General features: G+C 35.9%; 2 protein-coding genes across 2 annotated transcripts; both read right to left on the reverse strand.

Moving 5' to 3' along the window:
* Positions 1 to 20,575: 20,575 nt before the first annotated feature.
* On the reverse strand, positions 20,576 to 22,798 carry LOC141668653 (pentatricopeptide repeat-containing protein CRR2, chloroplastic). The gene has a single exon (XM_074475624.1). It carries the CDS (start codon positions 22,639 to 22,641, stop codon positions 20,701 to 20,703), a length of 1,941 nt encoding a protein of 646 aa, XP_074331725.1. The 5' UTR covers positions 22,642 to 22,798; the 3' UTR covers positions 20,576 to 20,700.
* Positions 22,799 to 175,252: 152,454 nt separating this feature from the next.
* On the reverse strand, positions 175,253 to 176,575 carry LOC141665685 (uncharacterized). Its single transcript, XM_074471668.1, has 4 exons — positions 176,403 to 176,575; positions 176,171 to 176,318; positions 175,643 to 176,011; positions 175,253 to 175,501 (listed from the first exon to the last, which is right to left on the reverse strand). Exons 1-4 carry the CDS (start codon positions 176,573 to 176,575, stop codon positions 175,253 to 175,255), a joined length of 939 nt encoding a protein of 312 aa, XP_074327769.1.
* Positions 176,576 to 288,358: the final 111,783 nt, after the last annotated feature.

Raw genomic sequence — 288,358 nt, forward strand, 5'->3', positions numbered from 1 at the left:
GTAAGGCACAGTGCGAGGCTCTTTAATCTCACCAACTAACTCTCTAGAGGAAACTATAGCATCCTAGCAACATCCTGAGGTAAACCCAACTGCAAACCTACATCGTGGTCTCCCATACCCTCAACATGAGCCATCTGGAATATCTCTGGGGCTAGAGCATATACATAGAGGGACTGGAGCTGCTATCGGTGGAAACTCTGGCTCAGCCTCTGGCAAAAACTGATACTAAAGGGGTAATGGGGTGGTAGCAGTGGCTCAAAGAACTCCATAGGGTCAAACATCTTTCCGGGATCTGGTAGCTGCTCTGGGGGTGGTAATGGATCAGGGGTTATATATACCGGAGGTATCTGCACTGGGGCCTCAATAGACACTGGTGGAATCACTGGGGCTGTCGGTTCTGTAACTGTCCTCTTAGATGATGACGCCATCTAATAACATAACCAAAATATAAGAAAAGAAAGGGTCAACTTATCATCCATAGAACTTCCAAATTCTTAATCTTAGAAGCTATCTAAACCCTAACAATCTTATTCCTATCTTATATGATCTCCCTATCTTATCTTAGTCGTAATGTTCTTGTTTCAGGGACCAAAACCTACAGCTCTGATGCCAAACTGTAACGCCCTCCAAATCCGGGGTCTAGATCTGGGGGTTACATGCCCACCTCCAACATAATACAAATATGTTTAACAATTATACAAACATATATCTAACCCCTTTACATCTATCCAAGATCTTTAAGGTTGAGGTATGAAGAAAAAAATAACTCACTACATTTATTACAAACCCAAGTTTAATATCTCATACAACTCTCTTTATTACCAGCCAACTATCTACACAAGCTTTTAAACTAAATTCAATTTTATTCAAACACACACCATATATGTCTATACTGCACCTTCTCTGGAAGCTCAAAGCTATCTTCTTTTGTCAGAATTAGAACCCTTAGTGCCAGAGGATCCCGCTACTTGACTCGCTTCTTTACCACTCGGGTCCGGATGGGTTTCATTCTCTATCTTAACTGAAAAACAAAGTGAATAACAATAATAGGGGTGAGCCATAATTGCTCAACAACTCCACAATATATATATACAGTATTATCAAAAAATAAGTGAGCCAGTAATCTGATTGTATCTATAACGATGTATTTCTGCAAGAAATAATGAAGTCCACTATCGGCGGTTATCAATAAATTAGACTGGACACAAAATTAACATTCGCACCTATATATTGCTGATCAGTCAGGATACAATGCAGATCTATACCTACATGTATAGATCCATTTGGGTACCCAGGCTTTACAGCCCAAAACAGGGATCCGGTTAATTCTCGGCCCATAGTATCCAGTTTATACCTGGTTCTTATTGTCACCATCTAGTCCACAGAGGAGCATCCAGAATAATCGTTATGCTTTGATGTATCTCAACATCAAAATATATCAGGATATGTATATATATAATATGTTATCTATTGGAATATGAATAGAGAATTCAACATAAAAAGAGAAATCAGGAATCGAAGTGAAACTATCATCAAAGGAACAGTAATTGTGTATCAGTGTTTGTCAACAGGAATTATCAATGTTTACTTAGTTGAGAATTTGAATAAAAGAAAGCAATTCACTATTCTAGATTTAAAATAGGGGAAAAACTTTCCTGGTGCGCGTTCTACCTCAATTATATCACAATTCCCTACCACTGGCTTGCTTCGCCTTGCTGGACTCGTATCAATCAAAGAAAGATACTCATTTAGTCGACCCGGATCTTAATCACGTCGCGATTCGACTCCACGTAACCCTTATCGTCTACCCGTACAAGTATAACTGACTTGTATAATAATTACTAGAAATTAGGACTCGATTAACCACATAAAATATATAGCACATAAGTCACATAGTCATTCTATGCTTAAAAATATTTTTAGAATCGAAATCGGATCAATATTTGCATTATCAAACAAGATCTGGCTTGTTTCCTAATTTTCAGAATATATTGGACTCGTACTTATAATTAATAGGGTCTATAAGTAGATAATTATCGAAAACCGACTCGGTTCCGAAATAAATTAAGATTTGAAATTGTTTTTATTGAAAACAAATCATTTTTCTGAGTCTAAGGGCTTTTATTTCGTTTAAAACAGATAAACGGTTCAATTGATAATCAATGAATTAGAATACATTAATTTATTATTCAAATAATTAATTATTCAAATTAATTAAACCTCAAATATATTTTTAAATAATTATTTGGGAAAAATCAGAATCAAAAATAATTTTTTCTATAATTTTTGGATTTAATATGAATTATTCAAAACAAACTAATTAATTATCAAAATAATTAATCAATTTAAATAATTAATAAAAAATAAATATATATATATATATATTTGAATTTTAGAAAATATTTCAGATTTATTTATAAAATAAATCAATTAATTAATTAGATTAATTAATCAATTTATTTAAATAAATAAAACTGAATTTTTGAATTTATAAAAATAAAAATAAAAATAAAATTCAATAACAGTTTTCAGAAAATGGAAATTGGGTAAAACGGATCAAACGGGGTTGAGAACCGGGTTCTGAAGAAAATAATCGGGCCGCCAAAAACAGCCCGATCCGCCGGATAATTTCTAGAATCCGGTGGTCGGCAGTAACTCTGGCGATCACGACTTAGGCCAAAATCAGTATCGTTTGTACTGATTTTTGCGGGGTTTCAATCCTAATCAACATCCTACACATATATCAACCGATAATCGATCGTAATAACCCCTATATCTTATTTTCCGATCAAAATCGACTCAACTTCGGCCAAACTTCGATTTGGCTCAACTATACATGAAATCACAAGGTTAATAGCTCAAATCAAAAAAGCTTATTCACTGCATAATCAAATCCATAACACTCTATAAACCTCAGCTTCTTCAAAATCAAGAATATATAATTCAAAAATTGGGTATAAACCCTAATAGTCGAATTCACTCATACAAGAATTGTTTGATGAAATTGATATCTTAAATCGACTTTACACGTCATAGAGAAGCTATATCAATCATCAAAAATATTCAATAACCCGTAGAACTAAAACCCCTAATTTCAGTTATGCACCCTAAAATCGAAATAAAAAATACACTAATCAAAACATGAAATTGATGTTGTAAACTGAAAGAAATATCAAAACCTTCGATTTGAGTACTTACACGACTATGATTGATGCCTGAAATCGATAAAAATCACCGGCTAATTTCTTGACCCGAATCTGAATACCCTCACCCGATTTGTGGAGAAAATTCTGATTTTCTGATTTTTTTCATAATTTAATTATATTTACTTAATAATAATTAGGCTATTTATAGTAGTAAAAATAATACTACTCATTAAAATTAAGGCCCTAATTATACATCTAATAAAATTAATTGGCCCTTAATTAATAATTTTTGAGTAATTATTTTTAAATTTTTAATATTATATACAATATATATGCCAAAATTTCTCAAAAATTGTGAATAATTCAAACATACAAAGAAATGGAATAATTGAAAGTCACATAATTTTATAAAAATATAAATATGATTTTGGTGGGGGCTTTGGCACTCAAAGGGGCCCAGAAAAGTCATTTTTCGCGAAACGAGAAAATTTCGAAAATAGCTGGATGTTCAGAATAACGATATGGTATAAGCCATACTAGGTAAAATAAGACCAAATATTTTATTTGAAATATCAGCTATTAGAACAAAGTTTGGGCCGTATAACTTTTGATACGAAAGCATTAAACACAAAATAAGATACCTGATAATTACCCGAAAATACCCTGACTACACAGAACATATATATAGCACATAACAACTAGGGTTTTATGATTAAACACACTTAATGATATAATAAAACACATAATTCACCTTTATTGTGATATATTATAATCGTAATTTCTCAATCGTTACATCTTTCACTTTTATTGTCTTTATATTACCTGCAAGATTCATATCAACAATTTCTATATCGCCAGAACTAGAATTGATTTTGCACTGAATCTTGTAGAACATTGATCTAGTATACAATCCAGCAGCATCCTTTTCAATTTTTTTAAGATTCAAGTTCCTTGGAAGAATACTATCTTTGAGGTTTAGGAGACCATTTTCATTCCTTTGCTTTTCTATATCACTTTGATAACATAAGTAGAATTCGGATAGAGTATCTTCTTTCTTTACAAAATGATTGAAGTAAAAATTTGAATTCTCCGATCTTGATGTAGTACGTAGTAAGCCCATGATTGGGTTCTCATTGAAAAAAGCAGGGATCCAAGAAAATTTCAATTCATAAATATCTTTAAGCGATTGCCTATCTGTTAGGTTAAACTCAGACAAAACCTTATTCCAACCAGATTCGAACTCCTCAGTAGGTGTGTGTTCACTCCAAATATAATTTTTCAGCATGTCCATAAATTGGGACTCAGCGCAAAATAATGACCCAGTCTTTAGTATTCAAGATATTTAAATTAGTAAATATCCAAATATGAGAAAGATTATGTACAAATATATAAAATATTTTTTTTGGATAGGTTAAACAAGAAACAATTAGTCTAATTACTTGTTTGGTATGAAAACAAGTAACAAGTAATGGTCAAAAGGATATTAAAGATATAAAAATTATAAAAATAATAACGGAAATATTATAGGAAAATGTCAAACCTTGGACGAAAACTTCTTCATTATGTGCCACATACAAAGGCGGTGTTTAACCCTGGGGAAGCACTCACTAATTGCTATTTTCATTATTGAATCTTGATCAGTTATTATGCATTTTAAATATGTTCCAAATATTTTTTTAAACGCCTCACAAAGCCACTTGTAGTTGTCAATATCTTCTTACTCAAGAAGGGTTGCAGCAAAGGTCACACTCTTCCAGTGGTTATCAATACCAATTAAGGGAGAAACATTATTCCATACATGTACCATAGTTTTAAAACAATAAAATTGAATTAATGGTTTACACTAATATTTGTTGACCATTATGAAAAATATTGTCTTACTTGTTTGTGCGATACATTGCATCGAATGAAACAACATCGCCATAAACTTAAAAATTTCTTCTACCAATTTTGTCAGCCCAAAAAAATTGAGTCAGGTGGTTATTTGCATCAGTCCTGTATTCAAATTTAAAAGCACCATTAGAAGATGATTGAATGTCCTTAAATTTCTGAATAACCAAGTATGCATCATGCTTTCTAATATATGCTTTGATATCCCTTGAAAAATTCTTGAAATCCACAATAGTTGCGTCAACATTCTCATAAGCTCCCATCATAGATTTAAAAATGGCATATGCCCTTGTTGGTCCAATATTTAGCTTTGCAGTATCCGTGAGGAATTTTTTGTGGAATTATGTAAGTGATCGACTACACTTCATAAATTACATTGATCCCTTACCAAGAAACGAGTGATTGTGTTTCTCTGTGAAATTTTTTACAATAAACCCTTTTTCTCCACTTGTTCTACCAATAACAAGCTTAGATGGGCAGTCACTTTTTGCTGATACAGTCCTCCTTCTTCTTGTGATGTCCTTTTCTTCCAACTTGTCATAGTAATTTGTACTAGCTCTCGAGCATACAAAATATTTCCTTGTGGTTTTACCAAGTTTTTTTTCTGATGACTTACGTACATAAATGCCACACACTTTGCATAGTCATAGTAGAACTTGAATGTTGTTGCTTTATCAGGGAACTTCTGGTTGATAAATGGTTTCTTTTTAGGAAGACAATCAGGTATCCAATCATCATCCAAATCTGTAAAGTCATGTTCTGCTTCTTCTGAAGGAGGGCATTCTGAAACCTTGTCTGCAATAGAACATTCTAATTATAATAACACGTTACACGTACGTAGCATGAACACTAATATAAATATTCAGATGGGTAAAAATATTACATTGTAGTATTAAAATATAATAAGAAATGTTTCAAAAATTGTACATGACATATGTTTAACATCTAAGAAAAATTAATAGCTATGGGCGGTTACAAATTACTCTGAATCTATAAGATTGACAAACCTGAAGTGACTTCTTCTTCAATAATATGACAAAAAATCCCTTGAAGATGAAGAAACTAATTTGTTAACATAATTCGTATCAGAATGTTTTGAACCTGTAAAAACAATCAAAGAACAGTTATCACAAATATTCACTGCCGACAGTTTATTAGATCAAAGCATACTATGAACTAAAAACATTTTATTTCTTTAACTATTAGAGCTTCCATTACTGTGGTTTATATTGAAGAGGACTTTAAAAGTTAAATAGTAAAACAATTACAGATGATGCGGGTTTAATTGATAATCAGATGTAAGATTCTTATAATTTAAGATACTGATAGGAGACATACTAAATCAGCATAAACTTGATTGATAACAGTAAAAAGGAACCTGTATAGTTAGCTGTATAATTTTAAATCATATATTTGCAAACATGGAAACTAGATTGTACAAAAATGTATTATGTATAAGTTATTTAATTAATTAATATACAACCCTTATACCAAAAATAAATTGTACATTTTGTATTTATACAATCAATCTGAATCATAGAATCTGAATAAAATCAAGGGTTGTAAGCTTGGTTCTCTAGTTCCCTCACTAAGGAGGGGTCTCTTTTGAACCTTCCCATATATATACATACATACATAGATATAATTATTGGATTACTTATAGAGCTCTAGGGAAAACAATTATATGATAAAATATAAATATACAACATATATTATTATTTATCTTTATAGAATAAATAACTATATATAATTGAGTAATATATCCTTAAATCAATTTTTACGAATATACTGATATCATTACCCCAAATGGCACATCTCCGCTATCTTCATCAGTGCCAAACCGCCTAGCGCCTGCCACGCATACTGCTAAAATTGTCAAAGCAGACTAAAATCACCAGAAAACTTTACCAAAATTAAATCAACACCAATAAAAATATGACCAAAATCATTAAAATCTGAACCCAACTAACTAAAACTTGAAACACAAGTTACCACAATTTCGCATATCTACAAATTTGACAGTGTTTGGAGGTGTTGTTTATGGTGTTGCTGATGGTAGAGGAAATGATGATAACAATCACTGGGATTTTATAAACTCATACCTATTGTGGGGGTATGAAAAATGAAATCAATAAGTTTGTGGAGGTGTGGTGGGGAATGAAGCTGAAATTCAGATACAAATTTGTTGATAAGTAGTTGTTGAAATGGTGGATTGGTGGTCGATTCCATGAAGTAAAGGAATAGCCGAGGGAAGTGATAGGGTAGAAGCAATCCGGATAGAGCCCAACCCAGATCTAGGGTAAGATGAGCTCAGTTGGATATCCGAGACCCCCTCACCCCGAACAAGCAAGTGAAGAGATCCAGGCTTAGGTTGATAGCCGGGCCCAGGCCCAACCCAGGAACAGAATCACCTCCCAGCCAGAGTCCAACCCAGCTAGAGCAGGACTGAGGGGGTTCCCCAAATACAAGCATACCCCACATCCCATCAAAGAAGGACACATGAGTATGTGACAATGATAGCTATCAACAACCAACAAATGAGTCAAACATGACACGCTGTTGTGAATATGTTGAGTACTTGATGATTACCTAAACAAAACATCTAAGTAGATTTTACTTAGTGAAATAATGTAGCACTCGACGGATAAGAATTATAGTCCCGACGGATAACTCATTATAGTCCCGACGGATGATTAACTTATTATGCATCGAGTGAGTAGCTTATGTAATAAGTTTGTAGCACAGTGTTGTATGCACCTTTGTATAGAATCTGTAGTGGCATATAAGTCATGTTGACTTTAACTAGATATGCAGAATAGGTTGATTAACTGTACATAAGCAATGTCTTGTAATTCTGTATAAGTGAAATGAAGTCAAGTGCCAAAATAGCTACCAACGGATGATTAACAAAGCTTCGACGGATGACCAAAATAGCTATCAACGGATGTTTAACATAGCAGTCGACGAATGATCAATTAAGTCATCGACGGATGATCTGAAAGTCGACAGATGATCAAGATTCAAACATCAGTTGAACAGTGAAAGCTGACACACAGCCGTTGAGTTGGATACAAGTACACTGTGGAAGCTCATTAACTGGGTAATAGAGGACGAAAAGCAGCAAAGATCAAGACTGTTAGATTTTATATTTGTTCAGTTCTTTTGACTTTGTAATCTTGGTATTATATAAACCAAGAGAGTAGCAAATAAAAAAAACTGAGAGAGCTAAGAAACAACAACAGAGAAATCTTTGTAATCACTATCTTTAGCATTTCCTGTGTTCTTAGCAGTTCTATTTGTGTAAGCAGCTGTGGGCATTTCTGCACACAGAGTCCTCTCGATATATTAAATATATCTCTGGTGGAATTGTTTAAATCCACCAGAAAGTTTTTAAAGACTCTTATTTTTAATTACTTATGTTTTGATTCATTCAAGTTTACATTCCGCAATGTGCTAATCAAAACAAATATATCCATAATCGAGTTGAACATTTTTATTTTAAGAAAAAGGTTCAAGAATTCCATTCAACCCCCCTTCTGTAATTCTTGCTATATTGTTAAGGGACTAACAATTGGTATCAGAGCAGGCTCTTAATCAACAAAGAGTTTAAAGATCAAAACAATTCAGCAAGATGAACAAGAAAGATGTTGGAGTCAAGATTCCTTTTCTTGAGAAAGACAATTACCATCATTGGAAGGTAAAGATGCATCTTCATATGCTTTCTCAAGATGAGGCCTATGTGGACTGCATAGAAAGAGGCCCTCATGTTCCAATGAGAGCTGCAACAGGAAATGAACCATCTGTTCCAAAGCCAAGGCATGAATGGTCTGATCCTGATATTGAACAAGTCAGGAAAGATAAAAAGGCCATGAACATTCTGTTCAATGGTGTTGATGCAGACATGTTTGATAACATTATCAACTGCAAGACTGCCAAGGAAGTTTGGGACACAATACAGATAATTTGTGATGGTACTGAGCAAGTAAGAGAAAATAAAATGCAGCTCCTGATTCAGCAATATGAGCATTTTCACAATGAAGAAAGTGAGTCACTCACTGACATTTTTAGTAGATTCCAAAAGCTACTAAATGCTCTTAAATTGCATGGAAGAGTCTATCAGACTAAAGACTCCAATCTGAAATTTCTCAGATCTCTTCCAAAGGAATGGAAACCAATGACAGTCTCATTGAGAAACTCACAAGATTATAAGGAGTTTACTTTGGAGAGACTGTATGGCATTCTGAAGACCTATGAGCTTGAGATAGAGTAGGATGAAAGAATGGAGAGAGGAAAGAAGAAAGGAGGATCCATTGCACTAGTGGCTGAACTGGAAAAGGAGAAGGAAGTGAAGATGGAAGCTGTGGAATCAACTTCAAAGGCCTGTGAAAGCAAGGGTAAAGGGCTAGCTGCAGAAAGTGAAGATTCATTGAGCCAAGATGACATGGAGGACATTGATGAGCACCTAGCATTCCTTTCAAGAAGATTTGCCAAGCTCAAGTTCAAGAAGAACTTTGGAGCTGCCAAGCCAAATAGAAACATGGTGGATAAATCAAAATTCAAGTGTTTCAAATATGGCTTGGCAGGGCATTTTGCAAATGAGTGTAGAAAGTCAGATTTCAGTAAGAAAAGATTTGAGTCTGTGGATTATAAGCAAAAATACTTTGATCTACTCAAACAGAAGGAAAGGGCTTTTATTACACAAGAGAATGACTGGGCAGCTGATGGTTTGGATGAAGATGAGGATGTCAGCTATGTCAATCTAGCCCTTATGGCCAAGTCTGATGAAATAGAGACAAGTTCCTCAAGTAATCAGGTAATCACTACAAACTTTGCACATTTATCTAAAGCTGAGTGTAATGATGCAATAAATGACATGTCTACAAAATTGTATCATTTGCGTGTTACACTTAAGACCCTCACTAAAGAAAATGCTAAAATCAAAGAAAACAACTTATTTTTGAGTGAGAGGAATAATGTGCTTGAGTCTCAGTTTGTTGAGTTTGAGAAACTAAAAATTGAGTGTAGAATTGCCAAGGAGGAATTAACTGAGTCCTTGAAAAAGGAAGAAATTTTAAAGAAGCAGCTTGATCGTGAACAGGAGGTGATTAAAGCATGGAAAACATCCAGAGATGTTCATGCTCAAATCACCAAGGTTCAAGGAATTGAGTCTTTTTGTGATGAAGCCTGGAAAAAGAATAAGGAGAAACTAGAACCTATTTTGGTAGATGGATTGCTGACAGATGTAGACTCGACGGATGATGAGATCTATCCGTCGGATAACAAAAAGTGTTATCCGTCGAATGATAAAAATCCTCATCTGTCGGCTGTGAGCAAACCCATTAGCAAAGCCAAATTAACCAAGCTAAATGAAAAGTATGGGTCTGTTTCCAAGAACTTTATTTCAGGAGAGTCAAGTCAAGCCAAGAAAAGGAAGAAGGCTAATGTTGGTCACATGACTGTCAAACAGTTAAGTGACAGACTTGAGAAGATAGAGGTAAAAACAGAGACTAAAAGGAAAAATAATAGGAATGGTAAAGTAGGGATTAACAAACATAATAACTACACACCTGACAAATATGCTCCTAGAAAAATCTGTGTCAAGTGGTAGTGTAAATCATTTGTCTGTTAATTGCAAATTTGCCATGCCTACTCCCATGTCTGTTTAGCCTCAATTCTCTAACATGAATGTCATGCCTCCCATGCCTGTTAATGCTATGCCTACACAGAACATGAATGCACAGTTTGCTAATATGCCATTTGCACCTAATCCATATTATGCTGCATACAATATGCCTCAAATGCCATTTAGCATGCCCTACTGGAATAACATGTTTGCACCAAGCATGCCATTTCCTGTTAGCCATAACATGCATGAAAATTTTGTTGCATCTAGTGGTTTCAAAGGCCCAACCCAAATGACTAAGGAAGAATCTGAAATTCCTAAGTCAAATGAGTTAAGACCTAAGAAACAAAAGAAGAAAGCTAACAAGGCAGGACCCAAGGAAACTTGGGTAACAAAATCAACTTGATTTGATTTTGATGTGTGCAGGGAAATAGAAGGAATCTTTGGTACTTGGATAGTGGGTGTTCAAGACACATGACTGGTGATTCTACCCTGCTCACAGAGTTTGAAGAGAGAGCTGGCCCAAGTATCACTTTTGGAGATGACAGCAAAGGTTATACTGTGGGATATGGCTTGATTTCAAAGGACAATGTCATCATTAAAGAGGTTGCCTTAGTGGATGGTCTCAAACACAATCTGTTGAGTATCAGCCAGCTTTGTGATAAAGGCAACTCAGTAACCTTCAACAAAGAAACCTGTGTTGTGATTAATAATCTAAACAACAAAGTGGTTCTCACTGGTGTGAGAAGAGGAAATGTGTATCTTGCTGACTTCAACTCAACTAAAGCAGAATCTGTAACTTGTCTTCTCAGTAAAGCAAGTCAAGATGAAAGTTGGCTATGGCACAAGAAACTATCTCATTTGAACTTTAAGACCATGAATGAGCTGGTAAAGAAAGAGCTAGTTAGAGGCATTCCTATGGTGGAGTTTACAAAGGATGGACTGTGTGATGCCTGCCAAAAAGGGAAGCAGATTAAAGCATCATTCAGGAAGAAACTTGATTCATCAATTGAAGAGCCTCTACAACTGCTTCACATGGATTTGTTTGGACCAGTCAATATATTGTCAATCTCAAAGAAAAGATTTTGCCTAGTAATTGTAGATGATTTCTCAAAGTTCTCTTGGACCTATTTCCTAAAGTCCAAAGATGAGGCTAGTGAAATCATCATCAATCACATAAGGCAAGTTAACAATCATCCTGATTTCAAAGTTAGAAGAATCAGGAGTGATAATGGAACTGACTTCAAGAACTATGTCATGAGAGCATTTTGTGAGGAAAATGGAATCTTGCATGAGTTTTCAACAGCAAGGACTCCACAACAGAATAGAGTAGTGGAAAGAAAGAATAGATCTCTTATTGAAGCTGCAAGGACAATGCTTGAAGAATCAAAACTACCAACATACTTCTGGGCTGAAGCTGTAAACACTGCATGCTACACTCAGAACATCTCTCTGATTAATCAAGCAAGATGCATGACACCTTATCAATTGTTCAAGAACAAGAAGCCAACTCTGAACTTTCTTCATGTCTTTGGCTGTAAATGCTATATTCTGAGAAATCAAACTGATCAAAATGGGAAGTTTGATGCTAAAGCAGATGAAGGAATTTTTGTTGGATATGTTGTTGGTAAAGCATATAGAGTCTACAATCTAAGAACCAACATTGTTGTTGAATCTATACATGTTGTGTTTGATGATAAAAAGATTGAAGGACTAAAAGATGGAGATTACCATGAGAGCCTCAAATTTGACAATGTTGAGATGGTCAGTGATGATGAGAGTGATCAAGAAACAGTGTCTAAGGATAATGCATACAAATCTACCATAAATGAAGCACAAAACTCAACATCCATCGAGTTACATAACGCTTCATCCGTCGGAAGGCAATCTGTATTATCCGTCGGAAGACAACCTGCCTCATCCGTCGGTACTCAAAATTCACCATCCGTCGGGTTATCAAAAGGAGCAGGAAGTCAAGGCAGATCACCCATAGAAAGCACCCCAATCTCAAATCAAAGATCCACAAACTCAGGGGGAGTTTCTAGCAATCAAAACTCAATCACACATCAAGACAACATTGAGGTCTCTTCATCTAGGGCTAATCTACCTCAACCAAGAAAATGGACAAAAGATCACCCCTTTGAACTGATTGTTGGTGATGTTTCTTCCAGAGTTCAAACCAGGAGAGCAACTCAAGAAGAATGTATATACAGCAGCTTCTTGTCTAAGGAAGAACCAAAGAAGGTAGAAGAAGCCTTGTTAGATCCTGATTGGATTGTAGCTATGCAGGAGGAGCTAAACCAATTTGAAAGGAATAAAGTATGGAAGCTGGTACCCAAGCCTACAGGAAAGAATCCAATAGACACCAAATGGGTATTCAGAAACAAGATGGATGAAAATGGCATAGTAGTAAGGAACAAAGCAAGATTGGTTGCTAAAGGCTATTGTCAGCAAGAAGGAATAGATTTTGATGAAACATTTGCTCCTGTTGCAAGACTTGAAGCCATCAGAATCTTCTTAGCCTATGTAGCCCATGCCAATTTCAAGGTCTATCAAATGGATGTCAAAAGTGCCTTTCTGAATGGAGATTTGGAGGAAGAAGTGTATGTAAGTCAACCTCCTGGCTTTGAAGATCCAAATTTCCCAGAGTATGTCTATTATCTACTGAAATCACTTTATGGACTGAAGCAAGCACCTAGAGCCTGGTATGACACTTTATCAAAGTTCCTTTTGGAAAATTACTTCACAAGAGGTACTGTAGATATAACTTTATTTTTTAGAAATGTGAATGGCTCTAGCATACTTGTTCAAATTTATGTAGATGATATTATTTTTGGCTCTACAGATGAGAAACTTTGTAAAAAGTTTGCCAAACTGATGCAAAGCAAGTATGAAATGAGTATGATGGGAGAACTAACTTACTTTCTTGGTTTACAAGTTAAGCAAGTTAGTGATGGAATATTTATTAGTCAAACTAAATATATTTTTGATCTTTTAAAGAAGTTTGATCTAATGCATTGCACATCTGCAAAAACTCTCATGGCCACTGCAACTAAGCTTGAACTAAACACTACTGAAAATTCTGTGGATATTTCAAGTTATAGAGGCATGGTTGTCTCACTTCTGTACTTAACAGCTAGTAGGCCAGATATAATGTTTGCTACATGTTTGTGTGCTAGATTCCAGGCTGATTCTAGAGAGTCTCATTTGATAGCTATTAAGAGAATTTTCAGATATCTCAAAGGAACACCAAACATTGGCATTTGGTATCCTAGAGATTCTGGTTTTGATCTAACTGGTTATTCAGATGCAGATTATGCAGGTTGCAGAATTGATAGAAAAAGCACAACAGGAACCTGTCAATTTTTAGGAGACAAGCTTGTGTCCTGGTTCAGTAAAAAGCAAAATTCAGTTTCTACTTCTACAGCTGAAGCTGAATATATTGCTGCTGGTAGTTGCTGTGCACAGATTTTATGGATGAAAAATCAATTGCTAGACTATGGTTTGCAAGTTGAAAGGATTCCTATTTTCTGTGACAACACAAGTGCAATTGCCATCACTGAAAATCCAGTGCAACATTCAAGGACAAAGCATATAGACATCAAGTACCATTTCATAAGTGAACATGTAATGAATGGTACTGTAGAGTTACATTTTGTTCCAAGTTAGAAGCAACTTGCAGATATTTTTACCAAACCACTGGATGAATCCACCTTTTCTAGGTTGGTAAGTGAGTTAGGTATGCTTAATTACTCTTGAATTTATCTGAATAATTTTGCAAGTTGAAAGGTAGCCAGAAATTTAACTGATTTTTAGTCTTGGATGAAAATTTTGGCTAAGTCAAAATTTGCATCTTGATGGATGACCATTATCCATCGAGTTGAGTCATCCGTCGATATACAAATTGTAAATAAAAATCAATTACTTTTCTGGAGTATTTTAAAGCTCGACGGATATCAACTTATCCTCATCCGTCGAAGTGTCTAAATCTTAACCGTTAATTCCCTGAACATTATCCATCGAGTATACTTACAGTGTAAGCATTACACGACGGATAATGGGTAGAATTTTTACAGTTTATTTTAAAACGGCTATTTTAGACAATTTATACTGGGTAATTTACTTCTCTTTATTATTTTTATCAGTTGATTTTAAGAAAAGTATAAAAGCTTATTTCATTCTAATCATTTTCTTTTATCATTCTCAAATTCAACTGTGTTACTTCATTCTCTCTCAAGCAAAAATCCTCTTTCTCTTCAAGCTTTTCTTCTCTAATAATGGCACCCGTAGTTAAGATCATATCACAGACTGGGTTCATCTATGAGAACAACTTCACTGCCTTGGTCAATAAGGGGATTCATCAATCTGAAGACTATCATAAGATGATGGACTTCGTGCACAACTGCAAGTTAAGTTTTGCCATGCTGGAATCACCCACAATTTATTGTGAAGTTGTTGAGGAGATGTGGACAACAGCAATCTACAACTCTACTGACAAAACCATCACTCTAACCATCAAAGGTAATGATTTCTGTATCAATAGTGATGTAATAAAAGCATGTTTCAAGATTCCTGATGATAATGTAACTGCACCACACACTGGCACTGATATTGTCAATATGCTCAATTCCATTCACTATGCACTTCCTACTGCAAAACTAAGTGAAATTAGAAGACTAGGTCTTAGGAAGGAATGGAGTTACTTGTGTGATGTAGTAACTAAAGTCTTTTCTGGAAAAATCAGTAATTTTGATTCTGTGAACATTTCTATGTTTAACATGCTATACATGCTAGTTACAGAAAAATATTACAATTTCAGTGACCTTGTTGTGTATGAGTTAGGTTTTAAACTAGGTGACTTAGCCAAAAGAGGAAAGAATATTTACTATGCTAGATTTTTTATGCTTTTGGCTAACTGGGTAATAGAGGACGAAAAGCAACAAAGATCAAGACTGTTAGATTTTATATTTGTTCAGTTCTTTTGACTTTGTAATCTTGGTATTATATAAACCAAGAGAGTAGCAAATAAAAAAAAACTGAGAGAGCTAAGAAACAACAACAGAGAAATCTTTGTAATCACTATCTTTAGCATTTCCTGTGTTCTTAGCAGTTCTATTTGTGTAAGCAGCTATGGGCATTTCTGCACACAGAGTCCTCTCGATATATTAAATATATCTTTGGTGGAATTGTTTAAATCCACCAGAAAGTTTTTAAAGACTCTTGTTTTTAATTACTTATGTTTTGATTCATTCAAGTTTACATTCCGTATTGTGCTAATCAAAACAAATATATCCATAATCGAGTTGAACATTTTTATTTTAAGAAAAAGGTTCAAGAATTCCATTCAACCCCCCTTCTGTAATTCTTGCTATATTGTTAAGGGACTAACACACGCGTTAGCACACCTTTGGTGCATCCTAAAGGTGGTCCTTACCTGGACACGTGTATGGAATCCATCCGAGCCAGGCATCATTCACCTCCAACAATGAACAGCTCTGATTTAAAGGTCCCAACCCCTAAACCCTACCTTTGGGTTATAAATACCCCAAGGGTAAGAGTTTAGGGGTTATGTTCTCTTACACACACAACCACCTTACATTCTTATCTAACTTTGTCTTCCCTAAAGCGAGTTCTTACTCTCATACCGTAGGCTCCGCGGGGCTCAAACTCCCTTCCGGTGTTATTTTACAGACACCCCACAGCAGCTACACCACACCACCACAAGAAGGGTCCAGGCGCGGTATCGGAAGGAGCATCCCCGCACGCCGGAGTTATTATTTGGCGCTAGAATGAGGGCTTCATTGTGATTAGGATTAACACCTTTGTAATCCTTGCTGCTGAAAGAGATTATCATATCCGGGAATGATTGAATAAAGAGAACTTCATCCCCCGAATCCAGGTTGCGGGGGGGGGGGGGAGTGTGAACCCCTAAGACTGCACTCACCACATTCTTTCCTTTCCTTGATCCTTCTCCTTTCTGATTGATTTCCCGAGATATATATTGGTTGAGGTTTCCTTTCTTTACTTGCTCCTCTATTTAGTACTTGAGAGATAGACAATTCTCTATTTTTTGGCCATGCGTTTCATGATAATCACACTGTCGATTGTAAGGACGGCTCTCCGAGGGAGTCTGCATTGGCTTTGGTGGGTAGTAGAATGGCTTATCTTTGATTTCTTTTAGAATTTTCTCCATATTCTGGTTCAGGGGGGTCCAATCCGTCTCTTGCTTAGTCTCCCTGGATTTCCTAGCCGGTCCTAGGTCGCTTTTGGATTCCGTCCTAGGGCCAAGCCTCTGAAATATGAGAGTATTCTGCACCATTTAGGTTTGCTGGCTTTGTTGGCTTTGCTTGAACTTTCTGTCCTGATGGTAACCCGAAAGTCGGTCATCATAGTTCTTGCTCCTGGATCCGCCATTCTGGGTCATGCTCATAGCTTGAAGCACGTCTATTTCCATAATGAATCTAGTTGTCATAGAGTAGGCAGCAGCCAGGCTCTGAGGTTCCTTGTTGATCAATTCCATAATATACCTTGAGATCTTGTTAATTGTTTCCTGGAAATGCCTCATATAGGCTGAAAGAGATTCATTGTCATACTGGCGAATAGTTTCGAGATGGCACATATGCAGCTCATATGTCTTGTTTGCTTGGAACCTCCTCAGAAAGGCTCCGCGAAATTCTTTCCAGTTGTGAAATTCATTATAGTAGTATATTTGAGCAATCTGCTCGAAGTAATTCAGATGTTCCTCGGGATCTTCCAAACCATCAAACGAATCAAAGTTATAATGCTTAAGGCCTCTTTGGTGGGGAATGGCCTCTAAGGAATGGCTGAAGGGTGTTAGAATTTTCCCGACCTCCATTCCAGATTCCTTCTCCAGCTTTCTTTGTTGTTCATAAATCATATCTTTGAGGTCCTTCTATACCTCATCATCATCATCAGAAATGACCTCGGGGTATGGTTCCTTCGGGTCATCTTGGTCTTGGACTTGGTTAGTAGCCTATCTTCTTCTAGCTGCATTCTTTTTAGAATCTTTAGCTCAAACTTTGCTTCTTCCTCTCTTTTAATTTGTTCTCTCATCATTTCCAACTTCTTCTTCCTGGTTGCTTCTGTCTCTTTCTTATTATTTTGATCATTTTGATTATTCTTCCCCTTAGCTCCGATTCGGTCAAAAACATGTCTCCTAGATTGCTGAGAGTCCTCGGACTCCTCCTGATCATCTTCTTGTTCAAATTCTAGCTGAGCCTGGGCTTGCTCTTCCCTGTAGAGCCTGATTGCTTCAGCCAATTCATTGCTGGTTAGGTTGGCCATGTGCTCCTCGGCCACTGGAACATTGGTATATTTATATTGGTTCAGCTCAATGAGGTTCCTGGAATCCCGGGACGTTACTAGCCTTTCCAAGACCGGGATATGTGTCAATGGTTGCTCCTGGAGGGTGTCTCGGTCAGCCTCAGATATAGATCTAAGGTTGCTTTTTAAAGATAGCAAAAATTTTCTAGAATAATAGCACACAAACTTTCTGGATTTTTCTAACAATATTGTGGAGTAAGTATAACGGGGTCTAAAACATGAAGACAATACATAAGCTAAAGTAGATCTGGGTTTTAAAACAATCGAAATTATATATAGCACACACAAATGTAGCTTAAAAGCAAACGCAACTAGGCTCACACACACGTGGCCTAAAATGACGAGCACACACAAACGTGACTTAAATAATTAAACAACATTCATAGTTATGAGGGAGCAAGGTTACTTGGTTTCTTGCAGGTTAAAGTAATATAATCTTTAAAGATTTTGCTGATGAAGGTGAATCCAGGGCACCTTGACCCAAGGAAGGAGGTTTGGCCCCTCCTTCTATCGCCAAATGATAACTCCGGTGTGTGGGGCTACTTCTTCCGATGTCGCGCCTGGACCCTTCTTGTGGTGGTGTGGTGTAGCTGTTGTGGGGGTATCTGCAAAACAACACCGGAGCGGGGTTTGAGCCCCACGACGCCTCCGGCGTGAGAGTAAGAATTCGCTTTCAGGAAGACAAAGATAGATAGGAATGCAAGGTGGTTGTGTGTGTATATTTGTGTGTAAGAGAGCGTAACCCCTAAACCCTTACCCCTTGGGGTATTTATAGCCTAGAGGTAGGGTTTAGGGGTTGGTACCTTTAGATCAGGGTCGTTCGTTGTCGGAGGCGGAGGACCCCTGGCTTGGATGGATTCCATACACGTGTCCAGGTAAGGACCACCATTAGGACACACCAAAGGTGTGCTAACGCGTGTCAGGTTTTTCTTAGTTGGTTGTTGATAGTTGTCATTGTCACGTGCTAACGTGCCCTTCCTTGGTGGGTTGTAGGGTATGCTTGTGTTTGGGGGACCCCCATCGGGCCTGCTCTAGCTGGGTTGGACTCTAGATGGGAGTTGATTCTGTTCCTGGGTTGGGCCTGGGCCCGGCTATCAACCTGATCCTGGATCTCTTCACTTGCTTGTTCCGGGTGAGGGGGGTCTTGGTTATCCAACTGAGCTCATCTTACCCTAGATCTGGGTTCTACTCTAGCCGGGTTGTTAATAACCTATCAGGAAGATGGTGTATACATACAATATACATATCAGGAACGGCTCGTAAAGAAACGATGTACAAGTATGTATCAGGAATGATAATGACAATAAAGATGTACAAGTGGATGATGTATAATGATAATGTCCTTGTTGCCGAAAATGTTGTAAAACATGAAGGACACCCGCACATGTCAGTTTACTGAGTCAAGGATATGTGTTTAAAAATATTTATTATTTTCTCTTTCTAGGTCACGCTTTTTTAATTATATATAAAAATGCTTTAGGAATTCGTAAATTAGAGTATTTTGTTATGATTACATATGAAATCCTGATAAGAAGAAGTTAGTATCAATTTTTATGAAAACAATTTCCAAATATATCACACTAATAACGTACAATATTTTAAAAATTACGAGTTATTTTTTTCAGAAATCAAAAATGCACCCGCAAGGGTTGGCTCAGTTGGTTAAAGAGAGGAAAACTATCCTCTTGGTCACAGGTTCGAATCCCACGGGAGTAGAATTTATGATTATGCCTCATGAGCCAGAGCCTGTCGCTTAAATGCAGTTTATCTTGGTTCACGTGGTTTGCAGGCTATTGCGTGAGCCCGTAGGGTTTACCTAGTGCGCACCCGAAGGGTAGCGGCTGCGGGTTTCCTACGATAAAAAAAACCAAAACTGCCAAAATATACGATTTAAATGGAGCCCATACTTTGCACGGGTTATCATGCTAGTTTTATATTAGTATTATAACAGTTTCCCTCACTTAAAACCCTAAAACCCATTTATGAGTCGAATTTTATCCTAACACTCTCCCTTACTTCAAAATTAACTCATTTATGAGTCAAATAGTAAATCATACGCATCCATTTTTTGAGTAATAATTTACCTTTCTTGTCCACGATAAATTGTAAGAATATCGGGGGCGACAATCCTCCCTAGTTTTACAATATTATTTCTAACACTCTCCCTCACTTGGAACCATTTATGAGTGAATTTTATTTTGACACTCTCGCTCACTTGACCATTTATGAGTCGAATAGTAAATAACATGCACCCATTTTTTGGGTAAGAATTTGTCTTTCATGTCCATTATAAATTGTAAGACTATCGGGGACAACATTCCTCCCGTCGACATGAGATCTGTAATACCATGTTCAGAAACCAATTGTCTTTCATAAGGTTCTTACCATAATCTTATATTGATATTATAACATCATTAAAAAAACAAAAACAAAACAAATACAGTGTTTAGTTTTGTTTACAACTCAACAAATTATGCATTTGAATGAAACAACAATAATATGTTAGAAAAACAAAAATGAACGATATTAACAAGGTTCAATTACTTATTGAGGTCAATTTGCTGTACATGTATACATTAAAAATCACGAGTAGTATTATGATGAGCAAAATTTAGGAAGCATGCCATGGGATGACCAATAATCATGACATGAACAAACCCCGTCTCTAAGATGAAATTTAGGAAGCATGCCATGGTATTACCAATAATCATGACATGAACAAACCCCGTCTCTAAAATAATGTATACGGTTCACATCTCGAACCAGAATCTCCCTGCTTACAAATTTGGAAATGAATTTTGTAAAAGAATGACAGTCTTCACATAATCTCAAGTTCTTGGTGATCCTAATGATTTTCCCTCTGCTGTTGTTAATCAGCCCATATGCAAGTGCCAATTTTTCGCTATGACCCAGTACAATTCTTTCTTTTTCCTCGTCCTCAAGATGATAAAGCACTACTTTTGTCTGTGGCACATAGCCCATCTCCTTCATCTCGGCTGACAGTTTCAGTAACAATGCATGGATCTGTTCGTTCTGAGTGTTGAGCTCATCGGCTGACATGAATGAGTAAATTTTCCGTTTCACCTCAATCCAACTACAACCCGAGAGCTTCTGGATTCCTCGAGTCTCTAGAAGAGTTTTGACTCTCTTAACTTGATCCCACATTCCAGCTTCTGCATATATCTCAGCCATCAGTACATAGTTACCAGCATTTTTTGCTTCCAGCTGAGTAAGCCTTTTGAATGCCCTCTCAGCAAACTCAACATTACAATGAATCCTACATGATCCAAGAAGAGAACCCCAAACTTTAGGTCCAGGTTCAATCCGCATATCTGCTATAATCTGAGCTGCTTCGTCCAAGCGATTTGCTCGACCAAGAATGTCAACAAGACAAGCATGGTGCTCAACACTAGGAAACATCCCATGTTCTTTTCTAATTGATTCGAATAAACTCTTGCCCTCTTCAATGAGCCCTTCATGGCTACAAGCTCCTAAAACACTTACAAACGATATAAGACTCGGTTTCGTTCCACTACTTACCATCTCATTAAAAAGATCAATTGCCTTCCTCCCAAAACCATGACTGCCATAACTTGAAATCATGGAATTCCATGACACCACATCTCTCCTAACCATTTGATCAAAAACACGTCGTCCAAGTTCAAGATCACCACATCTTGCATACATGGTCACCAAAGCACTCGTAACAGGTAAAACTGTATCAAGACCTTTCCGAAGCACATAAGCATGTAGTAACTTCCCTTGTTCCAAAGCAGCTAGTGACGTACAAGCTTGAAGAACACTAACCATCGTCACTGAATTCGGTAACACATCATCACTCTCTACCATCATTTCTCGAAAAAGCTCTAACGCTTCAAGCGACATACCATTCTTCACATAACAAGCAATCATTGCACTCCACGAAACAACACTTCTCTCAGTCATCTCATTAAAAACAAAACAAGCATCATCCACACAACCCAACCTGGAATACATATCCACCAAGGTAGTCATAATATGAACATGACTCTCGTACCCATGTCGTAAAATCTGCGCATGAATCTCCCTTCCCTTACCCAAACCCAAACTCAACCCCTCCCCAACAACACAAGCTTTAAGCACATAAGTATAAGTAAACCTATCCGAACGAACCCCAACCGCATTCATCCTCCTATAAAGCTCCAAAACCTCCTCCCCATTACCCTTCAACGATAACGCCCGAAAAAGAGCATTCCAAACAAACACAGTTCTCTTACGAATTCTATCAAACACCAAGCGCGCACGTTCAAGTGAGTCAAGTTGAGAATACATATCAATGAGTTTGGTGGCCAAGAAAGGATCCTGGTCAAATCCATCATGAATAAGCCGGCGGTGAACAATTCCGGCGTCGGAAAGTGAGTTTTGACGGGAACAAGAAAGAATTAAAAGCTCGTAAGTGTGTTGAGTGGGGTTAGGTTCTTTGTAAAGAAGTTGAAGGGCTTGTTTGAGATTGTTTCTGAGACACAAAGATTGAATTGATTGGTTAACTGAAGGCCGGATTGAAAGAGAATTAGAATTAGGGTTTGTAGAAATGGAAGAAACTGGGGATGAATAATGGGGAAGAATTGGATGTTTTTGGGGGCCCTGAAACGCCAACATTACAAGAATGTCTTCACTTCTGTTTCTGCACCGCAAACTACTGTACCTTGTTAACTATACCTTTACTTCCAACTATTTAGAGTTGTTTAGTTCCGTCTCTCAAGTGTCTTGAAGAATGTGTCTCGTTTCACATAGATTAATAAATCCAGAAATTTCATTCTCAGTTTCTCACGGTAACATTTAATTTATTCAACGAAATTAATACTCCACTCTGCACTATACTTTTTAGGGGATTTATTAAAAATATCCATATTTTTAAATTTACTTTCAAAAAATACTGTAAAAATTATAAATGAGATTAGAGAAGAGTTTACTCAAACTTACATATACTATATGCACATATTGCATAGAAGGTCGCAACTTATTTTTAAAAATATTTTTTGAAATTTGGGTATTTTTAAAAATATCCCTACTTTTTATACGTTGTATATTCATTTATTTATCAAGATTTTATTATATATCATGACATTATATAAAAAGATGTTCACGTTATGTTTATAAAATATTATTTTATAAATAACCAAGTGGCGACAAATTTAGACTTTCATATTACACTTAATGTTCTATAAAAAATTGAAAATGAGAACAAGATTAGGCAAATAAGTTATTTTTTTGCCAATTAAGGGATTTTATTAATTAACCAACTTCGAGTGTGCATTATGATCTCACCAACTATTATGAGCCGGAGAGCAAATGTACCTCGCTAAATACTGAGCTAAGTTGTTCCCGGATCGTCTAACAATAGATTCTTGCACTCTGGTATAGCTAGTTTGTCGTGATACGATAGTTGACTTATTGAGCTTCGGATGGCTTGGAATACTAACAGACTATTTGTCTTAGTCTCACAACTGATCTCTAGTTGTTTCTTGATCAAACTGAGTGCTTCTCTTACTCCCATGATCTCTGCCATTTATGGAGATACAGTGCCTTGAAAACTGTTTTTACCAAAATTAGAGGGTTAAGTGCTAAGTTTGGTTGATTTTTCGTATTGTATGATAGTGATAATCTAATAACTATGTAATAAAAATGACACGACGAATTGTTGACGCAGAAAACCCGTAACTGGGAAAAATCGTGGGTGAGATTGATTACCCAACCAAAATGAGTTCTACTAGATATTTGAGGATGATTACAAGATGTTTTACATGGTACATTGCATTGATCACTAACCAAATCTAAATCTATTATTTTGTTTGTAAGTGTTTTTCTTGGTGGTGTGCTTCTGTGTAAAGCAGGCTGTGTTCTTTTGTGTAGAAGACCGGCTCCAGTTGTTTGTTTTTGTCTTTATCCCTCCATATTTTATCCCCTTGTTAGCTCCTTTTTTTCTCCAACTCCCTATTTTTTTCTTCATCTTTCGAATTATGAAAGTAGATAATGTTGAGAAGCTTAACTGATACTCCTACAAATTCGGTCCATAGCTTGACAGAGTCTTCTGGTTTTTCTCGTTGTTGGAAAGTAGTTGATGTCCAGATCGCCTTCTTACTCATACCGTCTGGACTTTATCCTTGCACTCCTTATCGTCCGTCAATTGATCACGTTATGTCATAACAGAAAATCCATATATAACAATAGCCCCAGATTTTATTAATTAAAATAAATTAATTCACAAAATCTATAAACTAATTATTACTTCGTTAGTGTGGATTAGTAGCATGTACATTTGGACTATTGATTTCCTAGATCCGTTTGTATTTGGCTTATCGATATACATGCACTAGATGTCTAACTTTCAAGAAACTCTTCATAGTCTTATCACTTCACCCTTCCCTATATACTTTCACAACTATTCTTCTCCCCCAAATTTTTATCTCTCTTTTGTAACTCAATATTGCCAAACCCTTATCACTGTCAGCCATGGCCAAGAAAAACTCCAAACAGGCTGAAAGCCCTAACACCAAAAGCCCCAGTTCATCTTCTAATACTTCTGGATGGGTCGTTACCAACTTGTTGGATGCTCGTGACAGCCAACTCAGTTCAATAAAATCTGAGAAACTCGACGAGGCCCAATTGCTTTTTCCGTCTGGAGCCCTAACTTTCGTCCCTGATGTAGATGTCCGTGCAAATTTTCACAGGGCTAATTGGGTATGCTTTTACTACTATCCATTTGATATCGGTTTCACCTTTCCCTTCCCTTCCCCAAATTAGTCATTGATGTGTTAAAAACTTTGAATATCTCTCCTGGACAACTTACGTCGTTCGCATGGAGGACCCTTGCCTGTTTGGATGCGATTGAGAACAAGCTCCACTTCCAGATTGACATCGAAGTAATCAAACAAATATACAGTCTAAAGAAGTTCAGCAACTGTCGTTTTGGCTTCTCGAACAGGAACACAGATGACCCCTTGATCTGGAACCACGATACCGTCAATAACAGAAATTGGAAGAAGGGCTACTTCTTTGTAGACAAGAAGTCACTTGGAGAAGGAGGCGCTTATCTGTTAGAGCGTTGGAACAACACCGATATATATCATTCTGACTTCCTTGTTGATTTGCTTTTTTTATTATGGTATGTCGATGTTGTAAGTTTTGCTTTGTTTAAGTCGTTGTCTTTGTTATATTTTATCATTGTATCCTCATATTTATGCCATACCTGTTCATCTCCCCTTACTCATTGAATCCATTATGCCATCCTTCATTCTTGTTGTTTTAGGACTTGTTCTTCTTGTAATTTTTTATTTAAACTTTCCTCAAATAGATTGTGAGTTTGAAGCTGATCAAGAGAATTTTACTGTGAAGGAGACTGTGGCAAAGATTCGTGCTCTTCCTGTCAGTGACAGGTTATGGCCCAATTGCCTTGATCGCCCTATCAGCAATGCTAGTAGGGTGAATGTTGAAGAGTTTACTGCAAGGATGAGGAAAAATTTGGATAAAGCTTAATGGTATACTTCTGAGATTCCTGGAACCAAAGGAGCAGCCGCAAGGACTAGAAGTAAGTTATCTACCCCTATTCCTAAGCCTTCCATGTCCGTTCACAGTATTTCATCAGAATCTATGGAAAGTCCCAAAATCGAAAATAACAATGAGATGAGTTCAGGACTGAAATATGCCAGAGGTATACGTCGAATGTTCTTCTTTTTAACGTGTCTTTTTTTTTCTTGTTGTTCCTTTTTGATTTTGTTAACACACGTTGACCCTTGTTTCCTAATTATAGAATTCAAACCCCCGGTTATCAAGACACTTATGATTTGTAGTAAAGATTTGTTTAAAAGATCTCGTGAGGACAAGCCATCTGAGACTGGATATTCTAAGGCCCCAGCGCTGTCAAGTCCTTTGCTAAGCCCCATTGTGAGCCGGTGGCTAAAAACATTAGAGTGAACCCATCTGTCACCGCCATTACATCTGACATTCCTTCACCACTCTTGATCCAGAATTATGCCACTCATGCTAGCCCCTCTACTTTTGCTCATTTGCTTGACGACATGATCCTCCCACAGTCTATGGAAGACCTATCTGCCAAGGAACTTAAAGATGTTCTTGACAACAGTGTTGGTTACACATTTCATGTAAGTTACTTATATTAAAGCTTCATTTTTACTCGTATTATATTCGCTGCTTGTTACAACTTTTCCTTGACATATTTATTGTCACAATGTAGGCTTCACAAAGTGTTCTGGTGGCCCGTGAGGTTTATTAACATAAAATATAAATGAACAAAGAACTTGAGTCTGAACATAGAAGTTGCACCAATAAGTTGAAGGCTACAGAAACCCTGGCTGAAGAGAGATTAGTTTCCCTGAACAATTCTCAGAAAGGATTTGATGATTTTGCCAACAAGTTGCAATCTATGAAGCAGGATATACATTCTGAGGCTGAGAAGGTTGTTCATCAGCAAATCATGAGGACACGCGTTGATATGATGCTTGAATATCACAGGGGTGAATGGACTTCATATAATGTACTCGAGGCGTGAAGATTTACAATGAAGCTTTCCCAGACGACGCTTTCCCCTAAATGAATTAAACAATTACGGTGATGGTGATACGGAGATGAATTCTCCTAAGGATGATGATCCTGATAATGAATGATTATTTATTTCTGTTTTTAATCACGAACTTGTTTCTTTTTTCTAGCAGTTTGTCATTTTCAGTACTTTGTTAAAGTTTAGTCCCTATTTTGTATTGTTGCGGGGGACCTATGGTTTTATTTGGTTATTTTGCAACCCAAACTCCCGACATAACTTTATGTATGTCGTTTATAAATTGGAATTCCGTCGTTATCTCATTATATGTCTTTCTTTACGTATTTTGAGCATAATTTTGACTTATTGCTCTTTGTCAATTATGATTGTTACTTGCGTATGATGTTGTATACGTAATTGTTTGTTAAAGCGTTGATCGTCGCATTATTGTTTAATTTTGTGAACTGAAAATTTTTCTAGTTAGTTCTCAAAAGGTGAGACCATCGTTATCGTCGTCGTTATGTAATTTTAATGACTTAGTTTGTTGTAATTGTAATCGTTGTTATTCTTTTATTTGATTCATCACGTCAGTACATGCTCTCGTAGAGTGGTTAAGAGGTCTTAATCCCACTTGAAACTCACCATGTTTTTTATATCAATTTGTAGAATTATGTGGATGTGTATAAATGTTGTTGTCATAATTGACGTGATAGTACTTTCATGTCAACTACGTTTGTTAAATGCTTATAACAATTTTGTTTGAAGTATTACAAGTGTAGTCGGGTGATCAACCCTTATGTTTGTAATTTTCATATTTGTTCAACATATATTAGTGTATAATATTACTACTGAAACGATTATTGACAAAGTGGACTTTCGTAAATAAATTTAATAAACAAGCATAATTGATAAAAACTTATTTGTATAGCAATGTAATCCATGATATAAATCACAATGAGTTTGAAACATAAACATGAAATCAAGCTCTCTTAAACAGAATGCCATAAACAAAGCATGATAATAAGCCAACAATGGCATATCAAACGTAATCAAACAACGATAATTAACTACGCCCTAGTGGCTTATTAATCAAGGATTTCTAATAACTGAATTTTAAAAGATGGGAAAGGAAACTTTACACATGATAAAGCTTAAAGTGCAAAGCATTCCAACTTCTTGGTACTTGTGTGCCATCCATGCTCGACAACCGGTAAGCCCCACATCTAACGACAACATTAATGAAGTAAGGACCTTCCCAGGTGTCAGTGAATCTCCCTGCCGTCACGTCCACAGTGTTTTTGAAATTCTTTCTTAATACTAAATCACCAACGCGGAAAGCTCTCACATGAACATGTTCGTTGAACGTCTTAGCCACCCTTTGTTGATAAGAAACCAAATGAATCTTTGCCATATCCCGTAGCTCAACTACGGTATCTTTGTCATGTGCCAATTCTGTGTTATTCTTGTCGGTCATTAAGAGTTCGTACCTGGATATTGGCATCATGACTTCAGTTGGTAAGACAGCTTCAGTGCCATATACTAAGCTGTATGGTGTTTGTCATGTTGGCGTCTTAGGAGTCGTCCTGTCCGACCATAACACCCAAGGAAATTCTTCAGCCCACTTTTCTTTGCATGATGTCAATCTCCTTTTAATATTGTTGATTATGATCTTGTTGCTTGACTCAGCCTGTCCGTTGGCTTGATGATATCTTGGTGTCGACTTAATCAAAGTGATGTTCCAACGCTTGCAAAATGCTTCTATTTTTGTCACTTATAAATTGTGACCCATTGTCACAAATAATTTCAGATGGAACACCAAATTTGCATAGAATGTTTTTCTTAATGAATGATATCACCTCCTTTGATATCACTTGCTTAAATGCCTCCGCTTAAATCCATTTTGAGAAGTAATCTGTCATGGCCAACATGAACACTTTCTGGCCGGGTGCAGGTGGCATTTTCCCAACAATATCCATTCCCCACTTCATGAAAGGCCAAGAAGGAATGGACATGTTAAGATGTTCAGACGGTTTATGTATGATAGGTGCATGTCTTTTTCAAGCGTGACATCTCCTTCTGTAATTTAGGGCATCCTGTCTTAGCATCGACCAATAGTAACCCAAGCATAGAATTTTTAAAGAGATATTTCTCCCATTAGTGTGGTTTCAACACTCTCCTTCGTGTACATCCCTTAATATCGTATCAGCCTCGTACTTTCTCAAGCACCTTTGAAACAACCCAGTAGAAGATTTCTTGAACAGCTCGTTATCTATGACTGTAAAACTTGAAGCTTTCATCTTAAGGGTCCTAGCTTCATTATTGTTGTTTGGTTTTGCACCAAGCTGTAAGTAATCTTTGTATACTATAATCCATCTATCCACGTCTTCACTGATACTATCACAATATCGATCAAGAGCCATTACTTTTATGTCATGAACCAATCTTTCAACAGACGGCTTCATGATATGGACCATTGGGATGTTATTCAAGTCAAGACCTTTAGAAACAACTCCTAAACCGGCCAATGCATCGGCTTGTACATTATTCTCTCTTGGAACTTGCTATATGTTGAAATATGCTAGAGGTTACGTCGAATGTTCTTCTTTTTGACGTGTCTTCTTTTTTTTGTTGTTCTTTTTTGATTTTGTTAACACACCTTGACCTCTGTTTCCTAATTGTAGAATTTAAACCCCCGGTTATCAAGCCACTTATGATTTGTAGTAAAGATTTATTTAAAAGATCCCTTGAGGACAAGCCATCTAAGACCGAATCTTCTAAGGCACAGCGCCGTCATGTCCTTTGCTAAGCCCCATAGTGACCCCATGGCTAAAAAAGTTAGAGTGAACCCCTCTGTCATCACCATTGCATCTGACATTACTTCACCACTCTTGATCCAGAATTATGCCACTCATGATAGCCCCTCTACTTTTGATCATTTTCTAGACGACATGATCCTCCCACAGTCTATGGAAGACCTGTCTGCCAAGGACCTTGAAGATGTTCTTGACAACAGTTCTGCTTACACATTTCATGTAAGTTACTTATATTAAAGCTTCATTTGTACTCGTATTATATTCACTACTTGTTATAACTTTTCCTTGACATATTTATTGTCATAATGTAGGCTATACAAAGTGTTCTGGTGGACCGTGAGGTTTATAACCATAAGATGCAGATGAACAAAGAACTTGAGTCTAAACACAAAAGTTGCACCAAGAAGTTGAAGGCTGCAGAAACCCTGGCTGAAGAGAGATTAGTTGCCCTGAACAATTCTCGGAAAGAATTTGATGATTTTGCCAACAAGGTGCAATCCATGGAGCAGGATATGCGTTCTGAGGCTAAAAAGGTTGTTCATCAGTAAACCATAAGGACACGCGTTGATATGATACTTGAATATCACAGGGGTGAATGGAATTCATGGGATATACTCGAGACAGTGAATATTTACAACGAAGCTATCCTAGACGACGCTTTCCCCTAGATGAATTCAACAATTACGGTGACGGTGATACGGAGATAAAATTTCCTTAGGATGATGATCCTGATAATGAATGATCATTTGTTTCTGTTTTTTTATCATGAACTTGTTTCTTTTTGCTAGCAGTTTGTCATTTTTAGTACTTTGTTGGAATTCAGTCCCTGTTTCGCATTGTTGCGGGGGACTTATGGTTTTATTTGGTTATTTTACAACCCGTACTCCCGATATAACTTTATGTATGTCATTTATAAATTGGAATTCCGTTTTTATCTCATTTTATATCTTTCTTTACGTATTTTGAGCATATTTTTGACTTATTGCTCTTTGTCAATTGTGATTTTTACTTGCGTATGATGTTGTATACGTAATTGTTCGTTAAAGTGTTGATCATCGCATAATTATTTAATTTTGTGAACTGAAATTTTTTCTAGTTAGTTATCAAAAGGTGAGAACGTCGTTATCGTTGTCGTTATGTATTTTTAATGACTTAATTTGTTGTAATTGTAATCGTTGTTATTCTTTTGTTTGATTCGTCAATCATACGTCGGTGCATGCACTCATAGAGTGGTTAAGAGGCCTTAATCCCCTTGAAACCCACCAAGTTTGTTTTTATGTCAATTTGTAGAATTATGTGGATGTGTATAAATGTTGTTGTCCTAAAAGACGTGATATTACTTTCGTGTCAACTACGTTTGTTAAATGCTTATAGTATTTTTGTTTGAAGTATTACAAGTGTAGTCGGGTGATCAACCCTTTTGTTTATAATTTGCATATTTGTTCAACATATATTAGTGTATAATACTTCTACTGAAATGATTGTTGATAAAGTGGACTTTCATAAATAAATTTAATAAACAAGCATAATCGATAAAAACTTATTTGCATAGCAATGTAATCCATGATATAAATCACAATGAGTTGGAAACATAAACATGGAATCAAGCTCTCTTAAACAGAATGCCATAAACAAAGCATGATGATAAGCCAACAATGTCAAATCAAACGTAAGCAAACAACGACAATTAACTACATCCTAGTGACTTATTAATCAAGGATTTCTAAGAACTGAATTTTAAAAGATGGTATAAGAAACTCTACACAGGATAATGCTTCAAGTGCAAAGCATTCCAAATTCTCAGTACTTGTGTGCCATCCATGCTCGACAACTAGTAAGCCCCACGTCCAACGATAACATCAATAAAGTAAGTACCTTCCCAGGTGTCAGCGAATTTCTTTGCCATCATGTCCACGGTATTTTTGAAAGTCTTTCTTAATACTAAGTCACCAACGTTGAAAGCTCTCACATGAACATGTTTGTTGAACGTGTTAACCACCCTTTATTGATAAGAAACCAAATGAATCTTTGCCATGTCCCGTAGTTCATCTATAATATCTTTCTCGTATGCCAATTATGTGTTATTCATGTCGGTTATTAAGAGTCCATACCTGGCTGTTGGCATCATGACTTTAGTTGGTAAGACAGCTTTAGTGCCATAGACTAAGCTGTATGGCGTTTGTCTTGTTGACGTCTTACGAGTCGTCCTGTCCGACCATAACACCCAAGGAAATTCTTCCGCCCACTTTCCTTTGCATGATGTCAATCTCCTTTTAAGATTGTTGATTATGATCTTGTTGCTTGACTTAGCATGTCCATTGGCTTGAGGATATCTTGGTGTTGACTAAATCAAAGTGATGTTCCAACGCTTGCAAAATGCTTCTATTTTTTCACTTATGAATTGTGACCCATTTTCACAAATAATTTCAGATGGAAACCAAATTTGCATAGAATTTTTCTCTTAATGAATGATATCACCTCATTTGATGTCACTTGCTTAAACTGTTGTGTATATGTTGTGAACTTGATGATTTCATTAACAAAACACCTTGGTAGATTTTACTTAGTGAAAAATGTAGCACTCGACAGATAAGGTTTATAGTCCCGACGGATGACTCAATATAGTCCCGACGGATGATGATTTATTATCCATCGAGTGAGTAGCTTATGTAATAATAAGTCTGTAGCACATTTTTGCATACACATTGTTTAGATTCTGTAAGTAGTACTCAAGTCATGATTGACTTTAACTAGATATGCAGAATAGGTTGATTAATTGTACATAGATGATGTCTTGTAATCCTACATAAATGAAATGAAGTCAAATGCCAGATTGCTACCCGACGGATGAACAACAATGTCATTCGATGGATGATCAACTAGACAACCCGACGGATGATCATGAACTCGACGGATGATCATGAACTCGACGGATGATCATGAACCCGACGGATAAATAATTTAAACATCTGTTGACAGTGACAACACAGTCACATACGTCGAGTGTATGTAAATGGAATGTGGAAGCCTATTCAACTGGGTTTTAGAGAACAAAGAAGCATTGCCATTTCCATGCTATTATGAAGATATTCAAAGATGCTGGAATAGAGTAATGAAGTAGCATAGTATTAGACTTGATAGTTTTTATTTTATTATCTTGTCTTATTGCTTTGTAATATTGGTGATATATAAACCAAGAAGCAGAAAATAGAAAAACTAACTGAGATACAAGAAGAGAAACATTTGTAAGCTGTATTCTTAGCATTTCTCTGCATTCTTAGTTGTTCAACATTTGTAAGCAGCTGTGAGCTTTTTGCTACACAGAGTTCTCTCGATATATATTATATATCTCTGGTGGATACATTCAAATCCACCAGAAAGTTTTTAAAGACTTGGGTTTTTAATTACTTGTGTTTTGATTCATTTGAAGTTATTATTCCGCACCCCGCAAATCAATTCACACTGATATATATATATATATATATATATTCAATTTAGAACAATTTTATTTAAGAAAAAGTTTCAAGAATTCCATTCAACCCCCCTTCTGTAATTCTTGTTGAATTGTTAAAGGACTAACAATTGGTATCAGAGCAAGCTCTTGAAGAACAAAGAGTTTAAAGATCACAACAACACAGCAAGATGAACAAGAAGGATGTTGGAGTCAAGATTCCTTTTCTGGATAAAGATAATTAGCATCACTGGAAGGTAAAGATTCATCTTCATTTACTTTCTCAAGATGAGGCCTATGTAGATTGCATAGAAAGAGGTCCTCATGTACCAATGAGAGCTGCAACTGGAAATGAGCCATATGTCCCCAAGCCAAGGCATGAATGGTCTGATCCTGATATTGAACAAGTCAGGAAAGATAAGAAGGCCATGAATATCCTGTTTAATGGAGTTGATGGTGATATGTTTGACAACATCATCAATTGCAAAAATGCCAAGGATGTTTGGGACACTATACAGATTATCTGTGATGGCACTGAGCAAGTTAGAGAAAACAAGATGCAGCTACTGATTCAGCAATATGAGTATTTTCATAGTGAAGAAAGTGAGTCTCTCATTGACATCTTTAGTAGGTTTCAAAAACTACTAAATGCTCTGAAGCTGCATGGAAGGGTCTATCAGACAAAAGACTCCAATCTGAAATTCCTTAGATCTCTTTCAAAGGAATGGAAACCAATGACAGTCTCATTAAGAAACTCTCAAGATTATAAGGAGTTTACTTTGGAGAGACTGTATGGCATCCTGAAGACTTATGAGCTTGAAATAGAGCAAGATGAGAGGATGGAGAGAGGAAAGAAGAAAGGAGGATCCATTGCACTAGTTGCTGAGTTAGAAAAAGAGAAGGAGATGAAGATGGAAGCTGTTGAATCAACTTCAAGGGTCTGTGAAAACAAGGGCAAGGGGCTGGTAGCTGAAAATGAAGATTCTTTGAGCCAAGATGACATGGAGGATATTGATGAACATCTAGCATTTCTTTCCAAAAGATTTTCCAAGCTCAAGTTCAAGAAGAACTTTGGAGCAGCCAAGCCAAATAGAAACATGGTGGATAAATCAAAATTCAAATGTTTCAAATGTGGCTTGGCAGGGCACTTTGCCAGTGAGTGTAGAAAGTCAGATTCCAATAAAAAAAATTTTGAGCCTGTGAATTATAAACAGAAATACTTTGAGTTGCTCAAACAAAAGAAAAGGGCTTTCATTACACAAAAAAATGACTGGGCTGCAGATGGTCTGGATGAAGATGTCAACTATCTCAATCTAGCCCTAATGGCCAAGTCTAATGAAACAGAGACAAGTTCTTCAAGTAATCAAGTAATTACTACAAACCTTGCACATTTATCTAAAGCTGAGTGTAATGATGCTATAAATGATATGTCTACAGAGTTATATCATTTGCGTGTTACACTTAAGTCTCTTACTAAAGAAAATGCTAAAATCAAAGAAAATAATTTATTTTTAAGTGAGAGGAATAATGTGCTAGAGTCTCAGTTCATTGATTTTGAAAAATTAAGAATTGAGTGTAAGATTGCCAAGGAGGAATTAACTGAATCCTTGAAGAAAGAATAAATTTTGAAGAAGCAGCTTGAATGTGAACAGGAGGTGATTAAGGCATGGAAAACATCTAGAGATGTTCATGCTCAAATCACCAAAGTTCAAGGGATCGAGTCCTTTTGTGATGCATCCTGGAAGAAGAACAAGGAGAAGCTAGATCCAAATTTGGTGGAAGGAGTGCTAAGAGATGTAGACTCGACGGATGATGATGATCATCCGTCGGACAACAAAAAGGGTTATCCGTTGAATGATGTAAATCCTCATACATCGACTGTGAGCAAGCCTATCAGTAAAGCCGAACTCGTTAAGTTAAATGAAAAGTATGGATCAGTTTCCAAGAATTTTGTTACAGGAGAATCGAGTCAAGTCAAGAAAGGGAAAAAGGCTAATGTTAGTCATATGAATGTCAAGGAAAAGATTTTTCCTAGTAATTGTAGATGGTTTCTCAAAGTTCTCTTGGACATATTTCCTAAAGTCTAAAGATGAGGCTAGTGAAATCATAATCAATCACATAAGGCAAGTCGAGAATCATCCTGATTTAAAAGTTAGAAGAATCAGGAGTGACAATGAAACTGAGTTCAAGAATTCTGTCATGAGAGCATTTTATGAAGAAAATGGAATTTTGCATGAATTTTCAGCAGCAAAAACTCCACTACAGAATGGAGTAGTGGAAAGGAAGAACAGATCACTTATTGAAGCTGCCAGGACAATGCTTGAAGAATCTAAATTGCAAACATATTTCTGGGCTGAAGCTGTAAATACTGCATGCTACACTCAGAATATTTCTCTGATCAATCAAGCAAAATGCATGACTCCCTATCAGTTGTTCAAGAACAAGAAGCCAACTCTAAATTTTCTTCATGTCTTTGGCTGTAAGTATTATATCTTGAGAAATCAAACTGATCAGAATGGGAAGTTTGATGCTAAAGCAGATGAAGGAATTTTTGTTGGATATGCTGTTGGTAAAGCATATAGAGTCTACAATCTAAGAACCAACATTGTTGTAGAATCAATACATGTTGTGTTTGATGATAAAAAGATTGAAGGACTGCAAGATGGAGATTACCATGAGAGCCTCAAATTTGACAATGTGGAGATGGTTAGTGATGACAGTGATGATGAAAGTGATCAAGAAATAGTATCAAAGGATAATGCAGAAAAATCCACTACAAATGAAGCACAAAATTCAACATCTGTCGAGTTGCATAATGCTTCATCCGTCGGGAGGCAATCTGCGTTATCCGTCGATAGAGAACTAGCTTCATCCGTCGAAACTCAAAATTCACCATCCGTCGGGCTATCAAAAGAAGCTGGAAATCAGAATAGATCACCTATAGAAAGTTCCCCTTTCTCAAATAAAAGATCCACAAACTCAGGGGGATTTTCTAGTAATCAAAACTTAATCACACATTAGAGCTAATCTACCTCAACAAAGGAAATGGACAAAGGATCATCCCTTTGAGCTCATCATTGGTGATGTTTCTTCTAGAGTTCAAACCAGGAGAGCAACTCAAGAAGAATGTCTATACAGCAGCTTTCTTTCCAAGGAAGAACCAAAGAAGGTAGAAAAAGCTTTGTTGGATCCTGATTGGATTTTAGCTATGCAGGAGGAGCTAAACCAATTTGAGAGGAATAATGTATGGAAGCTAGTGCCCAAGCCTAAAGGAAAGAATCCAATAGACACCAAATGGATATTCAGAAATAAGATGGATAAAAAGTGGCATAGTAGTCAGGAACAAAGCTAGATTGGTTGCTAAGGGCTATTGTCAACAAGAAGGGATAGATTTTGATGAAACATTTGCTCCTGTTGCAAGACTTGAAACCATCAGAATCTTCTTAGGTTATGCAACCCATGTCAATTTAAAGGTCTATCAAATGGAAGTCAAAAGTGCCTTTCTGAATGGAGATTTGGAGGAGGAAGTACATGTCAGTCAACCTCCTGGTTTTGAAGATCCAAATTTTCCAGAACATGTCTATTATCTTTTGAAAGCACTTTATGGACTAAAGCAAGCACCTAGAGCCTGGTATGACACTTTATCAAAGTTCCTTTTGGAAAATCACTTCACAAGAGGTACTGTAGATAAAACTTTATTCTTTAGAAATGTTAATGGCTCTAGCATACTTGTTCAAATTTATGTAGATGATATTATTTTTGGCTCTACAGATGAGAAACTTTGTAAAAAGTTTGCCAAATTGATGCAAAGTAAGTATGAAATGAGTACGATGGGAGAACTAACTTACTTTCTTGGTTTGCAAGTTAAGCAAGTTAGTGATGGAATATTCATTAGTCAAACTAAATACATTTTTGATCTTTTAAAGAAGTTTGATCTAATGGATTGCACATCTGCAAAAACTCCCATGGCTACTGCAACTAAGCTTGAATTAAATACTACTGAAAAGTCTGTGGATATTTCAAGTTATAGGGGCATGGTTGGCTCACTTCTGTACTTAACAACTAGTAGACCAGATATAATGTTTGATACATGTTTATGTGCTAGATTTCAGGCTGATCCTAGAGAATCTCACTTAGTAGCTATTAAGAGAATTTTCAGATATCTCAAGGGAACACCAAAACTTGGCATTTGGTACCCTAGAGATTCTGGTTTTGATCTAACTGGTTACTCAAATGCAGACTATGTAGGTTGTAGAATTGATAGAAAAAGTACAACAGGAACCTGTCAATTTCTAGGAAACAAGCTTGTGTCCTGGTTCAGTAAAAAGCGAAATTCAGTTTCTACTTCTATAGCTGAAGCTGAATATATTGCTGCTGGCAGTTGCTGTGCACAGATTTTGTGGATGAAAAATTAATTGCTAGACTATGGTTTGCAAGTTGAAAGGATTCCTATTTTCTATGATAACACAAGTGCAATTGCCATCACTGAAAATCCAGTACAACATTCAAGGACAAAGCACATAGACATCAAGTACCACTTCATAAGGGAACATGTAATGAATGGTACTGTGGAACTACATTTTGTTCCAAGTGAGAAGCAGCTTGCAGATATTTTTACCAAGCCACTGGATGAATCCACCTTTTCAAGGTTGGTAAGTGAGTTAGGTATGCTCAATTATTCTTAAATCTTTATGAGTTAACTTGCAAGTTGTAATGTCGCCATAAATTTAATTAATTTTTCAGTCTTGGATGAAATTTTGGCTAAGTCAAAATTTACATCTCGATGGATGATCGTTATCCATCGAGTTTAATCATCCGTCGGAACACTATTTGCTAATAAAAGTCAATTATTTTTCTGGAATATTTTATAACTTGACGGATAACAGTTTATCTTCATCCGTCAAATTGTCTTAATCTTAGCCGTTAATTTCCTGAACATTATCCAACGAGTATACTTACAGTTTGTAAGCATAACACGACGGATAATTGATGGAATTTTTACAGTTTATTTTTAAACGGCTATTTTAGGCAATTTTAATTGGCTACTTTATTTTACTTTATTATTTTTGGCAGTTATTTTTGAGATAGTATAAAAGCCTATTTCATTTCCATTGCTTTTCTTTTATCATTCTCAAATTATCTTCTCCAATTTCTTTCTCTTTCAAAGCACTTACTCTCTCTCTGCAAGCTCTTATTTTCTAACAATGGCGCCTGTTGTCAAGATTATGTCTCAAACTGGGTTCATTTATGAGAAGAATAACTTCACAGCCTTAGTGAACAGGGGATTCAGCATACTGGTGACTACCACAAAATGATGGATTTTGTGAAAAACTGCAAGCTTAACTATGCCATGCTGGAATCACCCACCATCTTTTGTGAAGTTGTTGAAGAGATGTGGACCACTGCTACATACAACTCAACTGATAAGACCATCATACTCACTATCAAAGGTAATGAATTCTTTATTAATAGTGATGTTATTAAAGCATGTTTCAAGATTCCTGATAATAATGTGACCTCACCACACACAGACACTGATATAGTTAATATGCTTAATTCCATGTACTATATTCTTTCTACTTCTAAGTTGAGTGATATTAGGAGATTGGGCCTTAGGAAGGAATGGAGTTTCATGTGTGATATAGTGACCAAGGTCTTTTCTGGTAAAATCAGTATTTTTGATTCTGTTAATATTTCCATGCTTAACATGCTCTACATGCTAGTTACAGATAAGTACTTTAATTTTAGTGACCTTGTTCTATTTGAGTTGGGTTTTAAATTAGGAGAGTTAAACAAGAGGGGTAAAAGTGTTTATTATGCTAGATTTTTCATGATGTTAGCTAACCACCTCTCTGAGGAAATTGTGCTTGAGAACCCAAACAAAAAATTAGATTGTTGGGTTCAAGAGAGAAGGATTATTGCAGATTTGAACAGGGCAAAACATCACAGAGAAGTGTCACTTTTCTATTTCCCTGTAATGGAAGCACCTCAGGTAAGTGAGGTAAGTTCATCTATCCCTACTACTATTCCAACCTCACTAGTTTCTTTGAGTTCTAGTGTAGCTATGGTAACTGTGTCAATGACCCAACAGTTGCCTACCCTAGCTACCAAACCAACAAAAATTTCAAAATCCAAATCAAAGAAAGCCCCCTCTGGTATCTCTCAAAAGATGCCAGTTACAAAATCCACCAAAACCAAAGAGGGGAGTATGAAGGTGGGCAAGGTAAGTGAGGGAAAGGGTGAACATAAAAGAAACCCTAAGGATAAGGATGGAGAGTTGAGTAGTTCCCATCCCAGCCACACTACAGTTTCCCAACAAACTGTAGTGCTTAAAAAGGATAAAAGCTCATTTCTAGTTGCATCCTCCCAAAAGGATGTAACTATTGAACAAAGCTCTCAACCAAGAGCACAGGCCAAGAGGGTAAGGGACACAAGCTCACCCCAAACTTATGCCAGAAAGAAGAAATCCAAAACCCTTGGGGATGCACAGGGTACACACACTGTGCAAACTGGTGCTAAAGGCACAGTCACTGCACCTTCTCAAATTCAGCTTGATGTGGCTCCAATAAATATGGAGTCACGGCCAAAATCTCTAGTAATAGAAGCACCTCACACACCAAATTCTCCCACAGATTCTCTGGATGTGGATATGATCAACACATAAATTCCTGATTCCCCTTCTTTAACTTTGTTGGGGAAGCCAAAATCTAATGCAAGTGAGCATCATCTTTTAGATGATTTGTTGGCTCACTTGCCAATTCTTTCAAGAACTGTTGAATAATTTGTGCCCAAAATATCATCAATCAGCACAAGGTCCACAATAGTTTCAATTCCAAGTTCATTCATTTCTACTCTCTCGATGGATATTGCTCATCCGTCGAGTAGTGATTGTATCCCGACGGATAAGCTTAACAGCAGTTATCCTTCGGATAGCAAAACCACTAACCCGATGGATATTACTCATCCATCGAGTGTCTCTGCACAGCTTCAAACTTTATTTATTTCTAGTGAAGAAGAATTAGTGGTTGTACAGTCACTCTTAGGATTGAGGGTAGATAGTGCTATGAGTGAGAGTCTGGGTTGCTCCCAGGAAAAAGGAGAGCAAAAGAGTGAAAATATACAATCCATTTTTTCAGGATTGGAAAAAGTAAGTGAGAGGAGTCCCACCTTAGATGGTGAAGGTGAGGGTGTGAGGGTGGGGAGCAAGGGTGAGACCCTGATGCAACAAAAGAGAGAAAATGAGAGAAATGCCGGTACAGGAGCTATAAGGATGGATGTCATTGCTAGTGAGTTAATGAATGTCCAAGATGCAGACAGGGAGGGACTATCTCAGCAACTTCAATTTGTTATAGATTCCACCTCCCTTGATGTTGAGGCATTTACTCACCCTGTTCCAGCTTATCAACTTCTAGCTGAACAGGGCAATGACAATGCAGAAAGGATGCTCAATTTGGTGCATACCACTCAGTCAATGCTAAGAGCTAAGGATGCCATCACAGCTTTGCCTTCTACAGCTGGTTATGTGGATTATGAGACTGGTGGTTCAGCAGATTTCTTTGGTGATGAAGGTGGAGATAGTGAAGAAGAAGCATTGGATATAGAGGGAGAAGTAAGTTCAAGTTCAAGATCAGGAATGCCATCCTGGGCATTTTCAAAGCACTGTGATGAGCACTACTTCAAGACAACCTTGATTTAATTAATCAATCAGACAAATACTGCTCTTCAAACCACTACAAATGCCAATACTAAGAAGCTCCTTCAAGCACATCTTGCTTCTCTACAACTACAACAGATTCAAGGCTTTCAACATGCTAGAGATGTTAACACCATCAAGGGTGATATTGATGAGATAAAGAAGGCCATTTCAGACAAAATGGATTCTAAGCTTCCAGAAGCTACAATGCTTGACATCAAGAGGAAACTAAGGAAAAATTCTAATCTTGCAACAAAGATAGATGCTTTGGATACAAGAATGTCAGCTATGGAAGCATCTCTAACAGCCATTCATCTTCATCAAGTCCAACAGACAGATTTACTTCAGAAACTGATGGCTACTCAAACCTCCTCATCTACTCTACTTGATGATAACAAAAAGGGGGAGAAAGGACCAAGTGAGGGGGAGAAGCTTCAAATTCAAATCAGTAAAGTAATTGTGCCCATAATTACTTTCACCAAGCCACCGGTAACAAATAGTATAGATCTGATCAATGCAGCAGCAACCAATTTAAGAGAAGCTGAAAAGGAGCAGTTGAAGCCAATCAACTGGGAGAAAATTGATGAGGACATACAAAGGAAGTTTGAGCTAGTAAAGGAGCCAGTAAAGTCAGACATTCATCACTCTGAAGTCAAACAGATCTCTGTGAATGAAATGAGCATGAACTATCTGGAAAGAGGACAACCATCCTGCATCAAATCTCCAAAGGCTGAAATTATTCTGAAACCAAGGGTAAACTATCCAAAATCATCATTAAAGAACCCTTTGGATACAGTGTATGAGACACCTAAACCTGATGAGAAGAAGCTTCTGTCAAGGTCAATTGCCTTCTACAAGGATCCAGCTGATACAACTTTAAAGAGAAGAATTGCTAAAGTTTTCAGAAATGGGAAAGAAATTTGTGTGGTAGCTGGACATCCTCAATTTGCTCAAGCAAAGAGAGAAGAAAAGGCAAGATTGAAGCAGGAAAAGAAGCAAGCTATTCTAGATGCCAAAAATGCTAAGCAAAAGAAAGAGCAAGCTGCTATCTTGGCCAAGCTACAAGCTGTGAAACCAACTCAACAGATTCCTTCTCAGCCATCTGGAATCACTGAATCTCAAGATCCAAATAAGCAAGTTGAATCAGAACAGAAGAAATCTCCAAGATACAAGGAATTGGCCAAAAGAACCAAAATGAAACTGGATTTTGTTGATAAGGAATTGGAGGTTCAGTTTTTCAAGGAATCCACTTCAACTACAACTCAAACATCAAAACCCACTGTGGTATTTGAAGACATCAAGGTGGTGGATCCTTACAGGAACATTCATGGAACCTATTGTGCCTAAGGATGAACCAATAGACTCGGAGAGCCTACCAATTCCTGACTTCAATTTGCCAATCCTTAGCAAGCCAAAAAGAACAAAGTCAAGAGCAGTCAAGAAAGTGAAGTTGTCACCTCTCAAATCTAAATCTCTAGTCAAGGCTCAATCAAAAGTTAATAAGGGAGATTACATGTACTTATGTGACATCAAAGAATTCTCTGATCTAAATCTCTATCTAGATGAACTAGAAGAAGTGAGAGGGATTGATGCATACAGAAACCTACCTGAAAGGTTAGTTTTCAAGTACAATGGAGGAAAGGAGATTCAATGGCCACTTCACAGGATCCTTCAAGAAAACCAAGCTGTACTGATTAAGGTTTATTCATCTTTCAAGAAGAACTTTGGGTTCAATGTAACTGCAAGAAGATTGGTTCTAAAGAAGATTGAAGAACTGAGGAGTTTTAGAGCTAAAGATGCACTCCCAAAGACTCTAATTATCCCTTACACAGGGAGAAGAGTGCATCTAAGGCCCTACTGGCTGATGGAGTTCATGGATGACAAAGAAGTGAGAAGATTTTTCAGATTAGAAGACCAATTGAGCATCTTTAGCAATGTGACTCTCTTGGAGATGCAAGAAAAGCTAAATCTCTTAGAATCTGATGAACTGGAATTCCACAGACAGCTCCAAAATCAGATAGAAGAAAATAACAAAAAGCTTGCAAAGAGATCCAGACCTTCAAGGAACTAGATAAATCTGCTCAGGCTAGAGGAGCACCTTGAAAATGACTGTGAGCTAAACTTTGTACATTTTGTTAATTGAAGCACTTTACAGTATTATCTACTTTCTTTCAAAGTTGTATTTTAGGGTGTTTTGTTATCATCAAGTTTCTCTTAATTTTTTGCTACAATTTCAGTAGACATAAATTGGGGGAGATTGTTGTGTATATGTTGTGAACTTGATGATTTCATTAACAAAACACCTTGGTAGATTTTACTTAGTGAAAAATGTAGCACTCGACGGATAAGGATTATAGTCCCGACGAATGACTCAATATAGTCCCGACGGATGATGATTTATTATCCATCGAGTGAGTAGCTTATGTAATAATAAGTCTGTAGCACATTTCTGCATACACATTGTTTAGATTCTGTAAGTAGTACTCAAGTCATGATTAACATTAACTAGATATGCTGAATATGTTGATTAATTGTACATAGATGATGTCTTGTAATCCTGCATAAATGAAATGAAGTCAAATGCCAGATTGCTACCCGACGGATGAAGAACAATGTCATTCGACGGATGATCAACTAGACAACCCGACGGATGATCATGAACTCGACGGATGATCATGAACCCGACGGATAAAGAATTCAAACATCTGTTGACAGTGACAACACAGTCACATGCGTCGAGTGTATGTAAATGGAGTGTGGAAGCCTATTCAACTGGGATTTAGAGAACAAAGAAACATTGCCATTTCCATGCTATTATGAAGATATTCAAAGATGCTGGAATGGAGTAATGAAGTAGCATAGTATTAGACTTGATAGTTTTTGTTTTATTATCTTGTCTCATTGCTTTGTAATCTTGGTGATATATAAACCAAGAAGCAGCAAATAGAACAACTAACTGAGATACAAGAAGAGAAACATTTTTAAGCTGTATTCTTAGCATTTCTCTGCATTCTTAGTTGTTCAACATTTGTAAGCAGCTGTGAGCTTTTTGCTACACAGAGTTATCTCGATATATATTATATATCTCTGGTGGATACATTCAAATCCACCAGAAAGTTTTTAAAGACTTGTGTTTTAATTACGTGTGTTTTGATTCATTTGAAGTTATTATTCCGCACTCTGCAAATCAATTCACACTTATATATATATATATATATATATATATATATATTCAAGTTAGAACAATTTTATTTAAGAAAAAGTTTCAAGAATTCCATTCAACCCTCTTCTGAATTCTTGTTGAATTGTTAATGGACTAACAATTGGTATCATAGTAAGCTCTTGAAGAACAAAGAGTTTAAAGATCACAATAACACAGCAAGATGAACAAGAAGGATGTTGGAGTCAAGATACCTTTTCCGGATAAAGATAATTATCATCACTGGAAGGTAAAGATGCATCTTCATTTACTTTCTCAAGATGAGGCCTATGTAGATTGCATAGAAAGAGGTCCTCATGTACCAATGAGAGCTGCAACTGGAAATGAGCCATCTATCCCCAAGCCAAGTCATGAATGGTCTGATCCTGATATTGAACAAGTCAGGAAAGATAAGAAGGCCATGAATATCCTGTTTAATGGAGTTGATGGTGATATGTTTGACAACATCATCAATTGCAAAACTGCCAAGGATGTTTGAAATACTCTATGTTCCATTAGAATCAGTACAGATTGTTTATTGGGCATATACAGAAAGGTTTTGTTAGCTGCAGTAAAGAAGACGTCAACAGTGATCCGTATGAAGTTCATTAATATGTTCAGGTATCGGAGGAATAAGGTTGGAGTCATTTGAAGCAGTTATCGGGATCAGTGTGAAGACCTTAAGGATTCCTAGTGAAGTTGGTTATATTTGGTAGAAAAATTAACAGTGGTTTGTAACGATTATAATATGAAGGCCTGAGAGCGGAACTAGTCTTCTGTGAAACATACCCTTGCACTAGACGTCGGTGATCCGTGAAAGGAAACAAAGTATTATTTTAAGATGGTTTTTGTACTCGAGAGGATTGAAAAGATTTTAAAGTACGAAAAACCGGAGATTAAAAGATTAGAAGGCTTGGAGATTCAGAGGAGTACAACTCGTGAATTTAGAGGATTTATTTATTCAATAGCTATTTTTTTATTAAATGAATAAATGAAAATTAATTCATTTATTTATTTAATTTCACATCAACAATTAATTTTGAATAAATAAGTAAATGTGATTTTTTTATTTAAATGAATAAATGAAATTAAAATCATTTGTTTATTTAATTTAAAAATCAACACAGTCTGAATTTTGTTTGCAAATAGAAGATCGGGATCTCATTTAGTTAACACAGAAAATGGCAACCACGAGTGTTGTTTATTAAGTGCATGTTAGGGAAGCCATAAATCCGGCTTATATGAGCTAAAAGCTCATCTCAGCACATCCATGTCTCATGTCTGTTTGGCAACACACTGACTTGACCTTCATTTCATCATTTAGTGATCATAATGGGAAAGTGGCGCGGGAGGTACATTCACGTTCAACTTAAAATTAGGTAGATCTTATCTGGTTTTTTGTTTACATGTGAACTCCAATTCATGTTTAGATAAGTAAATTACGTTAATTTAATTTATTTTATTATATTTCTTTCTACTGCATTTGTTTATTAGGGAGGGGGCTACTGTTTTTTTTCTTTTTACTAATTTAGAATGTTCGAGTTTTGTTAAAATGGTAAAATATACTCTCGAGTTATTCATTACTTTGCAGTTTTTTTTTTATATTTTGCACATATTTTAAGGCTACTTTATATTTGACATATATTTTATAACTATTATAAAGTATAGTTTCAGATTTTTTTTTATTTCGAGATCATTATTCTTATTTTTAAATTTTCTCTTTTTTTATATTTATGTATTAAAATTATTAACTTATGTAATTTGTAATTTACATTTTTTTCTTTCAAAAAGATTATGACTTATAAGTTATAATTTATCAAACACATTATGACTTATAATTAATTTATACGTAAAATTATCCAAACACCTAAATAGCTTATAAATTATAATATTTATATCACTTATAAGTCATATTTCAACTTTAAATAATAAGCTACATTTTTTAAGAAATCCCAAAGGAGCTGTAAGTAAATAACATAAATCAAAAGAAATCAGAACTGAGTTTGAAAAGAATAAGGAATTGGCAGGTTCTTTTTTGTAATTCATTTGCTAGATCAAATGTTCAACGAGTGTGGTAGACTAGTAAACATGTTATGTTGGGGCCCGCTTGCATGCATTTGCTTTGTAAATAAAAGAAATCAAATATAGCAAAGAAATGAAATCAAAAGTGGCAGCGTTTACTTCTGTTTAATTCAGCTCGCATGCACTCGCCCGTGACGGCCACCCTCCTACTCCTTTTATTTGCATGTGGCTAGTGGAACACAAACTCCCTTCCTGGCTGCTTATTTGTGTGATACAGAAAAACATTGTATCATGTACAAGCTGGAGTCGCCAGTAAATTAAATCGCCAGCCATTCATAAATCTCTAAGGCAATTGTATGAGGTCACAACTAACTCAATCAGGAGTGTTGCAAGGTCGCAGCTAAGTCTGAACAGAAGAAAGAAACGAAGTGTTGCACAGTATAAGCCATGGTCGCAATTAAGTTGTGACAATCAAATCAAATATTCTTACTCCTTTTTCTTGGCTTGTCGCAAGTAAATAAATGGAACTCAAATTTAAGGCAAAGAGAACCTCCTGTGTGGGGTATACACGGATCGGGTTGGGCGGTTTGAGATAATTTAGCAACCCAACCCAATTAATTCGGGTTTTCAAAATTTCAACCGAACCCAAACCGTTTAAATTTGTAACCCAAACCAATTTGTATACTTCGGTTTGGTTCGGTTTGATCGGTTTATTAAATATACAAAATTAATATAAAAAATTATAATAAAACATAAGGTTTCAAAATTTAAAACACTTGAAAATAGTTCAAAAAAATATTACAATCCTCCATATTAAATAGTCTTAAACATCTAATTTTCGACATCAAAAGTACTAATAATATTGCTTACGCTTTAAATATTGGAATGAATCATAAATGCAAAAAATATAACACTAATCAAACATCTATTGTTGTTATGAAATGAACTATGAACACAGAGGTTATAAGTTACATTTAGAGTTAGAGATATATGGATCTATGTAAATGGCCTAAACATAATTTTGGATTAACTTATTAGCATGTACATATATATGTTAATCGGGTTGGGTTGGATTGGTTTAAAATTATCGAAAACCATATCCAATCCAATTAAATCGGGTTGACATTTTTTTAACCCAACTATATATCGGGTTGAAAAAAATCGGTTTGGTTCGGCCGAAATAGGGTCGGTTCGGTTTGGATTGGTCGGGTTGGCCAAACCGTGTACACTCCTACTCCTGTGTTGTGTGGTCGCAAGAAACAAAAATGATAAGGCAAAGTTTATAGTCGTAAGTAAAGGAATTACAAACATCAGGGACGCAAGTAAATGTTTTTATAGGCTATATCAATTCAAACACTTGGTCCTAATTAAGCCATGTGTACATTTTCTCTCTCCAGCCTATCAATCTCTATAACCAAATAGATGCAGATTGCATTTGAATCTCCTCCATTTTCAACAGTGCGAAGCTCTTGCAAAAGATTTTCAGCATTTTCTTAAAAGCTTGATTTGATAAGGGGAGGTCATGTCCAATTTGTTCCACACTGTAATAACCCCAAATTTTGGAAATTTTTGAAACCCTTATGAATAGTGATTTTGCAGATTATGCTGAATGAGAAAACTTTTCATGCCACTCTATGTAGAGGTTCTTTTATGGATATTCTGAGATTTTATTGGCACTCTATATGACATATAAGTGTACGTAAAGATCGTCAGAATCCAATTCCGAACACTTTGATTTTTCCCAGAAATCCACTAGATACGGAAAGAATTGAGTATAAGGTAACAGGATAAAAAGGATTTAAATAAAAGGATTATAAGAGAGGATCATAAAAGGATTAGAATGTATTGAGAAAGGTTAAGGAAACCCAAGTAATAAGATCCCGGGTATGATCCCTCAAACGAGAAACGAGAACGAAAGTTAAGCGAACCGTATAACAGATCAGCGGTCATTAGGCAAACAATTAGAAGCTAATCAAAGAGATTAGAGGGGATGATGTCATCCAACCAATGAGAAGAGGGCAAGAAAGGGATGATGACATAGCAATGTGATGTAAGCATGACATAGGAGGGAAGGAAGTGTGGTTGAATGATAACCACACAAAGTCAAGGTTAATTAGGTAATTAACCTAAAACAAATCAAAATTCAACCAACCAAGCAAAACATTTCATTTTTTTCATCAAACAAAACACAAAACCCTCCATTTCTTCATGAAGCTCTCGGCTTCTTTCTTAGCAAAATGAAGATCCAAGCTCCACCACTTACTATTTAGCAAGGTATTTATCTAAGCTTCCCCATGGATAGTTACATACTTCCTATAAGTTTAAGCTTCTAATTCCAAGCCAATCTTTTTTTATAAATCAAGGAAGAAGATGGTGAATAGTAACCTTCAAGAAATAACTTTGGTTTTCTTGATTTTTATGAAAGTTCAAGGTAGCTTAAGCATAGATCAAGGCTTCCATGGGCATTCCAAGGATCTTTCATTGATCAAGAAGCTTCAAGGAAGGTATAACATCTCCAAACCCTAGCTTTACTTTGTATATTAGGGTGATTTTGGTTGTTTTGGTATTAGAGTAGCTTAATGATGGATGGTTTAGAGTTGGGTTGAAATGGTGGAGATTGGAATGTTGAAATCTTATGATTTGATTAAAGAATGTAGTATAGTTTAAATTCAAGTTTTAGGATTAAGTAAATTGATTATAATGAGTTGATTTGGGGCTGTTGTAAAGTAATATGGATGGAGTTTTGATTGGGTTGTGAATTGGGGTTGATTGGTGGTTGTTTTGGAATGGTTTAAATTTGGGAAATCGCGTAAACATAGCCGTCGTAATGCCCGATTTACCGTAGACTATTTTTGTTCTTAACATCAGAACCCTTGAACTCACTGCTAGGTTTTGACCATTGCCATGTTTAGATAGTTCATGTTACGAGCTTCGTTTTGATATGTGGTTCGTTGGATTCCGATGAACGGTTTAGGAGAAACGGCCGTTTTAAGTAACGACGTTTCGCGAACGAACCCTTACCCCTCGCCTTACTTTGAAACATAGTTTAAAGACCTTAAAGATTAATTGAAGTATGAAACATTTATGTAAGGTGTAATAGGTAGTTGGTAAGACACTCGCGAATGAATCGCCTTAAAACTCGTAATGGTTAAATTATTAAAAATGGTGGAGCCGAGGGTACTCGAGTGACTTAAGAGAATCAGTAAGCGCAAAGCGAGCGTTAGAGTCTAAGTTGGTTAATGTATAGATTTACAAGTGACTTTGGTTTAATTACAACTTACTTGTTGTTTATAGGTTACCAAACTCGTCCCGAGCCATTGTAACCCCCAGTCGCTCAGGCAAGTTTTCTACCCGTAATACTGTTGTTGTGATGTATATATGTATATGCATTATCTTGTGATAGATGCATGTTGGTTAATTAGCAAATTTTGCGATATATTGAAGCATGCTGATATGGTATATATATGCATGCCTGTTTCGTATTCTTGCCATATATATCTGTTGGTTCAGTTGATAATACCTATGCTAGAGAATAGCGGTAATTTGCATATACCCTTAGTATAGGGACCCAAAGGTGAAAACATTTTCTAAAACCGGGAGTCGAGGATCCCGAGTAGATTTTATATATATATATATATATTTATATATATATATGGTTATAGTTTTCAAAACTATTAATCGAATAAGGTTTATTCGATAACTTTATTTTATTAATGAATATTATCTTGAATATTCATTCGAGGACTTATGACTCCTTTATATTATTTATTGAATATTACTTGGATATTCATTTGAGGATGTATGACTCCTTTATTTTATTTAATGAATATTATTTATAATATTCATTCGAGGTATTATGACTCAGCTTATTATTGAATGAATATTATTTCGAATATTCATTCGAGGGCTTATGACTCAGCTTATTTATTTATTGAATATTATTTCGAATATTCATTCGAGGACTTATGACTCAGCTTATTTTAATTATTGAATATTATTTGAATATTCATTTGAGGATCTATGACTCCGATTATTTGCTGAGATATATTCTTTATTTTATTAAAGAATAAGGTATCGATAATCAAACTCACTTTTGATTATTCAAATAAAGATAGTACTTTCGTATAGGTATATCTTTGGTTATTTAATATTCATTTCAAGTATAAGTTTTAAAACTTCTACTTTAATTATTTTTATAAAGATTATTCTTTATGGAAATATTATTTAAATAATAATATTCAGATATTTTCTAATATATTGGGACTGATTTATTTTGTTAAATCAGCATCACTCCAAACATTCTTAAAAATGTTTTGCGAGTCTTCAAAATGATTTTTAAAAGTTAGAGCGGATCCCAAAACTCATTTTTATATTTAAGATCCTCCTTTCAAAGGGGATTTAAATACTCGCTCAAAACCTGAGGGATCCGGCTCTGTGGTGTGTTTTATATTCGCAACAAGGTTGCTGTTTTGTTAAATGAATTGATTACTTACCCAACACTCGGGAAGTAAAATTCTTGGAACAAGTTAATCCATTAACAGACATCGCCTGGGAAATATCGGTGAGTTCTCCTTTCCAACTAGATACGACTTCTTGGTGGAGCCGTATCAAAAAGTTTCTACTTGGGGAAAGGGGGAACGAGCTTTACTTTTCAGAGTCATGGATTTCATCTGAACTAGGAGTGGCGTAAGTGGTCGAGTGGCGCCGGCCCAGCCTTATTATATTGGCCCAAATGGCCTGGAAGTTCCGCTAAGGCGGTCCATTCCTTAGGAGTTCAGTGTTCGGTTGACAAGTAAATCCGACAGGTTCTCCTCTACATGTAGAAAATGGTGGGGTTGCACTACTACGACTGATCATCGTAAGTGGTCTTCCTGGCGCGGCAAACTCCCGTAATGAGTTCATCATCCAATTGGATATTTCTGCAACACTACCCAGAGCACTTCGATTGAAAGGCTACGGTTGGGCGATTGTTGAGGGTTGGCAGGGTCAAGTTTTCAAAATGATGTTTGCATCAAATGAAGTATCTCATAACTTCATTTTATTTTGATAATATTTTAAAGGTTGAATCTATTCAAGTATTATCTTGTAGTCTCATCTATGTGATGAACTTTTGAACTAATTATAACTTGAACGGTGGTAATTCAAGTAGTATTTGGAAAAGATATAAGTATATTGGAGTATCTTGTAACTTCATCTTTTAAACTTATATCTAGTAAATTGTTGTCTTATGAATGACAGAGACTTTCAGAAAAACGTTGAGACAAGGTTAGATATATGAGATCACCTTGCAACGATATTTTTTTTATATATACAGTTATAAACTGGAACTTTGTGTATATTATGCATGGAAGAGGACTTCCAAGATTTTGAAAAGTATATATGTATATATACTGAATATTTTGCGACTTCATCGCATTAAGATATCAAACTTGGTTCATTTCTTTTGACCAAGACTTTCATGAGTACTATAAGAAGGCTCATATATTGTTAATCATATTATATATTATTTTGGTGGGCTTGTTGCTCACCCTTGCCTTCTTCTCTCATCACACAACATCAGATAGGAAAGATGAACAGGACCAAGCTCCCAATTCGCAAGCGGATAGGAAACGTTCCGCAGTTTCCTATAGGCGTTGATGTCGCTGTAGCTGAGGTAGGAACTACCATTAGGCTAGGCTTTCAACTTTTGATGTATCAGATTATGTATATTTATGAATTGTAATAATGGCAAAGAAATGTAAATTTATTCAGAAAACCTTTTAAGGTGTATTGGCAGATAATTGTGGAATAAAATGACTTGTGATTATTTTTGGATGTTCATCTCTGAGACTATAACGTGTGGTGTGTGTGTTTATTGTGGGGTCACAGTACAGAGTAGTTGATTAATTATTAAGATTGGGTGTTATTAAGGGAAATGGAACTCGTGACAACCCGGATCCCCGACCCCGGATTTGGGGGTGTTACACACACCATTTAAAGCCTTAAAAACTTGTAACACTCATTATTTAAAGCTTCTTTGATTGTATTTAATATCATTTGATAAGAGATTTAAATTATTAGAGTGATAGATATAACCCTAGATTGATAGTTATTGTGTGACAGCCTCAACCCCGGGGTCATGAGTTGACGTCACCAAACGCATTTACCGAAATATAAACAACAAGATTATTATTAAAATACACTAACTTGACCCCAAACCAAGATCCGATCCAGGTTCAAGTATGATTCAGATTTACATTATTACAACTCATTTATTCAACATCTAACACACTCTAACTTTATTCAGCAACTCATCAGACCTCATGCCTTATACAAACTACCTCAGAGGAGCCGGATCCTGAAGGGGCGGGAACACGGGTCTATCTGACTAGTCTTCTAAGCATCTGCGAGATATACATAACACTTTACAAGGGTGAGCATAATCGCTCAGCAGTACCAACATATGAATAACGGAATAAAACAGTAATGTAACAATAATAGGAACAGAGCTGTAATCATGATATCAACGCTATATAATGAAAATCAGAGATAACCGGATATCACTAACTAGCATGCTTTATCAAAACAACATAGTAGTGTGCTGTGTAAATACCATAGTCCAATTTTAGCATGATAATCACTTTTATAAAACCGTTGTATCAACTACTTATACCCTTATAGGAATCACAAATCTAAATCAGATACGTAGCGGATATGTGAAGACAGCTGATCTGGCTATCAACATCAGACGACTCTAACTGCCATCCCATTTACCTGTTCCGGAACTCAGAGACTAGCTAGGTCTCTGACCTGCTGGACTAATCGGTTTTATATTGCGCGCAACCGAATTAGCCTCTTACGCCACCTCAATAGTCCTACTCTGGCCCATTGTATCCCATATCTGACCGTTTTATCCAGTTTTCAAAATAATTGTACCTATCTCATTTTAAAATCATCTATTTAACCAACACACATATAAAATCCAGTTCGCAAATCATTTCCTTCGAGATAGGTACCTTTCGAAGTTACTTTTCCCCAAAACAATTTGAAAACAGTGATTTATAACTATAGGGGATACGTAACTTAAAACGTTTCTGTTCCATTATGAAAGTAAAATATTTAGCTATTCATACGTACTGAACCATAAAAGAATGGTCATGGGTACTTTCCTTGTAACACTTTATAAAACCCTAAGTAGCTTTCACGCTGACTTCGGTCCTGGGGAAACTCGACTGGGATCTACAAATACAGAGTACCCTAATAAGTTATACTGACATGCTTGATATCCTCAAATCCTAATAACCCAATCCGATAACCCGACTCATATAGTTATTATACACATAATCACGTAGTCACGTAGCCCGAACACAATTGGGGGTAACACGTAGAATATAATTACGTACGTTTACCAATATATTTTTAGAAAATTTTGGCAGCAACTTCTTTATTTATAAGACTACACATCGATTATAATCGACGTCAACAATCACAACAATCCGCAATATCACTCCACCATTTTATACAACATACATCACAACACCATTCGAAATTAATTATTTAAGTCCGAAAATATTTTATGTAAATCATTTTATTTATTTATTTTATAAAATTAGGACTCAGAATCAATTCATCACCGTCCACCGCCCGCTCGTAAAAACTCATCATGGACGGCATCAAAATTTATTGGTGCCCGAAAATATTCGGGTATCCGAATAAATTCTACTGATTAACCAAAAAATCTTTCCCACACGAATTAATAATGTCATGAATTTTACTCAATAATTCTTGCATAAAAAGGAAAGAAAATTTTAGGATTATAACAATAAATCCACTGCACAACTCGTCCCAACAAGGCCCAACAGAAAAAAAATCAGCACAAGCCCAACAGCAAAATCAACAGAGAAGAACAGGAACCCAGCCGCACACACGCGCAACGCGTGCAGCGGCACACCAACACAACGCGCCTCAATACCTCTCGCCTGAATCGGAGAAAGGAGGTGGCGACCGAAAAAAAAATAAAACAGCACAGAGACAACAGCCAATTGCACACCCGTATACATACATACATATATGTATAAGCATACAATAACAGAAAAGAACAAAGTAACCGAACCACGACCACTCACCGGAAAACAAACCGGAGATGAACACGGCGACAAAACAGGGAACAGCGAGGAACAGGAGAGAGAGAAAGGAGAGATTAGAGAGAGAGATGTGATCAAGGGAGAACAAAGAGGAAGCCGAGAGATGCACCAAGCCGGAGAAAGAAAAACAGGGGTGGGGGTTAATAAATTTTTTTTTAACAGATGTTGCAACCAAGCACAGGAAACAAACACGTGTCCCTCTTCTTAATAGAAAACTGACACGTAATGTATAAGATAAATGCGAAGGTTTTGTGGCTCGATTTGTCCCGAAATTTAAAGTTAACAGACTGATGTGCACGCAAAACAATTCCAGAAAATTACGAAATTAATATCAAAATATTATAAATATCCCGAAGTTTACAAAGACATAAATTTTGAAATTTTTAAAATAATTTTCAAGGTGCACTTTGTACCCGCTTTTTAACAAATAATGAAACGACGCGCGGGTGAAACTTACTCTGAAAATTCCCAAAATAATTTTAAAATTCTCAGAATAATACGAACTTAGTAAAATATAAATTTCATAATTTTTGAAGATTTCCATAATTAAATATGGATTTTACCATTAAACACACTCAGATAATCATTTAAAAATGAATAATTAATGAAATATTGATTTCCCAATTTTATAAAGTCCTAAAATTAATTATTAAAATTATAAAACCAATTTTAGAGATCATCCAAATATTTATGGAATTAAAAATGCAATAAAATCACTTTTACAAACGAAATAAAATCGTATAACTCACTATAATTCACACAATTCAATCTCACATATCAATAGATCACAAATAATGAAATAACAACCAATAACTGCTGCCAAAACCATTACACACATTTTATTTAATTATTTAACCTTTATTACATAAAAATAAAAGAATATACGCGAGTCGTTATATATTGTTTTTGGTTCTCTCTATATTTGTTGTTTCGAATCATTTATATTCGGAGTTGTAAGCAACCCTTTACGGTTTAATTTCTTAATAACAAGAATTATTCCTTGAATCTCCTTGTGTTTGTTTATTTCATTTTCGAGTTCTATTTTCCGCTGCAATTAATTTTGGAAAACGAAGAACATACATTCACCCCCCTGTATGTATCTTTTGGACCTAACAATTGGTATCAGAGCGTACGGATCGATATACAGATCAAATCCGTAAGATTAGTAAGTTTTGTGTTGGTTTTGGTTATTATGGAGTCTGGGAGTGCTACTGGTGTGTAAATCTGATTTGGATTGATTTGTGGTCGTAGTGTTCTTGATTGTCGTGGATTGGTTGATTGATTAGTATTGGTGGATTTTGACTATTTGGGTTATCTTATTTTGAGACGTTATATTTGTGACGCCCTCCAAACCCGGGTCAGAAGTTTGGGGTCCACAACACAAACACAATGTATCACCCTGTATAAGAAATATTATTTATAATGACCCTGCTTCACAAAACCACGGATCGCAACAGGTTAAAGTGTGAAAACAAGCCACAACCTGAATTATTACATCGTACCAAATCCCAACTAATTTAACTTATAATTGATAATAAAATCATTCTTACGAACTGACTATCTCTTTACCGCCTGAAACTTCTGCTAGCTTGATCCCACTCAACTGGAACCTTAGCCCGCACTTTGGACTGAGGAACTTCACTATCATCCATATTCTTTTCAACTGTAAAATATATAAAAGAATCGCAAGGGTGAGCTATCTAGCTCAGCAAGTCATAATAATGTTAACTGAGGTTAAACAATGATCAAGTGAAATGATTCGGATGAATCAAGTTTTTTTTTTTTTTAACTAATCATTAGAATTGGATATTCATTTTAAGTTATAAAACCAAGGTTAGGCTGCTGATCAGTCACGCACTAACCCCGAGCAAAGCACACAGCACTGCTCTAATTACTGGATCCAAGGCACACATCGGCCTAATTCAACCACGAATCTGGTCTGACCACGAATCTGGTCCACATAAGAAAACTATCCAATTCTAAAACAATTCAGTGTAATAAACGATGTAATTCAATAAGCAAAATCATAATCCACATTGATAAAGCATTTATACAAAAGCGTAACACGTTTCATGAGTGTCATAAGGGTATATCAAGGTATGTACGAGAAACGGTTTTCAACCTGTAAAAGGATCAGGTATTAGACAAATAATGGTTTTTCAAGGTATAGTTCTTTGAGGTTTTAAAGAATGGTTAACGTTTAAAAGTTTCTGTGTTTTCAAACAATTTTGTTTCAGTGTTTGGTGTTTGGTAGTTAGACATTTGGGAAGTAGTATCATATTTGCGTGATTTGGTATCTGAGGATCAACAAAAGGATGGTTTACAAAGAATAAGGCTTATGGCTCAAGATCAAGAGAAATCAGGATTCAAGGTTAGATAGTTTAAAACACTTGCAATACAAAATAGGAGTTATTTTAAATAATAGCAACATGTTATGATACAGTTCGAACTTAATTGCGATATATCTTGAAGAAAGGTTCGGAAGTACTTGCCTTACAGGCTTTACAACTATTACTGATCAATTTTGATCCGACTCTGCCGCTCAGGCTTTAACGTCCAATCACTAGATCCCAATGGATTCAACTTTAACATTCAGATTTTTCTGTTGAACTCTACTGAGCTCGCCGATTGATTGCTAGGTTATCCTTAGTCCATCGTCCACTTTCAGTGTTCCCGACTATAACCTGAAGGAAAACGAAGCAACAGGGGAGGATTGTGGGGGATTACGGGAAGAACAGAAGAAGTGGAATGAGGGAGAGACATGGGTGAATCGAAGGGAGAGGTTAAGGAGAGATCGAGAGATGTGTGTTGTTTTTGTGTTTTTTTTTATAATGTACAATCAATGCAGTACAAGTAATAGTATACTGGTAGTACGACTCCTGTAATGCATATATTGAAAATTCCGAGACCCGGTTAATCCCGAAATTCAAAACTAACAAATAAAGGTGAACGCGAACATATTTTTAAAATGTCTTAAATATCCCAAAGTTTACAAGAACATAAATTTCGTAACTTTAAAATAATTTTTAAAACGCAATTTATACCCGTATTTCTCATTTAACGAACCGGGGTGTACTTAAAACAGATTCAGAAAATCATGAAAATAATCTTAAAATATTACAAATATCCCGAAGTTAATAAAAACATGAATTTTGAAATTTTAAAATGATTTTTAAAATGCACTTTATATCCGCTTTTATCAATGAAGCGAAACAACGAGCGCGTGAAATTATTCCCGAAAATTTCCAAAATAATTTTAAAATTCCTGGAATATTCCAAACTTAAATAAATACGAGTTTCGTAATTTTTGAAGAATTTTAGAATTAAATATGGATTTTACCATTAAACATACTCAGAAAATCATTTAAAGATAAATAATTAATGAAATATTGATTTCTCAATTTTATAAAATCTTAAAAATAATTATTGTAATTATAAAATCATAAATTTTTTTTAGAAATATTCCCAATATTTATGCAAATAAATTTGCACTAAATTCACTTTTTGAAAATGAAAACAATTCAATATGATCCCATAATTAATCGTGCGGACAACCCGGTACACTATAAATCATATATGGATAATAATCAAACAACACATTGCGGTCAAAACCAACACACATATTTTATTTATTTAATAACTTCCATAATTGCATAATTAAATAATTCAAAAAGATTACACGAGTTGTTATATCCTTCCCCCCTTAAAGATTCTGTCATCAGAATCTGGTCTAGTTACACAAGTGAGGATATTTGTCAAGCATATCTGACTCTAATTTCTAAGTAGACCCTTCTACTCGAGGGTTCAAACGTACTCATAATAAGTATGTACTCATTTCCAAGGACTTGCCTTTGACGATCAAGAATTTGGATTGATCACTATATGCAGAACAACTTGGACAAGAGCCCCATTGGCTCCTGATCAATCACTTAATTCAAACCCAATACTTATTACTTTAACATTGACAAGTAAAATACATTAGGTGTACACACGGGTGTGACGGTCATATTATTTATGAACAACTTTATCTATTTTTTATCAATACCTCGAATGGTTCACTAATTTTAGGACTTAGCTTGTCCCTCATACTCAAACTTATCCAATCTCTTTCAAGACGACACTTTTACTAACACTACTGGTCCTATTTCTATATTCATACTTTCTTTCAATACAATTTCGTCTTCTTTCTTTGTCTACTCCGAGCTGCTTCAACTAATAACACTACGCTCTTGATGTGTCGAATTAACTTAGAATTTAACAACTTCTTTTCTCTCACTTTATCTCAAAAAAATGGGGACCTACTCTCGCGTTCACATGAAGCTTGGTAAAGTAGCATTCCACAGCTGATGATAATTAATCATTCCAATGTTTTTTTTAAAAAAAAAAACTTAATCTCTCAATATATCTTACAGTTCCTGAATCACTTTCGTACTTTGACTTTTCGTTTAAGGATGATAGGCGGTGATCATTTTCAACTTGATTCCTAAACATTTAAACATCTCTTACTCTTTTTCATCAGTTAAGGCTGAAAAGTAGTCTCGTATATCCACGTATTATCACCTTTAAGTATTTAAACTTCAGATTCTACTCTTTCCTATTCGTCTATTAACTCCTCGGTGGTCTTAATTACATCCAATCTTCTCTGTCGGCATATGCATATGTTACCCTACAGCTTTGCTTAGGTAGTTGTTCGTGGATCAATTCAGAATCTTTTGTTAATCTTAGTCAAAATTTTATTCTTGAAGACTCAACGTATAGTTGCTTTCCTTCTGTTCTTCGGAGAAAAAAAATATTTGGGCATTCCATGCAGACTTTCTTATTCTTTGAGTAGCTGAGGATGTTATCAATAAATACAGTTTACTTATCCAAGTACTCCTTATACACCACGTTCCTTAATTCCTTATAGCCACCTGATACACTCATCAGTTCAATTAATATCACCAGAATTTGCAATGCTCTTAACTCACTTTAATCGTAATCTCTGATATTTTCTCAGGTTGGATCTTAAGTTAATCCTCGAGATATAATATATTGCTTGAACTAGGTCTCGTAGGAATTTAATTCTTTATAGGGGTCACTTATTCTTATTCGTTGTTTTGCTAAACTCCCACTTCACGATTCACCTCTTGTAAAGTCACTTCCTGGGTCTGCCTTATCCACTAGGCTTTCCAATACCTCGTCTAAAATCTTTGACATGTCCAACACCTCCTGATCTATCTTGAAATTTTCTTCTTATACTTGGTTATCACTATTTTTCTTTAAATTTCCATATATCTTGACATCTCTTCAATAACTTAAATACTTAATATTGTGAATTCCCTGTGGGATCTCATTTCTTAATTCTTCTATTTGTAGCATCCAAGTGCTGGAAGAAAATCTGGAGATATCGTGATCGTTCTTCTGGCGTATAAATTTCCTTTTTTCTAACTACTAACATCGTGATCCATTATCTTCTCTTGACATCTTATCTTTCCCTTCACAACTTCAACCGAAAGGTTACACTATCCATCTTTCTTCCTTTTGGATTATGAACTTTAGCTTCCAATTCCAACTTTCAGAATTCTATAGTTAATTCCTCTGGTATAGTTTCTATGTCCGTTATTACTTTCCTCTATCTTTGCTTTTCCTCGTGAACACATACTTCAACCTCTTATGGCCCGTATAGATCTTACACCTTTCTCCATACATATCATGTCTCCCAAATCTTTCAAAACGAATATTATTACTGTTAATACCAAATTATGGGTAGGATACTTCTGCTCATAAGGTTTCGGTTTTCTGGATGCATATACAATAACTCTATTGTGCTGCATCAACACACATCCTATTTCCTAATGAGGAGCATCACTATACACTACCAAACCTCCTTGATGCTTGTAAGTTGATAAAACAGGTACTGGAATCATTCTTTCATTTGGCTCCACAAAACTTTCCCTTCATCCTTCTCCTTTTCACAAACTTCTTGCTTTTCCTGGTTAGCTTCATCCAAGATATTGCAACTTTCACGAAATCTTGCACAAATTTCCAATAGTAACCGTCCCATGATAAAACTTCTTACTTTTGTTGGTGTTTCTGGTTTCTTTTGATTCATAATAACTTTAATTTCTGTTGAATCTCCTTTGATCTTCTCCACATTGACTATTTATGCTAAAAACTATACTTCATACAACTTCTTTCTTCTCTAACTTTTCATTCATCATTAAATGCTTTGCCTGGTCCTCCGTTGACTTTAAGTATCTTAACTACAGCTCCTCCAGATATTTCTTAAAGATTCTATCCATCAAGTTCAAATATCACTGGTATATGGTTTAATCCGAATGACAACACGAGAACAATACTAGGTTCTGAAAATTATCTTTGATATATCCATAGGTGTAACCTTTAATTGGTGAAATATCAAGTCTTAAATCGGTCTTATAAAAGTACTTTGCTTCTTTCGTTTGATCAAACAAATCATTGGGTCGAGGTAACAGATACTTGCTCTTGTTGAGCTTCCGTTAGTTGACGCATAATCTCCTACTTCCATCTTTCTTATTAACATTTAATACCGGTGCACCTTATGGGGTACCCTAGGTCTAATCGCTTCTTCTTCTAGCATTTCTTGCATTTATTTTGCTAACTCCTTCACTTTAACTGGCACCATTCTATGCGGGGCCTTGGATACTGGCTTCATTTCAGATGCTAAGTCAGTCACGACTCAATTTCTATATCTGAAGGAAATGTTGATAACTCATCCAAAAACATATCTTGAAACTCCTTAATTGCTATAAAATCTTCAAATTTGTTTGCTTCTGAATTTTATTTATCTCATGACTACTATAATGCTCACATCTTGATTACCGTAATCATCGTTAACAAATTCTTTACCTTCCTTCTTCCTTTATATCTCATCATATTCTCACTTAACGTCTTTAGGACTATTTCTTCATCACGACGGTTTGTCCGGGCATCATGCTTCCATAGTTAATCCATTCCTTAGAATAATATCAAAACCTCTTATCTTCCATGATATTAATTCTTCACAACTTATTGCTAGGAATCTCAATTTCACCATTAATACTCCCTTGTTCAACACTTTCACATTCTTAACTTGTCAATTCTTTGATCTAATCTTATCAACAAAACCTTGAGAGATAAACAATTAAGTTTCTCTCACATCTTTTAATATTTTAACGCATAAGGTATTCACCCTAATCATCCATGTCATCACGTACGTAATCTGAATAACATTTTTTTATATAAGAAAATCACAATTTCTCGTTCTCGGAGACATATTCCTCATTGGAGTAGATTTCCTTGATTCTTAGTGGATTCTTTACTAGGGCTAGTGATTTGTAATCCTCGTCATGTGCCCGTGTTTCCTTTCCATTCATAACAGGTAGATGGAACTTCATCCGCTTGATTAAGAATACGTTGATTTCTGCTTGAAAACCTTTTGCAAAGAACGACAGTACAATGAAGCAACTAGAAGGATTCACAATTCAACAAAATTGAAGGTTGAAAAGAAAGAAGAAACAAGGATTTGATATGAATGAAACAACCACATTGGTACTTAAGATGGCCAGTCTTTCATACCATATGGCATACAACACATGATTAGGTGGCGTCCCACCCGACGCTTCGTTATTCTGACAAAATGTCTCACCATAACACTGTTTGTCCCAATCAGAAAGCAAAACTTGAGGGAAGCAAATAAATTTGAAAGGAATGGAATATCCTCCTTTTCGATATCATAGAAAAGAGTTTATTTGAGAAGAGAAGTTCATACATTTTTAAAAATTAAGAAGGAATATACGCTGTAATATTGAAGACAAGAACGATATCGATGGTTACCATCCATATTTTATTTGTATTCACTTTTCGAACTTGTTCGATCATATCCCGATTGCGTCATATAACAACTTTAGAAAGTCCGCTGAAATGTCGTCACAACCAAGCATTATAATGAATTTTTACTTGCTAAGTTTTGCATCTTTAACATCGCGCTTACTCGTATAATATCTTAACCATTCGATCATAATGGTGTTCCCATCAGGTAACTTCGAGATTCCTCTTTTACTTTAGAATAACCACGTACCATTCGATATAACGATCTTTTTGCTAATAATGTTCTACTTTTAGAGAGGTCTGGAAATCTTTTCAATCTTCTTCGATCACGCTCCGACTTCTGTTAAATCAATGAGTTCTTCGAACTCTGATAGTCCTAGTAATTGAATGTATAGTTACTCCGTACGCTGATTCTGTTGTAAATTTTATCGAACAATACTTGTACTTTACTGTTAGGAATAATCAACTTCTTCCTAATCACGGATCAGTTTGTCCTCTGAATTAACAATACTAAGTCTGAAACATCATTTTTTTTCCAAGTAATCCGGGCTTTCTAACAAACAAGAAACTCAAGTAGTAACTTGACAACCAAGGTTTAAAACTTATTTTATTAAAAAAAAACTTTTGGAAATTTTGTAAGGAAAATCTTCTTCGAAAACTTGTTAAAAATTTTGAAAATCACAAATCTGGTTGTCCTTACTATATGAGTTGGTTGTTGTCCTTCCGACCTATAACAAGGTACCAATTTTAAAGAAACAATCACATAAAGGTCCGTTCACTTCGATCTACCTTTCTCCTTTATCGAGTCCACTTACCTTCCTTAATCGACGAAACTTCAATTATTGTCGCACATTATCTTACTCGTAGCTTCACATCAAGGCTCCCATACATTATTGTTACAGTAGTCAAGTAGAATAGGCTATCCAATAGTCAATAAGTCTATTTCATAGAATAAAGTTTACTCGTATCACATCACATTACTACTTTACATATCGCATTTATCATATCATCATCATTTAATTTCACAAAATCCCAGGTTTATACCTTTCTCTCTAACTTTTTCAAAATTCATCTAATTCATTCCATAATTATTCACGGGTGGCTTAGTCACTAATGACTTCTTTTAACCCGATAACAGCTATCCTCTGAAACACTTAAATCTTTTCTCTAAACTTCTTCTCACCTTTATTTATATCTCAAACGCTCACCATGTACTGTAACTCTCGAATCCACCCTCATAAGTATAATCGCTTCATAGGACAAGTTCTAAACTGGGGGTATAGAACAGGATGTAGGGTAAACTAAAGAAATATACTCACACTCGAATGTCCAATAAAATTAAATTAAATAGAGGGAGGTTCTCGAATAGCTTGAAGAGGTGCAACTGTCATAACGGAAGGTAACGCCATTAATACTGATGGAAGAACAAGGTGCAAATCCAATCTGAGAGAAGATGACGATCCTCAAACGGAAAGCTCCAAACAATTAAATGACACCGGAAAATCAGGATCTGCCATTGCCGTTGTCTGGAAATCACGTCGCAAGCTGAGAATCCCGAATCGCAATACGAATTGTGCCGGAGACCTACTATACCATCGCACTCGACCTCACAACGTCTTATTTTTCTATTTCCTATTCCTAATCCTAACCCTCTACCCAATCCCGACAATCTAGGCTTGTTTCAGTGACTTATAACCTGTAGCTCTGATACCAACCTGTGACGCCCTCCAAACCCGGGTCAGAAGTTTGGGGTCCACAACACAAACATAATGTATCACCTTGTATAAGAAATATTATTTATAATGACCCTGCTTCACAAAACCACGGATCGCAACAGGTTAAAGTGTGAAAACAAGCCACAACCTGAATTATTACATCGTACCAAATCCCAACTAATTTAACTTACAATTGATAATAAAATCATTCTTACGATCTGACTATCTCTTTACCGCCTGAAACTTCTGATAGCTTGATCCCACTCAACTGGAACCTTAGCCCGCACTTTGGACTGAGGAACTGCACTATCATCCATATTCTTTTCAACTGTAAAATATATAAAAGAATCGAAAGGGTGAGCTATCTAGCTCAACAAGTCATAATAATGTTAACTGAGGTTAAACAATGATCAAGTGAAATGATTCGGATGAATCAAGTTTCTTTTTTTTATCTAATCATTAGAATTGGATATTCATTTTAAGTTATAAAACCAAGGTTAGGCTGCTGATCAGTCACGCACTAACCCCGAGCAAAGCACACAGCACTGCTCTAATTACTGGATCCAAGGCACACATTGGCTTAATTCGACCACGAATCTGGTCTAACCACGAATCTGGTCCACATAAGAAAACTATCCAATTCTAAAATAATTCAGTGTAATAAACGATGTAATTCAATAAGCAAAATCATAATCCACATTGATAAAGCATTTGTACAAAAGCATAACACGTTTCATGAGTGTCATAAGGGTATATCAAGGTATGTACGAGAAACGGTTTTCAACCTGTAAAAGGATCAGGTATTAGACAAATAATGGTTTTTCAAGGTATAGTTCTTTGAGGTTTTAAAGAATGGTTAACGTTTAAAGGTTTCTGTGTTTTCAAACAATTTTGTTTCAGTGTTTGGTGTTTGGTAGTTATACATTTGGGAAGTAGTATCATATTTGCGTGATTTGGTATCTGAGGATCAACAAAAGGATGGTTTACAAAGAATAAGGCTTATGGCTCAAGATCAAGAGAAATCAGGATTCAAGGTTAGATAGTTTAAAACACTTGCAATACAAAACAGGAGTTATTTTAAATAATAGCAACATGTTATGATACAGTTCGAACTTAATTGTGATATATCTTGAAGAAAGGTTCGGAAGTACTTGCCTTACAGGCTTTACAACTATTACTGATCAATTCTGATCCGACTCTGCCGCTCAGGCTTTAACATCCAATCACTAGATCCCATTGGATTCAACTTTAACATTCAGATTTTTCTGTTGAACTCTACTGAGCTCGCCGACTGATTGCTAGGTTATCCTTAGTCCATCGTCCACTTTCAGTGTTCCCGACTATAACCTGAAGGAAAACGAAGCAACAGGGGAGGATTGTGGGGGATTACGGGAAGAACAGAAGAAGTGGAATGAGGGAGAGACATGGGTGAATCGAAGGGAGAGGTTAAGGAGAGATCGAGAGATGTGTGTTGTTTTTGTGTGTTTTTTTTATAATGTACAATCAATGCAGTACAAGTAATAGTACACTGGTAGTACGACTCCTGTAATGCATATATTGAAAATTCTGAGGCCCGGTTAATCCCGAAATTCAAAACTAACAAACAAAGGTGAACGCGGACATATTTTTAAAAATTATGGAAATAATTTTAAAATGTCGTAAATATCCAAAAGTTTACAAAAACATAAATTTCGTAACTTTAAAATAATTTTTAAAATGCAATTTATACCCGTATTTCTCATTTAACGAACCGGGGTGTACTTAAAACAGATTCAGAAAATCATGAAAATAATCTTAAAATATTACAAATATCCTGAAGTTAATAAAAACATGAATTTTGAAATTTTAAAACGATTTTTAAAATGCACTTTATATCCGCTTTTATCAATGAAGCGAAACAACGAGCGCGTGAAATTATTCCCGAAAATTTCCAAAATAATTTTAAAATTCCTGGAATATTCCAAACTTAAATAAATATGAGTTTCATAATTTTTGAAGAATTTTAGAATTAAATATGGATTTTACCATTAAACATACTCAGAAAATCATTTAAAGATAAATAATTAATGAAATATTGATTTCTCAATTTTATAAAATTCTAAAAATAATTATTGTAATTATAAAATCATAAAAATTTTTTTTAGAGATATTCCCAATATTTATGCAAATAAATTTGCACTAAATTCACTTTTTGAAAGTGAAAACAATTCAATATGATCCCATAATTAATCGCGCGGACAACCCGGTACACTATAAATTATATATGGATAATAATCAAACAACACATAGCGGTCAAAACTAACACACATATTTTATTTATTTAATAACTTCCATAATTGTTTAATTAAATAATTCAAAAAGATTACACGAGTCGTTATAATATTGCAGAATTTTCGTAGATCTGAAAATATGAGTATTCGGACAGTTAATGGCATCAAGGTTCCTTCCTTCAGTAATGTCAGTGAAAACAACTATAAATTATGGAAGAAAAAAATCACTCTTTTTATTTCAATGGTAAACCTTGATTACAAGGAAATTTTAGAGAGTGGTCCGTTTGTACCAAGAAATGACATTTCTACAAATACAGATTCAGACAGTAGAGATCCTTAAGAGTTTATCCCAAAGGATCCGTCTGAATACACTGATAGGGATAAGGAATTAGTTTCTTTGGATGCAAGTCTTCGATCAATTTTAGTTGAGTCAATGGATTCCAACATGCGTCATCGGATTAAGGATTGTGTTAGTGCTAAACACAAGTGAGAAACCATTGGAGCTATAGTGGAGGGAACTGAAGATAAGAACAGACTAAATTTTCTAGTGTCTGAGTACAAGGAGTTTAAATCTCTTTCCGGTGAAAGTATCAAACAATTGCTTGGAAGGTACACCCAACTTCTGGATAAAATGAGTACACTTGGGAAGAAATACTCACAGAAATAGAAAAACAGAAAGTTTATTCTTACCTTACCCAGTCATTTGAAAAATAAAGTGTCATCCAACAGAGAATGACTGGACTTCAACACAATGTCATTGAATGAGCTTTATGACAAGTTGAAGACCTATGTAGCTGAGGAAAAGCAGAGAAATGTCAAACATATGTTACGACCGACATTTTGTGTAATATTATTTGTGGACTTGGTATAATATTAGAGTCGAATGCAAATATACTAAATGATTGTACGTTTGTGTGAATGAAAATTTGTGCATTATAAATTTGCTTTATATAGTATATGATTTTTTAAAGCAAAAGTTTATTTATTTCCCTTATTTTTGATGTATAAGGAATATTCTAAACCTTGGAAAATTTTCTTTTAAAAGTTATTTTGTTCACAAATTTCAAAAGTGATTTTATAAAATTTCTGAAAATCCAAGTTATTTTATGGTAAAAAATTTATAATTTTTGAACTTGTATTTTATTTTATAAAAATAAATCTTTAAAAATTTTATTTGTTATAATTAGCAAATTACATGGAAGCCCTTGCATGCAAACCACTCTTCTATTCTCTTCAAGGACAAAGAAGACATTTCCAAACCCACTGACTCATAATTTATTACCCAAATTACCTCCTTGACCTTGCATGCAAAATGGCCTAACTTTAGCTAGAGGGTTACTCTTGTCATTTCCCAAACCGACTCACATTTTAGTCAAATCAAAGACATAAAAACAAATCAAAGAGTGATCACCACTCCACTTTCACCCCACCACTTCACCCTCCCCTACTCCTCCCTCCCTCTCGGTTTTTTCCCCTCCCTCTTGGCCATTCAAAAACTGAGGCCCCCATTCCCTTCTTTTCTTCATTTCTTCACTCAAACAATCATCCTATAATCAAGTAATCTTACTCCCTACATGTTGTTCTTGTATATATCAAGAGTTTAGAGTAGGAAACTTATGTGTTGACCTTGCATGGTGGTGTTTTTGTTAAACTCAAAGTGAATATCCTTGATTCTTGTGAATTCAAGGCTTTCACCATGAGTTATAGTATCATAGGGTTGAGAATGGCTAGACATGAGTGTGTTAAACTTATGCAAATATTGTTTTCACCCTAATCCATTCGGCCATGACTTGATAGGAGCCGAATGGATGGTGTTTTGGGTTACCTTGTTTCATTTTATGTGTTTTTGTGATGATAACATGAAAATCTTAGTAAAATCTTGGTAAAAACCTTTGACTGCTAGGTGGTCATTTAGATATAATCCATGATAGGCTTGCATGTTGAATTATAATGAAAATTTATTTGGAAATCATGTTGTTTTGGTTTGTAAGACTCGAAGTCATGCATGCATGTAGATCACTCTTGAATTTTTGGATGTTCTTGATCATTCGAATTGATATTTTGTTAGTAAAACTTAATTTTAGTTAAGTTAAGATATTAATTAAGAATTTTGCTCCTTAATATGTGATGTTATCTCGTTTATACTTATCAAGAAGGTTAAAGTTGTTGTCCTTGAAAACTTGATGACTTGTAATTTGTGTAATGTGATTACTTTTGTTTTGCTATGTTGCACCTTAGGTAAGGATGATCTCCACTAAGCCTATTTTGAGTGTAAGAGAGTTAGTTCAGTAGATCACCTTAGTTAAGTTTTGGTTTGGGTACTTTGGTTGTTGTTGGTTGGGTTTGTTAAGTAAGAACCTTGGAGAAAGGAGAGTATTAGTTTCTACAGAAAATCAGTTTGGTACCCTGAGATTTAGAGTGAGTTTTGACCATGTCATTGTTGTGCACTTTGAGGCACAAAACACAAGAAGCTAGAACTAGGAGTATATGATAGGTTTTAGGTGTTTGTTGGAGGTTTATAAGTCGTTTGGTTGGGTGCACGAGTGGAATCACAAAATCTGTCCAGCAGGGGACAATTTTGTTGCAACTTAGAAATAGGAAGTTTTGACCATATCATGGGTAGGCCCTCATTAGGCCCTGTTGGGCCTTAGTTAGAGGGAGTGTCAGAGGAGTTTTTTCAGCCATAATTCACAGGATTTGAGTTAGAACTATGTGTCACTAGTTAGTTCAAGTCAGGGCGTTTTCTGCCCATAAAAACAGGGGAACCATGGACTTTAAGCTTAAGCCCAAGGAGGCCCAAGCTAGGCCCTTAAACCACATCGAGTTTGGGAGATGCCTTATGGTCAGAAGAGTCTAGTGTAGAAGTTTTGGAGGTAAACTTGTAGTTTGAGAGTGTCTAATGCACTCAAGAAACCATAGATGTCATTCTGAAATTTTCCTTAGTGAGCACTTTCACTTATCACATAGTTTTAGAGCACTTATGAGTGATTCCTATGTTGACCACTATGGTTGCAAGATAGTATAAATCTAGTAGAGTGAAATGCCCAAACGAGGGTCAATAGGTTTTGGATAGTTTAGTAAAGGCACATCGAGTTAGGAGGCCAAAATTTGGAGACTTTGTCTAGTTCAACGATCAAGTAACTTAGTTGGGGATCGAGATCATCCAAGCCTAGTGTTGTAATATGGTGTGTGTGATATTATTTGATATTAAAATATGATATGTGAGTATATGTGGCTATGTGTACTATTGTATTTATAAGGTGATTAGAAATTGCGTGCATATAGGCCTAAGCGCCATTTGTGCTTAATTTCGGGTTGTAAATAGGTTGAGTTGGTGAGAATATATTATAATGAGGTTATTATTATTTATGTAGGATCTCGAGACGAGGGTAAACTTGCCATAAAGGTCGAGTAAAGCTTCCAGTTGCTCCTACCTACCAGACCAGTCCAGCCTTTCTCAAGGCAAGTGTCCTTCCCTTGTAAACGTATATTGTGCAAGTGATTCTACCTGTTTTTCGTTTACACTGCAAATGTGTGATAATTAGTTCATATATATTGATGCGAGTATCCTGAGTTATCTTGATATACTTGAACCAAGCGATTCTTAAATCTATCTTCGTATTGCCATGAACCCTCAAGTACATATTGCAAGTAGATCAAAAGTCGTATCACGCTAGTATATCAGAGTAATTGGAATGCCATGATAAAATAAAGATTTGATATAATACTTGATTGATCCTCTTGATTAACATGCTATTGATTCCTAAAATATTGACATCTCACCCTGATGCTTGAACCCCAATAGAAACTTTACCTTGATACCTAAAATCCAGATATTCTTTAAAGTTGTTCTTAATTGATTGATAACCCTTTTTCTTACCCTAAAGTTCGACAATCTTGATATACCTTGAGCTAAAGATCATTTTCTTCATACTTTAACACCCCTAGTATTCATGAAGCTTATCTTCTTGATGTTCTAGTACTTGTACCTTGTCGAAAACCATTGCTTTAAGCCTAGTTTGGCATTACTCTTTCATATTATCCAATAGCCTTGCTAAATCTCCTTGTCAAAGTTCTTGTATATGAAAACCTTTCAATTACCCTAATATAGTAAAGTCTAGTGGATCATGGCCCTGAAATTTGGTGACATATTTCCAGTGTTTCAAAGTTGATCTATAATCCCTTGATAAAATGTTTACTACTTAAGAGATTTTATTATAAATCGGCATCAGTTTTTAAAATAATTAAAATATGGATTTTCAGTCCCAAAGAGGGATAAATGTTTTCTTCGAATAGTGGATCTGGACTGAGATGTGAGTCCTTTCCACACTTATATTGTAGGCTTAAAAGTTGCCTAGGGATCCCATTAATGTTTTGAACCCAGCGAGGTTCGGGATTACTTCGCGGCTGATCACCGGCTGTAATCAGTAGCGTCATAAAATGATTTTAGATTAAGTTATGATTTTGAAATAATTTTGATTCAAGCAAATGATGCCATCACCCAAAATTTCATCTCTTGTTATTATTATTTATATCTTCGCATTGTCATTCTTTAATATATATCTCGATTTATGTTTCGTATCATACTGTTTAGCACTTGTTAAGCATTTGGCTCACTCCTTGCTTTAACCCTGATATTACAGCTAGCAGCTATAGTTAGATTCAAGCAGACAGCACGTAAGACTTGTGACGCCGATGCGTATGTCCGAGCTCAGGTAGAATAAGAGATAGTTTTGTGTGAGGATTCGATATTAAAATCAGTTGTAATAGATGGTAGTGTTGGGCTGTTCCAAACCCTAAAGTGTAAGATCTTGGATTCGGTTATATTTACTTTCTTTTAAATATTATAATAGTTATATATTTTGTTTGTTAAGTTGGGGGTGTGACAGGTTTTGGTATCAGAGCTACGATTTAGAGTCCCTGGACAGCCCAAATAGGTTATAGGATATATGTATAGGTTATAGATAATATGCGAGAGAGTAGGTTAAGTAAATTTATTATTAATACTCCTCTTATTGGTTTGTCAGCAAAGGGCGCATTCCTCGTCATCCTCTGGGTCGGACGACACTATTGCTTTCTCCGTGTATGCTGAGTTGAGGTGCGAGTTTGACATGCTTAAGGGCAAGTACGACCGACTGATAGATCGACTGAAGAACGTGTATCCGGACAGCCGAAACTACGAATGGAAGCCTAAAGAGCAGATGCTTGCGAGACTTGAGACTTTGGTTTAGTACGTCAACACTAAGCTTGAGGAAATGCCATCGCACCGAGACCGCACCAGCCAGTATATCATCCAGATGGTGGCGGATGAGCTCCAGAGCATTGTGAAGATGCTTCGAGAGGAGAAGACTACCAAGCCCCGTTCCGATGGAGTGGAGCCTTAGTTCTTTCCATTATCTACCTTTCATGTTGTTGTATTATCGGACTTCATAGAATTCCCAGTTGTTCCTTTAAATAAGCATGTTATCCCTAGAATCAGACCTTATCCTGAACTTGATGTATTGAGACCTCTAGATTTCAATTATTATGCACTATCGTTCCATTTGCTCTCAACTGTTATTTTACGCCTTTATATGCATCACCATATCTATTTAATTTGAAACTTGACCTCCTATGTAAATAAGAATGCCATGTGATACCCTCGAATTATTTCATCATTCATACCTGTTTTGACATAACTCTTGTTTCAGAATCATGCCACCCAAAAAGAAGAACCCAACAACCACATCTACCACATATCCAAATATTCTTCGATTATTGGAAACCTTACAACAGCAAACCAACGCTATAGCTCAACAATAACTAACTCCTCAACAATAATTTGAAAACCAAGATAACCGTGAACCACACCAACCACCTGATCCACCAGTACCACCTCGACAAGTTGTCACTTTCAAGGCTTTTCAGAATGTGAATCCACCTGCATTTCATGATACCACTGATCCAATAATAGCTAACATATGGATTAAGGAAATGGAAAGGGCTTTTGAGTTGGTATAGTTAGGGAACGATCATAAGACACCATATGCTACTTACTTCTTGAAGAGCGAAGTCATCTATTGGTGGGAATCAGTAAAAGCTATGGAAGCAACTCAGCAAGTTTTTTGGGAAAGATTTAAGAAGTTATTTCTGGAAAAGTATTACCCTAAGTACATGTAGAATCAGATGGAGCTTAAATTTCTTGAATTGAAGCAAGGGAACATGACTGTACTGGAGTATGAGAAGAAATTCACAGAGTTGTCAAGGTTTGTGACAAAGTATACTAGCAGTGAGGAGGAAAAAGCGAAGAGATTTCAACAAGGATTAGAGCCTTGGATCAAAGATAAAGTGGCTATGTTTGAGCTTGATACTTATACGGAAGTAGTACCGAAAGCTGCTCTGATTGAAAATAATGGGATGCAGTCAAGAAAGGAAAGGGATAACAAGAAGATAAAGGTTCCATTTTATGGAGAAAAGTCTGAAGCCGGAAATTCACAAGATCGGAATGTAAAGAGGTTTGGATTCCATAAAGGCGGAAATTTTAAAAAGAAAGGGAATTTGGGCAAAAGACAAGAATCGAAAGGGAACAACCAGACAAGTCAAGGGCAAGTTGGAGAAAACAGATTCCAGAGACCGAAATGCAAGCATTGTGGAAGAAGGCACCCCAGAGTGTGTAATAAGCTGAGCATGACATGCTATAGTTGCAACCAGAAAGGACATTTGGCAAACGAGTGTAAGATGCCGAAACCAGGAGTTATATGTTACAAGTGTGGAAAGACTGAATACATAGCTAGGGAGTGCAAGACAACCGGACCAGTCAAAGCTCTGATGAATGTGGCAAGTACCAGTGCAAACATGCCACCCGAGGTATTGGCATTACCTCCACCACCTACAACAACCCCACAAGCAACATCAAGGACATTCGATTTGAAAATGAAGGATGCTGTTCAGAACTCTGAGGTGATAGCAGGTACACTTTTACTAAATAATGTCAAAGCTAAAGTATTGATTGATTCGGGAGGAACGAGATCTTTTATATCAGAAACTTTTGTTGATAAACTTCAATGTGATAAAATGATTATGAGCGAGATAGTAAATGTGGTAATTGCGAACCAAGAGAAGATTCCCGTGAATCAATTCTGTCCGAAGTGTGAGATTGATATTTCGGGGCATAAGTTTTCAGCCGACTTGATACTCTTCAAGTTGGGAGTGTAACACCCCCAAATCCGGGGTCGGGGATCCGGGTTGTCACGAGTTCCATTTCCCTTAATAACACCCAATCTTAATAACAATCAACTACTCCGTACTGTGACCCCACAATAAACACACACACCACAAGTTATAGTCTCAGAGATGAATATCCAAAAATAACACGAGTCATTTTATTCCAAAATTATATGCCATTACACCTTAAAAGGGTTTCTGAATAAATTTACATTTCTTTGCCATTATTACAATTCATAAAGATACATAAGTCTGGTACATCAAAAGTTAAAAGCCTAGCCTATTGGTAGTTCCTATCTCATCTACAGCGACATCAACGCCTATAGGAAACGGCGAAACGTTTCCTATCCGCTCGCGAATTGGGAGCTTGGTCCTGTTCATCTTGTCTATCTGATGTTGTGTGATGAAAGAAGAAAGCAAGGGTGAGCAACAAACCCACCGAAATAATATGTATAATAATTAACAATATATGAGCATCCTCATAGTACTCATGAAAGTCTTGGTCAAGAAGAAATGAACCAAGTTTGATCTCTTAATGCGACCAAGTCGCAAAATATTTAGTATATATATACTTTTCAGAATTTTTAAATCCTCTTCCATGTATAATATACATAGAGTTCCAGTTTATAAATGTATAAAAATATCGTTGCAAGATGATCTCATATATCTAACCTTGTCTCAACGTTTTTGTGAAAATCTTTGTCATGCATAAGATAATCATTAACTAGATATAAGTTGAAAAGATGAAGTTACAAGATACTCCAATATACTTATATCTTTTCTGAATACTACTTGAACTACCACCATTCAAGTTATAATTAGTTCATCACATAGATGAAGCTACACGACAAAACTTGTATAGAATTAATCTTTGAAATATCATCAAAATGAAATGAAGTTACGAGATACTTCATTTGATGAAAATATCATTTTGAAAACTCGACCTTGCCAACACTTAACAATCGTCCAGCCGTAGCCTTTCTATCGAAGTGCTCTGGGTAGTGTTGCAGAAATATTTAATTGGATGATGAACTCATTACGGGACTTTGCCGCGCCAGGAAGACCACTTACGATGATCAGTCGCAGTAGTGCAACCCCACCATTTTCTACATGTAGAGGAGAACCTGTCGAATATACTTGTCAACCGAACACTGGACTCCAAAGGAATGGACCGTCTTAGCGGAACTTCCAGGCCATTTGGGCCAATATAATAAGGCTGGGTCGGTGCCACTCGACCACTTACGCCACTCCTAGTTTAGATGAAATCCATGACTCTGAAACGTAAAGCTTGTCCCCCTTCCCCAAGTAGAAACTTGTTGATATGGCTCCACCAAGAAGTCGTATCTAGTTGGAAAGGAAAACTCACCGATATTTCCCAGGCGGTGCCTGTTAATGGATTAACTTGTTCTAAGAATTTTACTTCCCGAGTGTTGGGTAAGTAATCAAAAACTCTTTTATCAAAACAGCAACCTTGTTGCGAATATAAAACACACCACAGAGCCGGATCCCTCAGGTTTTGAGCGAGTATTTAAATCCCCTTCGAAAGGAGGATCTTAAATATAAAAATGAGTTTTGGGATCTGCCCTAACCTTTAAAAATCATTTTAAAGACTCGAAATTTTTTTTAAGAATGTTTGGAGGAATGCTGATTTAATAAAATAAATCAGTCCCAATATATTAGAAAATATCTGAATATTATTATTTAAATAATATTCCCATAAAGAATAATCTTTATAAAAATAATTGAAGTAGAAGTTTTAAAACTCATACTTGAAATGAATAATAAATAACAAAAGATATACTTATACGAAAGTACGATCTTTATTTGAATAATCAAAAATAAGTTTGATTATCGAAACATTATTCTTTAATAAAATAAAGAATATTATTTAATAAAATAAGCGGAGTCATAAGTTCTCGAATGAATATTCAAAACAATATTCATTAAATAAAATAAGCGGAGTCATAAGTCCTCGAATGAAGATTCAAAATAATATTCATTAAGTGAAATAAAGTTATCGAATAAACCTTATTCGAATAATAGTTTTGAAAACTATATATATATATATATAATATACTCGGGAACATCGTCTCCCGGTTTAGAAAATATGTTCACCTTTGGGTCCCCTATACTAAGGGTATACGCAACTACTGTTTATCTCTAGCATATATATTATGCAACCTATAAGCAATTGAATCAACAATTAGATATCAAGATTACGAAACAGACATGCATATATACCATATCCGCATGCTCCAATATATCGCAAAATTTGCTAATAACAATCATGCACTTATCACAAGATAATGCATATACATATATTCACATCACAACAACAGTATAACGGGTAGAAAACTTGTCTGAGCTACTGGGGGTGATAAAAGGCTTGGGACGAGTCTGGTAACATATAAATAACATATAAGTTGGAATTAAACCAAAGTCGCTTGTGAATCTATACTTTAACCAATTAGACCTTAACGTTCGCTTTTGCGCTTAATGATTCACTTAAGTCGCTCGAGTACCCTCGGCTCCACCATTTTTAATAAATTAACCATTATGGGTTTTAAGGCGATTCTTTCGCGAGTCCCCTACCAACTGCCTAATCCACTTTACATAATTATATCATACTCCAATTAGTCATATAAGGGCCTTAACCAAGGTTTTAAAGTAAGGCGAGGGGTAATGGTTCGTTCGTGAAACGCCGTTACTTAAAACGGTCGTTTCTCCTAAACCGTACATCGGATTCAAGCGAACCACATATCAAAACGAAGCTCGTAACATGAACTATCTAAAAATGGTAAAGGTTAGAATCTTTCAGTGAGTTCACGGGTCCTAAAGTTAAGAACAGAACAGTTAAGGAAAATCGGGCATTATGACGTTTATGTTTATGCGATTTCCAATTTAATTAACACTCTAAATTATCATCAATTTACTCACAACCACCAATACAACAATATTCAACCATCATACTACAAACTAAGTCCCCAACTCCAAGTTTTACCAATTTATCCAACCAATCAAAGACCCAATATTCAAAACCAATACAAATCCACCAAAACTACTTATAATCAAAGATCAAGCCTTAATACTAACAATGCTTCAATAAAACTTAATGGAATCATAAAATCAAAGCTAGGGTTTGAATTTGATAACTTCCTTGGTAGGTGTTAAGTTGCTAGGAAGCTTTAGGGATCCTTAATCTAACCACCTACAAGCTTGATCTTTCCAAAGAAATTAAGAACACAAAGTTAGGTTTTCAAGTTTCTAAAAGTCAGATTGAAAGAACTGTCAAAACGAGGGTCTTACCTTGCTTATTTGGTTGAGACTTCTGAACAAGAGTTGTAGGCCATCTCAATACCTTTCCAACGAGCTATAGAACATACTATTTGAGTGAGTATTGAAGGAGATATGGTAGTTTGAAGTTGCTGCTCTGGTTTTGGCCGAGAGCTTGCTTCTTTAAAATGAAAAGTCAAGTTTGTGTTATGATTTTTTTGTTTTGTTTCCTTGTTTATGGCTTGGCTAATTTTGAGGATTTACCATGTAAAAAATGAATGGCTCACAATCAACCAACAACATACTTCTTTTTGTCATGCTTAGGTCATCATTCTTATGTCATCCAATTGCCACATGTCTCTTCCTTGTGGTTTGATGATGTCACAATCCTTGGCTTCTTGTACAAGCTTATCTCTTGGTCGCTTATTTATTTTACGGTTCGCTTAACTTTCGTTCTCATTCGTCGTTTGAGGGATCATATCCAGAATCTTATTACTTGGGTTCCCCTAAACCTTTCTCAATATTTTATATTCCTTTTTATGATCCCCTCTTAAAATCCTTGAATTTAAATCATTTTTATCCTGTCACCTTATACTCAATTCTTTCGGTATCTGGTGGATTTTCGGGAAAAAATCAAAGTGTTCGGATTTGGATTCTGACGATCTTTACATACACTTATTTACTTTATGGAGTACTAATACAATCTTAGAATTTCCATAACAGTACTCCTATATAGCGTGGTCTGATAATTTTCCTTAATAATCATCATCAGCAAAAGTTACTATTCATCCGTGCTTCAAAATTTTCCAAAAATTGGGGTTATTACAGTCTCCCCTCCTTAAAAGGATTCCGTCCCGGAATCAGATAGAAAATGAATAGGGATGCTCTCTTAGCATTGCACTTTCTAAGTCTCAAGTAAATTTTCCCACATTGTGGTTCTACCACCAAACTCTGCCTAGTTTGATAACCCTTCTTCTAAGCACTTGTTCCTTTTTGATCTATAACTCCTTCTGGTTGCTCCATATAGGTTACGTCTGGTTGCATGCCTATGCGCTCATGTGCCCCTATTTGTCTGGCATCCAAATTATACTTCCTTAACATTGATACGTGGAACACGTTATGAACTTGCTACAGGTTCGGGGGTAGGTCTAGCTCATATGCTAACTTCCCAATACGTCTTAATATCTCCAAGGGTCCAACACTTCGTGGGCTTAGCTTTCCTTTCTTTCCGAACCACATCCATCTTTTCCAAGGGAATACCTATAACAGCACTAGGTCCCCTACTTCCTATTCCTTGTCCTTTCGTGTCAATTCAACATACTTCTCATGTCCATCTTGGGCTACTAACAACCATCTTCTGATTAGATCTATTATATACCTGGTCCTTTGGACCACTACTGGTCCGAGCATCTTGCGCTCTGCAACTTCATCCTAACACAAGGGAGATCGATATTGTCTTCCCTCAAGGATCTCATAAGGCGACATCTCGATAATGACATATGATCTATTGTCGTAAGAAAACTCAATCCGCGTTAACTGATCATTCCAAATTCTTTCAAGTCTCTTGCACAGACTCTCATCATAGCTTCTAGCATTATAGCTTTTGCTTCTCAATACTCCTTCTTTTTTGGTTCGTAAGCATTACTATCTTCCGTACATAATACTATTCTAGATATACCTTTACTCGCTAGAGTTTTATAACCTTTTAATAACCACGTCAACCTTAGTATCACGAACGTGTTTCCATTCCGAATACCACCATAACTTTACTACTCCTTTTTCAGCTGTTTCTATTTTCCAAAGTTTGATCAATCATATAGAAGTAAAGGAATTTGTTGAGAGATCACTATGATCATGAACACTTGTTCTATTGCATAGTTAGTACAGAAGGTGGCCAACCTTTAGTACTTGACAAGCAATTAAACAATAGATGGTATCCTACTAGGCTTCTATCACACAGATAGATAGTCATTCGGCAATACCTCCCCTTCTGGAAGGGTTATTCTTCTCAGCTTATACAAAATGAAAAGAAAAGAATGAATTGAAGAGAATTATATATATAAAAAAAATACTGCCACAAAAGATCTGGCTTGGAATCTACCTCTGAACTATAGAGGTTTGTCACAAGAGAACAAAACATATATATCTATGTCAATATCCAGTATTATCGCATCGCATTTTACATGCTTAAATATTTTTGCTATTCATTCCATCATTCTATGGACCCATGCTATTCCTCGAGCTTATACTCAATCACCTTTGAAACTCCCTTGACAGCAAAAATCGAATCTCGGATTTCATTCTAGACATCATAGTTACTAGAATCCATTGCTATTCCGTAACCTTCTTCGTATAGTAATACTACTCTTTATCGATAAGAAGGAATAAATATATCATAGATAAATGATCGCCTTAGTTAGTCTACCGATGATTACTTATACATCACCACAACCCAATTAGTGGTACCCAATCTCAACATCCATTACACTACAACTCTCACGGTTGTAATCGGCTCATTATTCAAAGAATCGTTGCTGCATTACTATGGTCCACCACTGACCTACTATCATCATTCGTTTTCCTTGGAATCTTGATAGCTAACCATACAGAGTCCATACCTGTCGTATCGAATTCTTCTAAGGAGGTAACATGATCACCGCTCATGATTCATGAAGAACACTCCTGAACTTGACGCACATATGACATGAAGCAGATAAAATTTCAAAAGAGTTTCAATGAAAGCAACGATAGCAGGTTAATACCATTCTTAATCATATGTCTTTATTAGGAGACATGAATCTTAAAGGTTATCTCAAGATAGTACCTTCTAAGATAGATAGCCCGCTCATGGCGATTACACGAATTAATCCTTTACCAAACTACTATTACAGTTGGGTATTGCACAGTCATCAAAAGGAATGTCAATCTTCCAAACCATAATACAACCTTTACGGCTTCAACTATCATCACTGTATTCCTCTGGCACGAGCGCCGATAATTGTCCTCTTACACTTAAAGTGTTGGCCACCTCTTTGGCCTTTCCTGATAGTAAAATTTCCTAACAATCAATGTCATTTTAACCACCTCCCACTAAATTTTCTACCTCATTTCAATCACTGCTTATGTAAAAATGTTTCTCTTAAGTCCTGGTGAGAGAAAAAAATCACCATTTTTTTCCATAAGTCATTGCCTTAGTCTTTAGATGTGAACATTGTCACGACTAACTCTCGATCATACTTAGGACGTCTCTTATCTTGGGTTCTTCTCGTTTTCACCAATCTCGACATTCATTGGGTCGATCTATACTTTCTTATGGTTCAACACGTGCCCACCTGGCATTATTATAATTATGTCATATTTCCTTATCAAAATTTATATTCTTGAGAACTTTGAATATTACCTTTTTCCTTGTAAAACCTCTAAGGTTATCTTTAAATTCTTCATCCGGTACTCCCTAGGTACAGGGCATATCAAGATACCATTTACTACTACTAGAACCATTATTTAAGTACTTCTGAAAAATTTCTCTACTGATCTTTAAAGGTTGTTGTTACCTTAGTCCTTCGTTCTATACTACCCAACTCATAATGTCCCTATTAAGGGTGAAATGCCAACCTTTATGCATTCCTCTATGGTTCATCTCAAGTTATCGAGGTTCCATCCTTAATTCCACCTTTTTTAAAAAGGTACTTGCATCCTTCCATAGATAAATCAAGTCATGTATCCCTGATAAGGGTGTCTTATTCAATCATTCCCATTTCGATAGTATATGCCTAATTTCACAATAACATCTGTATTCAAAATGAGGTCAATCAATATGGCCTCCAAAAGATAACAACGGCTATCCGCTTTTCTTGCCTGATTTAGTAATGATAACATGGATGTTCTAGAAGATATTGGTCGTGTTCAACGTGAACTTCTTCTTAATAAATCCTTATTTACTTTTGTTGTTTATCTCAACAGTCATCTCAATGTCGGGATATCTTTCATACATGGCGTCTCCCTTTATGGGTATCAACCCACCGGTCTTTCACTTCACATTTTTGAAGGTCACTTCCTTCATCAAATTTTCCTAATTTCTTACTTTCTTGTCTCCTCAGTCTATCCGTGTCTCCTTGTTTATCCTTCGGACTATCTCAAGGTTTCCTCGAATCCTCCCAACTTAAAGGGGATAAAATATATGTATCTTTCATGCCTTCATCCATCAGCTTTAACTCATGGTGAATCACTCTCATCCTGACGATTACATACTTTTCTATTTCTATTGCTACGAGTCTTTAGGGTTTCCTCGTATCTAACTCCCTTATCATTCCTCCAACTCTATTGCCTTTATATTCCTTTCCACTTCAGTTTCTTTTTTTTTATCTACCTCTCTCTTGCAATCATTTCACGGACCCACTAATCATTGACTTCAAACATCACGTCGTTCTGGGATTCTAGTCCTCAGAACAAATCTTGACAACTTTTACAATCTTAGATTTATAATTTATCATACTCGTCCGCCTTTGTTTCGGCTCTAAAGCTTATACACTATTTCCAAACCTTGGGAAGTACTTTCCCGAAACAATTGACTGAACTTTAATCAGTTTATTATAACCTCTGGCTCCGTGCCTTTCTTGGTCTTTCACCAGCGGGTGGCCTCTCTCTTAGGAGGGTAAGTGACAAAAACAGACTTTTGTGATTCGTCCATCATTTAGAATCTCAAATGATTCCTATATTTCCTTTAGCCAGGCTCTCGCCTCTACTGGGTTTGCTTGTTCCTTGGAACTCTGAGAGCTTAGCTACTTAAAGGTCCTGAAAGAATTTCCCACCGCACTGTCTCCTCAGGGTGGTGGTTGGGGATAATAGTCTAAGTTCTTTTTAGACAGGTCCATAAATTGCCGTATATGAGTACCGTATCGGGTCTCCTTTCCTTACTCGACTTTCTGTTTCCTTAATATGAAATGTTTCATCCTTCTCCCATACTTGGGGTTATCTTATACGTTAAAAATCCTTGTTTTCCACTTTATTATGTTATGGGCTCCTTCTTTCTTAATGGCAACCTCCCTGACTATCACATTCGAGGTTTGCCCTAAATCTTATTCCTCGAGCTATGGATTTCATCTAAGATCCAGTCCTTACGCTCTTAAACGTTTGGAACCCAAATTCTGTAGGAATACCTCGTTATTCCCTTATCATCTCTCTTGGTATTAATCTCTTCTCCAGTCATTGACTCCCTGCCTTCATACATCACTTTTTCTTGGAACAATATGATCTTTTTCGATAATTCGGGCTGTATTGCAATCTCAAACAGCGTTTCGGTACCAGCTCCAGTTACCTTCACTTCTATTTCCATTTTCTCAAAATCTCTTATCAACTCTCCCAAAGACATTTTCATCTTGAGTCTCTCCTTTATACTAAGGGCATTAGCCACCATTTTTGGCTTTCCCTGGATGATAAAGAATCTCATAATCGTAATCCTTGATTAGCTCTAACCACCTCCTCTGGCACATCTTGAGCTCTTTCTGCGTGGAAATATACTTGAACTCTTATGGTTTGTGTAAATATCGCACTCCTATCCATACAAGTAGTGCCTTCAATCTTTAGGGCAAAACTATTGCCGTGAGCCCAAGATCATGGGTGGGGATATCGAATTTTATATTCCCTTAGATGTCTTGACGTGTACGCGATTACCTTGCTGTGCTGTATAAGAAGCACCCTAATTCCTTATGCGAAGCGTCACTACAAATCACAAAATCCCCTTTTCCATCCGGCAACGCCAACATAGGAGCCGCACCAACCTTTTCTTCAGTTCTTGAAAGTTGTTCTCACATTTCTCTGTCCATTCAACCTTCTTAGTCTTACGAGTAAGCCGCGTTAAAGGGGCTATTATCTTTACAAACTTGAACGAACCTCCGGTAGTGACCGGCCAATCCTACCTCTGGTAGTCGCCCTAACCATGGTTATCAATTCCTCAGTGGTCCTTTATTCATTCTTTTCAGGATCCCCCACGGGATCCTCCTCAGCAACAATCCCTTCTAAGATAACATCCTCAACCGCTACATCCTCAATATAAATATCATCCGGTCCTGCGTTAGGACGCTCTATCGGATCCACAATCTGATCTCCAATAAGTAATAAAACATCATCGCGTTGTTGCTCCTCAACCTCAAGGTTCGGAGTCCCGCTACCATATACGATAACGAACTACGCTTCTATCACGATATTTATAAGGGTTCCCATAAGGGTTTTAACTGTCAGTACTACGTTAGGTAGTCTGACTATGAACTTGGCAAGAGTTCTTATTATCTTAGTGAACTTATTATTTTAACGTCACATCATCTCTGAGGTTTATAACGCTTAGCTCTGATACCATTTCTGTAACACCCCCAAATCCGGGGTCGGGGATCCGGGTTGTCACGAGTTCCATTTCCCTTAATAACACCCAATCTTAATAAACAATCAACTACTCCGTACTATGACCCCACAATAAACACACATACCACAAGTTATAGTCTCAGAGATGAATATCCAAAAATAACACGAGTCATTTTATTCCACAATTATATGCCATTACACCTTAAAAGGGTTTCTGAATATATTTACATTTCTTTGCCATTATTACAATTCATAAAGATACATAAGTCTGGTACATCAAAAGTTAAAAGCCTAGCCTATTGGTAGTTCCTACCTCAGCTACAGCGACATCAACGCCTATAGGAAACTGCGAAACGTTTCCTATCCGTTCGCAAATTGGGAGCTTGGTCCTGTTCATCTTGTCTATCTGATGTTGTGTGATGAAAGAAGAAAGCAAGGGTGAGCAACAAGCCCACCGAAATACTATGTATAATAATTAACAATATATGAGCATCCTCATAGTACTCATGAAAGTCTTGGTCAAGAAGAAATGAACCAAGTTTGATATCTTAATGCGACCAAGTCGCAAAATATTTAGTATATATATACTTTTCAGAATTTTTAAATCCTCTTCCATGTATAATATACACAGAGTTCCAGTTTATAACTGTATAAAAATATCGTTGCAAGGTGATCTCATATATCTAACCTTGTCTCAACGTTTTTGTGAAAATCTTTGTCATGCATAAGATAATCATTAACCAGATATAAGTTGAAAAGATGAAGTTACAAGATACTCCAATATACTTATATCTTTTCCGAATACTACTTGAACTACCACCATTCAAGTTATAATTAGTTCATCCCATAGATGAAGCTACACGACAAAACTTGTATAGAATTAATCTTTGAAATATCATCAAAATGAAATGAAGTTACGAGATACTTCATTTGATGAAAACATCATTTTGAAAACTCGACCCTGCCAACACTTAACAATCACCCAGCCGTAGCCTTTCTATCGAAGTGCTCTGGGTAGTGTTGCAAAAATATCCAATTGGATGATGAACTCATTACGGGAGTTTGCCGCGCCAGGAAGACCACTTACGATGATCAGTCGCAGTAGTGCAACCCCACCATTTTCTACATGTAGAGGAGAACCTGTCGGATTTACTTGTCAACCGAACACTGGACTCCTAAGGAATGGACCGTCTTAGCGGAACTTCCAGGCCATTTGGGCCAATATAATAAGGCTGGGCCGGCGCCACTCGACCACTTATGCCACTCCTAGTTCAGATGAAATCCATGACTCTGAAACGTAAAGCTTGTCCCCCCTTCCCCAAGTAGAAACTTGTTGATACGGCTCCACCAAGAAGTCGTATCTAGTTGGAAAGGAAAACTCACCGATATTTCCCAGGCGGTGCCTGTTAATGGATTAACTTGTTCTAAGAATTTTACTTCCCGAGTGTTGGGTAAGTAATCAAAAACTCTGTTATCAAAACAGCAACCTTGTTGCGAATATAAAACACACCACAGAGCCGAATCCCTCAGGTTTTGAGCGAGTATTTAAATCCCCTTTGAAAGGAGGATCTTAAATATAAAAATGAGTTTTGGGATCCGCCCTAACCTTTAAAAATAATTTTGAAGACTCAAAAACATTTTTAAGAATGTTTGAAGTAATGCTGATTTAATAAAATAAATCAGTCCCAATATATTAGAAAATATCTGAATATTATTATTTAAATAATATTCCCATAAAGAATAATCTTTATAAAAATAATTGAAGTAGAAGTTTTAAAACTCATACTTGAAATGAATAATAAATAACAAAAGATATACTTATACGAAAGTACGATCTTTATTTGAATAATCAAAAATAAGTTTGATTATTGAAACATTATTCTTTAATAAAATAAAGAATATTATTTAATAAAATAAGCGGAGTCATAAGTCCTCGAATGAATATTCAAAACAGTATTCATTAAATAAAATAAGCGGAGTCATAAGTCCTCGAATGAATATTCAAAATAATATTCATTAAGTGAAATAAAGTTATCGAATAAACCTTATTCGAATAATAGTTTGGAAAACTATTTATATATATATATAAATATATATATATAATATAATCGGGAACATCGTCTCCCGGTTTAGAAAATTTGTTCACCTTTAGGTCCCCTATACTAAGGGTATACGCAACTACTGCTTATCTCTAGCATAGGTATTATGCAACCTATAAGCAATTGAATCAACAATTAGATATCAAGATTACGAAACAGACATGCATATATACCATATCCGCATGCTCCAATATATCGCAAGAGTTGTAGGCCATCTCAATACCTTTCCAAAGAGCTATAGAACATACTATTTGAGTGAGTATTGAAGGAGATATGGTAGTTTGAAGTTGCTGCTCTGGTTTTGGCCGAGAGCTTGCTTTTTTAAAATGAAAAGTCAAGTTTGTGTTATGATTTTTTTTGTTTTGTTTCTTTGTTTATGGCTTGGCTAATTTTGAGGATTTACCATGGTAAAAAATGAATGGCTCACAATCAACCAACAACACACTTCTTTTTGTCATGCTTAGGTCATCATTCTTATGTAATCCAATTGCCACATGTCTCTTCCTTGTGGTTTGATGATGTCACAATCCTTGGCTTCTTGTACAAGCTTGTCTCTTGGTCGCTTATTTGTTTTACGGTTCGCTTAACTTTCGTTCTCGTTCGTCGTTTGAGGGATCATATCCAGGATCTTATTACTTGGGTTCCCCTAAACCTTTCTCAATATTTTATATTCCTTTTTATGATCCCCTCTTAAAATCCTTGAATTTAAATCATTTTTATCGTGTCACCTTATACTCAATTCTTTCGGTATCTGGTGGATTTTCGGGAAAAAATCAAAGTGTTCGGATTTGGATTATGACGATCTTTACATACACTTATTTACTTTATGGAGTTCTAATACGATCTTAGAATTTCCATAACAGTATTCCTATATAGCGTGGTCTGATAATTTTCCTTAATAATCATCATCAGCAAAAGTTACTATTCATCCGTGTTTCAAAATTTTCCAAAAATTGGGGTTATTACAGGGAGAATTCGATATAATTTTAGGTATGGATTGGTTAGGGAAGAATAACGCCCAGATTAATTGTAAGACCAAGAAAGTGTATTTAAAGACGAAGAGTGGAGATAAGGTAGTATTTAAGGGACAGAGGCAAGAACAACTGTTTCTTACAATTGTTCAGGCTAAGAAGTTACTTAGAAAAGGTTATGAGTCGTTCCTAGCTTATGTAGTGGATTCAGGAAAGGGCAACCCCAGCATAGAAGATATCCCCGTAGTTAACGAGTTCCCACATGTGTTTCCAGACGAACTACCGGGCTTACCGCCAGATCGACAAATCGAGTTCGAGATCAACCTTGCTCCGGGCACAGAACCTGTTTCAAAGGCCCCATATAGGATGGCACCAGCAGAAATGAAAGAGTTGGCGAGCCAGCTACAAGAATTGTTGGATAAGGGAGTGATACGGCCAAGTACATCGCCATGGGGAGCACCTGTTCTGTTTGTAAAAAAGAAAGATGGAAGTATGCGGCTATGTATAGATTATCGGGAGTTGAATAAGGTGACGATTAAGAACCGCTACCCGCTACCAAGAATAGATGACCTATTTGATCAGCTGAAAGGAGAAAAGTGCTTTTCAAAGATTGACTTGAGATCAGGATACCATCAATTAAAGATCAAGGAAGAAGATATTCCCAGGCCAGCATTCAGAACCAGATACGGACATTATGAATTCTTAGTAATGCCTTTTGGATTGACTAATGCCCCGACAACATTTATGGATCTGATGAATCGGGTATTTAAAAAGTATTTGGACAAGTTCGTAGTGGTATTTATTGATGACATCCTTATTTATTCAAAGTCGGAAGAAGAACATATGCAGCATCTATGGATAGCATTGGAGATACTCCGACAAGAGAAGTTGTATGCCAAGTTTTCTAAATGTGAGTTTTGGTTAAAGGAAGTTCAATTCTTGGGACACGTCATTGAAAATGAAGGAGTTAAAGTAGATCCGGCAAAGATTGAGGCGATTATGAGTTGGGAGAGGCCAAAGACACCTACAGAAGTATGAAGTTTTCTAGGATTGGCAGGGTATTATAGAAGGTTTGTCAAGGATTTTTCGAAAATTACCACGCCATTGACTAAGTTAACCAGGAAGAATCACAAGTTCGAATGGAATGCAGAATGTGAGGATAGCTTTCAAGAGTTGAAACAGAGATTGGTAACAGCTCCGGTGTTAGTACTACCAGATGACCAAGGAAACTTTATGATTTTCAGCGATGCTTCACATAAAGGATTGGGCTGTGTGCTAATGCAACATAGTAAGGTGATCGCGTATGCGTCAAGACAGTTAAAACCACATGAATTGAAGTACCCGACGCATGACTTGGAACTAGCCGCCATAGTGTTCACACTTAAGATTTGGAGACATTACCTCTACGGAGAAAAGTGTGAAATCTATACGGATCATAAGAGTTTAAAGTACATTTTCACTCAGAAGGAGCTCAATATGAGGCAAAGGAGATGGTTGGAATTGATCAAGGACTATGATTGCTCGATAAATTATCATTCTGGAAAGGCTAACGTTGTAGCCGATGCTTTGAGTAGGAAGGAAAGACTGAATATGATAGCAACACCAAAGGAATTGTCTGAAGAGATTAAGAAATTTGGATTGGAACTTTGTGATAGTGGAATAGTTGAAGAAGTTTGTCGTGCAATGACTTTTCAGCCAACACTAGTGGAAAGGATAAGGAAATGTCAGGAAGAAGTAATGGAGAAAGAAAATAATCAGCTAACTGGAGAAGAGATTGGCACTCAAAGGGATGAGCAAGGCATACTAAGGTTTTTCTTAAGAATTTGGATTCCTCATGTACCTGAATTGAAGAATGAGATCCTACAAGAAGCCCACAATTCAATATTTTCAATCCACCCGGGGAGCACAAGATGTATCGGGACTTAAAGCAGAACTTTTGGTGGCCAAATATGAAGCGAGACGTGGCAGAATGGGTTGCAAAGTATTATACTTGTCAGAAAGTGAAGGCAGAACATCAACGACCAAGCAGATTAATTCAGCCCCTAAAGATTCCGGAAAGGAAATAGGAATATATTGCTATGGACTTTATAGTGGGATTACCGTGAATGAAATCCGGACATGACGCTATATGGGTTATAGTTGATTGCCTTACGAAGTCGGCGCATTTCCTTCCAATTAATGAGAAGTCGTCATTGGATAAATTGGTTCATCTATACGTGCGTGAAATAGTACTAAGGCATGGAGTACCCATATCGATAGTTTCAGATAGAGATCCCCGATTTAACTCGAGATTCTGGAAGCAATTTCAAGAAAGTCTTGGCACGAAGTTGAACATGAGTACGGCGTACCACCCGCAGACCGATGGTCAGAGTGAAAGGACAATTCAAACAATCGAAGACATGTTGCGCAGTTGTGCAATCGATTTTGCAGGAAGTTGGGATGACCACTTGCCATTGGTAGAATTCTCTTACAACAACAGCTATCACTCCAGTATTGGCATGCCACCATATGAAGCTTTATACGTACGAAAATGTAGATCACCGACAATTTGGGATAAAGTAGGAGAAGCAAGGATTCTAGGCTCGGAATTGGTACAACAGTTGCATGAAAGAGTCAAGTTAATTCAGAAAAGGTTGCTTGCTACTCAAGATAGACAGAGGAAGTATGCGGATCCAGCGCGTAAGGATGTTAGATTCCAAGTAGGCGAAGCCGTTTTGTTAAAGGTGTCACCAAGAAAAGGGTTGTCTAGATTCAACAAGAAAGGGAAGTTAGCACCTAGATATATAGGTCCTTTTGAAATTTTGAGTCAAGTGGGGAAGGTAGCCTACAAGTTAGCCTTACCACCTCAGTATCAGCGTGTGCATAATGTGTTCCGTGTGTCGTTGCTTAAGAAGTACAATCCTGATGCAAGCCATGTGATAGAATATGAACCTGTAGAAATTCAGGCAGACCTGTCATTTGTGGAGCAACCTGTCAAATTACTCGACTGGCAAGTGAAGAGTCTTAGGAATAAGTCGGTAAGGTTAGTGAAAGTACTTTGGAGGAACCCCAAGGTCGAAGAATCAACTTGGGAGTTAGAGTCTGATATGCGTTCCCAGTATCCTCATCCGTTCTCTTAGATTCTGGGGACAGAATCCCTTAAGGAGGAGAGGATGTTACGACCGACATTTTGTGTAATATTATTTGTGGACTTAGTATAATATTAGAGCCGAATGCAAATATACTAAATGATTGTACGTTTGTGTGAATGAAAATTTCTACATTATAAATTTGCTTTATGTAGTATATGATTTTTCAAAGCAAAAGTTTATTTATTTCCGTTATTTTTGATTTATAAGGAATATTCTAAACGTTGGAATTTTTTTTTTAAGTTATTTTGTTCACAAATTTCAAAAGTGATTTTATAAAATTTCTAAAAATCCAAGTTATTTTATGGTAAAAAATTTATTATTTTTGAACTTGTATTTTATTTTATAAAAATAAATCTTTAAAAATTTTATTTGTTATAATTAGCAAATTAAATGGAAGCCCTTGCATGCAAACCACTCTTCTATTCTCTTCAAGGACAAAGAAGACATTTCCAAACCCACTAACTCATAATTTATTAGCCAAATTACCTCCTTGACCTTGCATGCAAAATGGCCTAACTTTAGCTAGAGGGTTACTCTTGTCATTTCCCAAACCCTCTCACATTTTAGTCAAATCAAAGACATAAAAACAAATCAAAGAGTGATCACCAGTCCACTTTCACCCCACCACTTCACCCTCCCCTACTCCATCTCCCCCCCTCTCGGTTTTTTCCCCCTCCCTCTCGGCCATTCCAAAACCGAGGCCCCCATTCCCTTCTTTTCTTCATTTCTTCACTCAAAAATCATCATATAATCAAGTAATCTTACTCCCTACATGTTGTTCTTGTATATCTCAAGAGTTTAGAGTAGGAAACTTATGTGTTGACCTTGCATGGTGGTGTTTTTGTTAAAATCAAAGTGAATATCCTTGATTCTTGTGAATTCAAGGCTTTCACCATGAGTTATAGTATCATAGGGTTGAGAATGGCTAGACATGAGTGTGTTACACTTATGCAAATATTATTTTACCCTAATCCATTCGGCCATGACTTGATAGGAGCCGAATGTATGGTGTTTTGGGTTGCCTTGTTTCATTTTATGTGTTTTTGTGATGATAACATGAAAATCTTAGTAAAATCTTGGTAAAAACCTTTGCATGCTAGGTGGTCATTTAGATATAATCCATGATAGGCTTGCCTGTTGAATTATAATGAAAATTTATTTGGAAATCATGTTGTTTTGGTTTGTAAGACTCGAAGTCATGCATGCATGTAGATCACTCTTGAATTTTTGGATGTTCTTGATCATTCGAATTGATATTTTGTTAGTAAACCTTAATTTTAGTTAAGTTAAAATATTAATTAAGAATTGTGCTCCTTAATATGTGATGTTATCTCGTTTATACTTATCAAGAAGGTTAAAGTTGTTGTCCTTGAAAACTTGATGACTTGTAATTTATGTAATGTGATTACTTTTGTTTTGCTATATTGCACCTTAGGTAAGGATGATCTCCACTAAGCCTATTTTAAGTGTAAGGGAGTTAGTTTAGTAGATCTCCTTAGTTAAGTTTTGGTTTGGGTACTTTGGTTGTTATTGGTTGGGTTTGTTAAGTAAGAACCTTGGAGAAAGGAGAGTATTAGTTTCTGCAGAGAATCAGTTTGGTACCCTGAGGTTTAGAGTCAGTTTTGACCATGTCATTGTTGTGCAATTTGAGGCCCAAACCACCAGAAGCTAACACTAGGAGTATATGATAGGTTTTAGGTATTTTTGGAGGTTTATAAGTCGTTTGGTTGGGTGCACGAGTGGAATCACAAAATCTGTCCAGCAGGGGACAGTTTTGTTGCAACTTAGAAATAGGAAGTTTTGACCATGTTATGGGTAGGCCCTCATTAGGCCCTGTTGGGCCTTAGTTAGAGGGAGTGTCACAGGAGTTTTTCCAGCCATAATTCATAGGATTTTAGTTAGAACCATGTGTCACAAGTTAGTTCAAGTCAGGGCGTTTTCTTCCCAGAAAAATAGGGGAACCATGGACTTTAAGCTTAGGCCCAAGGAGGTCCAAGCTAGGCCCTTGAACCACATCGAGTTTGGGAGATGCCTTATGGTCAGAAGAATCTAGTGTAGAAGTTTTGGAGGTAAACTTGTAGTTTAAGAGTGTCTAATGCACTCAAGAAACCATAGATGTTATTCTGAAATTTTCCTTAGTGAGCACTTTCACTTATCACATAGTTTTAGAGTACTTATGAGTGAGACCTAGGTTGACCACTATGGTTGCAAGATAGTATAAATCCTTTAGAGTAAAAGGCCCAAGTGAGGGTTAATAGGTTTTGGATAGTTTAGTAAATGCACATCGAGTTAGGAGGCAAAAATTTGGAGACTTTGTCTAGTTTAGCGATTAAGTAACTTAGTTGGGGATCGAGATCATCCAAGCCTAGTGTTACAATATGGTGTGTGTGATATTATTTGATATTAAAATATGATATGTGAGTACATGTGGCTATGTGTACTATTGTATTTATAAGGTGATTAGAAATTGCGTGCATATAGGCCTAAGCGCCATTTGTGCTTAATTTCAGGTTGTAAATATGTTGAGTTGGTGAGAATATATTATAATGAGATTATTATTATTTATGTAGGATCTCGAGACGAGGGTAAACTTGCCATAAATGTCGAGTAAAGCTTCCAGTTGCTCCTACATACCAGACCAGTCCAGCCTTTCTCAAGGCAAGTGTCCTTCCCTTGTAAACTTATATTGTGCAAGTGATTCAACCTGTTTTTTGTTTACACTGCAAATGTGTGATAATTAGTTCATATATATTGATGCGAGTATCCTGAGTTATCTTGATATACTTGAACCAAGCGATTCTTAAATCTATCTTCGTATTGCCATGAACCCTCAAGTACATATTACAAGTAGATCAAAAGTCATATCACGCTAGTATATTAAAGTAATTGGAATGCCATGATAAAATAAAGATTTGATATAATACTTGATTGATCCTCTTGATTAACATGCTATTGATTCCTAAAATATTGACATCTCACCCTGATGCTTGAACCCCAATATAAACTTTACCTTGATACCTAAAATCCAGATATTCTTTAAAGTTGTTCTTAATTTGATTGATAACCCTTTTTCTTACCCTAAAGTTCGACAATCCTGATATACCTTGAGCTTAAGATCATTTTCTTTATACTTTAACACCCCTAGTATTCATGAAGCTTATCTTCTTGATGTTCTAGTACTTGTACCTTGTCGAAAACCATTGCTTTAAGCCTAGTTTGGCATTACTCTTTCATATTATCCAATAACCTTACTAAATCTCCTTGTCAAAGTTCTTGTATATGGAAACCTTTCAATTACCCTAATATAGTAAAGTCTAGTGGATCATGGCCCTGAAATTTGGTGACATATTTCCAGTGTTTCAAAGTTGATCTATAATCCCTTGATAAAATGTTTACTACTTAAGAGATTTTATTATAAATCGGCATCAGTTTTTGAAATGATTAAAATATGGATTTTCAGTCCCAAAGGGGGATACATGTTTTCTTCGAATAGTGGATCTGGACTGAGACGCGAGTCCTTTCCACATTTATATTGTAGGCTTAAAATTTGCCTAGGGATCCCATTAATGTTTTAGAACCCAGCGAGGTTCGGGATTACTTCGCGGCTGATCCCCGGCTGTAATCCGTAGCGTCATAAAATGATTTTGGATTAAGTTATGATTTTGAAAATGTTTTGATTCAAGCAAATGATGCCATCACCCAAAATTTCATCTCTTGTTATTATTAGTTATATCTTTGCATTGTCATTCTTTAATATATATCTCGATTTATGTTTCGTATCGTACTGTTTAGCACTTGTTGAGCATTTGGCTCACTCCTTGCTTTAACCCTGATATTACAGCTAGCAGCTATGGTTAGATTCAAGCAGATAGCACGTAAGACTTGTGACGCTGATGCGTATGTCCGAGCTCAGGTAGAATAAGAGATAGTTTTGTGTGTGGATTCGATATTAAAATCAGTTGTAATAGATGGTAGTGTTGGGCTGTTCCAAACCCTAAACTGTAAGATCTTGGATTCGGTTATATTTACTTTCTTTTAAATATTGTAATAGTTATATATTTTGTTTGTTAAGTTGGGGGTGTGACACTATAGGTCTGTGACACTGAACAATAGGAACAAGACCATAAATGAATCAACATGTCCTGTAGCAGAGGAATATAGAATTCTTGAAGAAAATGTTGAAGGATCACTGACTTCGGAAGCTTCTACAAGTGGATCAAATCTGATTTGAAATGAAGAAGCTACAGATGACTATTATACTTTGGAAGAACTTGAGAAATTAGAAGATCAAGTTTGAGATGGCTTCTAAATGTAGTGCACTTAAATTCAGAAGAAATTCCAAATATAAGGCTAAGTCATCTATTGGAGATAATCAAGATTTTAAAGTTGGAAATTCTACAGAGTCAGTATCCAGTAAATGCTGCAAGGAACAGTTGATTGAAGGAAGCACACATGAACTGTTTGATGGTGAAAAAAGGGATACTCTAACAGTGAACTGGAAGAGTTCACACAAGCAAATGAGAAAGAAGCTTATATGAGAAGGAATGAAGATGGACAGAAGAAACATCAGTACAAAGAATTAGTCAGTGATAAAAAGCACCGGAATGGTGCAGATGTATAGGAAGAAAAATACAATGATCCAACATCAGTGGAAACCTCTTCATCGCAGGTATCTTCTGAGACCACTACTAATATATCCTGGTATGATTGCAAATATTGTGATAAGGATAGAAGAGTAGAATTATTTCAACTTTATGCTAGTGTGATCAGCTTTAAAGAGGAAATAAATAGAATAAAATCTAAAAATAGATTGTTGCTCATTAGACAAGAAGAACTAGGCCTAATTACCGTCCGTAGGAGTTAGATAGCCGAGTTAAAATCTAAGTTGAAAGATTATCAAGACTCTGCTATTAGTGCAAAAAAATTTATTGACAACCAAATCGGTGGAGCCATAATTGACATTGGATCCAGTGATGTTGGACAAAAATATGTGATAGAATCAGAGAAGGATGATAATGGTAAATCAAACTCTTCAGATACATCACAAGCTTCTGAAAAGGTCAATTATTTGTTATGCAAAAAGGCCACTCATGATTCTTTCAATGAAGATGAGGTGCTTATTGAGGATTATGTCTCTAGTGATGAGGAGTCAATTGTACAGTCAACTGTAGAGTCTGAGGAGTCAACTACTAGTGATGAACCTAAAACTCACTCAGATGATAGAGATGTTTACAAGGCTAAAAAGAAAAACAGACACAATAGAAATGAGAAGTTAGGTGTTAGCATTAAAAATGAAGATCAGCTAAAACCTAATTCTTCTAGGAAGTTATGCTTTAAATGTAGTTGTGCTTCGCATCTTGCATATGCATGTACTCTGAGTAAAGTAGACAAAGGTAAAGTTTATAATAAGAATAACATGCCTACCATGCCTAGTTCTCATTCTTCATGTCATAAATCTAAATGTATGCCATGTGCTTTTAATACCTTGTCGTCTTATCTTAACTTGATGCAATTGCCATCCACTGCTTGTAAGCATAATGATAAGAACATGAGTAGAAAGCATGATACGACAAAGACTGTCTATCCTCCTAAGGTTAGGAAGGAAACTACTACTTGGAAGCCTAAAAGCATTCTTAAGGCTTCTAAAGAGAAGAAGGAGACAGTCGATAAGAAACAAAAGCATGTTAAATTTACATATGATATTATTCATAATGTAAATCTCTCTAAGTCCCTTGGACCTAATTTAGATTGGGTACCAAAGAAAACTTGATCCATAATGTAGACATGGAAAGAAAAAGTGAAGTGAACCATGTGGATTTTGAACGTTGGATGTTTAATACACAAGAGTTCGAGGATAGAGACTGCTGTCTGAAGTGGACAAGTGAGCTGGCCCAATAATTATCTTTGGAAATGACAGCAAAGGAATCACTATGGGATATAGCGTGAAATCAGGATTGTCATCTTTCACTCAATATGTAAATGCATATATTTGTTGAATATCTGTCGCAGTTATTTGTTGAATTTTACTTTAATAATTTGATTTATGGACCTTGAAGCAATTCAACTTTATTATTTATAATTCATATTGTTAGAGTATTAGCAGCATCATACCTCTGATAATTTATTTCAGTGGTTTGTGATGAGATTAGTAGCATTACACTATTGAGAATCTTTTTCAGTGGTTAGTGATGAGTTTTGTAGCACCATAAACTCTTGATAATTCATATTATTAGTTAAAGGTGATATATGTAGCATCATAAACTCTTGATAATTCATATCATAAGTTAGTGGTGATATATGTAACATCATAAACTTTTGATGATTCATTTTACTATGTTAGATATATTTGCGATGTCATATCTAATATGATTCATGTTTAGTTTTCAGATCTTAACAAACAGGACATATCAGGACTTTTTGAAATCAGGACTTACTGAAATCAGGACTTACTGGAAGTCAGAACTTAATATCAGAACTTAAGGTCATATCAGAATTTAAGTGCGGGAAGACTTTTATATAAGGAAGGAAGCTGATTTACAGTAGAAGATCGAGACTAAAATAAAAGAAGATATGCATGGAAAGAGTTAGAAGACTGGAAGACTTGTAGAAGATATCTGATTGATATATTTTAGGAGACAGAATTATATTCCATATCAATTATAAGTTATCTTGTAACTGTGTACTATATAAACACATACTTAGATTTTACGCTATATGTGTTATCATTATCGAGAAGATTATACATTGTAAACTAGCAACTCTTAGTAATATTTATTCATCACTGAGAGAGAACAACAGTTCTTATTGTAACAGAGTTTATTCAATATACTTGATCTTTGTTACATACTTGTGTTAAATCGATTTGATTGTATAAACACTGTATTCAACCCCCTTCTACAGTGTTGTGAAGAATCTGAAGAATCACACAACACTGTAGAAGGGGGTTGAATACAGTGTTTATACAATCAAATCGATTTAATACAAGTATGTAACAAAAAGTATATTCAATAAACTCTGTTACAATATGAACTGTTGTTCTGTCTCAGTGATGAACAAATATCACTAAGAGCTGCTAGGTTACAATGTATAATCTTCTCGATAATGATAACATATATAGTGTAAACCCTAAGTCCGTGTTTATATAGTACACAATTACAAGATATATTCTAACTGATATGGAATACAATTCTATCTCCTAAAATATATCAATCAGATATCTTCTACAAGTCTTTCAGTCCTCCAACTCTTTCTATGCATATCTTCTTTTATTTTAGTCTCGATCTTCTCCTGTAAATCAGCTTTATTCCTTAACTGAAAGTCTTCCCGCACTTAAGTTCTGATATGACCTTAAATTCTGATATTAAGTTTTGACTTCCCGTAAGTCCTGATTTCAGTAAGTCCTGATTTGTCTTGTTGTTAAGTTCTGAAAACTAAACACAAATCATATTAGATATGGCATCTCAAATATATCTAACAATCTCCCCCAACTTGTAAATTATGCAAAATATACAAGTTAATATATTTGATGATGTAAAAAACTGTTAGGTCACACAACACTGTAGAAGGGGGTTGAATACAGTGTTGAATACAATCAAAATGATTTAGAACACAAGTAGCAGAAAACAAATGTATTCGATATAATAAACTCTGTTACAATGGAACTGTCCTCTCTCAGTGATGAAAAAAATTCACGAAAGCTGCTAGGTTACAATGTATGATCTTCTCGATGATCGTAACACATATAGTGTAAACCTATGTATGTGTTTATATAGACATACAATTACAAGATAACTTTTAATTGATATGGAATATAATTCTGTCTCCTAAAATATATCAATCAGATATCTTATATAATTCTTCTAGTCCTCTAACTCTTTCCTTGCATATCTTCTTCTGTATTAGTCTCGATCTTCTTTCCTGTAAATCAGCTTCCTTCCTTAACTGTTAGTCCTCCAGTACTTAAGTTCTGATATGCATCTTTTGATATTATCTTCTGATAATCTAAGTCCTGATATCCTTAAGTCCTGACTTCCGGTAAGTCCAGATTCCAGTAAGAACTGATATTTCCTATTTGTTAAGATCTGAAAACTAAAGATGAAACATATTAGACATGACATCTCAAATATATCCAACAATCTCTCCCAACTTGTAAATTATGCAAAAATGTACAAGTTAATAGATTTGATGATGTCAAAAACATTTAAGTTCAAATATAATAAGAGTTTAATAAGACTATTAATTACAACTTACAAAACATCCAACTTTACCAACATCACTGAATCAATCTGAATCCATAATGATTCTTAACAAAATCATTTATCAGATTATCTTCAGCTTTCCTCAGAACTTCAGCTAACTGTGCTTTAACCTGCATCAGTTCTTCTTCTTTACTATCACCAATTTGATAAATGGCTGTTCTGAGAGCTTGAATGGATGTTCTTTCAAGTCCATCACCAAGTCTGATAACATTAGGATGTGAAGAGTTTTCATTATAACATAAGCATCTTCCTTTCAGAATAACTTCCACCTTAGCAGAATTCTTCAGCATAGGAATTTCTCTTCCATCACCTTCAGTAATCACTTAACTGTAATAAGAAGTCTTTGTACCAGAGATTCTGAATAGATCTCTTATAGCCTTCAAAATGTATTCTGACCATCTTCTTATAACATCAAATTTTACTTCCAGAATATAGTGAATATGTTGAAGCTCTCTGACAGACTTCTTTAATACATGTATCAGCTAGTCTATAAGTCCTTCCATCATTGAGAAATAAAATCAATTTCTCTTTTAAATTCTTTGTCATGAGCATCTATCACAATTTGAGTAGACAACACCTTATCAAGCTGCCTTTGTTTGATTTGTTCATATGGTTTTTCTGTCAACATGAAAGGATCTCTTAGAGTAACCTCTACTCCTGTTTGAATCTTCTCTTTTTCAGAACCTAATCCAGCTCTATCTCTAGGTTGTTTGGCTTTCAACCCAAATGTAGCGAGTTGATTAATCGTGAGATTGGATTTTGGTTCAACTGAAGTAGCTTTCTTCCATAACAGCTTCTTCTTATCAGCAATTGTCATTTTCTTCAAATCAACTTGAGCATTGTCAGTAGTTGATGTCTTGATAGTTTGATCAGAATTTGTTATTTCTTCTGTACCTTGCTGTCCTTTATTCTGAACAAGAACTTGAGAAATGTCAGAGGTTGTTTTAGATTCTTCAATTATCTTTCTTCTTTTCAGAATTTGAACAGTTTCGTCTTCAATAAGATTATCATCAGTTACTTAAACCATTTTGCACACTGGTTTCAGCAGATCTTGAGAAGTTTTCAAGTCCAGTGGCTTGGTTGGTTCATCAACTTTTCCTTTCCCTTTGTCTTTGGGATCACTCTCATTCTGTGATCTAGTCTTGAACTTTAAAGTTTCAGAATTTGACTTTTACTTGATCACAATACCTTTTTCCTTAGGCCTTGGAGGTTTCTTTGTATCAGAAGCTTTAGACTTAAGATTTGTCTTCTCAGCAAATTTAGCTTCTTCCTCCTTGAGAGTTTCTAAATCCATTCCTGGATTGTGTTTCAGAAATAATCTTCTAGCTATCTCCTCATCAAGTGTCTGGATTTTAGGATTTTTGTAATAAACAGTAGTCTACTTCCCCTTTAACTTCAGAGTTTGCAAAAACTTCTGAGAGTCTTCAGATCCTGACTAAATCAGAATATCAGAACTTGACATCAGACTTTGTTTATCAGCACTTGACTTCAGTCTTTGAGCATTCACATCATCAAAATTTGACTTGTTCCGAATAGAAGATTTTCCTTGAACTTTTCTTTGACCTCTGCTCTTTTCAGAGTTTCCCTGGTCATCACCTTTATCATCCTTTTTCTTCAGTTCATAAGTAGGTGAGCATTTGGACTTAACTACCTTCTCCCCCTTTTTGGCTTCATCAGGAAGTAAGAGAGAAAGAAGAAGTTCAAATAAAGATTGGATTTCTTCCAATTGAGCTTTCTGAGAAGCTTGATTAGCCAGGACCTCAGCAATTTGGGCCTGTTGCTCCTCTTGAGTTTTCTTAATGTCTTTAACTTTTTCATAAATAGGTCTGATATACCTGTTCTTATCAATCTTGAGCTTTAGATCGAGCTTATCAACTTTTTCTCTGAGTGTATCAACCTTTTCATGAGTAGAAGTATGTAGACCTTGAAGATGTTTTGTAGACAGAGCTGTGATCTTGAGTTGTGTCTTAAAATCAGCATTTGTGAGCAACTCATCGACTTTTGTAATATGCTCTATCAGAACTTTAGAACATGGAATAAAATCTGATTCATTCCACTTCTTGGTCCACTCAACACCTCTGTGAGTATCCTCCCAAGGAATAGGTGCTTCCTTTTCAACAAATTTCTTCACCAATTCTTCCTTGCCCTGAATAGGAACTGGATGGTCAGCAGAAACACTGTCATCAGAACTTGAGGAAGACTCATGCGGTTCTGATAGCTCAACAGCATGTGAAGCAACTGGAGATTCAGGAATAACATCATCTAAATTCTGAGGATCAGAATTTATCTCCAGAGCTGGTGTCTTTGATGTAGATGGAGCTTCCAGATAAAGAACTTCAGGTATATTCAAATTATGAATATCTATTTCATAATTTTCAGTTTGTTCTTTAGCATCATCTGTAGCTTTAATAGGAGAGACATGAGGGGTAACAACTGTATCATTAGCAGTGTCTTTGGCTTGAGCTGGAAGGGCTTCAATGATAACTAGTTCTTGTGAGATTAGAGATTCCTGATCCCCTTCTTCAGCTTCTTCAGTATCTTCTGATGGAGCCTTAGCCAAATACCTCCTAGCCTTCATTTTTTTCAATCTCCTTGCCAATGAAGGAGTTGCTTCAGCAGCAACAGAACTTACAGATTTCTTTCTTTTCAAAGTATCAGAACTTTGAGTTGCTATTTCTTTCTGAGAAGTAACATTCTCAGCTACATCTATCACAGGTTCAGATGCATGAACCCGTGCTTTAATTGTTTCCTCTTCACTCTCAGACTCATCTCTGAGAATCATCTTCCTTCTCTTTTGTGGAGGTTGAGGAACAGACTTTGTCCTCTTAGAAGGTTTGGAGGATGAAGGTCTTGTTGTTTGTGCTGATGGTTGAGAAGTTTGAGGTGTTTGTGTAGAGGTGGTAGGTGCTGACGGTTGAGGTTCTGATGATTGGACATCAGGATATAGTGTAGTGTATTTAACTGGATCATAGGTTATTAAGGCCTGTTTGACAGATAAAGGAACTCGGAGGGGTCTTAACACAACCTTCTTATTATCAGTAGATAATAAGTCATTAAAAACTCTTTTAGCTAGTCTGAATGATGGAATTAATTCACTAGCTGATTGGATCTTATCATCACAACAAAAACTATAAATAAGCTGATAGAATCTAGCAAAATAGACAGTATTCCTATCTTCCGTCATCCTATCCCCAATGAAACCTAAAACAACACTTGCATAATCAAAATCAGTTTGATTAATGAGAGCATACCCGATTTGTTGACTGAATATAAGGATTGCATCGAAGTTAGAACATTTGTTGGCAAAAGCCTTGGTGACGCAGCCAAAGAAAAAACTCCATTCCCTCCTTATGTAAGGTCTCTTCAATTGACCCAGCTTTGCCAATGTCTTTATATACCCCAGGCAGACCATCATATTTTGAAGAATTGGCTCCTCAACAGTTGTATAGGCTCTATTTTCAGGAAACTGAAGTGCTTGGCGTACTTTTGTAAAGATTATACTTGGGGACCCTTGAGCACCACCATCATCATATACTCCACTTCTTCAGAATTCTAGCACTTGAGTTCTAGAGACTGCATCAGGTTGGGTCAGAGCGTACCCAATATAAGAATTAGCAAGAAAATCCTGAATGAAGTGAAGTTCCGATGGAGCTTCAGCCTTACTAAGAATGGCGGAGTAGTTGTTAGGAACAAACTTAGCTCCATTGAAAATCATGTCTTTTGGTGCCATCTCTGTAAGAAATTAAGCGAGAAAGAGGATGTTTGCAAAGTGTTTGTTAAAAGTCCTGAAAGAAAACGCTTCAGAGAATATTAGAATGAGAGAGAATAAAAGAGATAAGAATAGAAAAGTAAGTAAAAGATTAGAAAATCTTTTACCTCCCATATATATACTCTCTCCACGTAACAGTTATATTTTTGAAGCATGAGATACACTTTACACCTGGAAACGTGTGAACAGTCAATAAACAGTTAGAGCAGGAGTTAATGGGCACGTAAAATAGGCAATAATTACCGTGCACATGCAGTTTTTCAAGATATACATGTTTACCACTAACCCAAAATGATTATAACTGTTTTTATCTTACCCAAATATATTATGATTTAAATATGACTGTTTCAGATTTTACCACAAATAAGTCAAGTAAAGAATAATGTCACATAAGCATCAAGGATTCCATCAGGATTTAATATCAGAACTTAACTTATATCAGATGTTAACAGTCATCAGAACATGGCTTCTGTACTCAAAAAGTGAATATCTTGTTATGTAATTCTTCATACAAATACTGACTTGTTTTCTTCAGAGTTTAATCATCAGAACTTCCATCAGAACTTGGCCTCAAAATTTATGCAAATGACACTTATTGTTTGTCAACAACAACTTAATCGCCACAGTAATTTTCATCATTCATATGGAGTGAAAGTGTGTGTGCACTCAGCAAAATATCAGATAAAGATTAAAGTCTGATAAACTTTAGTACATCTTAGAAATAAGGCATAACTGAGAAAAATGCTTAAAATATGTCATCAGTCATGATGTCTACTATAGAACAAATTTATGCAATAGTCCACCTCAACTATTTGTGCCCAATTTATGCATCTTTTGAAATTCCTTTTTACAGTGGCTTCTCAGTGTAAGTGAGTCACGATTGCTTATCAGAATTTATGCTGTTATCAGAGTATTTCCCCAGTAATCATAGAGTGTGAAAAGTCACCAAGAATTTTTTTTGCTTTTCTAATGCATATTACTTAATACCATCAATGCACTTGGGTCTTCCCTTCAACATATTTACTCTAGATCTCAAAGGAGTACCTGACTTTTATTCTTTTCTTTTCTTTTCTTTTCTTTTCTTTTGATAAGTGAGGCTTATCAGCACCTAGTTCATTCATAAGATTTACTGACATCAGAATTTGACAGATAAGAAACAAGATTCTAGTTCGTGACTTAGTAATAAGATACACAAAGTAAACTTGACTAAGCTCAATATCAGAATCTGCTTGTGTTAATGAGTTTCCACATAAACAACTAATTCAAACATGGGATTTCTAGTATGTTAAAGACTACTAGGTCAGTATCTAGCACAGTTATCCTCATTGGATTAAATAGTCACATAACATTTAAAACACTTATCAGAGTATATAGATTCACATCAGATAACTATCAGCATTTAATGAATTTTCAAATTAAGCACAGATTACATATAGATAATACAATCTGTAAACACTGATCATAAAGTCTGATGCATGAGAACAAAAACTAAGCAGATTTAGAGAAAGAACCTGAAACCATTCCAAGTTCATTTACCATCTTATAAAAGTAGCTTCACATAGGGGTTATGTGAAGATATCTGCTAGCTGTTTATCTGTTGGAACAAAATGCAATTCCACTGTACCGTCATCCACATGTTCCCTTATGAAATGGTACCTAATGCTGATGTGCTTTGTCATTGAGTGTTGAATTGGATTACCTGTTATAGCAATTGCACTTTGATTATCACAGTAAATAGGGATTTTATAAAATTCTAACCCTTAATCCAGTAACAGATTCTCCATCCAAAGAATTTGTGCACAATAGCTTCCTGCAGCAATATATTTTGCTTCTACAGTTGATGTGGAAATTGACTTTTGTTTCTTGCTAAACCAAGAAACCAATCTGCCTCCAAGAAATTGGCAGCTTCCACTAGTGCTTTTCCTGTCTATTTTGCATCCTGCAAAATCTGCATCTGATGCACCAATTAGCTTAAAATCTGATTCCCTAGGATACCACAATCCTAGATCAGCTAAACCCTTAAGGTACTTGAAAATTCTTTTTACAACTATTAAGTGAGGGTCTCTTGGATCAACCTGAAATCTTGCACAAAGACATGTAACATACATGATATTAGGTCTACTTGCAGTTAGATAGAGTAAGGAGCCAATCATACCTCTATAGTTAGTAATATCTACTGATTTACCAGTATCCTTATCAAACTTGGTTGCAGTGGCCATGAGAGTGGATGCAGTTGAACAATCTTGTATTCCAAATTTCTTCAGTAAATTTCTGGTGTACTTGGATTGACAGATAAAAGTGCCTTCATCATTTTGCTTGACTTGAAGGCCCAGAAAATAGCTGAGTTCTCCCATCATACTCATTTGATATCTTGACTACATTAGCTTTGGAAACTTCTCACAAAGTTTGGAATTTATAGAACCAAATGTGATATTATCAACATATATCTATACCAAAAGTAAGTCCTTTCCATGGTCGAGGTAGAATAAAGTCTTGTCAATTGTGCCTCTGTGAAATCCACTTTCCAGAAGGAATTGAGCTAAAGTCTCATACCATGCTCTTGGAGCTTGCTTAAGGCCATAAAGTGCTTTGTCAAGCCTGTAGACATGATTGGGAAATTTAGGATCTACAAAGCCTGGAGGTTGTTCAACATATACCTCTTCTTCCAATTCTCCATTGAGAAAAGCACTTTTCACATCCATTTGAAAGACTTTAAACTTCTTGTGAGCAGCATAAGCCAAAAAGATCCTTATGGCTTCTAATCTAGCAACTGGTGCAAATGTTTCATCATTATCAATACCCTCTTATTGAGAGTAGCCTTTAGCAACCAGTCTTGCTTTATTCCTTATAATTATGCCATCACTGTCAGTTTTATTTATGAATACCCATTTTGTGCCTACAACAGATCTATTCTTTGGTCTTGGCACTAGGGTCCAACCTTTATTTCTTTCAAATTCATTTAACTCTTCCTGCATTGCTTGCACCCAATCAGCATCTTGAAGAGCTTCTTCCACTTTCTTTGGTTCAGTCTGAGATAGAAAGGAATGATAGAGACATTCATTTGAAGTTGCAGTTCTAGTTCTAGTTCTGGCACCTGCTTCAGGATCTCCAATGATTAAATCAGGTGTGTGTGCTTTAGTCCATTTCCTTGCAGATGGAAGTTAATCTCTAGAACTGGATCCTCCCCCATGATCCATGCTATCTCCATCAGCATTTTCTGATGCTCCCCCTGTAGTTATGCTCTCTGAGACTTCAGAGTTTGATTTTTCAAGAGTTGAAGAATCATAGATTCCAGAATTATCAGTACTTGGCTCATCAGAACTAGATGAATCAGAACTTGAAGAGTCAGTGACAGGTTCTGATGCTTCTCGAGAGTCTTGAGATGTGGTAGGATTTTTAGCTTGCTCCCCCTAGATAGGTCCATTTTCCTTTGGAGTTGTTACCACAGTTTCAATGACATCAGAATTAAATCCAGTAGAACTTACAAGACCAGGATTTAAGTCATCGGAATTTCCAGAATCAGAATTTTAATCTTCACTCTCAAATCTCAGCGGATCCTGATCATCGAAATCTTCAAGTCCAGTAATCTTCTTATCATCAAAAGAGACATTGATAGATTCCATGACAACCCTTGTTCTTAAATTATAGACTATGAAGGCTTTTATGGAAAGTGGATATCCAACAAAGATTCCTTCCTCAGCTTTTAGATCAAATTTTGACAGCTGTTCAGGATGAGTCTTAAGAACAAAATACTTGCAACCAAATACATGAAAGTATTTCAGATTTGGCTTCTTTTTCTTCACCATCTCATATGGTGTTTTTCCATGCTTGTTTATGAGTGTAGCATTTTGAGTAAAACAAGCAGTCTGCACAGCTTCAGGCTAAAAAATAGGTTGGCAACTTTGCTTCATCAAGCATAGTTTGTGCAGCTTCAATCAGAGTCATGTTCTTTCTTTCTACAACTCCATTTTGCTGTGGAGTTCCAGGTGCAGAAAATTCATGCTTGATTCCATGCTCTTTGCAAAACTCTTCCATAATCGAATTCTTGAACTCAGTGCCATTATCACTCCTTATTATTTTAATAGAATCTTTGACCAACTTATCCAGCTGTCTGACATGATCAGTTAGACTAAATACAGTTTCATTCTTTCTTGTGCAAGAAATACACCCAAGTGTACCTTGTGAACTCATCCACTATAACCATAGCATATTTCTTCTTTGCAATAGACATGACAGTGAATGGACCAAATAGATCAACATGCAGTAGGTAATAAGGCTCAAGAATTGATGACTCAGGTTTGCTCTTGAAAGAAGTTTTTCTTTGTTTTGCCTTCTGACATGAATGACAAGGCCATCAGGAGCAAATACTATTTTTGGAAGTCCTCTCACAAGATCTTTCTTTACAAGCTCATTTATATTGTTGAAATTTAAATGAGAGAGTTTCTTGTGCCAATTCCAGCTTTCTTCAATTGATGCTCTACTCAATAGACAGATAGTAGAACCATCATTACTTGTTGAAAGTCTGGCTTCATAAATGTTACCATGCTTGTAACCTTTCAGATGCACTTTGCCTGTAGAATTACTTATAACTTCACAGTGTTCTTCAAAGAAATCCACATGATAACATATGTCACATATTTGACTTATACTCAACAGATTGTGTTTAAGTCCTGAGACTAGAGCTACTGATTCAATGATGACATTCCAAAGATTGATCTTGCCATATCCCAGAGTTTTTCTAATGTTGCCATCTCCATAAGAAACTCCTGGGCCAGCTTTCTCCACGAAGTCTGATAGCAGGGCTTTATTTCCAGTCATATGTCCTGAACATCCACTATCCATAACTAGAATGTTCTTCCTGTTGCCCTGCAATCACAAAGACCACTAATGGTAAGATTTAAGGACCCAGACTTGCTTGGATCCTTTGTCCTTATTAAGTTTGTTAATATTTGCAGGGATTTAACATCAGAGTTTATGCTAACATTTCTCTTATCAGATTTTACAGTATCAGACTTTGCATCATACTTTACACTAGAAGGAATTAAAACAACTTTTTTCAAAGACGGTTTTATCTGATAATAATCATAGTACAAACTATGATATTCCTTACAAGTATAAATGGAATGCAATATACTACCACAATGAAAACAAGGATTTTATGGCTTAAACTTAACAGACTGACTCTTAACTCCTGACTTAGGAGGTAAAGAGTTTATATTCTTATTCTTCCTGAAAAAAGAAGCAAGATGGTTAGAGTTTCCACAGTTATAGCATTTCTTTCTAGGATCATTAGGAATAGGCATATATTTGTTGCTTTTATTCACACCTTCCTTTCCATTCCTATTATTCCTAGCTTCCTTTACCTTGTTCACACTGGTAATTTCTTTCAGCGTATGTTTAAGCTGTTTCTTTGTCATTAAGCCTATGTTAACTTCAGTTGGTTTATCCTGTTCTAATTTTTCAGAAGTTGACTCTACTATCACTTCTATCTCAATATCTTTCATCTTTTCAGAATCAGACTTTAGAGTTTTAGCTACAAATTTAACAGGATTTACCTTTGGCTTAGTAGTCTTTTTAACAATAATTAGCTTAACTTGTTCAGTTCCTTTTTCACTTTTATCATCTCCATAACCTAAGCCCTCTTTCCAGTTTCCACTACTTAGTATATCCTGAGTTGCTCTACCAGAGTTAGCCCAAGTCCTGATAATCTCTCTCTCCTTTTCTAACTCAGTTTTTAGAGATTTATTCATTTTCAGCAATTCATCTTTAACATAAAAGGCATCATCTCTTTCTTACTGAGTTTGATGGAACATGACTAACTCTTTTTCTAAATAATCATTCCTCTTTTTAAAAGCAAGATTTTCAGAAGTTAATCTTTCACATGTTAAAGTTTGATTTCTGTAATTAATAAACATGGTTTTAAGATATAATCTCAACTCATTAATATCATCAGTATGAAAGGCATAAGTTGTTTGAGGTACCTTTAACTCAGCAGCATCAGAACTGCTATCAGTATTTGCCATCAAGGCATAGTTCTCCTCATCTTCAAAATCTGAAGTGTCTGTCCAGCTTTGCTTCTTTGTGACAAGAGCCTTGCCTTTGCCACTCTTTTCTTTCTTGCAGTCAGGAGATATATGGCCTTTCTCACCACAATTGTAGCATTTTACATCTGAGTAATCTCCTCTGTCAGACTTTTCTCCTTTGCCTTCAGATTTTCTGAAGCCCTTATTATCAGAACTTCTACCTTTCCTGGAAAACTTCTTTCCCTTTCTGAATTTCCTGTAGGCTATCTTTGTGATACCCTTCACCATAAGAGCACATAGCTTCATCATCTCCTCATCAGAATCTACTTCAGGTAGAATTTCAATTTCTGAATCATCATCATTAGAACTTGATGATTCTGAATCAGATTTTATGATGAGAGCCTTTCCTTTGCCTTTCTTTGAGACAGCCACTTTGGGGAATTCCTCCTCAGCCTTAAGAGCAACTGTCCTTGACTTTCTCCCATGTCTCTTGCTTCTTTGATCCATCTCAAGTTCATAAGTCTTGAACATACCATAAATTTCATCAAGAGTAGTTTCATCAAGAGCATAGATGTCTCTTATAATAGTAGCTTTTAAATCCAAACTTTCAGGAAGAGCTAAAAGGAATTTTAGATTTGAATCTTCAATATCATATTCCTTGTCCACCAGTGACAGATCATTCAAGAGTTTGATAAATCTGTCATATAGGTCAGTTAATGACTCATCACTTTTTGAGTCAAAGTGCTCATACCCTTGAGTAAGTATAGCCCTCCTATTTTTCTTGATTGCATCAGTTCCTTGACACCTTGTTTCCAAAGCATGCCATATCTCCTTTGCAATCTTGCATTGAATTACCCGATTTGACATGACATTATCAATGTCACTATGCATCAAATGCCTTACCTTTGCATCTTTGGCAATAGATGAGATATCTTCAGCTGTGTATTCACTTTTCTCCTTTGGTATGATCTTTGCTAGCTGATCTGCAACTATAACAGAGAGCTTGGTTAGCTTATGCGGCCCTTCATAAATTCTGTCAAGGTATTCTGGATCTGTAGCTTCCAGAAATATAGCCATCTTCACTTTCCATATGGGATACTCAGAAGGTCTCAGCATGGGAACTCTGATAGTCTCATATCGACTGTGGGTTTGAGTCTTTGGAGTTTCTTCAGTTTTGGCAGGCTTGGTTGGATTTTCTGCTTCTTCAAACATGATTGTTTTAGATCTTTACTGTATGTGTGTTAACAGATTGGCTCTAATACCAATTGTTAGGTCACACAACACTGTAGAAGGGGGTTGAATACAGTGTAGAATACAATCAAATCGATTTAGAATACAAGAAACAGAAAATAGATGTATTCGATATAATAAACTCTGTTAGAATGGAACTGTCCTCTCTCAGTGATGAACAAAATTCATGAGAGCTGCTTGGTTACAATGTATGATATTCTCGATGATTATAACACATATAGTGTAAACCTATGTCTGTGTTTATATAGACACACAGTTACAAGATAACTTCTAATTGATATAGGATATAATTATGTCTCTTAAAATATATCAATCAGATATCTTATAAAATTCTTCTAGTCCTCTAACTCTTTACATGCATATCTTCTTCTATATTAGTCTCGATCTTCTTTCCTGTAAATCAGCTTCCTTTCTAACTATTAGTCCTCTAGTACTTAAGTTCTGATATCCATCTTCTGATATTATCTTCTGATAATCTAAGTCCTGATATCCTTATATCCTGACTTCCAGTAAGTCATGATTCCAGTAAGAACTGATATTTCCTGTTTGTTAAGATCTGAAAACTAAACATGAAACATATTAGACATGACATCTCAAATATATCCAACAAAAATATTTAAGTATAAATGCAAATAAGAGTTTAACTAGATAACTAACTACAACTTACAGTCCTTGTAGCTTTTACCAATCTCACTGAGTCAATCTGAATCCAAAGTGATTCTTGACAAAGTTTGATATCAGCTTTTCATCTTTAATCCTCAGGACTTGAGATAGTGTAGTTTTGACTTGCTTCATCTCTTCATGCTGACTTCCAATCTGGTAGATTGCAGTCCTTAAAGCAGATATATGGTTTCTTTCTAAACCATCATTCAGTCTTATTACCCTTGGGTGAGAAGAATCTTCATTGTAACATAGACATTTCTCTTTCAGTATCACTTCAAGATTAGCAGAATCCTTCTTCATTGGAATTTCACTTCCATCATCTTCAACAATATTAGAAATGAATTATCTAACCCTTGAACCAGAAATTCTAGCTTTATCTCTTATGGTCTTCATTATGAACTTTGACCATCTCATGGTAATATCAGACTTTACCTCTAAAAGGTAATGAAAGAAGTGAAGTTCTTTCAGTGATTTATTTAGCACATTTGATTCTAATATTTGATATGTCCTTCCATCTTCAAGAAATAGAATCAGATTTTCCTTGACATTGTGCTTGTCATGAGCATCCAGTACCACTTGAACAGAGATAACCTTATCAAGGTGTTTCTGTGTAACGTCTTCAAGAGGTTTGTCAGTTAGCAAAAATGGATCTCTAGTAGCAACTTCAACTTCTATCTTGATCTTAGCTTCATCAGAACCTAGTACAGCCCTGTCTCTTGGTTCTCTAGCATTTAACCCAATAGTCATGAAATCATACAGCAATTGGCTTTTCTTTGGATCTGATGGTTTGACATTTTTCCATAGAAGTTTCTTTTTATCAGCTACTTCCATCTTGTCTAAATCAACTTGAGTTCTCTCAGAGGTTTGTGTCTTAATAATCTTGTCAGAACTTGCTGTTTCTGTTGTAGCTTGTTGTTCTTCACTATGAACAACTTGAGCTTTGTCAGAGGTTATCTTTGATTCTTCAGAGATATTCCTTCTTTTCAGAGTTTGAATATCTTCATCTTCAGCAAGAGTATCATCGGTAACTTGAACCAGTTTGCACACAGGTTTTATCAGAAATTGAGGAATTTTCATCACCTGTGGCTTTATTGGTTCATCAACTTTTCCTTTCCCTTTATCTTTGGAATCAATCTCAGTCTGTGATCTAGTCTTGGGCTTTGATGCCTCAGTATTTGACTTCTTCCTGATCACAATGCCTTTTTCCTTAGGCTCTGGAGGTTTCTTTACAACAGAAGCTTTTGGCTTTAGATTTGTCTTTTCAGCTTTAAATCTAGCTTCTTCCTCCTTGAGATTTTCCAAATCCATTCCAGGATTATGCTTTAGAAATAATCTTCTAGCAATTTCCTCATCAAGTGTCTGAATCTTAGGATCTTTGTAGTAGACTGTAGTCTGCTTCCCCTTTAGCTTCAGACTTTGCATAAACTTTTGAGAATCTTGACTTCCACCTTGTATCAGAACATCAGGCTTTGTCATCAGACTTTGCTTATCAGAACTTGATATCAGCTTTTGATTATCAGCACTTGCTATCAGATTTTGAGTTTGAGCAGCTTCAGAACTTATCTTCTTTTGAGTAGAAGATTTGCTTGCATCAGTATTTAGTTTCCTAGAAGAAAACTTGCTGCTGTGCTCTTTACCTTGAACTTGACCTCTACCCTTGCTAGAGTTTCCCTGGTCATTAGCTTCATCATCTTTCTTCTTCAGTACTTGATTATTAGAGAATTTGGACTTAACTATCTTCTCCCCCTTTTTGGCATCATCAGGTAATAAGAGAGAGAGAGAGAGAAGAAGTTCAATTGAAGATTGGATTTCATCCAATTGAGCTTTTTGAGAGGCTTGATTTTGTAGGACCTCAGTAATTTGGGCTTGTTGCTTCTCTTGTATCTTCTCAATTGCTTCAACTTTCTCAAGAGTAGGTCTGATAATTCTTGTCTTGTCAAGCTTGATCTGCATATCTAGCTTATTAGCTGATTCTTGTTGTTTATCAACCTTTGCTTGAGTTTCAGAGTGTAGATCTTGAAGGCTTTTGGTAGTTAGAGTAGTGACTTTAAGTTGAGTCTTGAAATCAGAACTTGTCATCAGCTCATCAGCCTTTGCAATGTGCTCTGTCAGAACTTTAGAGCTTGGAATGAAATCCGTTTCATTCCACTTCTTAGTCCACTCCACACCTCTGTGAGTATCTTCCCAAGAATAGGAGCAGCTTGCTCAACAAACTTCTCAATAAGTGCCTCCTTTCCTAAAATGGGAGTTGGAGTATCAACAGAAACACTGTCTCCAGTACTGGAAGAAGACTCAACATTCTCTGATAAGACAAGTGTATGTGAGGCAATGAGAGATTCTGGAACTACCTCATCTAAATTATGGCCCCCCAAAATCCGGGGTCAGGAATCTCGGATTCCACGCCATCTAAACCATTATAAACCACATACCTCACATCACAATATATAAATACTCACATTTTACGACCCCCACTTGTCACACACATACACAATTATAGGTTATTGTCTTGGAAACGAACCATTCATTACTAGAGTAAATCATACTTATAATTATTAAAACCCAAAAGTAATTAAGTCTTACCGTGGAGTAACCTTTAAGTAAGGCTAGTCTGTCGTCCAAATATATGTTTCTTAATTATTACCTTACATAAGTCATACTTATAAATAAGCCGAACTAAAAACAACTGGAAACCAATCCAGCTTATTCGGACTACCTGTGGTACATCACCAAACAACCTACGGAACAACTGGCCATTTCCTACCCATTTCCTGGCTGTGGTTCTCATGGTAGGCATTTTGATTCACTATTATGTTGTGTCAATTTAAGAAAATAAGTGTGAGCTATGATGCCCAGCATAATAATGTACAGTATGAAAATGACTGTATGATAAACTTACATAAAACATCATATATGATAATTCTGTTTTATTCGAAATTAGTTTTCCTTGGTGATACTCACCTTCTTATGAAAACAATTCTTTAGTGTATTTTATTATCCTTCGAATACCTTAATAGTAAACCCAGCACCAAGGCTTGGGTTACGGTATTACATCACAATTCCAATTGGAAGAATAGGACACTCGTTGGAGCCACCCCATATGATGATTAGTTGTACTATGATAATAGTAACCTTTTCTACTAGTAGAAGGATGACACCTTCGTATCCCAGTTATCACCCTTGCCGCATACGGGCTATGTGTCCTCATTTCGGGTATACACACACTTCACAGGTCCTTAGGTACGTATAGTACTGTCTCCTACGGTACCGGTAGTTTATCCAATATACGAAGTACTTGGATCCTACCCCTCCTTTGTCCTTTAGGAAATCCTATCATATACACGGAATCATCTTACTATATCGAAGTTCCCCAAGTGTTTTGCTTGTTGATAGGAATAACTTTACCTCAGATATATATATATGTACTTCCAAAAGTTTTCGGAGGAAGTACTAAGGATGTGAGTTGACCGTTGTCAACAGATAAGTAAATCAGGGGGAGTTCCTTTTGAAACTATATTCAAATATTTAAAATAATTCGAGATAATATTCTCCGACCATCTGAAATTATTCGAATGATTTTCCGAAAATCAGAAAGTATTTTACATCAGGTTTTATGATTTTTAAATCATAAATAAACCGTTTAATAAATAATAAATAATTAAATATTAATCGATAAATAATTAAACCTCGAATGAGTTTACTTGAAAAGAATATTTAAATAATATTCCTCAACTAATTTATGTTTACGTAATATAATAATCTTTTACATTTAATCAGGTTTGAAATAAATATTCACTGGAGAATACTTCCTCCATGATAAGTAAATGGTTAATAAATATTTCTTAATCGAACGATTAAGTATAGTTGAGGGAATACAATCATTGGAAATCGTTTTAATAAAAGCTCGAGGTATTTAATATTTCGTAAGTGGATGTTGAGTCCTTCAAATCGTACTACTATGGACTTTTAATTGTCCTAATAATATCACCAGAATGACTCCCAGGTTTTCATCTTAAAATCCCGACCGACTCTCGGTCTTATAATTATACGTCACGCTTAAAGAGGAATTAAATATTTTACGATATATATTTATCGTACAACATCGCTGCATTATGCGTAAATTGAATTATTACTTATCATGACAAGCATGGTATTTGTGCAATGATAATAAAACAATCTTTTCACAACACAACAGTAAATGGAGTTGGGTTCGTAAACTTGCCTGGGTATCTCGAGGTGGAGGATGCTCTAGGTTCCGCTCGGAAATCTATAATCATAAACACAATTCATTTCATTAGGTCCCGTTCTAATTTACGGCGACTCGCACTCATGCGCTACTTATTATGCACCCTCTCAACTAATATTACCCTTATTATTTCTTTAAGTCCTTATTCTCATTATGGTCACTTCCTTTTTCAAAGTATCTTAAGTCCATTCTCATTTTTGTCGTCGGCTCCGCTTATGGATTCTACGGTTTCTAATCGCGCGGTCTCGGCTCCGATATTTTTATAAAATTGAAAAATCATTATTATCACTTTAAATTTTTATGCAAGTTAGGAAACTTAATATTCTACTTTCTGTAAAAATTTCATGATTTATGAACCTTCTTAAGTCGATCATTTATATTTTCAAACTTCGTAATTTGTAGCAGTTTTTGTCGCGTAAATCACTTTTAGTAAAACGGCCATAACTTTTGATCCGTAAATCGAGATCAAGAGATTCAAGTGCCTAAACGATCCTTATAATATTTTATATCATAATCAAGGGTTATGTTTCAAGAAACTACAGTTTACATCCTCGGGACTCTCTGCAGAAACTTAAAGTTACGTTTTGTTCATTTTAACGAGATTACGGTTACGATCGGAGTTTCGTTTATGCCTTAAATCATTATACTACCACCAACAACCAACATATCATCATCAACACACTAATTCCTCTCAATAACATCATGTTCTTGAGGCAACAACAATCAACCTTAAATCTACTTAGCTAAACATCAAGAGTACAACAATACTCCCACCAAAACTATGTTTACAAGTACATACTAAAAGGATCTTGAACTTAAATCTTAAATAAAGTTAGGTCAAATATTTTTACCTTTCTTGAGAGCTTAGGATGTGTTCTTTATGATGGTGAAGTCTTGGGAGTGCTTAGTATGGTTTTTGGAACCTAAAATAACCATCAAAATCAAGAAACCAAAGAAGAGTTACTATTCATTATCAACTTTCTTGATTTTATTTCATCCATCAAACCTTGATAAAAAGAGCTCAAAGATTTATCTTACCTTTGTTTGGTTGTTAGGAAGCTTGAGAATTAATGGGAGGATTTATCCATGGCTAGAGCTTGAAGTTTTGATTTTGAATTCTTGGTTTTTGAAGAAATAGCCGAATGGGAGGTTTAGAGAGAGAAGAAGTATTTTTATGCTTGCTTCCTTGGTTGCTTCTTGGAAATGAGGTTGTGATATAATTTTATTTGATTGATATTCTCTAGTTTAGATCCTAGGATTTTATTCTTGTTGCAAATCTTGGGGACAAATCCAACTATCTTCCTTGTTTACAAGCTAAACCACTTGTTTAGCTCTTGAGCTTACTATTTGATAGCCTTGATTGATCATCCTACACCTTAGCTCACTATTTGATAAAGTAACCATCGTTACTTTTCTACCATGGTTAGTTGGTGCATTACATTTATGTTAGATATATTTGAGATGTCATGTCTAATATGTTTTATGTTTAGTTTTCAGATCTTAACAAATAGAAAATATCAGGACTTACTGGAATCAGTACTTACTGGAAGTCAGAAGATAGATATCAGAACTTAAGGTTATATCAGAACTTAAGTGCAGGAGGACTTACAGTTAAGGAAGGAAGTTGATTTACAGGATAGAAGATTGAGACTAAAACAAAAGAAGATATGCATGGAAAGAGTTAGAAGATAAGAAGATTTGTATAAGATATCTGATTGATATATTTTAGGAGACAGAATTATATTCCATATCAATTAGAAGTTATCTTGTAACTGTGTACTATATAAACATAGACATAGGTTTACACTATATATGTTATCATTATCGAGAAGATCATACATTATAACCTAGCAGCTCTTAGTGATATATGTTCATCACTGAGAGTGAACAGTTCCATTGTAACAGAGTTTATTATGTTGAATATATCTGTATACTGTTACTTGTGTTCGAAATTGATTTGATTGTAACAAATACTGTATTCAACCCTCTTCTACAGTGTTGTGTGACCTAACAATTGGTATCAGAGCCTATCTGTTAACACACATACAGTAAAGATCCAAACAATCATGTCTGAAGAAGCAGAAACTCCAACCAAGCCCACCAAAACTGAAGAAACTAAAAACACTCAAATCCATAGTCGATATGAGACTATTAGGGTTCCCATACTGAGACCTTCGGAGTATCCCACATGGAAAGTGAAGATGGCTATGTTTTCGGAATCTATAGATCCAGAATACCTTGACAGAATTAATGAAGGACCACATAAGCCAACCAAGCTCTCTGTTGTAGTTGCAGATCAGCCAGCAAAGACCATACCAAAGGAGAAAAGTGAGTATACACCTGAAGATATCTCATCCATAGCTAAGGATGCAAAGGTAAGGCATTTGCTGCATAATGCCATTGATAATGTCATGTCAAATAGGGTAATTTATTGCAAGACTACAAAGGAGATATGGGATGCTTTGGAGACAAGATGCCAGGGAACTGATGCAATCAAGAAGAACATGAGGATTATACTCACTCAGGAGTATGAGCACTTTGACTCAAAAGTTGATGAGTCATTAACTGACTTATATGACAGGTTTGTCAAACTCTTGAATGATCTGTCACTGGTGGACAACGAATATGATCTTGAAGATTCAAATTTAAAATTCCTTTTAGCTCTTTCTGAAAGTTGGGATTTGAAGTCTACTACTATAAGAGACAACTATGTTCTTGATGAAACTACTCTTGATGAAATTTATGGTATGCTCAAGACTTATGAACTTGAAATGGATCAAAGGAGCAAGAGGCATGGGAGAAAGTCAAGGACAATTGCTCTTAAAGCTGAGGAGGAATCTCCCAAAGTGGATGTCTCAAAGAAAGGCAAAGGAAAGGCTCTCATCATAAAGTCTGATTCAGAATCATCAAGTTCTTGATGATGATGATTCAGAAACTAAAAGTTTACCTGAAATAGATGCTGATGAAGAGATGATGAAATTATATGCTCTTATGGTGAAAGGTATCACAAAGATAGCCTACATGAAATTCAGAAGGGGAAAGAAGTTTTCCAAGAAAAGTGGAAGTTCTGATAAGAAAGGGTTCAGAAAGTATGAAGGCAAAAATGCAAAGTCTGACAGAGGAGACAACTCAAATGTCAAATGCTACAATTATGGTGAAAGAGGCCACATATCTCCTGACTGCAAGAAAGGAAAGAGTGACAAAGGCAAGACATTTGTCACAAAGAAGAAAAGCTGGACAGCCTCTTCAGATTCTAAGATGAGGTGAATTATGCTTTAATGGCAAATGCTGATGGCAGCCCTGAAACTGCTGAATTGAAGGTACCTCAAACAACTTATGATTTTCATACTGATGATATTACTGAGTTGAGATTATATCTTAAAACCATGTTTATTAGCTACAGAGATCAAACTTTAACATGTGAAAGATTAACTTCTGAAAATCTTACTTATAAGAAAAGGAATGACTATTTAGAAAAGGAGTTAGTTATGTTCCATCAAACTCAGAAAGAAAGAGATGATGCTTTTTATTTTAGAGATAAAGTGCTAAAATTGAATCAATCTCTAAAAACTGAGTTAAAAAAAAGAAAGAGAGATTATCAGGACTTCGACTAACTCTGGCAGAATAACTTAAGTAGTGGAAACTGGAAAGAGGGCTTAGGTTATGGAGATGATAAAAGTGAAAAAGGAACTGAACAAATTGAGCCAAGTGTTGTTAAACAGACTGCTAAGCCAAAGGTGAATCATGTTAAGTGTGTATCTAAAACTGTAAAGTCTGATTCTGAAAAGATGAAAGAGTCTGTAGAAGAAGTTAAGGAAAAGTCAACTTCTGACAAATTAGAACAGGATAAACCAACTGAAGTTAATATAGGCTTAATGACAAAGAAGCAGCTTAAGCATAAGCTGAAAGAAATAAGGAATGTCAACAAGGTAAATGAAGCTAGGAAAAATAGGAATAGAAAGGAAGGTGTGAATAAAAGCAATAATTATATGCCTATTCCTAATACTCCTAGAAAGAAATGTTATAATTATGAAAACTCTAACCATCTTCCTTCTTTTTGTAGGAAGAATAAGAATATAAACTCTTTACCTCCTAAGTCAGGAGTTAAGAGTCAGTCTATTATGTCACACCCCCAACTTAACAAACAAAATATATAACTATTACAATATTTAAAAGAAAGTAAATATAACCGAATCCAAGATCTTACAGTTTAGGGTTTGGAACAGCCCAACACTACCATCTATTACAACTGATTTTAATATCGAATCCTCACACAAAACTATCTCTTATTCTACCTGAGCTCGGACATACGCATCGGCGTCACAAGTCTTACGTGCTGTCTGCTTGAATCTAACTATAGCTCCTAGCTGTAATATCAGGGTTAAAGCAAGGAGTGAGCCAAATGCTCAACAAGTGCTAAACAGTACGATACGAAACATAAATCGAGATATATATTAAAGAATGACAATGCGAAGATATAACTAATAATAACAAGAGATGAAATTTTGGGTGATGGCATCATTTGCTTGAATCAAAACATTTTCAAAATCATAACTTAATCCAAAATCATTTTATGACGCTACGGATTACAGCCTGTGATCAGCCGCGAAGTAATCCCGAACCTCGCTGGGTTCTAAATAATTAATAGGATCCCTATGCAACTTTTAAGCCTACAATATAAGTGTGGAATGGACTCGCGTCTCAGTCCAGATCCACTATTCAAAGAAAACATTTATCCCCCTTTGGGACTGAAAATCCACATTTTAATCATTTCAAAAACTGATGCCGATTATAATAAAATCTCTTAAGTAGTAAACATTTTTATCAAGGGATTTTAGATCAACTTTGAAACACTGGAAATATGTCACCAAATTTCAGGGCCATGATCCATTAGACTTTACTATATTAGGGTAATTAAAAGGTTTCCATATACAAGAACTTTGACAAGGAGATTTAGAAAGGCTATTGGATAATATGAAAGAGTAATGCCAAACTAGGCTTAAAGCAATGGTTTTTGACAAGGTACAAGTACTAGAACATCAAGAAGATAAGCTTCATGAATACTAGGGGTGTTAAGGTATGAAGAAAATGATCTTTAGCTTAAGGTATATCAGGATTGTCTAACTTTAGGGTAAGAAAAAGGGTTATAAATCAATTAAGAACAACTTTAAAGAATATCTGGCTTTTAGGTATCCAGGTAAAGTTTCTATTGGGGTTCAAGCATCAGGGTGAGATGTCGATATTTTAGGAATCAATAGCATGTTAATCAAGAGGATCAATCAAGTATTATATCAAATCTTTATTTTATCATGGCATTCCAATTACTTTGATATACTAGCGTGATACGACTTTTGATCTACTTGCAATATGTACTTGAGGGTTCATGACATTTCTATATAATACAAAGATAGATTTAAGAATCGCTTGGTTCAAGTATATCAAGATAACTCAGGATACTCGCATCAATATATATGAACTAATTATCATACATTTGCGGTGTAAACGAAAAACAGGTTGAATCACTTGCGCAATATGAGTTTACAAGGGAAGGACACTTGCCTTGAGAAAGGTTGGACTGGTCTGGTAGGTAGGAGCAACTGGAAGCTTTACTCGACCTTTATGGCAAGTTTACCCTCATCTCGAGATCCTACATAAATAATAATAACCTCATTATAATATATTCTCACCAACTCAACCTATTTACAACCCGAAATTAAGCACAAGTGACACTTAGGCCTATATGCACGCAATTTCTAATCACCTTATAAATACAATAGTACACATAGCCACATATACTCACATATCATATTTTAATATCAAATAAGATCACATACACCATATTGCAACACTAGGCTTGGATGATCTCGATCCCCAACTAAGTTACTTGATCGCTAAACTAGAAAAAGTCTCTAAATTTTGGCCTCCTAACTCGATGTGCCTTTACTAAACTATCCAAAACCTATTGACCCTCACTTGGGCCTTTTACTCTACTGGCTTTATACTATCTTTCAACCATAGTGGTCAACGTAGGTCTCACTCATAAGTACTCTAAAACTATGTGATAAGTGAAAGTGCTCACTAAGGAAAATTTAAGAATGACATCTATGGTTTCTTGAGTGCATTAGACACTCTTAAACTACAAGTTTACATCCAAAACTTATACACTAGACTCTTCTGACCATAAGGCATCTCCCAAACTCGATGTGGCTCAAGGGCCTAGCTTGGGCCTCCTTGGGCCTAAGCTTAAAGTCCATGGTTCCCCTGTTTTTCTGGGCAGAAAATGCCCTGACTTGAACTAACTTGTGACACATGGTTCTAACTCAAATCCTATGAATTATGGCTGGAAAAACTCCTCTGACACTCCCTCTAACTAAGGCCCAACAGGACCTAATGAGGGCCTACCCATGACATGGTCAAAACTTCCTATTTCTAAGTTGCAACAAAACTGTCCCCTGCTGGACAGATTTTGTGATTCCACTCGTACACCCAACCAAATGACTTATAAACCTCCAACAAACTCCTAAAACCTATCATATAGTCCTAGTGCTAGCTTCTGGTGGTTTGGGCCTCAAAGTGCACAACAATGATATGGTCAAAACTCACTCTAAACCTCAGGGTACCAAACTGATTTTCTGCAGAAACTAATACTCTCCTTTCTCCAAGGTTCTTACTTAACAAACCCAACCAACAACAACCAAAGTACCCAAACCAAAACTTAACTTAGGTGATCTACTGAACTAACTCCCTTACACTCAAAATAGGCTTAGTGGAGATCATCCTTACCTAAGGTGCAACATAGCAAAACAAAAGTAATCACATTACACAAATTACAAGTCATCAAGTTTTCAAGGACAGCAACTTTAACCTTCTTGATAAGTATAAACGAGATAACATCATATATTAAGGAGCACAATTCTTAATTAATATCTTAACTTAACTAAAATTAATGTTTACTAACAAAATATCAATTCAAATGATCAAGAACATCCAGAAATTCAAGAGTGATCTACATGCATGCATGACTTCGAGTCTTATAAACCAAAACAACATGATTTCCAAATAAATTTTCATTATAATTCAACATGTAAGCCTATCATGGATTATATATAAATGACCACCTAGCATGCAAAGGTTTTTACCAAGATTTTACTAAGATTTTCATGTTATCATCACAAAAACACATAAAATAAAACAAGGCAACCCAAAACACCATCCATTCGGCTCCTATCAGGTCATGGCCGAATGGATTAGGGTGAAAACAACATTTCCATAAGTGTAACACACTCATGTCTAGCCATTCTCAACCCTATGATACTATAACTCATGGTGAAAGACTTGAATTCACAAGAATCAAGGATATTCACTTTGAGTTTAACAAAAACACCACCATGCAAGGTCAACACATAAGTTTCCTACTCTAAACTCTTGAGATATACAAGAACAACATGTAGGGAGTGAGATTACTTGATTATAGGATAAATGTTCGAGTGAAGAAATGAAGAAAAGAAGGGAATGGGGGCCTCGGTTTTGGAATGGCCGAGAGGGAGGGGAAAAACCGAGAGGGAGGGAGGAGGAGAAGGGGAGGGTAAAGTGGTGGGGTGAAAGTGGAGTGGTGATCACTCTTTGATTTGCCTTTATGTCTTTGATTTGAATAAAATGTGAGTGGGTTTGGGAAATGACAAGAGTAACCCTCTAGCTAAAGTTATGCCATTTTGCATGCAAGGTCAATGAGGTAATTTGGCTAATAAATTATGAGTTAGTGGGTTCAGAAATGTCTTCTTTGTCCTTGAAGAGAATATAAGAGTGGTTTGCATGCAAGGGCTTCCATGTAATTTGCTAAATATAACAAATAAAATTTTTAAATATTTATTTTTATAAAATAAAATACAAGTTCAAAAATTATAAAATTTTTACCATAAAATAACTTGGATTTTTAGAAATTTTATAAAATCACTTTTGAAATTTGGGAACAAAATAACTTTTAAAAGAAAATTTCTCCAAGGTTTAGAATATTACTTATAAATAAAAAATAAGGGAAATAAATAAACTTTTGCTTTAAAAAATCATATACTAAATAAGCAAATTTATAATGCAGAAATTTTCATTCACACAAACGTACAATCATTTAGTATATTTGCATTCGGCTCTATTATTATACCAAGTCCACAAATAATATTACATAAAATGTCGGTCGTAACATCCTCTCCTCCTTAAGGGATTCTGTCCCCAGAATCTAAGAGAACGGATGAGGATACTGGGAACGCATATCAGACTCTAACTCCCAAGTTGATTCTTCGACCTTGGGGTTCCTCCAAAGTACTTTCACTAACCTTACCGACTTATTCCTAAGACTCTTCACTTGCCAGTCGAATAATTTGACAGGTTGCTCCACAAATGACAGGTCTGCCTGAATTTCTACAGGTTCATATTCTATCACATGGCTGGCGTCAGGATTGTACTTCTTAAGTAACGACACATGGAACACATTACGCACATGCTGATACTGAGGTGGTAAGGCTAACTCGTAGGCTACCTTCCCCACTTGACTCAAAATTTCAAAAGGACCTATATATCTAGGTGCTAACTTCCCTTTCTTGCCGAATCTAGACAACCCTTTTCTTGGTGACACCTTTAACAAAACGGCTTCGACTACTTGGAATCTAATATCCTTACGCGCTGGATCCGCATACTTCCTCTGTCTATCTTGAGTAGCAAGCAACCTTTTCTGAATTAACTTGACTCTTTCATGCAACTGTTATACCAATTTCGAGCCTAGAATCCTTCCTTCTCCTACTTCATCCCAAATTGTCGGTGATCTACATTTTTGTTTGTACAAAGCTTCGTATGGTGGCATGCCAATACTGGAGTGATAGTTGTTGTTGTAAGAGAATTCTACCAATGGCAAGTGGTCATCCCAACTTCCTGCAAAATCCATTGCACAACTGCTCAACATGTCTTCGATTGTTTGAATTATCCATTCGCTCTAACCATCGGTCTGCGGGTGGTATGCCATACTCATGTTCAACTTCGTGCCAAGACTTTCATGAAATTGCTTCCAGAATCTCGAGTTAAATCGGGGATCTCTGTCCGAAACTATCGATACGGGTACTCCATGCCTTAGTATGATTTCACGCATGTATAGATGAACCAATTTATCCAATGACGACTTCTCATTAATTGGAAGGAAATACGCCGACTTCGTAAGGCGATCAACTATAACCCATATAGCGTCATGTCCGGATTTCATTCGCGGTAATCCCGCTATAAAGTCCATAACAATATTTTCCTATTTCCATTCCGGAATCTTTAGGGGCTAAATTAATCTGCTTGGTCGTTGATATTTTGCCTTCACTTTCTGACAAGTATAACACTTTGCAACCCATTCTGCCACGTCTCGCTTCATATTTGGCCACCAAAAGTTCTGCTTTAAGTCCCGATACATCTTCGTGCTCCCCGGGTGGATTGAAAATATTGAATTGTGGGCTTCTTGTAGGATCTCATTCTTCAATTCAGGTACATGAGGAATCCAAATTCTTGAGAAAAACCTTAGTATTCCTTGCTCATCCCTTTGAGTGCCAATCTCTTCTCCAGTTAGCTAATTCTTTTCTTTCTCCATTACTTCTTCCTGACATTTCCTTATCCTTTCCACTAGTGTAGGCTGAAAAGTCATTGCACGACAAACTTCTTCAACTATTCCACTATCACAAAGTTCCAATCCAAATTTCTTAATCTCTTCAGATAATTCCTTTAGTGTTGCTATCATATTCAGTCTTTTCTTCCTACTCAAAGCATTGGCTACAACGTTCGCCTTTCCAGGATGATAATTTATCGAGCAATCATAGTCCTTGATCAATTCCAACCATCTCCTTTGCCTCATATTGAGCTCCTTCTGAGTGAAAATGTACTTTAAACTCTTGTGATCTGTATAGATTTCACACTTTTCCCCGTAGAGGTAATGTCTCCAAATCTTAAGTGCGAACACTACAGCGGCTAGTTCCAAATCATGCGTCGAGTACTTTAATTCATGGGGTTTTAACTGTCTTGACGCATACGCGATCACCTTATTGTGTTACATTAGCACACAGCCCCATCCTTTATGTGAAGCATCGCTGAAAATCACAAAGTTGGTCGTCTGGTAGTACTAACACCGGAGCTGTTACCAATCTCTGTTTCAATTCTTGAAAGCTATCCTCACATTCTGCACTCCATTCGAACTTCTGATTCTTCCTGGTTAACTTAGTCAATGGCGTGGAAATTTTCAAAAAATCCTTGACAAACCTTCTATAATACCCTGCCAATCCTAGAAAACTTCACACTTCCGTAGGTGTCTTTGGCCTCTCCCAACTCATAATCGCCTCAATCTTTGCTGGATCTACTTTAACTCCTTCATCTCCAATGACATGTCCCAAAAATTGAACTTCATTTAACCAAAACTCACATTTGAAAAACTTGGCATACAACTTCTCTTGCCGGAGTATCTCCAACGCTATCTATAGATGCTGCTTATGTTCTTCTTCCGACTTTGAATAAATAAGGATATCATCAATGAATACCACTACGAACTTGTCCAAATACTTTTTAAATACCCGATTCATCAGATCCATAAATGCTGTCGGGGCATTAGTCAATCCAAAAGGCATTACTAAGAATTCATAATGTCCGTATCTGGTCCTGAATGCTGTCTTGGGAATATCTTCTTCTTTAATCTTTAATTGATGGTATCCTGATCTCAAGTCAATCTTTGAAAAGTACTTTGCTCCTTTCAGCTGATCAAATAGTTCATCTATTCTTGGTAGCGGGTAGCGGTTCTTAATCGTCACCTTATTCAATTCCCGATAATCTATACATAGCGACATACTTCCATCTTTCTTTTTTACAAATAGAACAGGTGCTCCCCATGGCGACGTACTTCTCCGTATCACTCCTTTGTTCAACAATTCTTGTAGCTGGCTCACCAACTCTTTCATTTCTTCGGGTGCCATCCTATATGGGGCCTTTGAAACTAGTTCTGTGCCTGAAGCAAGGTTGATCTTGAACTCGATTTGTTGATCTGGCGGTAAGCCTGGTAGTTCATCTGGAAACACATCTGGGAACTCGTTAACTACGGGGATATCTTCTATGTTGGGGTTGCCCTTTTCTGAATCCACTACATAAGCTAGGAACGACTCATAACCTTTTATAAGTAACTTCTTAGCCTGAACGATTTTAAGAAACAGTTGTTCTTGCCTCTGTCCCTTAAATATTACCTTCTCTCCACTCTTTGTCTTTAAATACACTTTCTTGGTCTTACAATTAATCTGGGCGTTATTCTTCCCTAACCAATCCATACCTAAAATTATATCGAACTCTCCCAACTTGAAGAGTATCAAGTCGGCTGAAAACTTGTGCCTCGAAATATCAATCTCACAAATCGGACAGAATTGATTCACATGAATCTTCTCTTGGTTCGCAATTACCACATTTACTACCTCACTCATAATCATTATATCACATTGAAGTTTATCAATAAAAGTTTCCGATATGAAAGATCTCGTTACTCCCGAATCAATCAATACTTTAGCTTTGACATTATTTAGTAAAAGTGTACCTGCTATCACCTCAGAGTTATGAACAGCATCCTTCATTTTGAAATCGAATGTCCTTGCTGTTGCTTGCGGGGTTGTTGTAGGTGGTGGAGGTAATGCCAATACCTAGGCGGGCACGTTTGCACTGGTACTTGCCACATTCATCAGAGCTTTGACTGGTCCGGTTGTCTTGCACTCCCTAGCTATGTGTCCAGTCTTTCCACACTTGTAACATGTAACTCCTGGTTTCGGCATCTTACACTCATTTGCCAAATGTCCTTTCTGGTTGCACCTATAGCATGTCATGCTCAGCTTATTACACACTCAGGGGTGCCTTCTTCCACAATGCTTGCATTCCGGTCTTTGGAATCTGTTTTCTCCAACTTGCCCTTGACTTGTCTGGTTGTTCCCTTTCGATTCTTGTCTTTTGCCCAAATTCCCTTTCTTTTGAAAATTTCTGACTTTATCGAATCCAAACCTCTTTACATTCTGATCTTGTGAATTCCCGGCTTCAGACTTTTCTCCATAAAATGGAACCTTTCTCTTCTTGTTATCCCTTTCCTTTCTTGACTGCATCCCATTATTCTCAATCAGAGCAGCTTTCTGTACTACTCCCGCATAAATATCAAGTTCAAACATAGCCACTCTATCTCTGATCCAAGGCTCTAATCCTTGTTGAAATCTCTTCGCTTTTTCCTCCTCACTGCTAGTATACTTTGTCACAAACCTTGACAACTCTGTGAATTTCTTTTCATACTCCAGTACAGTCATGTTCCCTTGCTTGAATTCAAGAAATTTAAGCTCCATCTGATTCTGCATGTACTTAGGGTAATACTTTTCCAGAAATAACTTCTTAAATCTTTCCCAAGAAACTTGCTGAGTTCTTCCATAGGTTTTACTAATTCCCACCAATAGATGACTTCGCCCTTCAAGAAGTAAGTAGCATATGGTGTCTTCTGATCGTTCCCTAACTATACCAACTCAAAAGCCCTTTCTATTTCCTTATTTCATGTACCTTCTTCCACAATGCTTGCATTCCGGTCTCTGGAATCTGTTTTCTCCAACTTGCCCTTGACTTGTCTGGTTGTTCCCTTTCGATTCTTGTCTTTTGCCCAAATTCCCTTTCTTTTGAAAATTTCTGACTTTATGGAATCCAAACCTCTTTACATTCTGATCTTGTGAATTCCCGGCTTCAGACTTTTCTCCATAAAATGGAACCTTTCTCTTCTTGTTATCCCTTTCCTTTCTTGACTGCATCCCATTATTCTCAATCAGAGCAGCTTTCTGTACTACTCCCGCATAAATATCAAGTTCAAACATAGCCACTCTATCTCTGATCCAAGGCTCTAATCCTTGTTGAAATCTCTTCACTTTTTCCTCCTCACTGCTAGTATACTTTGTCACAAACCTTGACAACTCTGTGAATTTCTTTTCATACTCCAGTACAGTCATGTTCCCTTGCTTGAATTCAAGAAATTTAAGCTCCATCTGATTCTGCATGTACTTAGGGTAATACTTTTCCAGAAATAACTTCTTAAATCTTTCCCAAGAAACTTGCTGAGTTCTTCCATAGGTTTTACTAATTCCCACCAATAGATGACTTCTCCCTTCAAGAAGTAAATAGCATATGGTGTCTTCTGATCGTTCCCTAACTATACCAACTCAAAAGCCCTTTCTATTTCCTTATTCCATGTGTTAGCTATTATTGGATCAGTGGTATCATGAAATGCAGGTGGATTCACATTCTGAAAAGCCTTGAAAGTGACAACTTGTCGAGGTGGTACTGGTGGATTAGGTGGTTGGTGTGGTTCATGGTTATCTTGGTTTTCAAATTTTTATTGAAGAGTTAGTTATTGTTGAGCTATAGTGTTAGTTTGCCGTTGCAAGGTTTCCAGTAATCGAAGAATATTTGGATCTGTGGTAGATGTGGTTGTTGGGTTCTTCTTTTTGGGTGGCATGATCCTGAAACAAGAGTTATGTCAAAACAGGTATGAATGATGAAATAATTCGAGGGTATCGCATGGCATTCTTATTTACATATGAGGTCAAGTTTCAAATTAAATAGATATGGTGATGCATATAAAGGCGTAAAATAACAGTTGAGAGCAAATGGAACGATAGTGCATAATAATTGGGGATAACAAGCTTATTTAAAGGAACAACTGGGAATTCTACGAAGTCCGATAATACAACAACATGAAAGGTAGATAATGGAAAGAACTAAGGCTCCACTCCATCGGAATGGGGCTTGGTAGTCTTCTCCTCTCGAAGCATCTTCACAATGCTCTGGAGCTCATCCGCCACCATCTGGATGATATACTGGCTGGTGCGGTCTCGGTGTGATGGCATTTCCTCAAGCTTAGTGTTGACGTACTAAACCAAAGTCTCAAGTATCACAGTCATCTGCTCTTTAGGCTTCCCTTCATAGTTTCGGCTGTCCGGATACACATTCTTCAGTCGATCTATCAGTCGGTCGTACTAGCCCTGAAGCATGTCAAACTCGTGCCTCAACTCAGCATACACGGAGAAAGCAATAGTGTCGTCCAACCCAGAGGATGACGAGGAATGCGCCCTTTGCTGACAAACCAATAAGAGGAGTATTAATAATAAATTTACTTAACCTACTCTCTCGCATATTATCTATAACCTATACATATATCCTATAACCTATATGGGCTGTCCAGGGACTCTAAACTGTAGCTCTGATATCAAAACCTGTCACACCCCCAACTTAACAAACAAAATATATAACTATTACAATACTTAAAAGAAAGTAAATATAACCGAATCCAAGATCTTACAGTTTAGGGTTTGGAACAGCCCAACACTACCATCTATTATAACTGATTTTAATATCGAATCCGCACACAAAACTATCTCTTATTCTACCTGAGCTCGGACATACGCATCGGCGTCACAAGTCTTACGTGCTGTCTGCTTGAATCTAACCATAGCTGCTAGCTGTAATATCAGGGTTAAAGCAAGGAGTGAGCCAAATGCTCAACAAGTGCTAAACAGTACGATACGAAATATAAATCGAGATATATATTAAAGAATGACAATGCAAAGATATAACTAATAATAAAAAGAGATGAAATTTTGGGTGATGGCATCATTTGCTTGAATCAAAACATTTTCAAAATCATAACTTAATCCAAAATCATTTTATGACGCTACGGATTACAGCCGGTGATCAGCCGCGAAGTAATCCCGAACCTCGTTGGGTTCTAAAACATTAATGGAATCCCTAGGTAACTTTTAAGCCTACAATATAAGTGTGGAAAGGACTCGCATCTCAGTCCAGATCCACTATTCAAAGAAAACATTTATCCCCCTTTGGGACTGAAAATCCACATTTTAATCATTTCAAAAACTGATGCCGATTATAATAAAATCTCTTATGTAGTAAACATTTTTATCAAGGGATTTTAGATCAACTTTGAAATACTGAAAATATGTCACCAAATTTCATGGACATGATCCACTAGACTTTACTATATTAGGGTAATTGAAAGGTTTCCATATATAAGAACTTTGACAAGGAGATTTAGCAAGGCTATTGGATAATATGAAAGGGTAATGCCAAACTAGGCTTAAAGCAATGGTTTTCGAAAAGGTACTAGTACTAGAACATCAAGAAGATAAGCTTCATGAATACTAGGGGTGTTAAGGTATGAATAAAATGATCTTTAGCTCAAGGTATATCAGGATTGTCGAACTTTAGGGTAAGAAAAAGGGTTATAATTCAATTAAGAACAACTTTAAAGAATATCTGGCTTTTAGTTATCCATGTAAAGTTTCTATTGGGGTTCAAGCATTAGGGTGAGATGTCAATATTTTAGGAATCAATAGCATGTTAATCAAGAGGATCAATCAAGTATTATATCAAATCTTTATTTTATCATGGCATTCCAATTACTTTGATATACTAGCGTGATACGACTTTTGATCTACTTGCAATATGTACTTGAGGGTTCATGACATTTCTATATAATACGAAGATAGATTTAAGAATCGCTTGGTTCAAGTATATCAAGATAACTCAGGATACTCGCATCAATATATATGAACTAATTATCACACATTTGCAGTGTAAACGAAAAACAAGTTGAATCACTTGCACAATATAAGTTTACAAGGGAAGGACACTTGCCTTGAGAAAGGCTGGACTAGTCTGGTAGGTAGGAGCAACTGGAAGCTTTACTCGACCTTTATGGCAAGTTTACCCTCGTCTCGAGATCCTACATAAATAATAATAACCTCATTATAATATATTCTCAGCAACTCAACCTATTTACAACCCGAAATTAAGCACAAATGGCACTTAGGCCTATATGCACACAATTTCTAATCACCTTATAAATACAATAATACACATAGCCACATATACTCACATATCATATTTTAATATCAAATAATATCACATACACCATATTGCAACACTTGGCTTGGATGATCTCGATCCCCAACTAAGTTACTTGATCGCTAAACTAGACAAAGTCTCCAAATTTTGGCCTCCTAACTCGATGTGCCTTTACTAAACTATCCAAAACCTATTGACCCTCACTTGGGCCTTTTACTCTACTGGATTTATACTATCTTGCAACCATAGTGGTCAACCTAGGTCTAACTCATAAGTGCTCGAAAACTATGTGATAAGTGAAAGTGCTCACTAAGGAAAATTTCAGAATGACATCTATGGTTTCTTGAGTGCATTAGACATTCTTAAACTACAAGTTTACCTCCAAAACTTCTACACTAGACTCTTCTAACCATAAGGCATCTCCCAAACTCGATGTTGCTCAAGGGCTTAGCTTGGGCCTCCTTGGGCCTAAGCTTAAAGTCCATGGTTCCCCTGTTTTTCTGGGCAGGAAAACGCCCTGACTTGAACTAACTTGTGACACATGGTTCTAACTCAAATCCTATGAATTATGGCTGGAAAAACTCCTCTGACACTCCCTCTAAATAAGGCCCAACAGGGCCTAATGAGGGCCTACCCATGACATGGTTAAAACTTCCTATTTCTAAGTTGCAACAAAACTGTCACCTGCTGGACAAATTTTGTGATTCCACTCGTGCACCCAACCAAACGACTTATAAACCTCCAACAAACACCTAAAACCTATCATATACTCCTATTGCTAGCTTTTGGTGGTTTGGGCCTCAAATTTCACAACAATGACATGGTCAAAACTCACTCTAAACCTTAGGGTACCAAACTGATTTTCTGCAGAAACTAATACTCTCCTTTCTCCAAGGTTCTTACTTAACAAACCCAACCAACAACAACCAAAGTACCCAAACCAAAACTTAAGTAAGGTGATATACTGAACTAACTCCCTTACACTCAAAATAGGCTTAGTGGAGATCATCCTTACCTAAGGTGCAACATAGCAAAACAAAAGTAATCACATTACACAAATTACAAGTCATCAAGTTTTGAAGGACAACAACTTTAACCTTCTTGATAAGTATAAACGAAATAACTTCATATATTAGGGAGCACAATTCTTAATTGATATCTTAACTTAACTAAAATTAAGGTTTACTAACAAAATATCAATTCGAGTGATCAAGAACATCCAAAAATTCAAGAGTGATCTACATGCATGCATGACTTCGAGTCTTACAAACCAAAACAACATGATTTCCAAATAAATTTTCATTATAATTCAACATGCAAGCCTATCATGGATTATATCTAAATGACCACCTAGCATGCAAAGGTTTTTAACAAGATTTTACTAAGATTTTCATGTTATCATCACAAAAACACACAAAATGAAACAAGGCAACCCAAAATACCATCCATTTGGCTCCTATCAAGTCATGGCCGAATGAATTAGGGTGAAAACAATATTTGCATAAGTGTAACACACTCATGTCTAGCCATTCTCAAACCTATGATACTATAACTCATGGTGAAAGCCTTGAATTCACAAGAATCAAGGATATTCACTTTGAGTTTAATAAAAACACCACCATGCAAGGTCAACACATAAGTTTCCTACTCTAAACTCTTGAGATATACAAGAACAACATGTAGGGAGTAAGATTACTTGATTATAGGATGATTGTTCGAGTGAAGAAATGAAGAAAAGAAGGGAATGGGAGCCTTGGTTTTGGAATGGCCGAGAGGGAGGGGGAAAAAACCGAGAGGGAGGGGGAAAAAACCGAGAGGGAAGGAGGAGGAAAAGGGGAGGGTGAAGTGGTGGGGTGAAAGTGGAGTGGTGATCACTTTTTGATTTATTTTTATGTCTTTGATTTGACTAAAATGTGAGTGGGTTTGGAAATGACAAGAGTAACCCTCTAGCTAAAGTTAGGCCATTTTGCATGTAAGGTCAATGAGGTAATTTGGCTAATAAATTATGAGTTAGTGGGTTTGGAAATGTCTTCTTTGTCCTTGAAGAGAATAGAAGAGTGGTTTGCATGCAAGGGCTTCCATGTAATTTGTTAATTATAACAAATAAAATTTTTAAAGATTTATTTTTATAAAATTAAATACAAGGTCAAAAATTATAAAATTTTTACCATAAAATAACTTGGATTTTTAGAAATTTTTTAAAATCACTTTTGAAATTTGTTAACAAAATAACTTTTAAAAGAAAATTTCTCCAAGGTTTAGAATATTCCTAATAAATCAAAAATAAGGGAAATAAATAAACTTTTGTTTTGAAAAATCATATACTACATAAAGCAAATTTATAATGCAGAAATTTTCATTCACACAAACGTACAATTATTTAGTATACTTGCATTCGTCTCTAATATTATACCAAGTCCACAAATAATATTACACAAAATGCCGGTCGTAACATGTTAGGTTTAAGCCACAAAATCCTTGTTTTCATTGTGGTAGTTTATGGCATTCCATTTATACTTGTAAGGAATATTATAGTTTGTACTGTGATTATTATCAAATAAAACCCTCTTTGAAGAAAATTACTTTAATTCCTTCTGGTGTAAAGTCTGATGCAAAGTCAGATATAAGTTCTGATAAACAGCATGTTAGCATAAACTCTGATATTAAATTTACTGCAAATGCTAACAAACTAAAAACACCAAAGGATCCAAGCAAGTCTGGGTCCTTAAAATTGACCATTAGTGGTCTTTGTGATTGCAGGGCAACAGGAAAACATCCTAGTACTGGATAGTGGATGTTCAGGACATATGAATGGAAATAAAGCCCTGCTCTCAGACTTTATGGAGAAAGCGGGCCCAGGAGTTTCTTATGGAGATGGCAATATTGGAAAAACTCTGAGATATGGCAATATTAATCTTGGGAATGTCATCATTGAAACAGTAGCTCTTGTCTCAGGACTTAAACACAATCTGCTAAGTGTGAGTCAAATAAACACAATCTGCTAAGTGTGAGTCAAATCTGTGACAGAGGTTATCATGTGGATTTCTTTGAAGAACACTGTGAAGTTGTAAGCAATTCTACAGGAAAAGTGGTTCTAAAAGTTACAGGCATGGTAACATTTATGAAGCCAGACTTTTAACAAGTACTGATGGTTCTGCAATCTGTCTGTTGAGTAGAGCATCAATTGAAGAAAGCTGGAATTGGCACAAAAGACTCTCTCATTTAAATTTCAACAACATAAATGAGCTTGTAAAGAAAGATATTGTGAGAGGACAGCCAAAATCAGTATTTGCTCCTGATGGCCTTTGTGATTTATGTCAAAAGGCAAAATAAAGAAAAACTTCTTTCAAGAGCAAAACTGAGTCATCAATTCTTGAGCCTTATCACCTACTGCATGTTGATCTATTTGGTCCAGTCAATGTCATGTCTATTACGAAGAAGAAATATGTTATGGTTATAGTGGATGAGTTCACAAGGTACACTTGGGTGTACTTTTTGCACAAGAAGAATGAAACTGCATTTACTCTAACTGATCATGTCAAACAGCTGGATAAGTTGGTTAAAGATTCTGTTAAAATTATAAGAAGTGATAATGGCACTGAGTTCAAGAATTCAATCATGGAAGAGTTCTGCAAAGATCATGGAATCAAACAGGAATTTTCTGTACCTGGAACTCCACAGCAAAATGGAGTTGTAGAAAGAAAGAACAGGACTCTCATTGAAGCTGCATGAACTATGCTTGATGAAGCAAAGCTGCCAACCTACTTTTGGGGTGAAGCTGTGCAGACTGCTTGTTTTACACAGAATGCTACACTCATAAACAATTAAGGAAAAATACCATATGAGATGGTGAAGAAAAATAAGCCAAATATGAAATACTTTCATGTATTTGGATGTAAGTGTTTTATTCTTAAGACTCATCCAGAACAGCTGTCAAAATTTGATCTAAAGCTGATGAAGGAATTTTTGTTGGATATCCACTTTCCACAAAAGCCTTCAGAGTCTACAATTTAAGAACACGGGTTGTCATGGAATCTATCGATGTATCTTTTGATGATAAGAAGCTTACTGGACTTGAAGATTTCAATGATCAACATCAGCTGAGATTTGAAAATGAAGACTTAAATTCTGATTCTATAAATTCCGATGACTTAAACTCTGATCCTGTAAGTACTGATGTCATTGAATCTGTGGTAACAACTCCAAAGGAAAATGCAACTGTTCAGGGGGAGCAAGCTGAAGATCCTACCACATCTCAAGACTCTCAAGAAGCATCAGAACCTGTCACTGGCTCTTCAAATTCTGATTCATCTAGTTCTGATGAGCCAAATTCTGATAATTCTGGAAACTCTGATACTTCAAATTTTGAAGGATCCAAGTCAAATTCTGAAGTCTCAGAGAGCATAACTACAGGGGGAGCATCAGAAAATGCTGATGGAGACAACATGGATCATGGGGGAGGATCCAGTTCTAGAAGTCAACTTCAATCTGCAAGGAAGTGGACCAAATCACATACACCTGACTTAATAATTGGAGATCCTGAAACAAGTATCAGAACTAGAATTGTAACATCAAATGAATGTCTCTACCACTCTTTTCTATCTCAGACTGAACCAAAGAAAGTGGAAGAAGCTCTTCAAGATGCTGATTAGGTGCAAGCAATGCAGGAAGAGTTAAATGAATTTGAAAGAAATAAAGTCTGGGTCCTAGTGCTAAGACCAAAAAATAAATCAGTAGTTGGCACAAAATGGGTGTTCAGAAACAAAACTGGCAGTGGTGGAATAATTACAAGAAACAAAGCAAGGCTGGTTGCTAAAGGCTACTCTCAACAGGAGTATATTGATTATGATGAAACATTTGTACTGGTTGCTAAATTAGAAGCCATAAGAATCTTTTTGGCTTATGCTGTTCACAAAAAGTTTAAAGTCTTTCAAATGGATGTAAAAAGTGCTTTTCTCAATGGAGAATTGGAAGAAGAGGTGTATGTTGAACAACCTCCAAGCTTTGTAGATTCAAAATTTCCAAATCATGTCTACAGGCTTGACAAAGCACTTTATGGCCTTAAGCAAGCTCCTAGAGCATGGTATGAGACTTTAGCTCAATTCCTTCTGGAAAGTGGATTTCATATAGGTACAATTGATAAAACACTGTTCTACCTCAACCATGAAAATGACCTACTTTTGGTATAGATTTATGTTGATGATATCATATTTGATCTACAAATGCCAAACTCTGTGAGAGGTTTGCAAAGCTAATGCAGTCAAGATATCAAATGAGTATGATGGGAGAACTCATCTATTTTCTGGGACTTCAAGTCAAGCAAAATGAAGAAGGTACTTTTATCTGTCAATCTTAGTACACCAGAAATTTACTGAAGAAATTTGGAATGCAAGATTGTTCAACTGCATCCACTCCCATGGCCACTGCAACTAAGTTAGATAAAGATATTGGTTCATCAGTAGTTATTACTAACTACAGAGGTATGATTGGCTCTTTACTCTATTTAACTGCAAATAGACCTGATATCATTGATGCTACTTCTCTTTGTGCAAGATTTCAGGCTGATCCAAGAGAACCTCACTTAATAGCTGTGAAAAGAATTTTCAAGTACCTTAAGGGTACAACTGATCTAGGATTGTGGTATCCTAGAGAATCAGATTTTAAGCTAATATGTTACTCAGATGCAGATTTTGTAGGATGCAAAATAGACAGGAAAAGCACAAGTGGATGCTACCAATTTCTTGGAGGCAGATTGGTTTCTTGGTTTAGCAAGAAACATAAGTCAATTTCCACATCAACTTCAGAAGCAGAATATATTGCTGCAGGAAGCTGTTGTGCATAGATTCTTTGGATGAAGAATCAGTTACTGGATTATGGGTTAGAATTTTCTAAAATACCTATTTACTGTGATAATCAAAGTGCAATTGCTATGATAAGTAATCCAGTTCAACACTCAATAATAAAGCACATCAGCATTAGGTACCATTTCATAAGGGAACATGTGATAAAAGGTATAGTGGGATTGCATTTTGTTCCAACTGATCAACAACTAGCAGATATCTTCACAAAACCACTATGTGAAGCTACCTTTACAAGACTGGTAAATGAACTTGGAATGGTTTCAGGTTCTTTCTCTAAATCTGCTTAGTTTTTGTTCTCATGCATCAGACTTTATGATCAGTGTTTACAGATTATTTTATTTTCATATAATCAGTGTTCAAATTAAAATTCATTAAATGCTGATTGTTATCTGATGTGGAACTATATACTTTGATAAGTGTTTTTGAATGTTCAGTGACTATTCAATCCAATGAGGATAACTGTGCTAGATGCTGACCTAGTAGTCTTTAACATACTAGAAATCCTATGTTTGAATTAGTTGTTTATGTGGAAACTCATTAACACAAGCAAATTCTGATATTGAGCTTAGCCAAGTTTACTTTGTGTATCTTATTACTATGTCACAAACTAGATTCTTGCTTCTTATCTATAAAATTCTGATGTCAGTAAATCTTAAGGATGAACCTAAATGTTGATAAGCCTCACTAATCTGAAGAAAAGAAAAGAAAAGAATAACTAAAGTCAGGCACTCCTTTGAGATCTAGAGAAAATAATGTGGAAGGGAAGACCCGAGTGAATTGCTGGTATTAAGTAATATGCATTAGAAAAGCAAATAAATTTTTCTTGGTGACTTTTCACATTCTCTGATTACTGGAGAAATACTCTGATAATAGCATAAATTCTGATAAGCAGTTGTGACTCACTTACACTGAGAAGCCACTGTAAAAAGGAATTTCAAATGATGAATAAAATGAGCACAAACAGTTGAGGTGGACTCTTGCATAAATTTGTTCTATAGTTGACTTCATGATTGATGACAGATTTTAAGTACTTTTCTTAGTTATGCCTTATTTCTTAGATGTACTGAAGTTTATCAAACTTTAATCTTTATCTGATATTCTGCTTAATGCACACACTTTCACTCCATATGAATGATGAAAATTACTGTGGTGATTAAGTTATTTTTGACAAAAAGTTAAGTGTCATTTGCAAAAATTCTGAGGACAAGTTCTGATGAAAGTTCTGATGATTAAACTCTGAAGAATCAAATCAGTATTTGTATGAAGAATCATAGAAAAAGATATTCACTATTTGAGTTGGTAAGCCATATTCTGATGACTGTTAAAAATCTGATATAAGTTAAAATTCTGGTATTAAATCCTGATGGAATCCTTGACGCTTACGTGGCATTATTCTTTACTTGACTTATTTGTGGTAAAAACTGAAACGGTCATAGTTAATCAGAATATAATTAGGTGAGATAAAAACAGTCATAATCATTTGGGTTAGTGGTAAATGTGTTTGTTTTGAAAAACTGCATGTGCACAGTCATTATTACTTATTTCTCGTGCCCATTAACTCCTGCTTTCATTTTTACTGACTGTTCTTGTTATACATTAGTCTAGGGAGAAGAGGCATCATTAATTTTACACATAACCATTAATCAGTCCTCTAGTCCCTTGATATTCATTTGGTTATTTAACCAACATCTCATCTCAAACAAATCATCATCTATTCTCACACAATACCATTTTCTCTCTCGGTAGATTTTCATCATTTTCTTCCTTCATCAAAATGGTTCTTGTCAACATGTTCATGAACTATAACACCTTCAATGTCGAGTTTAGCTGTGACAACTGGGAATAGGAATGGCACATCACTGCCATTCCTGCTGAGATATGGAACATGATTCCACAAGAGGTTCAGAAGAATCTCTTGTTCTTCCAGATGGACTATCAACTCCATCTAAATCACTTGGAAGAAGAACGGAGGGAGGCTCTTCTTCAGCAAGAACGGATCATCCGTCTTGCAGTGCTCTTTGTCAGCAGCAGGAGGAACTAGTCGATAGGTTTTCTTCTAGGACTAAGGCTGTTGATGTTCACTATCATAGAATAGGATTATCTTGTAATCTTTTGCGTGTAATCTATAAATTTCATGAATGTACTCTTTGGATATTTTAATGAAATTTCTTTTGATTGCAAGATTTATTCTCTGTTCTCGCGTACGATGTGAATGTGAATGTTATCATTAAAACCTATTAATCTTTACTTCATCCTCTTAAACTGTATTTTTTGATGAATGTTTTGATTATAGTTGTGGTTACTAACAATTTGTGCTAATTTGACCAACAAATGTTGAATTTGAATCGACATATCCTAAGTGACAGTGAAGAGGAAACACATATTCATGCTTCAGAACCTGTGACAATTGAAGCTAAGAATGTTACTTCTCAGAAAGAAACTGCAGCTCAAAGTTCTGATACTTTAAAGAGGAAATTTGTAAGCTCTGATGCTGCAACAGCAACTCCTTCATTGGCAAGGAGACTAAAGAAAATGAGGGCAAAGAGGTATAATGCTAAGCCTCCATCAGAAGATACTGAAGAAGCTGAGGAAGGGGATCAGGAATCTCTGATCTCAGAAGAGCCAATTATCATTGAAGCCCTTCCAGCTAAAGCCCAAGACACTGTTCCTGATACAGTGATTACTCCTACTGCTTCCTTACTCAAAGAGACAACAGTTGCAGGTTCAGGATTAAGTCCTGAAATTGATCTTCAAAGGCTGATTATACCAACTATTTTATTTTTGGAAGCTCCATCTACAACAGCTCAGCCATCTACAGTCAACTCTCCAATCTTAGATGCTGAGATACCATCTACACCAACTCTAGAGATAAATTATGATGCTCAGAATTTAGATGATGTTATTCCTGAATCTCCAGTTGCATCACACACTCTTGTGCTGTCAGAACATAATGAATCTTCCTCAAGTTCTGAAGACAGTGTTTCTGTTGAGACTCCAGCTCCCATTCTGGGAAAGGAAGAATTGGTCAAGAAATTTGTTGAACAGGATGCTCCTGTACCTTGGGAAGAAACTCACAGGGGAGTTGAGTGGACCAAGAAGTAGAATGAATCAGATTTTATTCCAAGCACCAAAATTCTGACAGAACATGTGTCAAAAGCTGATGAGTTATTGTCAAAATTCTGATTTCAAGACTCAACTCAAGGTTACAGCTATAAGTACAAGAAGTCTTCATGGTCTATATTCCATTACTCATGATAAGGTTAATACACTAAAGGAAAATGCTGATAAGCTAGATCTACATATCAAGCTTGACAAGAACAGATATATCAGACCTACTCTTGAGAAAATTGAAGCCATTGAGAAGATTCACGAGAAGCAACAGGCCCAAATTACTGAGGTTCTACAAAATCAAGCTTCTCAGAAAGATCAATTGGATGAGATCCAATCTTCAGTTGAACTTCTTCTCTCTCTCTTACTTCCTGATGATGCCAAAAAGGGGGAGAAGGTAGTTAAGTCCAAATGCTCACCTACTCTAATACTGAAGAAGAAGGATGACGAAGGTGATGACCAGGGAAACTTTGATAAGAGCAGAGGTCAAGGAAAAGTTAAAGGAAAATCTTCTACACTGGACAAGTCAAGTTCTGATAAGCAGAGTCTGATGTCAAGTTCTGATATCCTGATTCAGTCAGGATCTAAAGACTCTCAGAAGTTTTTACAAATTCTGAAGCTAAAAGGGAAGCAGACTACTATTTATTACAAAGATCCTAAAATCCAGACACTTGATGAGGAGATAGCTAGAAGTTTATTTCTGAAACAAAATCCAGGAATGGATTTGGAAACTCTTAAGGAGGAAGAAGCTAGATTTGCAGCTGAGAAGACAAATCTAAAGTCTAAAGCTTCTGATGCAAAGAAACCTCCAAGGCCTAAGGAAAAAGGTATTGTGGTCAAGGAAAAGTCAAATTCTGAGGCTTCAAAGTCCAAGACTAGATCACAAACTGAGATTGATCCCAAGTCAAAGGGAAAAGAAAATGTTGGTGAACCTTTAAAGATTCAGAAAAAGATAAGTTCTTCCGTCCAGTCTATCAAGCTACAATGCATGATGATGATTTGATAGAAGATGAAACTGTTCAAATTCTGAAAAGAAGAAAGTTAATTGAAGAATCTAAAACAACCTCTGACATTGATCAAGTTGTTCAGAATGAAGAACAGCTAGCTATAAAAGAAACAGCAAATTCTGATCAAGCTATCAAAACATCAACTACTGACATGCTCAAGTTGATTTGAAAAAGATGATAATTGCTGATAAGAATAAGCTGTTATGGAAGAAAGCTATTCCAGTTGAACCAAACTCCAATCTTATGATTAATCAACTCGCAACATTTGGGTTGAGAGCCAAGCAACCTAGAGATAGAGCTAGATTAGGTTCTGATGAAGAGAAGATACAAACAGGAGTAGAAGCTACTCTAAGAGATCCTTTCATATTGATAGACAAACCATATGAATAAATCAAACAAAAGCACCTTGACAAAGTGCTATCTACTCAGATTGTGATAGATGCTCATGATAAAGAAAATTTAAAAGAGAAATTGATCTTATTTCTCAATGATGGAAGAACTTACATACTAGCTGATACTGATGTGCTAAAGAAGTCTGTCAGAGAGCTTCAACATATTCACTATCTTCTGGAAGTAAAATCTGATATTACAAGAAGATGGTCAGAATATATTTCGAAGGCTATAAGAGATCTTCTCAGAATCTCTGGTACAAAAGCTTCTCAGTATATTCCAATGATTACTGAAGATGATGGAAGATAAGTTCCTATGCTGAAGAACTCTGCTAAGGTGGAAGTTATTTTGAAAGGAAGATGCTTATGTTATAATGAAGACTCTTCACATCCTAGAGTTATTAGACTTGGTGATAGACTTGAAAGAACATCAATTCAAGCTCTCAGAACAACCATTTATCAAATTGGTGACAATAAAAATAAAGAACTGATGCAGGTCAAAGCACAGTTAGTTGAAGTTCTGAGAAAAGCTGAAGATAAGCTGGTAAAAGATTTTGTTAAGAATCATTATGGATTCAGATTGATCCAGTGATGTTGGTAATGTGACATGTTCTGTAAGTTGTAGTTAATAGTCTTATTAAACTCTCATTACATTTGAACTTAAATGTTTTTGACATCATCAAATCTATTAACTTGTATAATTTACAAGTTGGGGGAGATTGTTAGATATATTTGAGATGTCATGTCTAATATGTTTCATGTTTAGCTTTCAGATCTTAACAAATAGGAAATATCAGGACTTACTGGAATCAGTACTTACTGGAAGTCAGAAGATAGATATCAAAACTTAAGGTCATATCAGAACTTAAGTGCGGGAGGACTTACAGTTAAGGAAGGAATTTGATTTACAGGATAGAAGATCGAGACTAAAACAAAAGAAGATATGCATAGAAAGAGTTAGAAGATAAGAAGATTTGTATAAGATATCTGATTGATATATGTTAGGAGACAGAATTATATTCCATATCAATTAGAAGTTATCTTATAACTGTGTACTATATAAACATAGACATAGGTTTACACTATATGTGTTATCATTATCGAGAAGATCATACATTGTAACCTAGAAGCTCTTAGTGATATTTGTTCATCACTGAGAGAGAACAGTTCCATTGTAACAGAGTTTATTATATTGAATATATATGTTTACTGTTACTTGTGTTCGAAATCGATTTGATTGTAATAAAAACTGTATTCAACCCCCTTCTATAGTGTTGTGTGACCTAACAGTTTATTTAATCATCTATGCGTTCGCTCGGTCGCTTAAACATTTTCAAAATACTTTCTCGTAAATGGTTCGCGACGTAATTCCTTTCGTATTTATTCATTATGTTTTGAATTATCATATTTGGATATAATCCATAGGGTTTTAATTTTGTAATTATATTGTGATTCCCGTAATCCTCGATGATTCATAAATAAGGTCGTTTTTCAAAGTTCGTTTTCTTCAAAAACTAATAGTGTTTACATACACTCATTTGGTATGTATAATCATAATATCAACTCCGAAACTCATTTTCTCATGCACTACATAGTGTGGGCTAAAAATTTTTCCTTGTCCGTCAGGGTTACCATTCATTAAACGTTTTATAAGGTCTAAAAAATTCGAGTTATTACAGTCTTCCCCTCTAGCAAGGATTCCGTCCCGGAATCAATTAAAAATAAGTGGGGGTATCTATTCCTCATTGCGTCTTCAAGTTCTCAAGTTGACTCTTCGACATTTTGATTTCTCCACAAGATTCTAACCAGCTTCACAGTCTTGTTCCTCAATACTTGTTCTTTTTAGTCCATTATCCTTACTGGCTGCTCGATGTAGGTCAGGTCTAGTTGTAAATCTACATGCTCGTATTCTATTACGTGTCGTGCATCTGCATGGTACTTCCTTAACATGGACACATGGAACATGTTGTGCACTTGTTACAGATTAGGAGGCAAGGCGAGCTCATAAGCTAGAGGTCCTATTCTCCTCAAAATTTCAAAGGGTCCTATGAATCTGGGACTCGGCTTCCCTTTCTTCCCAAATCTCATCACTCCTTTCCACGGAGATACCTTTAATAGCACTGAATCTCCTACTTCATATTCCATATCCTTCCTGGTCTGGTCGGCGTACTTCTTTTGTCTGTCCTGAGCTGCTACCAGTCTTTTCCTGATGAGTTCCACCATTTCCCTGGTCTGTTGGACTAACTCTGGTCCTATTATCTTGTGCTCTCCAACTTCATCCCAGCATAGGGGAGAGTGACATCTCCTTCCATAAAGAGCTTCATACGGAGGCATTCCTATGCTAGCGTGATAGCTGTTGTTATAAGCAATTTTGATCAGGGGTAAGTGGTCATTCCAATTTCCTCTAAAATCAATGGCACACACTTGTAGCATATCTTCTAGGGTCTGAATAGTCCTTTCACTTTGTCTATCAGTCTGGGGGTGTTAAGCGGTGCTCATGTTTAGTCTGGTGCCTATAGAAGTTATTCCTTCATCTCAACTAGGGCTAGCCTATAGGGGGCCTTGGATACTGGTGTCGTTCATGGTGCTAATTCTATAGCGAACTCTATTTCTCTATCGGGTAGCAACCCTGGTAAGTTCTCTGGAAACACATCCTCGAATTTGTTCACTATCGGTATGTCCTGTATATTAGGAACTTCCTTCTTGGTATCTACCACATAAGCCAAATAGGCCTCATTACCTTTCCTTAATAATCTTTTTTCCTATAGCATGGTCAGAAATTTCTGGTTCTGTCGTTGACCTCTAAACACTACTTCTTTTCCATTTTGCACTTTTATCTTTACCCTCTTCCGCTCACAATCTATTTGCGCTCCATTACTGGATAGCCAATCCATTCCTAAGATTATATCGAATTCTCCTAACGCAAATGGGACTAGGTCAACCTCGAAGACCTTCCCTTCTAATTTTAACTTGCACTTAGGGTGTACTTTATTCACAAGAATTATTTCTTTGTTTGCTATTTCCACTTGTAATATCTCACGTAAGGGTACAACGTTAAGTTTTAACTTTTTAGCAAAATCTTGAGATATAAATGACTTGGTTGCTCCAGAATCAAATAGGACATTTGCTTGTTCAGAATTTAACAGAAGGGTACCTGCTATCACGTCAGTGTTTCGGACAGCATCCTGAACGGTCATGTTGAAGGTCCTAGCAGCTGGGGGCCGGTTGGATGCAGCTCTGCTCATTCCTGAGGCTGGGGGCTTCAATATCGGATAATCCTTCCTCATGTGCCCTACTTTTCCACATTGGAAACATATCTTGTTGTATTGGGGACAGATGTTGGCAAGATGTCCGGGTTGGTCGCACATGTAACATTTCAGAGGTGTCTTTTTCCACATATCTGACATTTGGGTATTGGGGCACGGGGTTGGCTATGAAATGTTGCCCTAGATTGTCCACTGCCCTGGCCAACACTCTCACTTGGGGCCTTTCTAAATCCAGGGCCTCGTGCAGGTTGGGACACCACTCCCCTGACGAACCTGCTTGGAAGGTTCCTGTTCCCGGAACCTACTCCTCCTCCGCCTTGGCTTCCTATCTTCCTCTTCCTATTTTCCTTTTCCTTCATACTCTGCTCACTGTCAGCTTCAACAATCGAGGTTTTCTGTACTAAGGTGGCATAATCTGTCAGCTCTAGTACCGCCACTCGGTTTTGGATCCACTGCTTCAGACCAAGCTGAAACCTTCGCGCTTTCTTCTCTTCGGTATTCACAAACTCAGGCACAAATCTTGACAGCTCAGTAAACTTGGCCTCATACTCCGCCATAGTCATCTTATCCTGTTTCAACTCTAGAAACTTAATCTCCATCTGGGTCTCCATAAAGCTAGGGAAATACTTTTCTAAGAACAGTTAGGTAAACCTATCCCATGGAATCATAACATCAGTCTCTAGGTTTCGTTTGGACTCCCACCAGTAATTAGTTTCTCCCTTCAGCATGTAAGAAACGAAAATGGTCTTGTGTCATTCCTCTACACCTAGTATCTCAAAGGACTTTTCTATCTCTTTGAGCCAGGCCCGTGCTTCAACGGGGTTGGCAGATCCTAAAAACTTTGGGGGTTTGAGAGATTTGAATGCCCTGAAGGCAGTGGCTGTAGTCTGTTGGGCAGCATGCGGCTGTGGTGGAATGGGCTGTTGGTTCATATTGGTTCTTGAAAGTTCTATAAACTCATTCATGGGGTTCCCTCCCTGATGGGTATCCTCATCCTCTTCTTCTACATATTCTTCCTCATCATATTCATTATAGTTTAGGTCATCTTCACTTTCTCCATTCACTACAAGGTCAGGTTCATTCCGTTGCTGGTTAACAGATTCTGCGGGTTGTGCCCTGGTTCCTCTTCTACGTGGTGGCATTGTTCTGATAATGAAAATTTGTCAATATATTTGCAATTATTTATAGTTGGATTAATTTATTCATATGTAAGCATGTCATCTATTATCTAACATATTTTTTTATTAGGTGCAATAATATGGAAATCCATTTCTAAATAACAGCTAGATATATATACCATAGGGTCTCCCCAATTATATCTTGGGGACAAAACAACTAACCGAGTTCATACATAGTCTGATTATAATACATCATTACTTGTCCTGAATACTGAAATGCAAATACATAAGCCATGTACCCTAAGGGCTAGGAACGCTATCTACTACTAGCTATCCTATCAAAATTGGTGACAAGTCACCCAGCCTTCTTTAAGGTCCATAATTAGTCACTAGTCCCTCAGTCACTGTTACTACGCGTGAGGTCACGCACCCTCCTCATCGCTCCTGCCAACATCAGCTCTGCGTCAACTATCGGGATGTATCCTCCAATCGCCGTCATCCTCATCTGAACCCGGGTACGGAGCTCGATCCCATCAATCTCTCTACAGGCTATGGTTGGGGAAGCAGCTCTGAAGTCCCCTGGGTATCCTAGTCTGATGGCTCTCTCAGCTGTCAGTGCCTGGCGTAACTCCATAATATGGGAAGATGCCGCAGTGATCTCAGCGTTAAGCTGAGCCACCATCTAGTCGTGTATAGCTACATGTATGGTCGTCGGGGGTGGTAGAGGTGAGTCTGGGTCGCTAGAGGATATATCATAAGCCTCGTAGATCTATGCATCCATCCCATCCTCCTTATCATCATCAGTATAGGGTAAAGGGCTCTGCATCCCTGGGTGTGGTGTAGGAGAGCGAATAGTCGGGAGAGGGTACATCTCTATATCCCTCCATCCTAAGTCATCTCCCTGGGGCATCTCAATGTCATCAGCTATGGGGAGAGGAAGGTTAGTCTCCTCCGGGGCATCCTCAGTAGGGTCATCATCTGAGTCATCAATGGGTGGGTCCTCCGGCTCGGGAGTAGGGTCACACTCAGGAACCATAACATCATCAACAGGGTCAACCTCTCTCATAGGCTCCACTGGTACCTGACACAATAGGCAAGGTGTTACTAACTTAGAGTCGGAATTTTCTTGAGGGTAAAACTGTCAAGACCATCCGTGTAGCCTGACGACGATCTCGACTTGAGCTCTAATTGATTATTTATTATTCTTATGTCTACGTATTTTATATCCTATCATTTCCAAGATTTGATAACCTAAGGCTCTGATACCATTTCTGTGGCGCCCCAAAATTTGGGGTCAGGAATCTCGGAGGCCACACCATCTAAACCATTATAAACCACATACCTCACATCACAATATATAAATACTCACACTTTACGACCCCACACTTATCACACACACACACTTACAGGTTATTGTCTTAGAAACGAACCATTCATTACTAGAGTAAATCAAACCACAATGTGATAATTATTACAACCTAAAAGTAATTAAGTCTTACCGGGGAGTAACCTTTAAGTAAGGCTAGTCCGTCGACCAAATATACGTTTCTTAATTATTACCTTACATATGTCATACTTATAAATAAGCCGAACTAAAAACAACTGGAAACCAATCCAGCTTATTCGGACTACCTGTGGGACAACACCAAACAACCTACGGAACAACTGACCATTTCCTACTCATTTCATGGCTTTGGTTCTCATGGTAGGCATCTTGATTCACTGTTGTGTTGTGTCAATTTAAGAAAACAATTGTGATCTATGATGCCCATCATAATAATGTACAGTATGAAAATGACTGTATGATAAACTTACGTAAAACATCATATATGATAATTATGTTTTATTCGAAATTAGTTTTCCTTGGTGATAAACACCTTCTTATGAAAATAATTCTTTAGTGGATTTTATTATCCTGCGAATACCTTAATAGTAAACCCAACACCAAGGCTTGGGTTACGGTATTGCATCACAATTCCAATTGGAAGAATAGGACACTCGTTGGAGCCACCGCATACGATGATCAGTCGTACTATGATAATAGTAACCTTTTCTACTTGTAGAAGGATGACACCTTCGTATCTCAGTTATCACTATTTCCGCCTACGGGCTATGTGTCCTCATTTCGGGTATACACACACTTCGCAGGTCCTTATGTACGTATAGTACCATCTCCTACGTTATCAGTAGTCTATCCAATACACGAAGTACTTGGATCCTACCCCTCCCTTGTCCTTTACGAAATCCTATCATATACTTGGAATCATCGAACTATATCGAAGTTCCCCAAGTATTTTGCTTGTTGATAGGCACAACTTTACCTCACATATATATATGTACTTCCAAAAGTTTTCGGAGGAAGTACTAAGGATGTGAGTTGACCGTTGTCAACAGATAAGTAAATCAGGGGGAGTTCCTTTTGAAACTATAATCAAATATTTAAAATAAGTCGAGATAATATTCTCCAACGATCTGAAATTATTCGAATGATTTTTCGAAAATCAGAAAGTATTTTACATCAGGTTTTATGATTTTTAAATCGTAAATAAACCCTTTAATAAATAATAAATAAATAAATATTAATCGATAAATAATTAAACCTCGAATGAGTTTACTTGAAAAGAATATTTAAATAATATTCCTCAACTAATTTATGTTTACGTAATATAATAATCTTTTACATTTAATCGAGTTTGAAATAAATATTCACTGGAGAATACTTCCTCCATGATAAGTAAATGGTTAATAAATATTTCTTAATCGAACGATAAAATATAGGTGAGGGAATACGATCATTGGAAATCGTTTTAATAAAAGCTCGAGGTATTTAATATTTCGTAAGTGGATGTTGAGTCCTTCAAATCGTACTACTACGGACTTTTAATTGTCCTTATAATATCACCAGAATGATTACCGGGTTTTCATCTTAAAATCTCGACTGACTCTCGGTCTTATAATTGTATGTCACGCTTAAAGCGGAATTAAATATTTTACGATATATACTTATCGTACAACATCGCTACATTATGCAAAAATTCTATCACTACTTATCATGGCAATCATGGTATTTGTGCAATGATAATAAAACAATCCTTTCACAACACAACAATAAATGGAGTTGGGTTCATAAACTTGCCTGGGTATCTCGAGGTGGAGGATGCTCTAGGTTCCGCTCGGAAATCTATAATCATAAACACAATTCGTTTCGTTAGGTCCCGTTCTAATTTACGGTGATTCGCACTCATGCGCTACTTATTATGCACCCTCTCAACTTATATTACCCTTATTATTTCTTTAAGTCCTTATTCTCATTATGGTCGCTTCCTTTTTCAAAGTATCTTAAGTCCATTCTCATTTTTGTCGTCGGCTCCGCTTATGGATTCTACGGTTTTTAATCGCGCGGTCTCGACTCCGATATTTTTATAAAATTTAAAATTCATTATTCTCACTTGATATTTTTATGGAAGTTAGGAAACTCAATATGCTACTCTCTGTAAAAATTTCATGATTTATGACCCTTCTTAAGTCGATCCTTTATATTTTCAAAGTTCATAATCCGTAGCAGTTTTTGTCGCGTAAATCACTTTTAGTAAAACGGCCATAACTTTTGATCCGTAAATCGGAATCAAGCGATTCAGGTGCCTAAACGATCTTTATAACATTTTCTATCATAATCAAGGGCTATGTTTCAAGAAAATACAGCTTAAATCCTCGGGACTTTCTGCAGAAACTTAAACTTACGTTTTGTTCGTTTTAACGAGATTATGGTTACGATCGGAGTTTTGTTTATGCCTTAAATCATTATACTACCACCAACAACCAACATATCATCATCAACACACTGACTCCTCTCAAGAACATCATGTTCTTGAGGCAACAACAATTAACCTTAAATCTACTTAGCTAAACATCAAGATTACAACAATACTCCCACCAAAACTATGTTTACAACTACATACTAAAAGGATCTTGAACTTAAATCTTAAATAATGTTGGGTCAAATATTTTTACCTTTATTGAGAGACTAAGATGTGTTATTGATGATAGTGAAGTCTTGGGAGTGCTTAGTATGGTTTTTGGAACCTAAAACAACCATCAAAATCAAGAAACCAAAGAAGCGTTACTATTCATACTATTCATTATCAACTTTCTTGATTTTATTTCATCCATCAAACCTTGATAAAAAGAGATCAAAGATTTATCTTACCTTAGTTTCGTTGTTAGGAAGCTTTAGAATTAATGGGAGGATTTATCCATGGCTAGAGCTTGAAGTTTTGATTTTGAATTCTTGGTTATTGAAGAAATAGCCGAATGGAAGGTTTAGAGAGAGAAGAAGTGTTTTTATGCTTGCTTCCTTGGTTGCTTCTTGGAAATGAGGTTGTGATATATTTTTATTTGATTGATATTCTCTAGTTTAGATCCAAGGATTTTATTCTTGTTGCAAATCTTGGGGACACATCCAACTAGCTTCCTAGTTTACAAGCTAAGCCACTTGTTTAGCTCTTTAGCTTATTATTTGATAGCCTTAGTTCATCATCCTACACCTTAGCTCACTATTTGATAAAGTAACCATGGTTACTTTTCTACCATGGTTAGTTAGTGCGTTACATTTATTTAATCGTCTACGCGTTCGCTCGGTCGCTTAAACGTTTTTCAAATACTTTCTCGTAAATGGTTCGCGACGTAATTCCTTTCATATTTATTCCTTATGTTTTGAATTATCATACTTAGATATAAATCCGTAGGGTTTTAATTTTGTAATTATATTGTGATTCCTGGAATTCTCGATGATTCATAAATATGGTCATTTTTCAAAGTTCGTTTTCTTCGAAAATGAATAGCATTTACATACACTCATTTAGTACGTATATTCATAATATCAACTCCGAAACTCATTTTCTCATGCACTACATAGTGTGGGCTAAAAAGTTTTCCCCGTCCATCAGGGTTACTATTCATTAAACATTTTACAAGCTCTCAAAAATTTGAGTTATTACATAAATTCCGATCTTCAGGTTCCTGATCAAGAATTAGTGTGGATGGTATCTCAGCATTTAAGATTGGAGAATGAGTTGGAGATGTCTGAGCTGCTGTAGGAGCTTCCAGATAAAGAACAGTAGGAATATTCAGATTGTGAATATCTATTTCAGAACTTGTTACTTGTTCTTCTGCATCATCTGTTGCTTTTATTGGAGAGATAGAAGGGGTGAGCACTGTATCAGGAACAGTGTCTTTTGTTTCTGGAAGGGATTCAATGATAATTGGCTCTTTTGAGATCAGAGATTCCTGATCCCTTCCTCAGCTTCTTTAATATCTTCTGATGGAGGCTTAGCCAAATGCCTCCTAGCCCTCATTTTCTTCAATCTCCTTGATAGTGAAGGAGTTGCTTGAGCATCAGAACTAGCAGTTCTCTTTTTCTTCAAATTACCTGAACCCTCAGCTTCAGCATTTATCTGTTGGGTTGACCCTCCAGCTTCTATTTCTTTCTGAAAAACCACAGTTTCAGCTTCAACAGTCACAGGTTCTGATGCATGAACCTGTACTTGCTCCTCTTCACTATTAGATTCATCCCTGGGAATCATCTTCCTTCTCTTTTGTGGAGGTTGAGGAACAGACTTTGTTCTAGAAGGTTTGGATCTTGATGCTTTAGCAGATGGTTGTTGTTGTGAAGATTGAGCTGATGGTTGGAAGTAAGTTCTGATGGTAGTTTGAGTTGGTTGAGGTTGAGAGGTGGTTGGTTGTGTAGTTGTTGGAGGTGCTGATGGAGGTTGGGTTGGTTGGACATCAAGATATAAGGCAACATTGGTGGCTGGATCAGAATTTACCGAGACTTGTTTGATAGATGTAGGAATTTGGAGGGGTCTCAAAACAGTCTTCTTGTTATCAGTAGATAATAAGTCAGTAAAGGCTCTCTTAGCAAGTTTAAATGGTTCAATTAACTCACTTTCTAGTTGGGGTGCATCAGAGCAACAAAAACTATAAATAAGCTGACAGAATCTAGCAAAGTAAACTGTATTTTTATCTTCTGTCATCCTATCCCCAATAAATCCTAAAATAGCACTTACATAATCAAAATGAGTTTGATTAATGAGAGCATACCCGATTTGTTGACTGAGAATTGGGATTGCATCAAAATTAGAATATTTGTTGGCAAAGGCCTTTGTGATGAAGTCAAAGAAGAAACTCCATTCCCTCCTTATGTGAGGTCTCTTCAATTGACCCAGCTTTGCCAAAGTCTTTTCATACCCCATATTGGCCATCATCTGTTGAAGAGCTGGCTCCTCAACTGTTGAACTATAGAGACAGTTGTCTGGTAAATGTAAAGCCTGTCAAACTGTAGCCAAAGTCACTACATGCTCATCCTCCCCTTTTGAAAAAATAATACTTGGGGTCCCATGAGCACCACCATCATCATACATGCCACTTCTCCAAAACTCCAGAACTTGAGTTCTAGAGATTGCTTCTGGTTGGGTCAAAGCATACCCAATTTCAGAGTTAGCAAGGAAGTCCTAAATGAAGTGAAGTTCTGATGGAGCTTCACCCTTGCTAAGAATAGCCAAGTAGTTGTTGGGAACAAACTTAGCTCCATTGAAAACAATGTCTTTTGGCGCCATTTCTGTGAAAAATCAAATGAGAAAAAGAGTGTTTGCAAGGTGTTTGATAAAATGCCTGTATGAAAAATAGCTCCAAAGAATATTAGTGGGTGAGAGAAAATAAGAGAGATGAGAGAATAAGAGAAGTAGGTAAAAGATTAGAAAATCTTTTAACTCTCTTATTTATACATCCCATATGATAACAACTATATTTTTGAAGCATGGCAGACAATTTACACCTGGAAACATGTGAACAATCAGTAAAAAGTTAAAACAGGAGTTAGTGGGCACGAGAACTAAGCAGTAATTAATGTGCACATGCAGTTTTTCAAGACAAATACGTTTCCCACTTAACCAAATGATTATGACTATTTTTATCTCACCTAATTATATTCTGATAAAATATGACTGTTTCAGTATTTACCAAAAATAAGTCAAGTAAATAAATAATGCTACGTAAGCATCAGAGTTTGCATCAGGATTTACATCAGAACTTGACTAACATCAGAATTTAACGGTCATCAGAACATGGCTTCTGTACTCAAAAAGTAAATGTTTGTTACTGTGATTCTTTATACAAGTACTGACTTGTTTCTTCAGAGTTTAATCATCAGAACTTCCATCAGAACTTGTCCTCAGAATTTATGCAAATGACACTTAACTGTTTTTCAAAAACAACTTAATCACCACAGTAATTTTCATCATTCATATGGAGTGAAAGTGTGTGCATTTAGCAAAATATCAGATAAAGATTAAAGTCTGATAAACTTCAGTACAACTTAGAAATAAGGCATAACTAAGAAAAGTGCTTAAAATCTGTCATTAATAATGAAGTCTACTATAGAATAACTTTATGCAAGAATCCACCTCAACTGTTTGTGCTCATTTTATGCATCTTTTGAAATTCCTTTTTACAGTGGCTTCTCAGTGTAAGTGAGTCACCACTTCTATCAGAATTTATGCTATTATCATAGTATTTCTCCAGTAATCAGAGAATATGAAAAGTCACCAAGAAAAATTTATTTGCTTTTCCAATGCATATAACTTAATACCAGCAATGCACTTGGGTCTTCCCTTCCACATATTTACTCTATATCTCAAAGGAGTACCTGACTTTAATTTCTTTTCTTTTCTTTTCTTCTGATAAGTGAGGCTTATCAAGCATGTGGTTCATCCTTAAGATTTACTGACATCAGAATTTGACAGATAAGAAGCAAGAATCTAGTTTGTGACTTAGTAATAAGATACTAAGCTCAATATCAGAATTTGCTTGTGTTAATGAATTTCCACATAAACAACTAATTCAAACATGGGATTTCTAGTATGTTAAAGACTATTAGGTTAGCATCTAGCATAGTTATCCTCATTGGATTGAATAGTCACAGAACATTTAAATCACTATCAGAGTATAAAGATCCGCATCAGATAACAATTAGCAATTATATTACAGTTTAAGCACAGATTACATGAAGATAAGACAATCTGTAAAAACTGATCATAAAGTCTGATGCATGAGAACAAAAACTAAGAAGATTTAGAGAAAGAACCTGAAACCATTCCAAGTTCATTTACCAGTCTTGTAAAAGTAGCTTCACATAGTGGTTTTGTGAAGATATCTGCTAGTTGTTGAACTGTTCGAACGAAATCTAATTCCACTGTACCTTCCATCACATGGTCCCTTATGATATGGCACCTAATGCTGATGTGCTTTGTCATTGAGTGTTGAAATGGGTTACCTGTCATAGCAATAGCACTTTGATTATCACAGTAAATAGGTATTTTAGAAAATTCTAACCCATAGTCCAGTAACTAATTCTTCATCCAAAGAATCTGTGCACAACAGCTTCTTACAGCAATATATTCTGCTTCTGCAGTTGATGTGGAAATTGATTTATGTTTCTTGCTAAACTAAGAAACCAATCTGCCTCCAAGAAATTGGCAGCTTCCACTAGTGCTTTTCCTGTCTATTTTGCATCCTGCAAAATCTGCATCTGAGTAACCTATTAGCTTAAAATCTGGTTCTCTAGGATACCACAATCCTAGATCAGCTGTACCCCTGAGGTACTTGAAAATTCTTTTCACAACTATTAGATGAGGTTCTCTTGGATCAGCCTGAAATCTTGTACAAAAACAGGTAGCATACATGATATCAGGTCTACTTGTAGTTAAATATAGTAAAGAGCCAATCATACCTCTGTAGTTAGTAATATCTACTGATGAACCAGTATCTTTATCTAACTTGTTTGTAGTGGCCATGGGAGTGGATGCAGTTGAACAGTCTTGCATTCCAAATTTCTTCAGTAAATTTCTGGTGTACTTGGATTGATTGATGAACGTACCTTCTTCATTTTTCTTGACTTGAAGTCCCACAAAATAACTAAGTTTTCCCATCATACTCATTTGATATCTTGACTGCATTAGCTTTGCAAACCTTTCACATAGTTTGGCATTTATAGAATCAAATATGATATCATCAACATATATCTGTACAAAAAGTAAGTCCTTTCCATGGTTGAGGTAGAACAGTGTTTTATCAATTGTACCTCTGTGAAATCCACTTTCCAGAAGGAATTGAGCTAAAGTTTCATACCATGCTCTTGGAGCTTGCTTAAGGCCATAAAGTGCTTTATCAAGCCTGTAGACATGATTTGGAAATTTTGAATCTACAAAGCCTGGAGGTTGTTCAACATATACCTCTTCTTCCAATTCTCCATTGAGAAAAGCACTTTTCACATCCATTTGAAAGACTTTAAACTTTTTGTGAGCAGCATAAGCCAAAAAGATTCTTATAGCCTCCAATCTAGCAACTGGTGCAAATGTTTCATCATAATCAATACCCTTCTGTTGAGAGTAGCCTTTAGCAACCAGCCTTGCTTTGTTCCTTGTAATTATGCCATCACTATCAGTTTTGTTTCTGAACACCCATTTTGTGCCAACAATGGATCTGTTCTTTCGTCTTAGCACTAGGGTCCAGACTTTATTTCTTTCAAATTCATTCAACTCTTCCTGCATTGCTTGCACCCAATCAGTATCTTAAAGAGCTTCTTCCACTTTCTTTGGTTCAGTTTGAGATAGGATAGAATGATAGAGACATTCATTTGATGTTGATGTTCTAGTTCTGACACCTACTTCAGGATCTCCAATTATTAAGTCAGGTGTATGTGCTTTAGTCCACTTCCTTGCAGATGGAAGATGTTCTCTAGAACTGAATCCTCCCCCATGATCCATGTTGTCTCCATTAACATTTTCTGATGCTCCCCCTGTAGTTATGCTATCTGAAACTTCAGAATTTGAGTTGGATTTTTCAGGATTTGAAGAATCAGAGTTTTCAGAATTATCAGAATTTGGCTTATCAGAACTTGATGAATCAGAACTTAAAGAGCCAGTGATAGGTTCTGATGCTTCTTGAGAGTCTTGAGTTGTGGTAGGATCTTCAGCTTGCTCCCCCTGGATAATGCGTTTTCCCTTAGAGTAGTTACCACAGTCTCAATGACATCAGAACTTAACCCGTCAGAACTTACAGGATCAGGATTTAAGTCATCAGAATTTACAGAATCAAAATTTAAATCTTCATTTTCAAATCTCAGCTGATCATGATCATTGAAATCTTCAAGTCCAATAATCTTCTTATCATCAAAAGATACATTGACAGATTCCATGATAACCCTTGTTCTTAAATTGTAGACTCTGAAGGCTTTTGTGGAAAGTAGATATCCAACAAAAATTCCTTCAACAGCTTTTAAATCAAATTTTGACAGTTGTTCAGGATAAGTCTTAAGAAGAAAACACTTGCAACCAAATACATGAAAGTATTTCAGATTTGGCTTCTTTTTCTTCACTATCTCATATGGTTTTTTTCCATGCTTGTTTATGAGTGTAGCATTCTGTGTAAAACAAGCAGTCTGCACAGCTTCAGCACAAAAGTAGGTTGGTAGCTTTGCTTCATCAAGCATAGTTCGTGCAGCTTCAATGAGAGTCCTGTTCTTTCTTTCTACAACTCCATTTTGCTGTGGAGTTCCAGGTGCAGAAAATTCCTGTTTTATTCCATGCTCTTTGTAGAACTCTTCCATGATTGAATTCTTGAACTCAGTGCCATTATCTCTTCTTATAATCTTGACAGAATATTTGACCAATTTATCCAGTTGTCTGACATGATCAGTTAGAGTAGATGCAGTCTCATTCTTCTTGTGCAAGAAATACACCCAAGTGTACCTTGTGAACTCATCCACTATAACCATAGCATATTTCTTCTTTGCAATAGACATGACATTGACTAGACCAAATAGATCAACATGCAGTAGGTGATAAGGCTCAAGAATTAAAGATTCAGTTTTGCTTTTGAATGAAGATTTTCTTTGTTTTGCCTTTTGACATGAATCACAAAGGCCATCAAGAGAAAATACTAATTTTGGAAGTCCTCTCACAAGATCTTTCTTCACAAGAAATTTAAATGAGAGAGTCTTTTGTGCCAATTCCAGCTTTTTTCAATTGATGTTCTACTCAAAAGATAAATTGTAGAACCATCAAAACTTGTTGAAAGTCTGGCTTCATAAATGTCACCATACCTATAACCTTACAGAACCACTTTGCCTGTAGAATTGCTTACAACTTCACAGTGTTCTTCAAAGAAATCCACATGATAACCTCTGTCACAGATTTGACTCGCACTTAGCAGATTGTGTGTAAGTCCTGAGACAAGAGCTACTGTTTCAATGATGACATTCCCAAGATTGATATTGCCATATCCCATAGTTTTTCCCATATTGCCATCTCCATAAGAAACTCCTGGTCCAGCTTTCTCCACAAAATCTGATAGCAGGGCTTTATTTCCAGTCATATGTCCTGAACATCGACTGTCCAGAACTAGGATGTTTTTCCTGTTGCCCTGCAATCACAAAGACCACTATTGGTTAGTTTTATGGACCTAGACTTTCTTGGATCCTTTGGCCTTTTTAAGTTTGTTAGCATTTACAGGGGATTTAGTTTCGGAGGTTATGCTAACATGCTGTTTATCAGAATTTATATCAGACTTTGCATCAGAATTTACACTAGAAGGAATAATACTAACTTTCTTCAAAGAAGGTTTTATTTGATAATAATCATAGTACAAGATATGATATTCCTTACAAGTATAAATGGAATGCCATAAACTACCACAATGAAAACAAGGATTTTTTGGTTTAAACCTAACAGACTGACTCTTAACTCCTGTTTAGGAGGTAAAGAGTTTATATCTTTATTTTTCCTGTAAAAAGAAGCAAGATGGTTAGAGTTTCCACAGTTATAACATTTCTTTCTAGGAGCATTAGGAACAGTCATATAATTATTACTTTTATTCACACCTTCCTTTCCATTCCTATTTTCCTAGCTTCCTTTACCTTGTTCACATTTCTAATCTCTTTCACCTTATGCTTAAGCTGCTTCTTTGTCATTAAGCCTATGTTTACTTCAGCTGGTTTATCCTGTTTTAATTTGTCAGAAGATGACTTTTCTTTGACTTCTGTCCTACACTCTTTTATCTTTTCAGAATTAGACTTTACAGTTTTTGCTAAAAACTTAACATGATTTACCTTTGGCTTAGTAGTCTGTTTAACAACAATTGGCTTAATTTCCACAGTTTCTTTCTCACTTTTATCATCTCCATAACCTAAGCCCTCTTTCCAGTTTCCACTACTTGGTAAATTCTGAGTTGTTCTGCCAGAGTTGGTCCAAGTTTTGATAATCTCTCTTTCCTTTTCTAAGTCAGCTTTTAGATATTCATTCAATTTTAACACTTAATCTCTAACATACAAAGCATCATCTTTTTCTTTCTTAGTTTGATGAAGAAAAACTAACTCCTTTTCTAAATAGTCATTTCTCTTTTAAAAAAGCAAGATTTTCAGATATCAATCTTTCACATGTTAAAGTCTGATCTCTATAACTAATGAACATGATTTAAAGATATAATCTCAACTCAGTAATATCATCAGTATGAAAATCATAAGTTGTTTTAGGTACCTTTAATTCAGCAGTTTCAGGACTGCTATCAGCATTTGCCATCAAGGCATAGTTCACCTCATGTTCAGAATCTGAAGTGTCTGTCCAGCTTTTCTTCTTTGTGACAAGTGCCTTGCCTTTGTCACTTTTTCCTTTCTTGCAGTCAGGAGATATATGGCCTCTTTTACCACAATTGTAGCATTTGACATTTAAATTGTCTCCTCTGTCAGACTTTTCTCCTTTGCCTTCAGACTTTTGGAACCCTTTCTTATCAGAACTTCCATTTTTCCTGGAAAACTTCTTGCCTTTTCTGAATTTCCTGTAGGCTTCTTTGTGATACCCTTCACCATAAGAGCACACAGTTGCATCATCTCTGCATCAACATCAACTTCAGATAAATTTTCAGTTTTTGAATCATTATCATCAGAATATGATGACTCCGAATCAGACTTTATGATGAGAGCCTTTCCTTTGCCCCTCTTTGAGGCAACCACTTTAGGAGATTTCTCAACAGCTTTAAGAGCAACTGTCCTTGACTTTCTTCCATGCCTCTTGCTCCTTTGATCCATCTCAAGTTCATGAGTCTTGAGCATACCATAAATTTCATCAAGAGTAGTTTCAGTAAGGTCATAGTTGTCTCTTATGGTAGTAGACTTCAAATCCCAATTTTTAGGAAGAGCTAAAAGGAATTTTAGATTTGAATCTTCAAGATCATATTCCTTGTCCACCAGAGACAAATCATTCAAGAGTTTGGCAAACCTGTCATATAAATTAGTTAATAACTCATCAGCTTTTGAGTCAAAGTGCTCATACTCTTGAGTGAGTATAGTCCTCCTGTTCTTTTTGATTGCATCAGTCCCCTGGCATCTTGTCTCCAAAGCATCCCATATCTGCTTTACAGTCTTGCAATTAATTACCCTATTTGACATAATATTATCAATAGCACTATGCAACAAATACCTTACCCTTGCGTCATTGGCAATAGATGAGATGTCTTCAGCTGTGTAATCACCTTTCTCCTTTGGTATAGACTTTGCTGGTTGATCTGCAACTGCAACAGAGAGGTTGATAGGCTTATATGGTCATTCATTAATCTTATCAAGGTATTCTGGATCTATAGCTTCCCGAAACATAGCCATCTTCACTTTCCATATGGGATACTCAGAAGGTCTCAGTATGGGAACCCTAATAGTCTCATATCGGCTGTGGGTTTGAGTGTTTTAAGTTTCTTGAGTTTTGGTGGGCCTGGTTGGAGTTTGTGCTTCTTCAGACATGATTTTTTGGATCTTTACTGTATGTGTGTAAACAGAGAACCTCTGATACCAATTGTTAGGTCACATAACACTGTAGAAGGGGGTTGAATACAGTGTTTATACAACCAAATCGATTTAACACAAGTACGTAACAAAGATTAAGTATATTTAATAAACTCTGTTACATATGAACTGTTGTTCTCTCTCAGTGATGAACAAATATCACTAAGAGCTGCTAGGTTACAATGTATAATCTTCTCGATAATGATAACACATATAGTATAAACCCTAAGTCTGTGTTTATATAGTAGATAGTTACAAGATATATTCTAATTGATATGGAATACAATTCTGTCTCCTAAAATATATCAATCAGATATTTTCAACAAGTCTTCCAGTCCTCTAACTCTTTCCATGCATATCTTCTTTTATTTTAGTCTCGATCTTCTCCTGTAAATCAGCTTCATTCCTTAACTGAAAGTCTTCCCGCACTTATGTTCTGATATGACCTTAAGTTCTGATATTAAGTCCTGACTTCCAGTAAGTCCTGATTTGTCCTGTTGTTAAGTTCTAAAAATTAAACACAAATCATATTAGACATGACATCTTAAATATATCTAACATATTGATATTTATTTTAGCGCACACACACATCTCAATCTTATTTGCACTTTGGTCTAAGACCCTATAATCTCTTTTGTGATCATATCATAACTCTGATTTATAGGTTTAGATCCTGTGTAACTAGCTTGAGTACACTGATTATTCTCTGTGTGATTGAATCATGTTTTCTAAGTAATTATGTAAGATTTTTGAGTTTTAGACCCTAGGAAACTCTGACAACAGATTCCTTGGTCACTCTGATTCCCTGTTTATGCTAGAATAACTCTGTCTATTTTGTGCTAGAATAAGTATGTAGCATAACTAGTGATAGTTGTGATATGATAATAATAGGAGTAGATTTTGATTGGTTTAGTCTTGTGATTGACTAATCAATTGGTGCAAACTTGTTGGATATACTCTTGGCATAATTATTGAATTTATGACTTAGGTGTTGATCATGTATGTAACTCTGATGATCTTGCTATGATTATACTATGTTCTGGATATTAGATCCTGATATATCTCTTATACTCTGATTACCATATGCAAGTCTTAAGTTTGAAACAATGTTCACTCCCTTTCCTCTATAGTTTCTATCTATATTGGACTAACTTGAACTGTTTGAGCTAACGAGATTTGATTGAGTAGCATTGTCAAAAGAATCAGAAAGTATGATCGTCGGAGACATCCTTCATGAATCCATATTGTGGTAAGTAAAGGTAAAAGATCTCTGGTTCTGAAATCACTATGTTATTGATCATTAAAATTCTTTGATATTGTACTTTGGATGTTTGTGATCTTCAACACCCTCAGTGGTTTTAGGAGCTGACTAAGAGCATATTAAACCTCATAGGTTTTAGCCCAAGTCATTAGAACCAAACACTTCTCAAACAGTATTCCATTACCTTACTCTGATATATTCCCCATATTTTGTTCCGATTCACTTAATTTTCTTGAGATATCAACTTAGTGATTAGAAAAAATTACTATTTAGTATTGGAGTTATGTTGAGAATGAGGGAGATAGTGCCAAGAAGCACTACATAAGGAAGGAAAGACCAACCCTACAGCTCTGTCTCTCACAAAGAAGTGGAGTATTTATAACCTGAGACATTTGTAAGCCCATCTGTATTCTCTCAAAAGAATAAAGAGCTGAAAAAGGCATATAAACAGTTACTAGATGCATTCTCCCAACAGAATGTTATCTATTGAAAATTAACCTGTCAGCTAGGGTATTTGTATAAGAGTCACTACCCTTTGGTAAAACTATTTCCAATGCACATGTGAGATTCACACATACAAGGAAGGTATTGATGCAACAATCATTGTTAAACCATATTAAGGTCAATGGCAGTGGTTGAAATCCTGGATCATGTTTCTACTCTTTATCTCTAATCTTGAATGAGAACATATGATCCTGGAAGTTGCTCGATCTTAATTCTCTGATCCTAGTCTATGATATGTAAAATGATCTTAGACTCTGATCTTTTAGGTTAAGATCTTGGAGACTCTGATAAGTCCTTACAGAATTTAGAAGAAATCTTTGATCCCTAATGGCATATCGTTGATCATTGGTTATCTTCCCAGAATTTAAATCTGGAAATGATTTTGACTTTGTCAAAATTGTAGCTCGTAAATAAGGACTCAGATAATATCTGATGAGTTTATGAGGTATACTTCTTCATGGAAGTTGAGGGATATCAGGAATTCTGCCACTTAAAAGAATCCTAATTTCCCCTCTCAGAAGGAACATTTCTGAATCTCTTGACTGAGAGTTTCCATCCTTGAAGGTGGAAGGCAACTTTTTAATGAAAAGGATTTTCTTGCAGGTACACTTGGATGTTTGGAGCTTTGAGTGAGTGACACACTATAAGACTGAGTGATAAACACTTGAGTGTAGAGTGGAGTGAAACATAATGTGAGATCACTAAACATAAATCACACACTTGTACTGTAAGGAAATGGTTACCAAATAATCTCTTCACTTGGTTGGTTGATTCTAAGGTTCTACTCTGAATATATTTTGAAGGATTACTCAACTAAGGGGGAGAGATTATAAAGAGATTATGGTCTAATAGTATTTCTGAAACTACGAAGAGGGATTTCTAACTTTATTATACTAAGGAGGGGATTCTTCATCTTAGGGGAAGAGATTATTGGGTTTTATTTCTGGATTCCAAAATGTTTTCTATGTGATTTATAGGAAAATCTAAAGGTTATTGAAGACAATATTTAGAAGACATATCTATCTGCAACTTTACATAAGGAAGAGAAGAATCTGTTCTCTACCAAAGCTGAATGTGTATAGAAGATGCGGTAGATATAAGATAGCATTATTTCCAAACACAGGATTAAAAGTTGAAAGCTGATTGAAGATTTTTGGTTAAGGTTAGTTGAGTTATCCTCCAAACTGTTGTTTCTCCATTATTATTTGACTGTCATGTGTAACAGTCAAATAGGGGAGATTGTTGAGCAAGATTGAAGCTATATGTATAACTCAACAATACTGGTTTGGATAAATCAACATAGAACAAGGACTTTGAAATAATCTATGTTCCACTAGAATCAGTACAGATTGTTTATTGGGCATATACACAAAGGTTTTGTTAGCTGCAGTGAAGAAGACGTCAACAGTGATCTGTATGAAGTTCATTAATATATTCAGGCATCGAAGGAATAAGGTTGGAGTCATTTGAAGCAGTTATCGGGATCAGTATGAAGACCTCAAGGATTCCTAGTGAAGTTGGTTATATTTGATAGAAAACTTAACAATGGTTTGTACAGGTATAATACGAAGGCCTGAGAGCAGAACTAGTCGTCTGTGAACCAGACCCTTGCACTAGACGTCAATGATCCGTGAAAGGAAATGGAGTATAATTTTTAGAAATATTGTTAAGTGGTTTTTGTACTCGAGAGGATTGAAAATATTTTAAAGTACGAAAACCCGGAGATTAAGAGATTAGAAGGCTTGGAGATTCAGGGGAGTACAACTCGAGAATTTAGAGGATTTATTTATTCAATAGCTGATTTTTTATTAAATAAATAAATGATAATAAATTTATTTATTTATTTAATTTTATATCAACAATTAATTTTGAATAAATAAATCAATGTGATTTTTTTTATTTAAATGAATAGATGAAATTAAAATTATTTTTTCATATAATTTAAAAATCAACACATCCGAATTTTGTTTGCAAATAGAAGATCAGGAATCCATTTAATTCAGTTCGCATGCACTTGCGTGTGACGGCCACCCTCCTACTCCATTTATTTGCATGTGGCGAGTGGAACACAAATTCCCTTCCTGGCTGCTTATTTATGTGATACAGAAAGAAGAGGATGTTAATTAGTTGGAGACCCACGTGATCCATTCTATCATGTACAAGCTGGAGTCGCAAGTAAATTAAATCGCCGGCCATTCAAAAATCTCTAAGGCAATTGTATGAGGTCGCAACTAACTCAATCAGGAGTGTTGCAAGGTCACGGCTAAGTCTGAACAGAAGAAAGAAACGAAGTGTTGCACAGTGTAAGCCATGGTCGCAAGTAAGTTGTGACTTAATCAAATCAAATATTCTACTCCTTTTGCTTGGCTTGTCGCAAGTAAATAAATGGAAATCTAATTTACAAAGGCAAAGACAACCTCCTGTGTTATGTGGTCGTAAGAAACAAAAATGATAAGGCAAAGTTTATAGTCACAAGTAAAGAAATTACAAACATCAGGGATGCAAGTAAATATTTTTACAGGCTGACTCAATTCAAATACTTGGTCCTGGTTAAGCCACATATACATCTTCTCTCTCCAGCCTATCAATCTATATAACCAAATAGATGCAGATTGCATTTGAATCTCCTCCATTTGCAACAGTATGAAGCTCTTACAAAAGATTTTCAGCATTTTTTAAAAGCTTGATTTGATTAGCGGATGTCATGTCCAATTTGTTCCACACCATTTAAAGCCCTACAAACTTGTAACACTCATTATTTAAAGCTTTTTTGATTGTATTTAATATCATTTGATAAGAGCTTTAAATTTTTAGAGTGATAGATAGAACCCTAGATTGATAGTTTTTATTTTTGGTTCTCTGTATATTTGTTGCTTCAAATCATTATATTCGGAGTTGTAAACAACCCTTTACGGTTTAATTTCTTAATTACAAGAATTATTCTGTGAATCTCCTTGTGTTTGTTTATTTCATTTTCGAGTTTTATTTTTTGCTACAATTAATTTTAGATTACGAAGAACACACATTCACCCCCCCTCTGTATGTATCTTTTAGACCTAACATTGCTGTATGTTGAAGTTGTCAAAGTAATTCGTCAATTTTTTGATGATGTCCGGATGCGTGACCATCTTGGGATCTTTGGCTTCATAGGATCCCTTGACGTGATTGACGATTAACAGTCAATCACAGTTGACGTCAATGCTTCTGATTTTCATGTCCTTAACAATTATGAGTCCCATAATCAGTGCCTCATACTCAGCCTCATTATTTGTAGCTTTAAAGTCACAGCATATTGATTGTGCTATCATATCCTTCTATGGAGATATGAGGATTAGCCCCAATCCCGTTCCATTAATATTCGAAGCACCGTCAGTATATAGCGTCCATGACTTTGTATATATTCTTGAAAAGGCCTGTTGGAATTCTTGCTCAGTTGTCATCATTTGGCTTGGACTAAAATCAGCCACAAAGTCAGCCAAGGCTTGTGATTTTATATTTGTCCTGGTGTCATTAATGATGTCGTAGGTGCTCAGACGTATTGCCCACTTGGTCATCCTTCCCGTCAAGTCAAGTTTACTCAAAACATTTCTCAGAGGAAAGTTCGTCATGACATGTATTTGGGGTGATTCAATATAATGTCTTAACTTAGTTGAAGTCATGGCTAATACGAGTACTAACTTTTTAAGAGATGTGTACCTTGTTTCCGTATCTACCAAGCTTTTGCTGATATAGTAAATATGTGACTGGACACCTTCAGTTTCTTTCATGAGCACTCCACTTACTGCATAATCTGTTATAGACATGTGAACAAAAAAGTCTTCACCTTGTAGGGGCTTGGACAAGAGTGGTGGTGTAGTGAGATAGCTTTTCAAATCATTCAAGGCAACTTCATGTTTGTCCATCCATAAAAATCCTTTGTTCTTCCTTAACACGTCATAAAAAAGTTTACATCTGTCAAATGATCATGAAATGAACCTGTTCAAGGCTAAAACCCTTCCGTCAACTTTTGGACATCCTTGATGTTTGATGGGCTTTTTAATTCAAAGATCGCTTTGATTTGTTCTGGACTTGCCTAAATTCCTCTCCCGGTCATCATGTTCCCAAGAAACTTTCCTGATGACACAACAAAATTACATTTGGAGGGATTCAGCTTCATGTTGTATGACCCTAATATGTCAAACACTTCTTGCAGATCACGAACATGATTCTCAGCATCGACAGACTTGACAACTATGTCATAAATATAGACCTCCATTGTGTGGCCTATTTGATCCTTGAACATTTTGTTGACAAGCCTTTGAAACGTTTCCCCATCATTTCGTAATCCAAAAGGCATGGCCAAGTAGCAGTATATCCCCATATTCGTTATAAAGGCAGTCTTCTCACAGTCAGACGACTACATTTGAATTTGATTAAAACCACTTGACGCATCCAAGAACGTCAGTAATTCATGCCCAGCCATCGAGTCCACCATGGTGTCAATGTGAGGTAGTGGATAGGGGTCCCTGGGACATGCTTTGTTCAGATTTGTGTAGTCGACACAAACCCTCCATTTCCCGTTCTTTTTCTGTACTATGACGACATTTGCTAACCACTCAGGATAATCAACTTCCTTAATCATTTCAGCCTTCATGAGCCTTTCCACCGCGTGATTAATTATCTTGTTTCTTTTTGCTGTAAATTTCCTTCGCTTTTGTTGAATAGGTGTGTGGCTGGGATCAACATATAACTTATGCATGATGATACTAGGATCTATCCCCGTTATGTCATCATGCTCCCATGCAAGTGCATCCAATCTTGTGGTCAGGAAACTTACCAAGTTTGCCTCAATTGTTGGGGATAGATCTTCTCCCATTAGTACCTTTTTATCTCCTGTCTAAAGATCGACTTCAGCTAACCGTTTAGGTCCTGTGACCGTAGCTACAGGCGTCTCATTCCCCTGAGGCTGGACAGTTAGTTTCAGACATGTTTTGTAACATTCACGTGCCATGTCTTGATCCCCTCATATCTCTTGAGTTCCCTATGGTGTTGGGAATTTGACAACTTGATGATATGTCGATGATACTGCTTTCAAATTGTGTGTTAGGTCACACAACACTGTAGAAGGGGGTTGAATACAGTTTTTAATATAATCAAATTGATTTAGACCACAAGTAACAAAAAACAGATGTATTCGATATAATAGACTCCGTTACAATGGAACTGTTATCTCTCAGTGATGAACAAATATCACGAGAGCTGCTAGGTTACAATGTATGATCTTTTCGATAATGATAACACATATAGTGTAAACCTATGTCTGTGTTTATACAGTACACAGTTACAAGATAACTTATAATTGATATGGAATATAATTTTGTCTCCTAAAATGTATCAATCAGATATCTTAAACAAGTCTTTTAGTCATCTAACTCTTTCCATGCATCTCTTCTTTTGTATTAGTCTCGATCTTCTTTCCTGTAAATCAGCTTCCTTCCTTAACTGTAAGTCTTCCCGTACTTAAGTTCTGATATCCATCTTCTGATATTATCTTCTGATAATCTAAGTTCTGATATCCTTAAGTTCTGACTTCCAGTAAGTCCTGATTTCAGTAAGTCCTGATATTTCTTGTTAGTTAAGATCTGAAAACTAAACATGAAACATATTAGACATAACATCTCAAATATATCTAACAATCTCCCCTAACTTGTAAATTATGCAGAATATACAAGTTAATAGATTTGATGATGTCAAAAACATTTAAGTACAAATGCATTAAGAGTTTAACTAAATAACTAACTATAACTTACAGTCCTTGTAGTTTTTACCAATCTCACTAAGTCAATCTGAATCCAAAATGATTCTTGACAAAGTTTGATATCAGCTTTTCTTCTTTAACCCTCAGGACCTGAGATAGAATAGTCTTGACTTGCTTCATCTCTTCATTCTGACTTTAGATTGCAGTCCTTAAAGCCGAGATATGGTTTCTTTCTAAGCCATCATTCAGTCTTATTACCCTAGGATGAGAAGAATTTTCATTATAGCAGAGACATTTCTCATTCATAATCACTTCAAGCATAGCAGAATTCTTCTTCATAGGAATTTCACTTCCATCATCTTTAACAATATTTGGAATGAATTCTGTAAATCTTGAACTAGAAATTCTTGCTTTATCTCTGATGGTCTTCAATATGAATTCTGACCATCTCCTGGTAATATCAGACTTTACCTCTAAAAGGTAATGAAAGAATTGAAGTTCTTTCAGTATTTTGTTTAGCACATCTGATTCTGACATTTGATATGTCCTTCCATCTTCAAGAAAAAGAATCAGATTCTTTGACATTATGCTTATCATGAACTTCCATAACCACTTGAACATATATAACTTTATCAAGATGTTTATGTGTAACATCTTCATGAGGTTTGTCAGTCAATAGAAATGGATCTCTAGTAGCAACTTCAACTCCTGTCTTGATTTTAGCTTTATCAGAATCTAGTCCAGCCCTGTCTCTTGGTTCTCTAGCATTTAACCCAATAGTCATGAAATTAGACAGCAATTGGCTTTTCTTTGGATCTGATGGTTTGACATTTTTCCACAAAAGTTTCTTTTTATCAGCTACTTCCATTTTGTCTAAATCAACTTGAGCACTGTCAGAGGTTGACTTGATGACTTTATCAGAACTTGTTGTTTCAGCTGTAGCTTGCTGTTCTTCACTCTGAACAGCTTGAGCCTTGTCAGAGGTTGTCTTTGATTCTTCAGAAATCTTCTTTCTTTTCAGAGTTTGAACATCTTCATCTTCAGCAAGAATATCATCAGTAACTTGAACCAGTTTGCACACAGGTTTTATCAGGATTTGAGAAATATTCATCTCCTGTGGCTTTATAGGTTAATCAACTTTTCCTTTCCCTTTGTCTTTGGGATCAATCTGTGATCTTGTCATGGGCTTTGAAACCTCAGAATTTGACTTCTCCTTGATCACAATGCCTTTCTCTTTTGGCCTTGGAGGTTTCTTTGCATCAGAAGCTTTAGACTTTAGATTTGTCTTCTCAGTTGCAAATCTAGCTTCTTCCTCCTTGAGATTTTCCAAATCCATTCCTGGATTGTGCTTCATGAATAATCTTCTTGCAATTTCTTCATCAAAAGTCCGAATCTTAGGATCTTTGTAATAGATAGTAGTCTGCTTCCCCTTGTACTTCAGAGTTTGCATGAACTTCTGTGAATCTTGACTTCCACCTTGAATCAGAATATCATGCTTTGTCATCAGACTTTGCTTATCAGAACTTGACTTCAGACTTTGAGCATTCACAGCATCAGAACTTGACTTGTTCTGTGTAGAAGATTTTCCTTGAACTTTTCTTTGACCTCTGCTCTTTTCAGAGTTTCCCTGGTCATCACCTTTATCATCCTTCTTCTTCAGTACTTGAGTAAGTGAGCATTTGGACTTAACTACCTTCTCCCCCTTTTTCGCATCATCAGGAAGTAAGAGAGAGAGAGAAGAAGTTCAACTAAAGATTGGATTTCATCCAATTGAGTTTTATGAGAAGCTTGATTTGCCAGGACCTCATCAATTTGGGCATGTTGCTTCTCTTGAATCTTCTCAATGGCTTCAAGTTTCTCAAGAGTAGGTCTAACATAACTATTTTTACCAAGCTTGAGCTGTAGATCTAGCTTATCAGCTTGTTCCTTGAGTGTATCAACCTTATCATGAGTAATAGAATGTAAACTATGAAAACTTCTTATACTCATAGCTGTAACCTTGAGTTGAGTCTTGAAATCAGAATTAGATAATAAATAATCAGCTTTTGATACATGCTCTGTCAGAATTTTAGTGCATGGAATAAAATCTGATTCATTCCACTTCTTGGTCCACTCAACTCCCCTGTGAGTTTCTTCCCAAGGTACAGGAGTATCCTGTCTAACAAATTTCTTCACCAAAGCTTCCTTTCCCAGAATAAGAACTGGAGTTTCAACAAAAATATTGTCTCCAGAACTCGAGGAAGTTTCATCATCTTTTGACTGTACAAGAGTGTGTGATCCAACTGGAGATTCGAAAATAACATCATCTAAATTCTGATCATCAGAATTTATCTCTAGAGCTGGTCTCTTTGATGTAGATGGTATCTCAGCATCTAAGATTGGATATTTGGCTGTAGATGGTTGAGCTTCAATAGTTGGAGCTTCCAGATAAAGAACTTGAGATATATCCAAATTGTGAATATCCATCTCAGAGTTATCAGTTTGTTCTTTAGCATCATCTGTAGCTTTTATTAGAGAGTCAGGAGGGGTGATTACTGTATCAGTAGCAGTGTCTGTGGCTTGAGCTGGAGAAATCAGAGCTTCAATAATGATTGGTTCTTATGAGATCAGAGATTCAGGATCCCCTTCCTCAGCTTCTGCAGTATCTTCTGATGAAGATTTAGCCTTATACTTCTTTGCCCTCATTTTCTTTAACCTCTTTGCCAATGAAGAAGTTGTTGTTGCCGCATTAGAATATATTTTCTTTTCAAAGTATCAGAACTTTGAGCTGCTGTTTCTTTCTGAGAAGTAACATTCTCAGCTTCATCAGTCACAGGTTCTGATGCATGAACCTGTGCTTCACTTGTTTCCTCAAATCATCAAAAATTGAATCAAAACATTCATCACATGATAAACTTAAAAATTGATGAAGTAAAGATTAACAAATTGCAATTAAAACATGCACAGTCATATAATTTGAGAAACAAAGACCAAATCTTGCAATTAAAGGAAATTTCATTAATATATCAGATGAGTACATTTCATGAAATTTATCAATTACATACAAAAATTACAAGATAGTCCTATTCTAAGATTCTTAACATCAAGTCCTAGTTTAAGAAGCCTAACGACTAGTTCCTTCTGCTGCTGACGAAGAGCACTGCAAGACGGATGATTCATTCTTGCTGACGGAGAGCTTCTCTCCTTTCCTTTTCCAAACGATCAAGATGGAGGTGGTAGTCCATCGAAAAGAACATGAGGTCTGTGTGAACCTCTTGTGGAACTGAGTTCCAGAGCTCTTCAGTAATGGCGGTGACATGCCACTCCTGTTGCCAGTCATCACAACTCAACTCTATATTGAAGGTTTCATAGTTCATGAACAGGTTGAAATGAACCATTTTTGTTGATGAGAATAAAAAGAGAGTGAGTTTATGAGAAAATGAATGATGACTTTGGCTTTGATGAGTAATCGGTTTAAATAGCCAATGGAAGACCAAGGGACGTGAGGACTGTTTAACTATTGAGAGTAAAAATAATGATGCCTCGTCTCCCTAGACCGATGTGTAATAATAAAAGTCAGTAAAAGGTTAAAGCGGGAGTTAATGGGCACGGGAAATAATTAACAATTATTGTGCACATGCAGTTTTTCAATACATACACGTTTACCACTAACCCAAAATGATTATGACTATATTTATCTTACCCAAATATATTCTGATTTAAATATGACTGTTTCTGTTTTTACCACAAATAAGTCAAGTATAGAATAATGTCATGCAAGCATCAAGGATTCCATCAGGATTTAATATCAGAACTTAACTTATATCAAATGTTAACAGTCATCAGAACATGGCTTCTGTACTCAAAAAGTGAATATCTTTTTCTGTAATTCTTCATACAAATACTGACTTGTTTTCTTCAAAGTTCAATCATCATAACTTCCATCAAAACTTGCCCTCAGAATTTATGCAAATGACACTTAACTGTTTGTCAACAATAACTTAATCACCACAGTAATTTTCATCATTCATATGGAGTGAAAGTGTGTGCATTCAGCAAAATATCAGATTAAGATTAAAGTCTGACAAACTTCAGTACATCTTAGAAATAAGGCATAACTAAGAAAAATGCTTAAAATCATTCATTAGTCATGATGTCTACTATAGAAAAAATTTATGTAAGAGTCCACCTCAACTGTTTGTGCTCATTTTATGCATCTTTTGAAATTTCTTTTTACAGTGGCTTCTCAGTGTAATTGAGTCACGACTGCTTATCAGAATTTATGTTGTTATCAGAGTATTTCTCCAGTAATCATAGAATGTGAAAAGTCACCAACAAAAATTTTTGCTTTTCTAATGCATATTAGTTAATACCATCAATGCACTTGGATCTTCCCTTCCACATATTTACTCTAGATCTCAAAGGAGTACCTGACTTTTAATCTTTTTCTTTTCTTTTCTTTTCTTTTCTTTTGATAAGTGAGGCTTATCAGCACTTAGTTCATTCTCAAGATTTACTGACATCAGAATTTGATAGATAAGAAACAAGAATCTAGTTTGTGACTTAGTAATAAAATACACAAAGTAAACTTGATTAAGCTCAATATCAGAATCTGTTTGTGTTAATGAGTTTCCACATAAACAACTAATTCAAACATGGGATTTCTAGTATGTTAAAGACTACTAGGTCAGCATCTAGCACAGTTATCCTCATTGGATTGAATAGTCACAAAACATTCAAAATACTTATCAGAGTATATAGATCCACATCAGATAACAATCAGCATTTAATGAATTTTCAAATTAAGCACATATTACATATAGATAATACAATCTATAAACACTGATCATAAAATCTGATGCATGAGAAAAAAACTAAGCAGATTTAGAGAAAAAACCTGAAACCATTCCAAGTTCATTTACCAATCTTATAAAAGTAGCTTTATATAGGGGTTTTATGTAGATATCTGCTAGCTGTTGATCTGTTGGAACAAAATGCAATTCCACTGTACCTTCATCCACATGTTCCCTTATGAAATGGTACCTAATGCTGATGTGCTTTGTCATTGAGTGTTGAACTGGATTACCTGTCATAGCAATAGCACTTTGATTATCACAGTAAATAGGGATTTTAGAAAATTCCCATAATCTAGTAACTGATTCTTCATCCAAAGAATCTGTGCACAACAGCTTTTTGCAGCAATATATTCTTCTTCTACAGTTGATGTGGAAATTGACTTCTGTTTCTTGCTAAACCAAGAAACCAATCTGCCTCCAAGAAATTGGCAGCTTTCACTTGTGCTTTTCCAGTCTATTTTACATCCTGCAAAATATGCATCTAAGTAACCTATTAGCTTGAAATCTGATTCCCTAGGATACCATAATCCTAGTTCAGCTGTACCCTTGAGGTACTTGAAAATTCTTTTCACAGTTATTAAGTGAGGTTCTCTTGGATCAACCTGAAATCTTGCACAAAGACAGGTAGCATACATGATATATGGTCTACTTGCAGTTAAATAGAGTAAAGAGCCAATCATACCTTTGTAGTTAGTAATATCTACTGATTTACCAGTATCCTTATCTAACTTGGTTGCAGTAGCCATAGGAGTGGATACAGTTGAACAATCTTGTATTCCAAATTTCTTCAGTAAATTTCTGGTGTACTTGGATTGACAGATAAAAGTGCCTTCTTCATTTTGCTTGACTTGAAGGCCCAGAAAATAGCTGAGTTCTCCCATCATACTCATTTAATATCTTGATTGAATTAGCTTTGCAAACCTCTCACATAGTTTGGCATTTGTAGAACCAAATATGATATCATCAACATATATATGTACCAAAAGTAAGTCCTTTCCATGGTTGAAGTAGAATAAAGTCTTGTTAATTGTGCCTCTGTGAAATCCACTTTTCAGAAGGAATTGAGCTAAAGTCTCATACCATGCTCTTGGAGCTTGCTTAAGGCCATAAAGTGCTTTGTCAAGCCTGTGGACAGGATTGGGAAATTTAGGATCTATAAAGCCTGGAGGTTGTTTAACATATACCTATTCTTACAATTCTCCATTGAGAAAAGCACTTTTCACATCCATTTGAAAGACTTTGAACTTTTTGTGAGCAGCATAAGCCAAAAAGATCCTTATGGCTTCTAATCTAGCAACTGGTGCAAATGTTTTATCATAATCAATACCCTCTTGTTGAGAGTAGCCTTTAGCAACCAGTCTTGCTTTATTCCTTATAATTATGCCATCACTATCAGTTTTATTTCTGAATACCCATTTTGTGCCTACAACAGATCTGTTCTTTGGTCTTGGCACTAGGGTCCAGACTTTATTTCTTTCAAATTCATTTAACTCTTCCTGCATTGTTTGCATACAATCAGCATCTTGAAGAGCTTATTCCACTTTCTTTGGTTCAATCTGAGATAGAAAAGAATGATAGAGACATTCATTTGAAGTTGCAGTTCTAGTTCTGACACCTGCTTCAGGATCTCCAATGATTAAATCAGGTGTGTGTGCTTTAGTCCATTTCCTTGCAGATGGAAGTTGATCTCTAGAACTGGATCCTCCCCCATGATCCATGCTGTCTCCATCAGCATTTTCTGATGCTCCCCTTGTAGTTATGCTCTCTAAGACTTCAGAATTTGAGTTTGATTTTTCAGGAGTTGAAGAATCAGAGCTTCCAAAATTATCAGAACTTGGCTCATCAAAACAAGATGAATCAGAACTTGAAGAGCCGGTATCAGGTTCTGATGCTTCTTGAGGGTCTTGAGATGTGGTAGGATCTACAGCTTGCTCCCCCTGGACAGGTGCATTTTACTTTGGAGTTGTTACCACAGTTTCAATGACATCAAAACTTAATCCAGCAGAACTTACAGGATCAGGATTTAAGTCATCAGAATTTCCAGAATTAGAGTTTAAATCTTCATTCTCAAATCTCAGCTGATCATGATCATCGAAATCTTCAAGTCCAGTAATCTTCTTATCATCAAAAGAGACATTGATAGATTCCATGACAACCCTTGTTCTTAAAGTGTAGACTCTGAAGGCTTTTGTGGAAAGTGGATATCCAACAAAGATTCCTTCATCAGCTTTTAAATCAAATTTTGACAGCTGTTCAGGATAAGTCTTAAGAACAAAACACTTGCAACCAAATACATGAAAATATTTCAGATTTGGCTTCTTTTTCTTCACCATCTCATATGGTGTTTTTCCATGCTTGTTTATGAGTGTAGCATTTTGTGTAAAACAAGTAGTCTGCACAACTTCAGCCTAAAAATAGGTTGGCAGCTTTGCTTCATCAAGCATAATTCGTGCAGTTTCAATGAGAGTCATGTTCTTTCTTTCTTTAACTTCATTTTGCTGTGGAGTTCCAGGTACAGAAAATTCCTGTTTGATTCCATGTTCTTTGCAAAACTCTTCCATAATCGAATTCTTATACTCAGTGCCATTATCACTCCTTATTATTTTAACATAATCTTTGATCAATTTATCCAGCTGTCTGACATGATCATTTAGAGTAAATGCAGTTTCATTCTTCTTGTGCAAGAAGTACACCCAAGTGTACCTTGTGAACTCATCCACTAGAACCATAGCATATTTCTTCTTTGCAATAGACATGACATTGACTAGACCAAATAGATCAACGTGCAGTAGGTGATAAAGCTCAAGAATTGATGACTCAGTTTTGCTCTTGAAAGAAGATTTACTTTGTTTTGCCATTTGACATGAATCACAAAGGCCATCAGGAGCAAAAAATGACTTTGGCAGTCCTCTCACAAGATTTTTCTTTACAAGCTCATTTATGTTGTTAAAATTTAAATGAGAAAGTCTTTTGGGCCAATTCCAGCTTTGATGCTCTACTCAACAGAAAGATTGCGGAACCATCAGTACTTGTTGAAAGTCTGGCTTCATAAATGTTACCATGCTTGTAACCTTTCAGAACCACTTTGTCTGTAGAATTACTTATAACTTCACAGTGTTCTTCAAAGAAATCCACATGATAACCTCTGTCACAGATTTGGCTTATACTCAACAGATTGTGTTTAAGTCCTGAGACTAGAGCTATTGATTCAATGATGACATTCCAAAAATTGATCTTGCCATATCCCAGAGTTTTTCCCATGTTGCCATCTCCATAAGAAACTCATGGGCCAGCTTTCTCCATAAAGTCTGATAGCAAGGCTTTATTTCCAGTCATATGTCCTAAACATCCACTGTCCAGAACTAGGATGTTCTTCCTGTTGCCCTGCAATCACAAAGACCACTAATGGTTAGTTTTAAGGACCCAGACTTGCTTCGATCCTTTGGCCTTTTTCAGTTTGTTAGCATTTGCAGTGGATATAACATCAGAGTTTATGCTAACATTTTTCTTATCAGATTTTACAGTATCAGACTTTGCATCATACTTTACACTAGAAGGAATTAAAGTAACTTTCTTCAAAGAAGGTTTTATCTGATAATAATCATAGTACAAACTATGATATTCCTTACAAGTATAAATGGAATGCCATATACTACCACAATGAAAATAAGAATTTTGTGGCTTAAATCTAACAGACTGACTCTTAATCCTGATTTAGGAGGTAAGGATTTTATATTCTTATTCTTCCTGCAAAAAGAAGCAAGATGGTTAGAGTTTCCACAGTCATAACATTTCTTTCTAGGAGCATTAGGAACAGGCATATAATTATTGCTTTTATTCACACCTTCCTTTCCATTCCTATTTTTCCTGGCTGCTTTTACCTTGTTCACACTACTAATCTCTTTCAGCTTATGTTTAAGCTGCTTTTTTGTCATTAAACCTATGTTAACTTCAGCTGGTTTATCCTTTTTTAATTTGTCAGAAGTTGACTCTGTCTCAACTTCTGTCTCAATATCTTTCATCTTTTCAGAATTAGACTTTACAGTTTTAGCTACAAACTTAACCGGATTTATCTTTGGCTTAGTAGTCTGTTTAACAATAATTGACTCAATTTATTCAATTCCTTTTTCACTTTTATCATCTCCATAACCTAAGCCCTCTTTCCAGTTTCCACTACTTAGTATACCCTGAGTTGCTCTTCCAGAGTTAGTCCAAGTCCTGATAATTTCTCTTTCCTTTTATAACTCAATTTTTAGAGATTTATTCATTTTTAGCACTTCATCTCTAACATAAAATGCATCATCTCTTTCTTTCTGAGTTTGATGGAACATAACTGACTCTTTTTCTAAATAATCATTCATTTTCTTAAAAGCCAAATTTTCAGAAGTTAACCTATCACATGTTAAAGTCTGATCTCTATAACTAATGAATATGGTTTTAAAATAAGATCTCAACTCAGTATTATCATCAGTATCAAAAGCAAGAGTTGATTGAGGTACCTTTAATTCAGCAGTTTCAGGACTGCTATCAGAATTTGCCATTAAGGCATAGTTTACCTCTTTTTCAGAATCTGAAGTGTCTGCATGGTTTTTCTTGCAATCAGGAGAGATATTGCCTTTGTCAGACTTTCCTCCTTTGACTTCAGTCTTTCTGAGCCCTTTCTTTTTAGGACTTCCACTTTTCCTGGAAAGCTTCTTTTCAGAGTCTTGTGTTTTTTATTGATCAGTCATGATTGATTGTTTGGATCTTTACTGTATGTGTGTTAACAAATAAGTTCTGATACCACTTGTTAGGTCACACAACACTGTAGAAGGGGGTAGAATACAGTGTTTAATACAATCAAATTGATTTAGAACACAAGGAACAGAAAACACATGTATTCGATATAATAAACTCTGTTACAATGGAACTGTTCTCTCTCAGTGATGAACAAATATCACGAGAGCTGCTAGGTTACAATGTATGATCTTCTCGATAATGATAACACATATAGTGTAAACCTATGTCTGTGTTTATATAGTACAAAGTTATAAGATAACTTCTAATTGATATGGAATATAATTCTGTCTCCTAAAATATATCAATCAGATATCTTATACAAGTCTTTCAGTCCTCTAACTCTTTCCATGCATCTCTTCTTTTGTATTAGTCTCGATCTTCTTTCCTGTAAATCAGCTTCCTTCCTTAACTGTAAGTCTTCCCGTACTTAAGTTCTGATATCCATCTTCTGATATTATCTTCTGATAATCTAAGTTCTGATATCCTTAAGTTCTGACTTCCAGTAAGTCCTGATTTCAGTAAGTCCTGATATTTCATGTTAGTTAAGATCTGAAAAATAAACATGAAACATATTAGACATGACATCTCAAATATATCTAATATTGTGGATCCAAGGCCTTCCCATGATTATGTTGTATGTTGAGTCAACATCTATTATGTAAAATTTCTTCAAAAGATTGACTCATTGTGCATAAGTAGGCAATGTAATCTCTCCCAACGTTCGTTTAGTTTCTCTAATGAATCCCACCAATGTTTTCAATTTTTTAATCATGTCATTTCCAGCACGGCCTTTTTGTTTCAACGTGCTCAACATCATGATATTGGCAGCACTCCCGTTGTCAACTAGAATTCTCTTGATCAGGAAATTCCCCACAGGAATTGAGATGATAAGTCCATCTTGTTGTGGTTCTCGAAAACTTCTCTTCTTTGACTAGTCAAACATCAAAGATGGTAAAATGTTACTACTAATTCCCACTTGAGAAACTTGTATGTCTGTCTCTTTAGCTGCCCTTTTAGCTTGCGAATACGTGGATCCACACACTTCAGAACAACCTGTGATGAAGTTAATTACTTTGTGATGTGGTGGTGGTGGTGGTTGCCTCATTGGTGTCATATTGTCTCTTCTGGGCGACCCATCTCTCATGGTGTAAGCTATCTTCTTTGATGTCATGAACTCTGTTTGGTATCCCTTCTTGGTTAAAAATTGTAATTCTCTTCGTAAAGCTACACATTCATAAGATTTATGTCCGTAATCTCCATGATAGTCACACCATAGTTTGGAATCTGGATTTGTCTTAGGCTTGTTACTCTTTACTGGCCACTTGACTACATCTCTCAGCTTGGTGAATTCCTTCATCATGGCTGAAGGTGTTATAGTGATTCCATAGTTATCGTATGTTGGTGGAAGATTTGATTCTTTCCTCCAGTCACTGCGTTCCTCCTTTTTCCAATCATTACGTTTTCATGTCGAGTTGACATATACTTCATCCCTGGAAGGCCTTGCATATGGATTCTAATCCCTAGATCCCGGTGTCGTAATCTTTCTTGATAGCTTATAATACTTCTCGTCGTCCTCCATCCTGTCCTCTTCCAACCTTACTTGTGCCATAGCTTTGGCTTGCACATCATCCATTGTTCTACAAGGATATTTTTTCAATTCCTCATACAGTGGAGATTCACGTTCTAATCCCCTTCTGAATGCTTCAATAGCTATGGGGACATCACAGTTGGTAATGGTCACCTTCTCTCTATTGAATCATGTCAAGTAATTACACAATGGCTCTCTATATCGTTGCACAATCTTGTATAAGTCACTGGTGGTCTTCTCAAACACTCTGCTACTAGAAAATTGCATGTTAAACCCATCTACCAAGTCAGTAAATGTCTTGATGCTCCCATGTGGGAGATTCGCGAACCCTTGCAAGGCCGGTCCTGACAGCGTAGAACCAAAACCTTTGTACATACATGCTTCCTTCAGGTCACGCGTAATGGGAGCCGTGAACATTCGTTGTTATATTGTATAATATGCTCCAATGGGTTCGTGGGGCCGTCGTATGGCCTCATTTGCGGTACCGTGAATCATTTTGGTATTTCAACCAGAGCGATGTTGTCATGAAAGGATGAGTCAGCATAACTTGTGGGAGTTGCCTTCTCCAGTGGCGTTGGAACGCCTGGGATTCTTTCAATTAAATCCTTTACTTCTTTCAATTCTTTTTTGAATTCCTCCGTAATGTGGATTCGAGATCTCGTACTCATGTGGCGTGACCTTCTTTTATCAGTATCTTTTTATTGATCATCATGATCATCATATCGTTGCTCATCATGTCGTTTATCCATATTATCATCGTTATTTGTTACGTCCTCTACGTCCTCTATCTCAATGATATCTTCAGTCCCATTTGTTGTCCCTTCATGTTGATCCCATTTCTCTACATCATCCATGTCCAAGCATCTAACTACACTTGGGATTGTCTTCTTCGTCGTTGTTTTGGTCTTGGATTTGGCCGTAATTTGTTCTATCTTCAGTGTTTCATTTTTGAAACGTATCTTCTCCATCTCTTCTTGTATTCTCTTCAACGTTGCTACCATCTCTTTGTTGCTCTCAGCCTCAGCTCCTTAATTAGTGACTTGCTCATCCAAAATGTCGCCCGCCATCGTAGTGTAACAACCAAATTCTTAGCAAGTTTCCCACAGACGACGCCAATTGTTTTTACCAAAATTAGAGGGTTAAGTGCTAAGTATGGTTAATTTTTCTAATTATATGATAGTGATAATCTAAGAACTATGTAATAAACATGACACAATGAATTGTTGAAGCAAAAAACCCATAACTGGGAAAAAACTGCGGGTGGGATTGATTACCCAACCAAAATGAGTTCTACTAGAAATATGAGGATGATTACAAGATGTTTTACATGGTACATTGCATTGATCACTAACCAAATCTAAATCTATTGCTTTATTTATAAGTGTTATTCTTGGTGGTGTGCTTCTGTGTAACGCAAGTTCTGTTCTTTTGTGTAGAAGACCAGCTCCAGTTGTTTGTTTCTGTGTTTATCCCTCCATATTTTATCCCCTTATTAGCTCCTCTTTTTCTCCAACTCCCCATTTTTTATAAATCTTTATGAAAGTAGATAATGTTGAGAAGCTTAACTGATATTCCTACAAATTCGGTCCATAGCTTGACAGAGTCTTTTGGTTTTTCTCGTTGTTGGAAAGTAGTTGTTGATGTCTAGATCGCCTTCTTACTCTTCCCATCTCGACTTGATCCTTGCACTCCTTATCGTCCGTCAATTGATCATGTTATGTCATGACAAAAAATCCATATATAACAATAGCCCCAGATTTTATTAACTAAAATAAATTAATTTACAAAATCTATAAACTAATTTTTAATTATCGAACACACATTTTGAGGTATATGTTTGATATTTATTATGATTTAAATGATTCAAATGATACGCAATTAAGTTTGATGATTAAACAAATATACGGACTTCAGTTGAGTGGCCACTTTCATATTTAACCCCAACTTTTTTATATTCAAGGAACCTAAAAGGTACGCACTTTGTTAATCTGTTCTTCTTTTGTGTATACTGGCCTTGTACCCATGCAATGCACGGGGAGCATAATTCATATTAATTATGATTTTTTTATATATAATTTTTTTTTACAAAAACCTCTTTGTAACAATTGAAAATAATATATGCATACAATTTTTTATCATGAAAATTTTGTTATTTTAATTAATATTATACTTTTTAATAAAATATCATATTTTTCCAAATTTGAAATCTTCAAATTTTATATGTTTTATTTTAGGCAATGTAATTATAGTTTATTACACGTAGATAGATAATTTTTCTTGTAAAAGTTATAAAATAATATATTAAAATCCCATTTGCATTTTTTGGTAAATAATTTTCGAATTAATAAAATTTTTAATTTCTTTTTAATATAAATATAATGAATAATTTCTAAATATACTTTTAAAAGTAAAACAAAAGTATACCATAATAAATCTTTTACACAAATTTTCAAATTTTTATGAAATTTTTGAATATTATATTAGTTTATTTTTCAAAGTTATATTCAAATTAATAATTTTTTTGAATTATATTTGATATAATTAATTTAGAATACTAACTAACCATATATTTAAAAGAAGACTTTTAATAATTATTACTTGTTAATAAGTAATTTTAATGTCTAGAAATATATAATATATATAAATATTATTATTGTATTACTTTTACATATTTTAATTTTACTTCTCTGCACAGCTTTCGTCATATGGCAACTGGTAAGACCTATTTCTCAACATCTACAGACAGACCAAAAAAATACATTTTTCATGAATTTTTCAACCAAAAAAGATATTCAAATTTGAGAAATATAAAGATGTAAAAACAAATCTTAAAGTTATGCAAATTCACTTAGCATGTTAATATCCATATGCAAATTTTCAAATAAGATTAGAACCCAATATAAATGCCGAGTAATAATTAAATTATATTGAAACCAAGCATACCGATTAGGACCTTATATTAAAAAATTGATCAGCAGAGAAAAAATAACACTATTTTAAACCATAATTAAACATTTTCTTAAGATAAAATAAAAATTTTCTTAAGACATTATTATATTTGGAGTGTGAGTTCCTCATCCCCTCCTCCGTATGTGTTGAAGGTGTTTAGAGGTTTGTATGACAGTTAATTACTAATAATTTTTTCATCCCACATTCATAATTAGTTAATTATTGATTTATCCCTGACAACCAAACATGTACGATCAAAACTCCATTACTCCATATATAATATTTTATACCTAAGTTCCATCTAAATGCGTTCCTCATTTTATAAGATAAAAAATAAAATTATCTATTTCAAAATATTTCAAATCAAACTTATCCATTCAATTTTTTTAAGAAAATGATACTATTTTAACCCAAGAAACAATGATTGTTGATTGCTACTTATATTTATTTTTATTAAGATAATTGTTGCTTGTATTATATATAACAAATTTAACATTATTTTATATCATTTAAGAATATATAACTATAGTTCAATTTTATTGTGTATATGTTGTGAACTTGATGATTTCATTAACAAAACACCTTGGTAGATTTTACTTAGTGAAAATTGGAGCACTCGATGGATAAGGATTATAGTCCCGACGGATGACTCAATATAATCCCGACGGATGATGATTTATTATCCGTTGAGTGAGTAGCTTATGTGACAATAAGTCTGTAGCACATTTCTGCATACACCATTGTTTAGATTCTGTAAGTAGTACTCAAGTCATGTTGACTTTATCTAGATATGCAGAATAGGTTGATTAATTGTACATAGATGATGTCTTGTAATCTTGCATAAATGAAATGAAGTCAAGTGCCAGATTGCTACCCGACGGATAAACAACAATGCCATTCGACGGATGATCAACTAGATAACTCGACAGATGATCATGAACCCGACGGATAAAGAATTCAAACATCTGTTGACAGTGACAACACAGTCACATGCGTCGAGTGTATGCAAATGGAATGTGGAAGCCTATTCAACTGGGTTTTAGAGAACAAAGAAGCATTGCCATTTCCATGCTATTATGAAGATATTCAAAGATGCTGGAATAGAGTAATGAAGTAGCATAGTATTAGACTTGATAGTTTTTATTTTATTATCCTGTCTTATTACTTTGTAATCTTGGTGATATATAAACCAAGAAGCAACAAATAGAATAACTAACTAAGCAACCAAGAGAGAAACATTTGTAAGCTGTATTCTTAGCATTTCTCTGTATTCTTAGTTGTTCTACATTTGTAAGCAGCTGTGAGCATTTTGCTACACAGAGTTCTCTCGATATATATTATATATGTCTGGTGGATACATTCAAATCCACCAGAAAGTTTTATAAAGACTTGTGTTTTTAATTACTTGTGTTTTGATTCTTTTGAAGTTATTATTCCGCACTCTGCAAATCAATTCACACTAATATATATATATATATATAAGTTAGAACAATTTTATTTAAGAAAAAGTTTCAAGAATTCCATTCAACCCCCCTTCTGTAATTCTTGTTGAATTGTTAAGGGACTACCAATTGGTATCAGAGCCCGCTCTTGATAAACAAAGAGTTTAAAGATCAACAAAACAGCAAGATGAACAAGAAGGATGTTGGAGTCAAGATTCCTTTTCTAGATAAAGATAATTACCATCACTGGAAGGTAAAGATGCATCTTCATTTACTTTTTCAAGATGAGGCCTATGTAGATTGCATAGAAAGAGGCCCTCATGTACCTATGAGAGCTGCAACTGGAAATGAGCCATCAGTCCCCAAGCCAAGGCATGAATGGTCTGATCCTGATATTGAACAAGTCGGGAAAGATAAGAAGGCCATGAATATTTTGTTCAATGGAGTTGATGGTGATATGTTTGACAACATCATCAATTGCAAAACTGCCAAGGATGTTTGGGATACTATACAGATTATTTGTGATGGCACTGAGCAAGTTAAAGAAAACAAGATGCAACTACTGATTCAACAATATGAACATTTTCACAGTGAAGAAAGTGAGTCTATCACTGACATCTTTAGTAGGTTTCAAAAACTACTAAATGCTCTGAAGCTGCATGGAAGGGTCTATCAAAAAAAAGACTCCAATCTGAAATTCCTTAGATCTCTTCCAAAGGAATGGAAAATAATGACAGTCTCATTAAGAAACTCTCAAGATTATAAGGAGTTTACTTTAGAGAGACTGTATGGCATCCTGAAGACTTATGAGCTTGAAATAGAGCAAGATGAGAGGATGGAGAGAAGAAAGGAGGATCCATTGCACTAGTTGCTGAGTTAGAAAAAGAGAGGGAGATGAAGATGGAAGCTGTTGAATCAACTTCAAGGGTCTGTGAAAACAAGGGCAAGGGGCTGGTAGCTGAAAATGAAGATTCTTTGAGCCAAGATGACATGGAGGACATTGATGAACATCTTGAAAGAGATATGTCCTAAGTCCAATCATGTATGAGGATTTAGGAATTACATTTATGTAACCTGTTTTGATTTCATTGATATTAATAAAAGGCTTGTTTTATTTTTATTGCGGGCTCTATCTATTTAAATGTTTAAATAAGATATACCACAGTTTAGAGTAAAGCTTTTTATGGATTGTGATGAGATCATAACAATGAGACCTAAAAGATGATAACTCTAAACTTAAATAGTTCCTGGTCGTAGGATTACTAACTGGTAATTAATAATCTGCAAAGATCGGTACATACTATGCTTGCTTCATTATGAAGGATGTCTGTTCTCATAGACATTTGTGTGGTGACACTATAGCTAGTATGTAGGTACTTATTATAGAATATGTTCACTGAAGATGACTCACACAGCTGAACAACTGATGGAGTTCACTCACGTGTCAGCAGTTGTTCACATAGTGATAGTTGTACAAGTATCCTTAGACTTGAGATCATCATAGTCATCTTGTGTACACTGAACTATGCTTTGGTTTAGTTCTTAGTCTCAAGGGACAATTATAAGGGCTCTACTGGGTATAGGAATTTGTACACGAAGATAGTGTATGATCAATAAAGGATCTACCCCTTCCAGTGTAGGAAGAGAATGTTCAATGTTGATCCACTTATGTTAGTTCAGGAATCTCTGACCAGAGTGAATGAAATTAGAAAGGAGTTTCTAATTTACATTAAATAGAACTAAGAATAGTGAATGGGAAAGCAAGTGATTAAATAAGATAGGCTTGACACAAGTTCCATACCTTGTATTTAATCGTGACATTGCAGGGTAGAAGGAATTGATTGTACGGTAACTACTCACTGAATAGGTTCTTGGTATTCTAAGCAGTGAATTCGTATTATCCGGATAGTCGCGATATGCTGAGAAGTATCCCTCACGATGTAGAATAAATATGATTAATTAATTAATCATATTTAATGAATTAGAGAATTTATATAAATAATGATAAAATAGTTTTATTATTATTTATTTCTACTACCGGCTTAATATTGAACCTACAGGGTCACACCATAAAAGAGAATAATTTAATGGTGGAGGAATTAATTAATAATGGCTGATAATTATTTATTTATGAAATAAATAATTAATTGGCAAATTTAATAATTGATTAGATGAGATTTAATTGATTATAAATTAATTAAGAAAAGGTTCTTAATATTATTAATTAAGAATTTAATTTTTGGAAATTAAATCAAGTGAGAGAATTATTTCTAAAGAGTTTAGAAAAAGGATTAATAATTAAAAGGTGTTTTAATTATTAGTGAGAATAATAAAGGGTTAATAATAATAATATTTTATGGAAAAAATTTCAGCTAAAAATTTTGCCTATAAATATACTATTATAAACCCTTTTTTGCCTCAACCAATAAGGTTTACAAAACCCTAATTCTCTCCATCTCCTCCTCCTTCATTACATCGTTTTCTTGGTGGATACCGGTGTAGTGATTCACACTTGAGGAGCAGCTGCTAAGGATCTCCGTTCATCGTTCTTGGATCGCTATTAAAGACCTCCATCTTTCCATTAACGTAAAGCTTCTTAAGGTAAACACACTGAACTACAAATTAAATATTATTTTTCACATGGATCCTGCGGAGGGTTTCGGTTTTTTTTTTAAGATTAAATTTACGTTTTCATTGCGTTTATGTGCTAAAAACCCTTCAATGCTATCAGAGCTACTTGTGAAAAGTTTTTAATTCATTTATGTGTTTAACTGTTTTCGATATATGAGCATGTACGTGATTCGCCATGATTTGATGTTGATATAATATGCTTATATATGTATAGTTTTGAATATATGATATTCATGTGAGTTGTATAATCATAAGATGATTATGTAATCTGTATATATACTGATATATACATGATTTATGTTTGTTCTAATTATGAGAATCATATTAGATACGGATTCTGAATTGGCTGCTGCAGATTTGCTGAAATCTGGGTCTGGTGTCCAATTTACGCAAACGAATACCCTATTCCATAGGTAAACGAGCGTCTGAACAAAACTGATAGCCAAAGCTATTAACGACTCGTCTGTAAGGCGTTTGACGTCGTTTACTGCCCATAAACAGTGATTCTTGTTTTTCTGATTTGATTCTGATTTTTCTGATTTTTGTCATATTTTCTTTTTATGATTAGATCATGGATAATATGATATGTTAAGATCAGATTATGTGTTTTAACATGCTTTTATGTGTTGTATGAGCATGGTGGATGGTTATGGCTTTTCGACCTTAGTGTAATGGTTTTGGTTTTGGTTTTAAATACGACTTGCATGTCGTCAATCTTTGTAATCATAAATCTCGAATGTAACTCGAGTTATTTTTGTAAGTTCATTAGATTAGTTTTACTTTCAATCATGTAATGTAATTGAAGACTCAAGAAGGCTATCCAATGGAGGTGATACAAAGAAGAAGACGAGGCATACAAGAAGTCTAAACAAAGAAGAAGACTTATGTAATAAGTAGTTGTATTTATTTCCATCACCATATTAGATTGACCTTGATCTTTATCATGAGCTTGATAAAGATCACATAGGATGGGGCCATAACCAAACATATTTAATTTATTGCACTTTACATTTACTTGTTTATTTAATTTTATATATGAGATATATGCCTATGTTTACCATGCGATGATAGATTTAGGTGAACTTAAATCAATATAAGGCGTGCTCTAGAAAATCTAGAATATGACTCATTTCTTGCCTTAACAATAAATATTATGAATACGATCATGAGATTCTTGTGTTTATGAAACACGTAATTGAATATGAATTTTCAATATTGAGAGAAAGGATGATTCTGTCAGCAATAGATTTCTATCTGTAAGAAAGGGTTATTAAGTGACGCCTCTTGACAATGCTCCACTCGATCTGGGAATCATCTGATTATCGATTATTGATTTGAAATATTTAATTTAAAAGGAAGAATCTCTTTATAATATGATTATGATTGTAACATAATATAATTCTTCTAAAATTAAATAATATCAAGTAGTAATTAGCCAATGACACAACGGGCTTGTGCCGGTCATAGCCTTCCAACATGGTAGAAAGTGGTTCTTATTTTTAAATCATTGTCATTTCGTGCTACAGCCGAGGGCTTTGATTTTGAAATAAGAAATACTTGTCTATTACATAGAGATGTGCACATTGAATTAGAATCTAAAGGTCGGTACGTGCTACAGCCGTGGGCCGTTGGAGACTGATTCAATTGTACGAAATGTTGGGTTAGACTTGACTTAGAATATTGAGTTTGTCGTGCCACAGCCGTGACTCAATTATTCAAGAGGCTAAACTTATATTAGGGAATAACATAAGATGTAATTAACAAGAGTTGTCTGCCTATTGAACATCACATGACGTTTCCTGCCACAGGCGAGGTTGTGTGATGGAATGTAGGATACCTATTCCCACTAGCATTATGAATGCTTAATTTTCACTTAGGGGGTTGAAAAAATTAGATAAACTAGTGGGAGACACTTATGAATAAAGACCCGATTCATATATTGTTTTGAAATGAAATTGAATATTTGCTAAGTGTAGTTATGTGTTTATCATTTACAGATTTACTATATTCGTCATGTCTTCTGCACTATCACTCCGGAGCATACTAGATGCTCACAAGTTGACTGGTCCTAATTTAACTGTTTGTTTTCACTGTAACAAGTTGGGGCACTGGAAGAGGAACTACAAGGTTTACCTTACAGAATTGAAGAAGAAGAAGGGTAGTAAGACTACCGCTTCTGATTCAGGCATTTTTATGATCGAAGTTAATATGTCACTAGGTCAAATTTCTACTTGGGTATTAGATACCTCCTGTGGTTCTCATATTTGCAATTCGTTGTAAGGACTAAAGGGAAGTAGGACTCTTGAAAAAGATGAGGTGATTCTACGTATGGGCAATAGAGCAAGGGTTGCGACCATATCTGTAGGATCATTTAGTTTGCATATGCCTACGGGCAAGACTATTATTTTGAATAATTGTTATTACGTTCCCTCTATTGTGAGGAATATTATTTCTATTCCTATGTTGGATGTGGATGGTTTTTCATTTATTATTAAGAATAATGAATGTTCTATCCTTAGAGATAATGTTCTTTTTTGGACGTGGCATTTTAAATAATGGTCTGTATGTATGTGACGTAGAGCATGATTTACTTCAGATTGAATAAACTAATAAAAGAAAACGAGATGATGAAAATCTGACCTATTTATGGCACTGTAGGCTAGGTCATATTAGTCAAAATAGACTGCGGACATTGCATAAGGAAGGGTTACTTGACCCCTTTGATTTTGAATCATATCCTACATACGAGTCTTGTCTATTGGGTAAAATGACCAAATCTCCATTTAGTGGACATGGAGAGAGGGCTGCAGATTTGCTAGGATTGGTACACACAGATGTATGTGGACCAATGTCTACGCAAGCCATGGGTGGATTTTCGTACTTCATTACTTTCATAGATGATAGATTTAGATTCGGATATGTGTATTTGATGAAACACAAGTCTGAAGCCTTTGAAAAGTTCAAAGAATATAAACATGAAGTGGAGAAACAAACCAAACACAGTATTATAACTCTTTGATCAGATCGAGGTGGTGAATACTTGAATGGAGAGTTTCTAGATTATCTCAAAGAAAATGGTATAGGCTCCCAGTGGACTCCTCCATATACTCCACAGTTAAATGGGGTATTTGAAAGGAGAAATTGAACTTTTTTAGACATGGTTCGGTCCATGATGAGCTATGTGAATCTTTCAATATTCCTATGGGGTTATGCATTGGAAACCTCAGCATATTTACTGAATAAGGTGCCTTCCAAATCTTTTCCTCAAACACCATATGAGATATGGAAAGAAAGGAAACCGAGTCTTAAACACGTTAAGATTTGGGGATATCCAGCTTATGTCAAGAAAGTTAACCCAGATAAGCTGGAATCTCGATCCGTAAAATGTAATTTTGTGGGATATCCTAAAGAGACTTTGGGGTATTACTTTTACACCGATCATCGGGTGTTTGTCTCCAGACATGCTACCTTCTTGGAAAAGGAGTTTATCCTTGAAGGAAACAGTGGGAGCAAAATTGAAATTATTGAAGTTCAAGAAGCACAAACTACTACGGATCAAGTGGAAACACCTGTTCAGACTGAACAACCTTTTGTGGAACAGCCTATTCGTAGGATAGGGAGAGTGTCTCACCAACCTGAGAGGTATTATGGCATTATCATTGAGAATGACAATGAGTTGTCCATTGATTATGACAACCCTGTGACCTATAATGAGGCTATGAGTAGTGTTGACTCAGAGAAATGGCATAGTGCCATGAAATCCGAAATGGAATCTATGTATACCAACCAAGTATGGACTCTGGTTGAGGCGCTTGAAGGTGTTAAGCTTATTGGGTGCAAGTGGGTATACAAAAGAAAGATTGGAGCAAATGGCCAGGTGGGGACCTATAAGGCCAGGCTCGTGGCAAAATGATTCAAATAAAGGGAAGGAATTGACTTTGATGAAAATTTTTCGCCTGTAGCCCTGTTAAAATCAATTCGGATTTTGCTTGCGATTGCTGCTTACTACGACTATGAGATCTGGCAAATGGACGTGAAAACGGCCTTCCTCAATGGGGAACTTGAGGAGGAAGTGTATATGACACAGCTAGAGGATTTTCTTTCCAAGGGAAATGAACACCTAGTGTGTAAGCTGCTGTGAACCATATATGGTTTTAAGGCAAGCTTCTCGTAGATGGAACATCCGTTTTGATGAGACAATCAAAGAGTTTGGTTTTATCAAAAACATAGATGAACCATGTGTCTACAAGAAGGTTAGTGGGAGCGCGGTAACATTTCTTGTATTGTATGTGGATGACATACTTCTTATAGGAAATGTGTTGGATTTTAAACGCAGCGGGGGCATGGCAAAACACTTTTACACATATAAAATCCAAATAATAGCATATAAATCATGGTAAAAACATAGGGATCGAATCTAACCTTTAAAATAATTCGGAGACAACGATCAGAGATCCTTAGCAGTTGCTCCTTAAGTGTGAAGCACTCCACCGGTATCCACCAAGAAAACGATGTTAAGGAGGAGGGAGGAGGTGGAGAGAATTGGGTTTTCCAAACTTTTTGGGTTTTAGGGTTCGTCGGTTCGAATAAAAATAGGGTCTATAATAGTGTATTTATAGGCAAAATTTTCAGCTGAAATTTTCCCATAAATATTATTATTATTATCCCATTTATTATTCTCATTAATAATTAAAACACCTTTTAATTATTAATCTTTTTTCTAAACACTTTAGAAATAATTCTCTCTCTTGATTTAATTTCCAAAAATTAAATCCTTTAATTAATAATATTAAGAACTTTTCTTAATTAATTTATAATCAATTAAATCTCAATTAATTAATTATTAAATTTTCCAATTAATTATTTATTTCACAAATAAATAATTATTAGCCATTATTAATTAATTCCTCCACCATTAAATCATTATCTTTTTATGGTGTGACCCTTTAGGTTCAATATTAAGCCGGTAGTAGAAATAAATAATAATAAAACTATTTTATCATTATTTATATAAATTCTCTAATTTATTAAATATGATTAATTAATTAATCACATTTATTCTACATCGTGAGGGATACTTTTCAGCATATCGCGACTATCCGGATAATATGAATTCACTGCTTAGAATACCAAGAACCTATTCAGTGAATAGTTACCGTACAATAAACTCCTTCTACCCTACAATGTCCCGATTAAATACAAGGCATGGATCTCGTGTCAAGCCTATCTAATTCAATCACTTGCTTACCATTTACTATGCGTAGTTCTATGCAAATTAGAAACTCCTTTCTAATTTCATTCACTCTGGCCAGAGATTCCTGAACTAGCATAAGTGGATCAGCCTTGAACATTCGCTTCCTTCACTGGAAGGGGTAGATCCTTTATTGATCATACACTATCTTCGTGTACAAATTCCTATACCCAGAAGAGCCCTAATAATTGTCCCTGGAGACTAAGAACTAAACCAAAGCATAGTTCAGTGTACACAAGATTACTATGATGACCTCAAGTCTAAGGATACTTGTACAACTATCACTATGTGAACAACTGCTGACACGTGAGTGAACTCCATCAGTTGTTCAGCTGGGTGAGTCATGTTCAGTGAACTTATTCCATAATAAGCACCTACATACTAGCTATAGTGTCACCACACAAATGTCTATGAGAACATACATCCTTCATAATGAAGCAAGCATAGTATGTACCGATCTTTGCGGATTATTAATTACCAGTTAGTAATCCTATGATCAGGAACTATTTAAGTTTAGAGTTATCATCTTTTAGGTCTCACTATTATGATCTCATCATAATCCATAAAAAGCTTTACTCTAAACTATGGTATATCTTATTTAAACACTTAAATAGATAAAGCCCGTAATAAAAACAAAACAAGTCTTTTATTAATATCAATGAAATCAAAACAGATTACACAGGAAGTTATTCCTAAATCCTAATACATGATTGGGCTTAGGACATATTCCTTTCCTAGGGTACATACATCCAGAAAGTGCTTAAAAGGTTTAGCATGGAAAACTCCAAAAGAGGTCTCATACCGATGAGCCATGGAGTGTCCCTTTCCGAAAAAATGTCTCCTAAGACACCTGAGGAAAGAGAGCGTATGAATAAGATTCCTTATGCTTTAGCAATAGGATCTATCATGTACGCGATGTTGTGTACAAGGCCTGATGTTGCTTATTCAATTAGTGTGACGAGCAGATATCAGTCCAATCCAGGTGAAGACCACTGGAAAGCAGTGAAAAACATCCTTAAGTACTTGCGAAGGACTCAGGACATTTTTCTTGTTTTTGGTGGTGAATCTGAGTTGAAAATAAAGGGTTATACTGACTCCACTTTTCAATCAGAAAGTGATAGCAAATCCATATCAGGGTATGTGTTTACTCTGAATGGTGGTGCAATTCAGATTGTTGAAAGAGGAGATGTCAACGTCGAGAGAGTTGACACACATAACAACGTAGCAGACCCACTCACAAAGCCACTTTCTCAGAGTCACTTTGATCGTCATAAAGACAAGATGGGTATTAGATACCAGAGTGATTGGTTTTAGTACAAGTGGGAGATTGAAAGAGATATGTCCTAAGTCCAATCATGTATGAGGATTTAGGAATAACTTTTATGTAATCTGTTTTAATTTCATTGATATTAATAAAAGGCTTGTTTTGTTTTTATTGCGGGCTCTATCTATTTAAATGTTTAAATAAGATATACCATAGTTTAGAGTAAAGCTTTTTATGGATTGTGATGAGATCATAATAATGAGATCTAAAAGATGATAACTCTAAACTTAAATAGTTCCTGTTCGTAGGATTACTAACTGGTAATTAATAATTTGCAAAGATCGGTACATACTATGCTTGCTTTATTACGAAGGATGTCTGTTCTCATAGATATTTGTGTGGTGACTCTATAGCTAGTATGTAGGTGCTTATTATAGAATAAGTTCACTGAACATGACTCACACAGTTGAACAACTGATGGAGTTCACTCACGTGTCAGCAGTTGTTCACATAGTGATAGTTGTACAAGTATCCTTAGACTTGAGATCATCATAGTCATCTTGTGTACACTGAACTATGCTTTGGTTTAGTTCTTAGTCTCAAGGGACAATTATAAGGGCTCTACTGGGTATAGGAATTTGTACACGAAGATAATGTATGATCAATAAAGGATCTACCCCTTCCAGTGTAGGAAGAGAATGCTCAATGTTGATCCACTTATGTTAGTTCAGGAATCTCTGGCCAGAGTGAATGAAATTAGAAAGGAGTTTCTAATTTACATTAAATAGAACTAAGCATAGTGAATGGGAAAGCAAGTGATTAAATAAGATAGGCTTGACACAAGTTCCATGCCTTGTATTTAATCATGGTATTGTAGGGTAGAAGGAATTGATTGTACGGTAACTACTCACTGAATAGGTTCTTGGCATTCTAAGCAGTGAATTCGTATTATCCGGATAGTCGCGATATGCTGAGTGAAAGGAATATGTCCTAAGTCCAATCATGTAGTAGGATTTAGGAATAACTTCCTGTGTAATCTGTTTTGATTTCATTGATATTAATAAAAGACTTGTTTTGTTTTTATTACGGGCTTTATCTATTTAAGTGTTTAAATAAGATATACCATAGTTTAGAGTAAAAGTTTTTATGGATTATGATGAGATCATAATAGTGAGACCTAAAAGATGATAACTCTAAACTTAAATAGTTCCTGGTCGTAGGATTACTAACTGGTAATTAATAATCCGCAGAGATCAGTACATATTATGCTTGCTTCATTATGAAGGATGTCTGTTCTCATAGACATTTGTGTGGTGACACTATAGCTAGTATGTAGGTGCTTATTATAGAATAAGTTCACTGAACATGACTCGCCCAGCTGAACAACTGATGGACTTCACTCACGTGTCAGCAGTTGTTCACATAGTGATAGTTGTACAAGTATCCTTAGACTTGAGGTCATCATAGTCATCTTGTGTACACTGAACTATTCTTTGGTTTAGTTCTTAGTCTCCAGGGACAATTATTAGGGCTCTACTGGGTATAAGAATTTATACACGAAGATAATGTATGATCAATATAGGATCTACCCCTTCCAGTGAAGGAAGCGAATATTCAAGGCTGATCCACTTATGCTAGTTCATGAATCTCTGGCCAGAGTAAATGAAATTAGAAAGGAGTTTCTAATTTGCATAGAACTAAGCATAGTAAATGGTAAGCAAGTGATTGAATTAGATAGGCTTGACACGAGATCCATGCCTTGTATTTAATCGGGACATTGTAGGGTAGAAGGAGTTTATTGTACGGTAACTATTCATTGAATAGGTTCTTGGTATTCTAAGCAGTGAATTCGTATTATCCGGATAGTCGCGATATGCTGAGAAGTATCCCTCACGATGTAGAATAAATGTGATTAATTAATTAATCATATTTAATAAATTAGAGAATTTATATAAATAATGATAAAATAGTTTTATTATTATTTATTTCTACTACAGGCTTAATATTGAACCTACAGGGTCACACCATAAAAAGAGAATGATTTAATGGTGGAGGAATTAATTAATAATGGCTAATAATTATTTATTTATGAAATAAATAAATAATTGGCAAATTTAATAATTGATTAAATGAGATTTAATTGATTATAAATTAATTAAGAAAAGTTCTTAATATTATTAATTAAAGGATTTAATTTTTGGAAATTAAATCGAGAGAGAGAATTATTTCTAAAGTGTTAAGAAAAAGGATTAATAATTAAAAGGTGTTTTAATTATTAATAAGAATAATAAATGGGTTAATAATAATAATATTTTATGGGAAAATTTCAGCTGAAAATTTTGCCTATAAATATACTATTATAAACCCTATTTTTATTCTAACCCCAATTTTTATAAAAACCTAATTCTCTCCACCTCCTCCTCCTCCTTAATGTCGTTTTCTTGGTGGATACCGGTGGAGTGATTCACGTTTGAGGAGCAGCTGCTAAGGATCTCCGATCATTGCTTTTGGATCGCATATTAAAGGTTAGTAATCGATCCATATATTTTTACCACGATTTATATGCTTTTATTTGGATTTTGTATGTGTAAAAAGTGTTTTACCATGCCTCCGCTGCGATTAAAATCCAACAATAGTATCAGAGCTTAGGTTGTATGCATATAGATCTGTGGTAAAAATTTCAGAATTTTATGTGCTTGTATGAATTAATTATGATTTTTACAAGTTTTATCATGGATTAATTATGACTGATGAGAAATCGTTTCTCAGAATAATTTTGAATGTTGATCTGGGTTCTACAAGTGTTGTAGATCGTCTGGGTATTTTTTTCATAATTTTATGATGTATAGATTTTTTATTATGAATTTTTGAAGATCTTGCAATTAAATTCATAATTAAATAATCATATATATATATATAAATTGTTAGTATGTATGTATATACATCTGTTGAGTATATATCTGCTGTTGTATGCTTTCACTGTTGAATGCAAGCAAAGCAAAGGTACAGAACTGTCAGGCGCGGCGTTCGAGAAAGACAGACACGGCGGCTGCTGCAGGCGCGTGTGGCGCACGCGCGCGCGGGGGTGTCGCGCATTCCGGGAATGCGTTACACCCTGTGGCGCATTAACGGAATGCGTTACACCTTTTAATGGCTTAAAAGGGTTGTAACGCATCACCAGAATGCATTACAGAGCTAGTAACGCGTTCCTGTAATGCGTTACAGCCCATCTGTTATTTTTAAATTTGATTTCTGGGAGTTTCGTAACTCCGTTTTGGGCGTGCAATATATCGTTGGATTCGTTTTTCCGAGACGGATCTAATGGAGTGATCAAATTTTAGTTTATATAAAAGTTTTGAACTGTTTATATTTCCGAAAGTGTTTTAAAGCTGTTTTTGACTGTTTTAATTGCTTTTAAATGCTTCATTTGATACATAGAGATGTATAATGCTTAGACCAATAAGCTAGATGATGTAACATGCCTAACTTGATGTTTATTCATGTTGATATATGAGATATATGCTTAGTTTATCATGCGATGATAGATTTAGGTGAACTTAAATGAACATAAGGCGTTTGTTAGATAACCTAGTATAGTGAAATTATTTCATAACCTTAATAACAATATTATGAATACAATCATGAGATTCTTGTGTTTATGAAACACGTAATTGAATATGAATTTTCGATATGAGAGAAAGGATGATTCTGTCAACAACAGATTTCTATCTGTAAGAAAAGGTTATTAAGTGACGCCTCTTGACAATGCTCCACCCGATCTGGGAATCATCTGATTATCGATTATTGATTTGAAATATTTAATTTAAAAGGAAGAATTTCTTTATAATATGATTATGATTGTAACGTAATATAATCCCTCTAAAATTAAATAATATCAAGTAGTAATTGGCCAATGACACAACGGGCTTGTGTCGGTCATAGCCTTCCAACATGATAGAAAAGTAGTTCTTATTTTTGAATCATTGTCGGTTCGTGCTACAGCCGAGGGCTTTGATTTTGAAATAAGAAATACTTGTCTATTACATAGAGATGTGTACGTTGAATTAGAATCTAAAGGTCGGTACGTGCCACAGCCGTGGGCCGTTGGAGACTGATTCAATTGTACGGAATGTTGGGTTAGACTTGACTTAGAATATTGAGTTTGTCGTGCCACAGACGTGACTCAATTATTCAAGAGGCTAAAGTTTGATTAGGGAATAACATAAGATGTAATTGACAAGAGTTGTCTGCCTATTGAACATTACATGGCGGTTCGTGCTACAGCCGGGGTTGTGTAATGGAATGTCGGATCCCTATTCCCACTAGCATTATGAATGCTTAATGTTTCACGTAGGGGGTTGAATAAATTAAATAAACTAGTGGGAGCCACTTATGAATAAAGACCCGATTCATATAGTGTTTTAAAATAAAATCGAATATTTGCTAAGTGTTGTTATGTGTTTATCATTTACAGATTTACTTTGTACGTTATGTCTTCTGCACTGTCACTCAGGAGCATACTAGATGCTCACAAGTTGACTGGTCCTAATTATGCTGACTAGCTTCGAAACTTGAGAATTGTTCTCAGGATTGAGAAGCTGGAATACGTGATTGACTCACCTAAGCCTACTGAACCTGCTAGTGATGCACATAATGATGAACATGTTGTGTATCGTAAGTGGGTAGATGATGCAAATGTTGCTCAATGCATCATGCTAGCTTCCATGAACATTGAGCTACAGAAGCAACATGAGCATATGGATGCTCACACTATCCTCATGCATCTACAAGAGTTGTATGATGTGGCAGGGAGGACAGCTCGATATGAGATATCGAAGGAGCTGTTCGATTGTAGGATGTCTGAGGGATCATCTGTGAATGACCATGTACTTAAGATTATCAATTTGATTGAACGTCTTGGACAACTTGGTTTTGCCATGGATGGGGAGCTGAGCCAAGACCTGGTCTTGCAATCGCTTCCGAGTTCATTCTCGCAGTTTGTTGTGAACTTCCACATGAATAAGTTGGATGTCAGCCTGTCTGAACTCCACAACATGTTGAAGACTGCGGAATCGAATTTTCCCCCTAAGAAGAGTTTTGTTCTTCTAATTGGTGAAGGTTCCAATCCTAAGAAAAGGAAGAGGAACCCTTCCAAGAAGAAGAAAGTAGGTGAGAAAATGCCGGTTCCACCAAAAGCTGAAGACCCCAAGAGCAAAGTTGTTTGCTTTTACTGTAACAAGGTGGGGCACTGGAAGAGGAACTGCAAGGTTTACCTTGCAGAATTAAAGAAGAAGAAGGGTAGTGAGACTACCGCTTCTGATTCAGGTATGTTCATGATAGAAGTGAATATGTCATTAAATCAAATTTCTACTTGGCTATTAGATACCGCCTGTGGTTCTCATATCTGCAATTTGTTGCAGGGACTAAGGAGAAGTAGGACTCTTAAAGAAGAGGAGTTGATTCTACTGATGGGAAATGGAGCAAGAGTTGCTGCTGAAGATGTAGAATCATTTCATTTACATATGCCTACGGGCAAGACTATTGTTTTAAATAATTGTTATTTTGTTCCCTCGATTGTGAGGAATATTATTCCCATATTAGACTTGGCTGGGTTTTCATTTATTATTAAGAATAATGAATGTTCTATCCTTAGAGATAATGTTCTTTATGGACGTGGAATTTTAAATAATGGTCTGTATGTATGTGACGTAGAGCATGATTTACTTCAGATTGAACAAACTAATAAAAGAAAACGAGATGATGAAAATCTGACCTATTTATGGCACTGTAGGCTAGGCCATATTAGTGAAAATAGACTTCGGACATTACATAAGGAAGGGTTACTAGACCCCTTTGATTTTGAATCATATCCTACATGCGAGTCTTGTCTATTGGGTAAAATGACAAAATCTCCATTTAGTGGACATGGAGAGAGAGCTGTAGATTTGCTAGGATTGGTACACACAGATGTATGTGGACCAATGTCTACGCAAGCCATGGGTGGATTTTCATACTTCATTACTTTCATAGATTATAAATCTAGATTCGGATATGTGTTTGATGAAATACAAGTCTGAAGCCTTTGAAAAGTTCAAAGAGTATAAGTATGAAGTGGAGAAACAACCAAACATAGTATTATAACTCTTCGATCAGATCGAGGTGGTGAATACTTTAATGGAGTGTTTCTAGATTATCTCAAAGTAAATGGTATAGTCTCCCAGTGGACTCCTCCAGATTGGTATCTGAAAGGAGAAATCGAACTTTGTTAGACATAGTTCGGTCCATGATGAGCTATGAGAATCTTCCAGTATTCCTATGGGGTTATGCATTGGAAACCTCAGCATATTTACTGAATAAGGTGCCTTCCAAAATCTGTTCCTCAAACTTCGTATGAGATATGGAAAGAAAGGAAACCGAGTCTTAAACACGTTAAGATTTGGGGATGTCCAGCTTATGTCAAGTAAGTTGACCCAGATAAGCTGGAATATCGATCCATAAAATATAGTTTTGTGGGATATCCTAAAGAGACTTTAGGGTATTACTTTTACACCGATCATCGGGTGTTTGTCTCCAGACATGCTACCTTCTTGGAAAAGGAGTTTATCCTTGAAGGAAACAGTGAGAGCAAAATTTGAACTTGATGAAGTTCAAGAAGCACAAACTACTACGGATCATGAGGAAACACCTGTTCTGACTGAACAACCTTTTGTGGAACAGCTCATTCGTAGAACAGGGAGAGTGTCTCGCCAACCTGAGAGGTAATATGGCCTTGTCATTAAGAATGACAATGAGTTGTCGATCATTGATGATGACGACCCTGTGACCTATAATGAGGCTATGAGTAGTGTTGACTCAGAGAAATGGCAAAGTGCCATGAAATCCGGAATGTAATCTATGTATACGGTATACGAAAGAATGATTAGAGCAGATGGGCAGGTGGAGACCTATAAGGCCAGGCTTTTGGCAAAAGGATTCAAACAAAGGCAATGGATTGACTTTGATGAAACCTTTTACCTGTAGCCCTGTTAAAATCAGTTCGGATTTTGCTTGCGATTGCTGCTTACTACAACTATGAAATCTGGCAAATGGCCTGATGGTTTTCTTTCCAAGGGAAATGAAAACCTAGTGTGTAAGCTGTTGCGAACCATATGTGGTTTAAAGCAAGCTTCTCGAAAGATGGAACATTCATTTTGATGAGGCAATCAAAGAGTTTGATTTTATCAAAAACGTAGATGAACCATGCGTCTACAAAAGGGTTAATGGGAATGCGGTAACATTTCTTCTACTTTCTGAAAGTCACTTTGATCGTCATAAAGACTAGATGGGTATTAGATACCAGAGTGATTGGCTTTAGTACAAGTGGGAGATTGAAAGGAATATGTCCTAAGTCCAATCATGTATTATGATTTAGGAATAACTTCCTGTGTAATCTGTTTTGATTTCATTGATATTAATAAAAGACTTGTTTTGTTTTTATTACGGGCTTTATCTATTTAAGTGTTTAAATAAGATATACCATAGTTTAGAGTAAAGCTTTTTATGGATTATGATGAGATCATAATAGTGAGACCTAAAAGATGATAACTCTAAACTTAAATAGTTCCTGGTCGTAGGATTACTAACTGGTAATTAATAATCCGCAGAGATCGGTACATACTATGTTTGCTTCATTATGAAGGATGTCTGTTCTCATAGACATTTGTGTGGTGACACTATATCTAGTATATAGGTGCTTATTATAGAATAAGTTCACTGAACATGACTCGCCCAGCTGAACAACTGATGGAGTTCACTCACATGTCAGCAGTTGTTCACATAGTGATAATTGTACAAGTATCCTTAGACTTGAGGTCATCATAGTCATCGTGTGTACACTGAACTATGTTTTGGTTTAGTTCTTAGTCTCCAGGGACAATTATTAGGGCTCTACTGGGTATAGGAATTTGTACACGAAGATAATGTATGATCAATATAGGATCTACCCCTTCCAGTGAAGGAAGCGAATGTTCAAGGCTGTTTCACTGGACATTAATATAGGATCAACATTGAACATTCTCTTCCTACACTGGAAGGGGTAGATCCTTTATTGATCATACACTATCTTCGTGTACAAATTCCTATACCCAGTAGAGTCCTTATTATTGTCCCTGGAGACTAAGAACTAAACCAAAGTATAGTTTAGTGTACACAAGATGACTATGATGACCTCAAGTCTAAGGATACTTGTACAACTATCACTATGTGAACATCTGCTAACACGTGAGTGAACTCCATCAGTTGTTCAGCTGTGTGAGTCATATTCAGTGAACATATTCTATAATAAGCACCTATATACTAGCTATAGTGTCACCACACAACTGTCTATGAGAACAGACATCATTCATAATGAAGCAAGCATAGTATGTATTGATCTTTGCGGATTACTAATTACCAGTTAGTAATCCTACGACCAGGAAATATTTAAGTTCAGAGTTATCATCTTTTAGGTCTCATTATTATGAACTCATCATAATCCATAAAAAGATTTACTCTAAACTATGGTATATCTTATTTAAACACTTAAATAGAAAAAGCCCGCAATAAAACCAAAACAAGTCTTTTATTAATATCAATGAAATCAAAAACAGATTACATAAAAGTTATTCCTAAATCATCATACATGATTGGACTTAGGACACATCTCTTTCATAAATGACATGTCTACAGAGTTATATCATTTACGTGTTACAGTTAAGTCTCTTACTAAAGAAAATGCTAAAATCAAAGAAAATAATTTGTTTTTAAGTGAGAGGATTAATGTGCTAGAGTCTCAGTTCATTGATTTTGGAAAATTAAGAATTGAGTGTAAGATTTCCAAGGAGGAATTAACTGAGTCCTTGAAGAAAGAAGAAATTTTAAAGAAGCAACTTAAACATGAACAAGAGGTGATTAAGGCATGGAAAACATCTAGAGATGTTCATGCTCAAATCACCAAAGTTCAAGGGATCGAGTCCTTTTGTGATGCAGCCTGGAAGAAGAACATGGAGAAGCTAGATTCAAATTTGGTGGAAGGAGTGCTAACAGATGTAGACTCGACGGATGATGAGGGTCATCTGTCCCAACTTGCCCACGCTCATCCAAACCGACCTCAACGATAAAAAAAAAAGGTTATCAGTCATGTGATGTTGATCCTCATCCGTCGACTATGAGCAAGCCTATTAGTAAAGCCAAACTCGTTAAGTTAAATGAAAAGTATGGATCAGTTTCCAAGAATTTTGTTACAGGAGAATCAAGTCAAGCTAAGAAAGGGAAAAAGGCTAATGTTGGTCATATGACTGTCAAGCAATTGAGTGACACGCTTGAAAAGATTGAGGTTAAAATAGAGGTTAAAAAGAAGAATAATAGAAATGGTAAAGTAGGGATTAACAAACACAATAACTACATACCTGATAAATATGCTCCAAGAAATATCTGTGTCAAGTGTGGTAGTGTAAATCATTTGTCTGTTAATTGCAAATCTGTCATGCCTACTTCCATATCTATGCCACCTCAATTTCCCAACATGAATGCCATGTCTCTTATGCCTATGAATGCTATGTCTAAGAATATGAATGCACAGTTTGTTAATATGCCATTTGCACCTAATCCCTATTATGCTGCATTTAGTATGCCACAAATGCCATTTAGCATGCCTTATTGGAATAACATGTTCACTAGCAGCATGTCATTCCCTGTTAATCAAAGTATGCATGATAATTCTATTATGATGAATGGTTTCAAAGGCCCAACTCAAATGACTAAGGATGAATCTGATATCCCCAAGTCAAATGAGATAAAGCCTAAGAAACAGAAAAAGAAAGCTAACAAGGCAGGACCCAAGGAAACTTGGGTACCAAAATCAACTTGATTTGATTTTGATGTGTGCAGGGAAACAGAAAGAATCTATGGTACTTGGATAGTGGTTGTTCAAGACACATGACTGGTGATTCTACCCTGCTCACAGAGTTCAAGGAGAGAGCTGGCTCAAGTATTACTTTTGGAGATGACAGCAAGGGTTATACTGTGGGATATGGCTTGATTTCAAAAGACAATGTCATCATTGAGGAGGTTGCCTTAGTGGATGGTCTCAAGCACAATTTGTTGAGTATCAGCCAGTTTTGTGATAAAGGCAATTCAGTAACCTTCAACTCAGAAGCATGTGTTGTGACTAACAAGAGGAGCAACAAAGTAGTTCTCACTGGTGTGAGAAAAGGAAATGTGTACCTAGCTGACTTTAACTCATCTAATGCAGAATCTGTTACTTGTCTTCTCAGCAAAGCAAGTCAGGATGAAAGTTGGTTATGGCACAAGAAACTATCCCATTTAAACTTCAAGACCATGAATGAGCTAGTAAAGAAGGAACTGGTTAGAGGCATTCTTCTAGTGGAGTTTTCTAAGGATAGATTGTGTGATGCCTGCCAAAAGGGAAAGCAGATCAAAGCATCATTCAGAAAGAAACTTGATTCAACAATTGAAGAACCTTTACAACTGCTACACATGGATTTGTTTGGACCAGTCAATGTGTTGTCTATTTCAAGAAAAAGATTTTGCCTAGTAATTGTAGATGATTTCTCAAAGTTCTCTTGGACATATTTCCTAAAGTCTAAAGATGAGGCTAGTGAAATCATCATCAATCATATAAGGCAAGTCAATAACCATCCTGATTTCAAAGTTAGAAGAATCATGAGTGACAATGGAACTGAGTTCAAGAATTCTGTCATAAAAGCATTCTGTGAAGAGAATGGAATTTTGCATGAATTTTCAGCAGCAAGAACTCCACAACAAAATGGAGTAGTGGAAAGGAAGAACAGATCACTTATTGAAGCTGCCAGAACAATGCTTGAAGAATCTAAATTGCCAACATATTTCTGGGCTGAAGCTGTAAACACTGCATGCTACACTTAGAATATTTCCCTAGTTAATCAGTCAAGATGCATGAGTCCCTATCAATTGTTCAAGAACAAGAAGCCAACTCTAAATTTTCTTCATGTCTTTGGCTGCAAATGCTATATATTAAGAAATCAAACTGATCAAAATGGGAAGTTTGATGCTAAAGCAGATGAAGGAATTTTTGTTGGATATGCTATTGGTAAAGCATATAGAGTCTGCAATCTAAGAACCAATATTGTTGTGGAATCAATACATGTTGTGTTTGATGATAAAAAGATTGAAGGACTGAAAGATGGAGATAACCATGAGAGCCTCAAATTTGACAATGTGGAGATGGTTAGTGATGACAGTGATGATGAAAGTGATCAAGAAACAGTATCAAAGGATAATGCTGAAAAATCTACTACTAATGAAGCACAAAATTCAACATCTGTCGAGTTGCAAAATTCTTCATCTGTCAGGAGACAATCTGCGTTATCCGTCGGAGGACAACCAGCTTCATTCGTCAGAACTCAAAATTCACCATCCTTCGGGTTATCAAAAGAAGCTGGAAATCAGAATAGATCACCTTTAGAAAGTTCCCCTTTCTCAAATCAAAAATCCACAAACTCAAGGGGAGTTTCTAATAATCAAAACTCAATCACACATCAAGATAACAATGAGGCCTCTTCATCTAGAGCTAATCTACCTCAACAAAGGAAATGGACAAAGGATCACCCCTTTGAGCTCATCATTGGTGATGTTTCTTCTAGAGTTCAAACCAAGAGAGCAACTCAAGAATCTATACAGCAGCTTTCTTTCCAAGGAAGAACCAAAGAAGGTAGAAGAAGCTTTGTTGGATCCTGATTGGATTTTAGCTATGCAGGAGGAGCTAAACCAATTTGAGAGGAATAATGTATGGAAGCTGGTGCCCAAGCCTAAAGGAAAGAATCCAATAGACACCAAATGGGTATTCAGAAACAAGATGGATGAAAATGGCATAGTAGTCAAGAACAAAGCTAAATTGGTTGCTAAGGGATATTGTCAACAAGAAGGAATAGATTTTGATGAAACATTTGCTCCTGTTGCAAGACTTGAAGCCATCAGAATTTTCTTAGCCTATGCAACCCATGTAAATTTCAAGGTCTATCAAATGGATGTCAAAAGTGCCTTTCTGAATGGAGATTTGGAGGAGGAAGTATATATCAGTCAACCTCCTGGTTTTGAAGATCCAAATTTTCCAGAACATGTCTATTATCTTTTGAAAGCACTTTATGGATTAAAGCAAGCACCTAGAGCCTGGTATGACACTTTATCAAAGTTCATTTTGGAAAATCACTTCACAAGAGGTACTGTAGATATAACTTTATTCTTTAGAAATGTTAATGGCTCTAGCATACTTGTTCAAATTTATGTAGATGACATTATTTTTGGCTCTACAAATGAGAAACTTTACAAAAAGTTTTCCAAATTGATGCAAAGTAAGTATGAAATGAGTATGATGGGAGAACTAACTTACTTTCTTGGTTTGCAAGTTAAGCAAGTTAGTAATGGAATATTCATTAGTCAAACTAATACATTTTTGATCTTTTAAAGAAGTTTGATCTAATGGATTGCACATCTGTAAAAACTCCCATGGCTACTGCAACTAAGCTTGAATTAAACACTACTGAAAAGTCTGTGGACATTTCAAGTTATAGGGGCATGGTTGGCTCATTTTTGTACTTAACAGCTAGTAGGCCAGATATAATGTTTGCTACATGTTTGTGTGCTAGATTTCAGGCTGACCCTAGAGAATCTCACTTAGTAGCTATTAAGAGAATTTTCAGATATCTCAAGGGAACACCAAAACTTGGCATTTGGTATCCTAGAGATTCTGGTTTTGATCTAACTGGTTACTCAGATGCAGACTATGCAGGTTGTAGAATTGATAGAAAAAGTACAACAAGAACCTGTCAATTTCTAGGAGACAAGCTTGTGTCCTGGTTCAGTAAAAAGCAAAATTCAGTTTCTACTTCTACAGCTGAAGCTGAATATATCGCTACTGGCAGTTGTTGTGCACAAATTTTATGGATGAAAAATCAATTGCTAGACTATGGTTTGCAAGTTGAAAGGATTCCTATTTTATGTGATAACACAAGTGCAATTGCCATCACTGAAAATCCAGTACAACATTCAAGGACAAAGCACATAGACATCAAGTACCACTTCATAAGGGAACACGTAATGAATGGTACTGTGGAACTACATTTTGTTCCAAGTGAGAAGCAGCTTGCAGATATTTTTACCAAGCCACTGGATGAATCCACCTTTTCAAGGTTGGTAAGTGAGTTAGGTTTGCTCAATTATTCTTAAATCTTTATGAGATAATTTGCAAGTTGTAATGAAGCCAGAAATTTAATTAATTTTTCAGTCTTGGATGAAATTTTGGCTAAGTCAAAATTTACATCTCAACTGATGATCTCTATCCATCGAATTTGATCATCCGTCGGAATACTATCTGCTAATAAAAATCAATTATTTTTCTGGAATACTTTATAACTCGACGGATAACAGTTTATCCTCATCCGTCGAATTGTCTTAATCTTAGCCGTTGATTTCCTGAACATTATCCATCGAGTATACTTACAGTTTGTAAGCATAACACGACGGATAATGGGTGGAATTTTTACAGTTTATTTTTAAACGGCTATTTTGGACAATTTTCATTGGTTACTTTATTTTACTTTATTATTTTTGACAGTTATTTTTGAGATAGTATAAAAGGTAAATTCATTTCCATTACTTTTCTTTTATCATTCTCAAATCTTCTGCTTCAATTTCTTTCTCCTTCAAAGCACTTACTCTCTCTCTCTGCAAGCTCTTATTCTCTAACAATGGCGCATGTTGTCAAGATTATATCTCAAACTGGGTTCATTTATGAGAAGAACAACTTCACGACTTTAGTAAACAAGGGGATTCAGCAATCTGGTAACTACCACAAAATGATGGATTTTGTGAAGAACTGCAAGCTTAGCTATGCCATGCTGGAATCACCTATTATCTTTTGTAAAATTGTTGAAGAAATGTGGATCACGGCTACATACAACTACACAGATAAAACCATCACATTCACTATTAAAGGTAAGGAATTTTGTATTAATAGTGATGTTATCAAAGCATATTTCAAAATTCCTGACAATAATGTGACCTCACCACACACAGACACTGACATAGTTAATATGCTTAATTCCATGAACTATGCTCTTTCTACCTCTAAGTTGAGTGACATTAGAAGATTGGGTCTTAGGAAGGAATGGAGTTTTATGTGTGATATAGTGACCAAGGTCTTTCTGGGAAAATCAGTAATTTTGATTATGTTAATATTTCCATGTTTAACATGCTCTACATGCTAGTTACAGATAAGTACTATAATTTTAGTGACCTTGTTATGTTTGAGCTGGGTTTTAAATTAGGAGAGCTAAATAAGAGAGGCAAAAATATTTACTATGCTAGATTCTTTATGATGTTAGCTAACCACCTCTCTGAGGGAATTGTGCTTGAGAACCCTAACAACAAATTAGATTGTTGGGTTCAAGAGAGAAGAATCATTGCAGATTTGAACAGGGCAAATCATCACAGAGAAGTGCCACTTTTCTATTTCCCTGTAATGGATGCACCTCAGGTAAGTGAGGTAAGTTCATCTATCCCTACTACTATTCCAACCTCACTAGTTCCTTTGAGTTCTAGTGTAGCTATGGCAACTATGTCAATGACCCAACAGTTGCCTACCCAAGCTACCAAACCAACAACAATTTCAAAATCCAAATCAAAGAAAGCCCCCTCTGGTATCTCTCAAAAGATGCCAGTTGCAAAATCCACTAAAACCAAAGAGGGGAGTGTGAAGGTGGGCAAGGTAGGCGAGGAAAGGGTGAACATAAAAGAAACCCTAAGGATAAGGATGGAGAGTTGAGTGGTTCCCAGCCTAGCCACACTGTAGCTTCCGAATAAACTACAGTGCTTAAAAAGGATAAAAGCTCACTTCTAGTTGCATCCTCCCAAAAGGATGTAACTATTGAACAAAGCTCTCAACCAAGAGCACATGCCAAGAGGGTAAGGGACACAAGCTCACCCCAAACTTATGCCAGAAAGAAGAAATCCAAAACCCTTGGAGATGCACAGGGTACACACACTGTGCAAACTGGTGCTAAAGACACAGTCACTGCACCTTCTCAAATTCAGCTTGATGTGGCTCCAATAAATGTGGAGCCACAGCCAAAATCTCTAGTAATAGAAGCACCTCACACTCCAAATTTTCCCACAAACTCTCTGGATGTGGATATGATCAACACATCGATTCCTGATTCCCCTTCTTTAACTTTGTTGGTGAAGCCAAAATCTAATGCAAGTGAGCATCATCTTTTAGATGATTTGTTGGCTCACTTGCCAATTCTTTCAGGAACTGTTGAATCATCTGTGCCCAAAATATCATCAATCAGCATAGAGTCCACAATAGTTTCTATTCCAAGTTCATTCACTTCTACTCTCTCGATGGATATTGCTCATCAATCGAGTAGTGATTGTATCCCGACAGATAAGTTTAACAGCAGTTATCCGTCGGATAAAAAAACCACTAACCCAATGGATATTACTCATCCGTCGATTGTCTCTGCACAGCTTCAAACTTCATTTATTTCTTGTGCAGAAGAATTAGTGGTTGTACAGTCACTCTTAGGGTTGAGGGCAGAGAGTGCTATGAGTGAGAGTCTGGGTTGCTCCCAGGAAAAAGGAGATCAAAAGAGTGAAAATATGCAATCCATTTCTTCAGGATTGGTAAATAAAGTGAGAGGAGTCCCACCTTAGATGATGAAGGTGAGGGTGTGAGGGTGGGGAGCCAGGGTGAGACCCTGTTGCAACAAAAGAGAGAACACGAGAGAAATGCAGGTACAGGAGCTATAAGGATGGATGTCATTGCTAGTGAGTTAATGAATGTCCAGGATGCAGATAGGGAGGGACTATCTCAGCAACCTCAAGCTGTTATAGATTCCACCTCCTTTGATACTGAGGCATTTACTCACCCTGTTCCAGCTTATCAACTTCTAGCTGAACAGGGCAATGGCAATACAGAAATGATGCTCAATCTAGTGCATACCACTCAGTCAATGTTAAGAGCTAAGGATGCCATCACAGCTGGTGATATGGATTATGAGACTGGTGGTTCAGTAGATTTATTTGGTGATGAAGGTGGAGACAGTGAAGAAGAGGCATTGGACATAGGGGGAGAAGTAGGTTCAAGTTAAAGATCAGAAATGCCATCATGGGCATTTTCAAAGCACTGTGATGAGCACTACTTCAAGACAACCCTGATTCAACTAATCAATCAGACAAATACTGCTCTTCAAACCTCTACAAATGCCAACACCAAGAAGCTCCTTCAAGCACATCTTGCTTCTCTGCAACTGCAATAGATTCAAGGCTTCCAACATGCTAGAGATGTTAACACCATCAAGGGTGATATTGATGAGATGAAGAAGGCCATTTCAGAAAAAATGGATTCTAAGCTTCGAGAAGCCACAAAGATAGATTCTGATATTGCAACAAAGATAGATGCTTTGGATACAAGAATGTCAGCTATGGAAGCATCTCTAAAATCCATTCATCTTCATCAAGCCCAACAGACAGATTAACTTCAGAAACTAGTGGCTGCTCAAACCTCCTCCTCTACTCAACTTGATGATAACAAAAAGGGGAGAAAGGACCAAGTGTGGGGGAGAAGCTTCAAATTCAAATCAGTAAAGTACTAGTGCCCACAATTACTTTCACCAAGCCACCAGTAACAAATAGTATAGATCTGATCAATGCAGCAGCAACTAATTTAAGAGAAGCTGAAAAGGAGCAGTTAAAGCCAATCAACTGGGAGAAAATTGATGAGGATATACAAAGGAAGTTTGGGCTAGTAAAGGAGCCAGTAAAGTCAGCCATTCATCACTCTGAAGTCAAATAGATCTCTGTGAATGAAATGAGCATGAATTATCTGGAAAGAGGACAACCATCCTGCATCAAATCTCCAAAAGCTGAAATTATTCTGAAGCCAAGGGTGAACTATCCAAATCATCATTAAAGAACCCTTTGAATACAGTGTATGAGACACCTAAACCTGATGAGAAGAAGCTTATGTCAAGGTCCATTGCCTTCTACAAGGATCCAGCTGATTCAGCTTTAAAGAGAAGAATTGCTAAAGTTTTCAGGAATGGGAAAGAAATCTGTGTGGTGGCTGGACAACCTCAATTTTCTCAAGCAAAGAGAGAAGAAAAGGCAAGATTGAAGCAGGAAAAGAAGCAAGCTATTCTAGATGCAAAAAAGGCTAAGCAAAAGAAAGAGCAAGCTGCTATCTTGGCCAAGCTCCAAGCTGTGAAACCAACACAACAAATTCCTTCTCAGCCATCTGGAATCACTGAATCTCAAGATCCACAGAAGCAAGTTCAATCAGAATAGAAGAAATCTCCAAGATACAAGGAATTGGCCAAAAGAACCAAAAGGAAACTGGATTTTGTTGATAAGGAATTGAAGGATCAGTTTTCTAAGGAATCCACTTCAACTACAACTCCAGCATCAAAACCCATTGTGGTATTTGAAGACATCAAGGTGGTGGATCCTTATAGAAACATTCATGGTGAACCTATTGTGCCTAAGGATGAACCAATAGATTGGGAAAGCCTACCAATTCTTGACTTTAATTTGCCAATCCTTAGCAAGCCAAAGAGAACAAAGTCAAGAGCAGTCAAGAAAGTGAAGTTGTCACCTCTCAAATCGAAATCTCTAGTCAAAGCTCAATCTAAAGTCAATAAGGGAGATTACATGTACTAGTGTGACATCAAGGAATTCTCTGATCTAAATCTCTATCTAGATGAACTAGAAGAAGTGAGAGGAATTGATGCATACAGAAACCTACCTGAAAGGCTAGTTTTCAAGTACAAGGGAGGAAAGGAGATTCAATGGCCACTTCATAGGATCCTTCAAGAAAGCCAAGTTGTACTGATTAAGGTTCATTCATCTTTCAAGAAGAATTTTGAGTTCAATGTAACTGCAAGAAGATTGGTTCTAAAGAAGATTGAAGAACTGAGAAGTTTTAGAGCTAAAGATGCACTCCCAAAGACTTTAATTATCCCTTACACAAGGAGAAGAGTGCATCTAAGGCCCTACTGGCTGATGGAGTTCATGGATGACAAAGGAGTGAGAAGATTTTTCAGACTAGAAGACCAATTGAGCATCTCTAGCAATGAGACTCTCTTGGAGATGCAAGAAAAGCTAAATCTCTCAGAATCTGATGAACTAGAATTCTACAGGAAGCTCCAAAATCAAATAGAAGAAAACAACAGAAAGCCTGGAAAGAGATCCAGACCTTCAAGGAACTAGATAAATCTGCTCAGGCTAGAGGAGCACCTTGAAAATGACTGTGAGCTAAACTTTGTACATTTTGATTATTGAAGCACTTTACAGTTTTATCTATCTACTTTCAAAGTTGTATTTTTAGGTAGTTTTGTTATCATCAAGTTTCTCTTAATTTATGGCTGTAATTCCAGTAGACATAAATTTGGGGAGATTGTTGTGTATATGTCGTGAACTTGATGATTTCATTAACAAAACACCTTGGTAGATTTTACTTAGTGAAAATTGGAGCACTCGATGGATAAGGATTATAGTCCCAATGGATGACTCAATATAATCCCGACGGATGTTGATTTATTATCCGTTGAGTGAGTAGCTTATGTGACAATAAGTCTGTAGCACATTTCTGCATACACCATTATTTAGATTCTGTAAGTAGTACTCAAGTCATGTTGAATTTATCTAGATATGCAGAATAGGTTGATTAATTGTACATAGATGATGTCTTGTAATCCTGCATAAATGAAATGAAGTCAAGTGCCAGATTGCTACCCGACGGATAAACAACAATGTCATTCGACGGATGATCAACTAGATAACTCGACGGATGATCATGAACCCGACGGATAAAGAATTCAAACATCTTTTGACGGTGACAACACAGTCACATGCGTCGAGTGTATGCAAATGGAATGTGGAAGCCTATTCAACTGGGTTTTAGAGAACAAAGAAGCATTGCCATTTCCATGCTATTATGAAGATATTCAAAGATGCTGGAATAGAGTAATGAATTAGCATAGTATTAGACTTGATAGTTTTTGTTTTATTATCATGTCTTATTACTTTGTAATCTTGGTGATATATAAACCAAGAAGCAGCAAATAGAATAACTAACTAAGCAACCAAGAGAGAAACATTTGTAAGCTGTATTCTAAGCATTTCTCTGTATTCTTAGTTGTTCTACATTTGTAAGCAGCTGTGAGCATTTTGCTACACAGAGTTCTCTCGATATATATTATATATCTCTGGTGGATACATTCAAATCCACCAGAAAGTTTTTTAAAGACTTGTATTTTTAATTACTTGTGTTTTGATTCTTTTGAAGTTATTATTCCGTACTCTGCAAATCAATTCACACTGATATATATATATATATTTAAGTTAGAACAATTTTATTTAAGAAAAAGTTTCAAGAATTCCATTCAACCCCCCTTCTGTAATTCTTGTTGAATTGTTAAGGGGCTAACAAATTTTTTAATTATTTACCTATTATGTTTGTTATACAGATTATAAAATATTATAATAGAATAATAGAATGAATGAAATAAATATAATGTATTTTATTAGATCTGTATTTCAATTTTGAATTGTAATAGATTTATTATTATTATTATTATTATTATTATTATTATATGTATTCCTCGTTTTTATGTTTTTGAGGATTCATGTGCTCTAAATTTTTAAAATACAATCCATAATTTTCTCGTTTTACAAAATGAATCAAAAAAATGTAATATTTATACCTAAATATAATCTAAAAGTTTTCGATATTTTATAAGATACAAATGAAAATTATCTATTCAAAAATATTTTAAATTAAACTTACCTAGTCCAATTTTTTTTAAAATAAATGATACAACTTTAACCCAATTATAAACATAATTATTACTTATATCTATTTTATTAAGATAATTGTTGCATGTTTTATATATATAATATCATACGTTTAATGTTATTTTATATCATTTAAGAATATATAATTATAGTTCAATTTGTTAATTAATTACCTATTGTGTTGTTATGGGTAAAAACTTAGGGTGTATTTATTGTTAGGGTTCGTGAGCTTCGAGACTCGATTTGACCGCTCTTGTGTTTCGTGACTCGATCTACCTTAACAAGATGCCTACGTACCTTGTTGTTTTTCAACGATCAAGTAAAAAAATATAGTTCTGATTTTTGAGGTGAGACCCCTTATATAGGCATGGGATGCCTTTTAATTAGGTTAGGGTTAGGAGACTTGGTGGACCAGTCTCAGATTTAGAGTGGACTTTGGAGTCGTATAAGGCAGGAAATTGATTCCTTATCCCATGAGGTTTCTTGGAGGCCAATCTCCAAGGAATTATGTCCTTATTTGGACTTTACTTATCAGCTGATTTATCCCATATTAATTAATTACAAAATTAATTAATATTCAGGGTTTTGGCCCCTTTATATTGGGCTTTATTGTCGGCCCAAACCAAGCATAATTAATGTGACATTAATTACACAACCAGGGTTTATTTTACTCCATATCATTTTCCCCCCAACTTCTGGAAAATTGTAAAAGATTTCACAGAAACTAAGTTCATTTAACCCCTTACAGGGTATCGTTTTATATGTAAAGTGTGGAGCGACCTACACATTTGCAACGATTTGCCTTATACGTGGCTTTAGGGTATTTTTGGAACCTCCCTATTATTTTTCTTACCTCATTCCATTTTTAGGAGTTTTCTGGTATTTTCCAGGAATTTTCCCTTAATTTTTGGAATTTTCCCTTAATTTCTAGGCATTTTCCTTATTTTTCTGGAAACTTTCTTGGACTTCAAGTCAGTCAAAGAAGTGATGGGATCTTCATCAGCCAGACTAAATATGTCAAAGATTTATTGAAAAAGTTTGGTATGGTTGATTGTTCACCTGCATCTACACCTATGTATACTCGAACAAAGCTAGATGAAGATAAAAAGGGCAAGAGTGTAGATATTTTAAGCTATAGAAGGATGATTTGATCATTGCTTTACTTAACTGCAAGTAGACCAGACATCATATTTGCTACATGTCTATATGCAATATTTTAAGCCAATCCAAAAGAATCACATTTGATGGTTGTAAAGAGGATTTTCAGATATTTGAAGGGAACTCCAAACTTGGGATTGTGGTATCCTAAGGGAACTGGTTTTGAAGCTGTTGTAAACCAGGCACCTGAAACTTTTCAGTGCTTTGTCAAGTTCCTTTCTAAGACCTACTTTGTAGGTGCTCTTACAGCTAACCCAGTTCTGTATCTGGATATATTGGGTGATTTCTGGAACTCAGTTGTGGCTAGGACAATTATTCATGAAGATCAGTCTTCAAGCTTGGTTGTCAACTGTCAAATCAAAGGACAACAGGTGGAAATAACTGAAGCTGACATGAACTTGGCCTTGAACATTCCAACTGACAATGTTGTGGGGATCCCAACTCAGGATGAGCTCTATGAATTCATGGTTTTTATTAACTATTCTGAGAAGATCAACCTGGCAAACATGAACAAGAAGAACTTGAGGAGAGAGTGGTCTTTCTTGTTTGACTCAGTGATAAGGGCTTTCACTTGCAGGAAGTCAGGATTTGACAACATATCCAGTGTTGTCCAGAAGCTGGTCTACTCCATGGCTCACAATAAACAGATCAATGTAGGACACTACATATTGGAGGAGCTGAGCACCAGGCTGACAATGTCATTGGAATCTAGAGGTAAGGAGATATTTCTGCCTAGATTTATTATCTCAGCTTTAAATTATAAAGTAAATGACATACATATGCTAGAAGGTGTAAACATTACACTAATTGGCAATTGTAAGCAAGTATCCAAAATTCTATTTGGATCACTTCTTACTAAGGATAAGGTTCCAGTAAGTGTTAAGTTAACACCTTTCATGATTGAAAGATTTAAGACTTACCCTTATTCGATGACAGACATGAGAAGTAGTGGTAATCAATCTAGCACAGCTATGATCCCTGAACTTGTGGAAGTACAAACAACACAGGAACACCCACAGGGATCTTCCCAAGATGCAACCATTCTTTCAAAACCTCTAGAATATAGGCAACCAACCACCTCATCTTCTCAAAAGGATGTGGTGAGTAAAAAGAAGAGAAAGGGGGGTAACATTAGTAGTTATAGCTGAGAGTGGTGAGGATATAGCAGAAACTGAGTCACCTTTGGTCAAGAGATCCAAAAGGAGTAAGAAAACTGAGTTGACCACTTAAGCCTCCTATATATCCTCCCAAAAGGATGCAGTTGTAAAAGCACCTAGTAGTGAGTCTGCACAGCCTGCACCTGAAGCAATTCAAGTGTATGGTAGGAGAAACAAGGATGGTACACACACTTTGAGGGCACATCTTTTGAATTTCCCTCATCCATTCAGGGGGAGCTTCCAACACTCACACCTGAGCAATAATCTATCATATCTAAAATTTCTTCTCTTCCAACTGCACTTGAATCTAATTCTCAATTGCAAGAAAAATCAAGTGACTTGGTTCAAGAAACCTTGCTCACCACCCAGACACTACATTTAGATGGTGAGAGGATACTAGCTAGGGTAGACCTTGATGACACCATCAAAAACATGGGGGATTCATCAGTTTTCACTGAAAATCCCATAGACGTCACAAATGCACCTTCATGTGCAAAACAGTCTTCACAGACTGTAAGGTTTTAGGGTAGTACTCCTGAGGGAAAGCTATCTAAATCCTCTCCAATTCAATTGGAGGTTCCTCGTGTAGGAACAACTCCCCTCAAAACCCTAGCAGATATTGCTTTGGCAGTTGATGCTAGGAGTATAATTGCCAATCATCCTTTCTTATGGGGAGGCAAGTATAACACATTCAGGTGATAGTGTGGTGCAAGACACACAAGGGTTTGAGACTGGTGCACATGGCAGTAACCCAGTCAAATCCCTTCCAATTCAATTAGAGGTTCCCACAACTAGCGTGGAACAACAACTAGCCATAACCACAGAGTAATCTGTGATTAAAACTGTGACTTCAGTCACAGGTGGTTCTGATGCTCAACCTTCCACCTCTCATTCACACCTCATTTCTCAATGGCTACAAGACATTGAAAATCAACCATCCATAATTGAAGATCTTAGGGTTGATCAACTTGGTGTCCTGGCTCAAATCTCACAACAGCTTCTCACATCAAATATGTCCAATCAAGATTACCAAGCTATCATGCTCTCCTACCAGGATAATATGGAAGAAAATCAGGCAAAGATTGTGTATGAAGCTGGTCAGGATGCTAACTGTGATGCTTGGTTGGACAAGGATTTCATAATTCAGATGGATGCCTTGTTAGCAAAATTCAGAGAAGAGCACATTACTATCTTGGGAAGCAGTTTAAGATCTCTCACTCCACAAGAAGTCTATGATGCCATCAATGAAGTCTACAAGGCTCAAATCAAGGCTTTCCACAACTTTGGAAAAGCTCTACAAATAACATTGAATGGTCATCAGGACAAAGTAATGAAGATGGTCAGAGAGAAGATGGACCAAATCATCCCTTCATAAACTGAGATCAAAAATCAATTTAAGACCTTCTCACAACAAATGCTTAGGTATGATCTCAGTGGGATTGATAAAAGTATGAATCAACTCAAGGAATCATTTGTGGCCTTGCACAAAGTTGTTCAAGAACATATCAGTAAATCCAATGACACAAGGTTGAAGCTGGATCAAATGCACACTATAATATACACTCCTTCACCTTTAGTTATGGATGAAATTCAGAAATTTGTGCAATCCACTTTTGGTCAATCTACTGCTATCTATGCTTCAAGCTCTTCCTCTATAGATATTCAAGCACTCAAGGATCAAGTAAGCTTCTTTGGAAACCTCCAATATTTCTCTCAACACTCAAGTTCCAGCTTTGACTTTTCTGGTTAAAAGACAACAGACAGACATTCAAACCCTGGTGGATTCTCACAAGCATCTCCAAATGTAAAACTCAGTTGCTTTGGGAGCCATCATGGGAAAGCTGAACATCCCTCTACCATCACTTCCAGGATAGGTAAGGCCTGAAATTCCTACTCCCCTCCTCATGCCTGCCAACAAGACTAAGGGGGAGATAGAGGCTAGGCTAGCACAATCCAGATCATTACAACAAGTCCAGCAACAAGTCCAGGGTGCTACACAGAATTTAAATCAAGAAGTGGATCTTGACATGGAGAGACTTATTAGGGCTGCTGAAAGACCAAGTCTGAGCAGAGAGTTTGATGAATTTCTTAAGGCCCTAAAAGCTTCTCTCAATGATAATCACTTCTCATACAAAAAGACCCTGGACAATACAATAAATTTCTTAAGGGTGATTATGGTGAATTAAGACAATTTTTTACAAAAGAGGATTGTGGTCAATATCAATGACTCAGGGATAGACAGATGTATGCGGGTGTCCCTCAATTATCTTGTCTCAAGAAGGGCATCTGAGTTGTACATTATGATCAACAAAGTCAGAGTGTAACTCATGAAGACACCCTGCTGCTAACTGAATTGAAGAATGCACAAGTGGCTGATTTTCCTGAAGCTTATCTTCAGCCAAGCAAGGGTATAGCATACATCTGTCCAAACATAAACATTTCAAACATTTTCAAATCCCCAAACAATGTGTCATGGTCAACAAGAAGCTTATCATGATTCTGGAAACTGGCTTAAAATTAAAGAAGAATGAGAATAATGTTGATATAGAGATGATAAAGCTATTGAGGAGGTACTTGAATGATGCTGAAGCCAACTTGCCCAAAACTCAAATCAACAAGGATAATTTGGATGATGATGAGCAGAAGAAAGATGATCAAAATCCTTCTGGCTCAAATCCAAGTCAATCCACTAAACCATCTGGAAGCAAGGGTAGAGAAGAGAAGAAGGAGGATGATAAGAAGAATGAAGTGAAGAAGAAAGCAAGTGAGAGGAGAAGCAAAAGAAGACATGATGGCTCAGAACCACACCAAACCCTAAAAATCCAAACACAACTAGCTCAAACCTTAGCTCAAAATTCAAAGTCAACTATTTCAAACATCATACCTTCCCAAACTCCAAAGCCTAAATTTCTTTACAAGCAAACTGCAAATTCTTTCCTAAAAACTCCAATCACCACAAGCCAAACAAGTCTCAAGAAAATCTCAACCCTACCTTTAACAAAGCCTTCACTAAAAGTCAATCTTAAATCTGTTAGAAGAAAGTCTAAGAAAGTCAAATATACAAAGAAAGGGGAAGTCACTAAAAGGGCCATCTGGAACTGTTTCAAGTAATCTGACTTTCTACCTTTAAATTGGTGCATCTCAAATGAAGATCATTTTCAACAACTGGCTGAGGAAATAGTCAGAGTCCGGGTTGTGTCTCTTAGAGAAGTTAGAATTTTCTATGAAGATGGGTCCTTCACTTTTCTTGGCGGTGATTTGATGGATTCTCTTTCTTCCACAGAAATTAAGAGAATATTAAGTTTGTTAAAGGACAAGGATACTGCCACAAGGGCATGGAGATCAGTTATAGCTGAGTGGTTGATTGAAAGGGAAGAAACACGAAAAGGGAATGAAGTTGAAGCTGAAGAGAGAAGAAGAGAGTATGATGAAGAAATTGAGATGTTTATAAAAAGATCGGAAGAGCTTAAAGCAAAAGGAATGAGCAGAATCTCTAAGGATGGGAAATTTCTAAACATCAAAGTTGGTGGATTCTCAAGATTTAGAATAGATTTTCTAGACAGTGGTTATCCCAAGGTAGAAAGACAAAAACTTGTAGAAGCTCTAAGTGGAACACCTATTATAGAAGAATTGGAAATTCTTGATCACTTGAAGGATGTTCTTAGGGAAGAAGCAGATACAAAACTGTCTTTACCTGATACTTGTAACCATTGAACTTTGTAAATCTTATGTTGTACAAAAGTTGTAATTCTATCAAGCTTTGTGTATTAATTTTATTTTCCATCATTTTAAACTTGGGGTTAGTCTTGTTAATAGGCATGAATTTGTGTTAAGCAATCTTCTGACAAATTGGGGGAGATTGTTATGCAAGACATGCCTGTACTTTAACAAGACTAAGACAATTTGTCAACCCTAAGTAAGTTGTATTGCTATCTTAATCTGTATTTTGTACTTGTAACACTTAAAGTCTGTAAAAATGTCAAAGGAGCAGACTGGAGTCTTTTTCTATAAACAGTGTCAAGCCCAAGAATTCTATCTGGAAGAATATCAAGAAGATCATGCCTCAGAAGAATTATGAAGAAGCTTGGAGTTGAATAAATATGTTTTAGGAAAAATATTCTAAGTCAAGATCTCTAAAAGTCACAGATTTAGTGTTATAGAGAAGTCATTCGAGAACTCCAAAATGACTTATAGAGAACTCAGGAAAGCTTATAGAGAACTCAGAGATATCGACAAGCCAAATTGAAGACATGAAGATTGGAGATATCGACAAGTCATTTCTTCACTAGACAACTCAGAGTTATCGACAAGTCAACATTCATTAGAGAACTCTGAGTTATCGATTAGTCAAATTCCACTAGAGAACTCAGAGATATCGATAAGTCAAAATTCACTAGAGAACTCTGAGATATCGACAAGTTAAAATTTGAAGGAGAACTCTGAGATATCGACAAGTTAAGAAGCCACTAGAGAACTCAGAGATATCGATAAGTCAAAGTGAAGATATAAAGACTAGAGATCTCGACAAGCCAAATTTTCTTATAAAGAACTAGGAGACCTCTACAAGCCAAATTAAATATAGAGTACTAGAGATCTCGATAAGCCAATATACTTATCGAGATGTCAAGTTCTCTATAGACTAAACTGGAGATCTCGAGGTAAAATCTCAAAGTACAAAATTGCAGATCAGTTCAATATCCAAGATTAACAATCAACAAATAATCCAACCAGCTGGATTGACAAGTCTACAAAAAGCAACTTGAAGGATGTGCAAGATCAATGGTAAAGATTAACTAACAAAGGAAGATCAAAGTAAACAAAGGATTCTAAGATATGCTAAGCCAGAAATGAAAGATACACTTTTCCTAAAATGGAAATGACAAGTGATAGTTTACTAAAGTTAATATCATGTCTTATTGTACACTGTGTAAACCAGTTGTTAGCTGAATTATAAAGTTAACACTAGTCTTTTAGTCAGCTGTAAAAATTTAGATAGAAAATCTTGTAACTCTCTCAAGAAGAAGCTAAGCTCTTTATCAACAAAGAGCCTAGAAATTTTGTAGCAAAACATTCTTAATTTTAATATAAAATTAAGTGAGTTTTGAAGATCTGTGTTCCTTATTCTTGCAAGTTTAATTTCTGTATGAACACATTTTCACTACAAGATTTAATTTACTTTGTTCAACCATAAAAGATTCAAGAAAAGCCTAAAAACAGTAAAACGCATTCACCCCCCCCCCATGTGTGTAATTCATTACATAACATCTTCTTTCAGAGTTTATTCCGTAGCTTGAATCTGTTCACAGGAAAAATCCCCTAGTTTGATCTTCTAACTATTTTACAGAGTCAAGAAATATAATACAAAATACAAAATTGATTATCAACCAACTTATTCTTAGGGTCGTCAATATGGATTAGTCTTTTTATTGTACAGACATGTCTTGCACAACAATCTCCCCCAATATGTGAGAAGATTGCTTATCACAAATTCATGCCTGATAACAAGACTAACCCCAAGATAACATTGAATACATAAAAATTGACAAATTGGCAAATACAAATTTTTATACATTGAGTAGTTACATCAGTTCAAACATTACAGACACTAGGTGAATTTTTCATAGCATGGTACTTTCCTATTGAGGTCCTTTATATTTGCTAGCACTTGGAGTTCTTCAATTATTTATGTCCCTCTTAAGACTTCTACCAGCTTAAGTCATTCATCCAATGAGTAATTGTTGAGGTAACCAACTCTAAACCTTGAAAATCTGCCAAGTTGAATGTTTAGGAAATGCGCATCCTTTGAGATTCTGTTCAGCCCCTTTTCCTTGAGTTCATTTGACCTTTACTCAAGCAACTCTATCTCCTTGGAATACTGCCTTTCCCTTTCCTCCTTCTCAGCCTTTATTCTTGCATGTCTTTCATTCTTCTCTCTCATCCTCTCAGACATCATAGCCTTTCACATCTTTGTACTTGTATCCCTGTCCTTCATCAAGCTAATCACCCTTTTCAATTCTGTGGTTGAGAATGTTTCCATTACTTCCCTATTAAGAAAAATGAAGGAGACATCTAAATAGTAGATTCTTAATTCTGACAAAGAGACAACCCAAACTTTGACTATTTCTTCATATAGTTGTTGAAAGTAGTCATCTTCTGTTATGCTCATGTTTAGAGGTAGAAAATCACCTTGATTGAAGCAGTTCTAGATGACACCAACATCAGCTTACATTTTCTTAGGTTTTCTCCCAACAGTCTTGAAGTGAGTTTTGGTTGGAGGCTTGAATGAAGGTAGGATTGAGATTTTCTTTAATGTGACTTGGATGGATCTGATTGGTATTTTGAGTAAGGTGTTTGCAGTTTGTTTGAATAGAAATTTAAGCTTTTGAGGTTGAATTGGTTGAGAGTTTGTTTGGCTTGGCTTAGAGGTTTGAGTAGATTGGATTTTTGAGATTTAATTTCTTGGACAGTTTCCTTCTTTGTATCCCCTTCTTCGTCTCTTTTCTTTTTCTTCCCATAATCCCTCTTATCTTCATTACTTTTTCTTTTCTCATACACCTTGCTTCATGTTGCTTTAGAAGATTGACTTGGATTTGAGCCAGAAGATTTGTGTTCATCCTTCTTCTGCTCATCATCATCCAAATCATCTTTGGTGTTGAATTGAGTTCTTGGAAACAACTTATCAGTATTTCTCAAGCATCTCCAAAATATCTTTATCATCTCTTCATCTTCTAAAGTCTTGATCCTTTTGTGCTTCAAGTCAGTTTTTAATGTCATTATCAGCCTCAAGTTTCCCAATGACACAGTGTTTTGGTATCATGAAGTGTTTGCACCTTTTGGTTGATGAACAGATATAGGCCACTCCCTTGCTAGGTTGTAGATATGCTTCTTGAAAAGCAGCTATTTGAGCCTTTTTGAGTTTATTTAGCAAGAGAGTGTCCTCTCAAATCACCATGTTGACTTTGTTGATTAGGATGTCTAGCTCAGATGCTCTTTTAGGTATGAGACAGTTGAGAGACACCTGCATACATCTATCCACACCAGAGTCATTAATGTTTGCAATAATTCTTCTTTCCTGAAAGTTATCTACAGTCACCATTATCACCTTTAGAAAGTTAATGTTTCTGTGAAAAGCCTTTTTGTAAGTGAAGAAGTTGTTGGTTAGAGAAACTCTGAGAGCCCTGAGCAATTCATCAAACTCTTTCTCCAAATAGGGTCCCTCAGCTACTTTCAATAGTCTTTCTTTCCCAACATCATCTTGATTTGTTTGAATTGTGGCTTTGCTGGATGATTTTAGCAGTCTGGCTTCTATCTCCCCCTTAGTCTTGGTAGCAGGAAAGATTAGAGGAGTAGGAATTTCAGGTCTAACTTCTTCTGGAAATGCAGGAAGAGGAATATTCAAAGCACCCATAATAGCTCCCAGAGAGACAAAATTCTGTATTTGTAGGTGTTTGTGGGAGTCTAATAGAGACTTGATATCTTGCAGTTGACTTTGCACCAAAGCTGTCAACTGAGAAACTTGAGTTGTCAAATAAGCATTGAAAGACTGTAGATATGAGATTTGAGCTAGCAGATTTGGGATTTGGAGGGGTGTTTCTATAGACAAGGGATGTTGTGAGCTTGATGCTGCCAAAGGACCAACAGAATTCTGTACAGTATTTTTGACCTCCTTTATGACCAAGGCTGAGGGTTCAAACCTAGCTTTATAAAGTTGATCCAGCTTGACCTTTGAGTCATTATGTTGAATGATTTGTTTCTAGATTACTTCATGTAGAGCTATGAAAGATTTACTTAGCTCAGATACATTTTCTTCCACCAGAATTAGAGAGAGGGCTTGACATCTGTCTGAAAATTTGTTGGACTCGGTCTTGATTTTTTGAAATTTTGGCATCAGCTCATCAATCTTGTCATTTACCAACTTCTTCATTTTAGTTTGATGCTTGACCAGAGTCCTTTCCATGACTCTTCTAATGTGATGAAAGCCTTCAATTGAGCTTTGTACACTTCTGTCACAACATCATATACTTCCTGAGGAGCGAGAACCTTAGCATTACTACCCAAAATGGTGTCATATTCTTCTCTGAATTTTGCTAAGGCCTCCTCCATAGTTGTGGTGAAATCCTTTGAGAGCCATACATCCACATTACCATATGCTTCATCTGTAATTTTCTCCTACTGCTCCTCAACATCCTCCTTGTATGAAAGAAGTATGGCTTGATAGTCTTGGTTTGACACATCTATTGTAAGGAGTTGTTGGGTAATGTTGGCTAGGCCTGCAAGCTACTCAACCAAAAGATCATTTATAGTTATTCGTTAGGTTTGAGCATCTTGTAGCCATTGAGATATAAGGTGAGAAGATTGTGGTGTGATGTTTAAGGTGGATGGGATGTCTGTTTGGTTTGAGGTGGAGGGGATAGAAGTGGTAGGTAACCATGTGATAAGAGTCACAGTTGAACTCATAATTGAAACTGTGATTATGACAGTGTGTTGTTCATCAAAAATGGGAACCTTTATTTGAATTTGAGGGGATTTGACCAAGTTACTGTCATGTACCATAGCCTCAAACCCTTGTTCTTCTTGCAAAGAACTGACACTTGAATGTGCTATACTTGCCTCCCCAATAGATGGATCATTGGCAATTTTACTCTCAGCTTCAATTGTTAGTGCAATTTCAGCTAGAGTTTTTAGGGGAGTTGTCCCTACACGAGGAACCTCCAATTGAATTGGAGAGAATTTAGATAGCTCCCCTCAGGAGTACTACCCTTAAACCTGTCAATCTGTGAAGATTGATTAGAACATGAAGGTGCTTGTGTAACATCCACAAGGTCTTCAGTGAAAACTGATGAAACCCTGTGGTTTTGATGGTGTCAACAAGGTCTACCCTAGCTAGTAGCCTCTCACCATCTGAATGAGGTTCCTGGGTGGTGATCACAGTTTCTTGAACTGTGTCACTTGACTTTGGAAACACTTGAGAAGTGGATTCAAGTGTTTCATTATATGAAGAAAAAATTTGAGAGATGAGAGTTGTGATGTTAGCATTGAGTGTTGGCAGCTCCCCCTGAATGGATGAGGGAGCTTCAAGTGATGTGCTCTCAGTGTTGGTTCCAACCTTATTTCTTCTCTCATCAACTTGAGAGTGCTCAAGTTGGGGTGCAGACTCTTTACAAGTTCCACTAGGGAGAGTGCTTTATTCAATAGAGACACCCTGTTGAGAGGATGCCTCTAGAGTCTATTTAATTCCCTCTTTTACAACTGCATCCTTTTAGGAGGATACAGAGGTAGATCCATGAGTGATCAGCTCAATTTTCTTAGTCTTTTTTGGATTTTTGTCTAGGGTAGACTCTAGTTGGATTTGGTACTCACCACTCTCATTTATAACATTTATGTTGGGAACCACGGACTTAGGGTGTTACTACGTTTTATGATAAAGATTACGAAAAGAGGATTACCTTGTTAATGGTTGATTCCACGCTCTTCTATTGTATTCCCAAATTCCCTTGAGCGAAGTGTGACCTCCGTCTTCTCAAGTTATCCTCTCTTCTTGCTCCTTGGTGGCTACAATATGTTTTCACATAATCCCAAGCAAGAAGAGAATAAGAATATATATAGGCTACAATAGGGACCATGGATAATTAGGTTGGGCCTTCTAATTACATCTTGAGCCTAGCCCAATGTAATTAAATATTAATTCAATCCACTAAAGAATTAATATTTGCACTACCTTTCCTAATACCGTAATTTAATTAATTCGATTCCAATATTATTTGCTTATTAAATTCCCCATGTTTAAAATATCATATGTCCATTAATTAAATATATTACTGATAATTTATTTAATTAATATCTTTTATCCTTGATCATCCACTCAACCTTTATTTAATTATGCCAGAATAAATTCCACATGCAGGGTTTCACATAATTAAATCTTTTTGAGCTTTCAAAGGGACATCATTAACCCGAATATTATCAGGACATGTATTCCTTCAATAAATAATATCCACCATGTATATAATTCCATCACCCAAAATATAATGATATAATTCAAAAGAATTATTTCATATATAAATCAAAGCATGTAAATAATATACACGTGTCAATTACTATTTTCGGATTAAGAACCTAAGCATTAATAATAACATAGAATCTTAGTTCTCCTTCTTAATCAGTATTAAGGGAATAATTCTAAATTTGATCTTGTTCAATATACACAAAGTATACTAGTATTATTTATTAGTCAATATAAACTAATCTAAATAATACTATAGCCATACCAGTGGATTGTCCAACACCACCTGTGCTGTGAACCTTATTATATTATATAACCGTATTTAACAATCTAATATTTTGTATCCCATTTGATACTAGATTGTTCACAATATATAATATTAGACAACATGTAAACATTCAAATGATTCTCAAATAAACTGGCCAGAAATAAATGTACATACTTCAAATAAATATTTTCAGTATACACTAACAATCTCCCACTTATACTCAAAATATTTATGTGTACATCAGTGTTTATTTAATCCACTATTACATAAAAATCTATGTGTCCATCCATCTGACTCCTATCGCTTCCACATGCTTGTCAAAAACCTTGGTTGGCAAGCTCTTTGTGAAAGGATCTGCTCAATTGTCTTCTGATGATATGTGAGCCACAACTATATCCCCTCGCTTTACGATTCCTCGTATGAGATGATACTTACGTTCAATATGTTTAGCTGCTTTGTGGTCTCGTGGTTCCTTTGAATTTGCCACAGCACCAGTGTTATCACAATACACCGTCAAGCTCCTAGGCAAATTAGGTACCACATCTAAGTCCAAAAGGAAGTTCCTGAACCATACAGCCTCCTTGGCAGCCTCAGAGGCCGCCACGTACTCGGCCTCCATGGTGGAGTCTGCAATGCATTTCTGCTTTACACTCCTCCATATAACGGCTCCACCTCCCAAAGTAAAAACATATCCCGAGGTTGATTTCCTCTTATCCCTATCTGATTGGAAATTTGAATCAGTATATCCCAAAGGAAATAGATCTGAGGCCTTGTAAATTAACATATACTCCTTAGTCCTTCTCAGGTACTTGAGTATAGTTTTTACTGCACTCCAATGTTCCTGACCTGGGTTCGACTGATATCTACTAACCATGCTTACAACAAAGTAGATGTCAGGCCTCGTACATAACATAGCATACATTAAGCTTCCACATGCTGAAGCATAAGGAACTGCTTTCATGCTCTCTATATCCTTAGGTGTCGAAGGACACTGCTTCTTAGATAGAGCAACTCCATGCTTAAAAGGTAAAAAACCTTTCTTGGAGTTCTGCATGTTAAAACGAGCTAATACTTCATCAATGTAGGGCTCTTGAGATAAAGCCAACATCCTTTTCTTGCGATCCCTTATAACTTTGATCCCAAGGATGTATGCCGCTTCACCTAAGTCCTTCATGTCAAATTGTTTGAACAACCATGCCTTTACTGATGACAACATTTCAACATTGTTTCCAATGAGTAAAATATCATCTACATATAGTACTAGAAAAACCACTGCATTACCTTCACTTCTCTTATACACGCACGATTCGCTTGGACTTTGATCAAATCCATATGACTGGACTGCCTGATCAAAACGAATATTCCAGTCTCTAGAAGCTTGTTTAAGACCATAAATAGACCTCTTAAGCTTACATACCAGATGCTCTTGGCCTTCCTTAATGAATCCTTTTGGTTGCTGCATATAGATGGTTTCTTCAAGACTTCCATTAAGAAAAGCTGTCTTGACATCCATTTGCCAAATCTCATAATCGACATGAGCTGATATAGATAAAACAATACGGATTGACTTAAGCATGACTCCCGGTGAAAAGGTTTCCTCATAATCGATACCTTCTTTCTGAGTATACCCTTTCGCAACAAGTCTTGCTTTCCAGGCTTTCACCTTTTTATCTAATCCCTTCTTTTTCTTGTAGATCCACTTACATCCAATAGGTTTTATACCTTTGGGTGGTTCCACAAGCTCCCAGACCTGATTAGAATACATTGATTCTATCTCAGATTCCATCGCCTTTTGCCAAAGATCTGCATCTTTGTCTTGTACTGCCTCTTCGTATGTACGGGGATCATCATCATGTTCACCAGGGACCAAGTCTGAAGACTCTCCCAAAAACATGAATCTATCAGGCTGTTGAACAACCCTCCCACTACGATGAGGCACTGGTGCAGTATTAGTGACAGGTTGTATATTATGTTGTGGTTGTTCTACTTGTACTACAGCTTCATGGGTATTATTTGTCCCTCCCACTAGTTCCTTTAAAATGACACTACTCATGGGTTTGTGATTCATTATATAGTCCTCCTCCAAGAATCTTGCATTGGTGCTAACAATGACATCCCGATTCTTCGGACTATAAAATAAATATCCTTTCGTTCCCATGGGGTAGCCTACAAATAACTTTACTTCTATACGAGATTCTAACTTAGTCGCGTTCTTGTTCAACACATGTGCTGGACAACCCCATATTCGAATATGTCTTAGACTCGGTTTATCCCCGGTCCACAATTCTAAGGGGGTTTTAGGAACCGACTTAGAAGGTACTAAGTTCAGAAGATAAGCTGCTGTCTCTAAGGCATGTCCCCAAAACGACTTGGGTAAATCCGAATAACTCATCATCGATCTAACACTCTCTAAAAGAGTCTGGTTCCTTCTCTCTGCTACACCGTTCTGCTGGGGTGTGCCTGGTGCAGTTAACTGGGATTCTATCCCATTTTCTGATAAATATTCCCTAAATTCTCCAAGAAAGTATTCACCACCACGATCTGATCGTAGTGACTTGATACTTTTATTAAGTCGCTTCTCCGTTTTAGCTTTGTACTCTTTGAACTTATCAAAGCACTCAGACTTACGGCGCAACAAATAAACGTACCCATATCTAGAATAATCATCAATGAAAGTGACGAAATATTCATAACCACCTCTTGCTTGGATATTCATGGGTCCACATAAATCAGAGTGAACCAATTCTAATACTTGTTTGGCTCTATTCCCCTTTGCCTTGAAAGGCCTAGTAGTCATTTTACCTTCCAAGCAGGATTCACAAACTGGAAATGGCTCCACTGCCAATGAGCTTAAAGGCCCATCTACTACCAGTCTTTGAATCCTCCTCAAGTTAATATGACCTAATCTCAAGTGCCAAAGATATGTTTGGTTCAAACTAGAAGGTTCCTTTCTTTTAGTAGAGTTAGAAGATGTGTTGTTCAATTCCCTAAATTGCAGTTGCAGTGCAGGTTGACTAGGATTAATTATATACAAATTGTCTTGCAATGTACCAGAACATATAATTCGTTTATTCATCATAATAGAAACATTACGATCCAAACAAACATTATAACCATCCAAAGCAAGTTTAGAAACCGAAATTAAATTCCTTCTAAAAGAAGGTACATAAAGACAATTGTTCAAAACCAAAATCATATCAGAACCAAAAGATAAATGAATAACTCCTACTGCAACTACTGCTACTTTCGTAGCATCTCCCATGAACACGTATATCTCACCATCTCTAAGCATTCTGGATAGTTGGAACCCCTGCATAGAATTACAAACATGATCAGTGGCTCCTGTATCTACACACCAAGTGCTCGTAGATATAGCCGCTATAAATGTTTCTGTAACTAGAGAAAGAGACATACCAGTATTGTTTGTCTTCTTAGGAAGAGGACAATCCTGTTTCCAATGACCTGACTGTTTGCATCTGAAGCACTTTCCCTTAGGCTTTTTCACACCACCCTGAACTCCCACTGCCTTCACAGCTTTCTGTGTCTGAGCCTTTTTCTTCTTTTTAATACCTTTCGGCTTAGAGGAAGAACCTTTCTCAGCCACATTCACTTGAACACTCTGCCGAAATAATCCTTCAGCTACCTGAAGTTCTGTCAGCAGTTCCGTGAGACTATACTGCCTCTTGTTCATGTTGTAATTCAAGCAGAACTGCTCAAAACTCTTGGACAAGCTCATAAGGATATTGTCAATCTGGGTTTCCCCGTCAAGTTCAGCACCAAGGATCTCTATCTCATTCAGATGCGACATCATCTTGAGAACATGATCCCTTACAGGTGTGCCTTCAGCCATCTGAGTGTTCATTAAAGCCTTCATGGCTACTTGCCTAGCAGCCCTATTCTGATCTCCAAAAAGTTCCTTGAGATTAAAGAGCATATTCGAAGCAGTGGCCATAGACTGATGCTGATGCTGCAAAACACCCGACATTGCTGCCAGAATGTAACATCGCGACATCTCATCAGCCTTAATCCACCATTTATAATACTCTTTCTCATCTTCAGGAGCATCAACAGCAGGCTGTTCAGGCTTGGGTTCATAAGTGCAAAACTTGTACTCCTCAGCAGTCAACACAATGTCCAAATTTCGTTTCCATTCAATATAGTTAGGTCCGGTAAGTTTGTTATCCTTAAGTATGGTGAATAGTGGATTAAAGCCCATTTTATCCTGAGAATCATGCATAAAAACATCACATAAATAAGGGTGCATTAATTATTAAGATCTATTGATTCCTCTAACAATTATTAAAATTTAATGCACTAACATCTAAACACCATAAGCTTCTGGTACGCCACGATGTGTGACATGTATACCACCTAATTTTGTTTAAACATTACTTCGATCATATTACTAAACAATATGCCACGTTGGGGTGGACTATATTATTTTTCATAGCTAATTGTATACCATCATCAAATCTTAAATTATTTGAAATCTATGGAACTTGGTACGCCACGATGGGTGGTGTGTATACCTTCCAATATTCGTAATTTTGCCTTGAATAGAATACTTCAATTCAATATTTATCAATGGTTTGATTTTCAGGTAGTGGAGGAGTCACATCGGTCTCGCTTAAAACCCACATCCTTACAAGTTCGATGAACTCGTTTTTGACAAAATCGCCCCAAATCAGAAATAAAGAAAATCCGTATTTTATTCCTTTTAAAAATTAATTTAAGAAGTTTGTTATAGTAATTTCTATAACATTCTAGACACCATAAATTACATGCCACGATGGGTGACGTATATATAATTTATATTCGTCTTTATGTTAAATTACCTACAATCAATAATGGAGACCATGGGATCTAATTTCATATTAATTCCCTCTCCCACTTAGAATTTATTATTAAAATTGAGGAATTTTAAAATTAAATGGGGCCCTATGTTGTTATAATTATGTCTAATCATGCATTCAAAATACACACATAATTTTAGCAACATATAACATTTAATTAAAGCAATAAATAAAATTTATGTCCATGTCGTCCTAATTAAGTTAGACATGCAATTTTAAAAGAATTACACACATAATTAACGACACACAAAATCAATAAATTAAAGCAATAATTAAAATTTAATGGAAAAAATAAAATAAATTTTCCACTATTATGGCCCTTGAAAAAAAATCCAGCTCTCAAAAAAAAGTCTACCCCAAGCGCGCCCCGACGCCCCCAGCAGTCCCAGCTGCCGCAACGGCCCCAGCTGCCGCAGCGGCCCCAGCAGCCCCAGCTGCCGCAGCGGCCGCAGTGCGCGCGCGCCTGTTGCTTTTCTGTGAGTTTTGTTTTGATTTTGTTCGATCTAAACATCAACATCAGCCCCTTGTAATCGCACAGCGGAACAAAAAACTACCGGAATTGATTTCCGATCGCACATAACTATTACAAAATACCCGGAACAATTACAAAAAAAATAGATCTAATACAAAACTAATTTTGTAAAATCTATTCTAACACGATCAACCCTCGTGTAAATTACAACCACGATTAAACCACGTGGAAACCAAAACAAAAATTAACCACGATTAAACCACGTGGGATCCAAACACATAATTAAAATATACATGGACATAATAGTGGATTAACAACCTGCATCAAAACCAATACAAGCAAAACACTATATACACGCATATATAATTACGACATGGACATTATATCATAAAACGTAGAACCCATTACCAGGCTCTGAAACAATTGTTGGGAACCACGGACTTAGGGTGTTACTACATTTTATGATAAAGATTACGAAAAGAGGATTACCTTGTTAATGGTTGATTCCACGCTCTTCTATTGTATTCCCAAATTCCCTTGAGCGAAGTGTGGCCTCCGTCTTCTCAAGTTATCCTCTCTTCTTGCTCCTTGGTGGCTACAATATGTTTACACATAATCCCAAGCAAGAAGAGAATAAGAATATATATAGGCTACAATAGGGACCATGGATAATTAGGTTGGGCCTTCTAATTACATCTTGAGCCTAGCCCAATGTAATTAAATATTAATTCAATCCACTAAAGAATTAATATTTGCACTACCTTTCCTAATACCGTAATTTAATTAATTCGGTTCCAATATTATTTGCTTATTAAATTCCCCATGTTTAAAATATCATATGTCCATTAATTAAATAAATTACTGATAATTTATTTAATTAATATCTTTTATCCTTGATCATCCACTCAACCTTTATTTAATTATGCCAGAATAAATTTCACCTGCAGGGTTTCACATAATTAAATCTTTTTGAGCTTTCAAAGGGACATCATTAACTCGAATATTATCAGGACATGGATTCCTTCAATAAATAATATCCACCATGTATATAATTCCATCACCCAAAATATAATGATATAATTCAAAAGAATTATTTCATATATAAATCAAAGCATGTAAATAATATACACGTGTCAATTACTATTTCCGGATTAAGAACCTAAGCATTAATAATAACATAGAATCTTAGTTCTCCTTCTTAATCAGTATTAAGGGAATAATTCTAAATTTGATCATGTTCAATATACACAAAGTATACTAGTATTATTTATTAGTCAATATAAACTAATCTAAATAATACTACAGCCATACCAGTGGATTGTCCAACACCACATGTGCTGTGAATCTTATTATATTATATAACCGTATTTAACAATCTAATATTTTGTATCCCAATTGATACTAGATTGTTCACAATATATAATATTAGATAACATGTAAACATTCAAATGATTCTCAAATAAACTGGCCAGAAATAAATGTACATACTTCAAATAAATATTTTCAGTATACACTAACAATTTAAGGGTGCCTGCTTTCTCTTCTTTTTACTCACTCCAGACTGTTGAGAGGATGAAGTGATTGGTTTCCTAGATTCTAGTGGTAATGAAGAAAGGGTCTCAGTTGTGGAAGGCCCCTGTTGGTTTTCCTGTATTTGTACTTCCACGAGTATAGGAGCCATAACTATATTAGATATGGCACTAGACCTCATGTCAGGCATAGGGTATGGGTAGGTCCAGAATCTTTCTAACATAAATCAGTGATTCTCAGACCTACTAGTACCTTATTCTTTGTAATTAGTGAACCAAATAATATTTTGGACACTTGTTTACAATTGCCTATTTTAGTCCTATCAATACCATTAAGTAAATGTATGTCTGTAACTTTATGATTTACAGTAAACATAATAAACCTAGGAAAGAAGATTTCCTTACCTCTAGTGTCCAAAGGCATTGTGAGCCTTGTGCTGAGTTCTTTCAGGAGCAATAGCCCCACATTAATGTGCATGTTGTGAGCCATGAAGAACACTAGCTTTTTTCCCTCCTTAGATGCTTCTTGTTTAAGCTGGCAAGGTTGATCTTTTCACTGTAATTTATGAAGTCCATAAATTCAGCTATCTCATATTGAGTTGGCACCTCCACCATGTTATCAGTAGGGATTCCTAGTGCCTTGTTGACATCATTCTCATCAAATTCCACTTGTTGGCCTTGGACAGAGCAGTTCACCACTAAAGACACAGCTTGAATCTCATGTACAACAGTCCTAACCACAGTTGAATTCTATAAGTCATTGAGAACATCCATGTCTAGGATAGGATTAACAGTCAAAGCACATGCAAAGTAAGTCTCAGAAAAAAAATATAACAAAGCTCTTGAAACTGTCAGGAGCTTGGTTAGTATCAGTGAAAGCTAAGTAGTTGGTACCGTCCTTGGGGATAACAGCTCTAGCAGTGTTTGAAGCCATTACGATTGTTTGAATTTGAGTGGGTAAGAGATTTGAAAGAGAATGAGCTCGAAATGAGACAGAACTGTTAAGGTTTGCAAAAACTAGGTCAAATGAGATCTCGAAGGCGTAAAGAGGGGTTATGTCGAGATGTTTGGGTATTTCTAGAAAAAGGTAAGTGACTTGTCGAGAAGTAGGAATAAATGTTTTGGATTTGCTTATCGAGAAGTCATGTGAATGAATAGATACATATCGAGATGTCACTTTCTTGACTCTTGTCGAGAACTAGATAGTGACCAATCGAGATGTCAAATACATACCCAGTTTGTCCTGAATGGACTTAATTTTTCTATTTTTTATCTGAATAAATCAAAATAAAATTAGAAAGATTTTGTGTCAAAAGTATTTTACTAAAATAATTTATTAAATTAAATTATTTCATTTCTAAGTTATCGAGAAGTCTAAAATGTATACTTGTAGAAAAAAGTATGAATAAACATATGTAGAGATCTCTACAAGGCTTATCGAGAGGTCATAATGAAACTTTCGAGAAGTCCTTTGAGAAGTCAGGAAAAAGACTTATCGAGAAGTCTCAAAATGACTTGTCGATAAGTCATTTAGACTCATTGAGAACTCATTCTCTATATACTTTTACTCTTTTTAGTTATGTCTTATATTAATTTTATATATTAAAAATGTAAATTAATAGTTAGCCAATTTTTCTTAGAATTTGAAAATTTCAAGTTGAATTTTGAATGTAGAAAAATAAATATACAGAGAATTCTTAAATATTTATAAATCAAATTCCAGTTAATTTCCAATTAATTCAAATTAATTTTGATTTATGAGGAATTAGTCTGTTGTAACATATTAATCGAGTTCTTGCCTTTAGGATGAAGAATTTAATATACCAATTTCACTAACAAGTCTAGTGAAAGTTGCTTCATCCAAAGGTTTAGTGAAAATGTCAGCTAATTATTTTTCCGTTGGAACAAAAATGAGCTCAATGGTACCATTTGTAGCATGTTCTCTAATAAAATGATACCTCATATCAATGTGCTTAGTTCTATAATGATTAACTGGATTAACAACAATAGATATAAAACTAGTATTGTCACATATAATTGGAATTTAGTGTAACACTAGGCCACAACCCATTAATTGATTTCTAATCCAAAGCACTTAAGCACAACAACTTCCAACAGCTATGTATTCAGCCTCAGCTGTGGAACTTGACACAGACACAGATTGTTGTTTCTTATTGTATAAAGATACAAGTCTTTGTCTAAGAAATTGACAGCTTCCACTAGTACTTTTCCTGTCAACCCTGCATCCAGCAAAATCTGCATCTGTGTATCCAACAACTTCAAATCCAGTTCCCTTAGGATACCATAATCCCAAGTTCGGTGTTCCCTTGAAGTATTTGAAAATCCTCTTCATAGCCATCAAATGTGATTCCTTAGGATTGGCTTGAAATCTAGCAGACAGACATGTTGCAAACATAATGTCTGGTCTACTTGCAGTTAAGTACATCAAAGATCCAATCATTCCTCTATAACCTGAAATATCTACATTTTTCCTTTCTTATCTTCATCCAATTTTGTAGCTGTAGACATAGTTGTTGATGCAGGTGAACATTCAACCATTCCAAATTTCTTTATTAAATCTTTAACATACTTGTTTTGGCTGATGAAGATTCCATCACTTTTTTGGATGACTTGGAGTCCAAGAAAGTAACTTAATTCTCCCATCATACTCATCTTATATTCACTCTGCGTGAGTCTTGAAAATCTTTGACATAATTTTTCATTTGTAGAACCAAAAATGATATCATCCACATAGATTTTTAATAGGATCATATCACAACCATGTTGCTTGTAGAATAAAGTCTTGTCAATTGTTCCTCTAGTGAATCCATGTTTAAGCAGAAATTCTGACAATGTGTCATACCCAACTCTAAGTACTTGCTTCAATCCATATAGAGCCTTTAGCAGCTGATAAACATTATATGTAAATTCTGGATCTTCAAATCCAGGTGGATGTTGCACATAAACTTCTTCTTTCAACTCACCATTAAGGAATGCACTATTTATATCCATTTGATACACTTTAAAATTTGAGTGTGCAGCAAATGCAATAAAGATCCTTATTGCTTCAAGTCTTGCAACTGGGGAAAAAGTTTTATCATAGTTAATTCCTTCTTCTTGTGAGTATCCTTTTACAACCAACCTTGCTTTGTTCCTTTTTACAATTACATTTTCATCCATCTTGTTCTTGTACACCCACTTTGTTCCAATTATGCTTCTGTTCTTTGGGGCATGAACTAGTTTCCAAACTTTGCTTCTCTCAAATGATTTATCTCTTCTTGCATGGTAAAAATCCAGTCTGGATCAAGTAGAGCTTCCTCGATTTTCTTAGGCGTACTCCGTGCAGTTATTGTTATTGATCCTGCAGAGCTCAATTTATGAAAGAAAGCATGCATGTATACATTCATTTGCAGTTGCACTTCTAGTCCTTACGCCAGCATTTGAATTACCAATAATTGCATCTCTTATGTGACTCCTATCAAATTTGATGGTGTGATTTTGTTGACTTGAATTTTCTACAATTTTTTCACCATTGGCATGACTTGTAGAACTTTCTCCTCTTTCTCCACCTGAGTCTGTGCTATAAAATTCAGGTGTTTGCGATGAATTTTCATCCTCAAGATTCACTTGCTCATTGACTTTTCATATATTCTGTTGCTTGTGTTAATCTCAGCTTCATCTTTAAAATCACTATCAATGTTTAGATTTTAAACTTAAGGGCTTCAGCTTCATTCTCATCAAGGCATTCCAAGCCTGGACACTTGTTATCATCAAAGGTCACATCTGTGCTTTCCATAATTTTCTTTTGTTCAGCCTTATAAACTCTGTAGGTATTCCTTTCCAATAAATATCCCTGAAAAATTGCATCCAAAACTTTAGAGTAAAATTTTTAAACATATTCAGAGTTATCTTTTAGCACAAAACACTTGCTTCCAAATACATGCGGATGCTTCACAGTAGGCTTCCTTTTTGACAAAATTGAGTAAGGTGATTGCCAAGATTTTTGTTGATGAGATATCTATTTTGAGTATAGCATTCAGTGTTGACAGCTTCTTCCCAAAACTAGTTGGCAAATTGGCATCTTGCAACATTGTTCTAGCAGTCTTAACTAGAGTTCTATTCTTCCTTTAAACTACCCCATTTTGCTGACGTGTCCATGCAGCTGAGAACTCTTGAACAATACCTTTGTCTTTACAGAATTTATTCAATATTGCATTCCTAATTTTGTGCCATTATCACTCCTCTATATTTTCACACAATTTTGATCTTTAGCTTGCTTCTCAATCTTCTTGATGTGTGAAGTTTCATCCTTTGAATGCATAAACTCTACCCAAGTATTCCTTTAGTAGTTATCCACCATCACCAGTGTATATTTTTTTCTAGAAATAGATAAGACATTAACTGGTCCAAACAGGTCCATGTGAATAAGTTGCAATGGTGCACTTATGGAATTCACAATTTTGCTCTTGTGACTGGACCTTTTCATTTTGCCATTTTGACAAGCCTCACAAACTTCATCTAGAGCAAATCTAAGATTTGGCATGTCTCTCACTAATTCCATTTTTACCAAGGTATTGATTACTTTGTAGTTCAGGTGAGAGAGCTTCTTGTGCCACAGTTTGCTTTGCTCAATAGATGCCTTTGTATAGAAGCAATATATACCATCCTTATTTGCTGAGTATAAATCTGCAACAAACAAGCTTCCTTTCCTTGCTCCTTTCAAAGCAACCTCACCAGTCTTTTTGATAATAATTAAGCAGTCTCCTTTGTTAAATGAAACCTTGAATCCTCTATCTGTGAATTGACTAACACTTAGGAGATTCACCTTAAGACCAACTACCAGTGCTACATCTTCAATGACGATATTTCCAGAAATTAACTTTTCATATCCCATTGTGAACCCTTTGTTATTGTCTCCAAAAGTCACCAATGAGCCAACCATCTCATCAAACTGTGATAGCATGGCCTTATCACCTTTCATATGTCTGGAGCATCCACTGTCAATGATCCATAAGAGTCTCTTCATTTTTCCCTACACATAATAAGGATTAAGTTTGTTTAGCTACCCAAGTAGTGTTGGGTACTTTCTTCTTTTTAACAGAAGTTGCAGAAGTAGAATTTGATGATTAAGAAATAACAGCGTTCAATGATTGATCTGCATTTTCTTTTTTAACTATACATCCAAGGTTAACTTATTTGAGATCTATTCTCAGTTTATGATAGCTTATCATCACTTTCATATTGCAAGGAATGCAATCAAATTTGTCACAAAAGGAATATGGATATTCAGCCTTTGCTTCATTGTATTTGCATTCTCCCACTTTTGGCTGACTAACAGTCTTTTGACAAAAGATGAGTTAGGTGATTGGTTGAGCCACACTTTTGACACTGTTTCCTGGGAGCATCTGCAATAAATATAAAGATATTGCTCTTGTTCACTCCAATTTTCCTATTTATGTTCTTCTTCTTCTTTCCTGTATTCTCAGTCTTGATTTCCTTGATTGGTGTCTTAGAAACTTGATTGACTATGGGCTTCTTCTTAATTTTAGCAGTATGAGTGGTTTCAATATTTTTCTTCTCACTGTCTTCATATGCAAGTTCTTGCTTGAAGACCAACTCAACCTCACTGAAATTGATTTCACATGCCTTGAACAAAGGTACGTCAACTTTTCTCAGCATAACTGGGACATCTTGATCTGTAATTGCCTTTCCTTTATCACATTCATTAGCACATGGTTTGTTCTTCTCATGGTATTGTCCAACCAACTGAGATGCTGTAACACCCCCAAATCCGGGGTCGGGGATCCGGGTTGTCACGAGTTCCATTTCCCTTAATAACACTTAATCTTAATAATCAATCAACTACTCTGTACTGTGACCCCATAATAAACACACACACCACAAGTTATAGTCTCAGAGATGAATACCAAAAAAATAATACAAGTCACTTTATTCCACAATTATATGCCACTACACCTTAAAAGGGTTTCTGAATAAATTTACATTTCTTTGCCATTATTACAATTGATAAAGATACATAAGTCTGGTACATCAAAAGTTGAAAGCCTAGCCTATTGGTAGTTCCTACCTCAGCTACAGCGACATCAACGCCTATAGGAAACTGCGGAACGTTTCCTATCCGCCCACAAATTGGGAGCTTGGTCCTGTTCATCTTGTCTATCTGATGTTGTATGATGAAAGAAGAAAGCAAGGGTGAGCAACAAGCTCACCGAAATAATATGTATAATGATTAACAATATATGAGCATTCTCATAGTACTCATGAAAGTCTTGGTCAAGTAAAAAAAATGAACCAAGTTTGATATCTTATCGCGACCAAGTCGCAAAATACTCAGTATATATGTATATATACTTTTCAAAATCTTGGAAGTCCTCTTCCATGCATAATATACACAGAGTTCCAGTTGATAACTGTATAAAAATATCGTTACAAGGTGATCTCATATATCTAACCTTGTCTCAATGTTTTTTTTTGAAAATCTTTGTCATGCATAAGATAATCATTAACCAGATATAAGTTGAAAAGATGAAGTTACAAGATACTCCAATATACTTATATCTTTTCCGGTACTACTTGAACTACCACCGTTCAAGGTATCATTAGTTTCAAAAGTTCATCACATAGATGAGACTAGAAAAGACTTGAATAGATTCAATCTTTGAAATATCCTCAAAATGAAATAAAGTTACGAGATACTTTGTTTGATGAAAACATCATTTTGAAAACTCGACCCTGCCAACACTCAACAATCGCTCAACCGTAGCCTTTCTATCGAAGTGCTCTGGGTAGTGTTGCAGAAATATCCAATTGGATGATGAACTCATTACGGGAGTTTGCCGCGCCAGGAAGATCACTTATGATGATCAGTCGCAGTAGTGCAACCCCACCATTTTTTACATATAGAGGAGAACCTGTCGGATTTACTTGTCAACCGAACACTGGACTCCTAAGGAATGGACCATCTTAACGGAACTTCCAGGCCATTTGGGCCAATATAATAAGGCTGGGCCGGCGCCACTCGACCACTTACGCCACTCCTAGTTCAGATAAAATCCATGACGCTGAAATGTAAAGCTTGTCCCCCTTTCCCCAAGTAGAAACTTGTTGATACGGCTCCACCAAGAAGTCGTATCTAGTTGGAAAGGAAAACTCACCGATATTTCCCAGGCAGTGCCTGTTAATGGATTAACTTGTTCCAAGAATATTACTTCCCGAGTGTTGGGTAAGTAATCAAAAACTCTTTTATCAAAATAACAACCTTGTTGCGAATATAAAATACACCACAGAGCCGGATCCCTCAGGTTTTGAGCGAGTATTTAAATCCCCTTTAAAAGGAAGATCTTAAATATAAAAAAAATGAGTTTTGGGATCCGCCCTAACCTTTAAAAATCATTTTGAAGACTCGAAAACATTTTTAAGAATATTTGGAGTAATGCTGATTCAGTAAAATAAATCAGTCCCGATATATTAGAAAATATCTGAATATTATTATTTAAATAATATTCCCATAAGGGTGATCCTTATAAAGATAATCGAGGTAGGAGTTTTAAAACTCATAATTGAAATGAATATTAAATAACCAAAGATATACTTATACGAAAGTAGGATCTTTATTTGAATAATCAAAATTAAGTTTGATTATCGACACATTATTCTTTAATAAAATTAAGAATAATAATTAGTAAATAATCGGAGTCATAAGTCCTCGAATGAATATTCAAATAATAATATTCAAATAATAATATTCATTAATAAAATAAACGGAGTCATAAGCCCTCGAATGAATATTCAAAATAATATTCATTAATAAAATAAACGGGGTCATAAGCCCTCGAATGAATATTCAAAATAATATTCATTAATAAAATAAAGTTATCAAATAAATCTTATTTGATTCATAGTTTTAAAAACTATTCATATATATATATATTATACTCGGACGCATCGACTCCCGGTTTTAGAAAAATGTTCTCCTTTGGGTCCCCTATACTAAGGGTATATGCAAATTACCGCTTATCTCTAGCATAGGTATTATCAACTGAATCAGCAGATATATGTATCAAGATTTCGAAACAGGCATGCATATATACCATATCACATGCTACAATATATCGCAAGAATCTAAATAACCATTAGGCATCTATCACAAGATAATGCATGTACATATATACATCACCACAACAGTATAACAGCTAGAAAACTTGCCTGAGTGCTCCCGGATAGACTTAAGCTTAGAGTGGGTCCGATAACCTATGAACAACAACATAAGTTGGAATTAAACCCCGGTCGCTTAAGAAACTAGACTTTGACCAATTGAACCCTAACGTTCACTTATGGTCACTCATACGATTAACGAATCACCTAAGTCGTTCGAGTACCCTCGGCTCCACCATATTTAATAAATTAACCATTAAGAGTTTTAAGGCGATTCTTTCGCGAGTACTCTACCAACTGCCTAATCCACTTTAAATAATTGTTTCATATCCCAATTAGTCATTTAAAGTCCTTAACCAAGGTTTCAAAGTAAGGCGAGGGGTAATGGTTCGTTCGCGAAACGCCGTTACTTAAAACGGTCGTTTCTCCTAAACCGTACATCGGATTCAAACGAACCATATATCAAAACGAATCTCGTAATATGAACTATATAAACATGACAATGGTAAGAATCTTACAGTGAGTTCACGGATCCTGAAGTTAATAACAAAAACAGTCTAAGGTAAATCAGGCATTACGACGGCTATATTTACGCGATTACCGAAGTTTAAACTACTTCAATCAACCACCAACCAACTCATAACCATCAATACAACAAAAATTCACCTAAACCATATCACATCAGTCCATAACCTCCAAGTTTTTCAACTCAAACAACCACAATCAAGACCTATGAACTATAATCAAGCTTTAATTACCAAAACACTTCCAAATCAAACCAAACTACTAATAATCACAATCTATGCTTCTCATTTCACAAAACCAACAATTAAACTTACTAACAAATAAAGTAAAGGCAAGGGTTTGATGTTTATATCTTCCTTGGGAGGTGTTAAGTTGCTAGGAAGCCTTAGGAAGCCTCCTACAAGCTTGATCTTTCCAAAGAAATCAAGAACACAAAGTTAGGCTTTGAAATTTCTAAAAGTTCGATTTAAAGAACTGTAAAAATGAGGGTCTTACCATGCTTATTTGGATGAGACTTGTGAACAAGAGTTGTAGGTCATCTCCATACCTTTCCCACGAGCTATAGAACACAACATTTGAGTGAGTATTGAAGGAGATATGGCAGTTTGAAGTTGCTGTGTTTATTTTGGCCGAGAGCTTCTTGCAAAGTCAACTCTTCTCTTTTTGATTTATGTTATTTGCTTGGTTGATTCTTCTTTTTGTCTTGAAATTTGTTTTAACCTTTTTACCATGATTAATTTTGTATGGCCCAAAATCACCCAACAAACAAAACTCCTTTGTCGTGCTTATGCAAGCAAGCTTGTGTCATGTGATGACATCATCATCCACTACCTTTTTGATTAATCCCTTAATTACTTGGCTAATGACCGCTGATCTGTTATACGGTTCGCTTATCTTTTGTTTTCGTTTATCGTTTGAGGGATCATACCTGGGATCTTATTACTTAGGTTCCCCTAAACCTTTCTCAATATTTTATATTTCTTTTATGATCCTCTCTAAAAATCCTTGAATTTAAATCCTTTTCATCATGTTAACTTATACTCAATTCTTTCGGTATCTGGGGGATTTTCGGGAAAAATCAAAGTGTGCGGATTTGGATTCTGACGATCTTTATATACACTTATTTACTTTATGGAATACTAATACGATCTTAGAATTTCCATAACAGTATTCCTATATAGCGTGATCTGATAATTTTCCTTAATCAGCATCATTAGTAAAAGTTACTATTCATCCGTGCTTCAAAAATTCCAAAAATTGGGGTTATTACAGATGCATTTCTGGAAAATTTCAGTTTTACCTCATTCATCTCCAATTTTTCCCTCAACACATCTTCAATTTCACTTGCACACTTGAGCTTATTTTTTAAATATTCATTTTCTTTCTTGAAAGTTTAAAGTGCTCCCGGATAGACTTAAGCTTAGAGTGGGTCCGATAACCTATGAACAACAACATAAGTTGGAATTAAACCCCGGTCGCTTAAGAAACTAGACTTTGACCAATTGAACCCTAACGTTCACTTATGGTCACTCATACGATTAACGAATCACCTAAGTCGTTTGAGTACCCTCGGCTCCACCATATTTAATAAATTAACCATTAAGAGTTTTAAGGCGATTCTTTCGCGAGTACTCTACCAACTGCCTAATCCACTTTAAATAATTGTTTCATATCCCAATTAGTCATTTAAAGTCCTTAACCAAGGTTTCAAAGTAAGGCGAGGGGTAATGGTTCGTTCGCGAAACGTCGTTACTTAAAACGGTCGTTTCTCCTAAACCGTACATCGGATTCAAACGAACCATATATCAAAACGAATCTCGTAATATGAACTATATAAACATGACAATGGTAAGAATCTTACAGTGAGTTCACGGATCCTGAAGTTAATAACAAAAACAGTCTAAGGTAAATCAGGCATTACGACGGCTATATTTACGCGATTACCGAAGTTTAAACTACTCCAATCAACCACCAACCAACTCATAACCATCAATACAACAAAAATTCACCTAAACCATATCACATCAGTCCATAACCTCCAAGTTTTTCAACTCAAACAACCACAATCAAGACCTATGAACTATAATCAAGCTTTAATTACCAAAACACTTCCAAATCAAACCAAACTACTAATAATCACAATCTATGCTTCTCATTTCACAAAACCAACAATTAAACTTACTAACAAATAAAGTAAAGGCAAGGGTTTGATGTTTATATCTTCCTTGGGAGGTGTTAAGTTGCTAGGAAGCCTTAGGAAGCCTCCTACAAGCTTGATCTTTCCAAAGAAATCAAGAACACAAAGTTAGGCTTTGAAATTTCTAAAAGTTCGATTTAAAGAACTGTAAAAATGAGGGTCTTACCATGCTTATTTGGACGAGACTTGTGAACAAGAGTTGTAGGTCATCTCCATACCTTTCCCACGAGCTATAGAACACAACATTTGAGTGAGTATTGAAGGAGATATGGCAGTTTGAAGTTGCTGTGTTTATTTTGGCCGAGAGCTTCTTGCAAAGTCAACTCTTCTCTTTTTTATTTATGTTATTTGCTTGGTTGATTCTTCTTTTTGTCTTGAAATTTGTTTTAACCTTTTTACCATGATTAATTTTGTATGGCCCAAAATCACCCAACAAACAAAACTCCTTTGTCATGCTTATGCAAGCAAGCTTGTGTCATGTGATGACATCATCATCCACTACCTTTTTGATTAATCCCTTAATTACTTGGCTAATGACCGCTGATCTGTTATACGGTTCGCTTATCTTTTGTTTTCGTTTATCGTTTGAGGGATCATACCTGGGATCTTATTACTTAGGTTCCCCTAAACCTTTCTCAATATTTTATATTTCTTTTATGATCCTCTCTAAAAATCCTTGAATTTAAATCCTTTTCATCATGTTAACTTATACTCAATTCTTTCGGTATCTGGGGGATTTTCGGGAAAAATCAAAGTGTGCGGATTTGGATTCTGACGATCTTTATATACACTTATTTACTTTATGGAATACTAATACGATCTTAGAATTTCCATAACAGTATTCCTATATAGCGTGATCTGATAATTTTCCTTAATCAGCATCATCAGTAAAAGTTACTATTCATCCGTGCTTCAAAAATTCCAAAAATTGGGGTTATTACAGATGCATTTCTGGAAAATTTCAGTTTTACCTCATTCATCTCCAATTTTTCCCTCAACACATCTTCAATTTCACTTGCACACTTGAGCTTATTTTTTAAATATTCATTTTCTTTCTTGAAAGTTTCAAGTACAACAAGCAGCAACTCCAATTCTTGCTTTTCAATCTCAAGCTTCTCGTTTATCTTTGACAGTCTACTAACTTCCTCAGTAGTTACCACCATGCTTGTGTGGATATGAAACATCTCTACACTCATCTTTTCAATAGTTTCTTTATATTGGCTTGTATTTAAATCAATGGTAGTTAGAGTTGGTACCTCTGATTTTGATGAGAATGATTTTTCTTTCTCAAGAGCCATAAGTGCGTAATTTCCAAATTTTTCATTCTCATCATCTTCATCAGTGTCATCCCAACTCTATCCTTTAGCTATGTAAGCCTTTCCCTGTTGTTTCTTCAAGAGATCTTCATACTTTGCTTCTAATTATAGATAGGCTTTAGCCTTCTTCACTTTTTTGGCTTCCTGCACTCAGTTGCAAAGTGGCCCAACTCTTCACAGTTAAAGCACCTTATTTTTGATATGTCAACAGATCCAGTTTTGTAGCCACCTTTGCTAGCTGAGTTGAAGTGAGTTTTTGGTTTCCAGTTGTTACTCTTTGAGGACTGGCACTTGTTTTTGAAAAACCTTGGCTTTTTAACCCTGATGTTAGAGAATTTTCTAGCCAGGTAAGCCATTGATTGATCCATCTCATCTAGCTCATCTAGGGTGTAGTATTCATCTTCCTCTAGCTCCAAAACAACTTGTTTCTGAGGTCCCTTGTTCTTTTGCTCAACAGCATGAATGACTGAAACTTGAGCATCTTGTTCATCTTCACTTGTTTCACTATCATTGACCACTAAGGCACTAGATCCATCAACCACATGTCCTTGGTTTGCCTTCAATGACTTCCTTTATAACATCTTAAGTTCATATATCTTCAAGATCCTATACAATACTTCCGGTGTCATTCTGCTCAAGTATCTTCCTTCTCTAATAGCTGATATTTTCTGTTCAAGATGGTTCAAAAGTGCTAGAAAAAAATTTAGGTTAACCTTCTCAGCTTCATAATATTTATCATGAAGTTGCAAGTCATTTATCAACTTATTGAATCTCTCAAAAACTTCAGTAATCCCTTCCTTGGGTTTTTCCATGAATTCCTCATATCAAGACATCAATATTCTCCTTTGATTAGATCTTACTTCCTCTGTACCCTCACACAGAATTTCAATCTTTTCCCAAATCTATCTGGCGGTGCCGCAGTTGATAATTTTTTTGTATATAATATTGTCAAGTGACTCTATCAATATTAGTTGCAGGCCACTGTCCAGATAAACCTTTTCCTTTTCAGGCTCAGTGTATTTTGAGGGGTCTTTAGGGGCTAAATGGGCTGGTATGACCATGTCTCTATCAGTAGATTCATCAACCCTTTCTATGGGGATAAAAGGGCTATTCTTGAGAATCTGGATGTATATAGGTGTTAGTCCCTTAACAATATAGCAAGAATTACAGAAGGGGGGTTGAATGGAATTCTTGAACTTTTTCTTTAAGATAAAAATGTTCAACTCGATTATAGATATATTTGTTTTGATTTGCACAATGCGGAATATAAACTTTAATGAATCAAAACAAGAGTAATTAAAAACAAGAGTCTTTAAAACTTTCTGGTGGATTTAAACAATTCCACCAGAGATATATTTAATATATCGAGAGAACTCTGTGTGCAGAAATGCTCACAGCTGCTTATACAAAATAGAACTACTAAGAACACAGGAAATGCTAAAGATAGTGCTTACAAAGATTTCTCTGTATTTGTTTCTTATCTCTCTTAGTTATTTTTCTATTTGCTACTCTCTTGGTTTATATATTACCAAGATTACAAAGTCAAAAGAACTGAATAAATATAAAATCTAACAGTCTTGATCTTTGCTGCTTTTCGTTCTCTATTACCCAGTTAATGGGCTTCCACAGTGTGTTTGCATCCATCTCGACGGCTGTGTGTCAGCTTTCACTGTTCAACTGATGTTTGAATCTTGATATTATCATCCGTCGACTTTCAGATCATTTGTCGATGACTTACTTGATCATCTGTCGACTGCTATTTTAAACATCCGTTGAAAGTCATTTGATCATCCGTCGAAGCTTTGTTAAGCATCCGTTGATAGCTATTTTGGCACTTGACTTCATTTCACTTATACAGAATTACAAGACATTGCTTATGTACAGTTAATCAACCTATTCTGCATATCTAGTTAAAGTCAACATGACTTATATACTACTACAGATTCTATACAAAGGTGTATACAACACTGTGCTACAAACTCATTATTACATAAGCTACTCACTCGATAGATAATAAGTTACTCATCCGTCGGGACTAAAATGAGTTATCCGTCGGGACAATAATTCTTATCCGTCGAGTGCTACATTATTTCACTAAGTAAAATCTACTTCGATGTTTTGTTTAGGTACTCATCAAGTGCACAACATATTCACAACAATCTCCCCCAATTTATGTCTACTGGAATTGTAGCCATAAATTAAGAGATACTTGATGATAACAAAACATCCTAAATATATATCTTTAAAGATAAGTAGATAAAACTGAAAGTGCTTCAATTTAAACAAGATATACAAGGTTTGGCTCACAGTCAGTTCAAGATGCTCCTCTAGCCTGAGCAGATTTTTCTAGTTTCTTGAAGGTCTGGATATTCTTCCAAGCTTTCTGTTGTTTTCTTCAATTTGATTCTGGAGCTGTCTATGGAATTCTAATTCATCAGATTCTGAGAGATCTAACATTTCTTGCATTTCCAAGAGAGTCTCATTGCTAGAGATACTCAATTGGTCTTCTAATCTGAAGAATCTTCTCACACCCTTGTCATCCATGAATTCCATCAGCCAGTAGGGCCTTAGAAGCACTCTTCTCCCTGTGTATGGGATGTTAAGAGTTTTGGGTAGTGCATCTTTGGCTCTAACACTCCTTAGCTCTTCAATCTTCTTCAATACTAATCTTCTTGCAGTTACATTAAACCCAAAGTTTTTCTTGAAGGATGAATAGACTTTGATCAACACAGCTTGGCTTTCTTGAAGTATCCTGTGAAGAGGCCACTGAATCTCCCTTCCTCCTTTGTACTTGAATACCAACCTTTCAGGTAGGTTTCTGTATGCATCAATTGCCCTTACCTCATCCAGCTCCTCCAGATAAAGGTTTAGGTCTGAGAATTCTTTGATGTCACACAAGTACAAGTAGTCTCCCTTGTTGATCTTGGGTTGAGCTTTGACTACTGCCTTGGATTTGAGAGGTGACAGCTTCACTTTCTTGACTGCCCTTGATTTTGTCCTTCTTGGCTTGGTGAGAATTGGCAAGTTAAAGTCAGGAATTAGTAATTTATCCCACTCTATTTGCTCATCCTTTGGCACAATAGGCTCTCCATGTATGTTCCTGTAGGGGTCCACCACCCTTATGTCTTCAAATACCACAGAGGGCTTTGATGCTTGAGTTTCAGCTTTAGTGGATTCCATTGGAAATTGATCTTCCAATTCCTTGTTAACAATATCCAACTTTCTTTTTGTTCTTTTAGCCAGTTCTTTCTTTCTTGGAGATTTCTTCTATACTTCAATCTTCTTCTTTGATTCAGTAGATTGAGAGAGAATTTGTTGAGAAGAGTTCACAGCCTGTAGCTTGGTCAAGATAGCAAAATGTTCTTTCTTTTGTTTACACTTCTTTGCATCTAGAGCAGCTTGCCTCTTTTCCTGCTTCAATCTGGCTTTTTCTTCTTCCTTTGCATGAGCAAATTGTGGATGTCCAGCTACCACACAAATTTCCTTCCCATTTCTGAATATTTTTGCAATTCTCTTTCTTGAGGCTGAATCAACTGGATCTTTGTAGAGGAGAATAGATCTTGACAGAAGCTTCTTTTCATCAGGCTTGGGTGTCTCATACACAGTATCCATAGGGTTCTTCAAAGATGACTTTGAATAGTTTGCCCTTGGTTTAAGAATTATCTCAACCTTTGTAGTCTTGATGCAGGAAGATTGTCCTTTCTCCAGATAGTTCATGCTCATCTCATTCACATTGATTGGCTTGACATGAGAGTGATGGATGGCTGACTGATCTGGTTCCTTGACTAATTGAAACTTTTTCTGTATTTCCTCATCAATCTTTTTCCAGTTGATCAGAGTCAACTCTTCTTTATCAGCATCTTTCAAATTTGCTGCTGCTGCATTTATAAGATCTATACCATCTGCAACTGGTGCCTTGGATATAGTAATTGAAGGTGCAATTACTTTGCTGATTTGAACTACAATGTTCTCCCCCTCAGTTGGTCCTTTCTCCCCCTTACTTGATTCTCTCTCCCCTTTTTTGTTATCATCAAGTGGAGGAGTTAGGCCTTGTGCTTTAGCCAGTTGCATGAGAAGATTTGTCTGAGTCTGTTGATTTTGAAGAAGTAGAGCCACTGAATTCTCAATAACCTGGACTCGGGTCTCCAGCTTGGCTATCTTCTTGTTAGAATCTGATTCTCTTCTCAACCTTAGTAAAAGATCATGCATGGTACCATACGGCATTATTGAATCCAGCTTCTCAGAGTTGTATGTCTTTAAGTCAGCTATCTCCTTTTTCAATTCATCCACACTGATATTCTGTCTGGAGTGTTGGATCTTCATTAAGTGCAAAGAGTCTAGATGAGCTTTAAAAACAGCCTTGGTACCAGCATCTGAAGCTTCCTGAAGGGCTTGCTGAATAGCTGTTACTTGTTTTACCAAAGACACCTCAAATTGTCCTGGAGTAAAGTCCTTTGCCCATGCCCATTCAGGTAAACTTAAAGCAGAACTTAGGCCTTCAGCTCCCCCTAAGTTCATGCTTCCATGCAAAGAACTAGAGTCATCATCATCAGAATTTACTCCAAATTCTTCAGATGGCTCTCCAGCTTGAGGAGGCATCCTGTTTACAGCAGCTTTATCTCTTTGAAGAGATTTTATGGTGTGCACTAAGTGCAAAGTCTGCTCTGCCTCCACATTGCTCTGAGCAGCCAACAGTTGATAGGCTGAAACAGGGTGAGTAAAAGTGTCAGCATCCAAGGAAATGTTATCAATTACAGCTTTGTAATGTTGCTGAAATTGTCTTTCCTTTTCAGCATCATCCACAATCATTGACTCACTAGCAATGGCTGGTTCCATCCTTATTTCTCCAGTACCTGCTTTTCTCTCATGTTCTCTCTTTTGTTGCATCAGGGTCTCACCCTGGCTCCCCACCCTCACACCCTCACCTTCACCTACTAAGGTGGGACTCCTCTCACTCACTTTTGCCAATCCTGAATGAATGGATTGCTGAGATTCACTCTTTTCCTCTCCTTTTGCCTGGGAGCAATCCAGCCTCTCACTCAATACACTCTCCTCTCTCAGTCCTAAGAGTGATTGTATTACCACCAAATCTTCTGCACTTGAAATTATTGAAGTTTGAAGTTGTGCAGAGACACTCGACGGATAAGTGATATCCGTCGGGTGAGTGGTAAAGCTATCCGACGGATAACTGCTGTTAAACTTATCCGTCGGGACACAATCACCACTCGACGGATGAGCAATATCCATCGAGAGAGTAGAAATGAATGAGGTGGGAAGAGAAACTATTGTTGACTCTGTGTTGATTGAAGTTATTTGAGGCACATATGTCACAATAGAATCAGAAAGAATTGGCAAGTGAGTCAATAAATCATCTAAAAGATGATGCTCACTTGCACTGGATTTTGGCTTCCCCAACAGAGTTAAAGAAGGAGAATCAGGAATTGAAGTGTTTATTATGTCCACTTCCAGTGAGTTGGTTGGTGAGTATTGTGTTTCAGTGGCTTCTATAATGAGAGATTTTGGCTGTGACTCCACATTTATTGGAGCCACATCAATCTGAATTTGAGAAGGTGCAGGGATTGTGTCTTTAGCACCAGTTTGCACTAAGTGTGTGCCCTGTACATCCCCAGTTGTTTTGGATTTCTTCTTTCTAGTGTAAGTTTGGTGTGAGCTTGTGTCCCTAACCCTCTTGGTCTGTGCTCTTGGATGAGAGCTTTGTTCAATAGCCACATCCTTTTGGGAGGATGCAGCTAGAAGTGAGCTTCTGTCCTTTTTAAGCACTGCAGTTTGTTGGGAAACTGCAGTGTGGCTAGGCTGGGATTCACTCATCTCTCCAACCTTATCCTTGGGGTTTCTTTGATGTTCACCCCTTCCCTCACCTATCTTACCCTCCTTCACACTCCCCTCTTTGGCTTTGGTAGATTTTTCAACTGGTACCTTTTGAGAGATACCAGAGGGGGTTTTCTTTGATTTGGATTTAAGAATTGCAGTTGTTTTGGCAGCTTTGGTAGGCAACTGTTTGGTCATTGTCACAGTTGCCATAGCTATGCCTGATGTCAAAGAAATAGAAGGGATTGGAATAGTTGAGGGTGTAGATGAACTTACCTCACTTACCTGAGGTGTCAGCATTACAGGAAAATAGAACATTGGCACATCCCTGTGATGGTTGGCTCTGTTCAAATCTGCAATGATTCTTCTCTCTTGAACCCAACAAGCTAATTTGTTGGTTGGGTTCTCAAGTACAATCTCTTCACAAAGATGGTTAGCCAAAAGCATAAAAAATCTAGCATAGTAAATATTTTTTCCTCTTTTAGCTAAGTCACCTAGTTTAAAACCTAACTCATACACAACCAGGTCACTAAAATTGTAATATTTGTCTGTAACTAGCATGTATAGCATGTTAAGCCTGGAAATGTTCACAGAATCAAAATTACTGATTTTTCCAGAAAAGACCTTAGTTACTACATCACACAAGTAACTCCATTCCTTCCTAAGACCTAGTCTTCTAATTTCACTTAGTTTTGCAGTAGGAAGTGCATAATGAATGGAATTTAGCATATTGACAATATCAGTGTCAGTGTGTGGTGCATTAACATTATCATCAGGAATCTTGAAACATGTTTTTATTACATCACTATTGATACAGAAAACATTACCTTTGATGGTCAGAGTGATGGTTTTGTCAGTAGAGTTGTAGATTGTTGTTGTCCACATCTCCTCAACAACTTCACAATAGATTGTGGGTGATTCCAGCATAGCAAAACTTAACTTGCAGTTCTTCATGAAGTCCATTATCTTATGATAGTCTTCAGATTGCTGAATCCCCTTATTGACCAAGGCAGTGAAGTTGTTCTTCTCATAGATGAACCCAGTCTGTGACATGATCTTTACTACGGGTGCCATTGTTAGAGAAGAGATGCTTGAAGAGAAAGAGGATTTTTGCTTGAGAGAGAATGAAATAACACAGTTGAATTTGAGAATGATAAAAGAAAATGATTAGAATGAAATAAGCTTTTATACTCTACTCAAAATCAACGGATAAAAATAATAAAGAGAAGTAAATTACCCAATAGAAATTGCCTAAAATAACCGTTTTAAAATAAACTTTAAAAAATCCACCCATTATCCGTCGTGTAATGCTTACAAACTGTAAGTATACTCGATGGATAATGTTCAGGGAATTAACGGTTAAGATTTAGACACTTCGACGGATGAGGATAAGATGTTATCCGTCGAGCTTTAAAATATTCCAGAAAAGTAATTGATTTTTATTTACAATTTGTATATCGACGGATGACTCAACCCGATGGATAATGGTCATCCGTCGAGATACAAATTTTGACTTAGCCAAAATTTCATCCAAGACCAAAAATCAACTAAATTTCTGGCTTCTTTTCAACTTGCAAGAATAATTCAGATAAATTCAAGAGTAATTAAGCATACCTAACTCACTTACCAACCTAGAAAAGGTAGATTCATCCAGTGGTTTGGTAAAAATATCTGCAAGTTGCTTCTCACTTGGAACAAAATGTAACTCTACAGTACCATTCATTACATGTTCCCTTATGAAATGGTACTTGATGTCTATATGCTTTGTCCTTGAATGTTGCACTGGATTTTCAGTGATGGCAATTGCACCTGTGTTGTCACAGAAAATAGGAATCCTTTCAACTTGCAAACCATAGTCTAGCAATTGATTTTTCATCCATAAAATCTGTGCACAGCAACTGCCAGCAGCAATATATTCAGCTTCAGCTGTAGAAGTAGAAACTGAATTTTGCTTTTTACTGAACCAGGACACAAGCTTGTCTCCTAAAAATTGACAGGTTCCTGTTGTGATTTTTCTATCAATTCTGCAACCTGCATAATCTGCATCTGAATAACCAGTTAGATCAAAACCAGAATCTCTAGGATACCAAATGCCAAGGTTTGGTGTTCCTTTGAGATATCTGAAAATTCTTTTAATAGCTATCAAATGAGACTCTCTAGGATCAGCCTGAAATCTAGCACACAAACATGTAGCAAACATTATATCTGGCCTATTGGCTGTTAAGTACAGAAGTGAGCCAACCATGCCTCTATAACTTGAAATATCCACAGTCTTTTCAGTAGTGTTTAGTTCAAGCTTAGTTGTAGTGGCCATGGGAGTTTTTGCAGATATGCAATCCATTAGATCAAACTTCTTTAAAAGATCAAAAATATATTTAGTTTGACTAATGAATATTCCATCACTAACTTGCTTAACTTGTAAACCAAGAAAGTAAGTTAGTTCTCCCATCATACTCATTTCATACTTGCTTTGCATCAGTTTGGCAAACTTTTTACAAAGTTTTTCATCTGTAGAGCCAAAAATAATATCATCTACATAAATTTGAACAAGTATGCTAGAGCCATTCACATTTCTGAAAAATAAAGTTTTATCTACAATACCTCTTGTGAAGTGATTTTCCAAAAGGAACTTTGATAAAGTGTCATACCAGGCTCTAGGTGCTTGCTTCAGTCCATAAAGTGCTTTTAGTAGATAATAGACATACTCTGGGAAATTTGGATCTTCAAAGCCAGGAGGTTGACTTACATACACTTCTTCCTCCAAATCTCCATTCAGAAAGGCACTTTTGACATCCATTTGATAGACCTTAAAATTGGCATGGGCTGCATAGGCTAAGAAGATTCTGATGGCTTCAAGTCTTGCAACAGGAGCAAATGTTTCATAAAAATCTATCCCTTCTTGCTGATAATAGCCTTTAGCAACCAATCTTGCTTTGTTCCTTACTACTATGCCATTTTCATCCATCTTGTTTCTGAATACCCATTTGGTGTCTATTAGATTCTTTCCTTTAGGCTTGGGTACCAGCTTCCATACTTTATTCCTTTCAAATTGGTTTAGCTCCTCTTGCATAGCTAAAATCCAATCAGGGTCTGATAAGGCTTCTTCTACCTTCTTTGGTTCTTCCTTAGACAAGAAGCTGCTGTATAGACATTCTTCTCGAGTTGCTCTCCTGGTTTGAACTCTGGAAGAAACATCACCAATAATCAGTTCAAAGGGGTGATCTTTTGTCCATTTTCTTGGTTGAGGTAGATTAGCCCTAGATGAAGAGACCTCAATGTTGTCTTGATGTGTGATTGAGTTTTGATTGCTAGAAACTCCCCCTGAGTTTGTGGATCTTTGATTTGAGATTGGGGTGCTTTCTATGGGTGATCTGCCTTGACTTCCTGCTCCTTTTGATAACCCGACGAATGGTGAATTTTGAGTACCGACGGATGAGGCAGGTTGTCTTCCGACGGATAATACAGATTGCCTTCCGACGGATGAAGCATTATGTAACTCGACAGATGTTGAGTTTTGTGCTTCATTTGTAGTAAATTTGTCTGCATTATCCTTAGACACTGTTTCTTGATCACTCTCATCATCACTTTCATCACTAACCATCTCAACATTGTCGAATTTGAGGCTCTCATGGTAATCTCCATCTTTTAGTCCTTCAATCTTTTTATCATCAAACACAACATGTATAGATTCAACAACAATGTTGGTTCTTAGATTGTAGACTCTATATGCTTTACCAACAGCATATCCAACAAAAATTCCTTCATCTGCTTTAGCATCAAACTTCCCATTTTGATCAGTTTGATTTCTCAGAATATAGCATTTACAGCCAAAGACATGAAGAAAGTTCAGAGTTGGCTTCTTGTTCTTGAACAATTGATAAGGTGTCTTGCATTTTGCTTGATTAATCAGAGAGATGTTCTGAGTGTAGCATGCAGTGTTGACAGCTTCAGCCCAGAAATATGTTGGTAATTTTGATTCTTCAAGCATTGTCCTTGCAGCTTCAATAAGAGATCTATTCTTTCTTTCCACTACTCCATTCTGTTGTGGAGTCCTTGCTGCTGAAAACTCATGTAGGATCCCATTTTCCTCACAGAATGCTCTCATGACATAGTTCTTGAACTCAGTTCCATTGTCACTCCTGATTCTTCTAACTTTGAAATCAGGATGATTGTTAACTTGCCTTATGTGATTGATGATGATTTCACTAGCTTCATCTTTGGACTTTAGGAAATAGGTCCAAGAAAACTTTGAGAAATCATCTACAATTACTAGGTAAAATCTTTTCTTTGAGATTGACAATACATTGACTGGTCCAAACAAATCCATGTGAAGCAGTTGCAGAGGTTCTTCAATTGCTGAATCAAGTTTCTTCTTGAATGATGCTTTAATTTGCTTCCCTTTTTGGCAGGCATCACACAGTCCATCCTTTGTAAACTCCACCAGAGGAATGCCTCTAACCAGCTCTTTCTTTACCAGCTCATTCATGGTCTTGAAGTTCAAATGGGATAGCTTCTTGTGCCATAGCCAACTTTCATCTTGACTTGCTTTACTGAGAAGACAAGTTACAGATTCTGCTTTAGTTGAGTTGAAGTCAGCTAGATACACATTTCCTGTTCTCACACCAGTGAGAACCACTTTGTTGTTTTGATTATTAATCACAACACAGGTTTCTTTGTTGAAGGTTACTGAGTTGCCTTTATCACAAAGCTGGCTGATACTCAAGAGATTGTGTTTGAGACCATCCACTAAGGCAACTTCTTCAATGATGACATTGTCCTTTGAAATCAAGTCATATCCCATAGTATAACCTTTGCTGTCATCTCCAAAAGTGATACTTGGGCCAGCTCTCTCTTCAAACTCTGTGAGCAGGGTAGAATCACCAGTCATGTGTCTTGAACAACCACTATCCAAGTACCAAAGATTCCTTCTGTTTCCCTGCACACATCAAAATCAAATCAAGTTGATTTTGGTACCCAAGTTTCCTTGGGTCCTGCCTTGTTAGCTTTCTTCTTCTGTTTCTTAGGTCTTAACTCATTTGACTTAGGAATTTCAGATTCTTCCTTAGTCATTTGGGTTGGGCCTTTGAAACCACTAGATGCAACATAATTATTATGCATGTTATGGCTAATAGGAAATGGCATGCTTGGTGCAAACATGTTATTCCAGTAAGGCATGCTAAATGGCATTTGAGGCATATTGTATGCAGCATATTATGGATTAGGTGCAAATGGCATATTAGCAAACTGTGCATTCATGTTCTGTGTAGGCATAGCATTAACAGGCATAGGATGCATGGCATTCATGTTAGAGAATTGAGGCTGAACAGATATGGGAGTAGGCATGGCAGATTTGCAATTAACAGACAAATGATTTACACTACCACATGACACAGATTTTTCTAGGAGCATATTTGTCAGGTGTGTAGTTATTATGTTTGTTAATCCCTACTTTACCATTCCTATTGTTTTTCCTTTTAGTCTCTGTTTTTACCTCTATCTTCTCAAGTCTGTCACTCAACTGTTTGACAGTCATGTGACCAACATTAGCCTTCTTACCTTTCTTGGCTTGGCTTGACTCCCCTGAAACAAAGTTCTTGGAAATAGACCCATACTTTTCATTTAGCTTGGTTAATTTGGCTTTGCTAATGGGTTTGCTCACAGCCGACGGATGAGGATTTTTATCATTCGACGGATAACACATTTTGTTATCCGATGGATAGTCCTCATCATCCGTCGAGTCTACATCTGTCAGCAATCCATCTACCAAAATAGGTTCTAGTTTCTCCCTATTCTTTTTCCAGGCTTCATCATAAAAGGACTCAATTCCTTGAACCTTGGTGATTTCATGAACATCTCTGGATGTTTTCCATGCTTTAATCACCTCCTGTTCACGATCGAGCTGCTTCTTTAAAATTTCTTCCTTTTTCAAGGACTCGGTTAATTCCTCCTTAGCAATTCTACACTCAATTTTTAGTTTCTCAAACTCAACAAACTGAGACTCAAGCACATTATTCCTCTCACTCAAAAACAAGTTGTTTTCTTTGATTTTAGCATTTTCTTTAGTGAGGGACTTAAGTGTAACACGCAAATGATACAATTATGTAGACATGTCATTTATTGCATCATTACACTCAGCTTTAGATAAATGTGCAAGGTGTGTAGTAATTACCTGATTGCTTGAGGAACTTGTCTGTGTTTCATCCGACTTGGCCATAAGGGCTAGATTGACATAGCTGACATCCTCATCTTCATCCAAACCATCAGCTGCCCAGTCATTCTCTTGTGTAATAAAAGCCCTTTCCTTCTGTTTGAGTAAATCAAAATATTTTTGTTTATAATCCATAGACTCAAATCTTTTCTTACTGGAATCTGACTTTATACACTCATTTGCAAAATGCCCTGCCAAGCCACATTTGAAACACTTGAATTTTGATTTATCCACCATGTTTCTATTTGGCTTGGCAGCTCCAAAGTTCTTCTTGAACTTGAGCTTGGAAAATCTTCTTGAAAGGAATGCTAGGTGCTCATCAATGTCCTCCATGTCATCTTGACTCAAAGAATCTTCACTTTCTGCAGCTAGCCCTTTACCCTTGCTTTCACAGGCCTTTGAAGTTGATTCTACAGTTTCCATCTTTACTTCCTTCTCCTTTTCCAGTTCAGCCACTAGTGCAATGGATCCTCCTTTCTTCTTTCCTCTCTCCATTCTTTCATCCTGCTCTATTTCAAGCTCATAGGTCTTCAGAATGCCATACAGTCTCTCCAAAGTAAACTCCTTATAATCTTGTGAGTTTCTCAATGAGACTGTCATTGGTTTCCATTCCTTTGGAAGAGATCTGAGAAATTTCAGATTGGAGTCTTTAGTCTGATAGACTCTTCCATGCAATTTAAGAGCATTTAGTAGCTTTTAGAATCTACTAAAAATGTCAGTGAGTGACTCACTTTCTTCATTGTGAAAATGCTCATATTGCTGAATCAGGAGCTGCATTTTATTTTCTCTTACTTGCTTAGTACAATCACAGATTATCTGTATTGTGTCCCAAACTTCCTTGGCAGTCTTGCAGTTGATGATGTTATCAAACATATCTGCATCAACACCATTGAACATAATGTTCATGGCCTTTTTATCTTTCCTGACTTGTTCAAGATCAGGATCAGACCATTCATGCCTTGGCTTTGGAACTGATGGTTCATTTCCTATTGCAGCTCTCATTGGAACATGAGGGCCTCTTTCTATGCAGTCCACATAGGCCTCATCTTGAGAAAGCATATGAAGATGCATCTTTACCTTCCAATGATGGTAATTATCTTTATCAAGAAAAGGAATCTTGACTCCAACATCTTTCTTGTTCATCTTGCTGAATTGTTTTGATCTTTAAACTCTTTGTAGATTAAGATCTTGCTCTGATACCAATTGTTAGTCCCTTAACAATATAGCAAGAATTATAGAAGGGGGGTTGAATGGAATTCTTGAACTTTTTCTTTAAGATAAAAATGTTCAACTCGATTATAGATATATTTGTTTTGATTAGCACAATGCGGAATATAAACTTTAATGAATCAAAACAAGAGTAATTAAAAACAAGAGTCTTTAAAACTTTCTGGTGGATTTAAATAATTCCACCAGAGATATATTTAATATATCGAGAGAACTCTGTGTGCAGAAATGCTCACAGCTGCTTATACAAAATAGAACTACTAAGAACACAGGAAATGCTAAAGATAGTGCTTACAAAGATTTCTCTGTATTTGTTTCTTAGCTCTCTTAGTTATTTTTCTATTTGCTACTCTCTTGGTTTATATATTACCAAGATTATAAAGTCAAAAGAACTGAATAAATATAAAATCTAACAGTCTTGATCTTTGCTGCTTTTCGTCCTCTATTACCCAGTTAATGGGCTTCCACAGTGTGTTTGTATCCATCTCGACGGTTGTGTGTCAGCTTTCACTGTTCAACTGATGTTTGAATCTTGATATTATCATCCGTCAACTTTCAGATCATCCGTCGATGACTTACTTGATCATCCGTCGACTGCTATTTTAAACATCCGTTGAAAGTCATTTGATCATCCGTCGAAGCTTTGTTAAGCATCCGTTGATAGCTATTTTGGCACTTGACTTCATTTCACTTATACAGAATTACAAGACATTGCTTATGTACAGTTAATCAACCTATTCTGCATATCTAGTTAAAGTCAACATGACTTATATACTACTACAGATTCTATACAAAGGTGTATACAACACTGTGCTACAAACTCATTATTACATAAGCTACTCATTCGATGGATAATAAGTTACTCATCCGCCGGGACTAAAATGAGTTATCCGTCGGGACTATAATTCTTATCCGTCGAGTGCTACATTATTTCACTAAGTAAAATCTACTTAGATGTTTTGTTTAGGTACTCATCAAGTGCACAACATATTCACAACAATAGGTTTGGCCATCCTTGTGAACAACAACATCTTTTTCTTTCAAAGTGTATAGTTGATTCTATCAAAGGCTGGAATCTTGATACTGTTTATCTTTTATGCACTCATTCTTCCAAGATCTTTATCAGCTTACTTTCATATTTTTCTTTGATACCACTTGTTAGATATTGAATACAACACAGAGGTGGGTGAATGTGTTTATAGATTTTTAGCCTTTTAAAACTTATTTGGATTTTAGGTGAACAAAGTAGTTTAGATTTTGCAGAGATATCGTGTACACTGAAATAATCAACAAGCACAATATTTTCAAAACTGATAGGGAGTAAAATAAACCCGGATTGCGTAATTAATATCACATTAATTATGCCGGAATTGGGCTGACAGTTAAGCCCATTAGAATAGGCCCAAAATCCTGAATATTAATTAATTTCATAATTAATTAATAAGGGATAAATCAGCCGGTGATAAAATCCAAACAAGGACACAATTCATTGGAGAGTGGCCTCCAAGAGATCTTATAGGATAAGTAATCAGTTTCCTACTTCCTAGGACTCCAAAGTCCATTCTAATTCAGAGACTTGTCCTCCAAGTCTCCCAACTCTAGTCCAATTCAAGGACTCCCAACACCTATATAAGGGGTCTCATCCCCACCAAATCAGAACTACATTTTATGACTTAATCATTGGCAATCAACAAGGTACGTAGGCATCTTGTTAAGGCAGATCAAGTCACGAGACACAAGAGCAGTCAAATCGAGCCTCGAAGCTCATGAACCCTAGTAATTGAAAGGAATATGTCCTAAGTCCAATCATGTATGAGGATTTAGGAATAACTTTTATGTAATCTGTTTTGATTTCATTGATATTAATAAAAGACTTGTTTTGTTTTTATTACGGGCTTTATCTATTTAAGTGTTTAAATAAGATATACCATAGTTTAGAGTAAAGCTTTTTATGGATTATGATGAGATCATAATAGTGAGACCTAAAAAGATGATAACTCTAAACTTAAATAGTTCCTGGTCATAGGATTACTAACTGGTAATTAATAATCCACAAAGATCGGTACATACTATGCTTGCTTCATTATGAAGGATGTCTGTTCTCATAGACATTTGTGTGGTGACACTATAGCTAGTATGTAGGTGCTTATTATAGAATAAGTTCACTGAACATGACTCGCATAGCTGAACAACTGATGGAGTTCACTCACGTGTCAGCAGTTGTTCACCTAGTGATAGTTGTACAAGTATCCTTAGACTTGAGGTCATCATAGTCATCTTGTGTACACTGAACTATGTTTTGGTTTAGTTCTTAGTCTCCAGGGACAATTATTAGGGCTCTTCTGGGTATAGGAATTTGTACACGAAGATAGTGTATGATCAATAAAGGATCTACCCCTTCCAGTGAAGGAAGCGAATGTTCAAGGCTGATCCACTTATGCTAGTTCAGGAATCTCTGGCCAGAGTAAATGAAATTAGAAAGGAGTTTCTAATTTGCATAGAACTACGCATAGTAAATGGTAAGCAAGTGATTGAATTAGATAGGCTTGACACGAGATCCATGCCTTGTATTTAATCGGGACATTGTAGGGTAGAAGGAGTTTATTGTACGGTAACTATTCACTGACAGGTTCTTGGTATTCTAAGCAGTGAATTCATATTATCCGGATAGTCGCGATATGTTGAGAAGCATCTCTCACGATGTAGAATAAATGTGATTAATTAATTAATCATATTTAATAAATTAGAGAAATTAGAGAATTTATATAAATAATGATAAAATAGTTTTATTATTATTTATTTATACTACCGGCTTAATATTGAACCTACAGGGTCACACCATAAAAAGAGAATGATTTAATGGTGGAGGAATTAATTAATAATGGCTAAATAATTATTTATTTGTGAAATAAATAATTAATTGGCAAATTTAATAATTGATTAAATAAGATTTAATTGATTATAAATTAATTAAGAAAAGTTCTTAATATTATTAATTAAGGATTTAATTTTTGGAAATTAAATCAAGAGAGAGAATTATTTCTAAAGTGTTTAGAAAAAGGATTAATAATTAAAAGGTGTTTTAATTATTAATGAGAATAATAAATGGGATAATAATAATAATATTTATGGGAAAATTTCAGCTGAAAATTTTGCCTATAAATACACTATTATAGACCCTATTTTATTCTAACCCCAGAAACCCAAAAGTTTTTGAAAACCAAATTCTCTCCTCCTCCTCCTCCTAAAAGTCGTTTTCTTGGTGGATACCGGTGGAGTGCTTCACACTTGAGGAGCAACTGCTAAGGATCTCTGATCGTTGTCTCCGAATTAATTTTAAAAGGTTAGATTCGATCCCTCGAATTTTTATTCACGATTTATATGCTTTTATTTGGATTTTGTATGTGTAAAAGTGTTTTGCCATACCCCCGCTGCGTTAAAAATCCAACAATGGTATCAGAGCGTAGGTTGTATGCATATAGATCTGTGGTAAAAATTTCAGAATTTTATGTGCTTGTATGAATTAATTATGATTTTTACAAGTTTTATTATGGATTAATTTTGTCTGATGAGAAATCGTTTCTCAGAATAATTTTGAATGTTGATCTGGGTTCTACAAGTGTTGTAGATCGTCTGGGTATTTTTTTCATAATTTTAGGATGTATAGATTTTTTATTATGAATTTTTGAAGTTATTACAATTAAATTCGTAATTAAATAATTATATATATATGTATTGTATGTATATATATATATGTACTGCATCTGCAAGTGCTTCTGTTGCTGTCTGTTGTGCTGCTGTGCACGGAAGTAGAAACATATCTGTCATGCACGCTATTCGAGAGGAGGAAAAGGACTGCGGCGGCTGAAAAATAAAAAAAATATATATATATAGGGGTGTAATGCATTCCGGGAATGCGTTACACACCTGTGGCGCATTCACAGAATGCGTTACACCCTTTAATGGCTTAAAAGGGGTGTAACGCATCACCGGAATGCGTTACAGGGCTTGTAACGCGTTCCTGTAATGCGTTACAGCCCTCTGTTGATTTTAAAATTAATTTTCTAGGAGTTTCGTAACTCCATTTTGGGCGTGCAATATACCGTTGGATTCGTTTTTCCGAGACGGACCTAATGGAATGATCAATTTTAGTTTATATAAAAGTTTTGAACTGTTTATATTTCCATGAAGTGTTTTAAAGCTGTTTTTGACTGTTTTAGTTGCTTTTAAATGCTTCATGTGATACATAGAGATGTATAATGCTTAGACTAATGTGCTAGATGATGTAACATGCCTACCTTGATGTTTATTCATGTTGATATATGTGATATATGCTTAGTTTATCATGCGATGATAGATTCAGGTGAACTTAAATAAACATAAGGCGTTTGTTAGACAACCTAGTATAGTGAAATTGTTTCATAACCTTAATAACAATATTATGAATACAATCATGAGATTCTTGTGTTTATGAAACACGTAATTGAATATGAATTTTTGATATGAGAGAAAGGATGATTCTGTCAACAACAGATTTCTATCTGTAAGAAAGGGTTATTAAGTGACGCCTCTTGACAATGCTCCACCCGATCTGGGAATCGTCTGATTATTGATTATTGATTTGAAATATTTAATTTAAAAGGAAGAATCTCTTTATAATATGATTATGATTGTAACGTAATATAATCCCTCTAAAATTAAATAATATCAAGTAGTAATTGGCCAATGACACAACGGGCTTGTGTCGGTCATAGCCTTTCAACATGGTAGAAAGTAGTTCTTATTTTTGAATCATTGTCATTTCGTGCCACAGCCGAGGGCTTTGATTTTGAAATAAGAAATACTTGTCTATTACATAGAGATGTGTACATTGAATAAGAATCTAAAGGTCGTTACGTGCCACAGCCGTGGGCCTTTGGGGACTGATTCAATTGTACGGAATGTTGGGTTTAGACTCGACTTAGAATATTGAGTTTGTCGTGCCACAGCCGTGACTCAATTATTCAAGAGGCTAAAGTTTGATTAGGGAATAACATAAGATGTAATTGACAAGAGTTGTCTGCCTATTGAACATTACATGGCGTTTCGTGCCACAGCCGGGGTTGTGTGATGGAATGTAGGATCCCTATTCCCACTAGCATTATGAATGCTTAATTTTTTTCACGTAGAGGGTTGAATAAATTAGATAAACTAGTGGGAGCCACTTATGAATAAAGACCCGATTCATATAGTGTTTTAAAATAAAATCGAATATTTACTAAGTGTTGTTATGTGTTTATCATTTACATATTTACAATATACATTATGTCTTCTGCACTATCACTCAGGAGCATACTAGATGCTCATAAATTGACTGGTCCTAATTATGCTGACTGGCTTCGAAACTTGAGAATTGTTCTCAGGATTGAGAAGCTGGAATACGTGATTGACTCACCTAAGCCTACTGAACCTGCTAGCGATGCACATAATAATGAACATGTTGTGTATCATAAGTGGATAGATGATGCAAATGTTGCTCAATGCATCATGCTAGCTTCCATGAACATTGAGCTACAGAAGCAACATGAGCATATGGATGCTCACACTATCCTCATGCATCTACAAGAGTTGTATGATGTGGCAGGGAGGACAGCTCGATATGAGATATCGAAGGAGCTGTTCGGTTGTAGGATGTCTGAGGGATCATCTGTGAATGACCATGTACTTAAGATGATCAATTTGATTGAACGTCTTGGACAACTTGGTTTTGCCATGGATGGGGAGCTGAGCCAAGACTTGGTCTTGCAATCGCTTCCGAGTTCGTTCTCGCAGTTTGTTGTGAACTTTCACATGAATAAGTTGGATGTCAGCCTGCCTGAACTCCACAACATGTTGAAGACTGCGGAATCGAATTTTCCCCCTAAGAAGAGTTCTGTTCTTCTAATTGGTGAAGGTTCCAATCCTAAGAAAAGGAAGAGGAACCCTTCCAAGAAGAAGAAAGTAGGTGAGAAAACGCCGGTTCCACCAAAAGCTGAAGACCCCGAGAGCAAAGTTATTTGCTTTCACTGTAACAAGGTGGGGCACTGGAAGAGGAACTGCAAGGTTTACCTTGCAGAATTGAAGAAGAAGGGTAGTGAGACTACCGCTTCTGATTCAGGTATGTTCATGATAGAAGTGAATATATCATTTCTACTTGGGTATTAGATACCGCCTGTGGTTCTCATATCTACAATTTGTTGCAGGGACCAAGGAGAAGTAGGACTCTTTAGGAAGAGGAGGTGATTCTACTGATGGGAAATGGAGCAAGAGTTGCTGCTGAAGATGTAGAATCATTTCATTTACATATGCCTACGGGCAAGACTATTGTTTGAAATAATTGTTATTTTGTTCCCTCGATTGTGAGGAATATTATTCCCATGTTAGACTTGGGTGGATTTTTCATTTATTATTGAGAATAATGAATGTTCTATTCTTAGAGATAATATTCTTTATGGACGTGGTACTTTAAACAATGGTCTGAATATATGTGACATAATTTACTTTAGATTGAACAAACTAATAAAAGAAAAGGGATGATGAAAATCTCACTTTATAGTGGCACTGCAGTCTCCATTTAGTGGACATGGAGAGAGGGCTGCAAATTTGCTAGGAATGGTACACACAGATGTATGTGGACCAATGTCTAAGCAAGCCATGGGTGGATTTTCATACTTCATTACTTTCATAGATGATAGATCTGGATTCGGATATGTGTTTGATGAAACACAAGTCTGAGGCCTTTGAAAAGTTGAAAGAATATAAGTATGAAGTGGAGAAACAACCAAACATAGTATTATAACTCTTCGATTAGATCGAGGTGGTGAATACTTGAATGGAGAGTTTCTAGATTATCTCAAAGTAAATGGTATAGTCTCCCAGTGGACTCCTCCAGATTGGTATCTGAAAGGAGAAATCGAACTTTGTTAGACATAGTTCGGTCCATGATGAGCTATGCAAATCTTCCAGTATTCCTATGGGGTGATGCATTGGAAACCTCAGCATATTTTCTGAATAAGGTGATTTCCAAAATCTGTTCCTCAAACTTCGTATGAGATATGAAAAGAAAGGAAACCGAGTCTTAAACACGTTAAGATTTGGGGATGTCCAGCTTATGTCAAGAAAGTTGACCCAGATAAGCTAGAATATCGATCCGGAAAATCTAGTTTTGTGGGATATCCTAAAGAGACTTTAGGGTATTACTTCTGCACCGATCATCGGGTGTTTGTCTCCAGACATGCTACCTTCTTGGAAAAGGAGTTTATCCTTGAAGGAAACAGTGGGAGCAAAATTGAACTTGATGAAGTTCAAGAAGCACAAACTACTACAGATCGAGTGGAAACACCTGTTCTAACTGAACAACCTTTTGTGGAACAGCCCATTCATAGATCAGGGAGAGTGTCTCGCCAACCTGAGAGGTATTATGGCCTTGTCATTGAGAATGACAATGAGTTGTCGATCATTGATGATGACGACCCTGTAACCTATAATGAGGCTATGAGTAGTGTTGACTCAGAGAAATGACATAGTGCCATGAAATCCAGAATGGAATCTATGTATACGGTATACGAAAGAATGATTGGAGCAGATGGCCAGGTGGAGACCTATAAGGCCAGGCTTGTGGCAAAAGGATTCAAACAAAGGCAATGGATTGACTTTGATTAAACTTTTTACCTGTAGCCCTGTTAAAATCAGTTCGGATTTTGCTTGCGATTGCTGCTTACTACGACTATGAGATCTGGCAATTAGCCGGATGGTTTTCTTTCCAAGAGAAATGAAAACCTAGTGTGTAAGCTACTGCGAACCATATATGGTTTAAAGCAAGCTTCTCGAAAGATGGAACATTCGTTTTGATGAGACAATCAAAGAGTTTGATTTTATCAAAAACGCAGATGAACCATGCGTCTACAAAAGGGTTAGTGGGAGCGCGATAACATTTCTTATATTGTATTGAATTAGAGTTGACACACATAACAACATAGCAGACCCACTCACAAAGCTACTTTATGAAAGTCACTTTGATCGGCATAATGACAGGATGGGTATTAGATACCAGAGTGATTGGCTTTAGTACAAGTGGGAGATTGAAAGGAATATGTCCTAAGTCCAATCATGTATGAGGATTTAGGAATAACTTTTATGTAATCTGTTTTGATTTCATTGATATTAATAAAAGACTTGTTTTGTTTTTATTACGGGCTTCATCTATTTAAGTGTTTAAATAAGATATACCATAGTTTAGAGTAAAGCTTTTTATGGATTATGATGAGATCATAATAATGAGACCTAAAAAGATGATAACTCTAAACTTAAATAGTTCCTGGTCATAGGATTACTAACTGGTAATTAATAATCCGCAAAGATCGGTACATACTATGCTTGCTTCATTATGAAGGATGTCTGTTCTCATAGACATTTGTGTGGTGACACTATAGCTAGTATGTAGGTGCTTATTATAGAATAAGTTCACTGAACATGACTCGCACAGCTGAACAACTGATGGAGTTCACTCACGTGTCAGCAGTTGTTCACCTAGTGATAGTTGTACAAGTATCCTTAGACTTGAGGTCATCATAGTCATCTTGTGTACACTGAACTATGCTTTGGTTTAGTTCTTAGTCTCCAGGGACAATTATTAGGGCTCTTCTGGGTATAGGAATTTGTACACGAAGATAGTATATGATCAATAAAGGATCTACCCCTTCCAGTGAAGGAAGCGAATGTTCAAGGCTGATCCATATATGCTAGTTCGGGAATCTCTGGCCAGAGTAAATGAAATTAGAAAGGAGTTTCTAATTTGTATAGAACTACGCATAGTAAATGGTAAGCAAGTGATTGAATTAGATAGGCTTGACACGAGATCCATGCTTTATATTTAATCGGGACATTGTAGGGTAGAAGGAGTTTATTGTACGGTAACTATTCACTGACAGGTTCTTGGTATTCTAAGCAGTGAATTTATATTATCCGGATAGTCGCGATATGTTGAGAAGCATCACTCACGATGTAGAATAAATGTGATTAATTAATTAATCATATTTAATAAATTAGAGAATTTATATAAATAATGATAAAATAGTTTTATTATTATTTATTTCTACTACCGGCTTAATATTGAACCTACAGGGTCACACCATAAAAAGAGAATGATTTAATGGTGGAGGAATTAATTAATAATGGCTAAATAATTATTTATTTGTGAAATAAATAATTAATTGGCAAATTTAATAATTGATTAAATGAGATTTAATTGATTATAAATTAATTAAGAAAAGTTCTTAATATTATTAATTAAGGATTTAATTTTTGGAAATTAAATCAAGAGAGAGAATTATTTCTAAAGTGTTTAGAAAAAGGATTAATAATTAAAAGGTGTTTTAATTATTAATGAGAATAATAAATGGGATAATAATAATAATATTTATGGGAAAATTTCAGCTGAAAATTTTGCCTATAAATACACTATTATAGACCCTATTTTATTCTAACCCCAGAAACCCAAAAGTTTTAGAAAACCAAATTCTCTCCACCTCCTCCTCCTCCTAAAAGTCGTTTTCTTGGTGGATATCGGTGGAGTGCTTCACACTTGAGGAGCAAGTGCTAAGGATCTCTGATCGTTGTCTCCGAATTAATTTTAAAAGGTTAGATTCGATCCCTCGAATTTTTATTCATGATTTATATGCTTTTATTTGGATTTTGTATGTGTAAAAGTGTTTTGTCATGCCCCCGCTGCGTTAAAAATCCAACAGTAATAAATACAACAATTAATATACCCTAGTTTTCAATCCATAACATTTGACGCCGTCTGTGGGAAGCATAACAACAACCATGGAAAGAACACGGAGTGGAAACAACGCCCTTGAAGGAACACCAGCTGGGACAACTCAAGCAATTTCGTCAACAATAGAGATACCCCCACACTCGTCCTATGCCTCTGCCCAAGGAGGAACCCCGATAGGAGCAACCGAGCCTCAGCCACAAGGGATGAATCCCCCGGCTCTACAAGGGACGTATCCCCCGGCTCCTCAAGGGACGAATTCCCAATTTTAGCAGCTACAGGAACCTGTGAATCCTCAACCCGTTGGGTATGAGTATTCTACTATTGTGACCACTAACCCCCCTTATGGGATGCCCCTATACCCGATGTTGGAGGAAGTGGACATGCAAATTGGAGCAAAGCACAAGGGCAGACGCCCCCATATATACGTGGTTTGGCTCATATTCCGGAGGATCAAGAATTATATGGACCTTATACTAAAAGAGACTCCAAATCTTCGGATGATGTGGCCCCGAAAAGGAGGCGTACTGGTAAAGAGCCGATGCCTGATGGTAACCAGCGCCAAAGGAGCACCCGAGGGATAAATCCCCAAGAAGTGCAAGAGAGAATCAAGGCTCACGAGGCTGAGATTTAAAGTCTGAAACAGGACCTGGAGGCACACCTGAACCCCAAACCCCCACTACCACCGAATAGGAGAAATCCTCTTTCAATCATAGACCTGGATGGTCCGCAGCAAAGAAGGGCTGATGTCCCAAGGGCTGATCCAAGTGATCTTCTGCCCCTGGGAGATCCCGATGATCCCACACCACCTTTCAGTGAAGAGATAATGAATGCTCATATCTCAAGAAAATTTAAGATTCCCACCATTAAAGCTTATGATGGCACCGTAGATCCCGTTAACCATGTCAGGACATTCTCTAATGCACTGTTGCTGCAGCCCGTGAATGACGCTATTAAGTGTCTGGCCTTTCCTCAAACCCTGTCGGGAATGGCTCAAAGATGGTATAGCTGTTTGCCTCTAAATTTTATTGGGTACTTCAGAGAGCTGAGTCAAGATTTTATTAAGCAATTCATCAGTGGAAGAGTGAATGAGAAAAGTTCAGCATCCCTCTTGAGCATTGTGCAGGGAGCAAAAGAGTCCTTGAGAGACTATCTGAATCATTTTACCAAGGAAGCTTTGAAGGTCCCAGACCTTGATGATAAGGTAACTATGATAACACTGCAATAAGGAACTAGGGACGAGTTCTTCAAGATGTCATTAGCCAAACACCCCCTGAAAGCATGTTGCAGCTCTAAGATAGGGTCGGAAAGTACATCAAAGTGAAGGAGAGCATGAGGAAGACGGTAGTGAATAACGAGCCTGCTGGTGTCAAGAAGCGAAAAACTGATCTGGAATATATTGTTAAGGACAAGTATCCTATAAATGAGCAAAGCAATGATTCAACCCCGAAGAACGGAGGACCTAGAAAAAAGTTCACTGAATATGCTAAGTTGAATGCTTCTAGAAGTCAGACCTTGATAGCAATTGAGAAGGATAAAGATGTTCGTTGGCCTAAGCCTCTGAAGGCTGATCCTACCAAGCTAGATAAGAGCACATATTGCAGATTTCACAAGGATATTGGTCATGAAACCGACGAGTGTATACAATTGAAGGATGAGATAGAGTTCCTCATTCGAAAAGGAAGGTTGAGTAAGTATATTCGAAAAGTCTGTGAGGATTTGAAGCTGGTCATATCTCAGGTCAAGGGAGAGTTTGAGGCAAGAGATGATATAATGGCTAAGTATGTCCGCCTAGTAAGGGCTGTGATGACTCAGTTTGATGAATACCATGTTGAGCACATTCCAAGGGAGGAAAATGCTAAGGCAGATGTGTTGTCTAAGTTCGCTTCATCAGAGATAGAGAAAAGTTCAGGAAGCGTATACTTCCGCATTTTAAAAACACGGAGCATTAATGTTAAGCTTGTAGCCCCTATAGGGCTGGGGACATCATGGATAGATCCCATTAATGCCCATATTTAAACCGGTTGTCTACCAAATTATGTGACTGAAGCACGAAAATTGACTGTTCGAGCACTGAGATACTCCTTGATCGATAGGATTTTGTACAAAAGATCTTATGTGGTTCCTTACTTGTGATGTCTTAGACATAATGAGGTACGTTTGGCTCTTAAAGAAGTACACGAAGGTATTTGTGGGCAACACCTGGGGGGCAGAGCACTAGCTCATAAGATAACCTGTTTAGGCTTTTATTGGCCAGAGATGATGGACGATGCCAAAGACTATGCCAGGAAGAGTGAACGTTGTCAGAAACATGCACCAGTTGTTCGACAACCTCCTGAGATGCTAACTTCCATTAATTCTCCCATCTCATTTGCTATGTGGGGATTGGATATACTTGGGCCTTTTCCCAAGGCCACAGCTCAAAGGAAGTTCTTGATCATAGCCATAGATTATTTCACTAAGTGGATTGAAGCCAAACCTTTGGCCAAGATCATGACTAAGCAGGTTGCACAATTCCTGTGGGAAAATATCATGTGCCGATATGGAATTCCCCGTATCCTGGTTACCGATAATGAAACACAGTTCAACAATGAGGAATTTAAGAAGTATTGCGAGAAGAATGAGATTGAGTTGCAGTTTACCTTCGTAGCTCACCTGCAAGTCAATGGGCAAGCGGAAGTGGCAAATCGTATAATCCTGGATGGACTGAAGATCAGGATCGAGAAATCAAGGAATAACTAGGTGGATGAAATACTCCCAATACTATGGGCTTATAGGAGTACTTGTAGAGTCACTACTGGAGCAACTCCCTTCATGTTAGCATATGGGGAAGAAGCGGTTGTTCCTGTGGAAATATCACACTCATCTCCCAGAATCCAAGCATACAATACAGAAGAAAATGAGGAAGGGCAAAGACTAGCCCTGGATTTAATTGATGAAGTACGAGATGAGGCACATGCCAAGATAGTGGAATATCATAAAAAAGCTTCTTTTTACTACAACTTAAGGGTAAAGGAAAGGTTTTTCAAACAAGGGGACTTGGTTCTGAGAAAGGTGGAAGCTTCTGGCATTGGACATAAGGGAAAACCTGCCCCAAATTTGGAAGGGCCATACAAGATCAAATGTGTTCAAGGAAGGGGATCCTACAAGCTGGAGACTATGGATGGTTTTGAAGTCCCAAGAACCTGGCACACACAAAACCTGAAAATTTACTATGTGTAAGATGGATGAGCATGATTCTCACTTGTCCAAATGACAAGTAGGTTGAAAATCACCTTGAAGCTTTGCTTGCTTAGGATTTTATGTTTTAGTTTTATAAGACTACTCTTTCAAATTTGAGGTTTATTAGGACTTGTGTAAGGGATGAGTCCCAAAAGTTTATGGAATTTATAAAATTTCCCAAAATATGTTTAAAGTCCCTATGGCATGACAAATGAACTAAATGCAAGAATTCCAATAAAAGCATAAAGTTTGATAAATAAATCAAGTTCGAATAAGAAATACAAAAGATAGTCTCAAGGATAAAATAATGTAAATAAGCCACGCAGGGCTAGTAAAACTCTAAGGAGCAGAGGTGTCCTCGGCATCCATATCATCATCCCCTCCGCTCTCGCTGGATGTCTCATCAGTCCCAGTCTCTGAGGAAGAAGAGCTGTGGTCAGCTGCTGAAGGCCTAGAAGATGACTCGGGAGGAGGAAGAAGCGGGTCCTGAGGAATGTCATCCGAGACAACTACACGGGTATGAAACCTCTGTAATAGTGTCTCATCATCAGGGCACACACAGTCTGCTGGGTTGATATCAGGACAAGCCTCGTTCACGATCCCAAGGGCCGTGTCCCAGCCAGTCCTAAAAAACCCAGGAACACCGTGTTGTCCCTCACCCTCATAGATTGAGTAAACTCCTCCGAGTCCAAATAAGAATCAATGGCTCTGTCCTTCTCGGCCCTCAGCACGACTAGTTCAACATTTGACTCTCCTAGCTCCTCCTTCTTACGCTTCATCTTTTTCTCTAGAAAAGCGTACTTCTTCTCCTGCCTCCTAAGAGCGTTATCAGCGTTATCTGAGGCCTTCTTCCACGATTCAGCTTGCCTCACAACAGCTTGGAAATAAGCATTAAACTGAAACAAAATAGTAAACAAAAAATGTAAGGGAAGAGAATGCTACACTGTATAAAAAAAAGGATTTTGAGAAGAGGGGTCGTATCGAGGCCAGAGATTGAGCGCCCATAAGCTTTATTCTTTCCATATCTGGGCCAACCACGATTTCAGTAAAGTCCTTGGGGGTCACACCATGGTAGGACCAATCACACGCATGTTTTATGGATCCCACCACAGTATCCCCACGATGGAACCCCCAGAGAGGCTGAAAAGCACTAGTGGCAACAGAAGTGGGAGCAGCAGTAGAAACAGGGGCATTTGGGACTTCATTTCCCCTGAGGAAGCCTCCACCATAGGCTCCTTATGCTTCCTCAAAAAGCTAGGCTCGAAAGCCTTTCCCCAGGTATCCAACCCTGCGAGTCGGGCCTTTTTCATCCTCGTTGTCTCCTCAACAATGGGAAGGTTATCTTTATTGATTTCCTTAACAGCTGCAAAAACAAAAAAAAAACAAAAGTAAGTGGTGTCAATAATGCATAAAAAAATGAGAAGGGAATAAAAATACCCTGTACAGAAACTGAGGAGAGCCCCACTTGGATAAGGGAAAACTCCTCTAATAAAGTCCAGCTGGGAGTGGCACCGTTATCCTAGATGAGCTCATTGTAGATAATAGTCTCCTCGGGGGCTAGGTGAATGGATTTGAGGCTTCCATCGCTGACCTTCCCGAAGGAGGATCTGAAGAGGGTGCCCCAGTCTCCCTTCTCCCACCTAAACCCGACAAAACTACTCCTCCAGTGTTGGTTATTATCAGGGATTGAAGTACTGTTAAAGATGTATTTGCATTTGGGCCTTTGTCTAATATAGACCCAACCACAGGTATTTTGAGAATTGTTGTAACATTAAAATATTTTACTAAAAACAGCTATTGACAAAGGGAAACCGCTCCTAAGACACAAGACCATGAAACATAAAATATTTCTCCAAGCATTAGGGGGAAGCTGACAAGGACTAATTTGTAATTCCGCTAGTAAGACAAGAATGAAATCATGAAAAGGAAATCTAAGCCCAGCGATACGGGCGTGGGCATAAATGAATAAAGTGTCAGGCTTCTAGTGGCATGTGCGGTCACCACCTTCAGTGGGAACTAGCCTAAGAGGGGGCGAACATTATAAAGTGTGTTAAGCTTATCAAAATCTATATTGTACCATTTGTTACAATAGTCAAATGAATCTAGATGTGCATTAGATGGGTATTCATCCCCCTAATGTTTATCATGTCTAATAAGGACATATAAGAATAGCGGATTTCGATATCGTTACCTTATTTTGAAGCAGAAGCGATCTTAGCCGCTCTCTCAAAACTTTTATCTGCCATTGATGGAGATAAAAGATAACTTGAAACCTTGGAAGGAGGAGAAGAAGGCCGGAAAAGAATAGGTGATCACCGGAAAACTTCTTTAGGAGAAGAGGGAAGAGAAGTGTTTGAGAAATGAGAAATGAGAAATGAGAAGTGTGATTTATCATTTCCCTCTCCCCCTTTATATAATAACAACTATCCAATAATTGGGCCGGTGAAACAGGAGATTAACCGGCTATAGCCGGTCAAAAGCCCATTTGGGCCCAAAAATTAGACAATTTAGAAGATTCTAGAAAAATATGGAAATAAAACATTGATAATATGAAGGATGCTGCAGAATTCCGTAATATTCTGGATGTTGGACTTTGAAGCCCATAAAAATGGCCCAACAAAAAGACCAAGTACTGGAGGATTCCAGAATAAAAAATAAAAAATATTATATATATGCAAAAAAAGGGAAGAGCCCAAAAAAGGCCCATTAAAATCAAACCCAGTTAAGGGCCCAAATGTTTGAAAGCCTAGTAAAGGGCCCAGAAATTAAAAAGCCCATAAGTATTGGGCCCAAGGAGAAGGCCCATAATAAAAAAGTCCCCCTTGGGAGGCACGAGGATTAAAGGATAGGCTAAAAAAAGAGAAAAATTAGTCAAGAATTAAAAATCCTGACTTAATTTCGATCAAAAATTCTGATCGATTGGTCCTAGTCAAAATATTGCACGATCAGAAATTTTGAGCCATTTATACGGTCAAGAAATGGGAGATCCTGACCGAAAATAGGTCAGGATTCTGATCGAATACTCCTGGTCGAAATAAGCCACGATCATAGCAACAGGGACCTTAATTCATTCAGAAAAGTCAGAGTCAAACGTAAATCCTGGCCAAAATTTGGTCAGGAATCCTAATGGAACACTCCAGGTCGAAATTCCCCATGACCAGGAAGAAAGGGGTTTAATTCAGTCAGAACTGATGGACCTCGGACAAAATCCTGACCGAAATAGGTCAGGAATCCTGGTCGAACAATCCTGACCGAAATGACTATCTACCAGGACTAACAGGAGCCTTATTCTACCAGGTTCCTGGTCGAAAGGATTCCTAGTCGAAGTTGCATAAAAAAGAGAGAAAAAAGAGAAAAAAAGTAAAGAAAATTCCTTGGAAAATTTCTGAAAATTATGAATATTTTCTAGAAATTAGGAATAAATTCCTATAAATTCCTATAAATTCCTTGGAATTTTTTTGAAAATTATGGATATTTTCTAGAAATTGGGAAAAATCCTGTAAATTAAGGAAAAATCCCAGAAATTAAGGGAAAATTCCTGTAAATTAAGGAAAATCCCAGAAATAAGGGAAAATTCATGTGGAGTTAGAAAAAAATTTCAGAAAACTCCTAAACAATAGGAATAAGGTAAAAAAGTAAAGTGGAGATTCCAAAATAACCCTGTAGCCACGTACAAGGCATATTGTTGTAAATGTATAGGTCGCTCCACACTTTACGCAAAAACGATACCCTGTAAGGGAACGAATGAACTTAAGTTCTGCGAAATCTTTTACGGTTTCCCAGAACTTGGGGGGGCAAATGATAGGGAGTAAAATAAACCCTGATTGCATAATTAATATCACATTAATTATGTCGGAATTGGGCTGACAGTTAAGCCCATTAGAAAAGGCCCAAAACCCTGTATATTAATTAATTTCGTAATTAATTAATAAGGGATAAATCAGTTGGGGATAAAGTCCTAACAAGGACACAATTCATTGGAGAGTGGCCTCCAAAAGATCTTATAGGATAAGGAATCAGTTTCCTACTTCCTAGGACTCCAAAGTCCATTCTAATTCAGAGACTTGTCCTCCAAGTCTCCCGACTCTAGTCCAATTCAAGGATTCCCAACACCTATATACAGGGTCTCATCCCCACCAAATCAGAACTACGTTTTTTGACTTCATCCTTGGCAATCAGCAAGGTACGTAGGCATCTTGTTAAGGCAGATCAAGTCACGAGACACAAGAGCAGTCAAATTGAGCCTTGAAGCTCACGAACCCTAGTAATAAATACAACAATTAATATACCCTAGTTTTCAATCCATAACAAAAACTCACTTAATTTGTATTAATTAAGTTGGTCTTGCTACAAATTCTATGTTCTTAAGAAAATAAGAACTCGACTTCTTTCTTGAGAGAATTACAAGAAAATTTGGATCTATTTGTTACTTATGAACTAAGGATCAGTGCATGCTTTATAGATTAACAACACGATTTACAAAACTTGCACTAAAATGTACTAAACTATTTTCTAAAATAACCTTTTTCTATTTCTATTTCTACCTTAGCAATTCTGTGCAGAATATTGCGGGTCTGTGACCACCTTTTGTCCAGTTAATCTTGGCCCTTGATCTTGTATTCTTCCAGCTACTTTGTAGACTTTTCAATCTATTGAATAAATCATTTGTTGACTGATAATCTTGAATTCTGAGATTGTCTACATTATGTATTTGAGAAGTATGTCGAGATCTCTAGTTTGTTCTATAGAGAAGTGACATCTCGATAAGTTTAATGACTTATCGATATCTCTGAGTTCTCTATATGTATACTTGACTTGTCTAGGTCTCTAAATCCTTGTATGTGAAATCACTTGTCGATATATCTGAGATCTCTACATGTAGAAATGATTTGTCGATATCTCAGAGATCTATATATATATTTTTTGACTTATCGATATCTATGGGATCTCTATATGAGAAATTGATTTGTTGATATCTCCAATTCTTCACATCTTTATTTGACTTTTAGATATCTCTGAGTTCTCTACATGCAGAAATGACTTGTCAATATCTCCAGTTCTCTATATCTTTATTCGAATTGTCGATATCTCTAAGACTTCTCTATAAGCCATTTTGGACTTCTCGATAAGTCATTCTGGACTTCTCGAATGACTTCTCGATATAACTTGATCTGTGACTTGTCAATATCTTGACTTAGAATATTTTTCATAGAACAGCTTTATTCAACTCCAAGCTTCTACACTTTTCTCTTAGGCATGATCATGGCTTGATCTTCTTCCAAAGTTTATTCTTTAGCTTGAATCTATTCACAGAAAAATCCTCCAATATAATCTTCTAACCATTTTACAGACTCAAGAAATATAATACAAAATACAAAATTTATTATCAACCAACATAATCTTAGGGTTGTCAATCTGACTTAGTCTTTTCATTGTACATGCATATCTTGCACAACAAATATTTAATAATTGAAATTAATAAATAAATAATCGTTTATGAACATTTCTTATTTTATATAAGTATTCGTAATATTATTCATTGGTTAAATAAATAATATATAAGTTGAGGGAATACGAAATTTGGAAAACATTTAATAAAAGTTTGAATAAACTACAAGGGCATCGAGTCCCTTGGAGTATTTACTTTAATAGTAAAATAGATAAGGAATTCTTAACCCCAAATGTATTCGGAATACTTCTGGGTTTTTAATAAATTATACCAACCGACTGTCGGACTAAAATATATAAAACCACGCTACTCACTAGCATTAACATTCTCAAATATAAACACCTCCGGAATGCTTCCGGGTTTTTATCAACTTACACCGACTGATTCTCGATCTAAATATATCATTTCAAATCCGATAATTTATTATACCGATAGTATCAACAATTTTACACAATAACATATCTCGATTTGTAAAACAGTTTAAACAGTATCATGCATATATTGCAATTTTTAACACTAACAAGCATAATACAACAGTTTTAAAGTTTAAGGTTTGTAAACTTGCCTGGAGGTTTCGAGGTGGAGGGTGCACGCGAGGTTGTCCGAAAATCTATATACAAGAACATTATCAGTTCGTTAGTCTTTAATCGTACTTAATGTCGCTTTGTTAAATACATTAAATTTTTATAATCATACAATATGACTCGTCCTACTCTCGTCATTTTATTAAAACTCGAATGGTCATTAACCTTGATCTAGATTTTCAATTCTTATCGTCCCCTTCACTTATTCAATTTACAAGTCGGCTCCTCTCACGACTTTTAAGGAATTCTAGTTGTTTGACCTCGCTCTGGTATTTTTATAAAATAGAAAAATTAATATTTTCACTTAAAATTTTTATGGCAGCTCATTCATTCTATATATCAATCTTTATTAAATTTTCATGACTTTTGAGTAATTTTAAGTTGGTCATTTATACTCCCAAAGTTGATAATTCATAGAAGTTTTTATCGCGTAAATCGTGGTTACTAAAACGAACCTACCTTTTGAACCATTTTCCTTGATCAAAGTCCCAAAAATTCGGGTTATTACAGTCTTCCCCCCTTAAAGGGATTCCGTTCCAGAATCAAATTGAAAACATGTGGAGATACTTTTCTTTTATTGCATCTTCTTGTTCCCAGGTTGATTCTTCGACATTCTGGTTCCTCTACAAGACTTTGACCAATTTGACCATCTTATTCCTCAGCACTTGTTCCTTCTGATTCATTATCTTTACTGCTTGTTCTATGTAGGTTAATTCTGGATGTAAGTCTACCTGTTCATATTCTATCACATGTCGCGCATTAGTATAATATTTCCTCAGCATTGACACATGGAACATATTGTGCACTTGTTGCAAGTTAGGAGGCAAGGTGAGCTCATAAGCTAGAGATACTATCCATTTATGATTTCAAATGGCCCAATAAATCTGGGGCTCAGCTTTCTTTTCTTTCCAAACCTCATTACTCATTTCCATGGAGACACTTTTAGCATCACTCAATCTCCAACTTCATATTCTCTATCCTTCCTGGTCTGGTCGGCGTACTTCTTCTGTCTATCTTGAGCTGCTACCAGTCTCTTCCTATTGAGTCCTACAATTTCTTGCATTTGTTGGACCATTTTGGGTCCTAGAATCTTATTTTCGCCCACTTCATCCCAACACAAGGAAGAGCGGTACCTTCTTCTGTAAAGAGCTTCATACGGGGGAATTCCTATGCTCGTATGGTAGCTATTATTGTAGGAAAACTTAATCAGAGGTAAGTGGTCATTATAATTCCCTTTAATGTCAATTGCACAGACTCATACCATATCATCTATTGTCTGAATGGTCCTTTCACTCTGTCCAATTGTCTGGGGGTGGTAAGCAATACTCATGTTCAGTCTGGTGCCTATGCATTCTTGAAAACTTCTCCAAAATATGGAGTTAAACCTTGGATCCCCGTATGACACTATGGCGATGGGAAATCCGTGTCTTACCACAATCTCCTTTAGATAAATATCCACCGGCTTATCGTCTATGTATCTCTTGTTAAATGGAAGGAAATGTGCAGACTTAGTCAGTCTATCTATAATGACCCAAATGGCATCATAATTCATTTTAGTCCTAAGTAAGCCTGTCACAAAATCCATGGCTATATGCTGCCATTTCCATTCCACAATTTCCAGGGGCTGTAATAGTCCACTCGGTCGCTGATGTTCAGCTTTCACTCTCTGACAAGTCAAGCACTTGCTGACCATTCTGCTACATCCATTTTCATGTTAGGCCATGAATAATATTCTTTTAGGTCACGGTACATCTTTGTACTTCCTGGGTGGATTGAATATCTAGAGTTGTGCCCTCCGCACAACAGTTCGTCTTTTAATTCCTGAACATTTAGAATCCAAATTCGGGATGCATATCTCATGATACCTCTCGTATCTTTCTCACATTTGATCTCCTCTCCTGTCAACGATTCATGTTCCTCACTCATCTTATTCTCCTAGCACAGTCGTATATATTATGACTTCGATTTACATCTTTTCGAACTCCTTAACTAATTACTTAGAGGTCATTATTGTCTTAAGTCTTTCTTTCCAACTGAGGGAAACATCCACCACATTGGATTTACCCGAGTGATACAGGATTTCACAGTAGTAATCCTTTATTAATTTTAGAAATATTCTTTGTCCCATGATCAGTTCTTTCTGGGTCAAAATGTACTTAAGGCTCTTATGGTCTCTTTAAATCTCACACATTTCTCCATATAGGTAGTGCCTCCAAATTTTCAAGGCCAATACTATCGCTTCCAGCTCTAGGTCATGCGTAGGGTACCTTATCTCATATTCCTTCAATTATCGAGAGGCATACAAAATTACCTTCCCGTGCTGTATGAGCACACACCCTAATCCCTTATATAAGGAATCACTGTAAATCATAAACTCTCCCATTCCATCGGGGAGTGCGAGCACTAGCGCTGACACCGACCTCTTTTTCAATTCTTGAAAACTCTCTTCACTTTTTTTTGTCCACAAAAATTTCTCCATCTTACGGGTGAGTCTAGTCAGTGGGTTGGCTATATTGACAAAATCTTGCACAAACCTTCGGTAATACCCTGTTAAGCCCATAAAATTTCTAACCCTCGGTTGGGGTAGTCAGTCTTTCCCAATTGGACACTGCCTCTATTTTAGCGGGGTCGACTAGCACTCCTTCACTACTTACCACGTGTCCTAATAACTGAACCTCTTTCAACCAAAATTTGCACTTCAAAAACTTGGCATACAACTTCTCATTCCTCAATATTTCTAAGACTATCCTCAAATGTTCTGCTTGTTCTTACTCTGTCTTTGACTAGATTAGAATATCGTCTATGAAAACTATGATGCATATGTCTAGGTATTTATTCAACACTATGTTCATCAAATCCATAAAGGTTGCGGGTGCATTGGCTAACCCGAAAGACATAACTAAGAACTCATAATATCCGTACCTAGTGCAAAAGGCAGTCTTCTGTATATCTTCAGTTTTAATTTTCAATTGGTGATATCCGGTCCTCAAGTCCATCTTGGTGAAGTACACAACACCTTTAAGTTGGTCGAATAGGTCATCAATCCTAGGGAGAGGGTACCTATACTTAATTGGTCAACTTGTTCAATTCTCGATAGTCTATACATAGCCTCATACTACCATCCTTTTTCTTTACAAACAGCATTGGCGCACCCTAAGGTGTCACACTTGGCCTTATCATTCCTTTATCTAGAAGTTCTTGCAGTTGAGAAGCTAATTCCTTCGTCTCAACTAGGGCTAGCCTATACGGGGCCTTAGATACTGGTGTCATCCCTGGTGCTAGTTCTATCGCGAACTTTATCTCTCGGTCAGGTGGCAATCCTGGAAGGTCCTTTGGAAAGACATCTTTAAATTCGTTAACTATGAGTATGTCGTGTAAATTTGGAACTTCCTTTTGGTATCCATCACATAAGACAAATAGGCTTCATTTCCTTTTCTGAACAACCTCTTGGTCTGGACCATCGTTTGAAATTTTTGGGTTTGTCGTTGACCCTTAAACACAATCTCCTATCCATCATGCACTCTTATTCTTATTTTCTTCTTTTCACAATCTATCTAAGCTCCATTAATGGATAGCCAATCCATATCTAGAATTACATCGAATTTTTCTAGGGTAAATGGAATCAAGTCAACCTTAAAGATTTTCCCCTAGACTTAGCTCGCATTTTGGATATACTTGACTAACAAGAATAACCTATCGATTTTCTATTTCTACTTATAATATTTCGCGCAAAGGTATAGCCTTAATATTTATCTCTTTAGCAAAATCTCAAGATATAAATGACTTGGTTGCTCTAGAATCAGATAAAATTTTTGCATGTTCTGAATTTAAGAGAAGTGTACCAACTATCATGTCCGTGATTCGGAAAGCGTCATGAACGGTCATATTGAAATTCATAGCAGTTGTGGCTTTTTGGAAGCAGTCTTACTTACCTCTGAGGCGGCAGGTCTTCCCATCGGACATTCTCTCTTCATGTGGCCAAAATTTCCGCACTAGAAACATGTTACTCCTAGTTGTATACAACTTGGGGCAAGGTGTCCTGTTTGGTTGCACTTGAAGCATCTTAGGGGAGCTCTTGCCTTGTTTCATACTCAGAGATGTCTTGTAGTCGGGTATAGGGGTGCGGGGCTGACTATCCCTTGATTGTCTGCCGCCCTGACCGGTACTTTCACTTGTGGTCTTCCTAAATCCTGAGCCTTATGCAGGTTGGGACAATACTCCTCTAATGAACCTGCTCGGAAGACTTCTATTCCCAGCTCCTTCTCCTTGACTTCTGAACTTTCTCTTCCTATTCCCCTTCTCCTTCATGCTCTGTTCACTGCCTACTTCTATGATTGAGGCCTTCTGCATTAAGGCAGCATAGTCTGTCAGCTCCAACATTGCCACTCGGTTATGAATCCATTATTTTAGGCCAAGCTGAAATATTTTTGCCTTCTTTTCTTCAGTATTGACAAACTCGGGTATAAATCGGGAAAAATCGGTGAACTTGGCTTCGTACTCTGCCATTGTCATCTTATCATGTTTCAGTTCCAGAAACTCTATCTCCATTTGGGTTTCCATGAATCGAGGGAAACACTTGTCCAAAAATAGTCGGGTGAATCTGTCCCAAGGAATAACAGCGTCAATTTCAAGGTTACGCTTGGCTTCCCACCAGTAGTTGGCTTATGCTTTTAGCATATAGGAGGCGAAGACAGTATTGTGCCGTTCTTTAACACTCAATAGCTTAAATGACTTTTCCATCCCTTTAACCAGACCCGGGTTTCAACGGGGTCGGAAAATCCTTGAAAATCTGGGGCTTAAGTGACTTAAATGCCCTCAAGGAATTAGCAGAATTTTGTGGGGCAACATGTGGTTGTGGTGGAAGAGGGTGTCGGTTCAAATTTTCTCTCAGGAGGTCTATAAATTGGTTCATAGGGTTTCCCTCTTGGTTAGTGTCCTCAGTCTCTTCCTTTACATACTCTTCCTCATCAAACTCATTATAATCCATGTCTTCATCACTCCCTCCATGCACAACATGGTCTGGGTCATTTTGTCTCTGGTTGACGGACTCTGCTGGTTGAGCTCTAACTTTTCTCCTATGAGGTGGCATTGTTCTGATGATAAAACTTGTGTCAACACAATTATATATATATAACTTGGTTAATTCGTTTGGTACATACACATGCATTCAAATATGTGATATGATTTTATCGAAAGGGTGCAGCAAAAGAGTATAAACAAATACATAGCAGCTAATAGTTATGATATCATAAAAGCCTCCCAGACTGTATCTTGGGTGTTAAGTTCTTATACTAGTACACACGTCTGAATAATATTACGTAAGTTTTGACTCAAATACATTAAATAAATATACCGATCAACATGTGAGGCTATGAATGTTAACTACTACTAGTTATCCAACCAAAATGGTGAAAAGTCAACCAGCCCTCACTAGGTCTACCAACAAAAGTTATCCTCCTCAGTCCTCATCTCGACGAGTGAGGTCCCTAATCCTCCTCATGACTCCAGCTATTATCATCTCTGCATCAACCACTGGGATATAGCTATCCAATGCAGTGGTCCTCATCTGCACTCGTGCACTGAGTTCGATTGCATCTATCTCCCTCTGAGCTGGGGCCGGGGTAACATTCCTAAAATCTCCTGGATATCCTAGTTGGGCAGCTCTCTCGACACTCAGTGCCTATCGCAACTCAGCAATGCGGGTAGTCGCTGCAGTCAGCTCAGCATTCAGCTGGGCCACTATCCACTCATAGACCGCCACATGTACGGTAGCTGGGGGTGGAATGGGTGAGTCAGGGTCACTGGAAGGTATGTCATTAGCCTCATATGTGAGGGGTAAGAGGGAGAATCGTTGGAAGGGGTATATCTCAATGTCTCTCTAGCCCATACCATCATACTGAGGCTCATCAGTATCATCTGCTAAGGGTGCAGGGGGATCAGCCTCGTCCTCTAGGGGGATCCTCAGTGGGGTCATCCTCCGAGTCATCTACAAGGGGATCCTTGGCTCAGGGGTAGGGTCTCGCTCAATCGGCATCAGGTTCTCAGCAGAGTCGGCCTCTCCTACGGGCTCCGCTGGTACCTAGACAATAGGCAAAGTGTTATTAACTTAGAGTCGAGGTTCCCTTGAGGGTAAAACTGTCAAGAACACACCTAGTAGTTTGATGATGAACTCGAGATGAGTTTTAATTAATCTTATTATCCTTACGTCTACATATTTTATTTCCCATCATTTTAAAGATTTGATTACTTAAGGCTCAGATAACATTTCTGTGATACCCCTAAATCCGGGGTCAAGAATTTAGGAGGTCACGCCGTCTTGAATCATGTTTCAACACTTATCTTGTACAACAATATAATTAACTCACACATCTACGACCCCACACTTACTATTACACACAATCACAGGTTATTGTCTTGGAAATAAAATCAATGTGTTACTAGAGTTTTAAATCCATAAAGTGATAGTTATTACAATCCCAAAGTAATTAAGTTATGCCACAGGTGTAACCTCTATTTAAGGTTAGACCGACATCTAAATAAAAGTTTGTTCATGAATACCTTAAATAAGTCATACTTATATATGAGCTGAACAAAAAACAATTAAAAACTGAACCAGCTCATACGTTCTACCTGTGGCATTGACCCAAACAGCCTACAGAAAAGTTGTGTGTTTCCAACGCGCTTCCTGACTGTTAACTTTTGGATCGGCATCATGGCTAACTGTTATGATGTGAAATTTTAAAGAAAACAAGTGTGAGCTATATTGCTCAACCATAATAATCAACAGTATGAAAAGACTGTTAAAGAATTTATATTATTCCACGTAAGGATATATATGTTTAAAAGTAGTTTTCCTGGTGATTCACGCCTCTTTTTTAAAATAATGTCTTTTATTGACTCAATTATTCAGCGAATACCTTTTTAGCAGACCCAACACCTAGGCTTGAGTTGCGGTATCGCATATCAATTCAAGTGAATTTTTTTTAGGAAATTCACCGGAGCCCCTATTATATGATGATCAGTCATATAACATAATGTTGTTATTATTTTCTACTAGTAAAGGGACAACTTCCTTGCTCCCGGTTGTCACACTGGCCGCATTCGGGCTTTATATGCTTTCCCTTTCTCCCAGTTATATTTTTGCATACTTCGCATGTCCACCGGTATACATGGTACCTTCTCATGCGAAAATAATTAGTAGTCTCCCCAGTACACAAAGTACTGGAGTCTACCTCTCCTTGTCCTTTAAGAATCCTATCATATATTTGGAACTTATATTGTTTCCCAAGCATACGGCTTGTTGATAGGTACACACCGATATATATACATACTTACAATTTTTTTTGGAGGAAGTATTATCATAATGCGAGTTGACCGACAGATAAAAATTTAAGGGGGGGGGTTCCTTTTGACACTATAATCAACATATTTAAAATAAGCCGAAATAATATTTTTCGATGATTTGAAAGTACTAGAACGATTTTCTGAAAATCAAAAAATATTGCAAAGTAGGATTTATGATTATTAATCATATAAAATCCTTTCATAAATATTTAATAATTAAATAATAATTAATAAATAATTAATCCTCAAATAATTCTCTTTTAAGTGAATATTTGAAATAATATTCTCAACTAAATTATGTTTAAATAAAGTCAATTAAATCTGTAATAAATACTTAATAATTGGAATTAATAAATAAATAATCGTCTATGAACAGTTCTTATTTTAAATAAGTATTTGAAATAATATTCATCGATTAAATAAATAATATATAACTTGAGAAAATACGATCTTTGGAAATTGTTTAATAAAAGTTCGAGGTATTTAATAAACCGCAAAGGCATCGAGTCCCTTGGAGCATTTACTTTAATAATAAAATTGATAAGAAATTCTTAATCCCAAACGTCTCCAGAATACTTCCGGGTTTTTAATAAATTTTACCGACCGACTCTCGGTCTAAAATATATAAAACCACGCTACTCACCAGCATTAACATTCTTAAATATAAACACCTCTGAAATGCTTCCGAGTTTTTATCAACTTATACCGACCGATTCTCGGTCTAAATATATCATTTGAATCCGATAATTTACTATACCAATACTATCAACAATTTCAGACAACAACATATCTCGATTTGTAAAATAGTTTAAACACTATCATGCATATAACAGTTATTCAAAAACAAGCATAACACAACAATTTTTAAAGGTTAGGGTTTGTAAACTTGCCTGGGGGTTTCGAGGTGGAGGGTGCATGCGAGTTTGTCCAGAAATATATAAACAAGAACATTATCAGTTCGTTAGTCTTTAATCGTACTTAGCGTCGCTTTGTTAAATACGCAAAAAATTTATAATCATACAATGCGACTCATCCTACGCTCGTCATTTTATTAATGCTCGAATAGTCATTAACCTTGATCTAGATTTTCAATTCTTATCGTCCCCTTCATTTATTGAATTGACAAGTCGGCTCCTCTCGCAATTTTTAAGAAGTTCAACTTGTTGACCTCGGCTCTGATATTTCTATAAAATTAAAAAATTAATATTTACACTTGAAATTTTTGTGACCGCTCATTAATTCCATATCCCAATGTCTATTAATTTTTTATGACTTTTGAGTGATTTTAAGTTGGTCATTTATAATCCCAAAGTTGATAATTCGTAACAGTTTTCATTGCGTAAATCGCGTTTACTAAAACGGATCTAACTTTTGAACCGTAAGTCCGAATCAAGCGATTCAAGCGCCTAAATGATCCTTACGAAAAGATCCATCACTTACATGTATTATTTTTCAAGAAAAAACAGTCTAGTTATTCTGTAACTTTGTAGAAAGCTAAGTCACCTAGAATCAGACATTCTAACGACGTAAACGTTACGATCCATGATTTCGATTAACACCCATCCATCACTAACCACCCAATATTCCAATCAATCATTTAAAAACTTAATTATCTCAAGAACTCAAGGTTTTGGTTTATCAACATCATCTCTATCAATCTAATCCATTCACAACAATAAAACCGACATATAGTCACCATAACTTTAACCTACATCAAAGATCTATACTTTTCGTGAGAAGTTCTCACTATACAAAGTTTGAAAGTAATTTTTTATACCTTTATTTGGTTCTTGGATGGTTTTCCTTGGATGGATGATGTTTGATATATCTTTAGATGAGGTTAAAGATCCTTAATCATCCAAGAAATCAACAAAAACAAACTTGGATTACTATTTGGTCACTATTCATCATCATCTTTAACATTTTATTTATCTAAGATAAATTCAAAGGAATGGGGTGAAAGATTTAATTTACCTTAGTTTGATAATATGGAAGTTTGAGAATTAATTTGGTGATTTCTTGAGAGGGTGAGAGAAATGTTAGATGCTTTTTACTTACTTTTGGGTGTTGGTTGATTTTTGTGGCTTATTAGATATGTATATTAAATCTTATTGTGTATGATAGCATTATAAAATAATGTTCTCTAAGATTATGATGTTTAATTAGTATGAGATTATAGGGATGATTTCATTTAAAATAATGAATTCGTTTTTGTCTACTGCTTACTACATGCAAATATTAATTGATATGAATATGTATTTTAATGCGCCTTCCCTCTTTAGGGTTGTGAGGTAAACGATCCAGAAATTGGTAGGCATATAAACGATCCAGAAATTGGTTCCCCCAGAAATTGGTATCAGAGCCAGTAATAGGCGGGAAAGGAACAGTAAAACACTGTAGCAAAAGTAGCCGTGAATAGTAGACAGTGAATAGTAACTAATGAATAGTAAAAGGTACATGAATAGTAAAAATGGAATAAAATTTGAAGGTTAAATGAGACCTCCGACAAGAATAAATAGAGAAAGGAATAAAAGATATAAATCTAAAATAATAGCAACTCTATTAATTTTATTTATAGTAAAAAACAAAGTAACACAACAGATGTGTAAGAAAATTTTATACAGACAATTAATCTGACTTATGGAAGATTTAAGGATACGATCAATTCAGTATATAGCTGATAAAGAACCAACATATAATAGGCTAATAAATCAACATATTGAAAGTTGTAAGATAAACATGCAAATAATAAATGAAAAATTAGATATTATAGCTATATTACAAACAATGTTGGAAGAAAGAGATGAAAAAATTAGGAGACTAGAGGAAGAAAAACTTTTATTAAAACGAGAAAAATTTATTAAAGAAACTAATTTAGAAATCGAAATAAAAGACTTAAAAGAAGTATTAACTGAACAATATAGATTAATAGACGATTTAAGACAAAAAATTAAAAAATGAATTGGACAGATCCAAATGCAATAACTAGAAATAATAGAAAACTAAAGCAATTAATAAAAAATCAAGAAAAATTAGAAATAGATCTGGAAAAATTACTAGAAAGAAAAAATAAAATAATATGGACAAGAGAGAATAACGAAAAAATTATGAGAATTTACCAACAACTTGGAAATATGATAATAACATTTAGAAATGATAAACTAAGAATACAAAGACTTAAAAGAATAATTTTAACAAATAATATAACTGGATAAAATATAGATGGATAAAATGTCATTAGAAGAAATAAGTGAAAAACAAGATATATATTATCAAATGGATGAATACGAAGGAGGAACATCACAAACCCTAAGTTTTAAACCAGATATATATAATCAAATTCAAAGTGAAACAGAAGAATTAACAATAAAAAAGATATTCAAGACATCATATTTTGAAAGAAATAAGGAAGTTAGGTATATAGCCCAAAAACAAAAACATGAGAATGTAATAGATATAGATACAATAAATGGAAAAACAAGAATAAATTTAATAACAGATGGATTAATAAAAAGAGAATTATCCAAATTAAAACAAAAGAAAGCAAATAAACTAAAAAATATATATTTTGGAGCAATAGAATTTACAATAAAAGCATATTTTCAGAAAAATATCGATGCTCCTATACAGATATATGTATTGGATGATAGAATAATAGGAAATATACAAGATTCATTAATAGCGGTAATAAAAGGAAACTTGATATATCAGAAATTAAAATTTATAATACAACCCGATTTCAGTATATCACTAAGGGATGAAAATAAAGAAAGATCTTTAACATTATACTATAAGTTAGATGGAATAAAAATGCAAAAAGGAAGTAAAGTTATTAGTATAGAAACCAAAATGGTTTATGCTATGACTGGAAACCATCACGTAAAGAAACAAACGGAATTAGGAATAATAGTACCAAAGTTATATAATGATATATTAGAAAAAAATGAACATAAAGAAGAATCTCAAATAACAATCCCAGAAAAAATTACAATAGATTTTAGTAATAGACAAATGATTCCAAGGCAAAGAATTAAACCAATATTAGAAGGATCTAGATTAAGTTTTAGAAAAGAACAAAATCCTATAAGATTAATTAGATCAATGAGTATGACGAGTAGAAAGATAGATTTAATAAAAATAGATACTGATAGTTTGAAAATAAAAATAATAATATTTGACAAAACAATAACAAGAGACTGTATAGCAGAAATTAATACCGGAGCTACCAAAAGTTTTATTCATATAAGCAAGGTAAATGAAGAAAATTGTAAATGGATAGAACCTCAGACTTACAGATATGCAGAAAATGATAGAGAAATATTTATTACTAAATGTACTAATTTAAAGTTTAAAATATTAGACTTGGAATATAATATAAATATAGGAGTAATAGAATATGATAGTTCGAGTGAATTATTATTAGGAAGCGACTTCTTAAAAATGATAAATTATAAAATTAATAATAATGGAATAAAGATAGTAGATCAAGGAAAAGAAAGATTTATAGAAAAACTATGAATATACAAGAAAAATTAAGGAATAAGAAAGAAAAGTTAAAGAAAATACAGAATATGTTAGAAAGCGAAATAGATTCACAAATAAAATACTTAGAATATAAGGAAAGACAAACAAAGTTAGAAAATGATATTAAGAAATTAGAAGAACAGAGTAAAAATACTAGTAAATATTGGATAGATGTTGGAAATGGTTGGAAGAAGCGAATCAACAAATAATAAAATGTCAGACTCAGAATTTATAAAAAATTTATGGGAAGAAATAATAGTTAAGGAAAAACTAAATGCAATAATGAGATTGGTAGAAAAACAAGATAATCAAGAAAATTTGAGACAAATAATAAGAGAAGAGTTAACAAGCTTATGGAATAATTCTGAAATACCTACTTTAAAAATGATACTAGACAAGTTAATAAAATTAGAAGAAGGAAAACAAAAAATTATACCAGAAAAAGAAATTACAAATAAGCCAGAACTAAAAGCCATAAATGCATGGAGAAGAGTTAATGAGCCAATGATGATAGATATAAGTAAAATGAAACCTAATATATCTGAACCAATAGGAAAGGTATTAGATAATTTGGGACAACTTAGTAAAAAAGGAAAGTTCTAATGGAAACTAAAGAACAAAAACAATACAACGTGATAACATTTTTAAAGAATCATGGAAAAGAAATTTTAGAAAGAGAAAAATATAAGTATGGACCATTAAAAAAGGAAACAACTAGTGAAAGCAAAGCTGAGTTTAAGATTGATACAACTGTGATAGAATATTTAAAGTCAAAATTAGAACAACAAAAGGAAGAAGTAGAAGAAATAAGAACAGAGAATAAAAAACTACGATTAAATACTAATGAAGAATGGTTAGAAAAATATAAAAAATATAAAAATAAATATAAAGAAACTAAAAAGGAACTAAAAGAGGTAAAAAGAGATTTAAGACAAACAAAAAAGGAACTAAATGAAAAAACAGAAGAAAATAAAAAAGAAATAGAAATATTAAAAAGGCAATTAAATAAGTTAAAAGTTAAAAAAAAAGATACAAGTGAAGTTTCTAGTACTGTATCTACAAATAATAATACAAGTACTAGTGAATCGGAACAAGATAATTTAGGAAAAACGGTGAATATAATAGAATAATATAACAGTAGTTATGAGGAAAATTCTGAAATGGAAATAGAAAATAAAAATATAATAGAAGCTTTAGAAAGAATGAAAAATGTAAATGCGGTAATAAAACAAGAATCGAATAGTGACCAAGAAGATAATTATACTGATATAGAAACTGAAGGAATAAAAAATGAGGAGATGGATAACTACCCAGAAGAAGAAGTAACCGACCATAATATGGAAGTTATAACAAGATATAGGAACACGATACCAAAACATATACCAATAGGACAACATAATGAATTTAAAGAATTCATAGGATCAATGTCACAAGGCGTAAACTTAAATGGATACTTTTTAGACTTAGATAATGTATATGAAGAACAAGAAATTAGCAGGAGAATAACTGATTGGAATTTAGGAATGTATATAGCATTAATGAATTCCACTCATACATATGAGTTAGAATATACTTATAACTTGATCTCAAAAACGTTAATTGGAAAGGTAGCATATTGGATAGAATCCATAGAATATCAGTTAAAAACTGAAGTACTAAGGTATGCAACGGATTGGAAATCAATGTTACAAATATTTGATATGATATTAAAAAGAGAATTCTTAGGAGAACCTTGGATAGTAGCTAGAGACCAAGTTCTAATAGAAAGAAAAATAGAAATAATAATGAATCTAAATAACATGAAATGCTGTAAAATTAACAAGTTACCAGAATATACTATAAGTTTTACTAAATTCTTTTATGAAGCTAGATTCTTACCCGAAGAAGGACATATATATCAACAATTATATTATGATCATTTACCAGAACCTTATAATACTGAGATAACTAAGGAATATAATAAGTTAGAACCTCGTGAGAACACTCTGGGTGAAAGAATAAGAGTACTAAGAGGATATCTAATGAGAAAATGTGAAGAATATAGGGTACAACAGAAGGTTAAAAAGGATAAAAAAAACTAGGATTAAGAGAAATATGTGGATTCACTGAAAGAAGACTAGTATTTGGATGTGAAGATAAAAAACCCTATAGGAACTATAAGAAGAGGTATAATAAGAAAAAATCATATGATAAGTACAAAAACAAACAAAATAGAAACAATTATCCTTATAAATACAACAGATATAAGAGAAAAAAATTTAGGAAATTTAGAAATACACCAGAAAATAGGAGAAGATATAAAAATAAGAGAAAGTTTAGAAGAAAACCTTTTAAAAAGAAAGATATAAGTGAATGTAAATGTTGGAATTGTAATGAAAAAGGACATTATGCTAATAAATGTCCTAAACTGAAAGAAAAGAAAGTAAAATATATAAATACATCACAATTCATAATGGAAATAGAACAAATTAAAGAAGATGACAATAGATGGTATGAATATGAAGAGTTTTATATTAGTGAAACTGATAATGAAATAAACTTTATAAATTATGAATCATCTAGTGAAAGCAATTGGGAGGAATGGTAGCAATATACATAGAAGCAGATGTAGAATATAAAAAATATAAATTCCTAAAACAAAAAATATTTATAGATAGTGGAGCAGATCTATGTCTAGTAAAAAAGGAAGTTTTAGCTTCATATAGATGGGAAAAATCTAATGCACATAGAACTAGGGTATCAGGATTTAATGAACAAAAGAAGGAATTAGATGTAATAGCAAAAAACATGAGAATAAAGCTAAATAAAACATTATTCAGTCTACCTATTGTATATCAGAATAAGATGAAGCAATCTATATTATTAGGAAATAACTTCTTAGATTATTTTAAAACACATATAGTAACTTCAAATACCCTATCATTACAAACTCCGTGTAATAAGTGGATAGTATTAAAAAGA

This window comes from Apium graveolens, chromosome 6 (assembly GCF_009905375.1).
Source record: "Apium graveolens cultivar Ventura chromosome 6, ASM990537v1, whole genome shotgun sequence".
Taxonomy (NCBI): Eukaryota; Viridiplantae; Streptophyta; class Magnoliopsida; order Apiales; family Apiaceae; genus Apium; species Apium graveolens.

What these genes read in the sequence shown, in the direction of transcription:
- LOC141668653 (XM_074475624.1), bottom strand. Translation starts at nt 22,641, where the DNA reads ATGTTGGCGTTTCAGGGCCCCCAAAAACATCCAATTCTTCCCCATTAT.
- LOC141665685 (XM_074471668.1), bottom strand. Translation starts at nt 176,575, where the DNA reads ATGTTCACGGCTCCCATTACGCGTGACCTGAAGGAAGCATGTATGTAC. An exon ending in AAGCCAAAGCTATGGCACAA is followed by an intron (nt 176,012 to 176,170) that starts GTAAGGTTGGAA and finishes GATTGGAAAAAG; the next exon opens with GAGGAACGCAGTGACTGGAG. An exon ending in CACCACCACCACATCACAAA is followed by an intron (nt 175,502 to 175,642) that starts GTAATTAACTTC and finishes ATGTTTGACTAG; the next exon opens with TCAAAGAAGAGAAGTTTTCG.